This window comes from Capricornis sumatraensis, chromosome 5, assembly GCF_032405125.1.
Source record: "Capricornis sumatraensis isolate serow.1 chromosome 5, serow.2, whole genome shotgun sequence".
NCBI classification, from domain to species: domain Eukaryota; kingdom Metazoa; phylum Chordata; class Mammalia; order Artiodactyla; family Bovidae; genus Capricornis; species Capricornis sumatraensis.
The window spans coordinates 115940122-116228479 of NC_091073.1; the positions used below are offsets into that span (position 1 = coordinate 115940122).

Sequence of the window (288358 nt, forward strand, 5' to 3'; positions counted from 1 at the left end):
CTCTTTTGTCTTCCCTCCGTCTTCTTGGAGGGAAAATAAAAAGGAATAATAAAGAGAAAAGTGAGGACTTTTCTAGTGGTCCACTGGCTAATACTCCATGCATCCATGCAGGGGCCTGGGTTCAATTCCTGGTCTGGGAACAAGATCCCACATGCGGTAACTAAGACCTGGTGCAACCAAACAAATAAATAAAAAAATTTTTTTTAAAAAAAGAGAAAAGTGTAAAATGTATCCATATATACAGATGTGGAGGGAGAAGGCTCTCACAATATATTCATACATGGAGGAAGAGTTAACATATATATGTATATAATCCATTACTATAAATGTATATTGTGTGTTTATATGTGTATGTATGTGTATGTATATACATGAATACTTAGTGTGTCCTAATATGTTTATTACTTAATTTCCAGGGTAATCATCATAAATGAATACAATTTCTGCAGATGAATATGAATATATGGATGTATATGTATACATATGGGGCTTCCCAGAAGCACTAGTGATAAAGAACCTGCCTGCCAGTACAGGAGACATAAGAGACGTGGGTTTGATCCCCGGGTCAGGAAGATCCCCTGGAGAAGGGCAAGGCAACCCACTCCAGTATTCTTGCCTGGAGAATCCCTTGGACAGAGGAGCCTGGTGGGTTACAGTCCTGGCAGGCTACAGTCCATAGGGTCGCAAAGAGTTGGACAGGACTGAAGCAACTTAGCACGCATGCACGCATGTCTATTATGCATATTGCACAATATATACATGTAATATATGCATATATAAATAACTTTACATAATTCTATGTTTTGTATGTATGAATGCATGTATACACATATATACACATATAAATATATTCTATTATCTATTATGTGTATATACATAATGCATGTGTATCTTACATATATATATTATGTATACATAATATGAGACTTCCCTGGTGGCTCAGACGGTAAAGTGTCTGTCTACTATATGGGAGACCGGGGTTCGATCCCTGGGTCGGGAAGATCTGCTGGAGAAGGAAATGGCAATCCACTCCAGTGCCATTGCCTGGAAAATCCCATGGACAGAGGAGCCTAATAGGTTACAGTCCATGGGGTTGCAAAGAGTCGGACACGACTGAGCAACTTCACTTTCATACATAATATGAATGTATATCCATAGGTTCATATGGATCTATGAAAATGTTACCCATTTGTGAAGATAACCCCGGAAATTAATACACATGCTAGGAACTACTATGTTCCTAACACCACCACCATGCATATTCATTTGAATTCTTTTTAACATATAGTTTTATGTATTTAGTCTTGGCTGTGCTGGGCCTTCATTGCCGCACGGGTTTTTCTCAAGTTGTGGCGAGCAGGGGCCACTCTTTAATTGTGCTGCACGGGATTCTCACTGCCGTGGCTTCTCTTGTTGCGGAGCACGGGTGCCAGGGCGTACAGGCTTCAGTCGTTGTGGCTCCCGGGCGCTAAATCACAGGCCCAGAAGTTGTGGCCTACGGGCTTAGTTGCTCCGCGGCATGTGGGACCTGCCTGGGTCAGGAATTGAACTCGGGTCTGCTGCATTGGGAGGCGGATTCTTTACCACTGAGACACTAGGGAAGCCCTGAATTTTTTTTAGTGATATCCAACTTTTTGGGAAATGTTGGTAACCTTTTTCTTTGGTCTAAAGTTGACACGTTCCCACAAACTATGTTACTGGAGCCAAGGTGAGTTAAAGTTCACTCTAGATTTAAGGGTAATTCTTTGAGACCACCGGAAAAACCTAAAGGCACCTGAGATTACTACAAAGACAGGCCCAGACATCCTGGGGAGGGGACATCTGGTCCATCTTGCCTCGTATACGCTCATGTGTCCCCAACAGATCTCCATGCGTGCTTGATCCAGAGAACAGAAGCGGCTAAACTCCTTATAAACTGCTGTTGCAAGAAGAAATGGAGAAGCCATACATCTTAACCTCCTACTTGCCAGTGCCCCTCGGACAGCAGGCTGTGTCCCCCTGCCCCCCACCTGCAGGAAGGGCCACACTGCCACTGAGCGTTTAGCCCACCAGCAAGGAGGGTCGAATGTTGAAGTGTTTCTGTGACGCAGAAGACCCGAGTTGCTACTGAATTTTATTATTAATTAGCTGTGCAATCCAGGGCACGTCACTTTCCTTCTGTGAACCTCAGTTCCCCTCAGTCAGTGAAGAGGGGAAAATTATCTCTAAGCTTCGTCTTAACTCTCCCATTCTGTTCTAACTTTCTAGGATGTCATGCATAAATGGGAAAATATAAGGCTACCATCCTTCTAGTTTCTAATTTGTGCGGTAAAATGTCTGATCAGTTTAATTAAAGATAAGTATCTTTTGTATTGAAAACAAAATTAGGAGTCTGGGAGATGTGGAAAGTAGCTTCAAATCAAAAGGAGATCAAACCAGTCAATCCTAAAGGAAATCAACCCTGAATATTCATTGGAAGGGCTGAAGCTGAAGCTCCAGTACTTTGGCCACCTGATGTGAAGAACCTACTCATTGGAAAAGACCCTGATGCTGGGAAAGATTGAAGGCAGGAGGAGAAGGGGACGAAAGAGGGTGAAATGGTTGGATGGCACCACTGACTCAACAGACATGAATTTGAGCAAACTCTGGGGAATAATGGAGGACAGATGAACCTGGCAGGCTAGTCTATGGGGTCACAAAGAGTCAGACATGACTGAGCAACTTTCTAAACAACAACAAAAAGTAGCTTCAACAGTAGTCAGCACTATGACAAGGGAAGATCCTGAAGCTTAATATTCCTCTACTAATGAGATCTTAAGTGAGGGGAAAAGAACCAAGGGAGCTGTGTGTAGAACAGCTTTCCGGAGCGGCGAAAGCGACAGGAATGACTGTAACCTGGCATTCCTGGAACTGTTAGGACAGGCATATAAAAAAGTCTGGGAGAAACTTGGCAGGGGATATTGTGGAAGACTGTCACTTCAATATTGGTCTCTATTTGACTTAGTAAACCATGTGCTACCTTTGCATTCGGGGAAAAAGATCAATGGTTAATGAAATAATAAGTGAAAATGACTGATAAAAATCATTACCACTATCAGTTTTGGTCACACTCCTACAGGCTTTGTTTTGCTCAAGTGAGAACTGCCTAGCAGAATCTCATGTCTCTTCTCCCCTGACCACCAGGAAGGAAAAAAAGATATTAGAATAAGACATAACTAAATGAAACCCGGGGCTTGTCCCACCCTGCCAAGAAGAGCGAAAAGCCATCGTCATTTTTTCAGTGTCTCCTCTGCAGTCCCTTCATAGCACTCAGTTCATGAAATCAGGCACCTCGCAAGCACTGGATTGAGAAAATCATTCTCTTACCAAGGTGAGCAACAGGAGTTTTTGCCAAAGTAAAAGAAACATCAGCATGACAAAAGCACAGCTGCAATTCACTAACTAGTCTTTCAAAGAGAGCCTTAAACAAACTTCCATCCACTACATTTTTTTTGCTGATTTTAATTAATTATTGACAATTTTGCTGGGCACTAACTGTATTAAAATGGGGGGAGGGGGTGCAAAAGGACCATACCAAAGTTAATATCCCTAACAGTTCCATCACCTGGTGTAGAAGTACTAGTTATCTCCAGCATCTGTTTTACCCATCTGCTATAACCGGAGTCAGCTTGCAAGTCAAATGCAGCCAGCCACCTGTCCTTGTAAATAAAGTTTTATTGGCACACAGCCATGAACATTCATATCCCTATTGTCTGTGGCTGCTCTCCCACTGCAACGGCAAAGTTAAGTAGTTGAGACAGAGATCATGTAGCTCAGAAAGCCTGAAATATTTACTATCTGGCCCTCGACAGAAAGAGAAGTTTGCCAGCCCTTGTTCTATAATACTAGGTCGTGCAATTTTAACCTCAGTTCGTGGCTGCCTGGAATAGAGACTTTATTTTTCTCCCATGCTGCAGTTATGTCTGATGTCTAAGGGTTGCAATAAGATGTAAGTGCAAGTTGGGCACGATTTCGTCTTAAACCATGAGAAAAGTTTGAACACAGAGGCCATGCACAGCAGAGCACCAAGGTGACTGGTCCTGATGCCATGGAACAGTGTTCTGAACTTGGACATTTGGCCCAGATTTCTAGATGAGAGAGAAAGAAATTCTTACTTAGGGTTTTTGTCTCTCATAGAATCTAATCCTAATATTTGGGGCATGACCATTTTAAACATAAAGTGTAGCTAAAGTTAAAATTTTTTAATTTATTTTTAATTGAAGTATAGTTGATTTACAATGTTGAGTTAGTTTCTGGTACATAGCAGAGATTCAGTTACATATGTGTACACACACACACACACCCACACACACACACACACACACACTGTTTTTTAGATTCTTTTCCATTATGGTTTGTTAGAATATTGAATATAGTTCCCTGTGCTATATGGTCAAAACTTGTTACTTATCCATCCTAGATATAATAGTTTGCATTTACTAATCCCAAACTCCTAATTTACTCCTCCCCACCCTTTCCCCCATTTGGTAATCATAAGCTTCTTTTCTGTATCTGTCTGTCTTTTTTTGAAATTGATTTTATTTTTTTAAATTGAAGTCTAGTTGGCCTTCCCTTCTGGCTCAGACAGTAAAGAATCTACCTGAAATGCAGGAGACCCAGGTCTAATCCGTGGGTCAGGAAGATCCCCTGGAGAAGGGAATGGCTACCCACTTCAGTATTCTTGCCTGAAGAATTCTGTGGCCAGAGGAGCCTGGCAGGCTACAGTCCATAGGGTCGCAAAGAGCCAGACATGACTGAGGGACTAACACGTACATAGTTGATTTACAATGTTGGGTTAGTTTTGGGTGTGCAGTGATTCATTTATGCATGTACATACATCTTTTTTGTTTTTGTTTTTTTTTTGATAGATAAGAAGTGGATTTATTTAGAGAGAAAAACACAGACAGCATATCAGCCATCTCTAGAGAGAGTGCCCTGAAATATATGGCATGGTTAGTTTTCATGGGCTGGGTAATTTCATAGGCTAATAAGTAGGAGGATTATTCCAACCATTTCAGGGAAGGAGTGGGGATTTCCATGAACTGGGCCACAACCTCCTGTTTGATCTTTGGTGGGCCTTGGAACTGTCACGGAGCTGGTAGACATGTCGCTTAGCTTGCTGGTGTGTTTCAGTGAGCGTATACTGAGACTCAAGGGCTAGTGGAGGTCAACTCCTCCACCCTCTTGGACCTCTTTGGTTCTAATCAGTTTATGTCATGTCCTTGGGCTATGTCTGTATACTTTTATGTCTGTATTTTATGTCTGTGTGCTGTATGCTCAGTCATGTCTGACTCTCTGCGACCCCATGGGCTATAGCTTGCCAAGCTCCTCTCTCCATGGAATTTTCCAGGCAAGATCCTGGAGTAGGTTGCTATTTCCTTCTCCAGGGGATCGTCCTGACCCAGGAATCAAAACTTCGTCTCTTGTGTCTTGTGCATTGGCAGGCAGAGTCTTTACCACTGTGCCACCTGGGAAGCCCATATTTCATAACTATATTCTTTTAACATTTGGGCCCCACCCCCTTCCCTCCTGTCACATTCCCCACTCAGAGATTTTACTCCCATAATTTTATTGGAAGCTTAGTGGCAATGGTCAGTCTTCTGTAGCTGCTTCAAGGCTGAGTAGGGCCATCAACCCGCCTATCTGGGAGTGAAATCTCTGGATGCCTGATCCAAGGGCTCCAGGAGCAAGACAGCTCCTTGTTTTAATTTGTTTGGGCTGGAACCCCCAAATGAGCCATCATCTTCTTGTGGAACTGTTATAGCTGCTTCCTTAGCTTTCCTATGAATCTTCTTGATGAAGCACTTCTTGTAAGAGCATCAGAGTACAAAAATAACTATCTATGATTGACAAAAGACTTAAAAGACACAGTTAAACATCTGATTACTCGATAAAGATGCTTGGTTACTGTTGTGACATACAACATTTTAAGATAACTAGAACCATAGCATTATACCAGGGCATATTGAAGAGCTGACTCATTGGAAAAGACCTTGAAGCTGGGAAAGATAGAAGGCAACAGGAGAAAGGGGCAGCAGAAAGTGAGATGATTAGATAGCATCACCAACTCGATGGATGTTAATTTGAACAAACTCTGGGAGACAGTGAAGGGCAGGGGAGCCTGTTGCTGTTGTTCAGCCACTCAGTCTTTTGTGACCCCATGGACTGCGCCACAACAGGCTTCCCTGTCCTTCACTATCTCCCAGAGTTTGCTCAAACTCATGCCACTGAGTCAGTAATGCCATCCAACCATCTCATCCTCTGTCACCCTCTTCTGCTCTCAATCTTTCCCAGCATCAAGGTCTTTTCTAATGTCAGTCGGCTCTTCGCATCAGGTAGCCAAAGTATTGGAGCTTCAGCTTCAGCATCAGTCCTTCCAGTGAATATTCAGGATTGATTTCCTTTAGAATTGACTGGTTTGATCTCCTTGCTGTCTAGGTGACTCTTGAGAGTCTGCTCCAGCACCGCAGGGGAGCTTGCCAGGCTGCAATCCACGGAGTCACCATGGGATCGCAAAGAATCGGATGCGAGTTAGTGACTGAACAACAATATCCAAATCTTAGAAACTTTATATAATTCTTAGAATTATATCAATAACATTCATCCAGATTGCCGGGAGAAATATCAATAACCTCAGATATGCAGATGACACCACCCTTATGGTAGAAAGTAAAGAGGAACTAAAAAGCCTCTTGATGAAAGTGAAAGAGGAGAGTGAAAAAGTTGGCTTAAAGCTCAACATTCAGAAAACGAAGATCATGGCATCTGGTCCCATCACTTCATGGGAAATAGACAGGGAAACAGTGGAAACAGTGTCAGACTTTATTTTTGGGGGCTCCCAAATCACTGCAGATGGTGACTGCAGCCATGAAATTAAAAGACGCTTACTCCTTGGAAGAAAAGTTATGAGCAACCTAGATAGCATATTCAAAAGCAGAGACATTACTTTGCCGACTAAGGTCCGTCTAGTCAAGGCTATGGTTTTTCCTGTGGTCATGTATGGATGTGAGAGTTGGACTGTGAAGAAGGCTGAGTGCCAAAGAATTGATGCGTTTGAACTGTGGTGTTGGAGAAGACTCTGGAGAGTCCCTTGGACTACAAGGAGATCCAGCCAGTCCATCCTGAAGGAGATCAACCCTGGGATTTCTTTGGAAGGAATGATGCTAAAGCTGAAACTCCAGTACTTTGGCCACCTCATGCAAAGAGTTGACTCATTGGAAAAGACTCTGATGCTGGGAGGGACTGGGGGCAGGAGGAGAAGGGGACGACCGAGGATGAGATGGCTGGATGGCATCACTGACTTGATGGACATGAATCTGAGTGAACTCCGGGAGTTGGTGATGGACAGGGAGGCCTGGCGTGCTGTGATTCATGAGGTCACAAAGAGTTGGACACAACTGAGTGACTGAACTGAACTGAACTAATAGAATATTTTCAAGTAAGTTTATTGTTTATGTGGTAATGCTCTCTATGCAATTTGACATACTAAATAATACTAGTTAAATATTTCTCTGAGATGCCTCAGGGGCCCTCTGACATCCCAAAGTTAGCTAAAAGTCCAAAGAACTTTAATTAAAAGTTGGTATTTGGGACGTTTGTCAAAAAGTTTTAAAACACTTAGTCAAATAAGATCATAGTTCACTGTAAGACAATACTCGCTCCTTAACGGAAGTTATAAAAGACCTCAAAAGCAAATACAGATCACTTAAAGGCAAAGAAACTCATACTATTTGTTATTAAAAGAAACATTTCAAGAAAATTTTGGAGGAGAAGCCAAATCCAGTCTGGCCCCATCACACTCCCAACAAAATCCACTTATCCAGCTTAATTTCATCTAGTCTGAGAAAATCCCGATCATGCACAACTCTATTTTTTCGTCACCCCTCTCATTTTCTTTTACTGAAAACATACATCTTGACTTTCCTCAAAAGGTCTTTTTTTCACTTCAAGTTGTTTTTCTTGCTGACAAATTTGTTGCAGATATAATAAGGTCTTGTTTGATCTCTGGTAAGCCTTGGTACTACAGAAGTGTTATACTTATCATTTATGACTCTAAAACATGTCTGTATTAATCAAACCAACAAGCTTAAGCCACCTTCAATACCAGTTATCAGTGTTCAGTTCCGTTCAGTTCAGTTGCTCAGTCGTGTCCGACTCTTTGCGACCCCATGAACTGCAGCACGCCAGGCCTCCCTGTCCACCACCAACTCCTGGAGTTTACCCAGACTCACATCCATCAAGTCAGTGATGCCATCCAGCCATCTCATCCTCGGTCGTCCCCTTCTCCTCCTGCCCCCACTCCCTCCCAGCATCAGAGTCTTTTCCAGTGAGTCAACTCTTTGCATGAGATGGCCAAAGTACTGGAGTTTCAGCTTTAGCATCATTCCTTCCAAAGAAATCCCAGGGTTGATCTCCTTTAGGATGGACTGGCTGGATCTCCTTGCAGTCCAAGGGACTCTCCAGAGTCTTCTCCAACACCACAGTTCAAACGCATCAATTCTTCGGCACTCAGCCTTCTTCACAGTCCAACTCTCACATCCATACATGACCACAGGAAAAACCATAGTCTTGAATAGACGGACCTTAGTCGGCAAAGTAATGTCTCTGCTTTTGAATATGCTATCTAGGTTGCTCATCAGTGCAGCACTGAATATTTTCCAGGTGACATGACCCTGAAATTCATTTTGGCCTGATTATTTCTATTTGTGAATTTACTTTCTTTTTTTTAATTGACATACAGTTGATGTACAATGTGGTGTTAGCTTCTGGTATACAACAAAGCGATTCAGTTATACATGTACATACCTCTTCTTTTTCATATTAAAAAGATTTTTAGAATTTATCTTCCTCAAGCAAAACACACATGGGTCTGCTTTCAAGTCCAGAAAGATGATACTCGAGCTACCGAAGTGATTCCAAGTGAGTGACCTCCAGACCATTCAGTAAGAGCATCATTTTGGAGAGATGGAGGTGCCCATTTTTGGCATCTAAGGTTTTATTTTTATAAGCTGTAATTTCTCAGTTTATCATCCTCATCCTTAATTGAGTGAGGACAGGATGTTATTTCTTGTCATTATAATAGCTATTAAGCAAAGTTGTCACGCCCTAAGTAATTGAGAATGTCAGATTCAAAATGTGGGCTTTTGAATGTGTGTCACTGCAAATTAACACACATTTGTGGCAGGAAATCAAGGACATATTGGCTCCAATTCGACTTTCCCCGCTTGCTGGTTTTTGCCTTTGCCTCTTCCTTGCTTATGGTAAAGCCGTTCCATCACAACAGACAAGACACCTGTGCCCAACACAGCAGGTGTGCAGCACATGTTTTAACCAAATGCCTTTTTATTAATTTAATTAGCACCTATGATCACAGCCTGTTGATGCAAGAGCTAGAAGCTGGGGCATGAACTCTACAGAACTGCCCCTCCTCCACGGTAAATGTCCCTCTGGGTCCCATCGGCTTCCATCTTCTTACAGTGAAAAGTCACTTGTCATTTACCCCTACTGTCACCTCCTGGCCTTACCACTCTCTGTCATGGTTTCAAAAACGAAAATAAGAGCCCTTCTAAAATGTAGCAATTTATCTACATAGTTTTTTTTTTTTAATTTGATCAGAAAATGTTTGAGAATTAGAGAACACTTGGGAACATGAAGGTTTAATGTAGAACCACAGGAACTGGGACCACGGACGATACCAATGCAATTGCTTTTCTTGTTTTGAAAGTAGCTTTATTTTTTCATGCTGATGCAACATATTGGACACAGGATGTGTATATTTTTATTTCTTAACTTGTGACTACTCTGGGTCTTCGTTGTGCGTGAGCTTTCTCTGGTCGCAGCAAGCAGTTCCACTCGAGTTGCCACGCACAGGCTCAGTACTTGTGGCACACAGGCTTCGTTGCCCCCTGACTTGTGGAATCTCCCTGTACCAGGAATCAAACCAGTGTCTCCTCCATTGCAAGGCGGATTCTTAACCACTGGACCGCCAGGGAAGCCCAGGATGTGTATGTTTGATATAGCAGTTATCTACAGATGCCTAATATCACCATCTACCTACAGCACGCACTCTAAGAAGGGTGGAGTTCCCTGAGGGTCCAGCGGTTAAGACTTCACGCCTCCATTGCAGCAGCTGCAAGTTCGATCCCTTGTCAGGGAACTAAGATCCTGAACAGTGCAGCAAATAAATGACTGAAAACACAAACAAATAAATATATGTATATAAGGTTTAAACGGAGAAAAATGTAATGGGAGACCCAAAGACACTCTGGGCCAGAGCGTTCCAAGGGGATCGTGTTGGATAGTCTCTTACGATAAGTCAAAGCCAGAATCATGAAGCCGAATGTGAAGGCACACTAACTCATGGGAAAGATCCCTGCAGTACCAAAGGAACTGTCCAGGATTAAAATGCTAAATGCCCCATGTATCACAGGTGAGGCACTTACCTGTGACCGAACTCATCCTAGATTTGGGTGGGGTCATTGCAGCAACTCCTCATTATCTGGAAGAGGAAGCTGAGACCCAGAGAAGGGAAGCTTTTTGTCCAAAACTGTGGGAACATCTGAATTTGAAAGCAAAACCTTGACTTCTAATGCAGGGCTCTTCTCACAAATTGGGCATATTCTTCTAGCCTGGAGTCTTGTAACAGTTTGAGGACCCTGAGCTTGACTAGGGTTGTGTGATGGGTTTTCACAGCATGGAGAACATCCCTGGAGAACACGGACCACCTCTTTTTGTGGCATGTGGACGAGGGTTAGGACAGTCACAGCCAAAGCCTGGGCATCAACGAAGTGGGCTTCAGGATTCACAGATCTGCCATTCAGAGATTCAGTCATCCAAGGGCAATCAGATAAGTCTATTCACTTAGTGATTTTGCTAACACAGGAATTTGAATCATGTGCTCTGCCAGGAAAATCTCTTGGAATGAGTTTGCATTCACTCCCAGAATCAACCCATCATCAGATATGACTTTGTTACTCTCTTATTGTATATGAGGGCTCAGAAACAATCCTGGAGTGATTCTGACAAATTATTTTCACTGGGGAAAACCGCTCTTTAAAGGGATAGAAAGTCAGTTCAGAATGACTCAGGTGAAAAAATAGGGGAGAAATGATCAGTTCTTATAACTGAAAAGGCTAGGCTATCATAGTGTTAGACCAGGTAGATTCTGATGTTGAAAGATGATGTCATTAAGAATCTTTTTCCAGGGACTTGCCCGGTGGTCCAATGGTTAAGACTCTGCGCTTCCAGTGCAGGGGTGCAGGTTCGATCCCTGGTCAGGGAACTAAGATCCCACATTCACAGTGTGGCCAGAAAAAAATTTCATGTATTTATATAAGCAATGAGGATTTACTATATAGCACAGGGAGCTAGATTAGATGTCTAAAAATATCATCCATTTCTGTCTTTCCATTCTGCTTTCTTCTGTACCAGCTTCCTCCCCCAGCAGTCTCTGTGTTTGTGATGACAAAGAGGCTGTCGGTCACCAGCTACTAACTTACATCCTGCTAATGCAGGTACCCCAGAGGGGTCACTGTCACTCACTGTTCGGAGCATGTCTCCACTGCCGGGGTTGGAGCAGGTGCTCACATGACTCGAGCCACGTGAACCAGGATGGGGAGAGATGTGTACAGGGGGGGACGCCCTGCAGTGCTCTGCAAAATATTTAATGATGAGCCCTGAGGGTGGGAGGTCGGGGAGGGGGGTCTTCATTTGTATCGTTTGCCGATTTCCACGGTGAGAGAATAAACACTCTCACCAGAGCAGGTTTCAAGCTACCCAAGCTTCCCTGAACGAAGAGTTGGGAAGAGAGATACAGGAGCACCCAGGACATAATATTTCTACCCTGCTGCTACTGCTGCTGCTAAATTGCTTCAGTCGTGTCCGACTCTGTGTGACCCCATAGATGTCAGCCCACCAGGCTCCCCCGTCCCTGGGATTCTCCAGGCAAGAACACTGGGGTGGGTTGCCATTTCCTTCTCCAATGCGTGAAAGTGAAAGTGAAGTCGCTCAGTTGAGTCCGACTCTTAGCGACCCCATGGACTGCAGCCCACCAGGCTCCTCTATCCATGGGATTTTCCAGGCAAGAGTGCTGGAGTGGGGGTGCCATTGCCTTCTCTACCCTACAGAGAAAATAAATGTAAGTGACCTCAAGGCCATCAATAATAAGAACAGGTAGTAAAATAATTAGGAAGTGACATGTCTTGAGTATCCATGACCTTTGTTTTTAATCAGTTAAGTTCAGTCACTCAGTCGCGTCCGACTCTTTGTGACCCCGTGAATGGTAGCACACCAGACCTCCCTGTCCATCACCATCTCCCGGAGTTCACCCAAACTCATGTCCATTGAATCAGTAATGCCATCCAGCCATCTCATCCTCTGTCATCCCCTTCTCCTCCTGCCCCCAATCTCTCCCAGCATCAGTCTTTTCCAATGAGTCAACTCTTCACATGAGGTGGCCAAAGTATTGGAGTTTTAGCTTTAGCATCAGTCCTTCCAAAGAAATCCCAGGGCTGATCTCCTTTAGAATGGACTGGTTGGATCTCCTTGCAGTCCAAGGGACTCTCAAGAGTCTTCTCCAACACCGCAGTTCAAAAGCATCAATTCTTTGGCACTCAGCTTTCTTCACAGTCCAACTCTCACATCCATACATGACCACTGGAAAAACCACAGCCTTGACTAGATGGACCTTTGTTGGCAAAGTAATGTCTCTGCTTTTGAATATGCTATCTAGGTTGCTCATAACTTTCCTTCCAAGGAGTAATCATCTTTTAGTTTCACGCCTGCAATCACCATCTGCAGTGATTTTGGAGCCCCAAAATATAAAGTCTGCCACTGTTTCTACTGTTTCCCCATCTATTTCCCATGAAGTGATGGGACCGGATGCCATGATCTTCGTTTTCTGAATGTTGAGCTTTAAGCCAACTTTTTCACTCTCCTCTTTCACTTTCATCAAGAGGCTTTTTAGTTCCTCTTCACTTTCTGCCATAAGGGTGGTGTCATCTGCATATCTGAAGTTATTGATATTTTTCCCGGCAATCTTGATTTCAGCTTGTGTTTCTTCCAGTCCAGTGTTTCTCATGATGTACTCTTCATAGAAGTTAAATAAGCAGGGTGACAATATACAGCCTTGACGTACTCCTTTTCCTATTTGGAACCAGTCTGTTGTTCCATGTCCAGTTCTAACTGTTCCTTCCTGACCTGCACATAGGTTTCTCAAGAGGCAGGTTAGGTGGTCTGGTATTCCCATCTCTTTCAGAATTTTCCACAGTTGATTGTGATCCACACAGTCAAAGGCTTTGGCATAATCAATAAACCAGAAATAGATGTTTTTCTGGAACTCTCTTGCATTTTCCATGATCCAGTGGATGTTGGCAATTTGATCTCTGGTTCCTCTGCCTTTTCTAAAACCAGCTTGAACATCTGGAAGTTCACGGTTCACGGATTGCTGAAGCCTGGCTTGGAGAATTTTGAGCATTACTTTACTAGCGTGTGATGAGTGCAATTGTGTGGTAGTTTGAGCATTCTTTGGCATTGCCTGTCTTTGGGACTGGAATGAAAACTGACCTTTTCCAGTCCTGTGGCCACTGCTGAGTTTTCCAGATATGAGTGTAGCACTTTCACAGCATTATCTTTTCAGGATTTGAAATAGCTCAACTGGAATTCCGTCACCTCCACTAGCTTTGTTCGTAGTGATGCTTTCTAAGACCCACTTGACTTCACATTCCAGGATGCCTGGCTCTAGGTGAGTGATCATACCATCGTGATTATCTGGGTCATGAAGATCTTTTTTGTACAGTTCTTCTGTGTATTCTTACCACCTCTTCTTAATATCTTCTGCTTCTGTTAGGTCCATGCCATTTCTGTCCTTTATCAAGCCCATCTTTGCATCAAATATTCCCTTGGTATCTCTAATTTTCTTGAAGAGATCTCTAGTCTTTCTCATTTTGTTGTTTTCCTCTATTTCTTTGCATTGATCGCTGAGGAAGGCTTTCTTGTCTTTCCTTGCTATCCTTTGGAACTCTGCATTCAGATGCTTAGATCTTTCTTTTTCTCCTTTGCTTTTCACCTCTCTTCTTTTCACAGCTATTTGTAAGGCCTCCCCAGACAGCCATTTTGCTTTTTTTGCATTTCTTTTCCATGGGGATGGTCTTGATCCCTGTCTCCTGTACAATGTCACGAACCTCAGTCCATAGTTCATCAGGCACTCTATCTATCAGATCTAGTCCCTTAAATCTATTTCTCACTTCCACTGTATAATCATAAGGGATTTGATTTAGGTCATACCTGAATGGTCTAATGGTTTTCCCTACTTTCTTCAATTTAGGTCTGAATTTGGCAATTAGGAGTTCATGATCTGAGCCACAGTCAGCTCCCGGTCTTGTTTTTGTTGACTGTATAGAGCTTCTCCATCTTTGGCTGCAAAGATTATAATCAATCTGATTTTGGTGTTGACCATCTGGTGATGTCCATGTGTAGTTCTTCTCTTGTGTTGTTCGAAGAGGGTGTTTGCTATGACCAGTGCATTTTCTTGGCAAAACTCTATTAGCCTTTGTCCTGCTTCATTCTGTATTCCAAGGCCAAATTTGCCTGTTACTCCAGGTGTTTCTTGACTTTCTACTTTTGCATTCCAGTCGCCTATAATGAAAAGGACATCTTTTTTGGGTGTTAGTTCTAAAAGGTCTTAGAGGTCTTCATAGAACCATTCAACTTCAGCTTCTTCAGCGTTACTGGTTGGGGCATAGACTTGGATAACTGTGATATTGAATGGTTTGCCTTGGAAACGAACAGAGATCATCCTGTCGTTTTTCAGATTGCATCCAAGTACTGCATTTCGGACTCTTTTGTTGACCATGATGGCTACTCCATTTCTTCTAAGGGATTCCTGCCCACAGTAGTAGATATACTGGTCATCTGAGTTAATTTCACCCATTCCAGTCCATTTTAGTTCGCTGATTCCTAGAATGTCGACGTTCACTCTTGCCATCTCCTGTTTGACCACTTCCAATTTGCCTTGATTCATAGACCTGACATTCCAGGTTCCTATGCAATATTGCTCTTTACAGCATCGGACCTTGCTTCTATCACCAGTCACATCCACAGCTGGGTATTGTTTTTGCTTTGGCTCCATCCCTTCATTCTTTCTGGAGTTATTTCTCCACTGATCCCCAGTAGCATATTGGGCACCTACTGACCTGGGGAGTTCCTCTTTCATTATCCTATCATTTTGCCTTTTCCTACTGTTCATGGGGTTCTCAAGGCAAGAATACTGAAGTGGTTAGCCATTCCCTTCTCCAGTGGACCACACTCTGTCAGACCTCTCCATCATGACCTGCCCGTCTTGTGTGGCCCCACACAGCATGGCTTAGTTTCATTGAGTTAGAGAAGGCTGTGGTCCGTGTGATTAGATTGACTAGTTTTCTGTGATTATGGTTTCTGTGTCTGCCCTCTGATGCCTCTCGCAACACCTACCATCTTACTTGGGTTTCTCTTACCTTGTATGTGGTGTATCTCTTCATGGCTGCTCCAGCAAAGTGCAGCCGCTGCTCCTTACCTTGGACGAGGGGTATCTCCCTACAGCCGCCCCTCCTGACCTTGAATGTGGAGTAGCTCCTCTCAGCCCTCCTGCGCCCACGCAGCCACCACTCCTTGGACGTGGGTTTTTTTAATAGAATGTGTTTAATCAGAAGGTTATAAAATCTAATGTCAAGTAGTGACAGTTTCCTAAAGGAAATCAACCCTGAATAATCATTGGAAGGACTGATGCTGAAGCTCTGATACTTTGGCCACCTGATACAAACAGCCAATTCATTTGAAAAGACCCCGATGCTGACAAAGATTGAAGGCAAAAGGAGAAGGGGGTGGCAGAGGATGAGATGATTGGATGGCATCACTGATTCAATGGACATGAGTTTGAGCAAGCTCCAGGAGATGGTGAAAGACAGAGAAGCCTGGTGTGCTGCAGTCCACAGGGTCGCAGAGTCAGACACGACTAAGCAACTGAACAACAATGGGCAGCAAGTTAACAGTTTATGGCAGTGGACAAACTACCCTGTTGAAGTTTTGATGATTGGTTTTTGTGAGCCAGCTCTAGCACACCGATGCAAATGCTCCGAAAGGAGAAGCCCTCTGTTCCCAGAATAAGGGAGAACGGATGCTGAGGCAAGAAGGATGCCTGTCTCATATATTAATAAATGAGAGGTAAGATTTCAAGTGAAAGTTGAAAATGGGCTCTATTGGACCTTGAGATGCAAAAGAAAAATTTTAATTCTTGTCAGAAACATATTTTGAGAGACTATATTGGAGAATGAGGGAGACCCAAAGATCTCGTCTGTGTTTACCCTCCTAATGTCAGGAGGTAATAGGTCATGAGTTGTTCTGCAGCCTCAGTCCTAAGTGTTGGTGGTTTGGAGCAGGACAGAGCCAGGGGCCAGACCCAAGGCTCTGAACTATTGCAGAGGTGGGGTTGGGCGGGGCAGAGCAGCTGGGAAAAGAACAGTATAATCCTCCTATCTATATCCTCCTTAAAGATTGATGTTAACAACTGAAGTGAAATGCAGGAAAGTCCTTTGGAAATTTGTGGGAATCTGGATTGTAATTTTTTGGAAAGAGGCTTCCAGGTGGTAAAGAACCCACCAGCCAGTACAGGAGACACAGGAGACATGGATTCGATCCCTGGGTCGGGAAGATCCTCTGGAGGAGGGCATGGCAACCCACTCCAGTATTCTTGCCTGGAGAATCCTCATGGACAGGAAGCCTGGCGGGCTACAATCAGGGGGTCGCAAAGAGTTGGATACAACTGAAATGACTGAGCACGCACTCGATGACAAACACCCTCTTTAAAGCCGGTCCTCACTGACCCAGAATGCACTGATCTCACCTCTCTGAATTTCTGTAATTCGTAACTATGATACAGTCTACACTATGACTATATACTCTCTCATTTCCTTATAAAAATAATTGTGGGGGAAATCTTTATCCTGCCAAGCATATTATTGCCTCCTTAACATTTATTCTTGTCGCCAACAATGCTAAGCACAAAAACTAAACGCATAGAGTATGTCTGATAAAAGTGTACAGACAGGAAAACTGGACCGTCTGCTAAATTGCTGTTTACTAAAAGATCTTGTTTTATGAAAAGGTAACAGTGACTTTGGTAAGCAGGATAGTAAGTTATGTGTAAATGGTGCTTCTAAACCCATGAGGGTGCCTCACAAAATTACTTATTCACTTTGAAATTTCATCAAAAATGCTAAGTTGGTTTCAAACATATTTTATAGAGATGGTATCATGGTAAAAATACAAACAGGGCCCTGTCCAAATTAACTCAAATTTTGTATTGGACTTGATCAGGTCCAAGAGGTTACAGGGTAAATAAGAATTCACAGTAACAATTTGTAAGAAAATGATCATTTCATTTATTATTTTTGTCTGTGCTGGGTCTTTGCTGCCGTGCGAGCTACTCTCTGCTTGCGGTGTGTGGGTTTCTCATTGCAGTGGCTTCCCTTGTTGTGGAGTACAGGTTCTAGGGTGCTAGGTCGTCACTAGTTGGCGACACGTGGGCTCAGCAGTTGTAGTTCCCTGGCGCTGGAGCACAGGCTCAGTAGCTGTGGCGCAGGGGCTTAGTTGCTCCGGGGCATGTGGGATCTTCCGGGCCCAGGGATCAAAGCCGTGTCTCCTATATTGGCAGGCGGATTCTTCACCACTGAGCCAGTAGGGCAGCCTCCACCGGAACAATTCTCTCTTAGCCAGTCCCTTCTGCTTACTCTCTACAGTGCGAAAGCTGATCAAACTTGATACATTCACAGAATTACACAAAGGTCCCTTCAAATAAGGTGACATCAGTTATTAAGAGATCACTTAGTTCTAGGGGGAGAGTTTAAGGTGGGATATTAATTCCAAATGGAATCTCCAAGTTGAATGTGGGGATCAGCACCGAAGCACTTGACAGCATTTTACACACCTTTAGAGGCAAAGTCATTTTTTCTGGTAGGAAAACAGAGATAATTATCAGTTAATCATCTTAACTGTTCATACTACCTATTAGAAAAATCGTAGAGCCTCAAATACTATAATTATAGTGTCTTATTCAGCCTTCCGACTACAGCGGCTCCCCAGACTCTCCCCCACCCCTCACTAAAATTGCTTCTTCAAATTATGCTGCTCAGCTCCTGGATGAAGTTTCCTAGTTTAAATCAGACTTATACCATGTATCTGAAGCCCTCTCTGCTTGGTTTTTATTTCTCAGTCTTGGTGGGCCAGCTGCCTTCAACAGATGGAGATTTGGCCCCTTAAGAAGGCTGCATCTGTTGTGGTACCTGTTAGCATCATTTCTTCCCACAGCCTGTTGAATCAATACATCCTTGTCTATGGACCGCTCAAGCCACACTTTAAACCTAAGTGTAATTTTAACTCCAAACACCATGTCTCAGAGAAGCAAATAAAAACAAGTAATTAGAAGTTAGCAACTGTTTCTGATAAGACAATAATTTGAAGGAACAGAAAAAAAATAGTATAAATATGAAATTTAAGAAAGTTTATGTCAAACTCACAAATGTTGCTAAGCCTCCCCCACCGCACCCCACTCCACCCCCAGGGAAGCACAATATTATTAAATCATAGTCAAATAGTCCCAATAACTCAAGGACTCACAGAATGTGTTTTTGCATATCTGACTCTCTGACACAGTTGAACCACTATGCCTTTAAATCAAAACTTTAAAATCATAACCATCCTCATTTGATGGCTTTGCAAGATGTAGCATATTAAGTTTATAAACATAATTCAATCCATTTCTTAATGACTTGCTGTTATCCTACAGTGAACCTTCTTCACTGTAGTGGACTGCTGTGACAGCTAGCACACCAGGACAAAAATAAGTCTTGTTCATTTCCATTCAGTACCACAAACATTTGTGTATTTCCCTCTCCAAGCCAGACATGATGCGGAGTTCTAAAAATAGTGAAGCCTGGGCCCTACTATATCCAGGGTTGCTCATTCTCACTAAAGGAACACGAGAGCATGTGGGATGTACCATGAATGGCTACAGACAACTGGCCTTGGAAATGAGCAAGAACCAGATCAGGAGGGAGTTTGAACTTGACCCTGCAGTACTTTACACAGGAGACTAACCTGGTCAGGTTCAGAGTGCAGAATGAACCGAGCGAATGTGAACCTGGAGATGAGACAACTTTGGAGAAGTCTGCTCCAGTCCAAACAAGAAATGAGCTAAGGTAGCAACAGATTTCAGAAGGTAGAACCAATAGGATCTGATGTCCATCTTAATGATGGAATAAAGGAGGAATCTAGGATGATTTCCCAGTACTGTGCTATGGCAACTAGGTAGATACGCCATAAGCCAAAATGGGAAACTCAGAAAGAAGAGGTTTGAGAGGAGATGAACTGAGTTTGGCTTTTCTCATTACTATTACTTTATTGAAGCATAGTTGATTTACAGTTCAGTCAGTTCAGTTCAGTTGCTCAGTCATGTTTGACTCTTTGTGACCCCATGGACTGCAGCATGCCAGGCCTCCCTGTCCATCACCAACTCCTGGAGCTTACTCAAACTCATGTCCATTGAGTCAGTGATGCCATCCTACCATCTCATCCTCTGTCGTCCCCTTCTCCTCCCACCTTCAATCTTTCCCAGCATCAGGGTCTTTTCCAGTGAGTCAGTTCTTCGCATGAGGTGGCCAAAGTATTGGAGGTTCAGCTTCAGCACCAGTCCTCCCAATGAATATTGAGGACTGATTTCCTTTAGGATGGACCGGTTGGATCTCCTTGCAGTCCAAGGGACTCTCAAGAGTCTTCTCCAACACCACAGTTCAAAAGCATCAGTTCTTCAGTGCTCAGCTTTCTTTATGGTCCAACTCTCACATCCATACATGACCACTGGAAAAACCATAACCTTGACTAGAGGGACCTTTGTTGGCAAAGTAATGTCTCTGCTTTTTAATACGCTGTCTCGGTTGGTCATAGCTTTTCTTCCAAGGAATAAGCGTCTTTTAATTTTATGGCTGCAGTTGATTTACAAGGACCAGGTGTATAGCAAAGTGATTCAGTTATATATATATATATATATATATATATATATATACACACACACACACACATATACATATATATATATGCAAATTCTTTTCCAAACCCTTTTTTATTATGTTATTACTAGATATCGAGTCCAGTTTTCGGTGCTATATAGTGGGTTCTAGGGCTTCTTTGTCTTGGTCTTTCCGTGTGTCTTTATCTGGCTGTGCTGGGTCCTAGTTGCAGCATGCAGACTCTTCCATGAGACGTGTGGGCTTCTCTCTAGTTGTCGTGCACAGGCTTAGTTGCCCCGAGGCACATGGGATCTTAGTTCCCCGACAAGGGATCGAACCTGCATCCCCTGCATTAGAAGGTGGGTTCTTAACCACTGGACTGCCAGGGAAGTCCCAGTAGGTCCTTATTGTTTATCTGTTTTATATAGAGTAGTGCATATCTGTTAATCCCAAACTCCCAATTTATTCTTCCTCCTTTATTCCCTTGCGTCACCGTAAGTTTGTTTTCTATGTCTGTGAGTCTGTTTATGTTTTGTAAATAAATTCATTTGTATCTTTTTTTAAATTCTGCATATAAATGATATCCTATGACATTGATTTCCCTCTGACTTGGGTTTTTGGGTGTCCAGTATGTAGGATCTTAGTTCCCAACTAGGGATCAAACCTGTGCCCCCTGCAGTGGAAGCACAGAGTCTTAACCACTGGAGCATCAGGGAACCCCAAGTTGGGTTTTTCATTCATTTTCTTGTTACATATTTATCAGTTACCTGGCACCCAGTAGGTGCCAGGCACTGGGTTGGGGCTGTGGACATGATGGTAGGAGAAAGAAGGCATGATCCCTGCCCTCTTGGAGCTTAGGAGAGAGGGTTAACTGAGTAATCCGGTAAAGATATTTATAACTTCAAGCGTGATGACTTCAAGAACAGGGAAGGACATGGTGCCATGAGGGATGATTACTGGGGAGTCTCACCTCTCCAGGGAGGTCAGAGCAGCTTCCTGAGGCATCCAAGTTAAAGAGTAGAGACAGAGAGCAGGGGTAAGAGTTTGCTAAGTGAGGGAGGGAAGAAGGATGTTCACAGAGGGAACAATGCCCGGGGGCTTTGGGGTGGCAGCGTGGTAGGTATTTTCAAGGAACTCAAAGAAGACAGTGTGACTCGAGCAGGGAGGGCAGGAGATAAAACCAGGAGAGTGGGTAGACGCCAGGCCACAGAAGGCCCTGGAAGCAGGCCTGGTGTTCAGCCAATCGGCTCCAGTGTAACACTCTTCTGAAAAGTGTGAAAGTGTTAGTCGCTGTCGTGTCTGACTCTTTGAGACCCCATGGACTGTGGCCCGCCAGGCTCCTCTGTCCATGGGATTCTCCAGGCGTGAATACTGGAGTGGGTTGCCATTCCTTCCTCTAGGGGATCTTCCTGACCCAGGGATCGAACCTGGGTCTCCTGTATTTTGTGCAGGAGACACACTTTCTCCTGTATTTCTTTACCGTCTGAGTCACCAGAAAAGCCCAACACTCTTCTGGACCGGATGGTAAATAGCTCCTGCACTAAACTCCCCTCGTCCCCTCACCCTCTCATCCCCCATCCAGCTGCCCAGTCCCTCTTCTGGGCTTCCCCCCTGAGCTAGCAGCCAAGACAGTGCTATCTGGCAGAAGAGGGCCAGGAGGGCAGATTTTTAAAGTACCACTCCAAGATGCTGGCATCTGTTCTGATGGTCAGTACCTGCACAGTGTTGGTTGCTAAATATTTAGATTTTTTTTTTGGATGCGCCATGTCTTTTAGTTGCAGCATGCAGGATCTTTGACCTTCGATTGCAGCACGCAGAACCTTTCACAGCTCTTTGCGAACTCTTAGTTGTGCCATGTGGGATCCAGTCCCTGACCAGGGATTAAACCGAGGCCACCTGCGTTGGGAGTGCGGAGTTTTGGCCAATGGACTGCCAGGGAAGTCCCTACTTAGACTATTTTGAATACGACCCCTGCTTATAGGCCATGTAAGAGGTTAGTGTTTATTCCGAGAATAATGGGATATCTTTGAAGATGGTGGCATGATCAGATACATGTTTCGAAAACACCAGTTCAGTTGCAGTGTGAATAACAGATTGAGGAAGTGGCAAAGTGAAAACAGAGGGACCAGTTAGTACAGTCTTTTTTCTTTTAATTGAAGTAGAGTTGATTTACAATGTTATGTAAATTTCAGGTATACAGCAAAATGATTCAGCTATATATATTATATATTTTCAGATTCTTTTCCCTTTCAGGTTATTACAAAATATTAAGAATAGTTCCCTATGCTATACAGTAGGCCCTTATTATCTGTTTTACATATTAGTATATTAATTAATGTATATTAGTATATATTAATCCTAACCCCCTAATTTATCCCTCTTCCCAGTTAATAGAGGGCTTCTCAGGTGGATCAGTGGTAAAGAATCTGCCTGCCAATGCAGGAGACACAGGTCTGATCCCTGGGTTGGTTTGATACTCTGGAAGATGAAATGGCAAACCATTCCAGTATTCTTGCCTGGGAAATCCCTTGGGCAGCGGTGCCTGGAAGGCTACAATCCGAGGGGTCACAAAGAGTCAAACACAACTGAAGTGACTGATCGTGCATGCGTACCAGTTAACAGACTCTTGTTCACCTTGTCATGTGTTAGGGTGGTCACTGGGGTTGAGATGGAGAGAAAGAGGTTCAAGAGATAGAGAAGATATCCCAGTCAAAATCCCAACAGGCTTTCTTATAGAAATTGACAAACTGATTCTAAAATCTATAAGGAAACACAAAAGGTCTCAGATCACCAGAATGATTTTCAGAAAGAACGAAGTTGAAGGACTTACACCACCTGATTGCAAATCTTTCTGTAAAGGTACTTCAATTAATTAATTCAGTGTTATATTGGCCGAAGGATAAACATGGATTTATGAATTGACATGTTTTCTGAATTTCCTTTTCCGGATTGTTCACTGCTAGTATGTTGAAGAACAACTGATTTTTGCACATTGATTTTATACCCTTAAAATTTGTCAAATTCATTTATTAGCTCTAAAGCTTTTTTTGTGTGGATTTCTTAGGGTTTCTACATATAACATCATGCTGTCCTTGAAGAGAGATAGCTTTTCTTCTTTATTTCCAGTTTGGGGGTATTTTATTTCTCTTATTGTCTGACTTCTCTTGGCTAAAATTTCCAGTAGTATGTTGAATGGAAGTGGTGAGAGTAGGCATCCTTGTCTTGTTCCTGATTTTGAGAGAAAAGCTTTCAGTCTTTCTCCATTGACTATGTTGTTTAGTTGCTAAATCATGTCCCACTCTTTGCGACCCCATGGACTGTAGCCCCCCAGGCTCCTCTGTCCTTAGGATTTCCCAGGCAAGAATACTGGAGTGGGTTGCCATTTCCTTCTTCAGGGGATCTTCCCAATCCAGGGCTCAAAACTGCGTCTCCTGAGGCTCCTGCATTAGCAGGCGGATTCTTTACCACTGAGCCACCAGGGAAGCCCCACTGGGTATGTTAGCTGTGGGCTTTTAATATATGGCCTTTATCCTGTTTATTTCTAGTTTACAAGTTTGTTTTTTTTTTTAATCATAAAAGGTATAGGAATTTGTCAAATGCTTTTCCTCATCCTGTGTGTACGGTGTGATGTACAGGAGATGATCATGTTTTTTTTTTCCCTTCATTCTATCACTGTGGTGTACTACACTGATTACTCTGGCATTCCTAGGGTAAATCCCACTGACCAACTCATCTTTGACAAAGGCCCCAAGGCAATTCAGTGGAGATAGGATAATTGTTCAATGAATGGTGCTCACAAAGTTGTATATACTTGTGGAATAAAAAGAAACTTTGATCTTAATCTCACACCATAATGAAAAAAAAAAAGTCAGATTTTCTGCGGGGCAGGAATCTAAGAGTGGCTTAGCTGATTGGCTGTGGTTCAGGGTCTGTTGTGTGGTTCCAATCAGGAGGTCAGCTGAGGCTGCAGTGATCTGAAGGCTTGATTGGGGTTGGAGGATGCCCTCAGAGATGGTGAACTCACATGGCTGTTGGCAGAAGGCCTCAGTTTCTCACTCAAGGAGATTTCCTTGCAACATGGCAGCTGCCTCTCTGCAGAGTAAGCTGTCCACGAGAGGGAACAAGGAAGAACACAGCATCTTTCACAACTAGGTCTCATATCATCACTTCCCATTTAATCTGTTTATTAGAAGCGAGTCACTGAGTTCAGCACACATTCCAGGGGAGAGGAATTTGACCCCACCTCTTAATGGGAGGGGGCTTCCCTTGTGGCTCAGCTGGTAACAGATCTGCCTGCAATTGGGGAGACCTGGGTTCAATCCCTGGGTTGGGAAGATTCCCTGGAGAAAGGAAAGGGTACCCACTCCAGTATTCTGGCCTAGAGAATTCCATGGACTGTATAGTCCATGGGGTGGCAACGAGTTGGACACGATTGAACGACTTTCACTTTCACTTAATGGGACGAGCACAAAACCTTTATGGACATATATTAAAGCTACCACATGGAATATTACCTTCAGAGATGACTACACTTCAGAGGTTGCCATCTCTTTGGGTGGAGAGAAGTGAGATATAGCACATAAAACATTGTACAGTGTTACCTAAGTGAATAACATGTTTTAAAGAATGACAGCTGATTTTGGTAGAACCCATATCATTGCTGACTTTAAAATTAGACAAAGAAGCAAAACTTTTTGCATCTTATTATTTTTTTTGAGATTATCAGTCAGAATAAAAAACTGATATACTCAGAAAATTCATCTCTCAACAAAGTGCTACTTTCAGATAAGCTTATTGAAAATAATCTTAATATACTTTATGGAATGAGCAGCACCCTAACATACTGATTATCCATTATAGCTGCAATTGGAAATGTTTTAACATTATTCATTAACATATTGAACTCCCTGTGTGTTAAGTGTGTATATATATAAGGTAAAAGTTTTGAGAACTTTAAACCCAGGCTAAAGAAATTCTTGAGAAATCCTTTTTTAGAACAATTTTTCTGCGTTTGTTTTGACATCTATTTCAGTCCCCAGTTTCTATCACTAAAAAGTATTCATTGAGTTCTGATTTGATGTCATGCTTTTCCTGCAATAACTATTCCATACTCAGATGTTTTGGCTAAAAAAAATGCACTTAGTTTTATCCCTGTTTTTTCACATGCATATAGCCTTAACCATTCTTCTCTCTAAACAGCAAGAAATCCTAATTAACGTGAACATAACAGTTGTTCTTCTACAGTGTTTCCATTATATTTAATGTCATTTTCCTTGTCTCTAAAATACGATCAAGAATCTTTATTTTACCATAGGAGAAAATCTTCAGGATCTAGGACTGAAGGGTTCCTTGACTCGACATCAAAAGCACCATGCTCAAGAGGAAATCTGATAAACTGGATATCATCGACACGAAAACCATTTGCTCTGTGAAAGGCAAGAGGATGAAAAGACAAGAAGCCTAGAATTGAATGCAGCAGTAATACAAACCATAAGAATCTGTGCTTACCTTAGAGGTCCAAACAACGTACTATGAGAATGCAAAGGACAATGAGAGTAATTTCAGCCAAGGAAACCTGCAAAGTGTGATGAAGTGAGAACCAAGCTAGGAATCAAAAGACAAGTCAGTAGGATTGTAAGAGATGGACCCAAGAGTGAGAGGAGCATCTAAGATAGAATCAGCAAAAGCTAGAAGGAAGGAAGGGCTTCCCTGCTGGTTCAGTCAGTAAACAGTGTGCCTACAATGCAGGAGACCCGGGTTCGGTCCCTGGGTCGGGAAGATCCCTTGGAAAAGGAAATGGAAACCCACTCCAATATTTTTGCCTGGAGAACCCCATGGACAGAGAAGGTGAAAGGAATGACACAGGTGTGGGAAAACATCGTAGTAAAGGAAAGGATGGGCTTCCCCGGTGGCTCAGATGGTAAAGAATCTGTCCGTAGTGCAGGAGACCTGGGCTCGATCCCTGGGTTGGGAAGATTCGCTGGAGAAGGAAATGGCAATCCAGTCTAGTATTCTTGCCTAGGAAATTCCATGGACAGAGAAGCCTGGTGGGCTACAATGGGGTCGCAAGGGTCGGACACGACTTAGCAACTAAACCATCACCACTACCAGAAGGAAGGAAAGTGCAAAGAATGTTGACACTGTGAGTGGCCCAGTGCGAATTCCAGAGTACGGGAGGAGGAGCGAAGTGGGGAGTGAGCCTGGAAAGGGGGATTGGGGACAAATTATGGAAACCGGTGTAGTGGGGACAGAGCGCTGTTCCCAAATAGCTCACAGCTAGAAAATGCTTGTTCTGGGAAGAGGTGCAGAGAATGCTCACAGGTGTAAGCTCTGGACGTCCAGAAAGATGGGATTGTTTGGCCAGGGGCCATCACGCAAGACGCCCATCTGCTCCTGCTGCAGGGGAGCAAGAGGGAGTTATGTGTGACCACTTCGGTGCGCCCCCCGTCTTCTGTCTGCTGTCAGGCCCAGGCCTAGGTACCTGAGTCTGTCTTTTCCCCACGGGTGTCTCTTCCTTGCTTCTTCCCATAGTCATTCTCAGACTAAGGATGGAGCTGGAGAGGCTCCTTGCAGCAGCTAGTGGGGTTGACCCCACTCAGTGCAAGATAAGAGCCACCCTGTGGCCCATGTCTGAGCTGTGGCATTGTAGCTGCAGGAGAGGAAAGTAGGTCAATTAGCAAATGGTTTATGAAGTGCTCACTCCAGAAACACAATCACAGTCAATGCTTTATTTTCCCCAACTCTCGATACCCCAGGGTTTCAAAAATCACAATATTTTTGACCCCAGAGTGTGTTTATACCTGCTCTTTACGTCTCCTTGCCTAATTCTATCAGGAAGACTTAAGCGTCTGTGGTTCAAAGTAAATTTTACTCCACTGCCCATTTCTTCCACGTGGCCTTGCTGGCATGTTCAGAATATAAATGTTTGCATGGTCCAGGCAGCGTGGTCTAATTTAAAGGCGAGTAAGTCAGCAACCTTGACAACGATAAGGGAACCGGATAGCTGGATATTTACCTAGTTCCAATCTTGAAGTAAAAGGTCAGGGTGGCCGGAAGGGAGAAAGAAAATATCATTGACAAAAGAATGAGAAAGAGGGACTAGCTTCCCACGAAGGAGGAAAGTCTGAACACTTCCTTAGGATATTTAGTAGCTGGTTTCCTATCTGTCTTCTGTCTCTTACTCGCCTATCAGGTTATGGGGCAGCCGGGAGGGCGGGAGGGGCTGTAACTCTTTTTCTCATCTTGGTACGCTGAACTGCTTAAGCTCACAGCAGCAGACTTGAACGCGGATGGCGTTGATGGAAAAGCCAAACGCCTGCCAATGGCTTTGTTGCTGCTGGGGTGGAACAGTGGCTGATGACATTGACTTCAGTTTCTGGGACATTATCAGCAAAAATAAAATGTAACTCTCATTGTACAAAAAAGCATTTGGTTCCTGAATTTATTCTGCTCTCAAAGCTAGCCAGGAGCTCCTTATCCAGATTCCATGTCTGAATTAAATTTTTTTATTAAATTACATACATTTTTTAAGAAAGTTAAATTAAAAAATTAAATACATTTTTTTTTCAAACAGAAATTCTGCAAATTTGAGAGAGCTTGCTTCACTTCTCTTCCACAGGAAAAAAATTAATGGACCGGGAAGTAAAATAATTTCTGTCACAAAATGGTAGTATAATATCTCTTTTGATTATCTGTTCATTGGGAACTCCAGCCTGCAGCCTCCTTTAATGTTCATTTCTTTTTTATCCCCAAAGTTAATGTTGAATCATAAAGCAAATGACCTTTCAGACCAAGAAAACCTAGCTCTAAGGTCATTGGAATTTCTTCAATTCTCTGTTCACATTCTCAAAAAACTATTGCTCATCTTTAAAAATGTATCATAAACAAATAGTGTTGAAGGGCTATAAAGTTTTTCTTGGCACAAATGTGGTATGACCTGGAAAACACACTTCATCATTCACAATGAGAATGTCCTCTCCAATTTATGCCAATAAAAACTTGGAATAATCCAAGATATACTTTACATGTATTACATTACATACAAGAATGAAGTGAAGTCGCTCAGTCGTGTCTGACTCTTTGCGACATACACGAATAGTAGCTCTAAATTGGAGACCCCATTTCTGGCAATCAAAAAAGAAAGTTCAAGGTGAAAGGGAATTTCTCAGAGAACTTCTCGCCAGCATTTATGCAAAAATATCAGGATACAGTAAGAGTAAGAAGAGGTGGAGGAAACTTCGTAGAAAAGATGACGCGGGATTAGGGGTCCGGAGAATGACTCAAGGAAAAAGAAAAAGGAAGGAGGACATTCTCAACAGAGGTCTCTACCAGGAGTCTCCACACTTCCTGGTGGGGACCCCCCTGGTTGTCACTGTGGCTGCAACCCAAGGTCCAGGAAGAGATGTGGCTGGAAGGGATACTGGGAAGGGAGGCAGAGGTCACGCTGTGAACGTTATCATCGAGTGTCTTCCTAAGGGATGTGAAACCGTTGAGAGTTTTTTGTTGAATAATGACAATAATATGCCAAATGCTTTCTGTGTGTCAGGCATCCAACACCATGAAATGCTACAGCCCACCTTTAAAAACCATCCTATACAGTGTGTACTGTTCCCATTTTACAGGTGAAGAAGTTGAGGCAGAGACCGGTGAAATAACTTTTGCAGGGTCCAACAGCCATTAAGTGGTGGGGTCAACTTAGATCATCTAACTCCAAGCAAGCCCAAGATCTTCTGCTTCTTGAGGAAGTCACTATCGTATTCTGGGGTAGTGGTGGGGAACACACTCCATGGCTACGTGGAAGATGAATTAGAGGAGAGACAGGAGGTAGGAAGACCAGCAGAAGGCCACTGCAGCAGCACAAACGAATGCTAATACAGGTCTTAAGTGGATAGGATTTAATGAACTAGTGGACATGGAGGTGAAAAGAGGGCAGAATAAATATACTTGAGGCATCGAATTATATATGTGTGTATATATATATATATATATATATATGGCTTCCCTGGTGGCTCAGAGGTTAAAGTGTCTGCCTGCAATGTGGGAGACCTGGGTTCGATCCCTGGGTTGGGAAGATCCCCTGGAGAAGGAAATGGCAACCCACTCCAGTATTCTTGCCTGGAGAATCCCATGACGGAGGAGCCTGGGGGCTACCGTCCATGGGGTCGCAGAGTCAGACACGACTGAGCGACTTCACTTTCACATATATATATATCTCTCCTCTTGGTTCCACTTCTATCTATCTGTATCTTTGGCGTATCTCCTATTGCTTCTGTTTCTCTGGGGAACCTTGACGGATACAGTCCTGTATCACAAACTTGTATAAGAATGTCTTCTAGAAGCTCACCCAGTGAGTGTGTGTGCAGGGCGGGGGGTGGGGGTGGGGGTGGTGGGATTTGGGGAGGAGGGGTGATAGAGTTGAAATTTATATTAGGCAGAGGAAAAGAAAGGTTTCACTGAGGAAATTCCATTTCAGGTAGACCCAGAAGAATGAACTGTACTGGGGTGAGCAGTGATTCTCTTGTCTGTGCTGAGCTCAGTCGTGTCCAACTCTTTGTGACCCCATGGACTGTAGCCTGCCAGGCTCCTCTGTCCATGGGATTTTCCAGGCAAGAATACGGCAGTGGGTTACCATTTATTTCCCTCTCCAGGGGATCTTCCCGAACCAAGGATCAAACCTGCGTCTCTCGTGTCTCCTGCCTGGCAGGCAGATTCTTTACCGCTGTGCTCCCTTGACGTGAGCAGTGACTGGGGAAGAATAACTGATACAGAAAGTGTGGTCAGAAGAGGAAACACAGAGCCTGCTCAGGAGTCCAGTTTGGATCTGGCTTGGTATGTGTAAGAAACCTGAGAGACGAGTATGAATAAGTCCACTGAAGCTGAAGTGTGGAGGGTGTTTTAATACTAGGAATGACGTGCTTGTCATTCTTTCTGTAGGATATGGGGAATTATTAAAGACTTTTGAGCAGGAAAGTGGCATCACTGGGTTTCATAGTATAAACAATCCCCACTAATCCATGAGTTGGGTTCTAAGTATTTTTTTCAATAGACTATGCACCAGGAACTATGATAAATAGTGTACGTATAGTAATAAAAAACACCTTCTCTGTATTCAAGAAGCTTATAACCTATGAGAGTGGGAAATAGAGAAAGGAAAATTATAATGCAATATAGACAAACTCTTCAGTAAGTAAATATTAATACGTGGTATAAAAGAATCACAAAAACCAGGCACCTGATCCCCATGTGGGTGTGGGTCTCAGTTGGCATGTGTAAGGTCAGACAAAGTTTCCTGGAAGAAGAGATTTTAGGGCAATTTTCTGGAACCCAATAATTTTCTCATAGACAAAAGGTTGAATCATTAGAAAATGAGTTGCAATTCCGTATGGCCCAACCTGATCGAATGTTACCGTGGTGTTCAGGTTTCCCAAACTCAAAAGCCGATTTGGTTCATGACTGTCTTGACGATAGTTTTTTCTGCCTTATGGGTCCTCAAAACAAGAGGCTTAGGTCTTCTCAACGTGCAAAATCTAGACTTGAACAGATTAGACTTATGTCTCTCCATCTCCTTTCCTCAGTCCCTTTTTGCTTATGGCTCTTCTCACCAGAACCTCTGACCCCAAGGCCTTCAGCCTGCCCTGAAGCACCGTCTTTCCCCCAAACTTAACATGTCCCAAACCTTCCTTTCTTTAGCTGTTACTCTACGCAGGTTAGAAAGAAGGCCATCTGATTGAACTAGTTAGTGTTGACGTGTGAATCACTTTTAAGCCCTGCTACCATCTCAGAGCTATGTGAGTCTTTAAGAGAGGACACTAGGAATCTTTGGTGGAATTCCAGGCAATAAAAATAAGGCCTTTGTGTATTTTTGTATAGGCCATTTATCAGTCAAGAGTTGAGAAGGTGGGGCTACCCATTCTGTATTCCCCATTCAGACATATTTACTTTGTGACTTTGGTTAAGTAAATTTTTGCTTCCTATTTTTATGGCTAGTTACATTTAATATCATTAAAATATTGTTTGGAATTTGGTGGACTAACATGAGCTATGAATTTTCTCTAATGAATTGAAGCGAAGATTAAAAACCTACTTCTTCAAAAAGAATTTACAACTCATTATCCTAAATAGAAGAAAAAAATAGAAGAAATCATGTATTATTTCATATCTTTCCTGATTGCTTCCTTTGAATGTTAAGCTGGTTGGATTACTCTATTTAGCTATAGTACATGGGTTATTTTCCTAAGAGAAACTAGTTGTTTTTTTTTTTTTTTTTTAAGCATGCATGAAGTATATTTCATGATTTGGATTAAATAAGCAAGTTTAATTGAAAAATCTGCTTACTTAGCTCCTCTTCCTTGAGGTACACGATTTCAAAACAAGTAAGACTTATGTAATATGTCAACAATGCTAACACCAGAACTTTTAAGATCATAACATTTGAAACTTTAACACAGGAAGGAGCAGTCCATTAAATCAGTGGTTCCCAAACTCAGGTCACCTGATTAGCCCTCGATAATTCGATCAGCATCATCATCACTGGTGGTGGTGCTTTAGTCCTAAATTGTGTCTGACTCTTGCGACCCCATGGACTGTACCCACCAGGCTCCTCTGTCCATGGGATTTCCCAGGCAAGAACACTGGAGTGGGTTGCCACTTCCTTCTCCAGAGGATCTTCCCAACCCAGGGATCGAACCTTATCTCCTGCATCGCAAGCAGATTCTTTACTGCTGAGCCACCAGCAGGAAAGTTCATGTTTAAGTTGTTATGTTCATAGCAACCTCATATGAGATACTATTATCATCCCCAGTTCATAGGGCAAGGCACAGAGAGGTTAAGCAACTTGCTCAGAGTTACTCAGATAATAAGTAGTAAAGCCATGATATAAATAAACTCTGACAATTTCAGATTTCATCCTGTCCCCCTTCCCGCCCAGTTTTGACTCAGTAGGTCTGGAATGGGCCCTGGAATCAGTGTTCAAATCCCCAGGTGATTCTGAGGCGAAGACAGGTTTGGGAACTCTCTCGTTAAATGAATTTAATTTGCTCTGGATGGCTAGTTCCTTACTCACGTCTTAGAAACAATAATGCATAAAGCTCATCAGGTGACATGGTACCCTTTCTGATTTGACTAGTAAACAGCTATTTTGGACCACTGTCCCCTGTTGTTCAGGCAAAATACTGAGGGGCCTGGTGGGAATAATGCCTGACCAAGGACTATCTCCTTTAACGATGCACGTAAGAGGGTTGGCAATCGGAGAGATCACAAAACCCTGTGCAGAAGGTGCAAAGTAGGCTTCCACAAAATAGGCTTCCTGAATCGGACGTGAGCTGGACATGAAAAAGGGAGGGTGATTTGCAGATGAAGGAAAGGAGGAGGGGCCATTTTTGTTTGTTTCAGGAAACAAAGGGAAGGAAGCATTCACAAATGGTGATTCAAGGCAGGTATTTGTGGGCCAACAGTAGGTTTAATAGGATGGGATGAAGTTGAGAGTTCCTTTTGGGGAATGGCTAGAAAAAATTTGGAAAAGTAAGTTAGGACAAGATTATGGTCAACTTTAGGCACGAGGTCAGAGTTTAGACTGAACTCTATAGAACAGTGGGGAGCCACTGAAAAGTCTGAAAGGATAGAGTCAATGATGAAGCAATCAGTTTGGAATGGACCAGTGGGGCTCAGTTACTGTGCAGGCTGGAAGGACAGAGCAGAGATGAGAACCAGGAAAACCATTTAAAAGGTTAAAGGAATGATACAGGTGCAGGGAAACATCGGAGTAAAGGAATGGATCGACTCGCGCTTGGGAGTCACTGTGTCAGGTTATGCCACCGATTAAGCTGTGATTTGGGGCAAACTGCCTACTATTGGAGTCTTACGTTTTTCTTTGGAAAGTGAGTGTGATAATGATGATGTATGTCCCCAGACTGAGCCAAAATAGACAAAAGATTTCTTTAGGATGGTGACTAGCTCTGGGATGCAAGGTTCACAGGTCAGTATACTGTTTTCAGGCCTGTATGACTTTGAAACCATGGGGTTGCAGAGTCGTACACAACTGAGCAACTGAACTGAACTGATGACTTAGAAAATGTCAGCGTTATCAACAACCAAACAGGGCGGTCAGTAAATCTCAACTGTACAGAAGTCAAAAGGGACTAACAGTGTTTCAGGAAGTATGCTGGAATTATGAAAAAATTAGGGACTAACAGTTTCAGGAAGTATGCTGTGATTTTGAAGGAATTACTCTGCACAACTTAATGAGGTATTTTAATCCCCATATAAGTTGGCTTAACCAAGACAAAAGATGGTGGTTTGAGTTTGAATATAAACAGAGGTCTGCTTAAATTTAAAACGTGGGCTTTTTGAACTTCATCATATTGTTTTAGGTTTGCAAAGTTATATTTTATCCTAGGTTTTGACCTAATATTCTAGTCAAGACTATTTTCAATTTTGATTCTAACATCTGTAAGTTAATTACCCCTCCAAATGCTGGGTCATCTGACAGGGGGACAACATCAGTTTTGCTGAGATCGGGGAGAAGATGGAGAAGTTTTGGAGTGGAAAGAGAATGAATGGTTAAGGTAGGAGGCAAGGTTACCTGTGCAGAGCAGAAGTGGTACAGATGCAACCTGGTTATGAAGTGGACATAAAAGTCAATGGTGTAGCCTTAGAGCTAAGAATAATAGTGCAGATGAGTGGAGAGTAAAGGCTGGAAGAAATTAAGAACTAGGAACTGAGGCAATGAGAAGTGGAGAGGAAGGTAGAAATGAACTAAATCCTCCCATTAGGGAAAAACAGACGTTGGAAGAAACAAACAGCAAAGGAAGTTGACCCACTCAGCTCACATGTTAGCTGTAGGGAGTCACAAACAGGACGACCATATTGGATGACGAGATGGCAGAGGACAGGTTAGAGAAACGGGAGATGAGCTAACCTGTCCTCTGAGGAAAGCTCGCAGAAGTGAGGGTCTCAGAGAAACCATATATGCACAGCCTCCCATATATGTGTACATATATATGTACAAGCCTTCCATTTTTACCTTCAATTCTTCCATGTGCCCATGAGAAAGTTAAATACATCTAAGCTTCTTTTGAATATTTAGAAGTATAGGATATTTGTTGCTGTTCTCCCGCACAGTCCTGTCCAGCTCTTTGCAGCCGCATGGACTGCAGCACGCCAGGCTTCTCTGTCCTTCACCATCTCCCGGAGTCTGCTCCAACTCATGTCCATTGAGGATATAAAGCACAAATTTAAAAATCCTTAAATAGGCTGAGATCACATACTCTGGTGACAGGTACAGACAAATGCCATACTTTCAAAGATAAAGAGTTGTTGACAGAAGGCCACACATTTCAATAGGAGGAACCGCATATACAAGAGTGTCTTAGATATTTCTTCTAAGAGACATCCATATTCCTCAGGAAACAGTGAGGGCTGTGGGAGTAGCCCTAGGCTCTGGGCCTAGCTTTTCCACCCCAAGGTGATACTCAATGTTTTAGTTTTGGAGCAAAACAGGAAGTTACACTCATCAAGTCTTTGGCCCAGATAACCTGAAATCTTTCCATGCTGAACTGTTCATGGACCATGGGATTAGAGAAGAAGCCCCTTCAAGTCCAAGCTTTCTCACCTGTGTCCCCACAGGAAGCCAGGTGGCCATTTGCGCTGCCCAAATTTGTATTTCAGGTACCCATTTGTGAGTTAATTTCAGATGAATGCGACGAACGACTCCGCAGCACTGGTGAAAACAGTCCTATTCAATAGTCATACCTCATCCCATCCATATATGTAAGATCTTCAATTTCATTCTTCACTTATCTTTACAGAGATTAATGGTAAAGTGTCTTTGTCGACCTCTGTTCAAAAAAGAGTGGGTTAGAGAGTTTGAAGAGGTAAGCTAATTTGGTTTGATCTCCGAACCAATTTTAGAGAGAGAGAGACAGAGAGACGCCGAGGAGCTGGGACTTTGAGGTGCCGATCCACGAGGCCGCAGGTGTCCTGGGGTTCAGAGAATGGACGGCACGTTTCTCTGGAGTCTGCTGCGCCTGCCTTTCAGGGCCACTCGCCCATCTCTGACTTTTATCAGCCGGTCAGGGTATGGCTTTTGGTTATCCTCCCGCCGGGAAGGTAGATCCAGCGGGTGTAGTTGTGATCCGTGTCGGTTCAGAGTGTGTGTGCGCGCAGGAGCGGGGGAGGGCGGCGTGTGAGACCCTCTGCTCCGGGGTGTTTCGGGCCGGTTTCTCAGGCTGGGGCCCCGACCTAGGAAGGTGACCACCCCCGCCCCCTCCTCGTTCGGCCCAAAGTGGCGGGAAGCCGGGTCCTCAGAGGCGGCCCCCAAGGCCAGGGAGGCAGTAAAACCTGGAGGAGGATCCGGTGCGCCCGTCCGGGGAGGGTGCGGCGTCCATGGCCAGCGGCCCGCGGGGGCTTTCAGGTAGAGAGCAGCCCCGCCAGCGGGGCCTCGGCGGCGCGGGGCGGCGGGCGGGGTGGGGAGAACCCGGGGCCGGGGCCCGGCGGGCGGGGGCTTTCGGGCCCCTCCCGCTCCGCGGGGCTGGTGGGGAGATGGCGGCGACGGTTTCCCGGCTCCCCCGCCCCGGACGCCGATGGCGGAGCGTTCCGGCCCTCCCCCCCCAGCTTCTCCACCGCGGGAGCCGGAGCCGGTGAGGCCGGGAGGGCGGGGAGCGGCGGAGGGAAGGCGAGAGGGCGGAGGTTGCGTGGTGCAGGCGGCGGCGGCGGGAGGAGGGCCGGCGGGCGGGCCGGGAGGAGGAGGAGGAGGCGGGAGCCGTGTCGCACGCAGCTCCAGGCGGGGCAGCCCCGGCGGCTGAGGGACGCGGCGAGACCTTGGCGGGACGGGGATTTAACCGGGGCCGGGCCCAGCGACCAGGTGGAGACGTCGCCGGAGCCATTTAGGCAGCCGGGAAATGCGGGTGAGTTGTCGGCGGCGCCGGGGCTGAGGGGAGGCGGCGGCGGCGGCGCAGGCCCGACCCGGAGCCGCGGTGTCGCAGTGACTGGGGCCGCGGCGGCCGAGCTCAGGCGCCGGGCGAGAGGCCTGAGGCGCCGAGCCGCGACCGGGCGGAATGGCGGCGGGGGCCGGGGCACTCGTGGGCAGAGGGCGCCGGGGGCGGGAGGGGAGCGAGCGCGCGCGCGCGCGCGGGGTCCGGCCCTGAGTCACCCCGGCCGGCTCGGGCCTGGCGGGCCGCGGCCCCGGACGCGGGCTCGGGGCGGCCCAGGCCCGGACTACGCACTGGGAAAAAAAAAAAAAGCCCGATTCATCGCGCCCAAGGCGGCGGCCTGGTGGCGTCCGCCCCTTTCCCAGCGCGACCCGCCTCGGGCCGCGGAGCCGGGCTGGCGAGCGGCCCCCGGGGCAGTCGGGCGCGCGCGCCTCACCTCTCTCCAGGCGGCGACCACCACCCCACCTCAACCAAGGGGCGCCTGAGCCCGCGCCCTCTTTCCCTCGGCCCCCCTGGGAACCCACCGCTCCCCCGAGCGTCGCTTGCCCCCGACTCGTGCTCTCAAGTAAAGTACTGGGTTCGCGCGCCGGAGGAGCCGCGGAGCCGGGCTCTCTCTGCTTTCCGGTTCCCTGCCCTGCGGCTCCCGGGTTTCCCCGCCCGCATTGTTGCGACTGTGCAGGGCGCTATTATTGGGTAACAGTCGCCCCTTTGCCCGGTTCTCCTCGGGGAGCGGGCCCGGGGCGGCGCGCAGGGATGCGAGTGCGGCGGCCGAAGCGGACGGAGCGCCCCCCCGGCCCCCTCCGCGGCGCCCGCCGAGCGCCCGCGAGTCGGGCCGGGCCTGCGCTGCCGCCTCGGCGCGCCCCCGGCCCTGCACCCGCCGGGAGCGCGCGCTGACCCCGCAGGTAACCCGGGCGCCGGCCGGCCGCGTGCAGGGGTCGCCCCGCGCGCCCTTCCTGGCCCCCCGTGTGCTGTAGGCCGAGGACTGGTGGTTCCGAGGAGAGACGCATGGTAAACGTTCCTTGAGCCTAATCCTCCAAAGTTGAGGGTTTTCTCCCTTTAGCGAGCTCTCTGCCAAAAATAGGATCCTCTTTTCGGATTGGATCACTGTCGTTGCTCACAGTTCGCAGCTGGAGTTAGTGGTGAGGGTGCAAATGAGGAATTGCAGTTAAGTGTTTATTTGCTCTGTGTAATTGCTCTTCGCGCAGTGGCATTAAAACAGTCCAAGTTAGTGGAGTCAGGGGTCACGCAGTTTTGGAAATGCACTCATCGGAGTGACAGAAGGGACTGAAATTCACTTTTACTTGAAGCCCCCAGCTTCTAGACCTCAGCATAGCTTTAGCAATCTGCAAAAGCATGGCCAGGTGTAAGTTTAACGCTTCATTTTGTGACCACCCTGTTTTACCTGGTTTTCTGAAATCCTGCAGCGTTTATGGATTGTGTAGAAAAAATAGGGAGCATTGTTTAAGAAGCAAAAGAAAAAAAAATTTTTTTTTTAATCTAAAAAATTTGGACCTAACGTTCTCTTGATCTAAAAGGGTCCTTGGGTATTGGGGAAATTTTTACTTAAAAGTCTGTTGCTTTCCCTGGTAAGTCGAAATAGTTGCAATGCATTTCAAATTCTGAGGCATGCATACAGCATGCAGGAGACTGGCTTGCTTTAACTCTATTATGCCCATTTTTGGAGGTTTCTAGAGAGAGTGCTCTTTAAGCTCTAGAGGGTTGGCTGAAATACTCTAAAAATATTTAACTTTTTTTTGGTCATTGGAATCATCTTTTAAAAACTTGACAAAAGGGGAAAAAACCTTTAGCTGTAGTATTAGGGGTTTTTACCAGTTCATACTATCCTCTCATCACCAACTCAGTGGACATGAATTTGAGCAAACTCTGAGAGATAGTGAAGGACAGGGAAGCCTGGCATGCTGCAGTCCATGGGGTTGCAAAGAGTTGGACACGACTCAGTGACAACAGCAGCAGCTCTTAGGGCCACTGATCCATGTCCTTGGAGGCAGGCCCCCCTGTCCTACGGTGCACCCACCACATGGGTAACTAACAGCCTGGTGATACCTGGTAATATCCTGCAGTTTCCTTAGATGTTACAGCTCTGTCGACTCATAGCTCTAATATACATATATTACGGATATGTTGACTCCTTTGTCTCTTACTGATTATTATCCCCTAGAGATAATTAGCTTAGTCTGGGTTGTCAATGCAGCCTTACTTCCCATACTTTACAGACTGAATTCCTTGAAGGCAGGACATATTCTTTATTTTTTGCATCCCCAGAGGAGCATAGAATTTGGTCAGGGGTACTTCATTTGCTTTTTGAATGAAGAAATCTGGAATAATTCTGATTTACACCCAGTGTCTGACCACCTCAGATTTTGGCTACAGAAGCAGTCACCGCACTTACATTGGTTAAGAGTGCAAGCTTTTTTAATAAATTGTTCCTACCGAATCCCCGGGAACTAACACAGAGCTGGATGGAAAAATGCTCAGGCTTTCTTCAGCTCTGAAAGATCAGGAGGGTGCCAAGAAAGCAACTTATGAAACTTTAATTTCCTTCTTTTTCCTCAAAACTGGTTTTAAGTACAGATGTTTAAAATTTGTGTGTGTGTGTTTTAACAAGACTGAGGTCTTTGCCTCAGGTTGAATGTTGCCACCTTAGCTTTGAGGTGAAATCGTTTGGCTGGTTGAGACTCTTTCCTGTTAAGAGAGCTGTGACTCTGGGTCCAGGAGGCCCAGTGACCTTTCTCACAAGAGAGACCTTTCTTGGGTCCCTGAGTGCCTTTTGATCAGAAGTTCATTCCGTTTGCCCAGCAAGCATAGTATGCCTTTCTTTCTGCAAGGAAAATGCAAATGAACAGGCTTTAGATTGAAGAGTGGTTACCTGCTCTCCTTCAAGTTGAAAATCAGGGTGCCAAAAATTAAAGGAGTGTGTTTGTGTTTTATTTTTTGCTTTTTCAGCCCTCCATAGGTTCCAAGGCCATGGGCCTCAGCAGTTGAGTCTGGAATAAACTGTCCAGACTCAGAATGAATTTTGAGCTTTTAGTTATACCTGGAGAAAAGAATGTAATGTTTTTAAGGACCTATTTGAAGTTTATCTTGTTTTTATGTGTGTGTGTGTGTGTGTTTGTTTTGGTGGGGTGCTATTGGGTAGTTTTCTCAACAAATTGTTTTCTTTCATTTGCCTCCCAAATTGAGACACGAATGTGAAATGAGGAATAAACTTAAATAAAACCTTAAGTTTATTACTAAGGATTTTAAGCTTTGTAATCTGTCCATGTAATAATGCACACTATAAACAGGATTTTTGTGATGTTTGATGGCTTTAAAAGTTTTTATGCACAAGAATATAGGTTCTAGAAAAGACGTCTGCTTTATTTCTTTCCGCTTGAGTATAAAACGTGTTGCTTGAGATGTAGGATGTCGTTGGATCTAGAGGTGGAAAACCTCTTCTCGTTTATAAAGTGAGATGGTTTTCAGTTGACTTCAGTTTTCTTCAGGCGTTCAAAGTGTGTGGATTCCATGGGAATGCCATAGCTTTTAATGTTCACAACATTTGGAGCGGCCCATAAAGCGTACCTTTCTTCGTGTTTGAAAGCAGAGTTGTGACCCCCAGGCTTGGTCCTTGGGACCCTTGGATCACATGAGTGGAATCTATGCTTTCTCCCGCATCGTGGCAGCCCCCTTCCGGGACCCTTGGATCACGTGAGCGGAATCTTTGCTTTCTCCCCCGTCGTGGCAGCCCCCTTCCGGGACCCTTCGATCACATGAGCGGAATCTTTGATTTCTCCCGCATCGTGGCAGCCCCCTTCCGGGACCCTTGGATCACGTGAGCGGAATCTTTGCTTTCTCCCCCGTCGTGGCAGCCCCCTTCCGGGACCCTTCGATCACATGAGCGGAATCTTTGATTTCTCCCGCATCGTGGCAGCCCCCTTCCGGGACCCTTGGATCACGTGAGCGGAATCTTTGCTTTCTCCCCCGTCGTGGCAGCCCCCTTCCGGGACCCTTCGATCACATGAGCGAAATCTTTGATTTCTCCCCCGTCGTGGCAGCCCCCTTCCCAGAAGTGGCCCTGCTGCCCTCTGGCTCTCTTTCGGCCTCCAGTACAGCGTCCCCTTCCCATCCCCCAGCAGGCTCCTGCTCTGGAAAGGCTCCACTCAGATCCTGATGCACAATCTAGAGGGGAGCCTTTCCTGGGGTCCCTGAGGCCCCGCCCGATCACTGTCGGAGCATTTGACCTTGGCCTGGACTTGTGGTTTCTTTCTCCCACTGGACAGACCTCTTGTAGGCGTGGGACCTTGTGACAGGCACGTGGCTCTTGTGCAGGTGCATGAGTTAGCTCCAGTAACTCACACTTTGTTCCTGAACTTGCTCCCTGCTTCACATCTAGGGGCTTCCCTGGTGGCTCAGGCAGTAAAGAATCCGCCTGCCGTGCAGGAGACCCGGCTTCCATCCCTGGGTTGGGAAGATCCCCTGGAGAAGGAAACAGCAGCCCACTCCAGTCTTCTTGCCTGGAGAATCCCATGGACGCAGGAGCCTGGTGGGCTACGGTCCACGGGGTCACAGAGTTGGAAATGACTGAACGACTAACACTTTCACATCTTGACCGAGCCCCTCGGGTTAGAGCTGCTGTTGTTTAATCCCCTGATAGTCTCTTGGGGAAGAAGATGAGGCTTTGGGTGGTTAAGGTCAGGCCTACTTGGTGGCCATTTCAGTTCAGTTCAGTTGCTCAGTTGTGTCTGACTCTTTGCAACCCTATGGACTGCAGCACACCAGGCCTCCCTGTCCATCACCAACTCTCGGTGTTTACTCATACTCATGTCTGTTGAGTCGGTGATGCCATCCAGCCATCTCATCCTCTGTCATCCCCTTCTCCTCCTGCCTTCTAATCTTTCCCAGCATTGGGGTCTCTTCAAATGAGTCAGTTCTTCGTGTCAGGTGGCCAAAGTACTGGAGTTTCAATTTCATCATCAGTCCTTCCAATGAGTATTCAGGACTGATCTCCTTTAGGATGGACTGGTTGGATCTCCTTGCAGTCCAAGGGACTCTCAAGAGTCTTCTCCAATACCACAGTTCAAAAGCATCAATTCTTGGGTGGCCAGGCCTGAGTTAAAATGAGACGGTGACTCCAGGGCTCCAGCTTTTAGCCAGGTGCTCTGATTTATATGAAGGTGGAAGAGAAGAAGGAAGCAAGGTAGACGTGCTCTCAAGATTGGTATCTTCCCATTGATAATTAGGACAGAATTCATTATGCAGAACTGGGTTGCCTACCAAGAATGAGCGTATTCTTAGTCTTTTAGTAACTGGGGGACATTAAAGGAGAGTGATTGGACACTTGCGGGACGAGGTGAACAGCTCTGGACTTTGGGACTGTTGTGAAGTGGGGTGAGATGTGACTCATTGGCCTTATAAAACCATTTAAGACTGTTCAAATCTAGTAAGCTATGATTTTTTTTAAAAAGGCCTATGGCAGAAAATACTTTTGAAAAACAGATTGTATGAAATGTGTGCTTAGAGAGTGTGTGTGTACTGGTGAAAATATTTAAAGTAATAAAATGATTGTGATTTTAGGATAGAGAACTTGTGTGCTTTTAGTGTCCCCCCCAACCCAGATTTTTAAGGACCAAAAAATAATGCAGTTGATCTCAGGATGGAGCAGTCCTCTCAGCATATAACCCCAAAAGCAGGAACTGTGAAGGAAAAGTCTCCATTGAGTACTTGAGAATAATTAAACTTCTGTATGTAAAAACGCCACAAACAAAATTAAAAAGCAAATGATGGTAAATTTGCTTTCTTTACAAAAAAAAGAGGACTTATAGAACTAAGATAAAGATACCCCTTCCATCTCCTTTGCCACTATGGGGGGAAATGAGCAAACTGGTAATTTTTTTACAGAAGGGTTAAGAAATAAAAATTCAGCTTTACTAGTAGTACTCATGGGAAAGCAAATCAGTGAGATACTGTTTGTTTTAAATTTTGGAATAGATTGAAAAATAAGCCACTTCTGGTGAGGATATGAAGAAATGAGTCCATCTAGTCGTCGACTGAAAAAGAATAATTTTTCTTCAAGAACCATGTAAATATGTGTGTCTGTGTGGATATATATGCACTTTGAAATATAAATAGCTAATCTACTTTTAGGGATTCAGTCTAAGAAAATAAAAAAATGATGGGTTAATATTCTGCCAGGGGTACACTATTTAATGCCTTCCTATTGAACATTTGTTTTCACGTTTTGCTGTTAAGGGTTATGATCTCAGCATTTTTAGATAAATCTTTGCATTTCTGTAATTCTGTCTTCAATGAGACCGAAACATGCTATAGAACAATATATGTAATGTCTAAAATTTTCTTTTTTTAGTGTGTATGTACTTTTTTTAATAAGCCAAAATGTTTATAGTGATTATCTCTGAGTAGTGGAATTATGGGTTATTTTTAGTTTATTCTTTTGGCTTTTGTTTTTTTCCTCCAGTTTTCTACAGTGCACATGTATTTATAATGCAGTGGATTAGTTTATGAAGACAACAGACAATAGAAGCATTGAGCCTGCTCTGAGCAAGATGTTTCTGCTCCCTCGGCTCAGTGCGGGATCACCTAGGTTTCTGCTTTACTTGCGGCAGGTCCCTTTGCAGGTGTGTTGACGCGAAGGGTTAAGGGTGCGATATCTGACTGTTGGTTCTCCCTGCAGGGCTCATCTTCCCATCCTCCCATCTTCATCCTTCAGCTTCTCTGGATCCCCTCATACTCCATCCCCTCCGTGAAACTGTTTTAATCCGTGAAATCCATTTATGTTTTGGAATTTTGTTGAGTTGTAACTGGATTATGTACTAATGAATTGTCTTCAGTGTGGAAGTTTCCTTTTCTTAGCAATGCTGTGACCTTCCTATCCTTTTTTTGTGGACTTCACACCTCCTAGCCGTAGTAGATGGGTGTTGAAAGCCACTGTCATCATGCCTAAGAAGGTGCATTTGCTACAGATTAGAAAAAACAAATTCTCTTGACACACTTCATGCCATGGCTTGGAATATTAAAACGTTATTAGTGATTAAGAAATGTATTCTGAATGACACAACTAGGAATGCTGTTGGCCATCTGAGAGAACAGGTGCACAGAATCGAGTCCCCGAGTAGCTAACGTAGTTAAGCGTGCCAAGGAAGCATCAGAAAGTTGGGACATGGGGGAGAGGCCAGAGAGCCTGGAGGACCTCCTGCAGGAGGCAGGGAGGCCTGCTCTAGACAGACTGGAGGGAAAGGTTTGAAGTGGGGATGAGGCTGAGAAACCGGGGAACGCACGCAGTTCAGCCCCAAGTGGCCTCCCAGACATAAGGGCTGGGGGTGCTTTCCCACACTTTGGGAACTGGCGGGCTTCGGTTTGGGGGAGGGTGGGGAAGGAAAAGCCAGAGATTGGTTTCTTCCGAGTGCTCCACTCCGGTCTTAGCGGATCATCTTGCGGTACGATAATAACCACCATTCCTCAGCACGTAGAATGTGCCAGAGACTGGGGCTGAACCCCTCTGGCAGCTTTGAAACTGCTCCCCGCTCCCTACCCCCGCCCCCCTGACCCAGCTTTCTGCTTCTTGCTGGTAGACACCTCATTATGGACATAAGTCTTTCTTCCCAAGGTAAAGGTAGCCTTGGCCACTCAGTGCAGGAATGGTTTGCTAGTCGGTCATGGTTCAGAGGGTAAAGAATCTTGTCTGCAATGCATGAGACCCAGGTTTGATCCCTGGGTCAGGAAGATCCTCGGGGTAAAGGAACAGGTACCCACTCCAGTATTCTTGCCTGGAGAGTCCCATGGGCAGAGGAGCCTGGCGGGCTACAGTCCCGGTCGCAAAGAGTCAGACACGACTGAGCAACTCACTTTACTTATATCAGATAGAGGCCCCCGAAACCAGAGGGTGAGGACTGCCTCCCCACAGGGGACCCAGAATGCTGGAGACGGCGTGGCCTGGTGCACAGTTTCGCAGGAGTCACTCCTCAGTGGTCCCTTGGCAAGTGTCCTGTGTGTTGGTGCCTCTGTCCCGGGCAGGGGGCTGTGTTGTGTTCGTGAACGTCTGAGATTTAACCGGACATTTATGGTGAAGCCTGTCATGCTTGATACTCTGAAGCATTGTTCAGTCCCTGTTTTTATAATAAAGCAAGTCAGCTTTACCACTGCCTGCATTTTCTGCCATTTATTTTAGAGCAGTGTTTGCCCATCTATGTTCTGTGACATGTAAGATATTGGAATGGAAGCGAGGTGTCTGTGCACTTCAGTCGTGTCCAACTCTTTTGCAACCCCATGGACGGTAGCCCACCAGGCTCCTCTGTCCATGGGATTCTCCAGGCAAGAATACTGGAGTGGGTTGCCATGCCCTCCTCCAGGGGGTCTTCCCGACCCAGGGATCGAACCTGAGTCTCCTACATTGGCAGGCAGGTTCTTTACCACTAGTGCCCCCTGGAAAGCCTAGAGAAGGGAAGATCTGTGAGTAAATGCATAGGAAATGCTAGGTTGGATACTGAGGGGCTTTTAATATGCTAATGAACATCGCTGGCCTTATAGAGAGACATCTGTTTTATAGGAAATACATATCTTACAGGGTCTGTGTACAAATATAAGGTGGTGGTCATGGTATTCAGTAGCCCAGTTGTGTCCAACTCTTTGCGACCCCACGGATTGCAGCACGCCAGGCCTCCCTGTCCCTCACCATCTCCCAGAGTTTGCCAAAGTTCATGTTCATTGCATCGGTGATGTTGTCCAGCCATCTCATCCTCTGACGCCCTCTTCTCCTTCTGCCCTCAATCTTTCCCAGCATCAGGGACTTTTCCAATGAGTCAGCTGTTTGCATCAGATGACCAAAGTACTGGCGCTTCAGCTTCAGCATCAGTCCTTCCAGTGAATATTCAGGGTTCATCTCCCTTAAGATTGCCTGGTTTCATCTCCTTGCTGTCCAGGGGACTTTCAGGAGTCTTCTGCAACACCACAGTTCAGGGGCTCAATTCTGTGGAGTTCTGCCGTCTTCACGGTCCAGCTCTCTCAATACCACTGGGAAGACCATAGCCTTGACTATACGGACCTTTGTACCCTTGATTTAATAATAGCATCTGAGGGAAGAAAACCCTGCTACCATGGTACAGAATACATTTTGCTTTGTAGAGACATACCGATTTTAGAATCAAATGTGAGAAATGACATTCATTGCCATGGAGGGGAGGCCAGGTGTGGAGTAAACGCTGTGTTTGCCTCTTTGCTCTCAGGCAGAGCGCTGAGCATCTTAAAACACTGTAAGTTCTCAGGAGCTGGGTGGGGAACGTGGAGAGCAGGATCCTCCCAAGTCCAGAGTTAGACCTGTACTTGTCTAGAAATGGTTTCTGCCTCACTTTATTCCTTGTCTAAATATAAACCCAAAGTGCTATTATAGGAAGTGTCTAAAAAAATTTTTTTAAGCACATGTACCAGCATTAATCCGTCCTCACCACTGAGGAACAACAGCAGAATCTCAGCTCGTGCTGTTCACATTTTCTTGGAGGTGACATGCGTTGAAAGTCCTTCTTAAACCTGGAAAATGCTGCTTTGTAACATTAACTACAAAGATGTTTCAGAACTTTTTAAAGTTTATAAACTGCTGGAGTTTTCAAAGCACGCCAGTCCATTGAAACACAGACTTGACTTCTCCTGGGTCAGCTCCCCTGATATTTAAACGGGTTCCTCTGCGTTTCTCTCTCGGTGGTTTCCAGGGTGAGAGTGGGAAGCTGAGCCAGGTGTGTTTTTCAGAGCGCTTTGGGCCCCTTTCGGAAGGGCTGTAACATTCAGTGCTCTCCGAGCTTCTGGACCAGGATCACATCGTTTTTTTCTTGAACCGTCTTGGTCTTCGCTTGTTAGAGCGTCTTTGAGGAGATGGCTCTTTGGCTGGCTTCTCTGGTCTGGTTCGCTTTGCTGTGGGGTTTTTCAGGTATGTTCTGGCTGGAGCAGTTCTGACCTTTCTCGAGGGTAGCTGGTTGCCTCCCGGCTGAGCCCAGCCTGCAGGGTCTCCCTGTGGCCCTCCCCACCCTCACAGCCTCCCCAGGCCACATTCAGCTTTTCAGTTTACAGTGTTGTCTCTGAGAATGTTCTACATCAAGTGATTGCCGAGTCTTACTAGCTCTTCCTTCGACGTGCTCTGTCCTCAGCTCTGCCTTGTTTGGGTCTGTCTCCAGCTCCCCTTGCCTGTGTTCAGGATTTGTCATGACTCCCCGGCTACAGGGTCTGTCCCCAGCAGAGGTTGGCGTCACCGTGACCGGCTGGAGTAGGCTCTGCACTGCATCCTCGCCAGCCCTTCTCCACTAGTTCGTCTCACACCCTGAAGCTCAGAAAGTTCCCAAAGTCAGGCGTGTGCCTGGTGCTGATCTGCAGCTCTTCTCACTCAAAAGTGGCTGATGTGGGGGCTGGCTCTTCGTCTTGTCCTGGTTCTTCACACCTTCTACCTGTGAAACAGTGCGATTTCAGTAGGGCAAACCAATTTGGGGAAGTTCCGTTAATTTTGAGATTTAATCTATAATAAATTACAAATGAGAAATGTCCTTCGGATAGGGTGACTTGTGGGAAATGTCTGTGATTAAAGAATTCACAGGTTATAATCAACAAACTGAAAGTATGGATGTGTGGTGTAAGGTGAAACATCCACGTTGCTTTTTATGGTAGACTTATAGGTGAGTGTGTGTCTAATTAGCACAGTGGATTCCCTTCATAGTTTAAAATAGTTTAAAGCACATTCAGATGACTCCTTGGCAGCAGTGAATCTAACTAGTCTACATTAAAAAGAGGGTCTTTCCCCCCAAATGCAGAGGAAGATTTCTGTGTTTTATTAACAGTCTGGTAGAGACTAAGGGTGTGTGATCTGAAAAAAGCAGTCCTAAAATGTGCTTCTTTCTCCATAGTTTGTTGCATTTGTACTTTGCAGTAAGTTGATGTGTTTGCAAAGTTTTTGTATCATTTTGTGAGGCTCATGTCTTCTAAAGTTCCCTTTCTTATATGTGTGAGTACTTGGTAAACTGGAGGAAACCTGTACTTTGTGATTTTGATGTTCTTTTAAAAAGATACTTTATTTTCAACTAGGAACATGATTTGATGGTTTTAAAAATAAGCTATTTGAAGCACAGGCTTGAAAACTTTGCTTGAGAAAATATACCATGGCTCAGTCGTTTCAGACTCTTTGTGACCTCTTGAACTGCAGCACACCAGGCCTCCCTGTCCAACTCCCGGAGTTTACTCAGACTCATGTCATAACGTTGGTGAGCCCATCCAACCGTCTCATCCTCTGTCGTCCCCTTCTCCCCCGCCTTCAAACTTTCCCAGCATCAGGGTCTTTTCCAGTGGGTCAGTGCTTCGCATCAGGTGGCCAAAGTATTGGAGCTTCAGCTTCAACATCAGTCCTTCCAATGAATATTCCGGACTGATTTCCTTTAGGATTGACTGGTTGGATCTCCTTGCAGTCTAGGAGACTCTCAAGAGTCTTCTCCAACACCCCAGTAAATTATGTGAAATCATAAATTTTGACAGACATTTCTCTGAGGTTTCCCCTGCTAAACTTGAGCTTGACTGTAAAGAGAATAGTACCGCCCCCATCACAGGTAGTAGAGATCAATACTGATCTCAATATGTAGGATATTCTTTACTGTAGAAGTGAAAGGAGCTGCTTTTGTCTCTTCTGTCCCTAAAACAGTAACCCTAAAGAAAGCCAGTACTTCTACAGTAACCATAAAAACAAGTTAGTGTAGATTATGAAGGAAATTCACTACAAGTTTTTGCAACTTAAACATATGACTAGCATCAGTTCATCTAAAAACAAACACAAGTGAAAAATGGCAGAAGCTTCAGTCAGTTTCAGAATCATTTTCTTAGGTGAAGCTGTTACAGGTTTTACCTTTGTTATAGACATGGCTGGATTGTTTTCAGTTGGATTGGGGAGCAGGATTTTTTTAAAATTCCCTCCTGCCACCAAAAAAAGGAAAAAGCCTTTATTGAAGGTTATCAAATGGCATGTGTTCAGAAAACCAGAAGACTTACTCAGATAATTGAGAGACTGAATTTAATGTGTTTGTCCTTGGATAGGTGCAAAGCTCAGGTTTAAACACAGCACTTTAGTGGGTTATGTATCTCTTCTTATCCTTTGCCGAGTATTTATAAATCTCTGACTACTTGATGTTGTCATAGCTGGAAAGGAGATTTTCAACAGGACACATTATCATCAAGTCAGGCTCAGACAGTAAAGAATCTTTCTGCAGTGCCGGAGACCCATGTTGGATCCCTAGGTTGGGAAGATCCCCTGGAGGAGGGCATGGCAACCCACTCCAGTATTCTTGCCCACAGAATCCCATGGACAGAGGAGCCTGGTGGGCTACAGTCCACGGGGTCACATAGAGTTGAACAGGACTGGCGGCTTTGATTGCACATGTGCACGGAGTGGGGTGGGGTGCAGACCCCTCGGAGCAGTTGGGTGCCTCAGGCTCTTTACCACCCTGTGTGGCCAGAGCGCTGTCCAGGCACCTGAATGACAGCGCCAGCAGATCTCTCGGACCTCAGGAAGGTGAAGGAATGGATAAACTGTATTCAGAACAAATCAAATGTGAAAGCTCCAAATCAGATCGCGTGTAGAGGAGGGACTGTGTATTCTTTTTGAACCAATTTGTAATGAAGTGGGAAATGTCTTGAAAATTCACTTAGCTAGAGGGAGCTGCTGGTCATGAGTTTTGAACTTGAGGTTAATGTGTTTGGAGTAGGGGAAAGAAAAGGAATGAAAAGGTTTGAAACACCCAGATTAGCTGAATGATCTCCTTCACTTAGTGACGTGGTAACTTTCAAAATCTGCTGACTCAGCAGATGGTATTTCAGGGCCCGGCACTGGCCAAGTACAGGGCAAACCGTGCGCCACGTGGGGAACTCTGGCCGTTAGCGGAACAGGATTGTGAGACCTGAGCGTTGAAACATTTCATGGAGACAAAAGTGACCATCTGCGTGGTAGCATCCTTTACCAGGGAGGAGAGACCTGTGTCGTCTGGTCGTGACGTCCCACGCCGCCTCCCCAGCCGAGGGCATCTGGACTTCACCCTCGGTGGCCTGCAGCTGTCCCCCGTGCCGCCAGCATCCTGGTTGTCTGAGCGGTGAAGGCGACCTGCTGTGTGTTTCTGCCTGTGTCGGCCCAGGTCCCGACGATTCTGTGGCAGCAGGACGGCAGGGAGTGGCCGGGGTACAGACTCAGTGGATCCCTCCCAGCAGCAGCTCACTCACCAGCTTGGGTCAGAAACACTTTGGCAGCTGGTATTTTTAAAGCTTTTTTTTTTTTTAAGTGCATTTGGTGGTGGAATCAAAGAACCAGCTGAATTTTAAGAATGAATGAGATTTCAAAGAAAAGCTGAACTTTGAGCAGCTGCCTGTGGCTGGATCCCCGGGTCCGTCAGAACACGAGGCTCCCTGTCTTCTGACAATGGATCCACTTTGGTGGGAATTTGAGGAGGTACCCCTGGTGTTTTGTTGTCCGAGAGTATTGTGCAATTTGCCGGCAACATCACTTCATTTTGACTTAAAAAATAAGCACTCTAAGTTTGATATTTCCCCCTGGGTTTTTTGTTGTTTTATTTAAATACTGTGTTAGGGGTTTCAAAGACATCTGATAACCTTTGTTGTTCAGTCACTAAGTCATGTCCAGCTCTTTGTGACCCTACAGACTGCAGCACGCCAGGCTTCCCTGTCCTTCACTATCTCCCAGAGTTTGTGGGACTCAAGTCCATTGAGTTGATGATGCCATCCGACCATCTCATCATCTGTCACCCCCTTCTCCTGCCCTCAATCTTTCCCAGCATCAGGGTCTTTTCCAGTGTTGAAGCTGAAGAGTTAACGTGAAAAGTAGCAGGTGCTTACTGTGTCTAGTACCCTTAACAGTTTCTTTGCATAACTCATCTGTGCCTCACAACAGCCTTGTGAGATAGGCAGTGTAATCATTGCAGGTCATTATGAACATTATAAGTTAAGGAATCTGCCCAAGCTCATATATAGAGTGTAGGTTACAGAGCCAGAAATGTCCCCTCAGACGCCCACGTGCACTTTCGTGCTGACTCTCAGAGAGTCTTGCCACCGTGTGCCTTTTGAATTGTTTGTTTAGTAAGAAATACATTTCGTAGGTTAACTCTATACATACACAGACATAACTGAATTAAAGATGCTCTGAGTAATACTTGTTATGTTCTATGAGCTCTTTTCTTTTCACTTTTTTGAAAACTTCCAGTTTCCATTGACTAACTGGTTTCATGGCCTACACATTAATGGATTGCAGTCCTCAGTTTGAAAAACATGCATGGTATAATCATAATCAAATGTAATAATTTTTCCCCCTTGTTTTAAAGTGAATGAAAATGCTTGAAAATGAAATACATGCAAGCAGCAAGCTAGATCACTGAATTAATATGCCTGTGAAAGCATTGTGCTGAAACGGAGAGCCGAAACTTGGTCCTTAACAGTTAAAACTAGTTTACGTGGACAAACAAGGCAGTCTGTATCGCCAGTTCAGTCCAGTCGCGCAGTCGTATCCGACTCTTTGTGACCCCGTGACAGTGCAGCACACCGGCTGCAGTCTGCATGGTGCCTGTTGAATCGCAGGTGGTTATGGTCATCTTCGAGTTTCCTAAAGCAGCCATGCTTGTGTCAGTCCACTGGAAGTCACACAGTCATTAGAGTAGGAAGAGTGTACACACTGACCAGATTAAGAATCAGCTTTAACTTTAACAGTACCTAAGGCTTTGAGTGCTTTTGTGTGGATTTTTAGAATTTAAAAAGACCTATTAATTATTCAAGTACCAAAAGTAAAAATTGTATCTTAATTCCTATGATGTTCATAGGACAAAATTCCATACTTAATGACATCCAGAATTCCTCATAGTTATATGTGTGTGTATTCTGGGGACTGAGTTGAATTAGCATATTTCTTTATTTGTAGAATTAAAAGGGCAGTGATCTCAAGGACACGGTAGCTGTATTCCCTTATTTCGTGTAAGTTTCAGGGCCTAGTAACTTCAAAGCTTCTGCTAGTTTTTAGAAAGTAGGAGATCTCATAGAACAAACCCATGAAGCTTTAAATACATTTGCTCACATCCTACCCCAGAATGGTGGGTCCTGAGCTCGGTTCTTCACTTCCCATCCCATCAGTTTTATAGTTTTAATTGCCTATTTGAGTAATTTCTCTTAAATTTTATACATAATGTAAATGGTGTGCCTCTCCTCACCCCGTTTTTCTCAGTACTGTTACCGTGCTGGTAGAAAAATGAAATGATATGTAATTAACTTGCTCCAGCGTGCCTCTCTGTAGTTCTGTATGCTGAAGGGCTGAGTGGGTTTGGAGGCTTTTTAAAGCATCATCAGTGATTTAGATGAGTCCCGCAAATACCTGGAGTCGCCATTCACCCAGTATTTCTGGAGCACCTCCACCCTGCCAGGGCACTGTGTTTGGTGCTGAGGATTCAGCTGTGAATTAGACGCCTGCTTTTGAGCCACAGAGCAGAGCCCATGGATCCGTATTACTTTTATTAAATCTGAAGATTCTGGGTGAGATATTTTGTTTACAAAAAAGAACTTCAGTTATTGATATATTTTCCATTTTTACAGTAACAGGTATAAATGTAAAATCTACTGATTAACATATCCATTATTCAAATAGCAATAATTAGCAAAATAGACTGATTTTTAATTAAGAAAAATGAGCAAATATAGTATTTAATATTCAGCATTAGCTTTTTGTTTACTCAGGTTTTCTAGGTTATAAAATGCGAGTCATTTTATGAGCAAAACCTAAAGATCAAAAGTGAGCCTCTACTTTCATTAAAAAAAATTTTTTTTTAACTTTTTTTTTTTTTAAGCAGTTGTAGGTTCCCAGCAAAACTAAGAGGAAGGTGTAGAGATTTCCTGTATCCCTCCTGCCCCCACATATACAGACTCCCCCATTTTCAGCACCCCCCCACCAGAGTGATAAATTCGTTACAAGCAAATCGACATTAACACATAGTCACCCAAAGTCCATAGTTTACATTAGGATTCACTCTTGGTAGTGTGTGTTTTATGAGTTTGGACAAGTGTATAATAACATGTATTCATCATCATAGTAGCATACAGAATAGTTACATTGCCCTAAAAATGCTCTGTGCTTTGCATATCTATCTCCCTGCCCCATCACTAAGTTCCTGGCAACTTCTGACAACTTCTTGTGATATGTGCTTTAGTCCCTCAGTCACGTCTGATTTTTGCCAACCCATGGACCACAGCCCACCAGGCTCCTCTTTCCATGGGATTTCCCAGGCACAAATACTGTTACCATTTCCTTTTCCAGGGGATCTTCCCGACCCAGGGATCGAACCCACCTCGTCTGCGTTTGGGCAGATTCTTTACCACTGAGCCACCTGGGGAACTTCTTACCGTCTCCTTAGTTTTGCCTTTTCCAGAACGTCATACAGTTGGAGTCACACAATATGTATAGTCTATGTAGCCTCCTCAGAAGGGCTTCTTTCACTTAGTCATGTGCCTTTAAGGGTCCTCCATGTCTTCTCGTGGCTTGATGGCTCATTTCTTTTTAGTGCTAAATAATATTCCATGGTCTGGAAGGACCACAGTTTGTTTATCCACTGACCCCCTGAGGGACATCTTGCTTTCTTCCAGGTTTTGACAGCTATGAAAAAAGGCACTATAAACATCTGTTTGAGGGTTTTCATGTGGACGTTAGTTTTCAACTCCTTTAGGTAAATAGAAAGCAGCACAGTTAATTGCTGAAATTTACGGTCAGAGCGTGTTTAGTTTTGTCAGAAGCCCACGGTGCCTTCTAAAGTGTCCACACCATATTGCTTTCCCACCAGCAATGAAGGAGAGCTCCTGTTGCTCTTCTCTCTCACCAGCATTTGGTTTTTGTCATTGTTCTGAATTTCGGCCATTCTCATAGGTGTGTGGGCATCCCATGTGGCACTAGTGAAAAGGAACACGCCTGCAAGGCAGGAGACATAAGGGACTCGGGTTGGATCCCTAGGTCGGGAACATCCCCTGGAGAGGGGACTGGCACCCACTCCAGCATTCTTGCCTAGAGAATCCCATGGGCAGAGGATCCTGGCGGGCTGCAGTCCACGGGGTCACAGAATCAGACACGACTGAGGAGGCTGAGCATGCAGTAGGTGTGTAGAGGTGTCTCATTAATTTGCGTTTTCCTGATGATGGTATTATGCAGAGCAGCTTCTCATATGCTTATTTACCATCTGTATTTCTCCTCTGGTGAAGCCTTTGGCCCATTTTTTAATCAGATGGTTTTCTTACTGAATCCTAAGCACTTTCTGTGTATTTTGGTTAACAGTTGTTTATCAGATGTGTCTGTTGCCAGTGTTCTCTCCCAGCCTATGGCTTGTCTTCTCATTCTCTTGACTGTCTTTCTCAGAGCGGACGTTTTTCATTTCAGTGAAGTGCAGCTGGTCAGTGATTTCTTTCGTGGACCTAGCCTTTGATGTTGTGTCTAAAAGGCCACACCTGTACCCACGCTCATCTAGGGTTTCTCCCATGTGATCTTCTAGGAACTTGATAGTTTTGCTCTGCTTTTATTTTTAAGGAAGGCTTTGCAAATATTACACGAAAAATTTTCAACATACCAAAAGTGTCCTTGCGTTTAATTGGTTTTAATCATTTTTCTGACTAAGATCAGATGAGTTAGATGGGTTTTTAATGATCATCTCCTACTATGGTTATTTTTTAAGAAGGAAGGAAGATCACCATCAATTGGGGAGTTCCTACTAAATACTGGCCATAGAAGCAGGCCTGTTTGCTTATGATGTCTTATTGAACAACTCTGAGAAGTTGGCATTCGGATCTTTAACTTCAATTGAGAATTGAATTAGCACTGGCGTTGAAGGAACCAAGTGTTCCCCTTCTAAGTGAGTCTGACTAGTCGTGCTCCTTGGTTTTGGAGTCTTGGGAAGGATTTGGCTCCTTGTAAAGAAAGCTGAGCAACAAAGAATCGATGCTTTTGAACTGCAGTGTTGGAGAAGACTCTTGAGAGTTCTTTGGACTGCCCGGAGATCCAACCAGTCAGTCCTAAAGGAAATCACTCCTGAATATTCATTGGAAAGACTGATGCTGAAGCTGAAACTCCAATACTTTGGCCACCTGAGGGGAAGAACTGACTCACTGGAAAAGACCCTGATGCTGAGAAAGATTGAAGGCAGGAGGAGAAGGGGATGACAGAGGATGAGATGGTTGGATGGCATCACCAATTGATTGATGAGCAGAAAGGATACTGGCAATAACTGCCCTGGAGTAAGGAGAATATTTGTGATTTCCTGATGGCAAAGTCAGAGGTGGTCCCAGAACCCCTGTGGTCCACTGACTAGGCTCCTAACTGGGGGAGTGAGCTAGGCTCAGTCTGAGGTTACAAGGATGCTCTGTGTGTGGACCAGCCATCATTCAGTGCTCCCAGCCTCTCTGGGCGGGCTTCAGGTTGATTTCCAGTCTTCTGTGGTGACTAAGCTTGAGTTTACAACTTCTTGTCGTTTGGGGCCACTTTATCTTGGGGGATAGGTTACTAGAAGTGAGATGGCTGGGTGGACTGGTCAATGCACCGGTGGTGTTTTTGGGTACAGCCGATTACTGCCTGCAGAGTGAACACCTCCACCAGCAACAGTTCAGTCGTTTTGACTTTTGTCATGTAGTGTCTGTGGATTCTGGAATCCAGAGGTGCGTTTTTGGAGATCTGAAAGCCCAAGTCTGAGAGACTCTTACCCTCGGTGTTCCTCGCTGGCGTCGCCCCTTCTGCTCCACGTGCTCCGTGTGTCTTTAAGTTAATTTCACCGCGCTGAGGTCTCCTTTCATCCCAGCTCCACGGGGCTATCGGCCGAATGTTTCTGACATCACATCCCTGCTCCGGAACCCTGTGGGACTCTGTTGCCCACTCAGAATAAAGGCCTCGCATCCTCTTACTACAGACGCCCCCTCCTCTCTTCAAAGCTCTAGCCCGAGCCCCCCAAAACTCAGCCTCCTGCCCTTTGCTTTTCTGCCTCCCCCTCTCCCCGGGCAAAACCCCTCAGATACCACCTGAGAAGCATTCAAAGTGCAGACTTTGTAGAGCCTTCTGGGCATTGTAGTCTGGAGTGACTTCTTCCAGACCCTCCAGACTCCTATTGCAGTTTTACCTGTATCTTCATGGGGGCAGTAAAACGTCTCTGCCCAGTGACAACTCTTCTGGTACTTCGGCTGTCTTTTAAATATTTTATGTTGCAGGAGAACTTGAGCCCCTCTATTGGTAACATACTAGATGGCAGTTCTTAAAGCTTGCTTTCCAGTGGGACACCCAGTAACACTGCTTTTCATGCTAAGGCTCCCACATATCCAGAACCTGGTCATTTTGTAAAGATCCATTCCTTGCTGTGACTGACCTGAATTTGATCCAGAACGATTTGTAGCTAGCATGCTTTAAAGCTGTCTTTTTTTCCTTAACAGTTTTATTGAGGTATAATTCACATACCATAACATTCACTTGTTTTAAATGTATAATTCAGTAATTTTTAGTAAAATTAGAGTTGTGCAGCCATCACCACAATCCAGTTTTAGAACATTTCCTTTACCCCAGAGGATCCCTTTGGGGTGAGGCCTGCCCCCTGTTACTCTCCGCTCCCCCTGCCGGCTCCCCCGTCTTGCAGGAGCCCACTTCCTGCCTCTCTAGTTCACGCATTCTGTACATCTCATGATAAATGGGCTCATGTAACATGTGGTCTTTTTCTCCTGGTTTTCACTTAGGCTCATGTGTTTGAGGTTCATCCATGCTGTGGCGTGTATCAGTACTTCATTTTTTATTGCCTAAGTGTTTTCTTTTGTATGACTAAGGATATCTTGCTTATCCGTTCACCTGTTGGTGGGCATTTGGGTTGTTCTGCTTTTTGGCTTTTATATGTAATGTGTGCTGTGAACATTCGTGTACAGGTCTTTGGATGGGCATACATCTTCTTTTTTTAGCAGGGGTTAGATCCCTAATAGTGGAATTGATGGGTCATGTGGTAGGTGAAGAATCCGCCTGCAATGCAGGAGTCACAGGAGATGGGGCTTCGCTCCCTGGGTCGGGAAGATCCCCTGGAAGGGAGGGCATAACAACGAACTGCAGTATTCTTGCTTGGAGAATCCCATGGACAGAGGAACCTGGTGGGCCACAGTCCATAGGGTCACAAAGAATCAGACACGACTATAGTGACTTAGCACAGTGGTAAATTTATGTTAACTGAACGTAGTCTTTAAATGGCCCAAATGTTTAATTACTAGCTTTGAGTAAAGACATAAACAAGACAGTTTGAGCACTTATGATTCAGGCCTTGGGAACTTGACTCTGAAGTGATTGAGAAAAAGCAGAACCCATTTCCCATCTGTGTGTGTATTTAGATTCTCTTTCTAGCTGTAGATTTAATGGCTTTGAATGACTAATTGGAGACAAAACTAAGCTAATGTTCCTAGAAAGACATCTATTAGGATATTAATTGGAATTTTTTATGCTTTTGTCAACTGTAATTGTTTGAACTTAATTGTAATTAAGCCCTTAGTTCTATATAGAAATGGAATAATACACATTTACATTTTATAAGTATACAAATTTCAATAATGGAGGTCAGGTAGTAAATGCCTTTCTTGGTGATGTACAGACAGAACCCTAAGTATTGAACGTACAAATTGTTGGTCTACATTTACAAGATACTAACCCTTGTTCTAGTATCTTTAAGAATACTTTGATTTAAAAAGTGAAACATTTAAATAATTCATATTCAAATACTAATAAATGAATATACAAATAAATAGGGATGTAAGTATGACTAAGTGTCCAGTTCATGATTTGGCCAGATCTTCCTTGACCTATTGGTTTGCAGTCCTTTGGGCCCGACATCACACTCTGACATCTTGAAGCTTTCACTTGCGTTTTTGCATGGTTCCTGTGAAGCCATGTTGTAATCTCAAATTAGAGAGTACATCCTAGCAGCACACTTCTTAAGGAAGTGGGATAGGAAATCTCCGCCTTCCTAAGAAAACAGCATGGAATGGTGAGTGATGGAAAGAACACGGCTTTGGAATCCAACTATTTGGGTATGAATCCTTGTCGCTTGTCACCAGAGTGGTTTTGGGAAAAGTAGTGAACATTTCCAAGCCTGAGTGGGGCTTCCCTGGTGGCTCAGCGGTAAGAGAATCCACCTGTGACGCAGGAGACACAGGTTTGATCCCTGAGTCAAGAAGATCCCTTGGAGGGGAGATGGCAACCTTTTCCATTGCTCTTGCCTGGAAAATCCCATGGACAGAGGAGCCTGGTGGGCTACAGTCCATGGGGTTGCAAAGAGTCGGCTATGACTAACTGCACACACACACACGAGCCTGAGTGTCCTCGTTTGCGGGAAACAGTACTATGCAGAGAATACGGTTACTGTAAGGATTCGGTGAGGGGAAAGGATTACAACTCCTAGTGGCCCAGGGTCTAGCAGTGAGGCCCACAGAGAATACTGGGTCCTTCCTTTACACGGCGAGACCAGGGGAGAGACTGCCGTTAGTGACCCCGGTGAGAGGTGATAGTGACCGCCAGACTCTTGATGAGTTGGTGGGCATATCATGAGAGGTGGGTGATTCAAGAGACGAGGAGGGAGTTGATGGAACTGACTTTACATCAGGGGTGAGAACAGGAGAAACCAGAGCTGACCTTTTACCAAGATGGGGGATACAGAGGAAGGCTTAGTTGGAATGTGGGCCAGTCAAGAGGCTAAGCAGTGGCCCTTAATTTAAGGTGAGGGTGGAGGGACTGGGGAGGGAGGGATGGTATATGTGAATGGAGATGGGTCTGGAGCTAGCAGGGGGTGCTTTCATCACCTCCAGGATTTTGAATCGGACCAAGCCTTCTGCTCACCAAGGTAAAGAAAGGTGGAGAGGGAGGTGTTTCGTTTAATTCACGTGAGCTTGTGGCTTCTGGAAGGTTCAGGAAAGGAGAAAACGAAGGAGAGTTGGGTCAGGGGTAGATTGGCGTGGCCGGTACACAGAGGGTCCACAGCCAGTGGACCAGGAGGGGAGGGGAGTGCCACCCCACGTGCTGCTGATGGCTCGTCTGACTTCTGAATTATCAGAGTGAGAGTGTAGAAGTCTAGTAAAATCCTGTCCAGAGCTATACAAAGTTTACAGCCTGAAGGCTCCGCCTCACCTTATCCCAGATATGCACATCAAGCCCAGGTTTCAGATGGTCAGTTCAGTTTAGTTGCTCAGTCATGTCGGACTCTTTGCGACCCCAAGGACTGTAGCACGCCAGGCTTCCCCTGTCCATCACCAACTCCTGGCGTGTACTCAAACTCATGTCCATCATGTCGGTAATGCCATCCAACCATCTCATCCTCTGTTGTCCCCTTCTCCTCCTAGCTTCAATCTTTCCCAGCATCAGGGTCTTTTCCAGTGAGTCAGTTCTTCGCATCAGGTGGCCAGAGTATTGAAGTTTCAGCTTCAGCATCAGTCCTTCCAATGAATGTTCAAGGACTGATTTCCTTTAGGATTGACTTGGTTGGATCTCCTTGCAGTCCAAGGGACTCTCAAGAGTCTTCTCAACACCACAGTTCAGATGTTGCATTCATTTAAATCATTAATGGAATTTAAGAGTTTCTCAGGTGGTGAGTTTACCAGTCTCAGTTCTAAGTGGCACTGAGATTGCCTGGTATGCACCAACCAGATCATGATCAAATGGCACAGTTTCCAGGGCTGTGAGTGAGAAGGTACTGTGTTTTGGTCCCATCCCCTGCCACATCGTGTCCTGAACTTGACCACCTCCCTGCCAGGCTCCATCTTTTTGCTTCTCTTTCTTTTTCTTCCACATATGTTGTGTAAAAAGCTGGAATCAGGATTGCTGAAAGAAGTATCAATAACCTCACATATGCAGATGACCCCACCCTTATGGCAGAAAGCGAAGAGGAACTAAAGAGCCTCTTGATGGAGGTGAAAGAGGAGAGTGAAAAATCTAGCTTAAAAGTCAACATTTAAAAAACTGAGATCATGGCATCTGGTCCCTTCCATTCATGGAAGTTTGATGGGGAAAAAATGGACACAGTGACAGGCTTCATTTTCTTGGGCTCCAAAGTCACTGCGGACAGTGACTGCAGCCATGGAATTAAAGGGACACTTGCTCCTCGGAAGAAAAGCTATGACCGACCTAGACAGCATGTTAAAAAGCAGAGACATTACTTTGCGAACAAAGGTCTATATAGTTAAAGATATGGTTTTTCTAGTAGTCATGTATGGATGTGAGAGTTGGACCGTAAAGAAAGCTGAGCACCAAAGAATTGATGCTTTTGAACTGTGGTGTTGGAGAAGACTCTTGAGAGTCCCCTGGACTGCAAGGAGATCCAACCAGTCAATCCTAAAGGAAATCAGTCCAGAATATTCATTGGAAGGACTAATGATAAAGTCTCCCATACTTTGGCCACCTGATGCGAAGAACTTAGTTGTTGGTTTGTTTTTTTTTTTTTTCCTTGTAATATTTTTTAGGTAAATCCCAACCATCCTATCATTTCACCCACAAGAGTATTAATCTGGTGAGGCTTGGGGGTTTTGCTTGTTTTTAAACAGGAGCCCGTAAACCTTGAGGCCGGTGCCTTACACAGCTCTGAGCCAATGTTCCAGGCTATCAGCGAAGCCCGACCTTCTCTCCTGTGTTCCGTGTGTTTTTACTGTCAAATATAAAATGGTATCATTTAGTGTGTATTCCCCTATCACTCCCCCGCCCCCCGCCCCGGACTCTAATTGACAAGGTTGTGTGTGGTGTGCCGTGTGGCTTTCTGACAGCTTATATGTGACTTCTCTTTTTGGTCACCTTTCATGTATTTCCTGGTGTGCACAGGCAAACATTCTTCTCAGTGTAAAGCACTGTTTTACCATCTGTTTCATTTCTTCTGTGCCATACTGCAGGTACGAAGCCAGGGACTCTGCATACTTTTAACCAATTGTGAGAAAATAAGTAATTACTGAGTAATACTCAGGATCATTTCAAATTTTAATCAAATTTAAAATGTTCTTAAACTAGAAAAGCCAAATTTAGCTTTGTTTTTTCTTTAACAGTGAATTTTAACTATATTTTCATTAACTCTAATAATGACTATTTTTAAAAGATACTGTAACAGCTTAAATCCATGCTTTTGTTTTGATTTTTTTTTTTACATTTTTCAAAAGCAGTCACCTAACCGTCGACACAGTTGTGGTCATTCTGAAAAACCCTGTGTCGTGTATTCCTGTTACAACTCTGATCTGAATTATTTTTGCTTTGTTTATTGAACACTGTTCTACATTGGCTTGTGCAAAAGCATCTGCTAAATGTGTTTGGTCTTAATTTACAAGAACAGAGGCAGCTACTAGGACCACCTTAATGGACAAAAGTGGTATCTGGATTTTTTTTTTTTTTTAATATTTGTGGTGAAACTGAGCAGGGGCCACAATTCTGTTATTACTTTAAAATCTGTGGGCTCCTCCCCTAGAGTAGAAATGTAGGTTCATTAAGGTCTGAATTTATGTTCCTGTCTGTTTTGTACTTAGGGCTGGTCGGGCAGGGGAGTAAGGTGTTCGGAGAAGTCGGGCAGCCCCGCTGGTGAGACGTGGTGAGGAACGCGTGGCCCTCTCCAGTTCAGGGGCCGCAGCCGGCCGGGTCAAGTGCAAACACCCCTGAAAGCAGAGCCGAACCCCGGGCCCTCCATCGCTGACGCCCGCGCCGCCCGTCCCCAGGCACCCGGCTCCCAGCCCCCGCCCGCCCTCCTCTCCCCGCCTCAGTTCTTCGTGGAACCTGGAATCCTGCTTCTGGAAACTCCTCGGACGCCTCTCCAGTCTTGGGCCCCCCTCGCTGCTCCTCAGAGGCTGCGGCTCCGAAAGCCGCGCTGTGGCCGTTGCAGGAACCCTACGTCCCTCCCCGGGCTCCCGGGAAGGCGCGCCGGCTCTGGGTGCCTTCCGCCCCGGTACGGGCTCCGGGCTCCCCCGGTGCTGCCCGCCCGGCTGCCCCGCGGCGGCGCCTCCCTCTCCGCGCCCAGCGCCCTTCCCGGTGATGCAGCCTCTGCGAGGCCGGGCCGCTGGTGCCGCCGCCTGTCGTCGAGCCCTTCCCGGGCCTGAGCACCCGCCGCCGCCCTGCGGCAGCCCCGGACCCCCGCCCCCGCAGCGAGGACGCGGGCTTTCCCTGCCCTGCGTCCCCGGGCAGCCTCTTCACGCCTTCAGGGCCGGAATCCTAGAGAGAGTCTGCGTTTCTTGCGTGTAGTTGCTCTGCAGCGTTGTGTCTCTGCTGTGTGGCACAGTGCCCGCAGTTACAGGTCTACACACACTCCCCCTCTCCTGGGGTTTCCTTACCACCCAGGCCACCACAGGGCGCGGAGGAGCGCCCCCTGTGCCTTTCAGCAGGCTCTCATTAGCTGTCTCTTTCCTGTCTGTCTGTCAGTCCCCATCCCCCAGCCCATCCCGCTCCTGCCTTCCCATCCCAGTCACTAAGTATTCTCTAGATCTGTGTCTCTCTCTGCTTTGCAAATAAGTTCATCTGTACAATTTTTTCTCTATTCCACATTTAAGCAATATTACATAATATCAGTTTTTCTAACTTCACTCTGTATAGCAGTCTCTGCACATGGCGCTGTTTCACTCCTTTTTATGGCTGAGTAATATTCCATTGTGAACATGTTCCACATCTTTAGCCATTCCTCTGTTGACGGACATTTAGGTTGCCTCCATCTCCTGGGTATTGTAAATAGTCCTGCAGTGGATGTTGGGGTTCACATGTGTTTTTGAATGTCGGTTGTCTCCAGGTATGACCCCAGCAGTGGGATTGCTGGGTCATGTGGTAGCTCTGGCTTTAGCTTTTGAAGGCGCCGCCGGTGTTGTTTTCCATGCTCGCTGTGCCAGTTTACATTCCCGCCAGCAGTGCAGCAGCGTCCCCTTCTCCGCAGTCGCTTCGGCACTTACTGCTTGTAGATTTTTTGATGACGGCCATTCTGCCTGGTGTCAGGGGTGTAGTTTGGCTTTGCGTTTCTCTAGTAATTAGTGACGTATTGAGCATCTTTTCATGCCTTTGTTGAGCATCTGTGTGTATCCTTTAGAGAAAAGTCTAATGTCTGTTTAGGTCTTCTACTTGTTTTTTCGTTGGGGTGTTTATTTCTTTCATATTGAGCTGCATGAGCTGTTTGTGTATTGTAGAGATTAATCTCACGTCTGTCGCTGTCCTTCTTAACCCACTCCAGTCTGATTCCTCCTGTTAAAACCATGGTAACACCTGCCTTCCTCAGGTCCCCAGTGTCTTACACAGAACTCAGGTCAGAAGCTACGTTTCAGATACTGTCATTATGATGAAAATAATAGCTCACGTTTGTCACAAACTGTGTTGCCATTTTCAACCAGGACCCTCATAGATGTTAAGTGATTTACCCAGGATCATACAAGAAGTAAATGGCAGCAACTACGTGAGGCCCAGACAACCGTGCCCTTCTCTGGCCTCCAGCATAGGTCTTGTTTTTGGCTGTAGCTTGGCGGGTACAAACTCTGTGGGTTCCCCACCGTCTACTCTGTCTCTAAATGTTCCTCAGGCTTCAGGTTGGGGCTGTCTCTGTGATTGATGGTGGTTCCCACTCTCTAGTGCCGGTCAGAGATGAGCCTCCACAGTCCAGCCTCCAAGGACAGGTCACAAGCACCTCAGCCTCCCCAGGTCCAAAAGCCAGTCTTTCCAGTCTGTTGTGGTCTGTGCTCATAGACGGTTCCAGGGTCCCTTTATCATGTAGGGACACGTGAGTGTTTTATCATACGCACTCACATCACCAGAGAGGAATCCATAGGATCTGTAGTGCCTGTTACAGCAGTTGAAAAGCCAGCACCTGGAAGCTCTGGAGTCGGACGCTAGTGTGATGAACAGTGGACTATTTTTCGTTTCCAAACCAGTGAGGTGTATTTCGTTGAGTGAGTGAGGTTTATCTCACTAAGTGAAAAAAGTTGTAGAATGATGTGTGGTTGATCCCAAGAAAGTTAGGTCTCTGTAGGGATCAGCACAGATTTACCTTTCCTTTTTTAAAAAAATGTTCTGTTGTTTCTTGAAACATTAGTGTTTTCTTGAAAATCCAACCCTGAGATGTATTCAGGGAAAAATATGCTCTAGCCTAGTCAGTTTGATTGGGAGATATTTTATGCTGTTTTTCTGACAGGAATTCATAAGACACATTCACTTATTAAGGCCTCTGAACTCTTGTAGCAAGCAAAATATTTAGCTGCAGTAAAGGTGGCATTTCCCCAGATCGGCTGGATGATCTGTTCAGTTGATGTTCCAGTTAGTGTCTGCAGACATCTGTCATACGTGCTGTTAAGAAAGCCCTTTCCTTACTAATGAAACTCTGAGTTACTAATATCAAAGAGAATATAGTTTTTAGGATTCTTGGAGGTTGTTTGGTTAGTTTATGCTTGTACTCAACAAAAGAATCTTACTCACCATTTAATCTTGAGAAATAAACTGTTTGATTAGTTCACAGTTTGAAGTGTTAGAACCCTTGTTTTAATACTGATTCCGATGGCTTTCATATCCCTTTGGAACAAGTCTCTTTCATGAGCCAGGTCCTTGAATATCCAACCTCCCTGCTCCTCTTAGACAGCTTTGTTTTGACTCCTGGGTTCCACTCCCTTATCTTACTTGGTTGGGGGAGGGGAGGGTGAAGTGAGCAGTGCTGTGACCGGTCCAGGCTTCTGAGCCTGGGGCTGGGGCGGGACAGGACCGCAGGCTCCGCCCACAGGTTCCCGCCCTGGGTTGGTTGCGTTTTGTGCCTTGGTTTCTGTGCATCCACTGAAAGCAGCCAATCTGCAGTTTCTCTGAAAACTTGAGTGTTCCTCCTGGATATTCATGACCGCGACGGAAACCCTGTGATGCCAAGGAGTCACTGTAAGAGAGTGCTTTTGCCCGACTTTCTAAGTATATGTTTGGTTTAGTTTTGTTTTTTTGTTTTTAGTATCTCCTGGCTTTTTGGACATCCCTAAGTTTTATGGCTGTGGGATGTGAATTATTAGGAAAGTATTTTTATCCCTTACCCCAAAACCATTTCAGCCTCTGACTTTTCATGAGGTCCGCCTGAGGTTATGGGTAGTTCTTGATGGCCTGGTTATGGGATGGAGGGCAGGTGGTTTGTAAAGTGGTTTTATTCCTGAAAATTCCACACTGACAGATAAGCTCGTATTTTATGGGCACCTATGTTATTGTATTTATTATTCCAAACAGTTCACTATCAAACATTGAGGGATGCATCCAGTCAGTTCAGTTCCTTCGCTCAGTCGTGTCCAACTCCGTGACCCCATGGACTGCAGCACGCCAGGCTTCCCTGTCCATCACCAACTCCTGGAGTTTGTTCAAACTCATGTCCATAGAGTCGGTGATGCCTTCCAACCATCTCATCCTCTGTCGTCCCCTTCTCCTCTCAGCTTCAATCTTTCCCAGCATCAGGGTCTTTTCCAATGAGTCAGTTCTTCGAATCAGGTGGCCAAAGGATTGGAGTTTCAGCTTCAGCATCAGTTCTTCCAATGAATATTCAGATGAAATCCAAACACAGCCCCCCACCCCAAGGTGGGACCTCCATCACCAGAGCACCCCCTATCCATTTGGGCCCCACCCACGTGCCCCTTCCAGGAGGAGCTGGACTCCCAGAGGTCCTCCAGCTGTAAGGTCCTCCCTGACCTCCCCGCCTGGCGCACTTGCGGGGACTGAGCCCTCAGGAGCAGAAGCACAGACTGCTGCCCTGTGTGCCAGTCCAGGCAGCGCTGGGCGCCTCCCAGGGAGGGGCCACCTCACGGTTGGGCCCCTCTCTGCCCAGGCCTGCATCCTCCCCTGCCCCTCATCAATGGCATCCCGAAGAAGCATTCACCACCCAAACTCTGTCCAGGCATTTGCTCCACAGAGCCCAGCCTGAGACCAGCAGGCAGCTGCTGTTAGCACATGGCCTGATTTTTAAGACGTTTCTCTGATGTTCTTACTTTTAATGTTTCCTTTTAGATGTAGTTTTAGCTTTCTCTATTGTAGGATAAGTGATAGATGTTAAATATTATAAATGGGAAACTCTGGGGGTTATTAAAAATGTAAGATGAGGTTAGCCTCTTTCAACTTATCAGTTAAGTCGGTAATGGCATATGAATTTTTGTGAACTGTGTAAATTTTGGATACTCGGTGAGGACAACTAGAAAATGGGAATGACTCATTTGAAAGGGAAAACAATAAAGCGCCTAAAAGCAGAAGTAAGGTAGTTTGCTGACTTTTCACCGCACGAGCCGAGATTTGGCTCTGGCACCAGATTCCCACTCGTAGAGCTAGACAGAAAATGTGTGTGATAAAGTAGACTTGTTATTTTAACATGAGAGATTGTGTTTGATCTTGGAATACCGGTGACTCTGATACAGTAAGACTCATAACTCGAATCAGATGTACAATAGGAGAAAGAAGGAGCACATTTGGGTGCTGATGTTGAATGGGGACAGTGAGGTCGTGTGGGGAAAAATAAAATCACTGACCATTTTATTCAGTGTACCTTATTAACCTTGCCCCTGGGGTGGAAGTGAGGTGGGATGGTAAGTGCCTTGTTATTTTTGTTGAGTCTCGCAGTCGTGTCCAACTCTTTGCAACCCCATGGACTGCAGCGCACCAGGCTTCCCTGTCCTTCACTCCCTTCAAAAGCTTGCTCAGACTCAGGTCCGTTAAGCCGATGATGCCATGCAACGATCTCACGGTCTGTCACCCCTTTCTCCTCTACCCTCAATCTTTCCCGGTATCCGGGTCTTTTCCAGCAAGTCAGCTCTTCACATCAGGTAGCCAGAGTATTGGAGCTTTAGCATCGGTCCTTCCAATGAACATTCAGGGTTGATTTCCTTAAGGATTGACTGGTTTGATCTCCTTGCAGTCCAGGGGACTCTCAAGAGTCTTCTCTAACACCACAGTTCAAAAGCATCAATTCTTTGGCGCTCAGCTTTCTTTATGGTTCAGCTCTCACATCCATACATGACTACTGGAAAAACCATAGCTTTGACTACAGGGACTTTTGTTGGCAAAGTAATGTCTCTGCTCTTTCATATGCTGTCTAGGTTGGTCATAGCTTTCCTTCCAAGAAGCATCTTTTAACTAAATGGCTGCAGTCACTGTCCACAGTGATTTTGAAGCCCAAGAAAATAAAGTCTGTCACTATTTTCATCGTTTCCCCATCTATTTGCCTTGAAGTGCTGGGACCAGATGCCATGATCTTAGTTTTCTGAAAGTTGAGTTTTAAGCCAGGTTTTTCATTCTCCTCTTTCACTTTCATCAAGAGGCTTTTTTAGTTCCTCTTCACTTTCTGCCATTAGGGTGGTATCATCTGCATATCTGAAGTTATTGATATTCCTCCCAGCAATCTTGATTCCAGCTTGAGCTTCATCTAGCCCGGCATTTCACATGATGTACTCTGCTTATAAGTTAAATAAGCAGGGTGGCAGTAGACAGCCTTGATGTACTCCTTTCCTTCCCAATTTTGAACCAGTTCGTTATTCCATGTCCGGTTCTAACTGTTGCTTCTTGACTTGCATACTGGTTTCTCAGGAGGTAGGTCAGGTGGTCTGGTATCCCCATCTCTTGAAGAATTTTCCACAGTTTGTTGTGATTCACACAGTCAAAGGCTTTAGCGTAGTCAGTGAAGTAGAAGTAGATGTTTTTCTGGAATTCACTTGCTTTTTCTATGGCCCAGTGAATGTTGGCAATTTGATCTCTGATTCCTCTGCTTTTTCGAAATCCAGCTTGTACATCTGGAAGTTCTTGGTTCACATACAGTTGAAGCCTACTTTGAAGGATTTTGAGTATTACCTTGCTAGCATGTGAAATGAGTGCAATTGTGTGGTAGTTTGAACGTTCTTTGGCACTGCCCTTCTTTGGGATTGAAATGAAAACTGATCTTTTCCAGTCCTGTGGCTACTGCTGAGTTTTCCAAATTTACTGGCATATTGAGTGCAGCACTTTTAACAGCATCATCTTTTAGGATTTGAAATAGCTCAGCTGAAATTCCATTAACTCCGCTAGCTTTATTTGTAGTAATACTTCCTAAGGGCCACTTGACTTCATACTCCAGGATGTCTGGCTCTAGGTGAGTGATCATACCACCGTGGTTATCTGGGTCATTAAGACCATTTTTGTGCACTTCTTCTGTGTATTCTTTTTTTTTTATTTGGCTGCTCTGGGTTCTAGTTGTGGCATGTGGGATCTAGTTCCCTGGCCAGGGATTGAACCTAGGCCGCCTGCGTTCAGAGCCCAGAGTCTTAGCTGCTGGGCCACCAGAGGAGCCCGCTCTTCTGTGTACTCTTGCCACCTCTTCCTGATGTCATCTGCTTCTCTCAGGTCCATGCCGTTTCTGTCCTGCATTGTGCCCGTCTTTGTATGAAATGTTCTCTTGGTGGCTCTGATTTTCTTGACGAGATCTCTAGTCTTCCCCATTCTACTGTTTCCACTACTTCTTTGCATTGTTTACTTAAGGTTTTCTTACTTCTCCTTGCTATTCTTTGGAACTCGGCGTTCAGATGGGTAGATCTTTCCTTTTTTCATTTGCCTTTCTCTTCTTTTCTCAGCTGTTTGTAAGGCCTCCTCAGACAACCATTTTGCATTTTTGCATTTATTTTTCTTGGGGATGCTCTTGATCACTGCTTCCTGTACAATGTCACAAACCTCCGCCCATAGTTCTTCAGGCACTCTGTCTGTCAGATCTAGTCCCTTGAATTTCTTTGTCATTTCCACTATATAATCATAAGGGATTTGATTTAGGTCATACCTGAATGGTCTAGTGTTTTTCCCTACTTTCTTCAATCTAAGTCTGAATTTTGCAATAAGGAGTTCACTACCTGAGCCACAGTCAGCTCCTGGTCTTATTTTTGCTGACTGTATAGAGCTTCTCCATCTTCAGCTGCAAAGTATATAACCAATCTGATTTCGGTGTTGACCATCTAGCGCTGTCCATGTGTAGAGTCGTCTTTTGTGTTTTTGGAAGAGGGTGTTTGATACGACCAGTGTGTTCTCTTGGCAAAACTTACCTTGCTAGCATGTGACATCCTGTGCACACCAAAACCCAGTGGGAGGAGAAATTCAGCTGTTTTGGGGAAAGGATGAGGATTTCCAGAAACTGGGCCACCACCCACTTTTTGACCTTTTATGGCCATCCTTGGAGCCGTCCTGGTGCCCGTTGAAGTGTTGCGTAGCATACTGAGGTGTGGCAGTGAGTGTGCCCTGAGACCCAAGGTCTAGGGGAAGTCAGCCACCCGCCATCTTGGGCCTACTTGCTTCTAACCAGTTTGTGTTGTGTCCTTGGGCTGTGTCATTCTTTTAAAGGTTGTGTGCCGTGCCCCCTTCAGTCTCACTACCAATCCAGAACACGCCAATTCTTCTCAAGTGGGGTGATGGAATGTGCCATGCAAGGTCGAGAAAAGGCAGATTGAAGTCAGAAAACATTTGCAAAGTGGTGGCTGAGATGTTAAGTTTCTTAAAACTAAGAGGATTCATCCTTGTGTTAGACATTTTTATGTTTCACTTTTGGACGTACCTATTTGAATGTATGATATAAAGTGTTTTTAAGGTTAGGAATGGTGTTGTGGTTTCATAAAATATGAAGCCCCATAGCTTAGGTTCTAAGTGTCAGAGTCGATCAGGCTTCAGAAGTTCGGGCACTGCCCACTCGTGTGGCTCCCGCTGTCCTCAGTGTGCCTCAGCCCACAGAGAGCCCCACGCGGCCACTGAGGCGCAGGGTGCACTGGAGCCCTTGCAGGCTGTGACACCCATTCTTAGTGTTCCAGGTACCATGTACCTCCCAGCATTTATTTTTTGTAGCCATTGAAGTAATTTGGTGTTTCCTAGTTTTGCACCGGAAATACTTGTTTAAAAACCACCACATTTTGATGTGATATACATAGACAATCCTCAACGTATGTCTGTAATGTTTTATATTGGAAAGTACTGACTTAACACAGTATTGAATAGCTAATGTTCTTTATCTGTGGATTCATAATCCTGAGGCATTATAAATTGTATTTTGCAGTCGCTTCATACACTTAGAGATAATAGCCATTACCACTTGTCAACCCTGATAGCTCAGTTGGTAAAGAATCCACCTGCAATGCAGGAGACGCCGGTTCAATTCCTGGGTTGGGAAGATCCGCTGGAGAAAGGATAGGCTACTCACTCCTGGCTATTCTGGCCTGGAGAATTCCATGGACTGTATAGTCCATAGGATTGCAAAGAGTCAGACACTCCTGAGCGACTTTCACTTCACTTCACCTCTTGTCAAGTGTTTACTGTGTGTTAAATAGACCTGCCCCTATTTTGCAGGCTAGGAAATTGAGGCTTAGAGCAGTGAGAAGTAACTTGCCCATGACCATATATCTGTAGGTGTGGAGCTAAGCTTCAAACCCAGGTCTCCCTAAGTTCAGGGTACATTTTAAATGTTGATAATTCTTGCCCAATTCCCTTCTGCAAAAGGAGTGACCAGGGATTCACTGGCAGTCCAATGGGAGTCGGTGCTCTCACTGTCGGGGTCCATAGTCAATCCCTGGTGCAAGAAGTAAGATCTCGCAAGCTGCCAACTGCTCCTTCTCTCCCCCGAAAAGGAGTGACCATTCCCCCTCACTTTGAGCCTCACCACCATTTGTATTTTGCCAGATGCTAAGTGAATTTCTTTTTTTTTTAATTCACAGGTAACTAGTGAGTTTGAACGTTTGGCTTCTTCTGTTAGCCATTTGTGTTACTCTTTCTGGACATTTCCTTTGCCTTTTTTCCTTTGAGTTTGTCTAACTGTTAACGTTAGGTCAAGTAATGTAGACATTTTGAAGACCAGCGAAACAGCATGTTAGTTGTGCTTGAATATAAGTTTTACCTGCTCTTCTCCACACACTCTAATAAGCATAATGATTTTGAACTAAGCATCTACGTACGCATATTACACAGAGTGTGTTGTCACATAGAAAGTGAGATAATCTCTGGATCAGCGTGCAGAGGTGTCTACTGGGGCCTGCAGACCCCGCGTTGCCATCAGCGTGTGGACAGCGTCCTCTCACACTGCCCCCGTCCCGTGAGGCAGGATGTTTGTTGAGAGAGAACTAATCAGTAACCTGTATTTCTTCTTCAGGTTTGCCTGCGATGAGATTTCACTGTCTCCATTCAAAGGACATCCTTTCTGAGCCGCTGTGAATACATTTGGAATGATAACTGTATATTTTCATCTGATGGAGAATTAGCTGAACCTTGACTAAGGATTGCTGCACTGGACGACTTCAGAATATTACTCACCATGTCATCCAACCGGAGTCAGAACCCCCATGGACTGAAGCAGATTGGCCTCGACCAGATCTGGGACGACCTCAGAGCTGGCATCCAGCAAGTGTACACCAGACAGAGCATGGCCAAGTCCAGATACATGGAACTCTACACGTATCCTCCTGTGTCAGCCGAGGTCGTTTGCTTAGGATTTTGATTCTTTACTGGTCCGGCCCGTGACTCGTTAGAAATTTTACATCACGTGTTCTCTCTGCAGTTCATCCTATGATAGAATCAGTAAGGTTTGTTTTTAGCCTTCAAAGTTAACTCATTTACTCTCTCTGCGTGTACGAACAGAGGTGAAAGTGGCTACGTGGTGGTCTAAAGCAGTGCTGCTCAGCGCAGGAGCCGCTCGTGGCTGTTTTCATTTGGAATCATTAGTCGTGGTACCCGTCCGTGTTGTAAGCGCACTGTAGGTAATCACTTCAGCCAGGGCAGGAAGTTCTATGGCAGGGTGCTGCTTACCGCTGGGGGCTTTGGTTCCTGTATTGTCTGGGGCTGCCCTCATGCGGTGGGGCAGGGTGGAAGAGCTTGCATCAGAAGTGGTCTGGTCCACAAAGCAGGAAATATTTACCATCTGGTCTGTCATGGGACAGGCTTGTGACTCCCACGTAAAGGGTCACCATGTGGAGCAAAAGTTATATTGTTGTGGCCTTGTTTTACAACTACGGTGTTCAGGTATTTCACTCTATATGGTCCCTGGTAGGTGCAAGGGACTGCCGTGTGCTTGGAAGGTTGTGTTGTCTGCTGTATGCAGTCGGCCCTCCTGATCCTCGGATGCGGAACTCCAGCTGGACTGGCCGTTTTATATGAGGGACTTGAGCGCCCACAGCTTCTGGCATGGGAAGGTGGAGTGGTCCTGGAACCTGACCCCCACAGGTACCAAGAGATGGCTGAGTGTGTGTGCACCAAGGCTTACTACTTACCTTGTAGAATTTCTTGAGTCCATTCAAATATCAGAAATTGCAGTTGAAGCTAGCTCACCAAAGGGCGGATTGCTACTGATTTGCTAATTTTAGGAGTTTAAAGTTGTTAGTTTGGAGCAGATTTACGTTTAAAGCTTTAATGTGTATCAGTGATTGTCAAACTTGGTTATGTGATAGTCCAGGAGGCCCTCGACTATGCTAATATTTTACGGCCTTAAAAAAGTTTAACACTAATTTGAATAGGTATGAAACTATATGTCTATCTCTAAAATGAAAACTTATTGTGGATATAGACCAATATTCATAAATACACATATATTTAGGCTGTAGACTACTTCAAAAAATAGCCGTGTTGTTGAGCTATAATGCACATACCATAAAATGCACTCTTGTTACGTGTGCAGGGCAGAAGTTTTCGGCGTACTCGCACATTGTGCAACCGTAACCACTGTCTAAATTTAGAGGCTTTTCATCACCCCCCAGAGCAACTAACTCTGCACCCTTGCTAGTCACTTCCCATCTGTCCTCCCCCCAATTCCTGGCAACTGCTAACCTACTTTCTGTTTCTATGAATTTGCCTATTCTGGACATTTCACATAAATGGAATCACACAGTGTGTGGCATTCTGTGGCTGGCTTCTTTGACTTAGCATAATGTTTCCAGGCCTCATTCTTGTTGCAGCACGTGTCAGCACATCATTCCTTTTTACAGCTGAATGTGATGCATATTCCATATTTTGCTTATTCATCCGTCAGTGATGGATATCTGGCTATTATGAACCATATTGTTATAAATATTGTGTGTGAGTTTTTGTGTTTTGTGTAGGCATGTGTTAAAAAGCATGTGTATATGTAAGAGTGGAATCATTGGGTCTTGTGACGTGTCGAATACTTTTAAGGAGGCCGTTAATCTTTACAAATGAAGAGGATATTGATCCCCTCAAGAAGGTTGTGGCTTGCTAGGTGTGACAGGTTTTGTGGTTGGAGGTTTTTGAGGTGTGTGTGTGGGGTTTTTTTTTTTTTTCGGTTGGTTATTTTGTTTAATTCTTAAAACTCCTAGAGCTAAAGATGGTGATTCCAGTGATGAAACAAGGCCCTTGGTTGGATTTCTGCATGCTAACAACAGGGGAGTGCTAGAATAGAATGATGGAAATTTAGCTGCTAGTTGGTCTCCAGGGAGCTTATTAGTTTTCATTTTTGACCAGCCCAGATTGTTCCTTGTTCAGTATAATGTTTTGGTCTTAGAACTCTTTCTCTGCTTGCTGCAATTACTAAATTCTTTTATTTTATAAATGTAGTTTATCATTTTGATACTTCCCATTAAAAAAAAAATTTTTTTTTTTTTTCAGAAATAACTCTTGAGTAAGATTCTTCTAGTTTTGTCTGAGAAGATAATAGTTTCATTTATTTAGTACATTTATTAAGAGTGGAGAATCTGCCACCCTTGAGCTGTTGCTGTAAAACTCCTCACCAAACCCTCCTGGGTTGGGACACACAGTTTTTCAGGGCGTGAGCCCACAATTCCCCCCTTTGCTGGCAAAGCAATAAAACTCTTCTTTTCTACTTCTCCCCTCCCCCACAAAAAAGAGATTGGAGGTTCTGAACTTGACATTAATTCCTTAGGTATTATTTGTGAAATCAGAGCTGCCATTTGAGTCCTGGGTATCAGATGCTGTGCTGAGAACCATCTACATCTGCTTGGAGGCTTTCATCAGTCACCCACGAGGGCTGGTGATAGTAACCCTCCTGCGGTGCTGTCAGAAACCCAGTCTCCCAGAGCTTGGGTAACTTGCCTAGTTGCTATAACAACCAGGGCAGTGATGATGCTCATCTGAAACTCTTAGTAGCCTGATTCTAGAAACTGCCTTTATCCATTCTGTGGCCTTCAGATTCTGAATGTGAATGAGCCATAGTTCTCAAAATATTTTCTGTATTTCCTTAGGAAGTTCCAAAAGAGTCTGATCAACCCTTAAAGATTAACTTTTAGGATGCAGATGAAACAGAATGTCTACTTGTGTTTATTAATTGAATTACTGAAAATCATAAACTTCTGCTCCCTCCTTCACCTGCGTTTTTTAACATCAGTGTTATTTTCCAGTATAGAGGAGCTCAAGTCATCTGGCACATTTTTCTAGAATGCATCTTCACTTCCATTTCAGTCATTTACGCACAGCTTTTGGAAACTGTGTGTCGCCATACCAGGGTTCTATCTCAGCCTCAGTTTACATAACAGTGCTTGTAAAAGCTATCTCTTTTGGGTGTACATTCAGTCTCCATGTAACCGCCCAGCTGCATCGCCCTTTAAAATAATCTCCCAGGCTGGTTTCCAGTGACGGATGTTCTAGCCCTGGCTTGTGAGGTTGTGTTTCAGGCTGGGAGGTACTTTGGATCCTGGGGAGGAGGAGCAGACTGCGTCCCCCTTCTGCTGTCAGACCGGGGCCTGGTGGAGGAGGGCTGGCCGGGAGAAGGAGGAGGGGTCCTTTGCCTGTCGTCACTGTAGACAGCAGCTCACAGCGAGATCTTTACCCTCTGTTTATCTTCGAGAAACATGTGACACGTTTTCCAGAGAAAAGTAGCCAACTTCTGGAAGTGGAACTAGTGTTCCTAGAGCGATTAGCAACCACTGGCACCCCCGGTGCTATAACAAGAAGGTGGGTTATTATACAGCATAAATGTTCTTGATTTCTCAACTCAGAGTAGCAGAAGAAAGAGAAGGCAACTTGAGGAAAGGGGGGACAAAAAAGGTTCCAGAGCACCTGAGTCAGAATGATCTAGTTCAGTTATTAATAACTTTGTTCCCAGCCGTTCGCAAAGGCTTCCCTTTTCTCCTTCAAGTTCAGCCTGTAGCCCTGGCTCCCCACTGGATGCCTGTTAGCAGGTCTGATTTTCTGTCTCAGGTGTGTACAGTACAGTGCAGCAACTTTCTTTCGTTGTTTCTTTTCGGAGTAAAATATAGGAGTACATTCTGTGCTGGTGGGTAAATACTAGTAGAGTTTCTTTCTTTTTCTTTTGAACTTGAAATGGGTAGTGACGTTTCCTATTTGGTTTCTTTCTTCTTTTTAAAATAATTCATTAATTTATGGCGGTGCTGGGTCTTCATTGCTCCACAGGCCTCTTCTCTGGTTGTGCTGAGCACAGGCTGCTCTCTAGCTGTGGTGGTGTTGGGGAGCTCGGGCTTCAGTTGTAGGTGCTCTGAAGCTTGCGGAATCTTCCTGGACCAGGGATCGAACTCATGTCCCCTGCATTGGCAGGTGGATTCTTTACCACTAAGCCACCAGGGAAGTCTCCTATTTGAGCTTCTTGACACCACTGTGTCTCCATGCCCGGCTCAGAGAGCAGGCGCGGGTCCTGACTTCGGGCAGGGGGTGCAGCGTGATGAGGGGCCCCCTCCCCGTGGCATACCCAACAGCGGCTGGTCACGGCTAGCCTAGCTGGCAGGCCATCTGGTTAAGTTTGTTGGTTTTGCTAAGCCCCCGGTCTTCCTGCTTCTCACTTCCAAGTCATTCTTTTTTTTTTTTTCTGAAGTTGTTATTCATGTAGAATCATAATTTTAGCCTCCCTTGGAGTCAGTTTAAACTTCTGTGTTGATGTCTTTCTCTTTTTCTTTTTCCTCTCTGCCTGCAGAAGTTCTCAGACACTTGACAGGGTCTGTTTTCCTCCCTGTGGTGCTGTGAGCTGAGTTAGTTTATTCTGATTTCAAAGTTCCTTTTTTCCCTGGCAGTTGCATTAAGGACGACGTATGTTCCTATTTCCTAGCCTGGGCTGCTTACCTGTCCACAAGTTGGAATACAAGCATATTCAGAATTCGCAGTTAAGCTCTGTCCCCACAGTCTGCGTGGAGAAGGAAATGGCAACCCACTCCAGTATTCTTGCTTGGAGAATCCCATGGACAGAGGAGCCTGGTGGGCTGCTGTCTATGGGGTCGGACAGAGTTGGGGCCCGACTGAAGCGACTTAATAGCAGCAGCAGCAGCAGCAGCAGCTGTCACAGTCTGTGACTCAGTTCGCATCACTGGGGTGGGGGCGCTCTCCCCCCCAGAGCGGCTCCTGGGCCCCTGGCAGGGCTGAGAGCCCCCAGGCCATGCAGTCCCGCTGCTGCTCAGTGCCCGCCAGCCGCGCATGGGGTCGCCGCTGCCTTCTCGGTCGCCGGCTCCCCCCAACCCCGCCTGCTCCTCCGTGGCAGCTGTGGCCGTGGGGCCGGTGTTCCCTGCGGCAGCCGCCCTCCCTGCCCACCTGCCCAGGATTCTCTGTCCTGTATAGAAACTCGGGCTCTTTGAAAAGCAGATCAGACAGAAAGAATGTCAGATTGTTTTCACAGTGCCTCGGGGTGGTCCCAGTCCACCTTGAGGTGACCATGCAGCCAGTGAAGGTATTTGGACATCTCTTATCTTGTACTTTTTATTCAGGAGTCGTAACATTAATCCGGTTTTGCTCACCTAACAAGCATGGCCTTCATCAAATAAACCTAAATGTATAGAAGTATTTTCTTCCAAACGTACGCAGCTCTTGATATATATATATACACACACATATACACACACACACACATATATATATACACACACATTTATCCATATTTTTAGAATAAGACTCTGAAGGATATAACTGGTTCACAGAGCGAAGAAATGCAAAAGGTCAGTAAGCCTATAGGAAAATTTTTAACCTCTTATTTGTTAAAGAAATGAAGAATTTAAGACATTTTAAACCTATCGGGTTGACAGCCGTTTTAGAGACGTGATTGTAGCCAGTGCTGGCCCACGTGAAAGAAGCTGGTGTTGCCACAGTTAGGTGGTATCAATCTGCTATGATCTTTCTGGGGAAGTTTAGAAATATAAAGACATAAAAAGGTACTTTGGCCCACTGATTTTTGTTTTATAACTTTTAACTGTCCTAAGGAAATGTGCTGAGTCATTAAAGTCCTTTCCAACTCTTAGAGACCCCACGGACTGGAGCGCACCAGGCTCCTTTGTCCATGGCATTTCCCAGGCAAAAATAGTGGAGTGGGTTACCATTTCCTCCTCCAGTTATGTTCAAATTGTATGTGCCAGGGGTTCAGAATATTTTATAATTGGAAACAACGGGAAACAACCTCATTCTTCAACACTGCTGCTGTTGCTAAGTCGCTTCAGTTGTGTACAACTCTGTGGGACCCCATAGACGGCAACCCACCAGGCTCCGCCGTCCCTGGGATTCTTCAGGCAAGAATACTGGAGTGGGTTGCCATTTCCTTCTCCAATGCATGAAAGTGAAAAGTGAAAGCGAAGTCGCTCAGTCGTGCCCGACTCTTAGCGACCCCATGGACTACAGCCTACCAGGCTCCTCCGTCCACGGGATTTTCCAGGCAAGAGTACTGGAGTGGGATTTGATATAAATGGCCATAAACAGCCATTAAAAATTCACTGACGAATATTATTCATTGACATGTAACAATGTTCCTAATAACGGGGAATGCAGGGTATGAAATGGTTTGTGTGATGTGAAGCCCCAGGACACCATCTGTACTTTTGGAAAGCTTTGTGTAGCGTGGAAAGTGTCCGTCCGTAGGTATTGGGCTTATGGATGGTGTTTTAAAACCTCATCTGTGCTTTCTAGACTGTCAGTATAGAACATACTTTTTAAAATACAGTTGATTAGTTTTTGCTTATTTCCCTTGTGCAACTAGAAGTCCTAGTTATTTCACTGGCTTGCAAAATTCCTTCTGTCTTTCGTTACTGACACGGTACTGTTAAAAATAGTTTTGGGGACTGAGAAACCAAATCTATCTTCCAGAGGAAACCCATAGAAATTATATTGGGTTGGCCATAAAGATGTTACAGAAAAACCCGAGTGAACCTTTTGGCCAACTCAGTAATCATATCGCGTAGTTGTCTCTGGAGGCAATTTTGGGGGTTTTATTAGTATAAACATGGTATGTTGAGCTTTCTTCTTCTAAATTTGATTCATGGTGTGTATACTCAGAGCACTTTGAGCTTTGTTAAAACAAATTTTGTGGTTAATCACAAGCTGTTGCATGCAGTTGTTGCCTTTGAAATAAATGTGGATTTATTTGCTTCACTTGGGATATTCCCTTTCAGAGCCGTACCTGCCACAGCCCAGAGAGAACTTGACTCTTTAGTAGCTTTGCAGACGACAGTGTAGGGTGGGTGGCGGGCGGCGGGCCTGCCGGTGGCTGCAGCTGGGACATTTGGACACAGCTTGTAGTGCAGAGCCCTTGCAAATGATGTTGACACAGGCAGCTGCTCAGATTTCCGCTGTAAGTTCACCTGGATGAGAAGGGGTCGCAGAAAGTGGTTCTGTTCAGAGGGAAAATGGCTTGAGTTTGGTAGGAACTGAAAGTCACAGATTGATTCCCCAGATGTGTCGACTTTATGTTGTAAGGCTGGTGCTCTCTGGTAACAGACAGTGGCGGCTGGTGCCCAGTCATAAAGTGTTCACAGGCGCCCTGGGCATCACAGCCAGGGACGGCGTGTGGTCACACAGAGTGCCTGGATGCCCAAGGCGGGGCGGGCACCCAGGCGATGTCTGCCTGGAGCTTCGCCTGTCACCCGACCCCTTTCACGGTGACTTGTCCCTACCAGTCACGCAAAGAGTGTGTCTTGGCGAACGATGGAGCAGTTGTGGGATGCAGAAGAGTCATGGGCCTGTTTCAGAGGCAGGCCCAGGCTCTGCCCTTAATGGCTGAGTGTGGGCAGAGACCCCAGGTGTCTGCCTCGGGCCCCACTCACTGTCCCAGTCTGGCTGCAGTGCCAAAGGAACCCTTCAGGGAACCTTTTGAAAACAAGGTCAGCGTTTCAAAGGTCAGCAGCGTGGCCTTGTTAGGCTTCGCTGCCCTAGTGTCAAGCAGCCAGTCCACTGACTCCCGAAGGAGGCTTCTGTTTGCTTGCCCCCGTTTCCTCCTCAGGGTCCCCAGGCCAGCTTCTCAGATGAGGAGCAGCTGGGCTTTGGGCTGAAGCTTTGCACAGTCAGGCACAACTGCGGATTTTATGGCCTAAATCTTACTTATAGGAAAAACTGCATGGGCTTGAGAGTAGATCGCTGTGGGGGCTTTCTGCTATGTAATTTTTGATTTTAGATACATAATCCTGTTGTAAACCTAGACTAGCAGGGCACACAGTGAAAAGCACACATCTTCTCAGCCACACCCCACCCCCACCCCTTCCCCCCATCCAGTCTCTCCAGTGCTGTCTCAGTCATGTCTGTCTGTCTGCGTGTTACCTGCACACACATATACAGAAAAAGAGAGTTTGTGTGCAGCTTAGAAATATACTTTAACACCCTTTCCCAGGTTTTAGCAACCATGTGCCTGGGATGGTCCCCTGGTCATCGGTCCTGCAGGGAACTTGCTCTGAACCCTCCCCTGAGTGTGAGGGCCAGTCTTGACGCAGTATTGTTTTCTGCGGCTGTCTCACCACCCGGAATTGTTCCTGTCTGCTCTAGAAACAAACGTCTTTGTTGAAGACCATAGAGAAATGCATTCTCCTTGATTCCTTTGATAGCATTTGCACGTTAGTTAGCTGTGGGGTTGCCTTAGCCATTGGTTCTGTTACATAAATGCTATTAGACATGCCGAAGATAAATACTCTGAAACCAAAATTAATTTTGGCACGTAGCAGCCTGGATGCAAAATATGTTTATTTCGGATTGTTCATAGTTAGGTCATCTGTTTAATTTTAGGGTTCTGACTTAGTTATTGTTAATTTTGTGTTCTATTTTATGTTCTATAGATACTATTCTGGCTTATATTTTTCCTTTTCCTGTGGTGTTTCAAGTATTATAGGGCTTCCCAGTTGGCTCAGATGGGAATCTGCCTCCAATGCAGGAGACCTGGGTTCTGTCCCTGGCTTGGGAAGATCCCTTGGAGAAGGAAAAGGCTATCCACTCCGGTATTCTGGCCTGGAGAATTCAACAGCACGACTTTCACTTTCTTTCAGCTATTATAAGCTATCTCAAATGCTTTAAAGCAGTGGAAGGGTGTGTATGTGTATGTGATGCAATATTTAATAGTCTCATTTCATTAATTTGAAAGTCTTTGATGATGGGCAATACAGAAAGCTATTATTGCAGAGGAGATGCTCGGAGGAGGGAGAAAGATGTTGACACTATTGAAGTTGGAAGGCTTCAAGAACTAGTGAAAGCTAAGTGAACCTCAGAAGAGGAGTATAAATAAGGAGGAAAAAAATGAGAAAAGGGAGAAAGCCTTGCAGAGTTTTGTTTGAGGGGGAAAGATGGATGTGAAAGTGGGAAGTGGCACCACGAGAGGACACGAGGCTGGCCAGGAGTAGATGCTGTCAGGCTGGCCGCCGGACTTAGTTTCACCGGCTTTGACACAGAACGACTCCAGATTATGGTGAACCTTGCAGACCAGGTAATGTGTTTGTTACTGTTATTTTTTGAAAGCGGTGTAGGTCCACCAGGATGGACATATGACTTAAGAATCCGTGACTTGAGGAGGATGAATCTGGAAGCCAAATGGAGTTAAAACCGGAAAGAGATCAAAGGCACAGGAAGATCAGCTTGGTCTTGGCAATCCAAGCGCGATGTTGTGCAAGTTCTGAACTAGGGTAGTGGTGATGGAAACAGGAAACAAAAGGAGCAGATTTCTGGGCTTCTGGCTGAAGATGAAATTTGTTTTGACTTTCCCATTGGTGGCATCACTAAAATGATCATAATAAAATCATTTTAAATCAGTGAAGACAAAGAATGGACGAGAGCTTAGATGAGAAATTTAACCGTTTGTTTGTTTGTTCTTTTTATTTAACGCAAAGCAGACTGAGTCGCCGCACTGATCCCCGGGGTGTAGGAAGCCTCGCCTTAGAGGGAATGTCCCCGAGGAAGGTGCCAGCCACAGCCCCGCCGGCCCCGTAGGCCGGAGAAGCTCAGAGCCTGAAGGCTCCAGCCTGGCAGAAGGTGGAGGGGTGAGAGGTGGTGCTGGGAGGTGAGCGATAGCCCCAGAGTCTGCAGACCTAGAGCCTGTCACGTCCCTCTCCTCGAGTGTGGAACTCCCGACAGCTGAGAGCCTGTATCCCAGGCAGAAGACTCGCTGCTTCTGTTTAGGACACATTGAGTGGGCATTAATTGCATTAATTTGCAAACAGGAGGCCTAGCAGAAGTTGGGATAAATAGGAACTAACAACCGTGGCTGTGATAAAAAGTTAGCATTTAGAGTGACTGGTCCATCATGCCGTACCAGAACACTGCTGGTGATGCTAAGGGACAGAACAGTTCTCTGGGAAAACTGAACAGCCTGAAAAATAAATGCATTTGTCGACACAAAAGGTGAGCCGTGCAGAACTATGGCCCACCAGCCTCCCTCAGGCCAGTGGTGTTCTCAGTTAGTTTTTTAGTGCCTTATCATTATGAGTACTAAGGATTAATAGTTGTATGAAAGAATAGAATAGGCATAGAATGAAAGAGAACAGGAAGAAACTGACAATACAGGGAAAAGAAGAAAATGTTTTTAGAAGTAACATTTTTGAATGTTAGTCACAAAGTCTGAGATGAGAATCTCCTCATGGCAGTAAGTTAGGAACAGGACACTGTGAGAAGAGAACTCACATTTGCAATGGCAACTCAGGTTTTAAAAAGAATAGTAATAGAAGACCCTGAAGGACATTAAAAAGGAAAGATACGAGGGCAAGTAGCTTTGTGAACAGAAGCAAGCCAGGAGGCCCATTATCTGACTGTTAGAAATTCTAAAGAAAAACATGGAGAGAAGAGTTTTTGAATTTATAATAGTGTTCATAGAGAGTATAAAATAACTTCCCAGAAGTGAAGATGTTAAATCACTAGTGCTGAAGATAATCAGGAAGAAAAGATGGATCCTGCAGACAAAACCATGAAGTTTCTGTGCACGTAGAATTAAGAGAGAGCCAGCAGCCTGTGGGTTGAATGTGAGAGCAGGACAGAGTTCCTGGATTAGCACTGCTGGGAAGGTGCAGAGAGCAGTCAGTTCAGACTGGAGCGAGAAGACGGGGTAGCTGTTGCAGTTACTGCCAAAATTCCCTGGTGGCTCAGCCGGTAAAGAATGCCTGCAACACGGGAGACCTGGGTTGATCCCTGGGTTGGGACGATCCCTTGGAGGAGGGCATGGCAATCCACTCCCGTCTTCTTGCCTGGAGAATCCCCATGGACAGAGGAGCCTGGCGGGCTGCAGTCCATGGGGTTGTGAAGAGTCAGACACGACTGAGTAAGCACAGTGTTGAGTGAAACCCAGCTTTCAGTTACCAAGAGTAGCTCGTCCTTGTGAAGAGGGCTTCCCTGGTGGCTCAATGGTAAAGCATCTGCCTGCCAATATAGGAGACTCAGGAGACTCAAGTTTGATCCCTGGATAGGGAAGATCCCCTGGAGGAGGACATGGCAACCCACTCCAGTAATCTTACCTGGAAAATTCCATGGACAGAGGAGCCTGGCGGGCTGCAGTCCATGGGGTTGCAAAGAGCTGGGCACGACTGAGCATGCACACACATGGAAGAGGCACAGTCAGGGAAAATGAACATAGTTTAGCAGCTCGAGTACTGAAATAGTTGGAGCCTAGCAGCCTGTCTTAGGCCATCAGTCTATCACAACACAGTTAAGAGCACCATTACAGTAAGTCTTAATAAATAAAAATAATAAGAGGACCAAAGTGGTACGTAGGCATTTGCTCAGTAGTAGATACATGACTGGCTCTGTAGCTTTGCTTCTGGTTTTAGATAGTAAAGCATTTCTAATTGTCTTTAGCTAATTGGGCTTCCCTGGCTGCTCTGTGGTAAAGAATCCACCTGCCAACGCAGGAGACGTGGGTTTGATCCCTGTGTCGGGAAGATGCCTTGGAGGAAGAAATGACAACCCATTCCAGTATTCTTGCCTGAGAAATCCCATGGACAGAGGAGCCTGGTGGGCTACCGTCCTTAGGGTCACAAAAGAGTTGGGTACAACTTAGCAACTCAGCAACAACAGCAGACATCAGAAGTTTAGGTTTTTTATGTTTTGCTTTGAAGGCTTTTACATGTTATTTTCTGTCTTGGAGTTTTCAATCTTTTATCATAAAAAAATTTCAGACAGACAAAGAAGTCAAAAGAATTTTACAGTGAAGACCCATTTTACTGGACTTGCTCAATCACTTATCTGTCTACCCTGAATCCGTATATCCATCCATCCATTTTATTTTGCGTGTTTCAGAGTAGGCTATAGACAACAATACACTTCTCACTAAATGCTTGAGCATGTACATCATTAGTATTTGAAATTTGATTATAGTTTCCAGTAGAGAAGCTTTGTCTAGCACATTTGCCTAAGGAACCCAAAAACCTACCCAGATAGAGGGTGTCTTCATCCCTGTGGAAGGTTCCTTGATGCTTCCCAGGGCATCCTGGCCTCCCCTACGGCAGCTACCATAGATTAGTTTGGCAGTTCCCAGGAGGTCATCCAAAGGGCAATAGAGAGTATGTTCCCCTTCATGTAAGGCTGCTTTCATTCAGGGCGTTTTTGAGATTTATCCGTGTTATCTAAGTGGCAGTAGTTTTCTTTCCCTTTTGCTGAGTCATATTCCATTGTTTGAATACCACCGCTTCTTGATTCATTCTTCTAATGATGGGATACCTGGGCTGTTTCCCTTTTTTTTGGCTATAGCAGGGGGAAAGGCTATATCTAAGTGGAGATCTTTTGGGGAGATGCTTTTATATCTCTTGGGCCAACAGAGCAGTGGAATTGCTGCATTGTGTATTAATGGTATGTTTGACTGTGTAAGAAACTGACCAACTGTTTTTCCAAAGTGGCTGTATCATTTTGAATTCATGTGAGCAATGTTTGTGAATTCTAGTTTGCCCCACAATATTGCCGACACCTGCTCGGAACGTCATTCTCTCTCGTTTCAGCCGTTCTGGAAGTGTGTGTCATGGTATCTCATGGTTTTTATTTGCATTTCCCCAGTGATTAATGAAGTTGAGTCATTTTCATATGCTAGTTTGCCATTTGTATGTCGTCTTTTGTAAAGTATCTGAGTCTTGGGGGCTTTTTGGGGGGATTAATATGCTTTTTATTATTGAGTTGTAGGAGTGCTCTGTTTAGGAGGCCAGCGTTTTCTCAGACATGTCTTGCTGATATTTCCTCCCAGTCTCTGAGGCTTGCTATTCCTTTTCTTAATGGTGTTTTTGAGTGAGCAGGTAGTTTATTTTGAGGAAACCTAATTTGTTTATTTTCCTTTACAGTTATCTTCTGTGACCTATGAGAAACCTTTGTCTGGATCACAAAGATACTGTGTTTTCCTCTGGAAGCTTTGTGGTTGGGCTTTTCCATTTAGGTCTTTGTGTGTGGTGTGAGGTGGGGCTGGAGGTTTGCTCTTTCCACCAGGTGGCTCTGCAGTTATTCCAGCATCATTTGTTTCCCCCCGAGGGGCAGTTTGGTGCCTTTGTTAAAACTGCCAATGTAAATGTGGTTTTATTACTAAAATTGTTTCATTGAAATGTGACCAGTGTAACGGGAGAATGTATTACTACTTTGATTTGTTTATATTTTGCAAAGTATGGTTGCATCTATATGCATGTGGGATGATTGGTTGCTGTTTTCATTTTTTATAATTTCTTACTGTAGCATTATGAAAATTCTTGAAGTCAGATAGTATAAGTCTTCCAACTTTGTTCTCCTACCTCAGGATTTTTTGACTATTCTAATTCCTTTGCATTTCTCTATAATAAGTTTTATTGTCAGTTTGTCAATTTCTACCCTAAAAATCGCTGGATTACAATTGGTATTGTGTTGAGTTTTTTTAAAAGCAGTCTTTTTGAGATATAATTCACATGCCATACAGTTCATCCATTTAAAATGTTCGTTTCAGTTGTTTTCAGTATATTCACAGGTATATTCAGTCATCACATTTTAGCGCATTCTCATCTCAGAAAGAAACCCTGTACCCTTGAGCTGTTCCTTCCTTAGTCCCCTACCTCCCTGCTGATCTACTTTCTGTCTGTAGATTTGTCAGTTCTGAACATTTCATGTAATGTAATCATGCTTGATACGTGGACTGAAACTTAGGTCCGAAAATTCACATGGTGAAGCCCTGACCCCAGTTTTGCAGTATTTAGATGGGACCTTTAGGGGAATACTTAAGATTAAATGAGGTCATAAGGTAGGGCCCTGATCTATAGGATTGGTGTCCTTAAGTCTTAAAGACCCTCAAGACAATATTATAAATGTTAGTTTTAAATCATTCTTTGTATTTTAAAGAATTAAGGAAAATAGTCTTTTATATTTGCACAGCTATTTATTATTTCTGATGCCTTTCATTCTTTTCTAAAGATCCAGGATTTAACCTAGTATGAATTCCTCTGTACCTAGAATTTAAGTCTGTACTACATGAACGCTTCTGATTTTATTTTATCTGAAATTACCCTGTTTTGCCTTCCTTTTTTGAAGAATACTAGTTAGCACTGCCTCCTGTTTTCCATGCCTGGTTGGTTAATGGTGAGGGTGATGCTAATTTGGGAATGAAAGTGGAGTTGAACTCTGGGTAGAAATTTTAAAAGAGCATTTAAGAGCGCCTCCCCCCACCCCACCCCCAATTAAAATTTTCCTTTCTGTCTGTTCTGTGAGGCCCAGGGCTCCTTGCCTTGTTTCAAGGTCCTCTGAGGAGGTGAGGCTAAAAGGAAATAACAGTGGGGTGAGAGTGTGTTCTGTGCACAGAGAATACTTTGTGAAGAAGAAAGAATTATGTGGTTAGAAGTTGTTAAGTACCCTAGCCCTGCTTTTCCAAAAGAATGGCTCTTTGATACCTGAAGAAGTGAAGTCACTCAGTTGTGCCCGACTCTGTGACCCCCTGGACTGTAGCGTACTACACTTCTCTGTCCATGGGGTTTTCCGGCAGGAGTGCCGGAGTGGGTTGCCATTTCCTTCTCTAGGGGATCTTCCTGACCCCGGGGTCGAACCCAGGCCTCCGGCACTGTAGGCAGACCCTTCACCATCTGAGCCGCAGGGAAGTCCCTACCTGAAGAGATACGTAAACTTTATATGTCCAAAGGAACCATATACTGAAATGCTCGTTATTTCTAAGTTAAGCTCTTTCCACTTACTATCTTTTTAGCATCTCTCCGTCTTGATATCTGGATGTGCCATGCCCATTGCTTCCAGAGCCGGGTGCGCCCTCAGGTGTCGGTCACTGCCTGCTTACTCTGCAGGCTTCACCCCCGCCCCTGAGCCCCCAGCCCCGCCTTGTGCTTAGTCTGCAAACCATTAAGGACCATGGGAAGAATCTGCCCCAAAAGAAGAAACCCTTTTAATATCAAGCAAGCTCAGGTTCAAAACTTACAAAGCGATGAGAGCAGATTAGGAGGAAAAGCTGGTGCGGGGCTGTGGACGTCTCTGCTGGGGCTGTCACTCTCGGTGTCCAGAGGAGGGCCTTGTGTGGGAAACACGCATCACCTTCAGGGCGCACAGGCCCAGAGGAGCGAGGCTGTGTAAGGCCTTTAAGAATGAGTCAACCAGCTTATTTAACTTTTCTTTATTTGCTTATAAGAATGTTGTGATACATCGTTTCACGTCTAAACCACTGATCTTTCAGGAGGTGAATATAAAAATTCCACCTAAGAATGCATTGTGTCAGATTATAATTGGCAGTATTTTCCTAGTGTTACTTAATATGATGCATAGCCTGAGTGGAGTCTTGGATTTAACTCCAAATATGTGAATTTGGTACATATATTACTGTTTTTATAACCATTCTGTATCCTGTGACAGTGTTAAAAACAGCTGCATATTATATCCTCAGGATCCAACAAGATATGTAACTAAGTCTTTGTGTTTGACAAATAGGATGTTACAGATTTTTTTTTTTACCATCTTCAGCATTGCTGTCATAGTTTGCTAACTACAGTAATTGTATACTTCCATGATAATTTCTGTACAGTAAATGCTTGTGAGGATAATGACTGTATCAAAAAGAATGCACTTGAAGATTTTTGAATATTTGCACATTTTAGTCCAGAAAAATATGTGGCAGTTTGAGCTCTGACCCCAGTGAATAGATGCTCTCTGTTCCTGCACTTGTTTGACTGTTTTTAAGACCTTTGTTAATCTAATAGCTAGAGGTTGATATATTGCCAAGAAATAGAGATCAGTCTGATCTAGGTAACCAAAAAAGTTCCCTGGAACCAAACACCTAGAACTGGTGTTTGAAATGTGAAATGGAGTTTAAAAAAAGTTTAAGTGAGAGTCTTGGTCCACATGAGCAAGTGAGCATATAGACCAAACAGCAGAACTGGAGCCTCAGGAACTACCAACAGAAGGGCCCTTAGAGAGCACTTCCAAGTGTATTGAAAACAATTAGTGATAAAAGAGTCCAGAATATAAAGGGACAAAACACTATGGAAATAAGACATCATTTTAAAGAAGTGGGGAACTTCTGCAAATGTAAAATAAAGTTATTAAAGATAGATTTTTCATTGTTGAAAGAAAATCACCTAACCCAATGTGATAGGTAGATCAAGAAAAATTATAAAAGTTTGAACAAAGATAAAGTGATGGATGTAACGGACATAAATTGAGATATGGAGCTAAAATAAAAATGGTCAACATACATGTGGTTGTGAAACCTCCAGGAAAAAATTGAACGTAGCTCAGAAATGTTTGAAGAGGAAATAACCCAAGAATTTACCAAAATTGGTGAAAGCTAAATACTGTGCGTGTCAGATTTTAAGGCCCTGTCACAAGCGTATGGATACGATGTGCAACTCTAGCATAAGAAAAGAGCCACCGCAGAATAAAGAAGCTAGTGATCCAGTACAGGGGAAAGTGGAGGAAAGGAGAAGCTTAGAGAGCAATGATGAAAACAGGAAATGCAAGACAAGATGGTAGAGATTAATCCGTGCATCAGTATAAAAACAGTATATGTTTAAAACCACGTCCTGGGTATTCATTGGAGGGACTGATGTTGAAGCTGAAACTCCAGTACTTTGGTCACCTGATGTGTAGAGCTGACTCATTTGAAAAGACCCTGATGCTGGGAAGGATTGGGGGCAGGAGGAGAAGGGGACAACGGAGGATGAGATGGTTGGATGGCATCACTGACTCAGTGGACATGGGTTTGGGTGGACTCCAGGACTTGGTGAGGGACAGGAAGGCCTGGCGTGCTGTGGTTCACGGAGTCGCAGAGAGTCAGACACGACTGAGCTGAGTGACTGAAGAAACAGTTTCTTTTTTAAAGGTAAATTTTACTGTGGTGATTTGCAGTAGATAAACCAAAACATAGATACATAAAAGTTGAAAATAAAGAGGTGGAATACAGGTACTTGAGAGAAATGGTAAGCAAAGAATAGGAAAACCCATATTAACATCAGATATGATAGATTCGTAAGACCCTGTTGTTAAGAATAAATGTGGTTACTTCCTAATGATAAAAAGAACAAGTCACTAGTAATATAATTCCAATTTTGTATGCTTATTAACAGGACCTCAAAATATATGACAAATATTTTAGAGAATTATGAGACTTAATTGGCAAGTCCATAACTGAATAGAGGGATTTCAGTAAAATTTTCTCAGTAATTAATAAACAGACAAGTCATTGACAATATAGATGATTGGAAAAACAAAACTGACCAGCTTGCTGTAACAAGCTGTTGTGTCCAAGTTAGAGAGTGAACATTTTCTCAAGCGTGTGTAAAGCAAATCATCACGTATTCACCTATAAGTCTCATCATATTTTAAAGAAACCACCCAAAAGGTAACATTCTCTGATTAATTTTAGCATGAAATTAAGTTTTTTTTTTAAGGTTAAAAAAAATACTGTTGAAGTCTAAATTCTAAACTCTGTCAAGATAAGTAGTAATGGAAAAAATTAAATAATAACTGATAAAAGAAAATACCAGACTTAGGTGATACACCCAGAGGGGTGAAGAGCAGAAAGTCTACTTACGGCTTATGTTAAAAAGAATGAAGAGGAGAAATGACAGAGCTGCTCAGCCAAACAAGGATTTATAGAAAGCAGATGTAAAGGAAGGAGTGAGTTTAAAGGACTGGAAACATAAATACAGTGATGAAAATTAATGCATTTTAAACTGGTTCCTTAAAAAGAGTGGACAAGCCTCTGGCAGAATTGAGACTATTTTAAAAGGGGGACCATTAAGTAGGCATTTTTTAAAAAAGAACACTGAACTGGGCAATCTACTTAACCTCTTTTGAAATGGACAGTTTTCTAGAAATAGCAATACGTATGCTTGAGAAATGAAAGACCATTTATAATGTCCATTGACATCACTCTAAATGAATGACCATTGAGAAAGACCATTTCTGAACTGTCGGTTATCTATGCAGGGAAATGTATACTCACTTTTCTTCCTCATGTTGTATACAGTTTTACTCAAGGTGGATTAGGAACCAGTGTGAAAATCAGATTTAAAAGAAAATACAGTAAAAATCATGGCAAAAATTGGAACCTGCCAAAAGATCATCAGGAGTCTAGCAACAGCAGAAGGGATTAAGTCACTTCAAATCTATACTGCTATACAGTATATTACACATGTGCTGGTCATGTGTGTGCTCAGGCGTGTCCCACTCTTTGCAGCCCCATGGACTGTAGCCCTCCAGGCTCCTCTGTCCGTGGGATTCTCCAGGCAAGAACACTGGAGTGGGCTGCCATTCTTCCTCCAGGGCGTCTTCCCGACCCAGGGAGCAAACCTGCCTCTCTTGCATCGCCTGCATTGGCGGGTGGATTCTTTACCACTGCACCGCTAGCTGAAACTATGTTGTCAGAAAGAAATGGCAGAAGCAGATGTACAATTTGTTATAATTTTTTTGTAATATAAAATTTGAAAACATGTAAAATAATTGCATGTATCGTTACATGTTTAGTTAAATGAAACTCGCTCAGTCCTGTCTAGCTCTTTGCAACCCCTGGACTGTACCTGCCAGGCTCCCCTGTCCGTGGGATTCCCCAGGCAAGAATACTGGAGTGGATTGCCATTCCCATCTCCAGGGGATCTTCCCGACCCAGGGATGGAACTCAGGTCTCCTGCATTGCAGGTGGTTTCTTTACCGTCTGAGCCACCAGGAAAGCCCTGTTGTTACATGGTGACGTGTGAACCGTTCATAGCAATGCTAAACATTGGTAGACATTTGCCCTTTAGGGAGGGGGAGGAGGCGTGGGATTGGGGAGGAGCACATGTCAGTTACACCCTGTTCCAGTCAACCAGAAAGTCGGTGGGGATTCTTGGGCGCTCTGTAAGGTTTGTGCACACTGGGTCATGAGTTTGAGACAGCGGCTTGTTATAACCTGTGATTCTCTATTTGAAGTATTTATTCAAGGGACTTAGTGTTTTATGACATAGTTCCCCTGGAGGAGGGCATGCAGCCCACTCCAGTATTCTTGCCTGTGGTATCCCACGGACAGAGGAGCCTGGCATGTTTTGGTCCATGGGGTTGCAGAGAGTCGGACACGGCTTAGTGACTAACACTTTCACTTCACTTTCTTTGATTACGACTGAGATTGAGGCGTTTCTTAGGTTTTTGGCCCCTAAACTACTAACACATGTTTCTTTCTAGCCTTTGGATTTTCAGTTGGAATCCTTATGTTTCTTTAGAGATGAATTTTTTTCACCCTGTTTTAATTTACCTTAATTTATTAAAAATAGTAAGTTTAAAATAGTTATTACTAAAATAGTTTCAGAATTTCAGATAAAGTCTTTATAGGACTTTGCTTAAAAAGGCCTTCTCCATCAAGAAAATATTTGTATTTGTTTTATGGCTTCTCTTTGTATATTTTAATTCTTAATCTAGTAATATATTTTGGAATATGAAATTTTTGAACCACCCCTTGCTATAATGCCATTTATTCAATAATCTTTATCCACTGACTTGAAATAATCTTTATATAGTAAGTTCTTAAACACACCAGAATATTTGGTTTCATGGTTTTTCTGAATAAGTATCGGTATCTTAATTTTATCCAAGGTAGTCCCATGCACAGAGAAGCTTGGTAGGCTGCAGTGCCTGGGGTCACAAAGAGTCAGACACGACTTAGCAGCTAACACACACAAAGCGCTTGCAGATGAACTGAAACAGGAGTGAAGGTTGTGACAAAACGGCTCGTCTCCACCTGTGTCCACAGTGCGCGCTGTTGCTCCTCTGGGATTGGTCAGCCTTAGGCATCCCTGACTTTCAGCTGCGATAGAGGACTCCATCTCTTGAGCTACTGTGTTTTCTGCTTTTTATTAAATATTTTTCATTTTCAGAATGTCATTCATTTCATTTCAGTCACTCAGTCGTATACGACTCTTTGCGACCCCATGGACTGCAGCATGCCGGGCTTCCGTGTCCATCACCAACTGCCGGAGCTTGCTCAAACTTATGTCCGAGTCAGTGATGCCATCCAACCATCTCATCCTCTGTCATCCCCTTCTCCTCCCGCCTTCAATCTTTCCCAGCATCAGGGTCTTTTCCAGAGGGTCAGTTCTTCACATCAGGTGGCCAAACTATTGGAGTTTCAGCTTCAGCATTAGTTCTTCCAGTGAATATTCAGGGTTGATTTCCTTTAGGATCGTGTGGTTTGATCTTGCAGTCCAAGGGACTCTCAAGAGTCTTCTCCAACACCACAGTTCAAAAGCATCAATTCTTTGGTGCTCAGCTTTCTTCAGAGTCCACAACTCTCACATCCATACATGACTACTGGAAACACCATAGCTTTGACTAGATGGACCTTTGTTGGCAAAGTAATGTCTCTGTTTTTTAATATGTTGTCTAGGTTGGTCGTAGCTTTTCTTCCAAGGAGCAAGTGTCTTTTAATTTCATGGCTGCAATCACCATCTGCAGTGATTTTGGAGCCCCCAAAAATAAAGTCTGTCACTGTTTCCATTGTTTCCCCATCTATTTGCCATGTAGTTTGGTTAAATCCACTTACAAATCATTTTAAAGGTTCTGGGTATTTTTATATTTGTAACATACAACTTCTGGAAATATTCATAGCTTAAGCATCATAATAGACTATGGTCATAGCTTTTTGTTTTCCTGAAGTAGATAATTGCTTTTTTTTCACTTTCCACTTTCTCTTTGTACCATTTGCCACTTTTCTTACCTTCTGATCCACTCTGGGGACAGTTTCCCACCAGGTAATGGCATTAGATGATCTGGAAGGTCCAGAATTCTCTTGATGACTTCCTCCAGAAACTTCCATCCTCGTAGCTGGCTGGTTCTTCGCTTGATTGGTGTACAAATGGGATCTTTACTCTGGTTTTATCAGGTTTCTGTTGCCATTTGGAAACACTGACACTGCAGTATCTTGTAAGACGCTCTGTTCGTATTAATGACTGTTGACACTGATGATGCACGTTGATTTCCTTGACTTTTCTCCAAGTCACGTTTATAACTACTGCACGAGTGTTCACCAGTCAAACCAAGCTCGAGGGGCTGGTGTCCCTCCTTCTAAATCGAAAAAGGGGCAGACGCCGGGGGGAGCTCAGTTTGTGGGCCTGGAATTGTACAAACGGCTTAAAGAATTTCTGAAGAATTACTTGACAAATCTTCTTAAGGTAAGATGTTTTACATTTATACTGAACATTTATAATAGAATGCACAAAAATGAAAAGTCGTGAAATAACAATTGTGAGTGAATTTTCCGTTGCTCTTGGCACTGACGTGTCTGTGCCTGAAGAGGTGCTGCTCTCAGGCCATTTGCCCGTTACGAAGATGAACCCTTCTAAGCCACATTCTGTTAACTTCTTAGATTAGAAGTTTCTGATGCCTTTCCCTATAGTAGTACTTTCCTTAAATTACTAACCATTTGGTGTTTGGTGGTTAAAAAGCAATGAACCTATTAATTTAAAGCATATAATTATGAATTTATGAAGTTATCTATGTGTATTTTGAACCCACTGTAATATTCTGTATTAGGTGTATGAGTGACTAAGGTTATCCAGCCTCTGGTAATCACATTTTTCCAACGTGTTCTGCACACGTGTATATAGAGATTTTTGATTTACACAAATAATGTCCAAAAAATTCCAGCATGCTCCAAATTTGTTTTTCTTAATATATTTTGCAAAGTAACTGGAAACTTTAACATCATTTAACAGAGCAGAGTTGAGTGAGCACAGTCGTGACCAAGACAGTATCTTTTTCATGTTCCCAAGCAGTCTTGATGAAGCCACTGTGTCCTCCTGGCTCTGATTCACAACACTTTGTAAAGTGAACACTGGGATTCATTATTCTTTAGTACCGAAATGATGAACAATGTGTTGTGTGGTGAAAGGTGTTGATAGGCCTGCCATCAGCGATATCTTTTTTTTTTTAATTTTTTAAAAAGGTCATTTGATATCATCCAGAAGAGCTTAGCTTTACATGTTTGGGTTCATCCCTTGTTATTTAAATCTAAATGAACACAAATTTGGTTGTGTCAAGATATGGTCAGGTTTCCATGTGGCTTGTTGGGTCACTTGTGCACCCGTGTGTTTCTGGAGCTTTGTTCAGTAGCTTTGTATTCTGCCAGTTGGAGGGCCTGAGGCTGACAAGTTTAGGGGTAGCCCCAGGCCCCGAATTCATGAAGGGGCTGACCACCACCAGCAACCCCCCCCCCCCCCCCCCCCCGCCAAGCTTCTCTTCTCCTGCGGCACATTTTAATGATATTGCAGTTTAATGCCCAATTTTTAAAGGGTAAGATGTCATTTGTAGATGTTATTAATACCTAAGAAAAAATTTCAAGTTAGTTTCCTTTGAATAAAGATTTGTGATTTAAGTTGTAAAAATTTCAGTAAAAGTAATTTTTATAACTTTTAAGTAAATTTAATGAAGAAAGAAGATACATTTAAAAATGGAATAGTACTGGCCCCATGACCTAAATTGTTAATCGGGTATCTTTTTTAACAGAGAAATTACCAAAAAATAAGGGATTTCCTTAACCTGTCCCTATTTATGAATATAAAGGAATTACCCTCATATTCTGCAAGTTCAGTCTTTTACAAATGTATATGCATATTTAATACTGTGAAAAAAGTTCCAGTTTGGGATGAAAGAATTTTTGTTAAAATTCTCTGTAGTCTAACCCTCATGAGCTACATTCTTGTGAGAATTTGTAGTAAATGAGTATGTTTTGTGTATAGAATAATTTAAAGAACCCGTCTATCTAAAACCCCGAGCATCAATGTATGTTAACGCAATAGATTTGTTTCAGTGAACTCTTATCTTTAATTCATCACGTGACAAGTTAGTCATCTTAAAGCTATAGTTGCCTTGTTTCTAGGACGGAGAAGATTTGATGGATGAGAGTGTACTGAAGTTCTACACTCAGCAATGGGAAGACTACCGGTTTTCAAGCAAAGTGCTGAACGGGATCTGTGCCTACCTCAACAGACATTGGGTTCGCCGCGAATGTGACGAAGGACGGAAGGGAATCTATGAAATCTATTCTGTAAGATTTGACCACACACCTTTCAGATGTGTGTTTTTCTTGGAGATGTTTCCTTTCCAGCAAGGGATATAAGCAGATAGTGAGCAGCTTTCAGACAAGTGAGCTAATTTTCAAAAAATGGCCCTTGGATGTTTTGTGGCAAGACAGGAGAAGTATGAGTAATTGGAAGTTCCAAAATACAGCCTGCATGCTTCCGCAGTTACTGATTTAAAAAGCCGACCCTGGGGCTGAGCCTAGAGCTGTCGCCGTCTTAGCACAGCAAGGCCTGAAGGCAAAGCGGGTCCCCTCCCCGGGACTCGGGCCTCTGTAGTCAGCCCTTGTAGCCTTTAGGGGTCAGGGAAACTGCTTCCAGGAGCAGACTGTGATGTGAACTTCCATCCTGCCCACTCACTTTAGGAAGTAATGTCACAGAGTTCAAAAATGGATGGGTTTTTAAAGGACTGCAGGAAAATGAATTCTGAAGAGGCAAAGCCTGAATTGTTAAAACATCTGCATTAGTATGTTTCTTCAGTCAAGGAAGCTTTTTCCAGGGCTCATTGGTTTTCAAAGTGTGGTCCCCAAACCCTCAGCATCATTGTGACCTGAGAACTTGTTAGAAAGGCAGATATTTGGGCCTCAAGCAAGACTTGCTTAACTGGACGCTCTGGAGGTGGGACTGGCCAGCGTGTTGTTAGCAGGCTCTCCAGGTGGTTCTGAACCTCGTTCTAGTCTGAGAACCAATTAAGGCAGGACTTAGACCCCCAGATGGAGAAGGCAATGGCACCCCACTCCAGTACTCTTGCCTGGAAGATCCCATGGACGGAGGAACCTGGTAGGCTGCAGTCCATGGGGTCGTGGAGAGTCGGACACGACTGAGCGACTTCACTTTCACTTTTCACTTTCATGCATTGGAGAAGGAAATGGCAGCCACTCCAGTGTTCTTTCCTGGAGAATCCCAGGGACGGGGGAGCCTGGTGGGCTGCCATCTATGGGGTCGCACAGAGTCGGACACGACTGAAGGGACTTAGCAGCAGCAGCAACAGCAGTAGACCCCCAGAACAGCCTCTCTGTTCATAATGGGGTCGGATACACAGACAGTACCTTTTTTGAATGGTGTTAAAATGTCAATTCTGTTGCATAATGAGATTATCTCCATACCCACGAATGCTGCTGTAATAGCAGTGTTTTGTAGCTTTACAAGTTTAATTAAAAGAAGAACATAATGTGCCATAGATGCATAACAGATTTATCATTTGTATAGCTCAGTTTCTATACCGAACTGTTACCTGCTTCTCAATAATGTTATGTTACATAGCTTTAACAAAGCTTTCTATGTTTAGTGTTGATTTGAGCCTCATGTAGTTTACCTTTTCTGTTAAAAATAACTTCTTGAGACTGAAAATCGTCTGTGGGAATCAGCATGATTTTGATTTCCCCCTGACCGAAAGTACCGTGCATGTGCCCTGTAGTAATGTCACAGGCTCCTACAAATCATTACGGTCTTTAAACTTTCTGTATACTGTTTTCAAAATTTGACTGCTTTTTTTTTTTTTTTTTTAAGTTTCAAAATTCATAGTTTCTCCATCCTTAAATGCTGTAGTTAGTTTGGAAGTGCACGCTGCAGCCACAGTTCTTAGCAGAGGCCAGTGGACGCCCCTGTCTGGAAACAGTGTTTCCTCTGCGTGCTTTTCCATGAGGCTGTTGAACTCACAGTGCAAATACCAATTGACAAAGCACCGGTTCTCACACAGTGGTCTCTGGTTGCATTTTCCAGAATCTCCAGGAGATGGGGATGCTTTGTCATGAATTACAAAGTTTTCCTTTTTTCCTAATAATTTTTTCTTTTCAGTTACAGAAGGTTGTCGGTTTCCTTTCAAGTCAACCAGAGGACATAAATTAATTCCATTATCCACATATTGAAGTGATGCAGCAAGACTTTCCCCCTGATTCTGTCCCTCTGAACTTCCTCTGGCTTACCTTTGGTCCTGCTCTCTCAATCTTGCCTTTCTTCCTTCAAAGCGACCAGTTGTCCAGAGTTAAATCACATCCGTCTTAGGCTGTCTCAAGTTACAAAAATATTGGGAAAAAGTTGCTTTTAAAGGTGTAGTGTCTTCACTAGAAGTTGATGGCCGCACACGGCGTGCTCCCTGCCTCCCTCCTGCACTGAGGAGGCCTGGGGAGTTGGAACAGAGGATGTGCACCTGGAGAGTGACTTCCCAAACCTTGCCCCCCAGGGGGCATTTCTCCTGAAAAACCAAGACTCTTCCCTTCCCAGCATCTTCTTTGACAGACTAGTTCCTAATTCTGAAATCACCTTTTTATTCTAATAGAAGACTTGGGTATACATTGTTCATATCTTATTAAAGATATTTTCTCTTAAATACTGCTTTCATGCTGCCCTTTTTTTGGTAGAAATTTTTCATTTTGTAGATGAAATTTACATAGAATTTTTTCAGAACTGTACGTATAAACCGAGTTTTATCTGTGGTTAAATTTGGGGGAAAATAAGACTGATAGCATTTATATAAGTTTCTCAGCAGTTTTTGAGTGTTAAATTCTCTTAAGTTTGAATTTAGCTGAATAATACCTCTCTCAACAGTTTAAAAGCCATATATGAATTAATCTTTCCCTTTTGGAGGGGGTGAGCATTTTATAGTAATCGTCTGACATACCCTTTATGAGAAGTTTCAAAAGCTTTTTAAAAAAATGCATCATATGCACACACATAAGTAAAATGGGAAATTTGAATACTTTATGTATAATAAAGGTTTCTCAGGTGGTACAATGGTAAAGAGTCCTCCTGCCAATGCAGGAGACACAAGAGACTCAGGTTTGACCCCTGGGTTGGGAAGATCCTCTGGAGTAGGAAGTGGCAACCCATTTCAGTATTCTTGCCTGGAAGATTCTTAGACAGAGGAGCCTGGCAGGCTACAGTCCATGGGGTCGCAAAGAGTCAGACACAGTTGAGCACGCAAGAAAAAAGAGAAGTTTTTAACTCAAGAGAATGGCTCTCTGATTTCATCATGACTTTTAAACCAAGTTTATAATTAAAAATATTGATACTTATAATCTGGGATTAAGGCTGTCTCCTACAGCTTTGAAAAAACATAGTAAAAGTATAGCCATTTAATACTGTTGCTTTTTCTTTTCATCCAGCTTGCATTGGTGACTTGGAGAGACTGTCTTTTCAGGCCATTGAATAAACAGGTACCTACTTGTGCGTGTTGTGTTTTCCTTTTAAAACCCCTTCCAGGTGTCATACCTTAGCCTTTGTCTTTCTCAATCCTTTATAATATCCTCAGAGTACCTCTCATCTTGCCTCTGATAGATTTAAATGTGTAAGAGCTATGTAGTAACATAATATTGGTGCATACCATAGTCTATAATCTACATGTCTCTTTCCTATATCTGTTCTAAAGGTAACAAATGCTGTTTTAAAACTTATTGAAAAAGAAAGAAATGGTGAAACTATCAATACAAGACTGATAAGTGGAGTTGTACAGTCTTACGGTAAGCAGTTTCCCTTTAATTCGGTGAAAGCTTTGATATCAGTGGCAGTGATAACAGAGATGCAACAGGTTTGTTTTCAAATAGTGTCATGAAGAACATTGTGAGCATTTACCAACGCACTCACAGTTCTCTTCACTGTGTTTGATTTTACCCATTATAAAGATTGTTTATCCTCATGCCTTGAGGTTTTGATGGACTAGACATTTGACATTTGAATTATTTTCTTTTCTGGTTTCACACTGAATTACTGGATCTATATACCTGTGTAGACTGAAAACTAAGCACTTACGTATGCTTAGAGTGTCATTAATGGAGCTGAATGATAACCAGAAATCTGTATCATCTTGAACAACTGCCATTGAGAAGCCAGTAAAGCAACACAGTGTTTTTAAAACTTAAGTAATGTTCTGTTTCTTTGAAAGTTTAAAATTAAGCATTATTATTTTTAAGCTTTAGAAATATTAAGATGTTCTCTTAATGAACTTGACGAGAACTTTGAAGCATGCCTGGCTGTTGGTCAGAATCACTTGCCTTTGTGTGTCTTGGATTTTTTTTTTTTTAATGCAAAATGTATTTAACTACCAGAAAATAAGTTTGCCTTTTGCCCTGCTATTTTATTCTTACCTTTTCAACATAACTTAAACTGAAAGCTACACCTAAAGTAAAATATATATTCCTTAAAATATAACCAAAAATGAAGCAGTTGAAACATAGTTCTGTTTACTTCCAGTGGAGCTGGGACTGAATGAAGATGACGCCTTTGCAAAGGGCCCCACGCTAACAGTGTACAAAGAGTCTTTTGAGTGTCAGTTTCTGGCAGACACAGAAAGATTTTATACCAGAGAGAGCACCGAATTCTTGCAGCAGAACCCAGTTACTGAATATATGAAAAAGGTAAGCTTAAACGTACTTAGAGTAGGCTTAAGTTAAAAGTTCCTGCTGCTCTAGTAAATTACTCTTTTTATGCTTATATATGCAGCTTCCTTCAAAGTCATTTCTTGGGCACTGTTACCCGGTAGTGTTTGTAGCAGGTGCAAATGGTTTCTCCCCACTCACTAAGGAGCTTGTATAAATTAACTTAATAATCGTGGCTCATGTTCTCCTACTGTGTGGAGGATGTAACTGTTACAGCTGAATGACATACGTGTTTGAACACTCTCTCCTAGAATGCACATGTGTATCTAATGGCAGCCACCGTCTTACATCAGTGAAAAAACAATATTTGAAGAAACAAATTTTTTATCTGCAAACTTTAAGCTTTTTACTTTTTTGCTTCTGAGATCTCTCCTGAAAATCTATTTAACACAACCTTCCAGTGTGTATTAGAGAAGTCCTTCTGAAAGAACAGGATCGAAATTTTAGATGAGAAGACTGGGGATTGGTCTCTGCATCATAAATCTTCTACATTAAGTGATGTCACAGTACAGTTCTGTGGGAAGTATTCTAACTTCCCTTCTCGGAAATACCGGTGTCCCAGACTTAAGCTCAGAGGAGTGACCTCAGTCAGGGGTCAGCAGACTTTCCATGAAGGGCCAGATGGTAAATACTTTAGACCTCATGCACACGTGGTCTTGTCTGCAACCGTTCAGCTCTGCATTGTGGCACAAAAGCAGCCGTGGCAACATCGAAACCGTGCTCCAGTGCAAGTTTCCTTCCAGCAGAACTTTGCCCCCAGGCAATAGTTTGCCAACCCCTGACCTCGACGGGCAAGGAGACTTCCAGGGGGTCCGGGGCTGCGTGTCAGACACCCGCTTCTCCCTTTAGTCTCTGTTCACTTGGAGGGCAGAGTTACTACAGAGTCACTTTCTCCATGTGCTAGACCAGAAGTCAAGGAGAGCAACAGCTCCCCTGTCTAACCACATAAAGTCCTCCTCAATTTGTCCATGACGTTCCTAGAATATTTTCCCATAAGAGATAGTAATTATAAGTGGGCCTTACAAGTCTGAAGTTAAAAGTCCTTGACAGATGAGTCCTTCAAAACCTAACAGAAGTGGAACCCCGCAGAACTATTACACTTGGGAAAGTGATAGTTCTTTGTGTATTTACAAGTTAAGTTAGCTTTCATGTGCCAGTCTGGAAGCTAACCAGCTTATTGAGAGTTGAAACAGCTGCTTGACCAATCAGTTTTAAATCTAAGCACTGATTTTTACAGTGTAGTTTTCATAAACATATCTTTTATTGAACTGTACTGTATATGGTAAGTCTTTTAAAACTGTGTATGTTTTTTTAAAGTGTGGCCTTTTATCAGGGTACAGATCCACACGTGTGGTTCAGGCCTTTTCATTTCATGGACTTATTCGTGAATTGCAGTTACCTGCTGTCCACACCGAGGAAGGTGGTAGTGCTTTGGTGCATGGAAATCCGCTTTATAGACGTATGGTTTCAACCCAGTCTGAGCCCTGCCTTCAAGGGAGAATGTGCTACCTGCATCCTGGCCATCTTAAATGGGGTTTCTTGGGTTAACGGTTTGGCCCAAATCTGGTTGGGTCTTAGCAAACATGACAGCCATTCCATTTGAAAAATCCATCATGTAGAGATTCTGTGGGCTTAAAATTGGAATTTAACTGTCTGAACAATGCTACTGTTACTACTAGCTGTAGACTTGCATCTCAAACTGGGCTATGTGTCTTAATTGAAAATCCCCACTCCACCATTTACTAAGGGTGACTTTAACCCCCTAGTAAATGGTGGTTAAAGTCTGTTCCTCAGTTTCCTCATCTGTAAAATGGGGATATTTTATCATCGTCATCATCATTATTATGTATTATTTGATGTTTGGCCATGAGTATGCATCAAAACCTCCAGTGTATGCCTGATAGTACACAGGATAAAATATGGAACATTTTATTCAGTACCTTGAGAAATTATGTTTATATTCAAACACTCTATTAGGAAGTAAAATACAAAACTCATGAACGGTTTTGAGATAAAACATCAACTTTCAAGAACTACTCTCCTTTTAGCAGCTCATTTAGGCTAGATGTACAGATTCTCTGGGGTCTGTGTTCCTTTTTCTTGCATTGTCCTTCAGAGGAAACAGTTGAGAGTCTGTGGCTTCCCTGCTACTGATGGTGTCGGGGGAACAAGCCTCAGCCATGTTAGTTTCAGTGTATCTTACTCTCTGTCTCTTGTGATTGAGTCTGTGGTGAGCCTCCAAAGAATACTTGACCTTTCTAGGTTTCTAATGTCATGTTTTTAAGTTTTAAAAACAAAATATATGTTATGAATTTGCTGACTGCTTTTTGATCCATTTTTTCATTTTGTTTTTCCTGTATACTGATCCTAATAGAATTAATAGAGACAGTCTTTGCTTAATTTTATTTAGTCCTTTTGAATTTGTACTCTGATATAATTGTCTGCCAAGTACAGTGGTGATCACGAGCTTATTTACCGTCAAATCAACAAAGAATGTAAATCACTGTCCCTCCTAAAACCTAATGACTTCATACCCAGGAGTTTGGGTTTTTTGGTTTCCCTGGTCATGACACTTTAATGAAGTCTGTGAAATGTGGAGAATGGCATTATGTCTGAAAAAAAACAATGTACATACCTTAATTTGAAAATGCTTTATTGCTAAATTATGCCAAAACAATTATAATAGCAACATCAAAGATCACTGACCAAGGGTCAGCTTAACAAATAATAATAATGAAAAAAGTTTAAATATTTTGAGAATAACCGAAATGCAGCACAGACACACAGAGTGAGCACCTGTTCTTGGAAAAATGGTGCTGACAGCCTTGCACAACTAGTGTCACCACAGACCTTCAGTTCCTATTTAAAAGCAAAAACCAGTGCCAAAGCACAGTGGAAGGAGGCTGGCCTGGGGTCGGTAGTCCTCCCTTGTTCACGGTTTCAGTCACCCACAGTCAGCCTGTCTCTGACAATATAGAATGAGAAGTTCCAGAGATAAACAGTCTGTAAGTCTTAAATTGCAGAGTATCGATAAGGGTATTACCCTCAAAAGTGTGAAACAGCACGTATCTGTAGGAAGGAGATTGACATAAAGACATTCGGATGGTTAATCATGATAACCTCGTTGAAGTCATTTGAAGAGGACTTGGAAACAAAGATACAGGTTACAGAGGAAGTGGTGCGCACCGGGGACCGGTTACTGTGGTTAGCATTCCCTCCCCACCCCAGCCTGAGTCAAAGGACCCCTTCCTTCCCTCCTCTTGTTTTCTTCCTCATACTAGGTAGGGCAGGATTGTGAGTTGAATTTGTCATTGGTTTTGTTTTAAAAAGACGCAAGTCCAAACTGTTGACCTGAGCTCACTCCCGCAGGCGGAGGCTCGTCTGCTGGAGGAGCAGCGCAGGGTCCAGGTGTACCTTCACGAGAGCACGCAGGACGAGCTCGCCAGGAAGTGCGAGCAGGTGCTCATCGAGAAGCACCTGGAGATCTTCCACACAGAGTTCCAGAACCTGCTGGACGCCGACAAAAACGAGGGTGAGCCGCGGAGATTCGGAGCGCGTGGATGTTGATTACGATCTGTGATGATGGAGTTGTGGGAAGGTCTAGACTCAGAGTTGGCACTACCACACCGGCCATTCCTTAAGAGGGCTGTGTGTGTGTGTGTGTGTGTGTGTGTACCTTGCGGTGTGTCGATCTCAGATCTCTGTAGCGTGTTTCGGGTGTGACTTTTTAGGAAGAACATCTTTTCAGTTTGATGTGGAGTCTTGACTTCTTCCATACACTTTCGCATCCAGTGATGCTACCACTGTTTTGTGCATGTGAGTGTGTGACTTTGATGCTGAAAATTCTTAGAGATGAGAAGGCTGCTGTTTTGCGAAAGTATTTCCCTAACCCTTCCTTGTTTTCCTGGGACGTGTGAGGAGCTCAGTAGAAGACTGGTGTTTAGACACAGGACTTTTCTTCTTTGGTGCTCAGAAATCAGCCATGTGCCATGCATATATTAAGCGAAGAATGTGGGGGCCCTTTTGTGGCTGAATTGTTTGTATAGTTGAGATGGATGTTCATAAATACTCCTTAAATTTATTCATTCTGGTAAATAATATTTGAGTGCCTATTATGTATTAGGCATAATCAGTTTCTCAATCTTGAAGCATCACCTGTAGTTCCTGTTCATCTTTTTTCTGTTATATCAGTGGTTTCTCCTGGCAAGGGGGAAATACGCTTTCATAATCACCTGATTTCATTGTTACTTTTGGCTAAATATAAAATATTTGCGTACAATTAAGTGCAATTGATTATTAGGTCTAAAACCACGGTGGTTTTATTTCACTGCACCTTTCATCTCTATAAATACGTATTTAGTGGGATGGATTTGCAAAGTTTGTTTTGATGCATAAAGGTGGCACCTTCTTCTTTCAGATTTGGGTCGCATGTATAATCTTGTATCTAGAATCCAAGATGGCCTGGGAGAATTGAAAAAACTCCTGGAGACACACATTCATAATCAGGGTCTTGCAGCAATTGAAAAGTGTGGAGAAGCTGCATTAAATGTAAGTACTGTTCAGCTGAACACCTGTCGGGCCTTAACCATTCCTGCGCATGGACTGCAGACGGGTGTCCTGTCTGCACCCACAGGTCTAGGGGGTAAGACTTTCACTGGACTCGTATAGAGAATTGGCTATTGGCTCTTTAGAGTAGGAGTTTCACAAGCATCTTTGTTTAGTAAATAGCTCCATTAATTTACCTCTGGCACTTCTTAGGCATTAAGGATGTTATTTCTTGATATTTTTTTTTCCTTTCATTGTTTGTCAAAATTAACATTCCTTGCACTAGAAGAGAGAAGATGATTCCATAGAAAGAACAGGCTGAAGCCTCCTAGAGACCTGGCTCCGGCACTGTGGGCCACAGGCTGCCCCATGCAGGAACTTTGGTCTGAGTACCGCCCTCCAGTTGGAGACCGCAGGGCTGTTTGCCCTGGAAAGGCCCTTAGTTGTATGGCATTTCTCTTACAACCCCCATCCCCACTGCTGCCCCCCCTCCAGGAGGCACCAGAATATTTCTGCTGCGTTTTCTGTGATTCAGTTGCTGATTTTACATAGGAAGTATTGCATGTTTCTGAGAGACAGGTAAGTTGTCTTCAGGTTTGTCCCTGTTGTGTGCTTAAATTTCAATTGTGTTTGGGACAGCTAACGGAGAAGAAAAGCTTCTAGAACACGGCTGGTTCTTCTGCCTGAGTCCAAAAACTTTTTGTCCCTGATTTTACTGTGTTTCGTGTAAAGTATTTCGAGTCTGTTTTCCTGTTATCTTTGGGGGCTCCCTTTTCCACTTTTCATTATGGGGCTCACTGCATCACTTGTTGCGACATCTGTGGATTATCAGAGGGAAGAATGTAAACACACCTTAGAGTTTTATAAAATAATATACTTTATACTTAGCAGACGGCAGAGTTCAGGCTTGGTGGTGGGTGCTGTGGAAAGTCTCCAGGTTTCAGGGTGAGGTCCCAGCAGTGCCGTGGGGCCCCTGCCCACAGCCCCCGGGGATGGTCCGTCCGGGCTCAGATCCAGCTCTGTTGTTCACTAACCACTGACCGCATTGCTCACTCGCTTGTCCTGTCTGTGGCAGTTAGGAAGGAAGACTAATGATGGTGACCACCTTCTAGAGGTTTTGTGAATAAAGAATACTTAATGCTTATAAAGGGCTTCTTACATGAAAGTACGCAGTGCTCAGCAGTGAGGATTGCAGTTTTTCTCAGGTATCCAGTCCTGTTTAATTTTTTTTAATTATGTAAAAATTAGATGATTTTTCTTATGTCCAAACTCTGAATATTCTTTGTTGAAAAGTCTGACGCACAGACACAGGTACACACATATGCACGTGTGGACTTACGTGAGACTCGAAAGGGGCCACCTTGATGAAGATATCTTTTCAACAACGTAAAGTTTTCCCAGTTGTTAATTCAAAGCCCATTTGGCCAGAAAGGCAGGGGTAGCCATCCATTTGGCTGGAAAACATGTTTTACTGCTAATAAATCTGATGTAGGCTTAAATTTTTACAGGTTTTAAGTTTGTAATGTGATTCGAATAATACTTATGTGTTACAAACATCAGAATGGCCTTAAGAATTTTCTGAAGGCATATTTTTCATAGTTAAATGGATTTGAGAATCACATGTGTTCCTGGGTAACTGGTGCCCAGGGAATTCCCCTCGAGGGGGAATTCCCCCTCGCTTCACCCAAATGGGAACTGGCAGTCCTCTCCCTGTGAAGTGTGGCTGAAAGCCTGAACATACATGCTGCTTTTAGACGCGCTGTGTCTTGTAACTGCCACGCCCCCAGGCCAGGGAACACTCGAGAACAAGGCTAGGGATCAGGGCTCCTCTCGGGGGACGAGGGCTTCAGGCCCACCCGCCATCACGGGAGATTCCAGCGGAGGATGAGAGCTGTTGGCCTTCAGAGGCTGGTGACTGAGGACAGGCGTGCCCAGCCACGCCGCCCGCGCCGTCGGCATGCCTCACGGAGGCTCCCGGAGGACGTCAAAACCTTGTGCACCAAGGACTCTTCAGTGATGGGTTTAAACTGCTTTAGAGCTGAACAGATAATTGTTTCAATAGGCAAGCTTTTTTCACCGGCGAGTCACCCCACGTCTAGCCTCTGGACAGAAGGGAGAGAGTGGACGGCAGGGTCAGCCAGCACATTCCATGCTGCGCTTAGGGAGACAGGCTAGAGCCCAGCGTGTGTGCTCAGCCGCTGGCCGTGTAGTGACGGTTTGTAGGAGAATGGTCAGATACAGGAGGAGACTTGAGGGGAGCAGCCTGGAAGCAGAGCCCGCACCTTCAGGTTCGTTTACAAAGACCGAAGCCCACGGCGTGGCCGGCTGCGTTCTTAGTTTTATCTACCACAGCAACCAGATATGTGATGGTGGCTGGTGCTATAACTCAAAGGCCCCATGTATGCTGCAGAGAAAATTGAAGTTGTTTCATTGATTCCGCAAGGATCTGTGGCCTGGCTCTGAGCCTAGGTTCCCATGTGAAGTGCCGCACCTCTGTGCTGCCCTCGGGTCTCAGCTTTCCTTCTCAGACCTCCATGCCCTCCTCCTCCTGCTCCAGTGACTGGATGGCAGGTCTGTTTTGAAACCTCACGTCTTCCCTCCTCCGTCCTTAGCTCAGCAGGGCAGCTGTGGGCTCAGTGCCCCTGCCCTCCCCTTCGCCCCCAGCAGCATTCGTCCCCTGAGATGGAGTCATTTCCTGCTGAGTCTGGACCAGCCGTGGGTCTTCACACCACCATACACGTGCCGTGCTGGACCTGCCTGGTTCTTCTCTCTTCCTAGATGTATGCCTTCTTTTTCCCCTGTGTATTACACACCTTCATCTTCCAATACCCTCAAATGCCATTCTTTCCCCAAAGCCTTTCTCGACCACTCCTTGGAACCAGCATCGTGTTGGACTGTTGACACGGCATTCACACTCCTTACATTTTGCTTGTCTGTGTAAATGTCTCCCGCAGAGCTGGCTTTATCCACCGTCGTGCCCTCAGCCCAGCTCCGTGCCTCACACAGAACAGGGTCGCAGTGCACTTGGGGCTTTGTGATGCTCCTCTCTGTCTCCAGCAGGATTCAGGGGGCTTACACAGTGCGTAACAGGCGGTAAGACAAATGAGACAGCAGCAAAGTAAGGGCTGCAGACACAAGCGAAGCTGAGTGCAGAATAGTGAGTGGCACTCAGAATGCATGCAATGAGGTGGTGAAGTCTGGTCTCTTGACAGAGGTGGGTCACAAATTTGCCTCCAGTGTTTTCCATCAGTACAGAAAGCCTGCTGGAAAAGACAGTTGGCTGTACTATGATGTACGGTCAGCTCCTTGATTCACACCGATCATAAGAAACAAGCCCTCAGCTCTGAGGAATGACTCTTATCGGCATTCAAAACTGATAATACCTTTCCTAATGCCCCATCTAAAGTGAACACCAGCCATGTGGAAAGTCATCCACATACAACGTAAATACAAAGTAAAACTATATCAGGTCATTGGATGGCTTTGTAATTTCCCCTGACACCAAAGTTTCACAGCAGAATGGAGTTCAGGGAAGGAGTCCGTGCAGACTAGTGAGCACTTGCTAGTGAGCACTTGATGATACAGTTGGTTTCATGCTGAATTTTTAATTAGCACTCTGTTCTGTAGCAATCTGGGCGCTATTGTTCTCTACAAAGAAGGCCTCATAAATCAGGTATAGAGAATGTTTCGTTACTGTCTTCAGGGCAGAAATGGCAACAGATAAGCACAAAGTCCTCTTTGAAACTGTATCTTGACTGAGTGACTTCAGTCTAACTGGACCTGAAATGTAACCTAGCAAGAGTGGGCTTGTAGATACTTTGATGTCCAGCGGGACTGTTGGTCTAACAGTGGGAGGCTGGGCTGTGACCTGGACTGGGGCACAAAGTTGTCAACATTTATTTGCAGGTTTGGTGGCGGAGGGGGAGGGGGGGAGGGGGGTAGTGTTCTCCTGAGATGAAAAGGCATTTTCAGGAGTGGCACGGGGCTGCTGGCTCCAGGATCGGGAGTGACAGTGCTTGTAAGAGGAGCACTTAAAATGGAGAATTTTAGAGACAGACATAAAATCAGGGCGCTCTGACAAGCATGTTTTCAGCATAAGACTAAGGAGTGAGCCTGAGGCCGTATATCAGACTTGTAAAAAAAGTTCTATGGTTTGGGTTGAGAAGTTGGCTTAGGTGTAATTATAAGAACCGAATTGTGTACGAACTTACCCCGGAATAAACAGAGTAACATGGTGCTGGGTGCTTCTGGCAGATGGAGGGTTAAGTGATATATCCAAGATTCCCTTTCTCTCTGGAGTAAAATCCCAAATATAAACTTAGTTCTGACTCAGTCTTCCTGTGGATGGAGAGAGAAGAGAATGATCCTCTCAGAGCCACACCTGCTCGGGAGCCTTGCATGGGGAGCGTGGTGTAGCTCCGTCTGGTCCAGGGGATGGAGCACTCAGCCTCAGCCAGGTCTTCCCAGAGTACAGAGTGGGTGGGAGAAGGTCCTCAACCAGCACTGCTGAACGCTGGGTGATGGATCATGGTGTCAGATTTTACTATTTCTCATTTTGAATATGTTGAACATTTTCTGTAATAAAACTTAAACAGAAAGAAAAAAAGAAATGCACTGGTTTTGATGCAGTTGATGTGGGAAAAGAGAGGGGACTGAGGAGCTGTTTTAGGATAAAAGGAAACAGTTTTATACAGTAAGTCCACCTGATCCTTTTAATTACAGAGAACTGATAACATGGTGGCAATGCAGATTGGTCCAGAAAACATGCAGGTAAATTGTCCACTCTGTCTTGCCATGAGATGAAGAGAACAACCTTTTTCTCTGGGGAAAAAAACACAAATAAATGTCCATTTTTAGTCTGTGATCACCAGGCTCTGAGGAGATTCACTGTGTCCTTCGTGTAACCAGGAAGCTCCCTTCTCTCCTCCACCTGTAGGGGGAAACCTCAGTCCTTTCTTCCATAGGCACACCCATCAAGGAGCCTCCTCCAACCCAAATCCCCACACCAATCTCAATTCTGGCTTAGCCTTGCTGTGCGCCCGCCCACCCTGAAGAGGCGGCGCCTGGTTCCCAGCCCAGTCAGAGGAGACCGTGAACTTCTCTCGGTGTTTGAGCTCATACCCGGCAAGGGGGGGCAGCCTGAGCAGCACCCCACGAGGATGCTGACCATCGTGTGAGGGGGGAGGCCTTGCTGTCCAGGGTTCAGGAAGGTTCTCAGAAAATACTGGTGACGAGTCCAAGATTGGCAGCTGGGATCCTACACGGAGCCCCCAAGAGGTCTGCTGGGACAGGAAGCGGGGACGGGGCAGGTAAACCTGAGAGGACGGCCTGGGCTGGCCAGACCAGGGAGACCCCGAAGGCTAGGAGTGAACGCCTTAATTCCAAGGACAAGAAGAAACCAGGTTAGGCTGTATAAGAAGCCTGAAACTGACAATATGATTTTCTTTTCTCCTTTTTTTAAAAAAAATGAAATTGCTACCATGTGAAAAATGGATTAAAAGGAAGAAGAACTGTTAGCATACCAGTTAGGTTTGTTAAGAGTGGTTCAGATAGAAATGACACGGCTGGTGATGGGAACGCAGAGAAGGAACGAGGCAGTTAGACTCTGTAACAGGCAGGGTTCATGTCGGATGATTGTTGAAGCTGGACAGTGAATACAGGAGGCAAGTTTTACGGTCCTTTGTGATTTTGAATATATCTGAATCTTTTCTACAATAAAATGTTGACAGAAAAGAAATGTAAATAGCAGTGCAGAGGGCGGCAGAACCATGGGGCAGTCAGGCCGACTCTGACGCGGAGTTCAGGAATCCCCCTGTGTCCAGGGGAGGTTGTGTGAGCCGAGTGGGGACATCTGGTCTGGAGAGGAATGTGCCAGCCACGGGCAGAAGATGCCCATCACGTAGGAGTTGGATGAGGTCCCCTCACCCCACCCCCCGCCCCCTGGGACCAGCCTGAGCAGTGTCGTGTTTCTAATATGCAGAGACCTCTTGCATAGTGAGAGTAATCACGCAGATTGCTAAGTACTCCATTCGTTTTTTTTTTTTTTAACATCCAGAATTCGCGTCTACATGTTCTTAAAGCATGCATTTTATCCAGCTGGCCGGAAAAAAAAGCATGCATTTTTTCCTCTGCCCTCACCTCTCTTGCTTTTGTGACCCTGCCATCTGGGGCCCTCGGAAACAGCTCCTGCACATCACCATTTACCTCCCGGTTGCCTTTGAACGCTTTCTCCTCCCTTTTCCATTGCCCTTTGCCATTGCCCTTTGCCATTGCCGACGGCTCCTTCCTCAGACTCCCTCCTCTGCGCTGCTCCTGTGTGCCCCTGCCTCCGTCTGCTCTTGGCAGCTCCGAGGTGGCTTCTCTCAGGGCCTCAGAAGCTAATTCAAGTCTCCAGGGCTCAGCGCCTTAGCACAGTCTTCCCTCAGGAGGTTCCATCCACACCCTCGCTTCTCACCAGCCAGACTCCCGGCTGGGTCTTCTCCTGTTAGCCGAAAGGATCTGGAATTGGAGTCTGAAGGTTTCTGTTCCCTTAGAGAAGGTCTGTCTTTCCATGGGGCATTCATACCTGGCATTTCTTGGGACTTTTATGTTTTTTCCAAATCCTGGATCTGAGAAAAATCAGTCAAGAAGTGAAGACAGGGGAGAGCGTGTAGTTCTCTTGCAAACATAATGGTCAACATAGAGGTGCTGCTGACTCAGAGGACTCCATCGAGGTGGGAACTCCGAGCTTCAGGCCGTCTCTGGGAACCAGGCTGAGACAGAGGGGCAGTCCAGTGGGTCAGCCATCCTCCTGGGCAATGCCCAGTTATAAATGTGTGTGTGTCGTCCTCTGCTCCTAAGAGGCAGTCCTTCTTGCAAACGAAGCAAATATTAATCTGTTTATATTCATAATACACTTTATATCAATCCTGTGAGTGATGTTGCAAGAAACAGCAAGGTTTGGAAGCAAATTAAGTCCTTAAATTGGCAGTTTTTGATATGTGATTCTTTTTAATGCTGCTAATAATCTTACTGTGTGATAGTGTTGGCATTTTCCAGTGTTTGGGTACTTGTTGGAGGTGAAAGCTCTTTGTAAATACTTTAAAAGAACCAGTGCCAAGAGGAAAACAGTATGAATGATGAGAAATAATTTGACATGAAATCAGAAAACAATCTAAAATCTGAATTGGCAAAAGCAGTATCAATTCCAATGGCAAAACCAAAATTAAGTCAAGCGGACAGTATTTTCATTGTTAAGAAAAAAAGAAAAGAAATGAGTTTATATGAAGTAAGATGTGTGCTGAGGGACAGGTATTTTTGGATGCAGGCTTAGGAATCAGATTATTAATAGAGAATGCAAGAACTTCTACACCTGGAATCATTCTCCGGAAACTAAGAGCAGGATTGTACAATGGGACAGTTAATGCTGTGTGTGTGTGTGTGTGTTTTCTAAGTTTTAAGATAGAAAAATTTTTAAACATTAAATATATGTGGCATCCACTTTCAATATTTTAAGTGATTTTTATTTGGCAGTTTTTTGTGTTAAGTTCCCTTTTAACATTTTATCAAATGTCTGCCCAGTAGAGACTACTTTACATGTCACTGAAATGAAAATCTTGCCACAGTACTTTTATTCATAATAATAACAGGTCTGGCATGTTTATTATATCTTTAATAACAGAAAACCTCTGAACCTCCTGGTATAACCCTATCACAGAAGAATGATTTAATGGTGACCCAAGATCAAGTCAGGTGTCACAGAAACGCAGAGTAATTGGAATTGGGGGAGTTGTGGTTTCTCCTTCCTGAACCGGAGGAGAAATACTCATCAGGAATTGGGGCGCGCTGGCAGACCGTTGACACCTCCCGTCAGTGACGTGCTGGCCGGGGAGCCCTGCGCTCGTGCTGAGCCCCGCGTCCAGCAGCACCACCTGGGCTCCGCCTGTCTGCCGGACCTCTCCCTGGGCCTTTTCCTCTCTGAGACTCTCAGGAGCAGGCTGCCCACATCAGGCTGGCCAGGTGCCTGCCCTGGAGTTTGTTTCTTCGTCTCTAAGGGGGAGGCCAACAGCCCTGACCCCACAGTGTGACGGGTCAGGCCTGCGAGCTCAATCTGCCCTCTGACACGCAGCCAGCCCTCGGGTTGGCCACTCTGGTCTTCGTATGACCCCAGACTGTCCCCTCCGCCCCGTCTTTCCTGCCTGCCTTCTGCAGCACTCCCGAAACCTCCCCTAAGGCTGGTTCTCACATCGCCTTTCTATTCTCTGTCCAAAGAGTCCCAGTGGCCACCTCGCCGATCGCCTGGTGCTCTGACGGTCTCCGGGCCTGGCCTTTCCCACCCTAGCTCTCTACTTGTCCTCATCCATCTTCAGATTTCCCGGGTGTACTAGTCAGACCCTCACTGCCACGTGTGACCCACCCCTGCCCTTGCCCACATGTCCTGAGATCTCAAACCTACATTATTTTTGCATTGCCTGCTCAGCTAAGTTCTAAGTAACTTATTGACGGGTTTCCCCAGCCAAGACAAAGTCCAGAATATGAAATCTTCAACGGCAAAAGTAGACAGAGCAAAGCTGTCCCTTTGAAAGTTTGTTTTGTGTGGTTCCTTTGAGTTTTCAAATAATTTGAGAAATCACTTTTTCGTGTAGCTCGGAATTAGTATTTCATTTTGAGTACAGAGAATATATTTTCTTTTATTATATCTATAAGCAGAATATCCTATGTGTTTTGATGATGGGATGTGAACTATTTCTTGATCTTATTTGTTAGCATCTTTGAAGAAGGAAGCAGATCTTTTGGAATATTTTCCAGTAGCGTGTGAGTATACAGTCTAGTCCCCAGGAAACAACTCATGTCTGTTTTTCCCTCTCCCCAAGGACCCCAAAATGTATGTACAGACAGTGTTGGATGTTCATAAAAAATACAACGCCCTGGTGATGTCGGCATTCAACAATGATGCTGGCTTCGTGGCCGCGCTGGACAAGGTGGGTATGCTGACCTGTGGCTCCATGCAGGACTGAGCGGACGGCCCGCGGGCCTCTGACTGTGTGTCTGTGGTCTGCAGGCCCGCGGGCCTCTGACTGTGTGTCTGTGGTCTGCAGGCTTGCGGTCGCTTCATAAACAACAACGCAGTCACCAAGATGGCTCAGTCGTCTAGCAAATCACCCGAGTTGCTGGCTCGATACTGTGACTCCCTGCTGAAGAAGAGGTACTAGTGCGTTTGTGCATTTTCTTAGTAAACCTGCTTAAAACCTCGGCCTCTAGTGAGGAGTTGAAAGTTCTATTACGTGTGTTACATTGTAATTTTTTTGTACCTTTTGAGAAAAATACTGTAAACTGAGTACACCTTCTTTGTCTTCCTGAAAGTCATTTCATGTCATATGTTAACGTGGCCCAGTTCACCTGTTTCTTACGTCTGTAATTGTAGACGGTGTGAGCGTGACCCTCCTAGCTAAAAGGCTAAAATTTGGAGCGCTATCAAATGAAAAACTTTCGTATTTTAAATACGCAGGCACTCTGGCAGAGCTTGAGTTTGTTTGGCAGGACACACAGCTGCTTTTTTAGCCATTGTCTTTTCAGAAACTGTCTCATCGAGTCTGTTGATAGGCTATTCTTTTGTTAAGGCAGCTGACGCAGACAGAGTGGTGGAGAGCTCCGAAGTGCGGGTCTAATGAACGTGCGTTAGTGACTAGAGGCAAGTGGGCGCCAAGGGAACCTTTGAGGAGAGGGACACGGCCCCGGCCTCTCAGGGAGAAGCTCGGAGCTTCCGGCCAACCGTTCTGAAGCAGGAGCACCTCTTCAGAGCCTGTTTGGTGGTTGGGTCATTTTAGATGAATTTATAGGGATCTCTTTTAGAGAGGACTCTTAGAGCAAAACCTTTAAATTTGTGTTTGTCCTGAAGTCACTTTTCAATATTTAATATTTGCTCATAGACCAGAGTGAACGAGTCAGTTGCTAAAGGACAGCCATCTGTTTTGCAGACATAACGACAAGCGGGAGGCGGCACTGGGGAGGGAGTTTAAAATGCTCTCCCACTACCTTTAACTATTAGGCCATTGAACGGCCTTTTATTTTTTCAAAGTTGAGTTCAAGCATATCGAGGAAAGCAATTAGAAAAGTGAAGCTAATTTACTTAAATTTAAATGGCTTATCTTAAAGGAAAACGATTCAGAATGTTTTGGGAAACTTTTAATTTTTGTTGTGGATATTCTAAATGATTATTTGGAAGGATAGTTTATGAAATAGAATATAAAATTGCCAAATGGCCACAGGTTAAAAAAGCTAACCTTCCCTCATCCACGTGCTGATCTGAAAAAGAACTCACCGTTTGAACCGCATCTGATATGGTAGTTTGGCAAAGAGGTGCTTGTTTAGTAAACATTTGCTGGTTTGTTTTATTAATAAAACACCGTGCCTTTTAAAAATTTTCAGTTCCAAGAACCCAGAAGAAGCAGAACTTGAAGACACGCTCAACCAAGTGGTAAGGTGCTGGCTAGTTACGTCGGTTTTTAGGAACTTTTTCTCTGACAGATGGATTATAGGTTATGTTTATGAGGCATCTGAACAGTAGTAGAAGCACTTATTTTATTCTAAATCTGATCTTACTCCCTATACTGAGTCAGTAATTTTAGCATTTGTGCCTTTCTCATTAGTAATAAGTCTAGACCAACTTAGTGTGATTTAAGGAGTGGATGACAGTATTAAAAGATTATGGGGGCAGTATTTTCTGTCACTCTAAATGTCAGCATACGGGGTGGGACAGAACAAGACCCACATGTTGCTTCCCGGCCTGTGGCTGGGACCGGTCGTAAGGTGTGTGTGTGCTCTCTGGCGGCTTTCCAGATGGTGGTCTTCAAGTACATCGAGGACAAGGACGTGTTTCAGAAGTTCTACGCGAAGATGCTGGCCAAGAGGCTTGTGCACCAGAACAGTGCGAGCGATGATGCCGAGGCGAGCATGATCTCCAAGCTGAAGGTAAGGCTGGCTTCTCCCAGAGAGTGCAGCCTCGGGCGCCGAGGCTCCCGGTCCCTCCAGGCTGTCGGCTGGGCCGAGCCGCCAGCTGTGATGGCAGTGTGAGCACTGCCGCTGCATACCAAGAGCCCACCACCATTGTCGAGACGCATCCAGGCCCCCCACCAAAGTCGCTGAGACGCGTCCAGGCCCCCCACCAAAGTCGCTGAGACGCGTCCAGGCCCCCCACCAAAGTCGTTGAGACGCATCCAGGCCCCCCCACAGTCGTTGAGACGCATCCAGGCCCCCCCACAGTCGTTGAGACGCGTCCAGGCCCCCGTCATAGGGCTGCCTGTGCTCTCCCCGACACTCATGTGTGTGCCCATGTGCACACACACACAGGTTCCCAGACACAGACATGCGTGCACACACACACACACACCGTTCTGCTGCAGCTGAGCCCACCCAGCGCATCCTTTCCCGGCTCCCGCGCACAGCCCCAGCTCTGCACGCCCCCAACCCCAACCCGCCCACTCCCCCCACCACCAGGAATCGCCAGGAGTGGCCTCCACTCATACGTTTTGTTGGCCTTGAGCAAGTGGGGCTTTTTGTATTTCTCTGGGCTTGGTTGACTGTTAGTAACCCCACGTCTGCAGGAGGACAGGAAACATCAGTGTTAGCTGGCTATTGAGCATTTATTTCTTAATTCGGCTCCCGCTGCACCTGGCCTCTCAGGGCTGTTCCATGTTTTACGGCGTATTTCACTGTGACCGGAAATTAGTTAATGTGAGTGCTACTCCGTGCGGGCTGCTGTGATGGAGTACCGTAACTCAGTGGCTCAAACAGGAGAGAAGTGTTCGCAGAGCTCCAGAGGCTGCCAGGATGCCCAGATCAAGGTCCAGGCAGCTCAGTGTCCAGTGCAGGCTCCCCGCCCGTCCCCCTCCCCCTTCCCTGAGGACGCCCAGCCACGTCCCCACCCGGCCAACTCTTCCCCACATAGAGGTCCACCCTCAGGACCTTTCCTAAACCTCCTTATCTCACCGTGGCCCCACTTCCAAGTGCCAGCAGCCTAGGACTTCAGCATGGGATGGGGGTGTGGGGGATGGGCAGGTCAGTCTGCGGCCACGGGTAAGACAGACAAGCCAAGTCGTCTTGGTGTTCTCGTGCTGTCAGAAATCCTCGCTCTTCCTGCCCGAGTGGCAGTCACTGTGTTCTCCGCCAGTTGCTGACGGTTCTGTTTACAGCTGTGTAGGCTTTGATAGCGTATGGACGTTAATCAGTGCATGTTCATACCGTGGGCTCCTGTACCTGCTGCAGCTTCAGTACTGCCGTTCAGCGTCTCCTGTGTGTATGCTCCCCGTCAGACTCCCCTGTATACATCTCTGTCTCTGGAGAAGTTAATAAGGCAGTTGTCTGGGTTCATTTCAGCAAGCTTGTGGTTTTGAGTATACCTCTAAACTTCAGCGGATGTTTCAAGACATTGGCGTAAGCAAAGATTTGAACGAGCAGTTCAAAAAGCACCTGACGAACTCCGAGCCACTGGATTGTGAGTATCCCCTGGTTCCCGAGCTTCCTTGACCAGGCAGGGCAGGGCTCTTGGAGGAGGCGGTGCTCTTTGTAGTGAGTGCGAGAGATGGCAGCTTTATCAGAAATTCAGGGCCAGGCACACAGGAAGTCTGCACCCCATGCCTCCTGCCTCCTGGGTGATGACAGGAGGTGAAGCCGGGGAAGGGGGTTGGCATTTCCCCCGAGGGGCCGAGCCGGTGGGGGTCTTGTGTTCAGGTCCTGAGCCCTGACCTCTTCCACTGGCTGGCATGGCTGCCTCAACCTGGCCGGTCGCCAGCTCAGGGGTGCCAGTTACAGTTTAAGTTCCAGTTAACGTTTTTTCACTTAAGTTTGATTCCATTCTAGCAGTTTCTTCTGTTATAAGAAACTGCCATGGCCATACAGATGACCAGTCAAAACCTGGCTCCTTGATTGCACTGGGGGTCAGGACAGGCTGGTGTCAGGACACAGAGGTCCTCTGGGCTCCTGCAAGGTCTGACTGCAGCAGGGTGTGGCAGGTTTCACTGACATGGTGATTCTCTTGTTTTTAAATGAAAATGAGGCTGTACTTGCCCCAAATCAAAAGCACCATTCCATTGTAAAACCTGACCATGGTGCCAGCAGACTTGTTGTCAGCTGTCTGCAGTGATGACATTATGGTATAATTTATAGATCATGTGTGTGGTAGATACATACAGTCTTTGTGCTGTACACAGAGTCTTCAGCGCCACACAAAGCATAATGAAGTCGGTTGACTTGTGCTTCTCATTGTCTTGAGTTTGAGGCTCTCAGGCCATCCAGCCTGAGGAACTCAGGTGTACCCTGAGTGGACTGAGCTTATTGGTGGCTGAAAACCAGAGCAGATGAAGCCAAACAGGCACATGGTGTTATAATTCTGAGTTAGACGGGGAATGAAAGACTCACTCTGCAGGGAGAGAATTTGTGGCTCTTTTTCCCTTTACTTCCCAGGTGGCTCAGACAGTAAAGAATCTGCCTGCAATGCGGGACATCCTTGGGTGGGAAAGATGCCCTGGGAAAGGGAATGGCAGCCCACTCCAGTATTCTTGTCTGGAGAATCCCTGTGGACAGAGGAGCGTGGTGGGCTACAGTCCATGGGGCTGCAAAATCAGACACAACTGAGTGACTAACACTTTCCCTTTACTAAATTTAATTGAAATTTAGTGTGTTTCATCCTTAGTTTTATATTAAAGCAGGATTTTTCATTTAGTGTGTTTTTCTTTTAATAAAAAGCAATTTAAGTTTACCTGCTCTGTTGGCATTTTCCAGTTTATAAGGCTAATGTATTCCTGAACTTTCCCCTCCCCCAGTGGATTTCAGTATTCAAGTGCTGAGTTCCGGATCGTGGCCCTTTCAGCAGTCTTGCACGTTTGCCTTGCCGTCGGAGGTAAGGATGGGTTCCTCTTCTGTTCCATTGGTGTTGGGCAGGGATGAGGAGGAGCCCCTTCATGCCGGCATGCCTGCAAAAGGCCTTCCTGCTGGCCGAGCCGTGACCAGGCAGCCCTGAGCACTGGCCGGCGTGGGGTCAGGAGGTGGCATCTCCGGTCCCACTCAGCAGTGGTGGTTTACTCTCAGAAAGTAGGACCTCGTAGTTCGGTGATGAACGTCATGGTGATCCCTACTTGTCTTGAACTAGAGACTTTTTTTAATTGTACTTTCAAACGTGTAAATTAACGGGCTTCTGCAAGATAATGAACACTTGATACTTGCAGTTCACTTTCATGTCAGCATGTTGTCCTGTGAACTAGGCCCAGTGTGTGTTTAGAGATGACTGTAGGATGTGTTGAGGCACGTGTTTCACAGGCGCTCCCCACCTTGTACGCAGCTGGAGCGGAGTTACCAGCGATTCACAGCCTTTTACGCCAGCCGTCACAGCGGCAGAAAATTGACGTGGTTATATCAACTGTCAAAAGGAGAATTAGTAACAAACTGCTTCAAAAACAGATACACTTTGCAGGTAAGATCACTTTTTATTTTGGAGGTTTGTTTGTTTGTTTCATATAAATGAAGATAAGATGAAGTATTGAAATCCAGTGGTAACACGTGACAGAATCTAGAGTTAAGCTTCTGCAAAATAATACCGAGGTTAAACAGCTTGGATTTTATGAGTCGGAGAGGTGAGTTCTCTCTAGCTAAGGGAGAAGCTACTCACTAATGCTGAACCTCACTTTTCTCCTCCACAAAAGTGTGGAGGCGGTGTTAGAGCTTGGACTTTGTGTGCGGTGTGAAGATGAAGTGAAGTTGAATGTATTTTAATAAGCGTTTGAGGGCTTCCCTGGTGGCTCCGCAGCAAAGAGTCTGCCTGCCAGTGTAAGAGACGCAGGTTCAGGACCTGAGTCAGGGAGATAGCTTGGAGGAGGAAATGGCAGCCCACTCCAGCTTCCCGTTCTTGCCTGGGAAATCCCATGGACAGAGGAGCCGAGGAGCTGCAGTCCCTGGGGTCGCAGAGTGTCCTTGACACAGCTTCTGCTTGACATTCACTAGTGTTCAGATACCAGCTTTAAAAGCTGGAGTTTTCTGTCTGTAATTGTGATACTAGCTCTCTTCTTTGCGGGGCAGTTTCCTGTCAACAGCAGCCTCGGCGCTCGCTCCCTGCGGCGCTGCGCACCACCTGATGGTAACTGTCACTTGCTTTCCGGTTTGTCGCTGAGCAGCCAAGCATCAGCCTGGCGAAGGGACCTCCTCTGGCTTCTGGCTGATAAGAGCCACAGTTTCCGTTAAGATCTTGTCCCTTAAAGATTCCATCTTGAAGAGGGTTCACTTGTGTGCTTATAAGCTTCTAAAAGCAACTGTAAATCTGTAAGTGTTAAGAAACTTCTGACTGCATTTTGCAGACTCAACCCGCTCATTAAACTTTCAGCAATTCTACTCTGATAAACTGAAGTGTCTGATACTCCATCACACCAGGTCCAGAGGTCTTTATCAGCTTGAAAGTGGATTTCTATACAGCTAACCCTTGAGCAGCGTGGGAGTTTGGGGCACCGACCCCCTGGACAGTTGAAAATCTGCACAAAACTTAGAGTCAGCAGTTTGCATCCAATGGTTTCCTTACATCTTCAGATTCAACAAACCTCAGATCTGTAGCACTGTCCTATTTACCGTTGGGGGTGGGGAATCCACAGATAAATGGACTCACACAGTTCAAACCCATGTCAAGGGTCCCCTATGCAATTGAAATTGTTTTCTTTCTTCCCAAGTATACATAGAAGAATCTCTGAGTTCAGACTTCATTACCTAAAATTTCAGTGCCCCCCCCCCCCCGCCCCGCTTTGGATCAGTAGACACGTAAACTTTATCGAGACCATTTACATAAAAAGACACCCCATCTTAAGTATTCAGTTTGCGTCATTCAAAGGTCCACTGTATTTACATGGACAAAACGTGTGGAAGGAGATGCAGAATCCTCGAGTGTCTGTAAAGGTAGGGAGCAGCGTCTTTCAGGAAGAAGCAGGTCATGGTGGAATTGTGAGACGTGCGTTGCTCCCACTTAATGGATCGGCTTTGTTTTTTGCGTCTATTCAGAGCACTGGTTTCCTAAGTAAGTTCTTTTGGGTGTTGCCCAGCATTTAGCTCTTTCCTCTCTTTCCTTCGCATGGGGCCCCAAAGGCATCCACATTCCAGATGGCCATCCTGCTCCAGTACAACACGGAGGATGCCTATGCCGTGCAGCAGCTGACGGACAGCACCCAGATCAAAATGGTACTCCAGCCTCGGTGTCCTGGGGAGGGGAAGGATCCATGACCCTGAATAGGCTCCTCTTCCAGGGCTCAACACATGATGTGTTCAAAGCTTAATTTTCAAACTCAGTGTAACATGAACCTGCCCACGCACATGCCCACATGGCTCGCTTTTCTCATTCATTTAGCTTGTTCTCAGCCCTCTTTCCAGCTAAGCTTTCCCTTACTAAACTTAAATTTTCACCAAATGTTATCCTTCCTGCTAATCGTTTTTTTATTGAGTTACATTTCGCATGACACTGAATCCACCATTTTATACTACTCAGTGGCTTCCACAGGGCTGTACGACCACCGTTGTCATACAAATCCAAATAGTTCCATCAGCGGAAGAAGAAACCAGTAACCGTTAGCAGTAATTGCTCTTTACCTTCATCTTTTTGTGACGGAAAAAATACACTCAAGTATACGGACGGGCCACACCGTGTCTATCCATTTATCAGCCGATGGGCGTGCGAGTTGCTCCTGCTTTTCGATTATTATGAGTGACACTCCTGGGAACACGTGTGTGCAGGCCTTTCAGCTCTCCCGGGTGTAGACCTAGCTGTGGAATTACAGTCGTGATAGCTTACGTTTACCTTCTGGAGGGACTGCCGGGCGGCCCCACAGTGGCTACCCCCGCTCGTGTCCCAGCAGCAGTGTGTGAGCTTCAGCCTCCCTGCATCCTTGCCAGCACGGTGCTTGTCCATTTCAGTGGATATGAAGTAGTGCCTCTTTGTATGTTTACGCCCGCTGTTAACTGGGTTATTTGTCGTTTTGTTGAGTTGCAAGAAGTCTTCATATATTCTGTGTAGTAGACCCTTTTCGGATAAGTGATTTACAGATATTCCCTCTGCTCTGTGGGTTTTCATTTTCTTTATCACGCACATGGTTTTAATTCTGATGAAGCCCACTCTATTTTTCCTCTGTTGCTTATGCTTTTGGTGTCAGACATCTGAGGAGTCATTGCCTAATCGAAGGTCAAAGATTGCTCTTGCCCTGTTTTTTCTTGAAGTGCGGTTGACTTATTATTAAAGTATAATTGAAGTATAAATTAATACATTAGTTTCAGGTGTACATCATAGTGACTGGATATTTTTATACGTTTTTCCCCTCTTGGTTGGTACTGGCAACCTTGTCGAAAGTCAGTTGGTTCTAGATGTCTTTCTAGATTCTCAGTTCTTCTCCACTGATCTAAACGTCTTGCCTTATGCCAGTACCACATCGTCTTTGTGTAATAAGTTTTGGAATTGAGACATCCAGCTTTGTTCTTTATCAAACTTGTGTTAGCTGTTCTGGGTCCCTCGTATTTCCATATAAATTTCAGGATTAGCTTGTCTGTTTCTGCAAAATAGGCAGTTGGAATTGTGATGGCGATTGTATTAAATCTGTAGGTTGCTTTGGGAGAATTGCCATCCTAACAAGATCAAGTCGTCTAATCTGTGAACATGGATGTTTTTCTCTGTTATTCAGATTGTCTCTAATTTCTTTTAACTGTGTTTCACAGTTTTTATCATGCAAGCCTTTTTACACTTATTTGGTGAAATTTACTCCCAAGTATTAAGTTTGATACTTTGGTGAAATTTACTCCTCTAACTATTCTATTAAGTTTGATGCTATTGTTGATGAAATTGGAAATTCATTGCTGGTGTACAGAAATACAATTACCTGTTGGATCTTGTATGCTGCAATCTTGCAGAATGCATTTATTTATTCTGGTACTTTCTGTGTGGATTCTTTAGGACTTTTTAAATATGCAGTCATGTCATCTATAAATGCAGATAGTCTTGTTACTTTTACTCCTTGGGTGTCTCTGTTTTTGTTGCTTGATTGCTGTGGATAGAACTTCCAGTACAGTGCTGAGTAGAAGTGGTGAGCACGGGCATCCTTGTCTTGTTCCTGACCTTGAGGGGAAAGCTTGCAGTTTGTCACTGCAAGTTTTTCTTAGATGCTGTTTACTAGACTGCAGACATTCCCTTCTATTTCTGTAGTGTTTTGTTTTTTTAGTGTTTTCATCATGAAAGAGTGTTGGATTTTGTTGAAATGTTCTTGCTACTCCCTTGTGATGAGTGTGTGCTTTTGTCCACTGATGTGTGTTATGTTGATGGTTTTTTAAATGGTGAACCACCCTTGCATTCTTGGGATAAATACCACTTGGTCATGGTATATGACACTGTTTATATGTTGCTGGGTTTGGTTCGCTGGAATATTCTCGAGGATTTTTGCTGCTTTATTCATAGGGAACTTGGTCTGCCATTTTCCTGTGATAGCTTTATCTGGTTTCGGTGTCAGGGTAATGTTGGCCTCATGGAACGTGAATTAGGAAAGTCATTTATTTTTGCATCATGCTTCAAGTTAGCCCAGAATACATTTTCAAGTTCTAATAACACAAGAATTTGCTTCTGTGCACATAAGAGTCTCTTTTTTTCCTTCCTCATTCCTCACCAGGAGGAGGAGAGGCTCAGGTTGTCACCAGACCGCAGGGAGGGCTCTGCTCTCGGGAACTCCCTTTTCAGGGCTGGACGGCCCTCGCTCCCCTGTTCAGCCTCCACGCTAGCCCCTCAGCCGGCTGTCCCCCACTTCCCTCTCCTCTCCTGCGTGAGGGCTGTTGGCTGCTCAGTCACTCTGGCTTGTGAAGACGGCCTCTGCGGCCATGCCACGGGCGTGGCCACCTCGTCCTCATCCGGCTCCGGGCGGTCAGCACACTGGAGGCCTCTCCAGCTGGGCCTCGCCTGGGCCGAAATGGCCTTCCTTTAAGGGCAGGAGGGCACGTGAGCGTCCCGGCGGCTGTCCCGCTGTGTGGGGTCCCTAAGCTGGGGCGCTAGAGGAGAGCTGAGACAGGACGGACCACCCGCTCTCTGCACACAGAGGCGGCCCAGGGGCGTGGGTTCACCAAAGGCAAGTCAGCAGCAGGGTCTCGGGCGCCACCCCTGGCGTGTTCATGAACAGAAGGTGCGTGCAAGGCCGCTGAAGCTCCTGCCCATTCCTTTCAGTGCTGTGTCCCAAGATGCAGTCAAGGAAGTCTATCTTATATGTTCTGGTCTTTATTAGTAGAGTTGTGAGTTTTAATACTGGGTGATCAAGAGCAGAACGGGGGTTGCTGCCACTTTTCGGAGTAGGTTTGGGGAGCCGCTGAGGGGCATAGCCCCTCTTTTCCCTCTGGACATAATCTACTTGGGTCACTAATTTTTCCCCAAAAATGGACTCTGTGGGATTGGCTGTGGTTGTTACTGCAAAGAAAAAAACTGTATTTTTCTCTTTAATTGCAGGACATTTTGGCACAAGTCCTACAGATTTTATTGAAGTCCAAGTTATTGGTACGTCTGTGTTCTTTGAATGTTAAACTAGAAGAAAGCCGTTTCCTGAGATGATGTACTAACAGTTGTTTTCTTACAGGTCTTGGAAGATGAAAACGCAAATGTTGATGAGGTGGAATTGAAGCCAGATACTTTAATAAAATTATATCTTGGTTATAAAAAGTAAGGAAAATCTGCTAAGGAGATGGTCCTAGGCCGCAGACTCACCCCCTGACCCCAAGCGCGCACACGGGTGTCATCACACACGGGGCTGTGAGCCCAGTGCTGGCCTCTGCCGAGGCCTTTGACATCCTTTGGCCATCCCAGGTGTTTCTCCAGTTGACTCTCAGTTTTCGGGGTTTTCTTCATTTGGTAAATGGCTCTCCTAGAAAGCCTGGCCCTCTGAGCCCCCGTGTCTTGATGTTATTTCACTTGACAGTTTGGGGAGAGCAGGTTAAGGAGCTGAATTTCCTGGGACGCAGCCGTCCCGTTGCTGGCAGGGTAGGACCCCGCCCCATAGGGAACTAGGGGGCCTTTCACAGAGATGACGTGGCAACGGCCTGGGGAGGCGGGAGGTCATTGGTCACGCTCTCCACCCTCTGTCTGGGGGCAGAGCCACTCTTTAAGACCGAAAACAGAAAGCAGCTTTACTGCATGTCTTTGAAAGCAATAGTGACTGGTCTCCTCGACTTTCTTGACAGTAAAAAATTAAGGGTTAACATCAATGTGCCCATGAAAACGGAACAGAAGCAGGAACAGGAAACCACACACAAAAACATCGAGGAAGATCGCAAACTACTGATCCAGGTGACCGGGGCCGGCCCCTCACGTGGCAGGCGGGCCGCCCGTAGCTGGGGGCGCTTCCCTCGGGCTGTGTGTCGCCTGGGACTTGGGAGAGGCGGCCTGGATGATAGATGGTTCTGGGTGTAGTAGATGAAATACCGAAGAAACAGATGAGAGAGTCCGTAAAACGGGCAGGAGCAAGGCTTGTCTGGTGGAGCGCTCAAGTGCCATCTGTGGCTTTGAGGACTGAATTTTTCCTCATTTTAAATGTGTGTTCTAGTTGGGTTAAATTACTAAAATTGCTGCTCACAAAACCAAAACACTCTAACGTTTGTTGTGTTGGCGCCGAAACAAGCAGAAAGAATCGGCCCCCTGCGTCCTTGGACCTGCAGTGTGTTCGTTCCCGTTGGGATCCCAGTCTTGCGCACAGAGCGCACCCCGCAGCCTTATTGCTTCTCCTCATTACAGACAAGTTCTGGTTAGCTCTGGGGAAAACAAGGTCTGTTTTTCTTTCCTTGGTCACATAGGCGGCTATTGTGAGAATTATGAAAATGAGGAAGGTCCTAAAACACCAGCAGTTACTTGGAGAAGTCCTGACTCAGCTGTCCTCAAGATTCAAGCCCCGGGTCCCAGTAATTAAGGTATAGGAATCCCCCAGCACCAGGATTCAGATGATTATTATCTCAAGAGCCAAAAGAGGCGATGACTGTCACAGAGGAGCTTGGCTTAGTCACGTAAAATAGGTTTCCACAAAAGAAAACAGGCCGAATTCTGAGACGTGCAAAATCCTCAGCATTCCACTTGCTGAGCTGCTCAGAGCGAACAGCGCCGGCCCGGGAGCCTCCTGCATGTGCGGAGCCCGGTGGGAGGCTCGTCCTGCAGACGTGGGCCCCCGAGGGGCCTGCAGCCCCGGGAGACGGACCCCCGGGGTCTTTTCACACAGAAACCGGGCTGCTCCTTCCCCTTCTGAGACCCGAGGGGGGCAGTGGGAAACCCCGGGGGCGAGGGGGCTCTGCGGGAAGTGAGACGGCGCCGCCCTGGAAGGGTGGGAGAATCCCTCTCTCTCCCGTCGTTAAATGTGTTTTTCTTTCTCTTCACGGCCTCTCCCTCCTCGGAACACCACGCCCAGAAATGCATTGACATTCTTATCGAGAAGGAGTATCTGGAGCGAGTGGACGGGGAGAAGGACACCTACAGCTACCTGGCCTAACCCGGGGGTCTGAGCGCGGGCGCAGCCCCTCGGCCGCGGGGACGGCAGCCCCGAGCGCGGCGGCCGCGCCCCCGGACGCCCGCCCGGCCCGAGGCCCAGGCCCCCGGCGCGGGCGCGGGCCCCGGAGCTGCTCAGGACCGCCACACTTCACGTCTGTGCATACGGACGCCGACGCCATCTAACCTAATTGGAGGCCGGAGGGGGACCTCGCGCGCCGAGGGCTGCATGCGCCTGCATCCGGATCGACCGTTGGCTACGCGAGCCCCGGCTGCCGGCCGGGGCCCCTCGGAGGCCGGCAGTCCTGGAGAGCGGGTCTGAAGGGACCCGCGTGTAATCTGCTATGAGAAAACCATTTGTATAGTGTGTTTCATTTTTTAATGTGTGAAAATAAAGAAAATTAAAGGATTTCTGTACAAGTCGCATTGGGTTTTTGTTTTAAGTTTTACTAATTTCTATCTGTAAATAAAAGATATAATGATTGTGCAAACGGGCCTTCCCTGGTGTCTTCCTGAGGCCCCGAGGGCCGCCCTGCCGAGAGGGAACACGCTTAAGCTTTGGATGTCCAAGCCCTGTTCGCCTTCTCCTCCTGGAGCGTTTGCCTTCATTCCCCTGACTGGCTCCAGCGACCAACGCCCCAGAGCCTCCCCGTGGCTTCTCTGCGGACCCCCGTGGTGCTGGCCAGGGTCAGCCAGCCGCCTTCCTGGAAGGGTGGCCGCTGGTCACCGCGTTCGTCCCGAGTCGGGCTCAGGGGCCACGTCCACCGCCAGTGCCTCCCTTTCGCCTCTGGCCCATTGTGACTCCTCGCCTGTGGTCTCAGGTGGTTGGCTTGCAGCCCCTGTGCGGTCACTTCCCAGCCTGAATCCAGAAGGAACGGGAGGCGAGAGCAGAAGCCCCGGGCTGGTTTAGTCTTTTGGGCTTCGTGGTCCGTAAAAACTACACGTGGCTCTCCTGACTGGAGACTCGGACATGCTTGTCAACACCTGTGCCATCTCCACCTGCCCTGAGGCCTGCTTCTGAAAGCAGGGCCAGAGGAAGACACCCTAGCTACTATGTCCTTCCAGTTTTTTGGACCAATCTGGCACCTAACAGGTTAGTGTTTTAAAATTTAATGGTTAAATGGGTTATTAAAAGGAAGAGTAGTAGACTTAAGCACTTGGCTTAACGGTTTCCATGTTTGTCTTAGTGTATCTTCTTTTTTCTAACAGTCTTAATAAGAGCCCCAGTGTATGAACCAGGCAAAAAGCAATGCCCCCCCCGCCCCCAGAGAACCCCCACCCCCCAGAGCTGTAGTGCCCTGGGGCTCCGAGGACCACCTAGAGACTGCCCTGCGAGTCCCCGGCTGGGAGTTGAGACCACAGCTCTGCTTGTCCTGGCAACAGTCTGCCTGCCCAGGGACAGACGCGCTGTAAACCGCCGGAGCCGCTTGCCGCACTTGCCGTCTGACTCCCCGCAAGAGTAGGAAGGTAAATTGCTTTCTTTTTTTTTTTTTTAGTTTTTATTGGAGTGCAGTTGATTTACGTGTTGGCTTCTGGTATGCAGCAAAATGATTCAGTTACACCTGTTTCCACTCTTGTAGATTCTTCTCCATACAGGTCATTACCGTGTATTGAGTAGAGTCCCCTGTGCTATACAGGAGGTCCTTGTCATCTGTCCTGTGTGTGGCAGTGTGCATACGCCCCAGTCTCCCAGTCTGTCCCTCCCCTGCCTTACCCCATCTTCAACACAAGCTTGTTTTCTACATCTGTAGTTCTTTCTTGTTTTGTAGATACGTTCGTTTGCTCCTTTTTTTTAAGATTCCCACATACGAGTGATACTAGATGGTACGTCTTTTTCTGGCTTCACTTAGTGTGACAGTCTGTAAGTCCGTCCGTGTTGCTGCAGATGGCGTTGCATTCTTTTATGTGGCTGGATAATATTCATTGTGTCTAGGTACCACAGCTTCTTCATCTGTTCATTTACTGACGGACATTTAGGTTGCCTTCACTTCCAGCTACTGTAAGTAGCGCCTTGGTGAGCGTTGGAGTCCAGGTACCTGTTCAGACGACGGCCTCCGCAGATACATGCCGAGGAGTGGGGTTGCCAGGTCACAGAATAGAGCTTCGTGGTGGTGGTTTTTTTTTTAACTGAAGTACAATTGCTTTACAGTGTTGTGTTTGTTTCTGCTGCACAACAAAGTGAATCAGATATAGACCCCCTCCCTCTTGAGCTCTCCCCCAAACCCTCCCCCGTCCCACCCCTCGAGGGGTGACCTCGGGGTCATTGCAGAGGACACAGCAGCTTCCCACCTGCTAGCTGTTTCACACAGAAGTGCATCTGTGCTGATGCTCCTCTCAGTTCGTCCCACCCTCCCCTTCAAGACAGGGAAGGGACCTCTTCATGAGACGACTGGCGTCTCTCGAGTTCCTCCAGGGTGAAGAGTGTCCTTGGTAAGACCAGGGACATCCGTAAGCACAGGCAGACTGGGGGTGGTCGTGATGGGAGGTTCCCTGTGCATACCCCCAACCCCGACCCTCACACTAGGTGAAAGTCCTGTTTAATGGATGTGGAATAAAAGGCAGTTCCAGACTTGATGCCTTCATTCTGCAAACTACTTCCTAGCCTAACAAGAATGGCCGGGCCTCCAAATACAAGCCACGAGGGTTGAGTTCCCCGGCATCCAGGAATCAAACCAGGGTCTCCTGCACTGAGCTGCATTTTTCAGAACCTCAGTAGTAGCCTTCTGAATCCGCCATCACCCACCTCTGAAGGCTGCCTCGTACCCAGGCCCTCTGGGAAGTTCACGCCCTGGGAGAGGGGTGGTGTATGGCAGCCTTGGCATAACCCACAGGGATTGGTTCACTGAAGGAAAGCTGTGTTCCGGGCAGTCGCTTAAGTGCTGCCCCTGATGGAACCATCTCCTCTCTCCTAGGAGAAGGGGCAGCAAGGCAGAGCCCAGGGCCAGGAGCCCCTCTCCTGGGTTGGGTTCTCAAACCTCACGCCTGCCTAGAGGCAAACTGCCAGCCCTCACAGGTCAGCGCCTTTGTAGGAGGCATCCAGGGACACCACAAGAGGAGATACAGGGCTGAGAGGCACCCAAATTTAAAATATATTTACTCACTGAGTATTTTAAGATGGCCTACCTATTCATTGAGGTATCTTAATTTTCCTTTGGAAAAAAAGATTTTGCCACACCCACCCAGCTAAAAAATCATTTGTCTCATTTGAAGTAAATCCCTCTTAACTAAATCCTTTTTAAAAAAATGTTTTTTTTTTTTTTTTTTTAGGAATGGCAACAACTTGTCTGGGTGGTTTGATTCTATACACATGAATCTCATCTCTCTAGAGGCAGAACAATGACTTGGTCAAAATAGGTGAGGACAGTTTTCTAAAACTTCTTTATGGAGCTTTGGTTCACATACAAAAAGCTGTGTGGCGTGGATGTGTTGGACCACTTCTCATCCCAGGTACTACACACACCCCTCCCTGGATCATTTGTAACAGAGGCCAGAGGAATAAGCAAGTATTGATTTGAGCTTATTCTGATAAGAGCCCAAAGCCTATGCAACTTCCAGCAGAGTATGTGTCTGTGTATGTGTGTGTGCGTGCGCGCGTGTACTTAGTCGTGTCTGACTCTGCAATCCCATGGACTGTAATCCACCAGGCTCCTCTGTTCATGCAGATTCTCCAGGCAAGAATACTGGAGTGGGTTGCCATCCCCCCCGCCCCTCCCCGGGGGAACATTTCCAACCCAGGAATCAAACGAGGGTCTCCTGCATTGAAGGCGGATTCTTTACCAGCTGAGCCACCAGAGAAGCCCTCCAATGGAATACTTAGGTTCTTTCAAAATGTCATTTGAAACCTTTCTTGATGACCTACCTACAAATCTAAAGTGGGCTTCCCTGGTGGCTCAGGAAGTTAAGAAGCTGCCTGCAGTGCAGGAGACCTGGGTTCAATCCCTGGGTCCGGAAGATCCTACCTGCAACCTACAAATCTAAATGACACCATCTGTGAATTGATTTTTGGCAGCAGTGGTAGGCAGTTGAACGCCTTGGGCAGAGGTGGGAATCCAGAGTTGGAGTCATTGACTGGGCACACTCAAATCTGGAGGTTGACTGATCCAGACAATACTGAGAAATAGGAAGCAGTTTCTAGGTAGAGGATTACATTAAAAAAAAAAAAAACTTCAAAATGTTGATAATTTTGTCGCGCAGAATGATGTGATGGCGCCTTCAAATTAGCCTGTGGCAGTTAGTCGGAGTCCAAGTTGCTGCCTGTACTTCGACGTCAGGACTGTGGTCAGACGTGTGGGTCTTCGTGACCACTGGGGAGAAGCTTAGGGACCACAGACGCTGACCAGCTGGACAGCCTGTTGTTGGGCTCTTTCTCCTCAGTGGACAAGGTGTGAGCTCCCTAAACCATGGCAACCGTGACTGCATCCGTATCCTGATGCTTATGCATCCGCTGATGTGGACACTCATTCCACATAGCTCTTCTTGGTTCCCCCCGTCGGGGAACTAAACCCACCAGGCTCAAACAATGTCAATTACTACCTCGGTGGGAGAGCGAGGGGAAGAGAAAAAAGCACATATTTAAACTTGGTGTTCTGTGTGAATTGAGTACCTTGTGTCAAGCTCTTTCTCCCCCCCCCATTCCAGGTAAAGGAACGAGTCAAGCTGATGAGCTAAGGATGCTCTCAATCACGTGGTGTGGCTGTGGCTGCAGGCCAGGATTTCTGGTCAGGATCTCCATATCCGTGAGGTCAGTGGACTGGTTCCTGGAGGTACGCTGCCTGTCGAGGAATCAAAGCCCGCTGTGCAAAGCGCACACACCGGGCGGTGCTCCCAAGCCCCGCCCTCCATCAGGGCAGCTGCTGGCTTCTGCTGCCTCTGGTCACATGATGGGGAACAAACGGGCTTCACGGGCGCCAGGTGCCAAGGGTGGCATGTGGCGATCGGGCAAGCTCGGGGGCGACTTCCCAAACTGGTCAGTGACACCTCTTGGGTAGAGCAGAGAGACCAGGGGTCTCAGCAGGTGGCAGGGAAGATGAGGGGACACAGGAGACACACACGTGCAGTTTTCCACTGCCAAAGCCAAGGGTGAATAAACTGTATCCCAGGACTCAGGTCACAGGGCTTGTGCATCGAGACAGCAGAAACCAGCCTCATCCATGTTTGCGTAACTGGAAAGGAAGGTGTTTTATCTGAGCTTCCCATTCATGCTACAAATCAGTGGAAACTTACTGATCGCTGCCACCCTGGGCACTCCTGCCACTGCCCGGCTTGAGGAGCAGCTCCCTGTTTCCCGGGACGGTAAGGGTGTTTCTTACTCCTTTGAGAGTTAGAAGTAGTCTGGTTGTCCCTGTCACGTTTCTAAAGGGCTGTATCTAGTGGTATTTAGAGCTAGATCGCAGGAATCGCCTGTCGTTTTGGAGAATGAGGTTCAGAGGGCAGGCACCTGCAGGCCTCAGCACCAGGACGCACCGCGTGCACCCTGGTCTCGGATGTAAGCGGTGAACACTTACTGGGTCCTCGTCTCCTTAGCCAGTATGTGTGGTATATGATAACATGTTTGCAATAGTATTTAATTTGCCTAATACAGGCAGTATGTGTTACACCCAGATTCCCAGGATGGCTTCTGACAAAGCAAAGGGGTGCCCATCACTCAGTCCTTTTCTAAAACCAGCTGGGGAGGCGGTGCAACACATGACAAAGACAAGGAGAAGTTCAAGTATTCTTTATTCAAAGTTGAAAAATGTACCACACTGCATTATTGCAAAAATTCACTGGTACAAAACACTTTGCAGCTGGTGAGAAGGCAATAAAAAGTTGATTTTTTAAAACTCATTACTATAAATTATTCTTACAGTACTTTGCAGATTCAGAATTTCAAACTGCATTTTCCTTTTCTAAATCGCCCACAGTACTCGAGGTTCCTGAAGCTAAGGCCGCTGTTCCAAGAGGAGGGGGGAGGAGGTAGCACGTGTCAAGGGATCTCCATTTCTCTTTCGATGCCCACATACTTCAGGGCGTCGGCCTGGCTGTATCTGAAACAGCGGGAGGAACAGGTGAGCGCCCTGCAGCGCGGGGTGAGACCCAGCCCGCTCGGCAAGGCACACGCGAGCCCGTTACTGCTGCCTGCACAAAGGAGCCGAGCTGGACAGAACTGGCAATAACACCCCTTCCCCAGCCAGCCCCCTGCCCCTGAAACCAACTGCCCAGGAAGGCAGGCCCGCAGAGGGGGCCGGTGTTGAGGCCAGACACAGGGAGTGCAGAGAACCTTAGTGAGCGGGCCAGAGCCGGCCACGGGCCCCTTGAAGCCAGGATAGCACAGAGGCAAGAAGAGATAGATGATGCCTGCGATTCTTCCCACCGGGTGAGCCCTACGGGTCCCCCAAAGAAAGGTGCTCCACCCAGCTGCTGCTCCTGCGAAATCTGGGTTGGAAACAGCTCCACACAGGCCCCAGTTTAAGACAATTCTACACAGAATACCAAGCTTCTCGATGGGATGTATAGTCAGCCACAGGATTTGTTCAACTAAACATTCCTCTGACTATATTTAAATAGTCTATAACTTGTCAATTTTCCCCAGAACTTGACAGTATAAACTGCCAGCCGGATGCCCAGCGGAATAACCACCCCCCGGGAGCCTGTGCTCAGCACCCTGATGGCAGGCACTGACCCTGAAGGTAAAAATAAAGCTTTCTGTGTTTTTTTAACTTCTAAAAAGCATGACTTTATACTGGAAACGCCATTACCCCAGCAGTACACCCTAGCTCCCAGCACCGCCCACAGTAAATCACCAGCCCCGGATGGAAGCCCAGCCCGGAGCCCGAAGCCGGCCTCTGGCCAGAGCTCAGCGTCCAGGCAGAAAAGCCCTCAGACTAGAAACGAACCTGTAATCGAAAAACAGCTCTTCACCAGTCTGGATGGCTCGCTTAGCAAAAATCCCTATCCTGTGATCGCCGTTGACCATCATCACTGCAAAGAGAGGCGTGGGGTCAAGGCATGGGTGAGGACGACCCGGGATGGGAGTCTGGTAAGGAGCCCAGAACCACTCACAGCGCCCTGCGGGGACTCCCCCCGCCTCGGAGCACTTACCTTTTGCATAGCAGTTGGGATTTACTGAGTGATTTGCAAAACGAATCTTGTTACCCTTGCGGGTTGCATCCACCACAAAATCTAAAGAGAAAAAAATAAGCATAACCCAGCAAACAATTAGTTTTAAATCAATAAACACAAGGTTATTGTGATTCTGTAAAAATATAAGTGGTTACTGTTCTTTAGAGTTTGCCTTCAAAAGCAAGTAAATCATTCAACCTGGTTCACTGATAAGAAATGACCTCTGGAAGAAAATGCTGTCCCTAGGTTAAAATGAAATTCTTCCCAACATCATAATAAGTGTCTTCAAATTAGTTTTTTTTCATGTTACTGGTTATGGAACACGCAGACCACTTGTTCCCACTGGTTTCAGTGGCGAGACCCCCAGAGTAGCACAGGTGTGGAGCGGGGACCTGACTGACCCGACCCCTTCCCCCAGGATCAGGGTCTGCACGCGCGTGTCCCTGTCAGTCCTCGGGACCCCCAGGGAAGCTGAGGAGGTGCTTCACAGGGTGGGGCTCCAGGCCCTCCCAGGAGAGAGGCGCCGACTGGTAGCCGTGGCAGGAGGGACGCAGGAGGGGAGCCAAGGACGGCTCAGAGCCTGGGGCCACCGCGGCCCCTCCCTGCACACCACAGGACCCCCCACGCCACGCATTACACTCCTCCAACCTGGGGGAAAGTCTCTCAGTCGTGTCCGACTCTTTGCGACCCCATGGAATGTAGGCACCCCCAAGGCTCCTCTGTCCAGGGAATTCTCCAGACAAGAGCACTGGAATGGGTACCATTTCCTTCACCAGGGGATCTTCCCAACCCAGGGATCGAACCCAGGTCTCCTGCATTGCAGGTGGATTCTTTACCATCTGAGCCACCAGCGAAGCTCAAGAATACTGGAGTGGGTAGCCTTTCCCTTCTTGCAAGGATCTTCCCAACCCAGGTCTTCCGCACTCCAGGTGGATTATTTACCATCTGAGCCACCAGGGATGCCCTACAGCAAACAGCCTGTTCCTAAGCTCAGCCCCCTTCAAACAGCTGACACCGGGGACCCCTCGTGTCATCTCTGCTGCTTCCGCCCCTGGAGGGACCTGAGGTGCAACCTGGGACCCAGAGAGGCACTGGCCCCGCAGCGTACCGTTGTTCAAGTTGAACAGAAAGCTGCACATGTACTTGTCGTACACTTTCCCTCTTCTGTCTGCTTCATCTTGAGAAATAATCTGAAAAGACAGACATGGGGTAAGGGGATTCACGATCAGGTGAGCCTGGCAGACACCCAGCTCATCTGCAACGTTTGGGACCTTGATGACACTCAGCAGAGTGTCACTGGCCAATTTCTCTTTGTCAGAGAACAGTGCTGTTTTAAGGACTCTGACTTAAAAATACTTCCACAGCTTTAAAGTAACCGCCTGGAGAACGTGAGTAACCTTAGTCTTTTTTTACTTGGTACAAAATGCAGCCAGCCCCAGGGTTTGCCCTAACTTAACAACCTAGAAACAATGCTTTAGTTTATCAGTTAGGCTAGGGATTAAATAGAGACTCATCGTCATAAAGTTCTCGTTCTCCCCCTCGTTCCCAGGTGATAAAAAGCTGAATGTGACAAGGACTGAAGCGGTGTAGCTTCCAAGCAAACCAAACCCACGAGTATCAGCTGAAAAGGTATTTATATTCATCTCTAATCAAACCCAGTGCCCAATGAAACTCAGTCCAAACCATATTACAGGCGACACCATGTGAGCACAGTGGCCATCCCACTGTCTGCGACTGACTGGGGGGCCCGGCCTTACCTCTCCACAGTATTCCGAGATGAATTCATTTTTCTGTACAGGGTCTTTGATGAAGATCCCCCAGCCTGCGACATCGGACGGTGCCAACAGTAAATGCTAGAGAATAAACACAATCATCAAAGAAGAATGTGACTGCACAGATTAGACCACAGGATGAACCGGGGTGACTCAGCCACAGAGGGGTGTGGGGGTCAGCATCCCCCGTGTGACCAGAGGGGCCGACAAGCTGCAGAAGCCATGTATTGTTTTTTTGTAAACCCAGTACAGAGCCTAAGTGTCTGCCTCACAGGAAAACGGTGTCGCCTGAGCTGGTGGCCCTGAGCTGGTCTGCATGTGCGTCCCCAGCTGCCCTTCAGCCTTGAATCCCCGACTCCACCGGCAGCTTCACAGGCCGCCTGCCCCCCCTCCACCTCCCCTGGGCCAGTCGCCACCCCGCCTGGTGGGTCACCAGCCTTTTTTCCCCTCAAAGCGCTGTCCCTCCTTCCTGGGCACTGTTCCACAGCCCTTCCTCACGACTGCACAGAACCCCAGGGGCCAGCACTCCTGTGCTCAGCAAGGTGATCACCGCTGTCAATTTTACAGATAGACCATGTTTGGGAACTACGCCCGAAGCCCTGCCTTTTCACCAGGCTGACTATCATGCTTTCATTCCACATTGCTTATGTCTTTAAAGGAGACTCCCTGATCCCCAGGTTCCTGAGCTGTGCTTTGACCTGGCCTACGCTCCCGTCAGGGCAATTAACCAAGTGCCTCCTTGACCAGCAAGATACTGAAACCTAATTGGTAAAAGAAATATCTACAGAGTTTTCTGTTTGAGGAGGTAAAAGATGTCCAGAAAGATGACAAAGGAGGGTTTTGTTGTACAAGAGAGGAGGTTTAGGACTGGGGGAGAAATGAGTTTTCAGGGCTGAATGGGGGTCCATGGGCAATGCTGTCCTCACTGTGACGTGAGGACCTAGAGTAAAACCATCTGAATGCCTGCTAACACCACAGACAGAAAAAGTAAAGCCAGTGCCATACATGATTTCCGGCAGAGGTGCCAGAATTTCTGACAACAGTGCCATCTCAGTTACACTGCACGCTCAGTCGGGGCCCTAGGAGCTGACTACGCCGCACGCAGCTGGGGTCCGGGGCTAAAATGCCTGCTAGGAGCCCGGCTCCTTTCCTTCTGAGTCTCAGAACTCTGGGCTTAATGATTATTCCTAATTCACGGAGTCAGAACGACTAAGGAGTTAACACACAAAAGTGCTCAGGTCAGTTCAGTCCCTCAGTCATGTCTCTGCAACACCATGGACTGCAGCACGCCAGGCCATCACCAGCAAACTCCTGTCCATCGAGTCGGGGATGCCAACCAACCATCTCATCCTCTGTCGTCCCCTTCTCCTGCCCTTAACCTTTCCCACCATCAGGGTCATTTCCAATGACAGGTCTTTTTTACTGTCATCGCCTCCCCTAAAAAACTAAGCTAGCTAACCTAGAACGTGCTGGGAGTTTCGTACGCTCAGCAACAAACCCCCTGGTTGGGACAGTTAGTCCCTCCCTGCAGCGCCCGTTCCTACCTTCTTGGAGCCCCGCTGGATGCTGCAGTTCTTGCAGGACACATTCTTGCTGTCCCAGTGGTCAGCCGCGCCGCAGGTGAGGCAGAGGTCGGGGTCGCACTCGCGGACGGCCAGGTAGCACGGGCACTGCTTGGTGTTGCACTGGGCTTTGCAGCGGCAGCCGGGAAAGCGGTTCTGACCTTCAGAGAGATGCCTCTGTCAGGTGAGAACTGCCCGACGCTGAGCCCAACGACCTCACCGAGCCCTCGCGGCCCCTTTACTCTCCCACCGTCGTCACACAGGCAGGGGAAGAGAGGAACGTCAGGGCCATCCACACGGACACCGACCGCCGCCTTCCTGCTTCGCCACTGGAGTGAGAGGCGGTCTGCGTACTTACAGTGCAGCGATCGCACACGCGGGGAGGCGGGCTCTGGACCGCGGGGCACCCAGGGCTCTCAGTCAGGGCTCTAGGGGCCTCCCTGCTGTCCAGGCTTCAGTGCACAATTGCCGACCTCACCCAGATGCCACTACAGGCCTTCCCTCTCAAGAGCAGACCCACTAACTCATGAGAATCTCTAGTGTCCGGAAAGTACTGGGGAGCCATTTCTAGATTTGCCTTCCATTCTGTGCCAACTTTACTATGATTCAAGAGTTAAATGATCAAAGACAATACAAAGTTCCTTTAATCCATGCTGGCCTCACCTGCCCGACTATGTGCCTCAGCCAGGCAGACTGGCTGGGCTCCACACAGGCTTGTGGCGTGAGTGAGTTTCCCAAAGGAAATACCACAGGGGTTGCCATGATGCCCTCGTGTTGACTGAAGTTAGTTTTAAATTCCTGACCAACAGTCAATTTACTTCTCACACAATGACATCAAGACAACAAGTACTTACACTCTGAACTACACTGACAAAACTTTTCACAAAAATTCTGTGCTATCACACAGGGGCACGAGCTGTCGCAAGGCTGCCGCGGGTGGTCACAGGGTTGATAGTTGTAAACGTGGTTGGAGGAGCCGTCTGCACAGACAAGAGCATGCGTCAGTCCCGGAGCCGGAGGCGGCCACACGCCCGGTAGGCACAAGCACCCCGCCCCCGCCCACCAAGAGCCAGGGAGCCCCCAGGCACTGTCACACCTCAGTCCGGCTCCCAGAGTTCTCCTCTAGCCAACAGGTGGCCTCCGTCTAAACTGGCTTAATGCACAAAGTCAGGTCTATCTGAACATCCCAAACTCTAATCCAGTTAGTATTCTAAGACACATGAGGAGGGGACAGCGAGTTAGTAAGGAGGCTGAATGGAAAGATGCTAACCCTTCTTCAGCTGGATCTTTCTGCAGTGTGCGGCCCACAACCTGCAAAACACAAACGACACCACCCTCGTGACCTGGGCGCACGTGGAGCAGCCAGCCCGCCATGGGCCGCGGCGCATTCTCCATGGAGGGTACTGACACAGCACACTAATTTCTGGAATCTTTAATCATTTCAATTGAGCTATCTGGGCAGAAATAAATAATCCAAACAGAAAATGCAAAAGTATCGACTAAAGCTAAGTTATTAAATTACTTATCAAAGAAATGTAATATGAACATGCAGACCACTTCTGAGGTAGAATCTAAGTGTTCCCTTACCCAACACCCAGCTATGCTTCTCTCTAAAAACCCTGGAGGTTACAACAGTGCGTCCGGGCACTTTCCGTGTCTGCACAGGCAGTGGCCTGCCGCCCTCACCGCCCCGCCACCCGCTCCGCCAGGGTGATGGTGGGGTGGCCGTGAAGAGTATCGGAGTCAACGCCACACACCCAGCAAACCCGGGCTCTGGCATGGAAACTGGCTCTGGAGCTCACAGGCTCCCAAGACACACCACAAATGCTCGTGCCTTTACTGCAGAGGCTACTAAATAGTTCTCCGAAATGAAAATGTAACCTTAACTATGACTCAACACACCAAACCTACAGACCAGCCACTGGGTCTCAGGAAAACGGCAGCAACGGCCTGAGGAAGCCAGCCAGGCCACCCTGGCCTTCCCCCGGCACGCTCACCGGTGTTTCCTCTTCTTCTTCCGGGGAGGAGTGTCCACGTCCTCGGCGGGGGCCGGCGCAATGACACTGGATTCTTTGACTCGAAACTCGTACACCTGGCAGGGAAGCACAGCCACATGCCATGAGGACCGTCTGTGTGAGCAACCAGTCTCCCGCTCGTTCCCACACACACTCCACTCTGTCCCGTGGCGCATCCGCGGTTACTCTCTGTTCAAGTCACGAGTCAAAGTCGCTCAGTCGTGTCCAACTGTTTGTGACCCCATGAACTATACAGCCCATGGAATTCGCCAGGCCAGAATACTGGAGTGGGTAGCCCTTCCCTTCTCCAGGGGATCTTCCTGACCCAGGGATGGAACCCAGGTCTCCTGCATTGCAGGTGGATTCTTTACCATCTGAGCTAAAAGGGAAGCCCCAAGAGTCACAAGGCTATATCTAAATTCTGGGTTTTTGAAACCCACTGCCACCTGCCTGCAGCATCTCTTTCAGTTCCCTCTCAGCAAAAAAAAAAAAAAAAAACAACAACAATTCTTTTCAGATGAACAGGAACTTGATAGCCAGGAATGTTCCTAGGTCTGGACAGTGCCCACATGCTTGTCCGTTTGAAGGTCTCTGCTGGTGGCTTTCTCGGCCATGCTCACCTGTCGACATGTTTTGGTCCCGATGAGCCTGGCGATGGCACAGAAGTTGTCATAGTAGGTGCCGATGAGGACCCTGAACATGGAGGCCTCGGCGCCGCTCCACTCCACATTCTCGGGGGGCTCCGTGTTAGGCTTCATCTTTATTGGCGTTTGACACCGAGAATTCGCTTCTACAAAACCAAAGTTAATAGGCATTGCTCAAGAAGTGGCAAGTGGAGAAAGGGAGGGAGGGAGGCATGGAATGGCAGTTAGAGAAGAGTATTAGGATGCAGAGCTCAGGTGTGCTTCAGAAAACCGGCAGTGAGTCATATGCGAGAATGCACTAAGGCTAGAAACTATCAGGAAGCTCTTCACCCACAGACCATCAAGAACGGTCATCTGAATGATCAGATTTCTTTATGCGCTGCCTGAGAAAACTGGCAAAAGGAAAACCACCCAGAGTGTGAGAATACACTGGATCCTCAACCTTCAAATAACCCGCATGGACACCACCACAGGTGAGCGCTGGGTGCAGGGCAAAGACAGCAGCAGGGAGCCTCCAGCCCTGCTCCTGGGGGTCTCACCACGCTGGAAACTAATGGCTCAGCAGAGCACCCGGCCCCCAGCACAGCGCGGACCAAAGCAGCCCAGAGCCCCGCGAGCAGCAGGGGCCCGGCCGCAGCCTCACCCGAGGAGCTCGAGGTCTCGTCCTTCTTCTCCTCCTCATCCTTGTCGTTGCTCTCCCCGCCAGTCTCGGCCCCCGCCTCCCGGTCACTGTCCGTGTCCTTCGACTCCAGCACATTGATGGTGGGGGTGCTGGGCCTGCTGCTGTTGTTGGGAAGCCGGCCTCTCCGGCGGCCCCCCGGGCGCTTTGGGGGGGTCTTGATCCGCTCGGCGGTGAGGGCCGCAGCGAACTCCTTCGCTCCCTCCTACAACAGCAAGAGCGGAGACATCAAAGTCAAGTTCTACAGCTCATTCTGGCAGAGGAGGAAGGAAAGGACTGGGTAAGCATGTTAGTCAAACTTATCAGTATCTGCTTTTCATAGGCAGTCACATCTAAAGACAATCATTTTCCTATCTGCTTTCCATGGTTTGAAGATTTGAGAAAGATAAAGACGGCTTCTACAAACTCAGGCAAGACAGTTCTGTACTAACTGAGATTAGCAGTTAAAATACAGAATATATTTTAGGAAACACAGTCTATTTAAAAGTGAACTTTAAGAGGAGCCATACACCCAGTGTGCATCTAAAGTCAGCCTTTCCTGTCTTGGGACTTCGTAAGCTAACACTCATTTATCTATGGTAGCATTGGAAGTATACAAGAAGAATACAAGACGCACACGTGCTCCATCCGTCCCTTTTCTGCCCCTTTTTCCCTGTGAGGGATGCACAGCCCCAGGAAGACATGAAAGGCCCTTGAGGGACAGGCGGTGAGGGTCACAGTCTGCGCTGCCAGGCGCAATAACCCCGTCTCGGAAAGTATACAGCAATGGTAAGAGCACGGATTATAGAGACCATAGACACACTTTAGGTGAGCCAGATAAACTGCTGCCTTGTAAAGAATATTATACAACAGTGCTCAAGAATCCCATTTTTAGTGGCAATAGAAGGGAGAAGTTTGAGAGCAGCCAACAGTTTTATACTTCATTCTACAAAAACCAAATTGCTTAAAAATAGGATACCTTCTGTAGGTGCCATTCAATGAATCTTCTGTCCAAAATCCAACAGGCAATATATACCCACTTAGTTCCTAGGTAGGAGTGGCTTGGTTCAAAGAGGGGAAATGGTAAAAATAAGATAGTACCCATAAAAAGCAACTTTTCTACCTCATATTTTCCTAAACCCTTACCTTCTCTCCGTCATTACAAAAAAAAAAAAAACACACCACACACACCCCTCATCTCTGGGAGCTACATATAATGCGCTAAACTACAGCAGGTCTGCAGTTCACAGAAGGGCGATGGCTCTAAGCAAGGCTCGGACACTTCTGTGCTGCTGGGGTTTGGGCGGGCTCTCTGCACTTCCCAAGCTCTAAGGCTGGCGGAAGGCACGAGAGTCTCGGATCCTAAGACCTGCATCCACTGCTGAAGAGACTAACACTGGTAAAGAATAGCGCAAGGCAACAAAGGACTAGGATGTGCAGTAGGTACGAGCTCCCAAGAAACGCGGCTGAGAAACCTCTGCCTATCGTGTGGCCAGTAACAGTACGGGAACAGCAGCTTACCGCTGACTTCACAGACCTCACGAAAACTCAAAATTCAGACTTCACTCCCTCCAGAACCCCCCGTACGTGCTTACCAAGTGCTGGTAACAGTGGGGGCCACAAGGCTTGTTGTCGAGGGCCGTCTCTGTGTTCTTCCGCTTGTAAGTGTTGGGTGTTGCATGAAAAGCTGCAAAATAAACAGAAAACATCCAAACATAAAGTAAACTTGTTACTTTCTCATTCCCTCTGTTCCAAAGGAAAAAGTCAAGGACCCATCATCACACTTCTGCTAACATGTGGCTCACCTTCTGGAACTTCCTTCAGGCTCACCACATACTCACCATGTATTTCCCTCAGCTCTCTCCCAGAACACCTGAGCTCTAATTATAAACATTTACTTGAGTCTTTAATGTCTCCATAGAAACAACTGATGTATCCTCTACACAGAAATCAGTTTCCTCTTTTCACCAGAAGAATCCTGACATCTACAACTTATTGATTTCTAAAGAAGTCAGCCCCTAGCTTGTCAAATGGGGGAACAGACTGGGACACCGCTTGTTAAAAACCTGGGTTCAAAGACAGTGAGGACAGCCTCGGAATTCTACAAGTCAGTTTCTACGAATCACACACAATTCAAGAACCCAGGGGGAGCCTGCAGGGAAAAATAGCAGTCAGATAAAACAGCTTTGTCAAGATATAGTGTTTGAAACTTAAGATGCCCAAATAACGTACCAGAGAGACTCACGCTCCAGCACGCTGGTGCCCTAACCAAGGGTGGAAGCACAGCAGCTGGATGCGACAGCCTGGGGTACTGGCTTCCAGAGCTCACGGGCAAACACCAGAAACGCCCCACCCAGAATCACACACGATGAGAAGCTATATGGATGAAAACAAGCGACGGGTTCATGAAATAAATCACTCCAAAACATAGATGTAAAAAGCCATACTTCTAGCCATAGAACTTAAATGGGAAATGACAGACTGATGAGGAAAGAAGAGAAAGAAAGAACGAACAGTTATGCTTTTAAACTGGAAATTCAAGGCTCAGGTCCCATGTCAAGTATGTGAGTCGCTTTTTCCCAGAACAAGACTCTGACACCATATGACTGATTTCACCCTGGACTGGCGCGGGTGAGGGCCCCTAAAATGTCAACACAAAGGCTGAGCACATGGAAGGTAAAGGCCACGTAAGGGGAAGGAGTTACTTCAGGCCAGACACAAGGTCCTCGTGAGCCAAAGGCACATGCGGGCTTTGAGCCTGGATGCCTCCTCCAGTACATGGTAGGGTTAGAGACTGGTATTTTGCCGCAGTTCACGGAAGAAGACCTATGTGTGTCTGTACACCCTCATGTACACACACTCTGCTCTCCAGAGAGGTGTCACTACGTCAGGACTAAGTGACAGTAGATGGAGTCGCAAAAGAGCTGGACACGACTTAGCAACTAGACGACAAAAAGCTACAGCAACAATCATTTTACTTGAGCTACGGGAAGAAAATCTGAAAGGAAATTAAAGAACAAAAGGAGAGTTATCGGACAGTTAGATAGAACCCTTCCTTTAAAATGTGAGTTTTACCTTAGGTAATATAAATTTAATGCGATTCCAATAAACATACCTAGACTCTTTTTAATTTAGACAAACTGATTCTAAAATTTACATAGAAAAACGAAAATGGCCAGGAGATCTCGAGAATGGCCAGGAGCCCCCAGACAGACAGCCTCAAGGAACAGGACCCTGGGATCAGAAGCAGAGCCCAGCCCCTGTGCTGACCAGGACTGAGTGCAGCTCCGGGCAGCTCCAGAGGGGCCTGCGGACAACGGTGGGGAAACAGCAGCCCTGGAGATGCGAGGGTGAGCTGGAGCTAAAGTCCTGACAGCAAACGCCAAATGGATCAAAGGGAGAAATGTTTAAAAAAAAAAATGTCTAAAACGTACTAAGGGAAAAGGCGAGACACCCTTTAAAATCTTGGAGTAGGGAAAGCCAAATGATAGATTTAACTATTTCTAAATGTTTTGCTTTTTAACTTTGCTACAGGATTTTTACCAAACAAATGGGGAAAAAAAAACCAACACTGCAACTCATCACAAAAAAACTAATTCCCTGACTATATGAAGAGCTTCAGGATATCAAAAAGACCACCAAAGCCAAAAGGATAAAAATAATAGCTCAGAGAAAATAAAACACAAATCTCTTAATCATGTAGAGAAATGCAAATTACATTGTGCTAGAAACCATTTTACTGATTCAGTCAATAAGATCAAAGCCTGTTGTCTAACACACTTCAGTGGCTGGGCTCTGGGGAAAACGGCAGTGCCTCTCTGCTGATGGAGCTTTAACCTGGCAGATGCCCCCCATACGGCAGGCTGTGGGGCAGTGCCTGCGCACAGGGCCCAGGTTAACCCGCACTCGTGGGGGAGAACGCACGGGCCCACCACGCAGGGCAATTCACTGTGCGCTGTTCCCATAGTGCTGACCTTCGGGGACAGGGTCTGACACGGGAGAGGACGGTGCAGCTGTCCAGACAGGAATAAATCTGCAAACCTGAGTCCAGAGGGGGAAAGCCTGAGCACGACGGCACCATGTGAACAGGGTTGCTGGAAAAAGAATGTGTGTGTACAATATTTGACGGAAGAAACTACAGAAAGACACAGAAGAACTAGAAGCAGAAGGAGTTCCCTTACAAGAGAGTGAGGGCGGGGGCAGGAGGTGGGGAGACCTTTCTGGACAGCTTTGAATGCTATTCTGAAATACACGTGTGTGAAGGATGACTTAAAAAAAAATAGCTAAAAACACAAGCCAGGTACTATTATTTGAAGTATTTTTGCACATAGTAAGTAATAAATTTAATCCTCAAGACTGTGTTATTTCCATCATACAAAGAACAAAAAGCACAAAATGCTATATTTAACAGGTATGTTTAGTCATTTATTTAATGACTTCTTTTACCCAACAAGAACATATAGCGTGTGATTTTTTGTCAGAGTCAGTGTAGAGTGGCGAACGCCTGCAGAACTGTTAGGGCTGCACTGGGAAGAGCGAGGGCGAGCAGGAGGCACAGCGGCCCGCAGCACAGCCGCCAGGCCAGGGAGGCCGGCCCAGCAAGCACAGCCCCCGTCTTGTCCTCTCCCCAGCCTGAAGGACGGCATGATGAGCAGGCTCAAGGTTCATCCAAATCACTCAAAACTGGAAGAGCACAAGAAAATAACTCCCGTGATAATGTTTAAAAGGAGTATCCTCCTACCTTGGCTCATCTGTACAACAAGAAGGGTTATCAAATGCTATAGCTGTCAACAAGTTGGAGAGAACGTTCCACTGATTCCAAGAAGGGCTCCTACCAATTTTCTTGCTATAGTGATATCTGAATGCAATTTATGGTATTCTTAAGCAAGAACTGGACAATATTTTATAAAATGATCATATATAAGTAAAGAGGAATTAAATGCAATTCAAGACAACTTCCCTTGTGGCTCAGCTGGTAAAGAATCTGCCTACAATGCAGGAGACAGGTTCGATCACTGGGTTGAGAAGATCCCCTGGAGAAGGGAAAGGCTATCCACTCTAGTATTCTGGCCTGGAGAATTCCATGGACTGTATAGTCCATGGGGTCGCAAAGAGTTGGACACGACTAAGAAACTTTCACTTCACTTCATTTCAATTACTTCATGGGTTGTGTTCTGAAAACAAGGCTGCCAAGCCCTAAAAAAGGTAAGGTATCTCATAACTCTACAATGGCCAGGGTAACAAATAGCTGGCTTCTGCAACTATTAAAACTGTCAAATCATCCATGTAAACTACACTGGGAGTGTGGATAACAACAGCAAGGACGTGGAAGATACAATGATAACTCTCAAAGTCTACTTCAAGGCTTTCTAACTTAAGGTAACTAAACCACTCATAGTTCACACACACGACTATTTCCAGACCGATATACACACTACATAACATATTATGTGCTATAGAAAACATAAGCAGACAGAGCAGAAATTCAAAACAAGGCAAGATCCAGTTGCTTGGGCAGGCTAATTAACACAAGAGGTACCACTGGACAGAGGGAAGAAGCTACAAAAGGCAGACCCAGAAACTCTAAAAGGACAAAGCAACATGAGCCTACCTAGCACATGGACAAAGGTGTTACGCCACAGATAGCCAGCTGCACAAAAGTCTAATACAGAAAAAGCTAACCTGTATTAAGCAAACCCTTCTTATTCAGAACCAGGAGGTATGAAATGTATTTTCACAATGCATGCCCCCAAAGTCGCTAGTACTCTTTAAATTGTACTTAAACCTGGAAAATTTAGTAAGAAACCTCATTCTCCAGCAGAATCAGAAAAAATAAAGTGGTATTACATATATAAATTTCATTAAGAACATTATATGCTTTACCTGTATTCAAATGCAGGTGTTTTTAAAATCAACTTAGAGGACCCTCTCCCCAACTCCAAACACCAGACTTAACCCTCAACAGACAAGAATAGATACATAAACACCTTTTTAGCAGCCTGTGGGATCTTAGTACCCTTGGCAGTGAAAGCACAGAGTCCAACTACTGAGCCAAAAGGGAATTCCCTTTAGCCAATTTCTTATTTGACAAAACCTGTTCATCAGCGTAGAGAATGCTGCTCCGGGCTATCAGCTAGTGCACAGTGAGTTTTATCACAAAACCACCATGAGGTTAACACTTATGGAAAAATTACTGGCCTGTATTCTGAGTGAGGGGAGACAGCAGTCCCAACTTAACATGTGCAAAAAGACTTCAGAGCAACCTCAAGCAACAAATTAAAAAATACCCCCCAATACTTTGATTCTAACATATTTTTCAGTCATAACTGTAAGATTAAATGACAGATCCTAGTGGTAATAAATGACAACACTTTCCAAGTTGATTTAACACATAATTCCACAACGAAGATAGAAAATGAAAACGTACAATAACTGCACTTACGATGTAGGAAGCAGTCATATTTAAAACATCGCCTACAGAAAAGCGTATGAAACGAATGCAAGCTCTGCTCCCTCTGGACAGACTTGGCGTTTGGTCCGTCTATGTTGGGGGTGCACTCAGGAGGAAGCGCACCCGGGAGCTGCTGCTCTGTGAGTTCTTTGTACCTGACATCAACCGAAAGAAAGTCACGTGAGGGTAAAACCAGAATCACATTCTTGAACATAAAAGTTTCTACAAGCTTTCTATGTATTATTTTTGATATTTTATCTCGCCTAAAACACAGAAAAGGGTCTAGCCTATAGCAATCTTTATTTAGATGAAGAGCCAATTAAACATTACACATGGTATATCAAGAAACATTCACAGATATCATTTATTTGTCATGAATAATGTGATTATATTCATTAGAACGAAACAGCCATGACAGTAACATTTCGATGGGTGTCCAGAGAAATTTCCTCTTACACACACTCCTATAGATTGTGTGTGTGCACATGTGTGCGCACTCACGCACACTTCTTCCATCTATGATAAACGCAGCCCAGGGTACCACAGATACACACACGTATTAGTTCAAGTATCTCGCAGACACTGAACACACAAAGCAGCGGGTTCATCACCTATATTAGCTCCGTTTCTAATAAACCAGAATGGTGAGTGACCTACCACACACAGCAAGACCATCTCAAAAGAACAAATCTTACTTTTCCTTTAGCTCTTCTGCTGTGCCCTTATCTGGAAACATTGAGGAAATAGCTTCAAAAATTTTATCAGAAGGAAATTTCCGAGGTGGACGGCTTTCTTTATCTAAACAGGGAAATGCGAAAGGAAAAAAGAATGAAAGTGAACGAGCTCACCAATGTTTCATTTTGTCTACACTTAACAATGCTGATTTCTCAAGAAATTATCAACTCTGTGCCTCTCTCACTTCTAACCTATTTTACAAGTATCTGGAATGCTGGTGGGTCAGACAAAACTCAAAATCAAATATGCAAAGTTTCAAGTGCACCGGGAGGCAGAAAAACCCAGGCTCTGATCCCAGCTCAGCCACCGACTGCTGCTATGACCTTATCCCGTCACCGACCCACCTGCATGTGTCATCTGTAAACGAGGGCCCACACGATCGCTAAGGCACCGATTATGAGAACAGTACGCTTCTTTGAAACTACAATTTTCCCCAAAATTCTTCTATGCTGACTTCATGTCAAGTCTCTTCCAACCCCGGCTCTAAGCTGGGACCCTCTAATTTCTCTGGTAATCCGTAATTAGTATACAAGTTAGAGCATGTGCCCTGGGGTCAATCAGAGCTGGTTTCCAACAGAGAATTTTCTGGGTTCTCTTTCTTCCCAATGCTGTGATCTTAAGTTACTTCACCTCACTGAATCCATCTCAACTATGAAGTGGATCTGAGGATAAAATCCACCTTATTCCACATGCAATATTAGGAGGATTAAATGTCTATACACATATAAAGTGATATAAATTGACAAGCACATAACCTGTACATAGTCAAAGACTGATGTTACATATTACAATAATTAAGATAATTGTCCAGGGAAACCTAAAAACTGTACATTCTTTTGCTAGCCAAGGGAAATAAAAGACTCACAAGTGCAGGATGAAATGTTACAAACAGTATTCTAATTTTGATTATACTACCCCTGGTGTGATATTTAACAGAAGAAAAAAGAAAAAAAGTTTACCTGTATTCTAATTTTTTGAAAAAACGCTGATATGGATACACACAAACCTAACAAGACAGATGTACCTTCTCGACTCTCCTCTAGATCTTTCTGTTTTTCTTCTCTTTCATCAGGATCATCTCCGTCATCATCGTCATCATCATCATTGTACTGACCAAGAGCATTCACCAGCTCCACAAAAATTTCATCATTTATAAACCCACATTCTGAAATTCATCAAATCAAATATCAGAAATACACAAAAGTATACCACGCTTTTTTCTAATTTGTAAGAAACAACTGGAGCCTATCAATCGGCACTACAACACCATAATTATTATAAAACTGGGGAGAAAGGTCATTTCCAGGACTGGCCTCAGGCAAAGCTGGAAGTAGAATTTACCCTCAACACCTGTCATTTTCACAAGTTTCCAGTGCCAGCAACCACGGCCTAATTCTCCAGAAACTAAACACGGCCTTCGCCTCTCTCTGAACATCGTATCCACCAGACTGTGCTGTCCACTCGTGAGGGGACAACAGGCTATTACATGCCACCCTCCTGCCAGGCCCTTTAACAGGTCTCCTGTTAATGCACGAAGCTGTGGTTCTAATGTCAGGACTTCAGGTCCTGTGGTGGCCTAGCAGAGAACGTCATTTTGATCACAAGGCCTTTTGGAGCCCATGTTACATAAGCAGGGCCCTAATCCTAACCTATTTCATTGCTAAAGAACCTTAAAATCTATATACATTCAAACAATTCTATTTAATTTGCATGTGATTGACAGTTTTTTGATAATCAACTATGAATAATTTCCAAGCGGCATATACAATCCTTTAATTTAAAAATAGATAGGGAGAACACTTAAAATTTTAGCCTAGGCCAATCCAGCAGTTTTAGTTTTTAAAAAATCTTTTTCATACTGACATTTGAAAAAACAAATCAAAATATCAATTCTCTGGCCCTTTTTCCAAGAGAATAAACACATGGCTCACCTCTATCCCCGTGTACTTTTCCATCATAATTTTTTATTAGTTCTTCAATGAAAGTCCCATCCTGGTCTAAAACTTCATCCCCCATGTATGGAATGTTATGTAAAACAGTTTCATCTTCCACCTAAAAGTGAAATAAATAATTTTAAAAATAGACACATCCTAAGTACCAACATTTTTTAAAAAGGAAATGTAATGTAACTGAAATACAGTATTTTTTCCTAAGCAGATGTCCATACCCAGTTCTCCAGATCTAAAATAGGAGCAAACTCTAAAAGCTACAAAGAAATAAATGATGCTGCTCATCAATATCTGAGAAAACTGTTTATAGGGAAAAAACTCAAGAAAAAATACTCTATTACAGAATCAATCACTACAATTTATCATCACTTCATGTCCCTCTAAAACAGGAACACGCCACAAGTTACGGTGTGGCCCATCAACCATTTGAAGACATGTTCCTGCTTCAGGCGTTTAAAAGCATCTCAGGGTCGACAAAATACAGCTTATCAAAGCCAACCATAAATAACAATGCCTCAAAAGGAAAAAAAACTAAGTGAGGACTTCCAAACTTCACTTGATCAACTTATCATAGTCAACGTAATAAATTCTAGGCATGTAAAATATGGATGGTTCATTACAGGTTATGCCAAAGGATTTACTCTCATTCATAAAATAGGAACATTCTACAATAACAAAATGTTTCAATACTATGAACAAGACTTATCAAACCTGACAGTCCTAATAAAGATGGCAGATGAGTTTATATCACAGTTTGGAAGATGCCAGGAAAGAAAGGGGGTGCTGGCTGAGCAGGAAAGAGCCAGTCACAGAAAGTTCAGAGAGGACACAGGACTTCAAGAAAACAAGGGACAGGAAGCTGATGTTCTTGGGGGAAGAGAACTTTCAATAAAAAATGTTGAAGAGTAATTATAGATAAAGACACAACGTTTTTGAAGTCCATATCTAAATAAGGAGACTTATTTAAAAAAAGGATAGGTCTCAGTCTAAAGAGGCCTTTGAACAAGGTATTGATTAAAAACAGAATTTTAGAAAGAAATTGTGATAACAGAACAGACTGGTGAAGATTGAAGAGAGGAAATGGCAACAATTTAAGTGTGAGGTGCCTCAGGCTGGCCCATGACTGACACAGAGGAAAAGGCTGGGAAAAGGCCAGGACACACAGGAGCTGTCAGGTAGAAGCAGACAGGAAACAGGAAAACACAGGGAGTTTTTCAAATAATTTCTACATAACAAATTCAGGACAGGTGCAGAGTTCACAAAGATCACAGTACCTTAGACAAACAAAGAAAAGGCAAACTGGGAAGAAAAGTGCACATGGCATATAAAATGAAAATGTAGGTGTTGATGTACTGTTCTATTCAGAGTCAACCTCATATACAACTCCGGAGCCTTGCTGCCAGCACACCTCACCTGCCTAAACCCCATTTAAAACTGGGAAAGTTCATTATTTTGGACACAAGCCAAAATTAAATGACAGTTGGCTATTTTTTGTCTTCCCAATTATATCCATATAACCTTTGCACTGCAGGACATACCCTAGCCATAAAAAAGAAGAGTCTGCCTAATCTGGCTTTCATCACTAGCAAAAGCCAAGGCTGATTCATAAATAACACTGACAACTTTGGAGGAGGAGATGAATTACAATGGGAGGGCTGACAGATACACATGATTATCCATAAAACAACAGGGACCTATACGCAATATCTTGTAATAATCTATAAGGGAAAAGAATCCTCAAAGGAATCACTTTGCTGTACACCTGAAACTAACACAACCATATAAACTGACCATACCTCAGTGTTTTCAAATGGTTAAAAAATTTACTGCCAAGTTTAAAACACTATATTCTTTCAGAATTTCAGTCTATGAAAATATGAGCCCTCTCAGAAGTTCTTGAAATATGATTCTCAAACCAAATGTTTTTGAATAAAGCCTTAAATACACAAATCTACGCAATGGCAAACGAGAATCTCAAGTTTACCTTTAAGCCTCCACTGAGAAAAGTTACTGAGGATATTAGAAACACCTATTTACTGAAAAATCTAGCAGGCAGTTCTCTAAAGTAGGCTCACCAAGGACTTCCATCAACATTTCAATAGCCCTATTATTTTATATATTAAGTAATAAAACTATGTATTTTTAATTTAACAACACAAGTCAAGAATGCACACTTTAACTTCTCTTTTGTTCCCTCCTCTCCTTCATCCTACTTCCATAAAGAATTAAATACTAGCATTTCATAACAAAAGCTATTGTGGAAAAATAACTAACCTTATACTGAGACTATTTCATAGCATACATTATCATTTAATAACATGCTGCCTAAAACTGTTTTAAATAATAAGCTCTCACTTAACAAAATCTCAAAGTCAGACTGAGATTGCAGGATACTAACATCTTTAAGAGCAAGAATTAGGAGCTTCATCTTTTAAATATATTTTAAATCCCAGGTACGGTTTTTGCTTAATACTTTACCTTTGGAGAATATTTTAACTTAAAAGGAGTAAATAAAAGCCAAAAAAGAAATTAAAAAGGACTAAAAGCAACATCAACACTGAAAAGGCTTAAAAATATATATAGCAATTGGTTTAAAAAATTACTCCACGTGTTCCCATTTCGATAGTTATTTTTACTTATACTATCTTGAAAGATTTCTACGAACAAAACTAGTGGATGTGATAGAATTCTACCGGAGCTATTTGAAATCCTAAAAGATGATGCTGTTAAGTGCTATATTCAAAATGCCAGCAAATTTGGAAAACTCAGCAGTGGCCACAGGACTGGAAAAGGTTGGTTTTCATTCCAATCCCAAAGAAAGGTAATGCCAAAGAATGTTCACACGGCTGTACAATTGCACTCATTTTATATGCTAGCAAAAACATGCTCAGAATCCTTCAAGCTAGGCTTCAAACCTAGACAGCATATTAAAAAGCAGAGACATTACTCTGCCAACAAAGACAAACTCTGCCGTCTAATCAAAGCTATGGTTTTTCCAGTAGTCATGAATGGATGCGAGAGCTGGACTATAAAGAAAGCTGAGCACTGAAGAATTGATGCTTTTGAACTATGGTGTTGGAGAAGACTCTTTAGAGTCCCTTGGAGTGCAAGGAGATCAAATTGGTCAATCCTGAAGGAAATCAGTCCTAATATTCATCGGAAGGACTGATGCTGAAGCTGAAACTCCAATACTTTGGTCACCTGATGCAAAGAACTGACTCACTGGAAAAGACCCTAATGCTGGGCAAGATCGAAGGCAGGAAGAGAAGGGGACGACAGAGGATGAGATGGTTGGATGGCATCATCACCTCGAAGGACATGAGTTTGAGCAAGCTCCAGAAGTTGGTGATGGACAGGGAAGCCTGGTGTGCTGCAGTGCATGGGGTTGCAAAGAGTCAGACACAATTTAGTGACTGAACAACAACAAAATCTTGACTTACCTTGACATGAAAATTACGCTTTGGTTAAAAGAAGTAATTACAAAATAAGAAGACACATTATTTACATACCATGAAATTCTGCTGCAGAGGAGACCAAGAATACATTATGGGTACTGAAGCAACCGCATTCAGAGTCTTTAATGGGATGACTTGTGTTGGGAAATCCAAGTCACTGGTCACCGAACACTAGAACAGAAAAAATAAAACTGACTCATAAGAATAAAAGGACAACCTGAGCCTTAGTCATCATATTATAAAGAGATGCTGCCTACTTACATCATTTTGAAAAGTAAATTTCTTTACCTGAGACTGTAAGTTGGTAAAAACCAAAAAGCATTCTCTCCTCTTTTACTCAGTGACCAAAAGAGCTTCAGATTTTGAAAATTTTCAAAATTCTTCTAACACCTCCCATATTTACCAGTACCACTAAGAATCAAATATTATATTTGTGTTGGCCTCAGATTAACTGCTCTTTGCTTTCACCATAAATTTCCTACCTCACTGCTTAATTTTGTTTACATCTCAACTACGTGCAACAATAACATAGTCTTACTAAATAAGAATTTAGAGACTTGTTGGATTCACCATTATCTTTACCTTCCCTTTTTAAAAAGCCAAGTGTCTGCTGATATTATCAGATGATACACAAATATTGAAGGTAGCAGATGTGAGTTTCAATCACAACAAAATGGATTCAAATCAATTCTGCAGAAGTATAATCCCTGAATTATTAATAATAATAGCTAATGTCATTAAGCACTTTCTATGTGCTAGGCACTATTTTAAACACTTACATGTCTCATATTCAGTCCTCATCACAGCACTGTAAGATGGGGACTATCCTTAGTGCCCATTTTACAGGGGAGAAAACTGAGAGAAAGGATACATAACTGGCCCGAAGTCATACATGAGTGAGGGCTAGAATTTAAGCCCAGAAAGTCTGACTCTGGAGCCCCTCTTCTTACCCAATACACACACTGTCAGGATACCACATCTCTAATACCAGTTAAGTACATATATTCCCCTGAAATATTATACCGTATTTCATCCAATTTATGATGACATGAATTTTAAAGCACACCATTACCTTCTGCATCATTAAGAAAATAATGTTGCCAATTAAACTATAACACAATATTTTATCATAGTGACTCTAAGATGCATGCCAGTTTCAGATGTTAAAATGTTTAAAAGTTTGCATCTTTGACTTGATGAAATACGGTAGAGATCTGTGTCCAAAGACCACAGCACTTCACCCTGTCTAGGAATCCGGCTTCTCTTAAGGAGCTCCGATACCCAATGGTCAGGTCTCCGGAGCCATCTCAAAAATGCCCTTGACAAATAATCCATGAGAACAGAGCAAAAAGAAGTAGAATTGAAGTAGTAAAATGAAACCAAAAAAGTCATATCTATACAACACACATGATTATTATATGATTCATTTTCATCTAAGAAGATTTTAAAATAGCAGGGCTAGATTTGGTGAAATCAGAGTGGAAGTCTTTGGCCTCCAGGCCCACCTGGCCCTCAGCATGTCCTTGGGCCAGGGGAACAATCTTCCGATAGTCACAGTCACCCGGCACAAAAACAGTTCCTTCCTCAGTGGAAGGGAAGGTTTAAAGATAGAGCAGTTAGGAAAAACTGTGACAGTGGTTAACCCATTAATTTGCTTTCCAAAAGGGCAAAGATCAAAGGTAACACTAGAGAGCTCATGGCTCGAGTAAGTAAGACAGTGTGAACAGTTGACTAAGCTCCAGAACCCGCAATCTTTCCCCGGTTCCTCCCTTGGCCTCTGAAGCAATTCCTCATGCATCCGTCCAATAATAAGAGCAGTTAACATTTATTGAGCACGTACTATGTTGCAGGCACTGTGCTAAGTGCTTCATATGCATTATCGTAACCACTCCTCATCTTAGCCTTTAGCATCGCGATTGCACAATGAGGAGGAGACTGAGGTTCAAAGAAGTTAAATAACTTGCCTGGTCAGCAAGACAATCAACTGCCAAGCCAGGATGGAAGCCTCAGTCTGGCTGCTACACCCAGGAGCCTCATCCGTGCGCTCCAGCCCTTCCCGGATGCTCATGCACGAGGTGCTATACGCCGAGCATCTTCTCCCCCACATCTTCCTCTTCCCCTCTTCCTACCACGTCTTCATTCCTTCTTCTTAAGTTACTTAACCAGCTAACAGTGGGGCAAGGAGTGGCTGTAACTACAGAATAAAGTGATATACACTGTCCAGAGGTTTTAAGTTCAAAACAATTTCATTCCTTGCAAAACAAATTGGGAGTTTTTGAGTTTTGTTTTACACATGGTGGAGGCAAATTAATTCAGCGACTTTAATTCTGAAGACTGGTCCCCTTTAAAGCCTGGGGGACAAGGGGGAGCGGCTGCCTCTCCAACTCTGACAAACCCAAGGTCACACTCAGAGGAGGAGAGAGAGCTGCGTGTCCTACTCAACCACCAGATGGGGTTGGGGGGGAGCTCCGCCCCGCTGGTCTGCTCCAGTGTCCTGAAGATGCTGAGTCCACTGAACAAGGGCACGTCTCCGTGAACAGAAAGAACTTAGAGAAGCACAGAAAATAAGATGGCAAAGGCTGCAGCACTGGGTACCCACCCCACACCTGCCACACCCCTCACCTAGACCTCAATTCTCAGTCCTAAGTGTTACCAAGGGGCTGGAAATAAGCTCTCTGAGGGCAGAGCATGGTGCTACATCTGTCTCGCAACAATACTCAGCACAGTGTCTCAAAAAAGAGTAGGCACTCAAAAAATGTTCCCGGAATGAACCGACTGCATTTGCTGACTTTTCCCCAATGTAGACTTCGACTTCCATTTCTTTTAAAGCTACAAGAAAACCTAAGTAACAAATTGAAGGTCTATACCCACCTCGTTATCTAAGCATTATCTCTAGAAACTCTATCCCATTCTTTAACTATTAACTAAAAACCATATCCCTTTCGTTTATGAAATAATATTCAAATGCAAAAGCATTTGCTGGTAAAACAAGTTTGGGAATTCTTATTCATTGTCTTACAGGAAAATTACTGAAAAATTCCAGTTACTTACCAGTAACTTTTTTTCTTTGAAAATGTATCATCCTTGACAGTTTACGTTACCAAGTCTCATGTCACTCAGAAGACTGAATAGGACTTTGACCTCCTGGGTCTCCACAGCCTTTTACCTGATCAAAGCCTTGGGCTCAGGATCTCACTAGGAGACCTATACATCAACCAATGAAATTCTCTAATTCTAGGTCCAACTTGAGGATCACACAAGGAAGCTGTTGCAGGTAATCCATCAATGATGGTAAAGAAAGAAAGAAAACGACTACATGAGTTATCAAGGATGCTACATTTTCAGAGAAACACAGCTTACTGGTAAGTGACTAGGTTCCTCTGAGGATGGATAGACTTACATCAACCAGCTGGTACAATAGGCGACTGTGTGGCTGGACCACTGGGAGCTGGAGAGGGAAGTCAAGCCAAAAATAGTAGTTGTAGGAGTACACAACCAAACTGAGACTCTTGGCAGAAGGCTGGTTCCAAGTAAAAACTGTGTTATGGAAAATCGTAGAGGGAAGAGCAGGTGAGTGGCCTGCAGGGAAGGGAAAGAAATTAACACACCCTACTACGTGCCGAGCACTGTGCTAGAGACTTTACCAAAGTTAACTTCTTTAAAATTCACCACTACCCTAGGAGACAGGTATGACTCCCCCTCTTACAGTGGGACATCCCGAAGGGCATGGCCACAGCCATCCGGACTCTCAACAGTCTTTACATTAGGAGGGTTAAGTCCAGCTTCCGTATAGTAAGGGGAAAAAAATACACCCGGTTAGCCAAGTTAAAAATATTCTTGGATCCTGATTGGTCCACTCAATTCAAGCCAGAGACACAATGAACTGTTAATATTGTCTAATATCCTTTAGCTTTTCCGAGTGAAAACAATAAGGACTGTCTCACATCTAAAGTGTAGGAAAGAAAGTATCGGCTGCCACCCAACTCCAGGGAAAAGCTGAGGGTGATTTCTGAAAGTACTCATATTCCTCACGATTTTAGCAGAGACAAGATGATTCACCAAGTTTTAAATTAGCTAGCCCTCTGGTGAAAATGATAGTGTACATAACTTAATTTCAGACTGCTTTCATGTGAAGGAAATACTGAAGAGAAAACTGGAATGAGGTTAAGTATCAAGTTTAGGTCAAGAAAAGCTCACAGTAGAAGTGAGCTCCTAACAGGAGTTAGAAGGATTAGGAGAAGGGTGGCTAGAGGACGGAAGGGTGGTCAGAAATCAAACATCCTGATGAGGTCTTGAACCAAAGACTTTTACAGTTAATAAAAGCAGCTAATCAAGGCTTTGGGAGCTAAGGAGTGCAAGAGTGGTTCAGACTGCAGATATTTCCTGTTCTAGTGCTGAGTATGTGTGCTGCAGAGCCGCCGGGACTAGAGGAGAAGCTCTGCCTAGGCTCCTGCTCTGAGCTTACTTGAGAACAGAAAGATGTCATCATCCTACAAGCATCTTCTGGGCGGGACACGGGGGCATATATAGCATTTCACAGAAAACAGGTAACATGTGAAGGGCAATGTCAGGATATTGGGACCTTAAAGCTCCTCCCTGCATCTAAGCTCCTGAGTGAGGAGATCACAGATCTATAAATCTAGTTAGTATAGTAACTTAAGAACCCAACTCTGGTCTGAATCTGAAGGGTGCTGTAAGAGTAAATCATCCCCTCTTAATCTGCAGTTCCACTAAAATCCTACAGATCAGAAGCAGAATTAATATATTCACAGGACAAGAGTTGGTAGGACCACAAAAACACCCAACAGCGTGTAAGGCAGGTAACCAGAGTCCTGCTTGTCCATGAGAGGCAAACTCAAGTACCTAGTTCAGTAAGGGTCCCATGAGAGGTGAGTAAGATCACTTCTATCATTGGAAAAAAAAGAGAAAGAAAAGAAAAACTAAGAAGCAGAACAAAGAATAAAGCAGTGGTTTCCATAAGCTGGGGCAGCACAGCTGCTGTGAAGCCTGGCTCCCACGAGTGGACGTGGGGCTGAAGGCCACAGGGCAGCAGGGGCTGAAGTGGAGACAGGACAGTCCCGGGACCTCGGTCTCAAGAGAAGAGCGAGCTCTGTGTGCAGGTGCTGAGCCTGCTCCATGACCACCAGACAGGCCAATTCTGCTCATCTTTGCAAAACAGAGGCATGCTACTCCCAAGTTGCTCACAGATTCATCATTTAGTGAATGATGCTAAAACAACAGAAAAAAAATCAAAAACAAAATCTCCCCACTCACTCTTTATAGGACAGGAAATTCCTAATAGGGTAAATGATGTTAAAACATAAAAATGAAAACAGAACTAGAAGGAAAGATGGGGTAATTTATAATCTTGAAGTGGAGAAAGGCTTTGTCAGCCTTAAAGAAACACAAAAATCAAAGGAAGAAACTCTTAACTACATATATATTCCTGTACAACCAAAATATATCAGAAATAACATCAAAATGGGGAGAAAAAAATCTGCAGGACAGATAATTAAAATCTAGTATTTATAATATATAAAAAGTCCTTAAAAATCATAAGAAAAAGTTCAACCCAATTTTAAAAGATCCAAGCCCATAACAGCCAACTCATAAAAGAAATACAAACAACAGATACTTAGTTTTGCTGAAAAAAGGAAGGCAAGCAAATTGCAATAGTGTTTTACCTATCACACTGACAAAAATTAACATTTTATGTTGGGAGAACAGAGAAATAGACACTACTATTATCAGTTGGTAAAGAGTGTAAACAAAAAACTTTGGGGGGTCAATTTGTTAATATTAAAATGTTATAGACACATATCCTCTTGACCTAGTAATACTGTCTCTAGAAACTTTTCCTACAAACTCACTCAAAAGATGTGTATGAAGAATACTCACAGAAATGCTAACTGCAAAAGGAAAAAATAAAAACCTAAGTGTTCATCAGTTATGAACAGGGCAATCAACTGTGGCAAAACCACAGGACCAAGCACTTGCACTGGTGAAGAACTGTAAAGTGATGGCCCCAAGTGGCAGGCACGTTTTATCTGGGAATAATTGTTTTTTAAATAAAATACATCATCATTATTACTAACATGTTACAGAAAAAGAAATCTGAAAGAATCAAAATCACAAGGGTTGAATTACAGGGTCCTTTCTTTGTATCCTGTTTTATATATTTCTGTGTTACTTGAATTTTTACAGTTAATATTTTATAATGACCTTCTAATTAAGAAAAAGATTTTTACAAAATTTTACTAACCTACAGATATTCACATGGGGCTTCCCTGTGGCTCAGATGGTAGAGAATCTGCTTGCAATGCAAGAGACCCAGGTTCGGTCCCCGGGTCAGCAAGATCCCCTGGAGAAAGGAAGGACAACCCATTCCAGTACTCTTGCCTGGAGAATCCCATGGACAGAAATCTGGTAGGCTACAGTCCATGGGGTCACAGAGAGCTGGACACAACTGAGCGACTAACACAACACACAGATATTCACATTAGCTGCTATGAAAGTACCTCATTAGTTGCCAAGTTAGCTCATGAAATCTACTCATCCCTCCCAAACAGGTACTCAAATTATATACTTTTACGAAATCTAGTAAGAGAAAATAAAACAGAATCCTAAGCAGTGGATTTAAGTCAATCCATAATATCAAGCTAAACTGTGACAGAAGTTCCAGGCCTAAAAAGTGTTACTTCTTCAGAGCAATAAACAATCATCAACACTGTCGACTCACTAGACAAGCATTTCTTTGGACTCTGGTTCATTGTTTGTTTTTAAGATAGCTGTCAAAATTTGGTTTTGCATTTTGAGAAGAGACTTTAACCTTTGTAATAGTCAATTTCACAATTTTTAAAACACAAACTGTATACACAGTGTTCTTAGAGAAAAACAGCACATTAAACACAACTGCTAGTTTAGATTACAAAATAAACATTTGATATTTTTGAAAAGTTCACTTTTTAAAGTTAAGATATATCATCTTAAGTTTAAAATATGAACTCAAACATAAGTGTATGATATATCTGTAATATACAATAATAAAACAGAAACTCAATCAACCTAAGTGATCTTTCTTCTTTTTGAATGGTCTTCTTGGAAAAGCATAAAATGCTTACATTGGCTTCCTTTCAAAAGAAAAGTAACACCTCCTTATGGTTACTGAAGTAACGTTCCATCTATTTCCACTTAAAGAAAGCCAAAAACTCCTTATGGTTACCGAAGTAACGTTCCATCTATTTCCACTCAAAGAAGCCAGAAAAAAAGTAAGGCTGCCGTGATTTGAAAAAGTTACATGGGCAGGAAGGACTGGCAGAGTTAATACAAGATTCAACCAACAAAGGGTTAAAAGAGACAGAGAGCAGCAGAAAGCAACTGAGAAACCAGTTCCTTGAGAAACCAAGAAAGGATGGGTATACTCAAGCTGAGAGTTAAGACACTCACTTGGGAGCACACCTCACCTCTCTAAGACCTGAGAAAAAGGGCCCAGCTCCTTCCCACACTTGCTCAAATGCTGAGCAGGACACACTGGCCCTCTAATCCTGAAATTTGCAAAGGAAAGAAAGCACATTACTGTGTTGGAGTGAGGAGTAAAGAGGATGCCAGTACATGTTGGGTACACCAGCATGTTATTTTTCTTTGTGTATAGTAATTTCTATTTACAATTAAGTGACAAAAGTACACGACCATGTCAACAAATGATGCAGTCAGGTGTTTACAGGTAAACAAGTTTTTTCTTCCCCTTCAATAAAAAATAAGCCCAAATTGCAAACTCATGAAAGAACTCACATGTCCTGCATTACAACAGAAGCTTCCCCCTACAAAAAAAATTTATTTGTGAATATCAAATGATAGGTGATAAACTTAAAATTCTAAGCTATCACTAGGAAGAGCAAACCTGTATGTACTGAAAAGTCCAGAAGACTTTCAGTTCCACGAATGTGAGAACCCGGGGGCCTTCTGATGCTGCTTGTCTGTTAAACATTCTGAAGAAGCCCCACATTTCTCACTCCTTTCATTAGTAAACAAGACACAGAATTCTCACAAGAACATTACATTCTCCTGGAAACCTAAAAATGCATATTGGCAGGATATTTTTATACTACACCAATCACACCAGTTGCCCAGAAGACAGACATCATTTGAGAAAGCCTCCCTTTCATTCACAATATGTACAAGTAAAAAAAAAAATCTTGATATGAAGAATCAATGAAGAGGAAAAGCACCTTGTGGTTTTTAGCAAGAAACGGAAAATGTACAAAAAGAAATGCATTAGTAAGAACTACGAGCGTAACTGAACCAGCTTCTTCACTACAACTGGAAAAACAGACACTCTCAGAGCATGGTCACTGGCGTACAGGCTCACCAAGATAAAGTTCTTTACTTACTGATAAGACAAAGTAATGATGTCACCAAGAAACAAGTTTTTGATAAACAGCCACATGTTACGGCAATATGGTGTATATCCCTTGGCCTCTAAGTATCATTTAATAACACTTTAAAGCTGAGCGCTCCTTAAAAAAAGATAAACTGAAGAGCAAAGGAAATAAATGTAAAATATATATATTATAGTCACTATCTTCAAGAAGTCAGAAGTATTTTCTAAAAGAAAAGAAAAAACAGACATACTCTGTACTAAAATCCTATGGGCAACAGTTTAGGTTTTGTAACTTCAACAACAAAAACTAAGTCCTGCAAGTCTCCTAAAAGCACGCGTGAAGGAAAACAGCAGACCAAAGATGTGGCTGCAGGTCAACTGCAGGACTCCTCGAACCCAAGTCATTTCATCAGATCAGAAAGTAAACTTGTCAGATTTTCTTTACTAAAATAACCTAGATAAAATTGGTCATTTAAAAACTGAGCATTATCACCTATCTTCTAGAAGTACAGAAGGGAATAAAGTATTTGAGTGAATGACTGAAAACTGTCAGTGAATCATATCATGCTCCAAGGATTTAAACTGAAGACAGCCCTTTTATAAAGGATGAGTTTATAAAGATAAGGACTTAATTAAAGTTGTGTCACAACAGCACTTAAATGTTCAAAGAAACAGACTTTTCAGGTGTCTGGGTCAACAGTGCAATCCCAAATTCTGTCAAGCCTACAAGCCTACTGCAAAGAAACTCTTTGCAAAACAGGCTAACTTATCTATTTTCCCTGCTTCTGACCTAGTTGACTCCAACTTTCAAAGCGTAAAAAATAAACTGATCTATTTTGGAAATGCTCAAACTGAAGAAAAACTAAACAGAGATATAGTCTTATCTGAAAAGTAAGGAGACCAGACAGATCACTAAAGTCCTTTCTAGCCCTAAAATTCTATCATTTACTATGATAACACCAAAAAGCTCATCACAAACTATATAAATCTTCAGCTTCCAAAAGTCAGTGATGATGGTTTTAAAGGGGGTGGGAGGCTAGGAGGAATAAAAGAGGAATCATTTGAATCAGAATCAGCTGTCAAGAGAGGCTCAAAAATAAGGAGCTTGACCAGTCAGAGCTCCAGGCAACAAACACTGAACCCTGAGACTAGGGGTTTCTTTCCTCCTTTTCCTTCCTATTTTGTGAAAATGCTTCTTCTCAACCTGCATGGAGTACTAAGTTTAAAAACCACTAGTTTTTATCAAAATACTAATTTCTTCTTACCATTTGTCCCATAAGCTCAATAAAAAGTTAGGCATCTTTACATTCAATGACTTTTATCTCTACTGACAAAATTAAAAGCAAAATTCAATTAGCAAATATTCATTTGAATAAACTGTACTCTTAATACCAAAAATTGTATCATGAGCAATTCCAATTGTACATAAATAACAAACTTCAATAATTTCTTAATGTGTCTGAGCAAAGTGTACTCTTTCAGGCCCACATCAGATCATTAGAGCAAGGAAACTGACTTTAATCCCTCTAAGCTACGTTTTCAATGATCCAGCAGATGTTGGCAATTTGATCTCTGGTTCCTCTGCCTTTTCTAAAACCAGCTTGAACATCCAGAAACATTACTTTGCCAACAAAGGTCCGTCTAGTCAAGGCTATGGTTTTTCCTGTGGTCATGTATGGATGTGAGAGTTGGACTGTGAAGAAGGCTGAGCACCGAAGAATTAATGCTTTTGAACTGTGGTGTTGGAGAAGACTCTTGAGAGTCCCTTGGACTGCAAGGAGATCCAACCCGTCCATTCTAAAGGAGATCAGTCCTGGGATTTCTTTGGAAGGAATGATGCTGAAGCTGAAACTCCAGTACTTTGGCCACCTCATGTGAAGAGCTGACTCATTGGAAAAGACTCTGATGCTGGGAGGGATTGGAGGCAGGAGGAGAAGGGGACGACAGAGGATGAGATGGCTGGATGGCACCACCAACTTGATGGACGTGAGTCTGAGTGAACTCCAGGAGTTGGTGATAGGCAGGGGGGCCTGGTGCGCTGTGATTCATGGGGTTGCAAAGAGTCGGACACGACTGAGCGACTGAACTGAACTGAAGCTACGTTTCCTCACTCAGGAATGGAAAAGGGGGTAACACAGCCATCACAATGATCAAATCACAACAGACCTAGCGCCCTGCCAGAAATCACCACCGCTGCGACTATTATTATAAAGGCAGGCTGGGCTTTCGGCAGCATTTTGAGATTTGTAATGGGTGGCAAAAACAAGTGTTCCATGTGTTTCCTACTTTATTTCTCCAAATTTCTAAGATTTGTCTCTCTGGGGAGAAAAAAAACCCAGGTTTCTTTTTCCTTCACTTCAAAACTTCCAGAAAATCACCAGACAAAACTTGCAAAAGAACCAGTGAGAGGCTGCATCCTGATCCCTTTTGAGAATGTTCTAACCAGCACAGAAAGGGATCCCTTTCACCTTTAGTGATGAAATATTAATTAGTACATTTTATTCACATATGTACATTAATAAGTACATATTAATAAGCCATTTACTTCAATGTGTAGGTCCTGATCTGTTCCATGTGACTGGAAGGTGTTAACACTTTTTTTCATATAATATATTTTATACAACTGCAAATCAGAGCTTAAAGAGTTGTCACCTGACAAAAATGTATAAATAACTAAGAATCATCCCAAGCCTTTTTTACCATCAAGACCATGAACATCATCACTGAAACCACTTCTAGGACTGTATCTGTAGCACTGACCAGTCCTTGAAGCCAGCCCATCACACGACCTCAACAGGCCTCATACGACAGCAAATTAGTGCTTAATTATTATAATACCCTATAAAAAATGTCTACTCATTGAAAACATCACTTTAGAACAAATTCATTCCATTGTTTAGATGCATCCCCTGTTTAGACACGCAGGTCAACAATCATCTACTCTGTGGTGTAATTTAAATTTCAACTCACTTTCTTTCCTCTTTCTGCTTCCATGCCTGTTCATGTAGCATTTCGTATGATGTCATGTCTTCCTGTATAAAACTGGTACTTAAGTTGAAACACCTTAACCAAAATCCTATTGACTGGTTCATACCCTGTAAGTTTCTGCCATTTTCTCTTCATCTTGCTACTACTACTTTTTAATGTGTTACTTCATTATAAACCTACCATAGATTTATTGCCTTCCTTGGAAAACAGTAATTTTTTGGAGGGATTAAGATCTACTTCTTCATCAAAAAAAAATGCTATTAACAAAGGAAATTCTGACCTCTCGACCTCAAGTTTTAAAATTCCCAGTGAGCCCTAGAATTTAAAACAAAGTGTGTAATAAAATGCTTGTTAACTCCATGAGTATGCATGAAAAAGAAACATTTCTTCCAGCATGGCTAATTCGTATGAAGGGGGAGAAAAAAAAGTATGTGTCAGAAAGCCGTGCTCTAACTTTTGATCTGATGAGGACATTTAAGAGTATTTTTAAGTTCTTTTTTAACGAATAGTCTTATAAAAGTCTAGGAATCTACCTAACAACAGTGAAAGTAGAATTCTAAACACCAGAGCTGTTACAGGAATAGCTAGAAGCCATTAGCAGTTGCACATTAAAGAGAAACACCAATAAAACAAGGGACATCCGAGGTCAATGGTTCTCTCTCAATAACCAACCAACACTGCAACAGCAAAAACCAAAATGCACTGATAATTTGAACAGCGCGTGAGTTCACCAACCTCCCTGGTCCCGCGCAATGAGCTCACAGAAGTCAGGATATGCACAGGCTGGATTCTTCGCTGTTTCCACTCTTGGTTTAAGATTTCTGTTCTTTCCAAAATTTTCTGACGATTGGAACTAAACATACTCTTCAAAAAAAAATGAAGGAGAGGAGAAAAGAAATTGTTCATTGTTAGACAATTTGTAACATCTCTAATGAAGGTTAAAATTGCATGATTCCTAAAGAGTACCAGGGACATCCCTTCAAAAGCATATGATTTTACACTAAAAGGTGGCTTCCCACATTCAAATAATACAAAAACACAACATCTGTTATTTTACTGAGAGTGGAAAGGGAATAAGAAATCATTTTTGTCCTTTGTTAACTGTGTACATATCTTCTTTAATTACAAAGACTTCAGGAACACAGTAGCATGAAACACCCTTTATGCTTGGATCCTGGGTCTTCTCATGCAGTACACAAAGCTATACTGAAAAGATGGTGGTTGCCAAGTAGGCAAAATTAGACTAAAAACTTATCATTTCACTATGTGCATGGTACAATTTTTATGTTAGTTAAGACAGACCAAGGACCTCAACTTTCAAGTTTCCATTTCTTATAGTAAATAAGGCCATTTTCCCTTCAAACTAAAACTTATCTTGAGGGGCTGTACACCGCGTGCTCCCAGGAGGCAGAGGGTACCTTGACTTCGTCAGCGCGCCTGAACCTCTTGAGCTGCCGCAGGCGCATGTACTCTGACTTTACGCGCTTCCGCCAACACACTGGTCCCTTCTCAGACTTCTTCCCAGTCTGGCCCATGATTATTCTAAAAGCAATGGTTTCATATTAAAATCGCTGATCTGACCAGCCTGAATATGATCACTTGTGTTTTAACCCCCAGCAAACTAACCACCAACCAAAGAAATGACACATAATTACGCTCTCGGTATTTGCAAGGAGGGTACTCACTTGTTCTGTGCTGTGAAGTACTTAAAAACATTTCATTCCAGGTATAAATTTTTATTTAGCATAACTTTTCAAAGACATTTTTACTTACAAAGATATTCCACTCCTAAACTTCAGTCATTCTACTAAAACATGACCCATTACAGGAGTTAATTATATACAGTAAGGAGCTATGAGATTCACACTTGTGGAGTAAAATAAAAATGTAGACACATGTTCTAAGTTTTTCATCATTAAATTAGCTGATGTAGGCACAAATAAATGACTGGAAAAGAGAAATCCAAAACAGAAGTAAAATCTACATACAGCACTAAAGGTACAAAATATAGAGAACAATATATGATACAGGTACAAAGTAAAGTATTCTCTCTATGTGCACTTTCAACCACGCTTCTCACCTTCAACACGGTGATGCAAGTCTGTGTTTTTACCAGACTTTCCTCCCATGGGGCCTCCCAGAGAAGGCAGGGACCCAGAGGCCCTGGAAGCCAGTTACGTGAAACATGGGCTCAGCCTGCGGTCCACCAGGTGTCCAACTAACACTGCAGAATCGAACAAGTGTTCTCTTCTAGAATACTTTCTCAAGTGCTAAGTTTGTACTTGTATCTTCTAAAGATTAGAAGGATAGCCGTCTGTCGGATGGCGCAAAGGGGCCGCGCTGGGGATCTGGGCTCTACTTTTTCTAAGCACAGTGGAAAGTCATGGAGGGTTTTCAGTCAAGGGGAGGGAAGATGTCCACTCTGGAGGGGCCAGCTGGTGGCAGCAGCGACAGAAAGGGCTGCAGGAGAGCAAAAGGCAAAGGTGAGGCCAGGTAAGACTGGACGGCAGAAGTGTGGCCAGGTGGGAGACACAGCCTGTACAAGCACCCCGGGGAGGAGAGCAAGGAAAGGATTTCCATCTGCAGAAGATGGCTTTCTGGCCTGAGTAACCGAGCAGGGTTTCAGCTACCCGTTTACATACAGCCCTCAGGCACAGAGAAAATGCCTAAGGAGAGGAATCAGAGAAAGAAAGGAGCCCAGAGGTCAGGGGAACTTTCTGTAGGAATATTCCACCACCAAGCCACGACAGACAAAGCCAATGGTGTATGATTCAAGCTGAAAGAAGAGCAAAAGAGAGCAAGGGATAAATGACTAGTAAGAATTGAGCGATGAACATACAAAGATGAATGGACCACAGAACCTGCCGTGTGGAGCTTATAACCTACCTAAGAAGGCCTGAAAGAACAGACTTTACAATACGAGATAAACACGCAAAAGTACTGGGGTTGAGGGTGGGGGAGTCAAGTAAGGAGGGGCAGAACAGTGACAGCTCAACCTTCATAGCTGAGGCTCTTTCAAGAGGCACAGAGAGCAGGCACTAAGAGCAGGAGCCCAGGGGTGGTAGGGGCGCCAGCAGACGCGGCAGAAAGAGCACGCCCCACACAGGTGAAGAGCCCACTACAGGAACCGAGGGAATGAGAAGAATGAAGAGCCGGCAGGACTGCAAATAGACAGCTGAATGAGGTTCAAAGTGCGCCCTGGCCTGGGGTGCTGCGTGGAACACTCCTGGGAGCTGAGGAGACTAATTGCCACAGCCGACCCCACCTTGGCAGAAATGAAGAACCCCAGGAGAAGTTAGGAAGACGGTGAGGCCGGGCCAGAGGGCGCCTGAGTCTGGGAGAAGCTAGAGCTGTATTCAAAAGGTGACTCTGGAGCAGTTTTTTGCTTTCATATCTGTGGTTAGGTAACGGATGGGCTCAGGTGATTCTATGCAAATTATTTTAAGATATTTAGCACTTCAGAGGCCTACCCAAAAGGGGGAAACATCAGGTAAAAAGGGATTATCACTGCTTCATTAGCTCATAAACTCATCACCACTGCCGCCTCCACAAATTCTTCCTCCCCAGAGGTGGTGGTGGTGCCAAGTCCGATGAACCTGCTCCGGGAGCATGGCTCTTGTCCTCTCTGATGTCCAACACGGCTATCACTATGGTTCTATAAGGTGCATTTTTTCTGTCGTGGTGAAAAGGTATCATTAGCACTTCATGTTTTCAACCCTGGGATATCTTCCAGATGTTTCTACCATTAGTAAGAACACCTCTAGAAAAGTCTATTAGGACAGAACCAAAGCTGTTACTAAATTACCAAGTCTCACAATCAACAACAGGACACTTCAAAGCTGGTTTGGAACCAACCTCCCATAAGAGGGCATGTGTAGATACGTTTCCACGTTTATAAATTTCACAAAGCTCTCCCAAATAATGAAAATGAAGGTTTTTAAGCCATAGAATGATCTGGTAAATATGCACAATAGATAGGAAAAGAAAACCATGATTCACTTAGGGGAAATTATCCAAATATAAGGTTCATGACCTCTGAATTAGGATAACAAAAGTATACAGACTGTTCCTCAAAAAGTATAGGGATAAACAGGCAGAACCATGAAAAAATTAACAAAACTTAAGGTACCATTAGAAGGATGTTTTTTACATAAAACAAGCTCCCTCCCTCAGCATTGACAACACATTAAAATCCCATTTTCATGTTCTTCTCTCCACTTCATCCCCACTGGAGGTTCCTCAATCTCAAGAACAGTTTTTCTCCTTTGTAAAACCCCAGGGCCTGGCTGGGTCCCTGACAAACAGATTTTAAAACAAACAATAAAACCAAAACGCAGGTCTACTATCATGTGCTGATCACGAGCCACTGTGCCACTAGGTATGAAAGGAAGGGGGGCTGCCGTGCTGAGCACAGGAAGGGAGGGGAGACACCCCATCCTGAGAAACCTGGGAGGAGCCTAGTCTCAGGGGCAGCCAGGGCCCTGTGGTCCACCTGCCCAGCAACAAATCAAGAGGCCCTGAGCGGAAACCCGGAGCCTCCAGATTCCCTTAGGAAGCTGCTCTTGCCTGAGACCTCATCCAAACAAACTGGGTACCAGCACCCCCCTCAGCTAGCTGGCTGCAGACACCCAGCCCCGCAGGCCCACCCACCTCTACAGGCCGGCAGGCAGAAGCCTTCAAATTCGAGCTCCCCCAGCCCCTTCCCGCCCTGAAAGCAGACAAATGAGTCCTTCTGACTCCTTCCCACCACACCTCAGCCCAGTGAGAATTAATATATCACTCGGAGTACTCGTGGATTGGCAGAAAGGAACTTTCATTAAAATGACTTGCTACTAAATGGATGGGGATGTGTGAGAAATCCAGTTTTTAAATGTCTCACTCAAAAGACCTGTTTAGTCCCACAGATGAAATGACACGAAATATGATTTTTATCCCAGAAAATAAAATAGCTTCTCTTATTCAAACCAGATATAGCTCAAGTCCACCTGTATACAATGACACCGAAACAACAGTTATATGCTTTAATTTAAGAGACAGACCAGGGTATGGCAGGGGTCTATCCACACCTTAATACAATGTTGTACAGCCTGTCAGGACTACAAATACATAGATTAAATAAAGTAAGATTATACATAGTTCAGAGTCTATTTTATGAATCAACCAAACTTCAATTGTTTTGGATTAGGCTTTCTGCCACATGAGACACAGAAGGGATCTGAGGTATATTCATAGGACTGCGATGAATGAACAGAAGACAGGTTCCAGCCCCATGTCCTCAGGGTCCATAAGCAGCAGCCCCAGGAGCAGACCTACTCCACCCTTGCCCTCCAGTGTAGACACCAAGACACACTCACCTGCAGTGACTGGGCCACACAGCCCAGGAATCTCATTCCTGTTTATCAAGTCCAGCCCTCGGCCACTTGTGAGGGGCCTTTATTACCTAAGGTAACATTCCTGCCCCTCCTTACTCAGCTGAGGATGACTGAGGACTTAAAAAAAAAAAGGAAAAAAAAAAAAAGGCTCCCTAGGCATTTTCAGTGCCCTGACGCCCTTCTTTAAAAGGCTCTTCATTCCCAAGGATCTGCCACATCAAGTCATTTGCCATCCACTCACCGGAGTTGTGCTTCCACTTGTCTAAAGAAAATTATAAATTACGTGCACTACGTATCCTTCTCAACTAATTGCCTTAACGTTGACTCCTAACTGAAGACCCGACTGAGGAAGGTGAAATCCAAACTCAACAACATTTAAGTACTACTACTGCGACACTCTCAGTGTCCTTCCCTAAAGAAAACTGCCAAGTTTGAAAAATCACCAATCTTCAATAGTGCTTTTATATTTAAAACACTTCTGAGGGCAACTTGAAGTCTCATTTACCAATTTTATTTATCTTTTTAAGTTAAAAACCACTGTTTCAATAAACTCAAAAGTAAATTAATGGTAAATAAGATTTTGTAGGTTAGGATTAGGAGAACTTAGACTTATAGATGTTAACTTTTGGTAAGACATAAAAATTTACCAAGGGAAGTAAGTCTTATGCCTGAGGAGCTTCACAGAAAACCCCACAAGGAGACTGGGAGCAAGGCGTCCAGGGAGGCAGGCGCGTGGGGCTGCTGCCTGTGCCCCAATTCGGTGGGTTCATGAAAACGAGCAGATACCACTACATGTCACCCCCGGCCCCAGTTGTGCAGAAGGGTGCCCTGGTGAGTAACAGCACTGGTTATGGGCGCAGGGCACCGACGTGGGCAGCACACTCTCCACATCCCACCCATTAAACAGAGGCGCGCACACGGCCTGCAAAGCCAGTCTCCCTGGGCTGGACCCAGTTCTCCCAGAACCAGCTGTGTGAGAACTTGGCCAGGTTCCCACATCTCTTGGTGCCTCCCTGTCCTCACGCCCTGAGGAGCATCCAGGTCACAGACCTGTCCTGAGAAGCCCACTCAGGTCAGGTACCGCCCAGTGCCTGTCAGAGCAGGTGCAGCACCAGGGAGGTCCTGCCACCATCACCCGCAGGTGAGGGAGAGGAGGATATGACACCCAGAGAGAAAGGTGACAGATGGATGTGAAAAGTCACTTTCTCACATGGGAGGCTGTAGGCAAGTAAATAAGAACAGAACAGGACTCCATGGATCTCAGGAAGGAATGCAGACCACACAGCGAATCCAAGAGAATTGAAACCTCAGGAGATAAGCCCACGGAAAGAGGTGGGCTGAAGGAGCCCACCTAGGAAACTGTGGAAATCTGTGTTTCGACCGGACAGAAGGCGGCTGAGGATGAAAAGAACTGGGCAGAAGCACTGTCCTGTAGCTCAGTTTTCTCCTGGGGAGCCAGGGCCAAACAAGGAAGAGGCGGAGACGGACCAGAATCAGGGACAGCAGCGGGAACTCTGAGAGACGCAGAGCATCCCCGGGTGAGCCGGCGGGCGGGGCCTTCCCCAGGCTGCAGAGCCCAGCAGCAGGACCCCACGTCTTCTTCCCCTGAATCCCATTGCCGGCACAAGGCAGCCGGGCTCTGAGCAGAGGGCCGTTCAAGGGCTGGGACCAGGAAACCAGGAGGAAAGCCTCCAGCAGAAAGGAAGGGAATGCTCTGAGGAGGAAAGGCAGGAATCAGACTGAAGGACTCCCAGGGGCCAGAGCTGCAGGGGTTTTAGAAGCAAACAAAATCACAACAGCATTACAACCAAACTAACAAGTACCCACGAGTCTGAGAGAGTAAAGTGAGAGCGTAAATAAGTAAACAGGGGTGGCGGGCAAGTCCTCCTTACGCAGAATTCCAAAATCGGGGTGGGCGGGGTCCCAGTGCAGACCAGCAATACCCCCGTCAGGGTTATTAGCTCACACTCTGCTCGCACCCCATGACACCTGCCACATACAACTCGTATCTTCCCCTAAACCTCACAACCTGTCACTTCAGTTGCTACTTAAAAAAATGGATCAACCCAAACTGAAGGATATTTCCACCAAACACGGGACCAATAAACAAGGTTATGATAACAGGGAAAAGACTGAGAAACTGTCACTGATCGCAAGAGATTAAGGAGACAGCCGAATACAACCTGGTGTCCTGCAGCAGAGTAAGAACTAAGCAGGAAACCCGGGGATGTCCAGACAGAGTCTCCAGGTTCGTTAACAGTAATGTAATAACAGTTTCCTAATTTCTGACAAATATACCATGATTACAGAAATCTAAAATTATTTCAAAATAAAGTTTCTTTTTTAAAGAAGAAAATTAAGTTATACAACAACCTAAAAGCTTTCATTTTAAAAGTAGGCACCTACTTTTTTAGATGATAAACAGAACAGAAATATATTAGAAATTAAAATGCTATGTAAAATGTTAAATTGGAAAAAACAAAAAATTCACAAAGATGGAATTTGAGGGGGAAATTCTCACATCTAATTCTATTATTTAAAAACTCAGACATCACTTGAGTAATTTAAGGGGGGGAATCTCCATATGAACTTATGGTGTCTACTTAAAAAGATAATCCAGGCTATAGGCTATATTAATAAAAATACAGACTCTGAACCAAGGAAAGTAATTGTTCTACCGATTATGCACATACTGATCAAAGAAATCAAACAGTTCTATACAATTCAGCTGTTGTGTACAACAAGTTGTGTTCAGGATGAACAGAGAAGCATGTCTGACCCAGCTGGGAGACAGCAGTAAACACCGATCACAGAAAAGAGCATCTGGGTTTGGGGTTTTAATAGAGAAGTGCTAATACACATTCACCGAGTCATTCAATATCTAGCACATTCTAGGTACCCTTGTAGGAACGGAAGGCTCAGAAATAAATAACAGACAAAAATCTATGACCTTACAGAACTTAGTCTATTGGGATGGAAACAAATCAAAAACAAAGAAAAATGTTTAGTATGTAAGATGGATGGTGTTGAGGGCTGTGGAAAAAAACAACCAAACAAGAAAGTAAGGTGAGCCAGGTCTGCTAGGGCGAGCAAACAAAGGAACCCTGCTAAGGCTCTCAGCACCCTGTGCGGGGTGCAAGCCCGCGGGACGCAGAGAGCTCACCAACTTGTATTCTGTTCCCACCAACCCACTCGTAAAATATGCAATAATATTTTCTAGTAAAGACTCCAAAAATAACTTATTCAGTATCTGTGCAAAGCAGGTTTCAGTAACTCCACAATGCTCCAGTGATCAACACAGCTTTACAGAATTTCCAACTGGCATTAAAGCTGGCATTCAAGGATTGCTGGTTGTCACACCTCAGGTTAACCACTAGGTCAGTTATCCTCAACAAACAAAGACTAAAAGTCAACAACATTTTATAACACATACATGCTCTCTTTGTTAGTATTAAGCCAAATAAAAGAAATAGATTGGCTATTCATTCATGTTAACAAAACAGCCATCATTAAATATGTGTTGCTGATTGGACTGTCTGTATTTAATCTGTCAATTTGCTTTGGTTATACCGTAAGATGTTTATATCTGTACATTTTTAGGGAGCATATAAGTAAAACTAAACCCAACAGTTGCATTCAACTTGAAAAATATATTAGAAACTGGGTTACTGAAGTAATTTAGGAATAAAGTGACAAGGACTTCTGCCTGGGTTGGTAGTAGTGTGAATGCAGAAAAAAGACAGCAAGAGACATTCTCACATTTAAAAGCCTGATGCACTCACGCGGAGAAAAAATGGAGCAAGAGAGATTAAGAAGCCCTAAGTTAGCCACTGCAGCCACTAAGAATCTGAATGTAGGTCCAGACTTAGACATTAATTACTTACATAGCAGTCAACCAGCACAAAGAGCGGGCAGAATGTTCACAGAAAACACGACACCACTCATAAGCTGAAAGGGTCTTAGGGCCCCTTGAGTTTATATAGGGTGTAGCTACTAATATTTTTCATATTAGAAATTTAAAACTGAGAAAGTTTTAACACATTTATTTAAAAAACAACAACAGCAAGTCTGTCACATGTTAATAACATGTAATGTTATTATAAAATGTTAATATAACACATTTTTAAAAAACTATTTTCCTTTTTAAAAAAGTTAATGAGGGGTACTGTTTTACATTTTTGCCAATTCTTTAAATATCTGTCTTAATAGAAGACAGCTGGATTCCCATATCTGCTTCTGCATTCAATCTGCTCCAACATGCTGTTTTGGTTGAAGAAAATCCCTTCCCAAACAAATATCTGAGCTACAGCAGGGAAGGGCGTCTGCATGGCTTCTGAGCTCATGGGCAATCTCATGCTCGGACATTACTCCAGAACTGTTTTAAGAGAAAAGTGACTAGAGCAGCTTGTGATTCAACCTCATAGCTGCTTTTCCTCAAGACAAACTCTATCCTTCAGTAAGCGCTGTTGCTTAAAAGATCAGTTACAATGAGGAATCTGAGATTGTATCAATAAATGTTCCTACCCTGCTACATTAACATTCATTGGTCTGTCTCCTTTGGCTGCATCTTTAACCCATGCGTGACTTTATAATATCATTTCCTCAATTTGGAAAACACTGGTCCACTGAGTTATGCAGATTTTCCATAAGTTCACTATTTCAAAAAAGCATTATTTGTTAAATCCACTGATGTCATCAGAAAAGTCTTTAAGTATTTATTGGAAAAGCTGTCAACCTCACTATGACAGATACCAAGTTTTCTAAAAATTCTAATTTTTGCTCGAAAACTCAAACATTGCCACTGGCAACAAATAACGGTCAGTTGTTCTCTGTCAAGTGACAGGCTCACTTTGTTGAAAAATGTCTGCCCCATACCCAAGCTGGAATAATCACTGTCTGTCAACCCCTCTTTCAAGTGAAAATGGCTCTGCGTGAAAAAAGCAGCTGGTGCAGCCTGGAACTCCATCACGTAAGTGCGGCTCCCAGAGACCGCTGGACCCAGGCAGCGTCAAAGCCCTGTATGCACATTCCTATCCTGCGGCACTGAATATTAAGATGTGTGCACTCAGGATCAAGAGTATATAAAGTTAGTAACTGTTTTCACTTCATCGAGGACATTCTCAAAAAAACATTTTTTTTCAACTCCAGGTGCTACAGTGCCAACAGTCCTTGTCTACCACTGCTTTTCTGCCACTGGAACAGATGGCAACACGTAACATCTTCAATTATTACCAAAATTGTTTTTTTTAAATATCTGTTTGGCCGGATCAAGGTCTTAGTTGCTGCATGTGGGTCCTGGTTCCCTGACCCCACACACTGGGAGGGCAGTCTCAGCCCCCGGACCACCAGGGAAGTCCCACTCCCTGCGGCCCAAAGAGCACACTTGGAGAACAAGTATATCCAAGACACCATATGAATCAGAAATCACAACAGTACCCCAGCTTTTCATCTGCCTAGCAGAGAGCCTGGAGCTGGCATATATTCAAATTATATTTCCTAAAAGACAAGTCTGTAAGAATGAAAGTCTAGAAATCACCATTTTTGCAATTTAAAAAAAAGATAAACAAAAATCTCTGTGAGAGCTTCCCTGGTGACTCAGTGGTCAAGAATCTGCCTGTCATTACAGGGGACACAGGTTTGATCCCTAGTCCAGGAAGATCGCACATGTCACGCATAGGGCAACTAAGTCCACGTGCCACAACTACTGAGCCCACACACCCAGGAGCCCATGCTCCAAAACTAGAGAAGCCTCCGCACCACAGCAAGCATAGCCCCTGCTCGCCACAACTAACGAAGACCCAACACTGCCAAAAATAAATAAATAAAAACATTTTAAATCTATGTTAAAAATATTTAATGAGGGATACTTCGTTGTAACTGTCAACTACAGGATTCAAAAGAAAGGCTGCCGTACATCTGTGCCAAATTAGGGGATTAACGTTAACAAAATTTGTCTTAAACAAATTGCTTGCTTTCATCCATCTGTCCTACCCTTCACCCTCACAGGAAGGTATCATCCCTCGTCACCGTCTCTTCTAACCCCCCGCTTTGCTTCCCCCAAACGAACCTACCCTTCTGACCAACTCCCCACATACTCACTCACACTTTGCCCTACCCAAGTAAGAGAAAGATAAAAGTAAATATCTTGTCCCTTTTCACTGTCTAGCATGCCTCTGTTTTTATTTAAAAGGGAGAAACAAGTAACAAAAATACACAAACTCACTACTGCTGCATCCAAACAGTCCTCCCAAAAGACTTGTGAAAATTTACGAAAAAGAAATTTCTGAAACTTCATTTGAAGGACTTGGGAAAGCCAGGAATAGAGGTACTATCCACCAGTTAAAATCAATTTATAAAACATTCTCAAAGTGCCTAACATGGTAAGTGACACAAGTTCACAAGAAACAACAGGCTCATTAGTGCCTGAACTTCAGCAGATCACAGCACACACGATCACTAGTACATATAACTACAGGTGAAAAAGTACTGTGAACGGCATTTGTGTCAAGAAGTTTTTAGGAAACAAATGTGCCCTGACTACTGATAAGAGAAACTAAAAATTCAGATCACATTTGTAGCCCTGGTTTGAGCCCAGCTAAAAAGGCACAGGAAAACTACAGTAATGTAGCAGTCTTAGGTGAATGATAGAAAACATTAACTGGATTGTTTCAGCAAAAGTGAGTAGACTCTGCAGTAGTGTATTTTCTACAAAAATCAGATCATCTTCCTTTCAGCAGAAGAGTAAACTAAACCCCAGAGTCTACAGACCAGCATTCCTGTGTTATTCGATAGACATGTCTTAGAAAAGAAATGGCATATAAATTTACACCAGGTGGAAAACTGAACTATCATAAAGGTCTTAAACAGTTTGCTGGGACAACAGACAAAACAGATTGATTAGCTAAACTGACATCTAGAGGGTGAAGTTTTCTTTGAAAACTGTACAAAACCTGTTTTTATGAGCTAAACCTTTCATTCTGTTAGGTACTACTCAGTTTACCAAGACACTGTTGGAGAGGAAATAGAACAAAAACTGATGCACCAGAAACTGACCCACAACTCACTGTAATCCAAGGACGGGGCGTGGGACACGCATTTCTTCAAAACTCCTTCTGATACTTCCTTAGAGGAAGTCTATTCTAAATCATATCTCAAATAAGCCAACATCCAGTACCCGTTTACCAACACACATTGGGGAAAGTTTTCAGAGAAGCCCACGTTAGGTAAGTTACCCTGGTGAGCATCAGGCGGGTGACAGGACGCTGCCACGCCAGCCGGCCCTGCAAGGCCTTGACGCCAGTCAGCCGCGCGGGCTCCAGTGCTTTCCACACAGCATGAGCCCCCGTGCACACCAGCAAGTGTGCTCAACAGAAAGACAGCGATCTGTGCACACACTGGAGGACACTGGAGGAAAACCGGCTGCTCTGGGGCCTAAAGAGAAGGTTTCTGCGATATCTTTCTAGAAACTCTCCACGGGCAATTCTGCCAAAATACTATTGTCACCTGACACACTGATTCTATGTCTTAATCCCCAAACAAAATTCCCTCTATATTCTTTTTTCTTTTTGGCTGCACCACAGAGCAAGTAGGGTCTTAGTTCCCTGACCAGGGATCGAACCTGCGTCCCCTGCAATGGCAGTACAGAGCGTTAACCACTGGACCGCCAGGGTAGTCCCCCAGTTTCCTCTATATTCGAAGACAGTATCACAAAATGGACTTGGCAGTTCAAACTACTAATGCCCAAGTATTTACAGACCCTCTCAGAATTTCCAGGCGTTCTACAATCAAGTAACCCTTACCTGGAGATTTCAGCACTGGGGTTCGTGTCCACCACAAGGGGATAAACATGTCCGTCAGTGACATTTCTTTAGCTCATGGACAAGACTCCTCAGAGACCCTTCAGAAACTCCTGGGGCTCATCTCCACCCTGAAATTCATTCTCTCGCTTAAAAAAGTAGTTTCGGGCCAACATGGAAGTAAAAGAGATAGGGGTCATGATGAGCTCTAAGTCTTTTCACGACCTTCCTATACTTAAGGTTTATGATAAATATAAATATACTGCTGAAGTACCAGAAAAGGCCTAACCCTTCAAGTATTATTTATAACCACTGATATTTCCAGTATGTGTTACCAAACTATATTGTCTATTTAATTATTTTATTACTATAACATCATGTGCTGTGCTTAGTCACTCAGTTGGACCCAACTCTTTACGACCCTATGAACTGTAACCCACCAGGTTCCTCTGTCCATGGGGATTCTTCAGGCAAGAATACTAGAGTGGGTTGCCATGCCCTCCTCCAGAGGATCTTCCTGATCCAGGAATAGAACCTAGGTCTCTTGCACTGTAGGCAGGTTCTTTACCTTCCGAGCTACCAGGGAACCAGCTTATAATTAGCATTAGATGTTTTAGGAATGGGAGAAGTGCACAGAACTCAAATGCCAGCTAGGAAGCATCACAATCACCTGTGAAGGTAATATAAACTCAAGTCCAGTATTTCTCAGTCTCCAGAGAAACAGACATAAGTGCCTACAGAAGTGAACCACCTAGCATCTCAGTATTTGAGCTAAGAAGCCTAGAAGTAGCAAAACCCTATCCTCGAAGGGACCTCTGTCCTCCTGGTTGTATGAATTCAGGCAAGTTTCTTACCTCCACCAAGTTCCTATTTCTTTATCTATGAAAAAGGTACCTGGTAGATCCCCAGTGATCACAAGCTGCTCAGTCTGTTTGCTCATCTCAGTCACTTAGCAGTGGAGATCCACGAAGCTACTTGCCAAGGAAACACAACTACTTTTGGATGATCATCATTCTGTTAAATGATGGTTAAGTTCATCCTAATAGAGCCTTTTAGAATATTCAAAGAACAGATAACTATCTTCTCATTCAGCAAATGCTATATTTTTTTAGAATAATTATAATGTATGACTTTCAACAAATTTCAAAAGTAAAATGGTTGGTTTACAGCTGCATGTATATCAGGCACAGAGCAGGCTCGAAGTAAACAATAGCTAGTTCCATGACTTGGAAACACACGATAGCTACTCATGCACCTGTGAAACTTCACTTCAGGCGCCAGCATCAAAAACATACAAGAGCTGCTTTGACAATGATCAAGATTCTTTCAATGCTTAAAGAAATCAACTAGGCTTTTGTCATTTTTTGTGTTTTGCTTACAAAGCACTTGGTCTTTAGTATCAAAAGCCAAGACATTAAAATGGATAAAACAGTCATGATGTTCTGTCTTTTTGACACTTTTTAAAAGCTTACTAGAAACATCTTGACATGCTATGTATGAATTTAGTGTGCATAAATGCAACAGAGAGATAAAGACCAACCTGAGATAAATTTGCAGAATCATTATTTTATATTCCTCACTTATTTCCAGGTTTCTCAAGCTAACTTTAATCAAGAGTATATTAGATACATAAATTAAAGATGCATAATAGTACCTGGCAGCAGGTAGCAAAGTTCACTGGGTGATATACACAGTAAAGACGAATAAAACTCACTTTTGAGCAGACTTCTGAAGGCTCTGCTTTAAAGGCTAGGGTGCTATTTAAATGATTATTTACTGAGTTGCTGCTAGAGAAGAGAGGCCCAAGTTTTCGATTTTATTGGTCCTAAACCAATTTCACAAAATGTTATTTCTATCTGCTATGTACAAGACTTTTTTCTAACCTCTACCATGCAGATGAGTAGACCAGAGCTTTGAGTGAAGGGGAGAGAGAGAAAGGCTGAACAGCAGCTTGAGATGCTACAAGAGTACAGAAGGGATTCCAGAAAGAGGACAGACCACAAAACTCCACGTGAGGCTTCTGGAGACAAGGGAGAAGACCAGCTGAGCTCAACAGGGGAGAAGTACTCCTGAGAAAACAGCTAGTTCACTGTGTGACTAGTCGAGAAAGGTTAGGCTGTTTCCGAGATAGCGTGAACACCAGCTTCAGGAGTTTCTCATGCAATCAATGGCCATGGAAGACAACCCACGTGCAGAGGTGGACCACACCCAGCAGGAGCCCTAGCACTTTTTTTTCTTTATTAAAGAGGAGACCATCTCAGGATGGTCTTTATTCCTCTGTTGCATTTATGCACACTAAATTCATACATAGCACTTCAAAATGTTTCTAGTAAGCTTTTAAAAAGTGTCAAAAAGACATTATTTTGTACAGTGAAGAAAAACTAAAAATTACTGTGGGAGTAAATCAAGTGTTGAGCAAAAGAACTGATACTTTGCAGAAATAAAGCAGCGAACAAATCAAGTATATATAATCTGAAAAAACATTTGATTATATAACAACAACAAAAAACTACTTCACTATCAAAACAGGTAGACCAAGCTTGACAATTTTATTATCACTTCTACATAACCAGATTCTAAGATCAAAGTCACTTTTAATTTCCCCATTTATCCTCTGAAGGAAAAAATGAAAGCAAATTGTTAATTCACTAAAAAATGAAAAGGTCCAAACTACTCCAAATGAAAATTTAAAGAATTATTAAATATTATCACTTTCAAATTTTAAAATTCATGCCACATAACTCACATACCTAACACCATCAAGATAAATAATATCCTTTTCATGTTCATGTTTCTACAAACATGACACTGTTATACCAAGAACTAAATGACTTGTGAATTAAGAACAAATTTGTTTTCACATAATTTTACTGAATTTAAACAATTATGCTTCTAGCGCTATTACTTAACTCGATCTATATATTGTCAAAAATACACAAAATCAAAGAGGAAAATTTGGAGAACAAAATTGGAAAACATTAAGGAGAAAACGTTTCCAATACATACATCTGACAGAGACAGTGTACCCAGAATACAGAAACACCAATTTTTAAAATGGGCAAAAGGTTTGACAGAAAAGTACACGCAAATGGCCGATAAGCATGTGAAAAGATATCCAGCACCATGAACACTTGGGAAATATACATCAAAACCACAAAAGAACACTCAGCACTCATTAGATGCCAGTGACTTAAGCAACAGCAACATGGGACACTGGTGAAGACGGAGCGGAACCACAGGTCCCAGACAGACACCACCCTGACTCCACGCAGGATGGCATAATCACTTGCGGAGATGGCCTGGCAGTTTCTCATGAAGTTAAATCAGTATTTACCAAGTGACCCCACAGTCCAACTACAAGTCTACCCAGGAAAAAGGAAAAGATCCATCTGCAAAAAGATTGCCCAAATGGTCACAGAGGATTTACTATAACAAGAGCCAAAAGGACCAGCCCGATCAGCGAGTAGTGAAGTGAAAAAAAGCACAGGATGTTCACACAGGGACTGCTACTGAGAAATAGTGACTCCTGAAACAAGCAACAACACAGACAAACCTCGAGAACATGCTGGATCAAAGAAGCCAGTCACAGAAGAGTATATTCTGCATAATTCGATTCACATGAAATTCCAGAACAGGAGAAATCGGATCGGCAGCTGAGAGAATGATGGGAAAGAAGCATGAAGAGCTCTGCAATAGCAGCAAGGTTACATCGTGACTGAGGTGACAGTCACACAGATGCTTACAGCTGGCAAAACTCTTCCAACTATACCCTTCACATGGTGGATCCTAATGTATATAAACTACACTTCAGTAAAGCTGATTCTGTACCCCCAAAAAACGGACACCTCTCTAGAAAACAACAGGGCAACAGCTATTAAAACCTGAAACGTGCATAATCTTGAACCATAGGCTCTTCCTCTAGAAAGCTTTCATGCAGAAGTTCAAAGCTCCGTAAGGATATTTCCCCCCTCAGAGGGTGAACACAGCACCCACAGAAACAGCTGGTTCACCGCCTGACGACACAGAAGCCGGTACAAGGAGTATTCCACCCAACAACAGCCTGAGAGCCTGGAGCAAAGGGCAGCACACTTCTGCAAGGAGCCACGTGGTTAAGCACTTGAGGCTTGGCAGGCCACAGCCGGTCGCCTTGCATATTCTTCGGGGGGTTTTGTTGTTGTTTTACAACTCTTTTAAGAAATGCTAAAATCATTGGTAGCTCACAGGGCCTTACAAAAACAAAAAACAAGTGCGCGAACATACACCCCCAGGCTGAGAAATCAGGGCTTTGAAGCCCAAATGCCTAAATTCAAATCGGTAACCTACCACTTACTAGTAACTTAATCCCTCCATCTCTTGTTATTACAGTGTCCGTGCAAAATAAATGAAAGCACTTAAAACCGTGTCAACTACAGAGCAAGCGTTAAAGAAATACCAGCTTTTTAAAATGAAACAGATCTCTGTATGACTTAAAATAATTGTTTTATATCAAAATAACTTAATCCTGCTTGTGTAAAATACATACATACACGTATAAATATATCGGGTTGACCAAAAAGTCCGTTCTGGCTCATTCGAAACAATTTTGTTAGAGTGTACTGTGACAGCTCTCATATCAGTGTGCATTTAAAAAAACTTACCAAAACTGGTCAAGTTTTTAATAAAAGATGTTTTTGTGTGGACCATTTGTTAAAGTCTTTATTGAATTTGTTACAATATTGTTTCTGTTTTATGATTTGGTTTTTTTGGCCTGGAGGCATGTAGGACCCCTTAGCTCCCAGACCAGGGGTTGAACCTGCATCCTCTGCACTGGAAGGAAAAAGTCAACCACTGAAGAGCCAGGGAAGTCCCAAAATTGGTGAATTTTTATGTAGCCATTTTAATACTGAAGATGGAAGAAAAAAAGGAATATTTTCAGCAAACTATGCTTTATTACTTCAAGAAAAGCAAAAACACAACTGAAACACAAAAACAGATTTGTGCAGTGTATGGAGATGGTGCTGTGACTGAAAGTATCAAAAGGAATTTTCAAAGTTTCATGCTAGAGATTTCTCGCTGGACAATGCTCTACCGTCTGGTAGACCAGATGAAGTTGACAGTGATCAAATCGAGATGTTAACTGAGAAGGATCAATGTTACACCACTCGAGAGATAGTCAATATTCTCAAAATACCCAAATCAATACCTGAAAATCATCTGCACCAGCTTGGTTATGTTAATCGCTTTGATGTTTGGGTTCCACTTAAGGGGGAGGGGGGCCCTTCTTTACTGTATTTCCATATGCAATTCTCTACTGAAACATAATGAAAACATTCCATTTTCAAAACAGATTGTGATGGGGGATGAAAAGTGGGTACTGTACAATAATGTGGAACAGAAGAGATCATGGGGCAAGCAAAATGTACCACCACCAACCACACCAAAGGCCAACCTTCATCCAAAAAGGGTGAATATGGAGGGATTGGAAGGAGTCCTCTATCATGAGCTTCTTTCAGAAAAGCAACTGATTAATTCCAACAAGTACTGCTCCCAGTTGGCTTTCCAGGTGGCTCAGTGGTAATCACTTGCCAACGCAGGAGATGCAGGAGAATCAACTTCGATCCCTGGGTCGGGAAGATCCCTTGGAGGAGGAAATGGCCGCCTACTCCAGTATTCCTGCCTGAAAAATTCCATGGACAGAGGAGCCTCATGGGCTACAGTCCACAGGGTCGGAAAGAGTCTGACACCACTTAACGACTAAGCATGCACGCACCCACTGCTCCTAATCAGACCAACTACTAAAAGCAGCATTCCACAAAAAGCGTCTGGAATTAGTCAACAGCAAACCATAATCTTCCGTCAGGATAACCCAAGACCACATGTTTCTTTGATGACCAGGCAAAAACTGTTACAGCTTGGGTGGGAAGTTCTGATTCATCCACCATATTTGTCAGACATTGCACCTTTGGATTCCCATTTATTTCAGTCTTCACAACATTGTCTTAAAGGAAAAAATTTCAATTCCCTGGAACACAATAAAAGGCACCTAGACAGTTCTTTATTCAAAAAGATAAAAAGATTTGGGGAAACAGAACTATGAAGCTGCCTGGAAAATAGCAAAAGGCAGTAGAACAAAATGGTGAATACATTGTTCAAAAAAGTCCTTGATGAAAATGGAAAAATGTGTCTTTATTTTCACTTTTAAAACTGAAGGAACTTTTTGGCCAAACCAATATATTCGCGTGAATACACTGGAAAGTTTGGGACGAATACACAGCAAACTGTTAATGGACACGGAATGGGGTTACAGGGATCAAGAAATGTTCACTTGATAAACATCTAAATTATGTCAGTATTTTAAATTGAATACATAGTGTCTGTTTTTTTAAACAATAGACAATTAGAAGTAAACAGATAAATCCTATGTGGCACTATTTTCTTTATATACAGATATTTAAGTTTGGGAAGTGTTTAGTTCCATGAATGAGAACGTACATCTAGTCTTTAAAAAATAATACTGGCACACTTACTAAGACTCACTTATTAAAGACTCACTAAGAGCTTCACGTGTATTCATTTATTTAATCCTGTCCACAACCTTATGGAATGAATGCTTATCATTAAGACACCAATTTACACACAAGGAACTTAGACTTCAAGGACAGTGTGACAGGGTACCCAAGTTATATGACTCCAAAGACCACACTCAAAGCTTTCCTATCTTCCCCCCAGAGTGCACTCTATTAGAATTCTGGCTGAAAAAAAAATCCACAAAGACATCTTTTACTTAGTCTGGGGCATCAGATCCCATAAAACTACAATTCAGTTCAGTTCAGTCTGAACTACAATTTATCTACTTTTAAATATAATTTTCTGATTGATTCAAATAAACTCATTCTTCTTGGAACCCATGATTGCCTTCAATCATCCAGAAGACAAGTAGATAACATGAAGCTGATAATAGGAGCCAAACAGAATCTAAGTTTGGATCCTGCCTGCAAATTCCTAGCTGATAATCCTGGGCAAATTCTTAACCCTCTACACCAAAGCTTACTATCTGTAAATGTTTGCAGAGTGTGCTGTTGTTAAAGTTCTTTTAACAGTAAAACACACATAAAATTTACCATTTCAACCATTTTTAAGCACACCATTCAGCGGCATTAAATACATTCAAAACACTGACCTTCCATGTCCAAAGTTTTTTTCACCTTCCAAATAGCAGCTCTGTCCCAATTAAACACTAACTTCCCATTCCCATCTCCCCTCAGCTTCTGGTAACCCCTCGTTCTACCTTCTGTCTCTGTGAATTTGCCTGTTCTAGCTACTTCCTATAAATGGAATCATAAATTGTTTCCTTGTGTGTCTGGCTTATTCTCCTTAGCATACCATTTGCAAGTTTCACCTACGTTATTGTATGTGTCAATATGTCATTCCTTCAATCGATGAACATTCCATTGTATGTACACAACATGTTTCATTTATCCAAACCTCTGCTGATGAGTCCAAGGTGGTTCTCGCAAGAATTAAAAACAAAGCACCTGATGTGAATATTACCACAATAAAAAACAAACCAAGCAAACGAATGAAGCATCTGGCAAACAGTAGGCTCTTTAATATTAATGTCTTTTTTTAACTTTGTTTTGTCGTATTTTTGCACCACATAGCAGTGCAATGGCAAGACAAAAACAGTGCAACCATCTTACAAATTTATCAGCTATGCCTTTTGAGATATTACTGGATTTACAACTACATTTATCATCTTAAAAGAATGATGAGGAGCATCCCAATAAACAATCAGTAATTACGCTAACACTACTTTCTTCAGTTTTAGCTTCAAAACCTAGCTCAAGTTATTCCAATCAAGAACTCATTAATGGTAACTAAGCCCCTTTTGATTAAAAGACGTATTCGTCCCCTAAATTTCGGTCACTTTCAACACAATTTAAGCAGATACTATATGCCAGGTATATCCAGACGATCCATCAAGCTTCTCTCTGGCTGCCTGAAATACCAAATACGAAAACCAACAGTTACATCTAAAGTATACCCGATTTTCAGTATCTTAGGGTATTAATAATTAGGAGAAACCATGGAACTTGTACACCTTGATAATTATTTTTCTTTGTAACCACTGCCACTCAGGGAGAAAAATACCTTCCAAAGCTCTTCACAACATGAATATATCCTGTGTGCTTTCCAAGTTGCTTTGTCAAAATATTTCCCTACATTTTCAGGATTTCCTTTATTCATTCAACTATTAATCCCTGCTCTCTAGCAACTCAGGTGCACAAAGAAAACTAAGACAGAGCCTCTGCCTCAAGGCACTTCAGAGGGAAGGGAGGGATGGCACCAGCAAGTGATTTCAATTGGATACAGGCTATAGTAAAGAATACCAACGAAGCCCTTGAAGAGACATGGAAGGCCTCCAGCAGGTGAAGCTTTCTCTGAACTTAATAAGCTGTTCCTCTTCTGCTCTCCCCAAACTGCACATTTCACCTGCCCACGTAGAATTCATCATTCACAGAAAATGTTTTCTTCATTTGTATGGACATAAAGACTGCAAGGCAGATCCATAAATCATTTCCAACTGACTCCAGAATTCATTAGCTCGTCATAGGATTTTTCCTTGCTGTTAGTTTTTAAAAAGCAGATCAACTTTCTTAATCACTTCTTTAGGCCAAGTCAGAAACTAATTCAGACTCCTGGAGCATGCCAGCTCAAAGGATGGGGGATATCCTGGAAAATCTCCATGTGACCTGGGGAAATCTGCCTACACATTTTTAGTGGTCAACACAAAGATAATCACTTTTACGTATGCATGCAAGGCAAAGCTGGTATAAACGAATTTGTGATTTTTTTCTTTGCCTAACTATACTAAATCAACAAGTATAGTTTTTTTATCACTGCTACTTAAACTAAATACACTCTCAATTCAAACACAAAAAATTTAAAACCAATTCCCCCAAAAACCTTTTCAAACAAAATCTTGTGGCAAGTACAAAGATAGTAATTATCAAATATAATGTACACAAGATGGGGAAAACTGGAATTTTGTATTCTAAAAGATTCAAATTTCTGCCAAAATCTGCATAACTAGCTCACCTCCTAACAATGGGCAAGATTATCAGTAGGACTTTTTATAATTACCAACAACTAATATAAATGTAGACAATACTTAGGAACAGCACCTGGAATGTCAGTTCAGTGATGTCGAACACTGCAAAATGTGTAAGACTTTTACACTACATTTCTTTGTCTCCATTTTTTTGAAACCGTAAAATAGAAGGTTGCACATTAGATCAACAGATAAAACAATGCAAATAAGAAGAGTGCCTAAGTGTTTCTAAATTTCGTTCCTTTGAATACGTTCACTTTCCACAAAAATTAGTATTTAAGATGCCATTTTCCTAAGTGTTTCCAAGACTTTAAACATTACATTCTCTCACACACCTCCAAAAAGAGAATAGGATTCTTTATATCTAAGACTAGAACCCCATCTATTCCTAACTTTAGGGAATAGGAAAAGGAAATTAAAATGTTATCTTGAATACTTTCGTTTTCTTGCAAATAAAATGATCAATAGTTAGGATTACACACTTGCTCTACATTTTATCTCCAAACATAAAATATTTGCTAATGGTCATAAGGAGTAATAGAAAATAAACTCCACAACCAACCCCCCTAGCTCCCTAGTGATCTAAGGGTTAGGATCCCACCCGCTCGATCTCAAACCCCCCTAGAAGTATAGACTACATTCACCTGTGTTAGCATTAGTGTTTTTTTAAAAGCTTTTTTAAACAGTTGTTTTAAATGTTGTTTTATGTGACATTGAAACGCCACAAAATTAAGCTGATAACGACCTTTCAAACCCAGCTAGCAAACCCTGCAGCATTTAAAACATTTTTAAATACCAAAGACATCTTTATTTCCAAATGAATTAAAATTTTACAGATCCTGTGCGACAAAGTAGCTTAACTGCGGACAGCACACGTTCGATTTCTTAGGCAACGAACATTTCTGCAGCCAGTCTTTTCTGACTCAACAAAGCTATTGTTCACGGAAAACAAGTCCAATTAATGAGAAATTGCTAACCATACCATCCAAACACACATTTAGCATAAGCGTTTTCTTTGGACCAACTCTTTGTACCATCTCTTCCCCGTTCATCCCCTAGGGATTCGGGGAACAATCTCTCCTCACTAAATGACAGCTGATTTCGTTAGCACCTGTCGCCAGTCTCACACGAGTTGGCCAAAACAGCCTGGACAGGTTGTTTTTTTTTTTTGAAGATGGTAATTCTTCAGAAAGTGGGGATTCACCAGGCGTTGAGTTCACTAAGTTTTCCAAAATACCACGCTTCTCGATCCCTCCCGTTCTTCACAAAGTGACCCTGAGGCACCGACTTTTGGGGAGGCGGAGATGGGAGTGGGGGGCCCACAAGGACGCGTGAACTCGACGGAAAGCCCTCCGTAACGAACAAAACCGCGGAGATGGGGGCGGGGGCGGAGGGTAGAACAGCGCGACCCGCCCCTCAAACTTAACGGAGAGCCCCGCCGAGACGACAGAGGCGGCCGGGGACCGCCTGGTCCGAGCGGGGCTCGGGGCCTCGGGGCTCCGGGGCAGCTTTCGGCGGAAATGTCAGCAAGCGCGGACGCCCGAGTCCGGTCTCCGCGCGCCGTCCCGGGCCCCGCGGCCCCGGGCCGAGCCTGCGCGCTCGCGGGGAGGGGGCGTGGGGCCGAGCCCGCCCGCCCGCTCCCCACGCCCCCTCTCCCGCCCGCTGTCAGGCCCCGGTGTCACTGCCCCTGACTCGCGCCGAGCTCCCCCGAGACACAGTCCGTCCTTTGTCTCTGAGTGCGCACTCGGCGCTGAGGTCCCATCAACTTGTGTGGGTCCCGTCCCACCCGGGCGCTCCCGCCGCCGTGCCACTCCACACAAAGGAGACCGGGGGCTCGGGCGGCCGGCCCGCCCCAGGCACCCGAGCGCCCCCAGCCCGGCCCCGGCGCCTCGGGAGGAACGGGCGCGCGAGGGGACCCCCCCCGCAAACCCTCCGCTCGGCGCCCGCCCGGGCTCCCACACAGCCCGCCCGCGGGGGTCGCGCGGATCGGCCCGGGCCCACAGCCCTTTCCGAGGGGGGTGAGGGGAGGTCTCTTCTCACCCCCACGAGCCCCAGAGGCTCCCCGGGAAAGCCGACTCGTGGGGGTGGGGGGGGATTACCCGAACCGGCTGAGCGGCAGCGGGGATGTCCCGCCGCCGCCGCCGCCCCACGCCGAGCTCCGGAGCCCCGCCGGCCAGCCGGCCTGCCGGCCCGACAGCGGCGCGTTACCTGCGCCCCGCGCCCCAGCCCGCGCCGCTCCCGCGCGCCGCTCCCGCGCGCCACCGCTGCCGCCGCCGCCGCCGCCGCCGGGGCTCCACCGCCTTCTGCGTCCCAGTGGGTGTCGGACGCTCCCGGACCGAGCGCCAAACCAGGCAGCCCAATCGCCATCGCTTTTATTTGGCCCCCCCTGTCCAACCAAGCGCCGCCCCGATTGGCGGGACGCGAGGCGAGCTCCCGTCCAATCACAGGGCCCGCCGGCCTCCGAGGCGCCGAGCCAGCCCCACGCAGCGGCGCCCGCGGGACTCGGCCGGGCCGGGCCGGCGGCGCGTGCGCGCGGGCGGGCAGGCGCTGAGGGACGCTGCCGCCTAGGTGGAAGCGCCGCGCCGGCTCTTTGTTCTTTTCGCCGAACGCCCGGCGCCTCTCAGGAAGGCGGCGGGGCCGGCGTTCGGGGAAGAAGGACCTCCGGAGCCCGAATCCCCAAACCGCGGGCGGGAAGGCGGGCTGGGCGGGGTGGCGGGAACCGGCCGGAGGGCGGGACGGCGCGCTCGCGGCGCTTGGCGGGAACCGCCGCTTCGGTGTTCCCGGGCCGGAGGGGCGGGGCGGGGCCGAAAGCCAAGTTTGAACCAGTTCAAAACTCGGGGGTGGTAACGGTTTCAACTGCCGCGCTCTTTTTCCCCGCGCGCGCAGCGGAGGCCCTGGCCGGCCGGCCGGCGGGCGGGCGGGAAGCGCCGGACACGAGGGCCCGCGGCGCCCGGTCTGCCGGCCAGACGCCCTCTACGGCCCCAGCTCCAGCCCGGCTGGTCTCGGGCGAGGAGCTGCGAGCCTCCCGCGCTCCGGCGTGGCCGATGCGCCGTCCCCCGAGCCGAGCGGAGCGCCCTGCCGGCTACTTTTGTCTGCTGCCGCCCCTCGGCCGCTTGGCCCGACTCGGGTCCCACTGGACTTTGGCTAGTCGATCCCACAGTGCCCATCGCCTTAGAAACCCTGGGAAAGAGAAGTCACGATTATTTCAGATTCCTCATTCAGAGCGCCTTGTTCAGACCCTTTCCAGTGTTGTAGTGCCAAGCACGTGTCCTCGTTAAAAATCATTTATCAAGGGTGAGTGCTGTTCATGTCCCTCGTGCTAACTTCTCTACAAAGTATTAGGATGCCAGCATTTTTCAAGTATTAAAAAAAAAAAAAAAAAAAGATCATAGGGTGAGCCTGTCTCCACCCAGAGGAGTTAGTGCTATTCCACTTAGGATACAGTCGCCCTTTTTGATTTATCTGGCAGTGAAGTTAAGGTTATTCCGATTTTTTTTTTTAGTAGGATGTAACTATAGGGCAAAGTAACCCCCTCACCCACATAAACTGAGATTCCATATTGAGAGTTCACGTGCGGAGCGGGGAAGATGGTCACCTATGACCTCGAGCTAAAAGCCTAACGGAATCATGCTTTTAGTATTTTATTTAATTTTTAAATGACTAAGATTTTTAATAACTAGTTGCTCTCTTTGTGTTCCTAGAGACTGGAACAGTCATTTAACCCACAGATCTACCGCCTTTCCTAAATCACCGTTCCGTTCCTCACATATTAAAGTGTGAAAGTGAAAGTCACACAGTAGTGTCCGACTCTGCGATCCCATGGGCTATAGCTTGCCGCCCTCCTCTGTCCATGGAATTCTCCAGGCAAGAATACTGGAGTGACAAAAGCAAAAGATAGAAAACAATCATGTGCCCAAATAAAAGCATGAATAAATGATAATAAGGCAAAAGCAAGTTATGCATGAGTGCGTGTGTGCTTAGTTGCTCAGTCGTATCGGATTCTGCCCACCCGATGGACTATAGCCAGCCAGGCTGTCCATGGGATTTCCCCCACAAGAATGCTGGAGTGGGTTGCCATTTCTTTCTGCAGTGCATCTTCCCGACCCAGGGATTGAACCTGAGTCTCCTGCCTCTCCTCCGTTGGCAGGTGAATTCTTAACCAATGAGCCACCTTGAAAGCCCTATGCATCTGAGAGGTAACTATAAGCTAATGTAACAATTAGCTTAACAATTCCATCTGTCTTATACTGGACAGACATTCATAGTCCATAGTACAAGGCCTCCATCTAGACCACTAATTTAACAATTGCTTAAGCATTTAAATCTCAAAAGTTAACTTCATCCCTAAATCACTTATCAAATTATTGATTTTACCTCATATTAAAATGTGGGCATTTTTTAAAGAAAGATAAAGGAAATTCTATTAGAGATTATAAGCAAATCCAAGCAATATACAAACACACACAGCATAGCATGAACTGTCATGTGAGTTGCTAAGGCATTTAGAATCAAGAAATGATGTTGGATCAAGATGTTCCCCCCCAAAAAATACCTCAGGAAAGGATATTTTAGCCAGACTATAAAGCAAGCGTAAGATTTAGATTGATGGGAGTGAGGGCACTTGAGAATGAACATGTCCTCCTCAGGATTAGGTGGAGTATAAGTAGAGCTGAGAACTCCAGTTGGCAAAGAGTGAGAGAGCAAATTAAGAGAACCAATATTGTAGAATTTATATTTACAATACATATTTATGTTAAATATAATACGAAGGCTGACCTGGAGCAGGAACTGGGGGTGCCAGTGGATTACAATAGTCTTAATTCAGGGATAACATTATCCAGTTAAGCAAGATGTTTTAGGTCACAGTGTGGCAAAAAAAGACGATACATTGAAAACATTGCCAAAAGACTTAATAATATATGGAGGACATATGTTATCATGCAACTCAACTTTGTATATTCACAAATACAGGAAAGTTGGGAGGAAGAAGTATTTCATTTTAGATACTAAGAAAAATTACCTAGAGATTTTCAAGCTGGGAAAGAAGAAAGCATGTATGAACCCCCAATTATTGAGTATGAACCCCAAATTACTAAAGGGACCTAGGTAAAGCAGAAAGCCAGGCTGAACACAAAGGTAGACGTGAACAAGTGAGAGTCACCAAGCGTTTTTACCTCTGTGAAGATGCTCAGATGACAGGCATGCTCCTAATGACAGGTCATTATGTCCTCTGTTAAAGAGAGATTCACTATTACAGGGTAAAACCAAAAAGTGGAGAATTAAACTCTGAATTCAGGACAGAGCTCAACCTTATTCACTGCTGTTCTCCCAGAGTCCACCACTGCACACAGTATATCATCAGGGTTTTCCAGAGGAGGACAGGAAAAGGTCAAGTGCAAAATTAAGGTTTATTGGCATCACAGAACTTCCCTTTCAAGCCTACGAATGGGATCTACTTCTCACACATTCATTTGTTCACCTTGCATCCAACAAGTATTATGGAGGGAATTTTTTACTACGTGAAAAATTCTGAAAGATGGGAATACCAGGCCACCTGGCCTGCCTCTTGAGCTGCCTGTATGCAGGTCAGGAAGCAACAGTTAGAACTGGACATGGAACAACAGACTGGTTCCAAATAGGAAAAGGAGTGCGTCAAAGCTGTATATTGTCACCCTGCTTATTTAACTTCTATGCAGAGTACATCATGAGAAATGCTGGGCTGGAAGATACACAAGCTGGAATCAAGATTGCTGGGAGAACTATCAATAACCTCAGATATGCAGATGACACCACCCTTATGGCAGAAAGTGAAGAGGAACTAAAAAGCCTCTTGATGAAAGTGAAAGAGGAGAGTGAAAAAGTTGGCTGAAAGCTCAACATTCAGAAAACGAAGATCATCTGGTCCCATCACTTCATGGGAAATAGATGGGGAAACAGTGGAAACAGTGTCAGACTTTATTTTGGGGGGCTCCAAAATCACTGCAGATGGTGATTGCAGCCAGGAAATTAAAAGATGCTTACTCCTTGGAAGGAAAGTTATGAGCAACCTAGATAGCATATTCAAAAGCAGAGACATTACTTTGCCAACAAAGGTCCATCTAGTCAAGGCTATGGTTTTTCCAGTAGTAATTTATGGGTGTGAGAGTTGGACTATAAAGAAAGCTGAGCGCAAAAGAATGTATGCTTTTGAAGTGTGGTGTTGGAGAAGACTCTTGAGAGTCCCTTGGACTGCAAGGAGATCAAACCAGTCCATTCTGAAGGAGATCAACCCTGGGATTTCTTTGGAAGGACTGATGCTAAAGCTGAAACTCCAGTACTCTGGCCACCTCATGCGAAGAGTTGACTCATTGCAAAAGACTCCGATGCTGGGAGGGATTGGGGGCAGGAGGAAAAGGGGATGGCAGAGGATGAGATGGCTGGATGACATCACCGACTCGATGGACATGAGTCTGAGTGAACTCTGGGAGTTGGTGATGGACAGGGAGGCCTGGCGTGCTGCGATTCATGGGGTCGCAGAGTCGGACACGACTGAGCGACTGAACTGAACTGAACTACTAGTGAAAGCACTGTTCTGGGGTCTAGAAATACAAAGTGAGCAAAACAAAAGTCCCTGCCTTGGTGGAGAGAAAGTTAGTGAAAGTTAAGTCGCTCAGACTCTTTATGACCCCGTGGACTGTAGCCCACCAGGCTTCTCTGTCCATGGGATTCTCCAGGCAAGAATACTGGAGTGGGTTGCCATTTCCTTCTCCAGGGGATCTTCTCAACCCAGGGATCGAATCCAGGTCTCCCACATTGCAGGGAGATGCTGTAACCTCTGAGCCACCGAGATGGAAAGAAACAAACCATAAATTATACAGGATATGAGGTGGCGGCAAGTACAACGGAGAAAAACAGCCTGAAAGGAGAGAAGGAGTGGGTGTTCAGTTCAGTTCAGTAGCTCAGTCGTGTCTGACTTTGCGATCTCATGAACCGCAGCACGCCAGGCCTCTCTGTCCATCACCAACTCCCAGAGTTCACCCAAACCCATGTCAATTGAATCCGTGATGCCATCCAACCATGTCATCCTCTGTCGTCCCCTTCTCCTCCTGCCCTCAATCTTTCCCAGGAGTGAGTGTAAGTGCTCCCATTTTAAAACCGCTTAGTCAGGGAAGGTCTCACTGAGAAGATGACATCTGAAGAAAAACTTTGGGACTTCCCTGGTTCAGTGCTTAGGACTGTGCAGTTCCACTGCAGGGGACGCGGGTTCAATCCCTGGTCGAGGAACTGAGATCCCGAGTGTCTCATGGCATGGCCAAAGTACATAAGTAAATAAATAATTAAAGTGGTCAGAATCAACATTTATAAAAGGAGAAGACTGGGAAAAGGAAGACTTGGAGGTGAAGCAGCACTTCCTGATAAAGATGTTCAAAGCAGAGGGCATGGCAGGTACGCCCGAGGTGGGCGCCTGCCCAGTGTCCTGGAGGGGGTTGGGGGAGACAAGTAGGCGGTGAGGGAACACAGGCAGCTCTTCTCAGGCCTGTGGACCACTGTGAGGACTTTACTTCAGGGAGAAGATGTGGAGCAGAAACATGATCTGATCATTCAAACAAGAGCCTTCTGTCTGCTGTGCTGAAAGTAGCCCAAAGTGGAGCAGGGCCAGATCAGAGAGAATAGTCAGGGGTCTGTTGTAATAACCCAGGCAAGAAAAGACTGTGACTGGGAAAGAAAGTGGTGACGGGGAGCTGGTGAGAAGTGGCAGATCCCAGGTATGTCTGGAAAGAACACCCAGTAAGAGCAAGTAGAGGTTTGAAGATCAGAGTTTAGTTTGGGACAGAGTGAGTCTGAGATGCCTGTTTTCGATCAAATTGAGATATCGAATAGGTGGTGAGTTATGGATGGGAGGAAACACTTGTCCTCTACCAAATTAGGACCAGGTTGCCAGTCCCAGCAAATTGATTGACAGCAGATTAACAGGATAAATTTTTATACTATGCCTGCAGGAGGACTTCTACAGAGAGAACAGTTCCCCAAACAGCACAAGGTAAAGGTTTGTATGCCAGCTTAACAAAGGGCAGGGGCACAGGGGAGGGTTAAGTCTTTCAGGGACGGAGGTTTTGATGAGGCTTGTTTAAATGGTCTTTTTTTTTTTTTCTTTTGGAATGTCCCGGTGCCTGAGGTAAGTCACCTCCCTGATGGGAGACTTGCTGGGGAAAGGGGGGGGGGGGCGGCGGGGTTTGGGGGGCAGGTAGCTGACTCGCATGAAGCCCTTCCTTTAGTCAGATGAGGGGAGCCCAATACGTTCTTTCAGCACCTGTTAGATGGTCTCGCTCCGGAGTCATCTTTCTAGCATTTGGCAGGGGGCAGGGCGGGGGCAGGTTGCTGCACCAGGTCTTTCCTGCTGCACACGGACTTTCTAGCTGTGGCTCCCAGGCTTAGTTGCCCCATGGCACATGGGAATCTTAGTTCCCTGATCATCAATCAGCCCTGTGTCCCTTGCATTGGAAAGCATATTCTTAACCACTGGACAACCAGGAAAGTCCCTATACCATTTCTGTTATTAAAAAAAAATTTATTTCATTACATGAGTCTGGAGTTAGGGGCGAGGCTGTGCCTAGGAATATAAGTTCGGGAATTATCAGCAAAAAAAAAGGTGTTTAAAACCAAGGGAATAAGGGCAGACAGAAAAGTTGAACATCGTCTTCTACTGTGACGTTTGTGGTGAAGAGAAACCAATGAAGACAGAGGGAACAAGCAGCTAAGTGGAAAAGTGTGGCAGCCTGGACACTTAGGTGTCTAAGAGAGGAGAGTAATCGCTGCATGATAAGTAAGATGTCCGAGGCTTAACCCCCAGATTTAACAACATGGAGGTCATTGGTGACGCTGAGAGCACACTTTCAGTAGACTTGTTGGAGTGGATTTAGTAGCGAATGAAAATTGGAGATAGCAATTGTAGCCAATTCTCTCAAAGACTTTACTAAAAAAAAGGAGAGAAATTAGAACTAGAACAGTAAGTGGGATTGAAAGATTTTCAGATCTTTAAGAGAAATACTACATTGGTATTCTGAAGAAAGATCTAGTGAAGATGAGAAAACTGATGATTCAGGAAAGAAAGCGTATTGCTGGAGCAACATCCTGGGGTGTTAGAAGAGATGGAGTCCAGACCAGGCGACAGGAGATGAGCCCTGGAGCCTGCGAGGAGGACTTGGCCTCTGCTGGGTCACGACCAGGACAGACGGCAAACTACCTGCTGGCCAATGCAGGTATGGGGGTGGCTTCAGTGAATCTGGTGAGTGTTTCCATATGATTGCAACAGACTCCCGTTGGTAATGACCTGACTGAGAAGAGGCAGTATGTATATGAGTATGCAGTTTGTTAGGGCGGAAAAAAACAACATTTAGGCCATTATATTCCAGCATCGCATTTTTATCAACTCTCTCTTCTTGGTCTTAATGTCTCAGCCCTAACAGAAGTAAAAAACTGATTATTTTGGTTTTAGACATACAGAATACAGAGCAAAAATGAAAAAACTAAAAGTTTTTGGAGGACAAATGAAGAGCCACAGGATATAAAATCTGGGTGAGAGATTTAAGCTTGTCAACAGAGGGGCAGCAACTGGAGGCCTCAGAAAGATGACCCTCTAATAAAGAACAAGAGTGGCCTTGTACTGCAGGCTGGAAGACACCTGGGCCTGAGGCTGGGGAAAGTGTGGCACGGAGGGCAAGCTTAATTAAAAACTATAGCATAATTTGGCCATGACTTAAATTAGGCTGACCTTTGCAGACAAGGTTGAAACAGTCACCTCTAGAAACCCAGAGGGGGAAGTGGCAGGCAGCCTCTCAGATGCTCCCAGTCATTACCCCTCTTGGTGTTCACACCCTGTGTAATCTCCCCTTGATTGTGGCTGGACCCACTGGCTGATTCACTTCTAATTAATAGAATATGGCCACATGAGTAATGGGATGTCACTTCTGTAATTAGGACCACCCCCCACCTCTTTCTCTCTCTCTCTCATCTCTTGCTCTGCCTGAAACAAGCTGTCACATCAATTGTCTCTCTCATACCTCTACGACCCTAAATTTCAGCCATATTTATTGATACTCCTCACTATCTCAAACACAAATTCAGCTAAATTGATCAGGCTGTTACCATTTTACACTGACATTTATAAGAGAAATTTGATCAAGTCAAACGGATAGATTAAAATATATTTAAACATTCAGGCCATCTAGAAATTATCTAGAAATTATTTCAAATCCTAAAAGATGGTGCTGTTAAAGTGCTACATTCAATATGCCAGCAAATTTGGAAAACTCAGCAGTGGCTGCAGGACTAGAAAAGGTAAGTTTTCATTCCAATCCCAAAGAAAGGCAATGCCGAAGAATGCTCAAACTACCGCACAATTGCACTTAGCTCACACACTAGCAAAGTAATGCTCAAAATTCTCCAAGCAAGGCTTCAACAGTACATGAACCGAGAACTTCCAGATGTACAAGTTGGATTTAGAAAAGGCAGAGGAACAAAAATCAATTTGCTAACATCCTTTGGATCATAGAAAAAGCAAGAGAATTCCAGAAAAATGTCTACTTCTGCTTTGTTGACTATGCCAAAGACTTTGACCGTGTGGATCACAACAAGCTGTGGAAAATTCTTAAAGACATGGGAATACCAGACCACCTGACCTGTCTCCTGAGAAATCTGTATGCAAGTCAAGAAGCAACAGTTAGAAACAGATATGGAACAATGGACTGGTTCCAAAGTGGGAAAGGAGTATGTCAAGGCTGCATATTGTCACTCTGCTTATTTAACTTATATGCAGAGTACAACATGCGCAATGCCAGGCTGGAGGAAGCGAAAACTGGAATCAAGATTTCTGAGAGAAATATCAATAACCTCAGATATGCAGATGACACCACCCTTATAGCAGAAAGCAAAGAGGAACTAAAGAGCCCCTTGATGAAAGTGAAAGAGGAGAGTGAAAAAGCTGGCTTAAAACTCAACATTCAAAACACTAAGATCATGGCATCTGGTCCCATCACTTCATGGCAAATAGATGGGGAAACAATGGAAACAGCGACAGACTTTATTTTGTTGGGCTCCAAAATCACTGCAGATAGTGACTGCAGCCATGAAATTAAAAGACACTTGCTCCTTGGAAGAAAAGCTATGACCAACCTAGACAGCATATTAAAAAGGAGAGACATTACTTTGCCAACAAAGGTCTGTCTAGTCAAAGCTATGGTTTTTCCAGTAGTCATGTATGGATGTGTTAGTTGAACCATAAAGAAAACTGAGCACTAAAGAATCGATGCTTTTGAACTGTGGTGTTGGAGAAGACTCTTGAGAGTCCCTTGGACAGCAAGGAGATCCAACCGGTCAATCTTAAAGGAAACCACTCCTGAATATTCATTGGAAGGACTGTTGCTGAAGCTGAAGTTCCAATACTTTGGCCACCTGATGCGAGGAACTGACTCACTGGAAAACACCCTGATGCTGGGAAAGGTTCAAGGCAGGAAGAGAAGGGCACGACAGGGGATGAAATGGTTGGATGGCATCACTGACTCAATGGACACAAGTTTGAGCAAGCTCCGGGAGTTGGTGATGGACAGGGAAGCCTGGAGTGCTGTAATCCATGGGATCGCAAAGTCAGACACAACTAAACAACTAAACTGAACTGAACTGAGAAATTATCTGGGAGTTTTAAAGGAATCCAAGTATGCAGCTGAGGAACACTTGGCCAAAATATGATTACAAATGACCCCTGGGCAAAATATCATTTTACAAATGTGAAATTTGTCCTACAAAGGAGGACTGAGGATTTCGGGAAGTTGAGAACTGATAACTCTTACTTACCATTGACTTTGGACTATAACAAAAGAAATGATCAATAAAGACTAAAATATATTATATGAAAGAGAACATGATTTTAGCAAGGGATACGAGTTAAAAAGGAAAAAACAAAACTGATGACATGATTGTATACATAGATACTCCAAAATAATCTTCAGATATTAGGATTAATGAGTGAAGTTAGCAAGGTCACTGGATACAAGGTTAGTTTACAAAAATCAATTTCTATATACCAACAATAAAGAAACAGGAAATTAAACCCTTAAAGTAAAACCATTTACCTTTTGAAAAACAAATACCTCATAGTAAATATGATGAAAATGCACCAAACCTATATACTGAATATTACAAAGTGATATTGAGGAAAACTTTTAAAAGACCTAAGTAAATAGAATGTCATTTTTGTGACTTAGAAACTGCCTAGATTCAACACAATGCCAATCAGAATCCCAGGAAGGTTTATGGGGATGTGAGTGTGTTTGTGTCTCTGTGTGTAACTTGCCAAGCTGATTCTAAAATATATGTGAAAAGCAAAAGGCTGAGAAGAGCCAAGACCGTCTTGAAGAAGAATGAAGCCTGGAGACTTCACTGCCAGATATCAAAACCTAGCTTTTCAAAGCTATGGTAATTAAGCCAGTGATATTAACACAAAGATGGACGAATGGACCTGTGAGGAACGACACAAACAGTTCAGAAATAGACCCATACCTAAGGTTACCTGATTTATAATAGAGGTGACCAGGCACCGCAGTGAAGAAGGGCAAGTCTTTTCAACAACTGGTCATGGATATCCTCAGGGGGAGAAATCTTGGGCTCTACCTCTTTTTTTTTTTTTTGGCCTCTACCTCTTACCAGATGGGTTACTGATTTAAATGTGGAAGAAAACTCAGAGAAACATTGTTATGATCTTGAAGTAAGCAAAAAGTGCTTAAACAAGATGCAGAAAGTACTCATCATAATGAAAAAAAATGATAAAGTTAACTATATTATAATTAAGAACTTCTGTTCTTCAAAAGACAACATTAAGATATTCAAAAGGCAGGGCAAATAATAGATCCAGTACACTCGTCTCTGACGAAAGCCTTGTCAATAGATTATATAAAGAACTCCTACAAGATAATTTGAAAAAGAAGGCAAAATATTAGAACGTGATCAAATACAACCCACCTTACACTGGCACTCTGAAAGAACAAATGTACAAATGTCTAATAAGTATAAAAATGTACTCAATTTCACTACTTACCAGAGAAATGCAAATAAAACTATAACCTAATACCACTACAGACATACCAGAATAGCTCAAACAAAAAGAAATACAGAAGATACCACGTGTTAGCAAGGATGTGAAACCGCCAAAATCCTTATACACTGAATCAGGACTGTAGGACTATACACTGGTACAACCACTTTGGAAAACTAGGGGTTAGCAGCTGCAAAGTTTGAACAAACCTTGAATACTTAATAAATAGCATTCTACTCCAAGGTCTACATTTAGCAGCTATGTACGTGTGTATGTATATTTACCAAAACACGTGCACAAGAGTATTCAAGGGCTTCCCTGGTGGCTCAGTGGTAAAGAATCCGCCTGCCCTTGTAGGAGACACGGGTTCAACCCTGATCCGGGAAGATCCCACATGCTGCAGAACAACTAAGCCTGTGTGCCACAACTATTGAGCCTGTGCTCTAGAGCCGGGGAGCCGTGATTACTGAGCCCACAGGCCAGGACTACTGAAGCCCGAGCACCCTAGAGCCATGCTCCTCAGCAAGAGAGGCCACCACAAGCAGAAGTCTGCACGTCGTAATCAGAGAGTGGCCCCACTTGCCGCAACTAGAGGAAGCCTGCACGCAGCAATGAGGAGTGAGCACAGCCAAAAATAAATCCGTAAATAAAATTATATAAAAACGAATGTTAAAAAAAGTGCCATGACTAATAGGCACAAATCGGAAACATCTAAATGTCCATGAACAGTGGAATGAATAAATTGTGGTCAGTTTACAGAATGGACTACCCTACAACAATGCAAACAAACAATCTCCAACTACATGCAAGTGAATAAGCCATTAAAAAAGAATTTGTACCATATGATTTTGTTCATTTGAAATTCCTTAATGAGTAAAACTTACCCATGATGTTAGAAGTCGGGACAGCTGGTCATCCCTGGTGAGCTAGTGACTGGGGAGAATGGGAGGGTCATTTCTAGGTGCTCAGGATGTTCTCCTCCTGGATTTGGGTACTGGGTAAACAAGTGCATTCCCTTGGTGAAAATTATTTAAGCCATTTCTATTTATATGTTATCTTTCAATAATAAGTTTGCCTTAAGGTCAAGGAGAAGAGAAAGAGCCAGCAAGGAAGACTGAAGAGCGTCAGCAACAATGGAGGCAAATCAGAGTGTCATGTCCCAAAAGCCAGGTGAAAACAGCTGATGGAGAAGGAAGAGGCATACCCATAATATATGAAGAACTGCAACAACTCAACAATGACAACAAAATCCCAAATGGTATAAACAACAGAAAGACAAATGAAGTGTTAGTCGCTCAGGCATGCCCAAATCCTGGGGACCCCGTGGACGTCAGCCCACCAGGCTCCTCTGTCTATGGGATTTTCTCCTCCTATGGGATTTTCCAGGCAAGGATACTGGAGTAGGTTGCCATTTCCTTCTCCAGGGGCTCTTCCTGACCCAGGGATCGAACCCAGGTCTCTTGCACTGCAGGCAGATTCTTTACCGACTGAGCTACAAGGGAAGTCCGACAAATAGAGGATTTGAATAGCCATTTCTCCAAAGAAGACATGTGAGTGGCTAACAAGCACATGAAAAGATGGTTAATATCATCAATCATTAAGGAAATGCAAATCAAAACCACAATGAGACACCACTTCTCACCCACTAGTATGACAACGATAAAAAAAAGAAGACAATAACAAGTGTTAGCAAGGAGGTCGAGAAATCGGAACCCTCAGACGTTGCTGGTGCAGTGTAAAATGGTGCAGCCATTTGGAAAAGAGTCTGTCAGCTCTGCAAAATGTAAATCAGGAAGTGTTACCCCATGAGCCAGCAATTACAGTCCTAGAAGCCTAATTTTCATTTCCGCCAAGAGGAATGAAAACATATAGCCACACAAAACCTTGTATATGAACATTGATAGCAACATTGTTCATAATAGCCCCAAAGTAGAAACAACCCAAATGTCCATCAACTGTTGAAAGGATAAAGCAAACATGGTATACCCATATAGTGGAATATTATTCAGCAGTAACAGGGAATGAAATACTAATACATGCTACAACATGGGTGAACCTCAAAAGCATTATGGTAAGGGGAAGGAACTAGACACAAAAGGCCACGATTGTATGGGACCATTTATATAAAATGTCTAGAATGTGCAAATATAGCCACAGAAGGTAGAGTAGTTATTGCCTGGGACTGGAGGGGGAGGAGAGGATGGGGGGAAGGAGGAGTGACTGCTAAATTACACAAGGTTTTCTGAGGGACAATGGAAATGTCCTAAAATCAGATTACGGTGGTGGTATAAACAGAATACTGTAAATATACTAAAAACCACTGAATGGTACGGTTTCAAAGGGTAAGCTTTATAGTATGTAAATCACTTCTCAAAGTTTGCTTTTTTTTTATTTTAAAGAAGGAAGTGGTGATTACTCAGGAGAACTTGCTTAGGCACCCCTCCCACCAACAGATTCTACTTCTAGAAAAAGGATATTTGCTCAGGTGGAAAGTTCCAGATGACTTATTTAGGGATAAAATAAATCCTCTATGCATTAATAAAGAAGACCTCTGAGCCACTGGTCAAAGACTTGTGGAAAGTTCTCCCAAGGAATCAGTTGCTTGAAAATAAGGGCTTTAAGTCCTGAAAGGCAGTAAAACATTACATCAGACTTAAATACTTTTGAGGTTCCACAAAAGAAAATACTAGAAGCATTTTCAATCACTGTACCTAAAAGGATTGAGAGGGAGATGGGGGTTGGAAAGGGAAAAGAAGTTCTGCTGAATAAAGGACAGGATCAGAGACCTCTCTGGATGTCCAGGGGCAAAGACTCTGCACTCCCAATGCAAGGAACCAGGTTCAATTCCTGGTCAGATCCCACATGCTACAACTAAGACTCAGGGCAGTCAAATAAATACATAATAAAAAAAATTTAAAGACAGCATCAGAACAGTTTAGGCTAAAAGCTCAAACATTGAGAAGTGAATCAAGTGTTCAGATTCTCTGAAAACGTATACAATCTAGATAGAGTGAATCCAGGTTTTTTCACTGAATCCCAAGATGTTTCAATTAAAAAGTACTCCCTGCATTCTCTATAACATATAATGAAAACAATTAAGAATGACTTCATTTGGTAAGTAACAAGCTAAAGAACTCATTATGTAAAAATACAGCATAATTAGACAAACATAGAAGAGTTTAAAATGTTTGCATAAATGTTTAAAAGTCTGAGTCACACATGACCATTTATTTATTCATTCAAAATACATTTACTTAATGTTTGCTTTCGTCCACGCCCTGCAGGAATATAGCCAGTGGAGGGAGGGGAGGGATACACAAGATTCCTCAAGAAAGCAAAATGATCATTAAAAAAACAAACGAAGAAGCAAGCAAACAAGAGGAAAGCAAGGGACAGACAGAAGGAAGGATAAAAGTATAAAGGGATGAGGAGCAGAGTCAACAATGCCAAGAGAAGATCAGGTTGGCAATGAGGCAACCCAGACCTCCTGCTCCCAAGAGCATAGTGACCTGGGTCCTTTCAGCAGCCTCTAAATGCATCATTATCTAGGATCTCAGAGGCACTGTGTGTGACCAGGACCCTGCTGTCAGGACCAGGCTTGGTGATTACCTGAGTCGTGGGTGGATGAGCGCCAAACCTTTGGCTAGTCAGTCTTCCCAATAACAAGATCCTACACCTGATTTCTTCCACTGTCCCAAGTCCACGGTGGTGCCCTCCTCAACCTCTTGTACCTTCTTAGTAGGTTTGGGCTGTAAGGTCCCCCACACCCCTTGTCCCCTCCAGCCCCTGCAGACAGCTGGGCAGTGCTGTCTTAAACTTATGTGCTAACATACATCCCAGGGAAGGCAATGCCTCTATTGTTTTGAAGTTCTGGTTTTCTACAAGATTATGGCAACCTTCTGACATGTTGCTTTGCAATTCTCCGTGTTCTAATGGCTTTTGACTGAAGACTTACTCCTACCATTCAAAGAAGATTATGTTCCAAATCAGTATCTTTAATATAAGAAATGTTTCCAACTGCAGAAATTCATCCCTAACTTGAGGAGAAAATATTTTCCCACTGATGAAATTTATCAAACTGGTGTATAATCTTCTGGGAAGAAAAAGAGTAGCAGAGATAAAGCTTCAGCTGGGAACCATATGTTTCAAAACTCAACCATTTTAAACTAAGGGCAATAAATCCTGACAGAGTGGGTTCATTCTGCAGTGTTGTCACACTCACACAACCTGTGAAGTTTTTGCAAAAAGTTTCACTGAACTTGGAATACTGTACTAAAAATTGACCTCATAATTTACTTTTTGAACACTTTCATACCAATACTATTCTAGGATAACCTTAAGAGAATGACCAATTGCTTAATAGTTTTTTATCTTATAAAAGAAAATAATGTGTAACAGTCAGTGTACACTGGCAGAAACTTCTCAGTAAAGACATTCATTATACCCATAATTTTATCGTTTTTCGTATCATATTGTTTTACAAGCCAATGTCCTTTTAAATTAGGCTGGATTCTAGCAGAAAATACTTTGGCACCTGATGCAAAGAGCTGGTTGATGAGAAGAGCTGATGAAAAGACCCTGATGCTGGGAATGACTGAGGGCAGGAGGAGAAGGCAGCAACAGAGGATGAGATGGTTGGATGATGTCATCAACTTAATGGACATGAGTTCAAGCAAATTCTGGGAGATAGCAAAAGGACAGGGAAGCCTGGTGTGCTGCCGTTCATGGGGTCACAAAGAGTCGGACATGACTTAGCGACTGAACAACAGCAACTAGCAGAAAATGGTGAGTTTTTTCTAAGGTATTGTCATTTCTACTCTCAGAGCATAATGATTACATGTGTCTTTAATAGCATTTTCAAGAATCCACTCTAATGTCTGTTCCAGATAACTGTTTTTGTATACTGAATACCAAAACTAGCATCATTTGTTAGTATAAACAAACCAATTCTATTCTATCCAATGGCCAAGTGGACAGGGACTTAATGACATCTACCTCTCTCTTGCTCACTATTATTTTCTATAACATTTCTGTTTGAATGTTAGCATCGTTGTTTTTAAATGACTGCCTTTTTTGCAGATCCAAAAGAAATGAAAATTGCCCACAGCCTGTCTTCCAAAAAGAACCACTTTTACCATTCTGCTGCATTTGCTCTCAGTCTTGAAAAGCAACATTTCTATTTAATTTAAAAACATTTTTTCTCTTAAAAGGTATACATGCTCATTCAAGAAATCTGTGAAACGTTCTTGATAAACTTGTGTTTTTAAGACATGATGTTAGTGAAATACAAAGATCTGAGGAAACAGGACTCATATGTGTCGGGAGTACTAAGTGACAAAATCTTTCAGTAAGGCAGTGTTGTAGTATTTGTCATTAAATACATGTGTACTCTCTGATCTAGAGACCTGTTTCTAGGGATCTTTCTTACAAAAATTCATGTTTGCACACCTAAAGATAAGGATCATCACTGAAACATTGTTTATAATAGAAAAATTTAGGGGATGGCTTAATATCCATCGTAAGTGATTTAGTTAAATGAATTATGATAGAAGTATACTATAAATATGTATTTATTTTCATATACTATAAATAATATGTAGCTACTAAGATGAATAACATTAAATGAATAAAATTAAATTTATTTTTAAGTTTTTTGAAGTAGAAATATGAGTAAAACCCATATCCTGATATTTAAAAGTCTCCCAGATCCTATGAAGATAAAAATAAAAAACAATAAAAAAAGAGGCAACCCTGGAAATCAGATTATCCTTCTCTCCAGCATTTGTTATTGCTGTTGTCTGGGGCTTTTTTAAAGATCTGCTTATTTATTTTTTGGCTGAGGTGGGTCTGTTGCTGCACGTGGGCTTTCTCTAATGGAGAGCAGTGGCTACTCCTCATCATGGAGTGTGGCCCTCTCACTGCAGTGGCCTCTCTTCCTGTGCAGCAGTCTCTAGGCGCACAGGCTCCAGCAGAGTTGTGCCTTGTGGGCTCTACAGCAAGGACTCACTAGTTGTGGCACATGGACTTAGTTGCTCCCCAGCAAGTGGGATCTTTCTGGACCAGGGATCAAATCTGTGTCCCTTGCATTACATGGTGGATTCTTCACCACCATCAAAGAATGAAAAAAGTGAAGACAGCCTAAGAGACCTCTGGGACAACATTAAACACACCAACATTCTCATTATAGGGGTCCCAGAAAGAGACGAGAAAGAGAAAGCCCAAGAAAATATTTAAAGAGATAATAACTGAAAACTTCCCTAACACGAGAAAGGGAATAGTCAACCAAGTCCAAGAAGCACAGAGAGTCCTAAGCAGGATAAACCCAAGAAGAATACCCTGGGATACAGAGTAATCCAACTGACAAAAATGAAAGAGAAAGACAAAATATTAAAAGCAACAAGGGAAAAACAACAAAAAACATACAAGAGAACCCCCATAAGGCTATCAGCTGATTCCTCAACAGAAACTCTACAAGCCAGAAGGGAATGGCACAGTATATTTAAAGTGACGAAAGGGAAGAACCTACAACTAAGAATACTCCACCCAGCAAGAGTCTCCTTCAAATTTGATGGAGAAATCAAAAGCTTCACAGACAAGCGAAAGTTAAAAGAATTCAGCACCACCAAACCAGCTTTACAACAAATGCTAAAGGAACTCCTCTAGGCAGAAAACAAGGAAAATGCCTACAAAAAATAAACCCAGAACAATTAAGAAAATGGTCATAGGATCATACACATTGACAGCCCTGCTGTCTGTTGTTCTTAATGTTTGTGTTTAGTGACTTGCCTAAATGAATCCTATAAAGATCCAAAAAAAGTCTCCCAAGATGCAGTACGAAATGAAAAAGGTTAATCATAAAACAGTAGGTATAGTATGATCACACTTATGAAAATATGAGATGCACACGTGTGCATATATACAACGAAGGGTGCACACAGAACGGTCACTGCTGGGGAGGGCGCATCACCCTCAGCTGACTCTTTACAATAAGGCTGCATTCGTGTATTCTGTAACTTTGGGGTTTTTTTTTGGCTGCACTAGGTCTTAGTTGCAGCATGCAGGATCTTCAGTTGCAGCATGTGGGATCTAGTTCCCAAACTAGGGATCAAACCTGGGCCCCCTGCATTGGGAGTGTGGAGTCTTAGCCACTGGACCACCAGGGAAGCCCCTATTCCGTAATTTTACAAAGCAAAACTGTACAATGCACTTCTTGATTAGAGACCATAATATTTAAAAATAGCTCTTCTGAGATTATAAAAGATATTATAAATGTTCAGATATAAAAAATATATACTCAAGAAGAGAGGTATCACCAGAGATAGTCTCTTTATTCATATACATGTGCATATGTATATACAGATACACATATATATGTATCTATATCTATATAGTTATTACTTTAAAACAAAATTGAGATCATACTGTGTATATATTTTATATCCTATTGATTTCCATTTTCTCATTTCTTCATTTAATGTTTTATCATGACCACGTCATATGATTAGAATCTAAAACAGTATTTTTAATTATGAAATAATTAAGCATACAAAAAGCATGCAAACTCACACAGTGAAACTCCATGGACCCATCCACCCACCAGCTTCAGAAATAAATATTCAGTTCAGTTCAGTCACTCAGTCGTGTCCGACTCTTTGCGACCCCATGAATCACAGCACACCAGGCCTCCCTGTCCATCACCATCTCCCGGAGTTCACTCAGACTCACGCCCATCGAGTCCGTGATGCCATCCAGCCATCTCATCCTCTGTCATCCCCTTCTCCTGCCCCCAATCCCTCCCAGCATCAGAGTCTTTTCCAGTGAGTCAACTCTTTGCATGAGGTGGCCAAAGTATTGGAGCTTCAGCTTTAGCATCAGTCCTTCCAAAGAAATCCCAGGGTTGATCTCCTTCAGAATGGACTGGTTGGATCTCCTTGCAGTCCAAGGACCCTCAAGAGTCTTCTCCAACACCACAGTTCAAAACCATCAATTCTTCGGCGCTCAGCCTTCTTCACAGTCCAACTCTCACATCCATACATGACCACAGGAAAAACCATAGCCTTGACTAGACGGACCTTAGTCGGCAAAGTAATGTCTCTGCTTTTCAATATGCTATCTAGGTTGCTCATAACTTTTCTTCCAAGGAGTAACCATCTTTTAATTTCATGGCTGCAGTCACCATCTTCAGTGATTTGGGAGCCCAAAAAAATAAAGTCTGACACTGCTTCTACTGTTTCCCCATCTATTTCCCATGAAGTGATGGGACCAAATGCCATGATCTTCGTTTTCTGAATGTTGAGCTTTAAGCCAACTTTTTCACTCTCCTCTTTCACTTTCATCAAGAGGCTTTTTAATTCCTCTTCACTTTCTGCCATAAGGGTGGTGTCATCTGCATATCTGAGGTTATAGATATTTCTCCCGGCAATCTTGACTCCAGCTTATGTTTCTTCCAGCCCAGCGTTTCTCATGATGTACTCTGCATATAAGTTAAATAAGCAGGGTGACAATAGACAGCCTTGACGTACTCCTTTTCCTATTTGGAACCAGTCTGTTGTTCCATGTCCAGCTCTAACTGTTGCTTCCTGACCTGCACATAGGTTTCTCAAGAGGCAGGTTAGGTGGTCTGGTATTCCCATCTCTTTCAGAATTTTCCACAGTTTCTTGTGATCCACACAGTCAAAGGCTTTGGCATAGTCAAGAAAGCAGAAATAGATGTTTTTCTGGAACACTCTTGCTTTTTCCATGATCCAGCGGATGTTGGCAATTTGATCTCTGGTTCCACTGCCTTTTCTAAAACCAGCTTGAACATCAGGAAGTTCATGGTTCATGTATTGCTGAAGCCTGGCTTGGAGAATTTTGAGCATTACTTTACTAGCGTGTGAAATGCACGCAATTGTGCGGTAGTCTGAGCATTCTTTGGCATTGCCTTTCTTTGGAATTGGAATGAAAACTGACCTTTTCCAGTCCTGTGGGCACTGCTGAGTTTTCCAAATTGGCTGGCATGTTGAGTGCAGCACTTTCACAGCATCATCTTTCAGGATTTGAAACAGCTCAACTGGAATTCCATTACCTCCACTAGCTTTGTTTGTAGTGATGCTTTCTAAGGCCCATTTGACTTCACATTCCAGGATGTCTGGCTACAGATTATTAAGTCCATTCAGGGACTCCCCTGGCAGTCCAGTGGTTAAGACTCTGCACTTCCAGGGCAGGGGACATGGGTTTGACCCCTGGTCCAGGAACTAAGATCCCACATGCTGCCCACAGCCTGGCCAAAAAAAATAAAAATGTTTTCTAAAAATAAACAAACTCCATCTGCAGGTCCTGAACCCCATTTTCCCTATTCTCTCTCCAGAAGTAACACCTCAATTTCAATTTGGCCTTTGTCATTTCCACGTTGGTTTGGGACATTTCCGTGTATGTTTGTATGGAACAATCTTACAGTATTGCTTTGCTGAAAAGCAGGTTTTTAATGCCTGCTTCATGTTCTGTGTTATAGAGATGCTATAATTATTTAATGTGTCCCTTAGTAGTGAGCATTTTAGAACAAAGAGCAGTTTTACATTTCTGTTTTATGTTAAAATTGAAATAAATTTCTACAAAAAGGTACAGTCTCCTTGGGGAAAATCTGTATTATGTTCACAAACTCTGGAGCCAACCCCAGGTTTCCAGTGTCTTCTTTACTAGGCTCTGTTTTCAGAGCCTAGTTTGCAAATCCACAATGACAGGAACATTGCAGGCAGGGAGAGTCAGAGAAGCAGTGAGTTACAGCGGAGCTCTTCCCACTTCTGCTCTGGGTTTGTGTCTCTCTTCCTCCAGACTCCGTCAGCTTGCAGCTGACACACGGAAAGCCAGCAGCATGGGCTGTGCCCTTAGTGTCACAGAGCTGGTCGGCTTCTCTGTCCAAATTCAACTCTTTCTCCTTTATAATGTGATTGTGGTACACCTCCTTTCCTAATCTAACAATACCCTCCCCTTCTCTCCAGACTAAGGTTCTCCAAATAAGCCAGGCATCTGTCATCTGACTTGATATTTCATCAACATGACAGTCACTTCTTGGAAGCCACCATTAAGTATATCAGTCACCAGGAAGTATGACAAAATAACAATACTTGTCTTTGAATAAACATGCCAGAATTTCTGTGTTCTCAACCAGCAGTACCCTTGAAGAAGGAATAACTTAACCCAGTCACTGCTCAAAATCTCTTTGGAAACTTTCTTTGGAAACTGCCTTCAGAAACGGAATTTCCTAAATGGTGACAGATCTTTTCCTTGGACGGCAGATTCTGTTTACAAAAGCGCCTCCCAGAAGTTTGGGTCCAGAGCTGGGGTGATGGGACTGAGTGCCTCTGCTGTTGTGAACTGGCGTGGCGCACACCTGGTCTCAAGGAGACACCACAATGGCCACACAGGCTGTTGGTCAAGGGTCCAGGCTGAATGGGCAGGACTCGTGCCATCTTGGTTATAAAATCATTTGACCCTCACCCTGCTAACCTCACCCTCTCCTTTCGATTCCCCATCTCCAAAGCATCCCCAAGATTATGCCACTCTTATTAAAGAAGCAAAAATAAATGCTGGTTAAAGGAGTGACCGTTGGCTTGTGAGTCACATGAAAACACTCCTGGGCTGAAGGAGTGTGCTTTATTTTCTCCTGCTCATACCAAAGTATTTTTCTTAAGAATACCCTTTTAAAAGGAATTAATCTGTAGAACTTAAAATGACACACAAATGAGTGCTGAAAGCACTTAAAAGCTCAGATTCATTTTGTTCAGATAGATGAGCAAAGAATGAGATTGAATGCAGCAGAGTTAAATTCAGACACAGAAAGAAGCTCCCCATGGACCTGAATTCTGGGGAGGGTCCTCCACTGTTGTTCCATGTGCTGAATTAACACCAGATTTCCGAAAAGAAGGCAGAACGCCAAGAATCAAGGAAAGGAAAAGAAAGACTACAGGTGACATTGGGAACACAAAGACCCACCTACAGGCAGCTGTCCACAGGTAAGTGAGGGGCATAGTCTGGCACCTGCCGGGCAGGGGCAGCAGGTCACAGGGAGCAAGGCTTTGGGCGGCTAGTCCACTGGTGGCATTGCTGGCCCAGACCACACTGGTGTGAGAAGCCAATGATGCCAGACAAGTCGGTGCTCTGGTCAATGACGGACCTAAGAGTGATCAGAAATTCACTTCTGTTCTGTAATACACATTTTTCTGCTAACAGTCAACCCAAATTGTCAGGACGCTGCACTCAAAAGCAATCTAGGTAAGATATTTTCTGAATTACGACACACAAAAACATAGTAGAGACACCTAATTTGTTTTATTCTACAGCATGTATATTTCATGGTGGTGGTTTGGGTGCTGTGGTTTCGCGTGCTGAACTGGACTCTGACAGCACCAGCTCAGCAGTGTCTTCCCTGATGGGGACAAGGAGCAGCCTGTGTCCTGTTAAGCAGGTAAGTTTTCAGTGAGACTAACTAGGTTTGATTTCTGGCTGTGTTAGTAGTGACCTTCCGCGGGGGCTTCCCTGATGGCTCAGACAGTAAAGAATCTGCCTACAATTCAGGAGACCTGGGTTTGATCCCTGGGTTGGGAAGATCCCCTGGAGCAGAGAATGGCTACTCACTCCAGTATTCTTGCCTGAAGAACTCCATGAACAGAGGAGCCTAGTGGGCTACAGTCCATGGGGTTGCAAAGAGTCAGACATGACCGAAGGACTAACACTTTCATTTTTTTTTCAGTAGGTTGCTTAACCCAGGACTCAGCTTCCTCATCTGTGAGACAGGCATGATGAACAGTTCCTACTTCACAGGTTTACAGTGAAGATACACATGAAAGAATGCATGTGAGGAACATGGCTACTATTTAAGTTATTGTTATAAACACTGGCCACTACACATCATGGATCTTATAAAATCTCTGTACAATTCCAGCATGTGGAGACAGTAAGCAACAATGATGAAATAAATTACCTGTAATGACTGAAAGAAATGGAAAGGTAACCCATGATCTTTGATTGGAAGAAGTATTATTAGAATGGCCATACTATCCAAAACAGTCTGTAGATTTAACTCAATTTGTATCAAATTATCCATGACATTTTTCATAAAACTAGATAAAATTATCCTAAAATTGGACCCAGAATTGCCAAAGCGATCCTGAGGAAAAAGAACAAAGCAGGAGGCATAACCCTCCCAGACTTCAGACAACACTACAAAGCTACAGTAATCAAAACAGTGTGATATTGGCCCAAAACCAGACACATGGGTCAATGGAAGAGAATAGAGAGCCCAGGAATAAACCTGGGTCAATTTATCTTTGACAAAGGAGACAAAAATACACAATAGAAAAAGTCTCTTCAGCAAGTGGTATTGGGAAAGCTAGACAGCTGCATACAAATTAATGAAGTTAGAACACATCTTCACACGATACACAAAAATAAACTCAAGTGTCTTAAAGACTTAAAACTATACATCATGAAACCATAGAACTCCTAGAAATGATCATAGGCAAAACATTCTCTGACATAAACTGAACCAATGTTTTCTTAGGTCAGTCTCCCAAGACAATAGAAATGAAACCAAAAATAAACAAATGGGACCTAATCAAACTTACAAGCTTTTGTACAGCAAAGGAAAATATAAACAAAATGAAAAGAAAGCCTATGGACTGGGAGAAAGTATTTGCAGTTGATGTGACCTAGAAGGACTTAATCTGCAAAATATACAAACAGTTCCTACAACTCAACAACCAAAAAACAAACAACCCAATCAAAAAATGGGCACAAGACCTAAATAGACATTTCTCCAAAGAAGACATACAGATGGCCAACAGGCACATGAAAAGATGCTCAATGTCACTAATATTAGAGAAAGGCAAATCAAAACTAAAATGAGGTACCACCTCACACTGGTCAGAAAAGCCATCATTAAAAAAATCCACAAACGGGGAATTCTCTCTGGGTCAAGTAGTTAGGATACAGTGCTTTCACTACCAAGGCCCAGGGTTCAATCCCTGGTCAGGGAACTAAGATCCCACAGGCCTTGTGGCATGGCCGAAAAAAAATGGCCACAAATAACAAATACAGGAGAGGGTATGGAGAAAAGGGAGCACTCTTGCACTGTTGGTGGGAATGCAAGTTGGTGCAGCCACTATGGAAAAGGGTATGGAGGGTCCTCAAATAACCAGAGTCATCAAATAATCTAGCAATCCCACTCCTGGGCATGCATCCAGACAAAACTAAGATTAAAAAAAAGATACATGCACCCTGTGTTCATAGCAGCACTGTTCACAGTAGGCAAGACCTGGAAACTATCTAAATGTCTATCACAGATGAATGGATAAAGATGTGGCCCATACATACAATGGAATAAAACTCAACTCTAAAAAGAATGAAATAAAGCCATTCGCAGCCACAGGGATGGACCTAGAGATTATACAAAGTGAAGTCCATCAGAAAGAGGAAGATTAATACCATGTGATATCAGTTATATGTAGGATCTAAACCATGGCACAAATGAGCTTACCTACTAAACAAACAGACTCAGACACACGGAGAACAGACTGGCTGCCGAAGAGGAGGAGGGTTTGAGGAGGGAGGGATGGGGGGTCTGGGATTAGCGGAAGCAAACTATTATACAAAAGAGAGACAAACAAGAAGGTCCTGTACGGCACAGGGAAGGGGACTATCCTCAATATCCTGTGGCAAACCACAATGAAAAAGAGGATAACAAACAATGTATATGTGTATAACAATCACTATAGCAGAAATTAACACAACTTTGTGAATCAATTATTCTTCAGTTTAAAAGAAGAAAGAAGAGACTTCCCTGAGGGTACAGAGGCTAAGACACTGTGTTCACAATGCAGGGGCCGGGGTTCAATCCCTAGTCAGGGAACTAGCTCCTACATGCCGCATCTAAGACCCAGGGCAGTCTAATAAATAAATAACTATTTTAAAAGACAGATAAATAACTTATCTATATTCCACAGAAATACTGGGTTAGCTCTACAAAGGTGAATGAATATGATAATGATGGATGGTGATTTTTTTTTTCTTATTTTTCAGTTCAGTTCAGTTCAGTCGCTCAGTTGTGTCCGACTCTTTGCAACCCCATGAATCGCAGCATGCCAGGCCTCCCTGTCCATCACCATCTCCTAGAGTTCATTCAGACTCACGTCCATCAAGTCCGTGATGCCATCCAGCCATCTCATCCTCTGTCGTCCCCTTCTCCTGCCCCCAATCCCTCCAAGCATCAGAGTCTTTTCCAATGAGTCAACTCTTTGCATGAGGTGGCCAAAGTACTGGAGTTTCAGCTTTAGCATCATTCCTTCCAAAGAACACCCAGGACTGTTTTCCTTCAGAATGGACTGGTTGGATCTCCTTGCAGTCCCAGGGACTCTCAAGAGTCTTCTCCAACACCACAGTTCCAAAGCATCATTTCTTTGTTGCTCAGCCTTCTTCACAGTCCAACTCTCACATTCATACATGACTACTGGAAAAACATAGCCTTGACTAGACGGACCTTAGTCGGCAAAGTAATGTCTCTGCTTTTGAATATACTATCTAGGTTGGTCATAACTTTCCTTACAAGGAGTAAGCGTCAAGCCAACTTTTTCACTCTCCTCTTTCACTTTCATCAAGAGGCTTTTTAATTCCTCTTCACTTTCTGCCATAAGGGTGGTGTCATCTGCATATCTGAGGTTATTGATATTTCTCCCAGCAATCTTGATTCCAGCTTGTGTTTCTTCTAGCCCAGCGTTTCTCATGATGTACTCTGCATATAAGTTAAATAAGCAGGGTGACAATAGACAGCCTTGACATACTCCTTTTCCTATTTGGAACCAGTCTGTTGTTCCATGTCCAGCTCTAACTGTTGCTTCCTGGCCTGCATACAGATTTCTCAAGAGGCAGGTTAGGTGGTCTGGTATTCCCATCTCTTTCAGAATTTTCCACAGTTTCTTGTGATCCACACAGTCAAAGGCTTTGGCATAGTCAGGAAAGCAAAAATAGATGTTTTTCTGGAACACTCTTGCTTTTTCCATGATCCAGCGGATGTTGGCAATTTGATCTCTGGTTCCTCTGCCTTTTCTAAAACCAGCTTGAACATCAGGGAGTTCACGGTTCACATATTGCTGAAGCCTGGCTTGGAGAATTTTGAGCATTACTTTACTAGCATGTGAGATGAGTGCAATTGTGCAGTAGTTTGAGCATTCTTTGGCACTGCCTTTCTTTGGAATTGGAATGAAAACTGACCTTTTCCAGTCCTGTGGCCACTGCTGAGTTTTCCACATTTGCTGGCATATTGAGTGCAACACTTTCACAGCATCATCTTTCAGGATTTGAAACAGCTCAACTGGAATTCCATCACCTCCACTAGCTTTGTTCGTAGTGATGCTTTCTAAGGCCCACTTGACTTCACATTCCAAGATGTCTGGCTCTAGATTAGTGATCACACCATCATGATTATCTGGGTCGTGAAGATCCTTTTTGTACAGTTCTCCTGTGTATTCTTGCCATCTCTTCTTAATATCTTCTGCTTCTGTTAGGTCCATACCATTTCTGTCCTTTATTGAGCCCATCTTTGCATGAAATGTTCCCTTGGTATCTCTAATTTTCTTGAATAGATCTCTAGTCTTTCCCATTCTGTTGTTTTCCTCTATTTCTTTGCATTGATCGCTGAAGAAGGCTTTCTTATCTCTTCTTGATATTCTCTGGAACTCTGTATTCAGATGCTTATATCTTTCCTTTTCTCCTTTGCTTTTTGCCTCTCTTCTTTTCACAGCTATTTGTAAGGCCTCCCCAGACAGCCATTTTGCTTTTTTGCATTTCTTTTCCATGGGGATGGTCTTGATCCCTGTCTCCTGTACAATGTCACATAGCTCATTCCATAGTTCATCAGGCACTCTATCTATCAGATGTAGTCCCTTAAGTCTATTTCTCACTTCCACTGTATAATCATAAGGGATTTGATTTAGGTCATACCTGAATGGTCTAGCGGTTTTCCCTACTTTCTTCAATTTAAGTCTGAATTTGGTAATAAGGAGTTCATGATCTGAGCCACAGTCAGCTCCTGGTCTTGTTTTTGTTGGCTGTATAGAGCTTCTCCATCTTTTCTGCAGAGACTATATGGCGTGGGCTTCCCCTATGGCTCAGCTAGTAAAGAATCTGCCCGTAATGTGGGAGACCTGGGTTCGAGCCCTGGGTTGGGAAGATCCCCTGGAGAAGGGAAAGGCTACCCACTCCAGTATTCTGACCTGGAGAATTCCATGTATTGCATAGTCCATGGGGTCCCAAAGAGTTGGACATGACTGAGTGACTTTCACTTCACTTCACTTCACTTCACTTCACTATATGGGCACCTGCTAAGTCACTTGTCACATCTGACTTTTATGACCCCATGGACTGTAGTCCACCAGGCTCCTCTGTCCATGAGATTCTCCAGGCAAGAACAGGAGTGGGTTGCCATGCCCTCCTCCAGGGGATCTTCCCGATCCAGGGATCTAACCCACGTCTCTTACGTCTCCTGCATTGGCTGGTGGGTTCTTTACCACTAGCACCACAGGGAAGCCCACGTTACTTTATTGGGTTTAAGGTAGACTGCATGATGGAGAAGGCGATGGCACCCCACTCCAGTGCTCTTGCCTGGAGAGTCCCATGGACGGAGGAGCCTGGTGGGCTGCAGTCCGCGGTGTCGCTAGGAGTTGGGCATGACTGAGCGACTTCACTTTCGCTTTTCACTTTCATGCACTGGAGAAGGAAATGGCAACCCACTCCAGTATTCTTGCCTGGAGAATCCCAGGGATGGGGGAGTCTGGTGGGCTGCCATCTATGGGGCTGCACAGAGTCGGACACGACTGAAGCGACTTAGCTCAGTAGCATACTGCATGATGGTTTAATTTACATGTACCAGGAAATGTTTACCACAATAAATTCAGTCAGCATCCACCTCACATAGATAAGAGTAGAAAGGGATGATGATCTTTTAAAAAGCATTGTGAGGTCATATTTCTAAGAATAATGTAAACATGCTCAGTGTGAGGAATTTCACTGTAGGACTACCATGCATCTCTGTTTCCTAAGAGTCTTCCTTTAATTCTTAGCTCTGTGGGGTTCCCGGAACTGTCAGGACAGTGTCAGAAGCGGGTCCTTTATTACCGACTCTCTTCCCGTCATTGTTTTCGATTCTTCCCCACCCCCTTCCTGCGTCCTCAGATGTGACTTTGCAGTGTCCCCTCCCAGCTGGTAGTGACGCCCATCTCCCACCCCATGGATACTGGGCTTGGCCTTCTGACTCACTCTGGCCAATGGCATGTTAAGTAAGTAAGTAAGTAAAGTCACTCAGTCGTGTCTGACTCTTTGTGACCCCGTGGACTGCAGCCCACCAGGCTCCTCAGTCCATGGGATTCTCCAGGCAAGAATACTGGAGTGGGTTGCCATTTCCTTCTCGAGGGGATCTTCCTGACCCAGGGATCGAACCCGGGTCCCCCGCATTGGAGGCGGACACTTTACCCTCTGAGCCTCCAGGGAAGCCGTAATGGCATGTTAATGGATGTGATACAAGCAAAGACTTGAGATACACATCTGGGCTGGTCCTCTTGCTTCTCACGCTTTTTTCATCACCACAAGAAAAACATGTCCCAGCCAGCCTGCTGGTCCAAGAAATGTGAAGCAGCCCTGCCTCCGACCTTCTGCTTGAAGAAAGACGCAGTCAACTGTAGGCTACTCCAACTGACCAGACACCTAGGTGACAACACCATTGCTGTTTAAGCCATTGACTCTTGGAGGGGTTTGTTACACAGCTAAAGCTAACTGATAAACTTCCAAGCCTCCACCTTTGGTGAACGACCAATAAAGCTCTTTAAAAACATTCCCCCCAACACACATATATATGTGTATATGTACGTATATGTGTGTGTGTGTGTGTATATAGAGAGATATATATGAAGTCACATATAAGTTCATATAAACAGCATAGAAATATTCATACATGTGACTAACTTCCCTGGAGAAGAATGTGCTAACTAAATTCAGTGGCTTTTTCCTTCCTCAAATTTCCTAAGAGACTTCTATATGTTGAAATGGCTTTAATGGAGTGTAAAAATAAATAAATAGAACAAAAATGCAAACCTTAATAGTAGATTTGTCTTTTATGTTAGTATGTGAGCTAAATGATGAAATAGCACAAATATTTACTGATACAGAAATGTCTAGAATAAAAAAAGCCTGGATACTTCAGATTAATTCCTGAGACTTCCGTTAAGAATCCACCTCCCAATGCAGGGGAGACTGGTTCAATCCCTGATTGGGGAAGATCCCACGTGCCACGGGGGAGCTGAGCCCAGGCGCCCCAGCTACTGAGCCTGCCCACCTAGAGCCTGTGCTCCGCAATGAGAAGCCTGCGCACCGCAATAAAGAGTAGCCGGTCGGCACAGCCAGAGAAAAGACTGCGCACAGCAGCAGAGACCCAGCACGGCCAAAAATGAAGAAGTGAAAATTAAAAAAAAATTAATTCCCACTTTGGAAGCAGAAATGTACTCTCTTTGCCTACATAATGATTTCTGTTCATTGATTATGGTATTACTAACCAAAAATAAGGTAAAACCCACTATTCTTTATTTAAGGAAGACTACTGCTTAAGTTCAGAGGATCTCTTTTTTCACTCCTGATTTTTCCATATGTTTCCTGCTTGCATATTTAGGTTAGCATAATAATAGGGTTATTGTCATCCAATGAAAATATTATCTAGCTATAAGCGGTATATTTTTGAACAAACAGAATTTATTTTAAGCTGAAAAGATTATTCACTGTATACACTAAGATGGCAGAAATCCTCCACTAACTATAGCTTAATCCATTAGCATGTTTAGAAAGAAAAGAAAGATAGCGCTAAGTTGTGTCCTACTCTTGCAGTCCCATGAACTGTAGACTTCCAGGCTCCTCTGTCCATGAGATTCTCCAGGCAAGAATACTGAAGTGGGTTGCCATTCCCTTCTCCAGGGGATCTTCCAGACCCAGGAATTGAACCCAGGCCTCCTGCATTACAGGCAGATGCTTTACCGACTGAGCTACGTGGGAAGCCCTTAGAAGGTTTATGTTTCAGTTCAGTTCAGTTCAGTTCAGTCGCTCAGTCATGTCTGACTCTTTGTGACCCCATGAATTGCAGCACGCCAGGCCTCCCTGTCCATCACCATCTCCCGGAGTTCACTCAGACTCATGTCCATCGAGTCCGTGATGCCATCCAGCTATCTCATCCTGGGTCGTCCCCTTCTCCTCCTGCCCTCACTCCCTCCCAGCATCAGAGTCTTTTCCAATGAGTCAACTCTTCGCATGAGGTGGCCAAAGTACTGGAGTTTCAGCTTTAGCATCACTCCTTCCAAAGAACACCAAGGGTTGATCTCCTTCAGAATGGACTGCTTGGATCTCCTTGCAGTCCAAGGGACCCTCAAGAGTCTTCTCCAAGACCACAGTTCAAAAGCATCAATTCTTCGGCGCTCAGCCTTCTTCACAGTCCAACTCTCACATCCATACATGACCACATGAAAAACCATAGCCTTGACTAGACGGACCTTCGTTGGCAAAGTAATGTCTCTGCTTTTGAATATACTATCTAGGTTGCTCATAACTTTTCTTCCAAGGAGTAAGTGTCTTTTAATTTCATGGCTGCAGTTACCATCTGCCATGATTTGGGAGCCCAAAAAAATCAAGTCTGACACTGTTTCCACTGTTTCCCCATCTATTTCCCATGAAGTGATGGGACCAAATGCCATGATCTTCATTTTCTGAATGTTGAGTTTTAAGCCAACTTTTTCACTCTCCTCTTTCACTTTCATCAAGAGGCTTTTTAATTCCTCTTCACTTTCTGCCATAAGGGTGGTGTCATCTGCATATCTGAGGTTATTGATATTTCTCCCAGCAATCTTGACTCCAGCTTGTGTTTCTTCCAATCCAGCGTTTCTCATGATGTACACTGCATAGAAGTTAAATAAGCAGGGTGACAATAGACAGCCTTGACGTACTCCTTTTCCTATTTGGAACCAGTCTGTTGTTCCATGTCCAGTTCTAACTGTTGCTTCCTGGCCTGCATACAGATTTCTCAAGAGGCAGGCCAGGTGGTCTGGTATTCCCATCTCTTTCAGAATTTCCCACAGTTTATTGTGATCCACACAGTCAAAGGCTTTGGCATAATCAATAAAGCAGAAATAGATGTTTTTCTGGAACTCTCTTGCTTTTTCCATGATCCAGCGGATGTTGGCAATTTGATCTCTGGTTCCTCTGCCTTTTCTAAAACCAGCTTGAACATCAGGGAGTTCGCGGTTCACATATTGCTGAAGCCTGGCTTGGAGAATTTTGAGCATTACTTTACTAGCATGTGAGATGAGTGCAATTGTGCGGTAGTTTGAGCATTCTTTGGCACTGCCTTTCTTTGGAATTGGAATGAAAACTGACCTTTTCCAGTCCTGTGGCCACTGCTGAGTTTTCCAAACTTGCTGGCATATTGAGTACAGCACTTTCACAGCATCATCTTTCAGGATCTGAAACAGCTCAACTGGAATTCCATCACATCCACTAGCTTTGTTCGTAGCGATGCTTTCTAAGGCCCACTTGACTTCACATTCCAAGATGTCTGGCTCTAGATTATTGATCACATCATCATGATTATCTGGGTTGTGAAAATCTTTTTTGTACAGTTCTTCTGTGTATTCTTGCCACCTCTTCTTAATATCTTCTGCTTCTGTTAGGTCCAGACCATTTCTGTCCTTTATCGAGCCCATCTTTGCATGAAATGTTCCCTTGGTATCTCTAATTTTCTTGAAGAGATCTCTAGTCTTTCCCAATCTGTTGTTTTCCTCTATTTCTTTGCATTGATCGCTGAAGAAGGCTTTCTTATCTCTTCTTGCTATTCTTTGGAACTCTGCATTCAGATGCTTATATCTTTCCTTTTCTTCTTTGCTTTTTGCCTCTCTTCTTTTCACAGCTATTTGTAAGGCCTCCCCAGACAGCCATTTTGCTTTTTTGCATTTCTTTTCCATGGGGATGGTCTTGATCCCTGTCTCCTGCACAATGTCATGGTGGAGAGCCCTGACAGAATGTGGTCCACTGGAGAAGGGAATGGCAAGCCACTTCAATGTTCTTGCCTTGAGAACCCCATGAACAGTAGGAAAAGGCAAAATGATAGGATACCAAAAGAGGAACTCCCCAGGACATTAGGTGCCCAATATGCTACTGCAGATCAGTGGAGAAATAACTCCAGAAAGAATGAAGGGATGGAGCCAAAGCAAAAACAATACCCGGCTGTGGATGTGACTGGTGATAGAAGCAAGATCCGATGCTATAAACAGCAATATTGCATAGGAACCTGGAATGTCAGGTCCATGAATCAAGGCAAATTGGAACTGGTCAAACAAGAGATGGCAAGGGTGAACGTCGACATTCTAGGAATCAGCGAACTAAAATGGACTGGAATGGGTGAATTTAACTCAGATGACCATTACATCTACCACTGCGGGCAGGAATCCCTCAGAAGAAATGGAGTAGCCATCATGGTCAACAAAAGAGTCCAAAATGCAGTACTTGGATGCAGTCTCAAAAACAACAGAATGATCTCTGTTTGTCTCCAAGGCAAACCATTCAATATCACAGTAACCCAAGTCTATGTCCCAACCAGTAACGCTGAAGAAACTGAAGTTGAACGGTTTTATGAAGACCTACAAGATCTTTTAGAACTAACACCCAAAAAAGATGTCCTTTTCACTATAGGGGACTGGAATGCTAAAGTAGGAAGTCAAGAAACACCTGGAGTAACAGGCAAATTTGGCCTTGGAATACAGAATGAAGCAGGGCAAAGACTAATAGAGTTTTGCCAAGAAAATGCACTGGTCCTAGCAAACACCCTCTTCCAACAACACAAGAGAAGACTCTACACATGGACGTCACCAGATGGTCAACACCGAAATCAGATTGATTATATTCTTTGCAGCCAAAGATGGAGAAGCTCTATACAGTCAACAAAAACAAGACCAGGAGCTGACTGTGGCTCAGATCATGAACTCCTTATTGCCAAATTCAGACTTAAATTGATGAAAGTAGGGAAAACCGCTAGACCGTTCAGGTATGACCTAAATCAAATCCCTTATGATTATACAGTGGAAGTGAGAAATAGATTTAAGGGTCTAGATCTGATAGATAGAGTGCCTGATGAACTATGGAATGAGGTTCGTGACACTGTACAGGAGACAGGGATCAAGACCATCCCCATGGTTTATGTTTACTTAACAAGAAACTCAAACGTGGTCCATATCAGGATTGGCCTGCCAGCTTGCCAATGTCGTCAGACATCAGAGACGCAGACTCTTTCTGTGTTTCCATTTTGCATATTGGCCTATTATCCCCATGCATGTCACCTCAAGGTTACAAGATGGCTGCAGCAGTCCCAACTATCACATGCAAGGTCAAGGCAAAAAGACAGGGGAGGGAGGTGCGTCAGTCACTACTTTCTCATGTATAAAGAAAGCTGCTGCTACTGCTAAGTCATTTTGGTTGTGTCCGACTCTGTGCGACCCCATAGACGGCAGCCCACCAGGCTACCTCGTCCCTGGGATTCTCCAGGCAAGAACACTGGAGTGGGTTGCCGTTTCCTTCTCCAATGAAGAAAGCAAGAACTGGAACTTCCCTGGCAATCCAGTGGTTAGGACTCCATGCTCTCACTGCCAAGGGTTCCAGCCCTGGTTAGGGAACTAAGATCCCACAAGTTGCAAGGCACAGCCCAAAAAAAAAAAAAGAGAACTCTTCAGAATGGTGGTTGATTCTGCTCACCATCAAGAAATGGAACACGTGCTAATGACACCCTCTCTAAGGGAGGCTGGGCAGTTGAGTCTAAGGCAAGAGGATGGGACTGTCCTGATTGGTGTTCAGTGTCATGAGTCGCCCTCTCATGCTGGGCCCACAGTCACCCTGAGCACGGTCAGGGCTCTGCTGGCAGAAGGAAGCAGGAACAGACAGCATCTGCACATGGTCTCCCTGCCCTTACATCCCTGTCTCCTTGACCTGATGGAAGCGGGAAAGCAGAAGGCATGGAAATGTGGTTTCACCTTTACTTTTTTTGGCAGGGCAGCCTGAACTCTTCTGAGCCACTGAGTGAGCAACAGACTCACTACTCCCTACTCTCAGCATTTCGAATCTCAAATAGGGTATTTCAGGGCGTGTCCAGAGCCCGAGGCCTACCATGGGTGGCTCAGCTAAGAAACCAACCCACAGGCAACTCGGCCTTTCGTCACACTGCTCCTGGGTTCCACTCTGCCGTCTCCAGTACGTAGTGCTGCAAGGGGAACGGCTGTCGATTCTGAACACAGCAGTTCCTCCTCTGTCTGTAGTAAGCCTGCGATGGAGGAAACCTGACAACGTCTAAAATGCCCTACCAAGGGCTTCCCTGGGGGTCTAGTGCTTAAGAGTCCACCTTGCAATGCAGGGGACACCGGTTTGATCCCTGGTCCAGGAAATTCCACACGCCACAGAGCAGCTAGGCCCATGGACCGTAACTACTGAAGCCTGTGTCCCACACAAGAGCAGCCACTGCAATGAGAAGCCCGAGCACCGCGATGAAGAGTGGCCCCCACTCGCTGCAACTAGAGAAAAGCCTGCACGAAGCAACGAAAACACACCACAGCCAAAAATAAAATAAAGATAAATAAATAAGAAGAAAAGTTAAATTTTTACTCTTTTCATGGCCCATTGTATTGAAAATAAAAAGACCAAACTTTAAAAACTGAGCTCATACTTTAAAACCTGAGTTCATACTACAAAGCACGATCATTATCAAGCATCTCAGTGTGAAATATTAGACACAGGGAACCGCATAGTGCCGGTTCCCGCTGCTGAGAACCTATAATCAGAGACAGTCTGCTGATAATCCCATTTGGGTCACGGAGGAGGGGCATGGAGGAGTCCTGCCTCCATGTTCCAACAAGTAAAAACCAGAGATCACTCTGATTGCAATGATCAGGGTCAGGTACAAAAAAAAAAAAAAAAAGGAAGAAATACTTTTGTAATAAAAAAAAAAAGCCCAATAAAAACATTATAAATTTTAAAAATAGATTAAACATCAAGGTCCTACTATATAGCACAGGGAACTATATACTCACTGTTATAATAACTTATAATGGAAACTAATCTGAAAAAGAATATATATGTAACTGAATCACTTTGTTGTACCCCTGAAACTAACACAACATTGTCAATCAACTATACTTCAATAATTATTTTTTTAAAAGATTTTGAAAAAATGAAAGGTCACTAATGATGCCCTACATCATATCTGATACTTTAGAAACACAGGAAACAATCAGCTTTTTGAAATGAGATGTAATTGACACATAACATTGCATTGGTTTTATACAACATGATGGTTTGATATACGTGCGTATTGCCTGTATCTGCTTTGACTATAAAATAAGCACAGTGATTTCCCTGCATGGCTTGTGGAATCAGTATCCTTACTTTGTAGTCATACCTGGTACCAGTCTGAGACCAATATCTGATCATAACAGAATGGTGATTCAGAATTCTTAGGCACTCCATACACCTGAAACTAACACAACATTGTAAATCAACTATACTGCAATTTAAAAAAAAAAATTCTTAGGCATGCGTAGCCAGAGAAAAGGGTACCTAAAGAGACTTTTCTAACAGAAAAGTGTAGAGGAAAGGTAAACATTTTTTTCTTTCTTCTGACTTCTCCACGTGGAAGAATAGGCTCTTCCATTTGATTTCCTTCTTTGTCAGTGCAATAAAGTGGTATCATGTGCAACTTTACGCTTTTTCTTAAAAAAAAAAAACACTAAGTTCCTGGTTCAACTTAGCTCATTTCCTCTCTTAACAGCAGACATTCTCCACAGCTCCTCTTGGTCTCTATGGGATTCTGTGCTTTGCACTAGTTTTGATTTTGTGGAGACCTGAATCATTCTATAAGTGGTTATGAAATATCTCTTGTAGAGTCGTGGCCCAGGGCAGATGGAGGAATTAACTCAAAGAAGGAAAGAGCGCTCTGAGCTGTCTTATTTTCCAGCAGACAGCTGTCGACATGATCTTAGGGGATCATCAGTTCTTCCCACTGGTCCATGGACGATCAGTCCCCACAGCCTCAGTCCCATGGAGCGGGGTGTGGGCTCCGATTTCAGCCCAGTGGCCACAAGATCCTATTTTCTCCGTGGCTGAGACCCCTGATCTGAAGCAGATGCTCCATGAAGGCTGCCTGCAATTCAACCTTTCTTCAGCCTTTTTATCATTTCCTTCCAGCTCCACCCTGACTGCCCCAAGTTGTCCTCAAGTTGAGATAAATAACCCCAACCTTTACAGGGCTTCCTAAGGGTGGGGGAAAGGCTGGGATTCAAGGAAACCAGGCATGAAATATCTCCCAGAATGTAACCCCAAGTACAGAGACTTGACATCTATTTCCTTTTCTTTTTTTTTTAATCTATATTTTCTCCTTCCCCCTTTGTAAACACAAACTTATAGCAGAAACCTGCCATTCCAGTATGTCATTGAAAATCTATTTTACTCTAGTTATTAAAGACATCCCATATAACAGAGCTTGTAGTTCATTTCATGAAAATTTATTTCCGTACGTATGAACTAACAATTTCAAAGACTCCAATGCATATAAAGTTAATAAACCTGAACACTGCTTGACAGCACAGACATGGTGAAATCTACAAATTGAAGTTGCGGTTGCAGCCCAGAGTCACATATTAAAACTAGGTGGCTTTCCTAATCAAATGTGTGCCCTGTCGTGAGCAGTCTCGGTATGGGGGTGGGGTGTAACGGCAAGGTTGGAGGTTCACAGGATGTCTGCGGTAAGTCAGATGGCAGCAGGTCTAGATTTGGGTCCATGGAACTGTCCTGGTGACGGGGCAGAGTGGCACGATTCAGAGCCACCCAGACCACCTGGGCTCTTGCATCAGAGGAGGGGATAACCAGCAACAATTAAGTGCCTGGTACCTGACAAGCATTTTGTATATCAATTCATTTAGTCTTCATGTTTCCTATATGAGGGAGGGAGGTTGTCCCCCTTAAAGACATGGAAACAGTTCTCTGGGAATTCCCTGGTCAACTGTCTTCAGCCCAGAAGTCACCCGATGATATAGATCCTGTTTACCTGACTCTGCGTCTTTCTACTGCTTTGCCTTGTGCCTCCTCTATCAGTTAGTAAGTGTCAGTCGCTCGGTCATGTCTGACTCTTTGTGACCCTGTGGACTGTCGCCCACCAGGCTTCTTTGTCCAGGGGATTTCCCAGGCAAGAACACTGGAGTGGGTTGCCATTTCCTTCTCCAGGGGATCTTCCCAGCCCAGGGCTCGAACCCGGGTCTCCTGCATCGCAGGCGATTCTTTACTGTCTGAGCCCCTGGCGCTGCATCTCTAAGAGTGGGTGTGCTAGTCGCTCAGTCGTGTCCGACTCCTTGCAACCCCAAGGACTGTAGCCCACCAGGCTCCTCCGTCCATGGGATTTCCCAGGCAAGAATACCAGTGTGGCTTGCCATTTCCTTCTCCAGGGGATCTTCCTGACCCATAGATCGAACCCAGGTTTCCTACATTGCAGGCAGATTCTTTACCACCTGAGCCACCCGGGAAGCTCATTTATAGGAAACCTTTATTTAATGCTTGTTGAATAAGCGGCCTCCCCTGACTGTCTCCCCAGTGAGGCCAGTCCCCTAAAGCAGATCTCGCTAGACTTTAATAAGTCCTTAACTAATTAAGGGTGTTCTCTATTTCCCTTGAGGCAGGGGATCATCCCTAAGCCTCTGTTCTCTGATACAAATCAGGACCATATGCTCCGGCCACGTCTCTGTCTCAGTCCAGGGGCTCATATCCGTGAGGGGCTCTTGGGGTCAGGTTCCCGGGCCCACAGTCCACACCCCAGAGTTGATACCTGGGACTGTCTTCATCAGGTTTCTCCAAGCAAGGCAAGCACATGACCTATAGCATCTTTCCTCTATCTGTCTTACTGCTCTCCCCAACCAGGTATCTTAATAATATCATGTCCTGTATTCCCAGAACATTTGATAAGAGCCATCGGAACACATACAGATGGCACAAGGGATTACTGTCTGATTCACTTTGATTTTACATCTACGTTCATGAAGTTAATTCCTTCTGTGCTGCGATCTATTCGTTCTCACAATCACTGTAACACCAAGCAGAGCATCTTCTCATTTTCTGTTATGATCTAGGTGGTTCTGTCTTTTTGCATCTAGAAAAAGCAAAAAGATTGTTTCGCAAAACATTCGAGAAGTTGAGGCAATTATATGGAATTCGGTTGCATGACTTCCCAATTTCTTGGTAGCACTGTTGAGTTTTTATTGCTTCCTACCCACCTCCAACACACCACCACCATCACCACGACCACCACCGCCCTTTCTGCTATTAAAGTGTTATATAGCAGGCATTAAAACTTTTGGGGTTAACGTCTTAACTTTGAAAAAATTTTAGACAGAAAAAAATGTTGACAAAACAGTGTATGACCTCCCTGGTAGTCCAGGGGTAAAGAATCTGCCTGCCAACGCAGAGGACACGGGTTCAGACCGTGCTTCGAGAAGATTCCACATGCCGAGGAGCAACTAAGCCCGTGCACCTCAACAACTGAGCCCACATGTGCCCTACAGCCCGTGACCCACAACGAAAGAAGCCACCACAATGAGAAGCCACACACCGCAACTAGAGAAACTCTTGTGTGCAGCGACGAAGACCCAGCACAGCCAAAAATAAATAAAGGAAACAAAACAGAAAAACAGGACAAAGAATTCCCAATCTCCTTCACCGATGTTCCCTAAATGTTAACATCTTACAGCATTCTTTCTCTCAGTAAACATACACATAAAAGGTGCTCAATTACTGCGCGCTGACCTATTTAGTATTTTGTGGGCATTGGATTATATCAGCGCAAACTTTCTTCTCTGAAGCGTCTATGATCTTACCACTTGTATATAAAGTAAGTCTTTTATAATATTTCTAATACACATTCATACACAGTCTCAAAACACTCGTAGCTAATCAGTTCAGCCCAGTGATAAGTTAGTAGTCCAGAGGCAAATATTTGGCATTTCCAGAGTAACGTATCACACTAGGTGCCAAGTCATACAAGAAGTGCCTTGTAAATGGGACGTGAGTGATGGTAAATGACCCCCACCCAAGAAATCAAACATGAGAAAGAGATGCCCCATGAGAGGCAGATGAAAAAATCAGCTGGAAATGAGTCTAAACAGCCCTCCAGTCCAGGATTTACTGGATAGGGTGTCCATGTCCAACGTCCATGTCCAGCTGCTGGTCTGACATTCACACCCATGGGTCTCACAAGTGCCAAAAACAGAGGCAGCCAACACCAAAATCTTAACTGTTTTCCTGTGTTCTCACTCTGCTTGGTGATATTGTGTCCAATTCTGAGACTTGGGAGTCCTCTTCCAAGAAACATTCTTTCGTCCCCAGCTTCTAGTCACTCACTAAGTTCTGCTCATCTGGGAAGCTGAGACCTCCCTGGGAGAGTGAGTAGTAGTCCAGGTAAGGGGCTGAGTGCCTCACATTTAGAGGGTCTTCATCAGAAGATGCCCAGAGATAAATATTTAAGGAAAAACAGTCCAGAAAGCTTCCCTGTGAAGCCCGAAGCCTGTTATATTTCTGTGGATGTGGCAGTTTCTCTACCACTGTGTCATGTAAGGTTAGTGCCAGCAACAGTTACAGACAGCTTGGCGTGAAAAGAGCTTGGAAGTGGGGCCCTGCATGGATAGTCTGCCAGCCCCAGGATGGCTCCTCAGACTCAGGGACCATCAGGTCCCCTAGTGGTTTGTTGGGCAGAAGTGGTTGGGGCTTCCCTGGTGGTTCAGATGGTAAAGAATCACCTGCCATGCAGGAGACCCAAGTCTGATCCCTGGGTCAGGAAGACCCCCTGGAAAAGGGAATGGCAACCCACTCCAGTATTCTTGCCTGGAGAATTCCATGGACAGAGGACCATGGAAGGCTATAGTCCAGGGGGTCACAAAGAGTCAGACACGACTGAGTGACTAGTGTGCAAAAAGGGGTTGAGGGTTAAGGACCCTGGAGAAGTGACCTAGGAAACAGTACACAGGACCTACCCGCTTCCTCCTGCGCTCACCACCACATTACCAAGGGGTGGTTCCATGTTTCACTGCATTAAAGGCAAGCATTTGACACAGGCGTGTGGCCTAATCACCGCTTTCAGACACACTCAATCAGTTCAAGCCTAGGCTAGAGAAAAGTTAGAGTAGGGATGAGAAAAGAGAGAAATCCATCAGCTCTAAAGCAAATAAACAGGGAAAACATGGAGACTGACAGATTTTATTTTCTTGGGCTCCAAAATCACCGTGGACAGTGACTGCAGCCATGAAATAAAGATGCTTGCTCCTTAGAAAAAAAGCTATGACAAACTTAGTGTGTTGAAAAGCAGAGACATCACTTTGCTGACAAAGGGTTCGTATTGTCAAAGCTATGGTTTTTCCAGTAGTCATATATGGGTGTGAGTGAAGTGAAAGCCGCTCAGTCGTGTCTGACTCTTTGTGACCCCGTGGACTATACAGTCCATGGTATTCTCCAGGCCGTTCCTAGTGGGTAGCCTTTCCCTTCTTCAGGGGATCTTCCCAACCCAGGGATCAAACCCAGTCTCCTGCGTTGCAGGTGGATTCTTGAGAGTTGGACCATAAAGAAGCTGAGCACTGAAGAAGTGATGCTTTCAAACTGTGGTGCTGGAGAAGACTCTTGAGAGTCCTTTGGATAGCAAGGAGATCAAACCAGTCAATCCTAAAGGAAATCTGTCCTGAGTATTCATTGGAAGGACTGAAGCTGATGCTCCAATACTTTGGCCACCTGATGCGAAGAACTGACTCACTGGAAAAGATCCTGATGCCTGGAAAGATTGAAGGCAGGAGGAGAAGGGGATGACAGAAGACAGATGGTTAGATAGCATCACTGACTCAATGGACATGAACTGGAGCCAACCCCAGGAGGCAGTGAAGGACAGGGGAGCCTGGCGTGCTGCAGTCCATGGAGTCACAGACACATACAACTTAGCGACTGTACAACTAGAGACAAAACACTTAGCCCTTAAGGATTGAAAGTGGGAAGCGAGCAGGAGGTGCAGAAGCAAGCAGTTCACCCTGGTTGAGGCCCTACTGTGTGCAGGTGCTGTGGTACCGTATTCGTATGAGGCAGCCCTCATTGGCCCCATCACATGAATGAGACATCACACTTCGGAAAGGTGAAGTGATTTGCTCAGGGTCACACAGCTTACTAGTGATGAGGTCAACGTGCTGCCTGTTAACTTAAAACCTTTTTCGTTGCTTCTTAAGCAGCATGACCTCATCTTCAAAGGAAATCTCAAACAAAAGCCCAATATGTAAACCACATCAGCTGTGGTTAGAAAGGGGTCAGAGAAAAGGCAAAACAACGGAGATAGTAAAAGGATCGGTGGCTGCCTGGGGTCTGGGCAGGAAGAGAGGCAGGGACACACAGAGCTCAGAGGATGCAGAGGGCAGTGCAACTACTCTGGGTGATATTATGACACTGGGATGCATGTCATTATATGCTAGTCCGAGCCCAGAGAAGGCACTCCACCAAGAGCGAGCCCTCAGGGGGACTGTGGAGCTTGGGCGTTTATAACGTGTCTGCTAGGGGATGTGATAAGGCGGTAGGCCATGTGTGTGTCAGGTTGGGAGGTACGTGGGGACTCTTGGTCCCTTCCTCTCAATTTCGCTGTGAATCTGAAACTGCTCTAAAAAATAAAATCTAAAAAAAAAAAAAAAAGGATGAGGGTCCTTGAGTCTCTCCCCTAGTCTCTCATCCCTTTGGAGGTCCCAAAGCAGGGACATTACTTTGCCAACAAAGATCTGTCTAGTCAAGGCTATAGTTTTTCCAGTGGTCACGTATGGATGTAAGAGCTGAACTATAAGGAAAGCTGAGAACCGAGGAATTGATGTTTTTGAACTGTGGTGTTGGAGAAGACTCTTGAGAGTCCCTTGGACTGCAAGGAGATCCAACCAGAACATCCTAAAGGAGATCAGCCCTGGGTGTTCATTGGAAGGACTGATGCTGAAGCTGAAACTCCAGTACTTTGGCCACCTCATGCGAAGAGCTGACTCATTTGAAAAGACCCTGATGCTGGGAAAGACTGAAGGCAGGAGAAGGGACGACAGAGGATGAGATGGTTGGATGGCATCACCGACTCAAGGGACATGAGTATGGGTAAACTCCAGGAGTTGGTGATGGACAGGGAGGCCTGGCGTGCTGCAGTCCATGGGGTTGCAGAGAGTCGGACACAACTGAGCAACTGAACTGATGCCACCACAGGCTCTGCAAGGAGCTCCACCACTAGCCATGTAAAAGCCACCGGCCGCCCCGTCAGAGAACAACCTCTTCTGTGAAAACCCCAAAGCCGCTCTGTACAGACACAGGGCACTGCTCTTTCTTCCAGCCCCTCTGCACGCTCTTCCTGGTCTCCTCCCACAAATGGACAGCAGGAACCTGCCTCCCGGAGGGGTTTCTTCCAGGCCTCACCCCACCTGCAGCCTCTCAGGTCACAGACAGCTTCCCTACCCTGTCTGAGGAAATGGACCAAGAGGGCTAGAACACGCTGCCCCAGCACTGCAGCCTGGGGGGGTCCCTCGGGCCAGCCAGTCCATGGGAAGGAAAGAGTGTCTGGGGACAGACACAGCCAGAGTGGCACCGCGACACAGCGTGCTGGCCCCTTCTGCAGCCTGGAAAGGAAACAGGAAGAGGAAGGACCAGAGTCTTCTTGGCTCCATCACCCTAGACTGCAATTTTTTTTTCTTTCTAAGATTCCTCTTTATTTCTTTGTCTCAGCAGCCAACACAATGTGGACCGCTCCCCAGGAGATACCAAAGGCACTTTGAAAAAAGAACTGTGAGAATTCTCCCTGAAGGAGAGAATGAAGCTTGCCTTATCTGCTGGGAATGGCTGAACACCGCTCTAACCGTTGCTATAAATGATTCAAAAGCAAGGAGAGAGATGTCTCGTCTAGCCTCCTCCTCTGTGACCCAGGGGTGAGAAAGTTTCTGGGGGAAAACTGGATTGAAGACACTCTCCTTGTGATGCAGAAACCCCTGGGGGCTTCATTAGGCCTTCTGGGTCCCAGGCAGCGCTGGCTATGGTGAAGAATATTTTCTACAACTTCACCTTGTTAATCCACATTACCAGTGGGAGGCAATGGCTCAGAACATCTCCAGGACCTGTCCCTCATCACTAAGGTCAACTTCAAAGTGGGTTACATCTCCCTGAAGGGTATTAGGAACAGATCACAGCGTAAGAGTTGTTGCGCCGATTTCCGGCCAGGGCCTCACTGTCGCTTTGGAACGGTCGTTCTTGAGACGCTGCCATGCTGAGAGAAAACTGTGTCCCATGTGGGTGCTCCGGTCCACAAGGCCAGCTGAGGCCCCCAGACAAAGACAGCACCGAGCACAGCCATGTGAGTGCGCCATCTTGGACATCCCGCCCGGTAGAGCCTTCACGTGACTCCAGTCCCAGCCGCTGCAGAGAGACCCCGAGCAAGGAGGACCCAGCTGGGCCCCACTAACCCGCAGAAACACAAGAGACTTGTTCACTTCCCCGGGCTGCCTTCCACAGACAGGGCCGTGAGCTGTGGGGCTGAAAACAACAGAAATTCATTCTCTCTCTGTTCTGGCGGCTGGATGTCTGAAATCAACGTGTCAGCAGGATGATATATGTGCAGGCTCAGTCGTGTTTGACTCTGGGCGACCCCAACCACCGCAGCCGGCCAGGCTCCTCTGGCCACGGGATTCTCCAGACAAGAATACTGGAGCGGGTTGCCATTTCCTTCTCTAGGGAAACTTCCCGACCCAGGGATCGAACCTGCCTCTCCAGCACTGGCAGGTGGATTCGTTACCACTAGCACCATCTGGGAAGCCCTCAGCAGGGTCCCGCTCCCTCTGAAACCTCTAGGGGAGGATCCTTCCGTCTCTCCCAGCTTCTTCTCTCTCTCCCCCCAGGTGCTTCTCGGCTAATGGAACCATCCCATCAAGGTCTGCCTCCATCTTCCTGAGGCCTTCTTCCCTCTGTCTTGTATCCAGATTTCCCTCTTTTTTCTAAAAAAAAATGTTTATCTATTTATTTGGCCATACCAGGTCTTGGTAGCGGCACTTGTGTTGTGGCATGTGAACTCTCAACTGTGACACGTGAGATCCAGTTTCCTGACCAGGGATCAAACCTGGGCCCTCAAGCGTGGCGTCTTAGCCACTGGACCACCAGCGCACTCTCAATGTGGACCACTTCTGAAGTCTTTAATGAGTTTGTTACGATATTGCTTCTGTTTTAGGTTTTGGTTTTTTTTGGCCTTGGGGCATGTGAGATCTTAGTTCCCCCACTAAGGATGGAACTCATGTCCCCCGCGTTGGAAGGTAAAGTCAACCCCTGGACTGCCAGGGAAGTCCCCGGATTTCCGCATTCTTATGAGGGCACCAGTGACACTAGATTTGGGCCCTGACAAACTCATCTTAACTTGGTGACATCTGCCAAGATCCTATTTTCAAATAAGGCCCCATTCCCAGGCCCCGAGGATTAGGACTTCAATATGTCTTTTCAGAGGATACAATTCAACCCATCACAAGAGGTGAAGGTAGATGTTGCAAGCCTCTTCCTTTTGAAGAAGTTTGTGATGCAATAACAGAAAGGTTGATAATAGAATGGTTGACACTCCTGGTGCACCAGGCATGTGAGCTGGATGTCTAAGGGAAGCTAGCCTACAAGGAAAATGGTGAAGCTGCAGATAATGGCAGCTTTGTGAAGCTGTGTTTTACTTGGTTTTTGTACACAATTGTTTCATTTTTTCTCTTCTTAGGATGTTTTCTTCACTGATCTCCAAGGACTTTTACAAAATTCAAGGTCTTTATTCTAAGCCTATTCTATACAGAGCGATGGCCAAGAGTCAGAAGACATGGGTCCCTCCCTGAGTAACTGTGTGATCCCAAGCCAATCAAGCAGTCTCTCGGGGTGGGGGTTAGTTTCATTCATTCAACAACCACTTATTAGAAGCCTGAAAAATGGTGGTGGTGGGTGGGGATCAAGAGTTCATACAGCCCAGCCTCTCCTTTCACAGACCAGAAAGCTGAACTCTGGGAGGTTAAGGACCTGCAGGCCATTAACAAGCCAGTCATCAGCATTCATCTGCAAAGTGATGAGCTGGGAACAGATTTTCTCAAAGGCTCTTTCCAGTCATTAAACTGATTATAAAACCATGAATCTATATTTTACTCGTTTTAAATAAAAAAAAAAATACTACATTCAATTCGGTTGCATGCATTTCTGAGGCTCAGAAATTGTGACTGTAAAATTATGTCACCACAGTTTCCTTGACTTTGATGCTTATGAATTATGAAGCCAGTGAAGAGAAAGTTTCATCAAACCATCAAAAGCCAAACCGTTTTTTTGTACTTTCAATTTGCATGACTTTCGACAATCCTGTTTTTACTGATCTTAAGACTGTCTCCATACCTTTAAAAGCCCCAGAGTACCTCCTCATGGCAAAGCTGAGTCATGGGGCTCGTTTGCAAAGAGTTCAGTCTTGGAAAGTGTACTCTTTGCCTGATTTAACAGGAAAAAATAATAGGAGACTAATGTGTGAAAGAAGGTCAGTATATCATAGATTATTTATATGATATACTCAAGTACACATTTATCATATACCCATTTATATACTGAGTATACTCCTATCATTTTCTTTGAAAATAGGAAGAAATCTCAAATGTTGTACAGATAGATGCTGGCACTATTTGTGGATTCATCTTCCAATTATGCCTGGTACCAGAGTTTGCAGGCTCAATGATCTGTGGAAACATTTACATGAATGATTTGCTTTTGGAAAGGAAAGCACATCATACAGTCAGATAGAGATACGAAGCATGTGATGGGTAAAAAGGTATTTTCATAACGCATCATGAGAGAAGACATGGTTAAGTAAGGTTAACATACAGTTTAAGACAGCATGTTCTGCCATGGTAGCGAAACCCGAGAATATGAATTAAAGTGAAAAAGTCATAAAATGGGGACATCCCTGGTGATACAGTGGTTAAGACTCCAAGCTTCCACTGCAGGGGCTGGGATTCGAACCCTGGTTCAGTTCAGTCGCTCAGTCGTGTCCGACTCTTTGCGACCCCATGAATCACAGCACGCCAGGCCTCCCTGTTCATCACCATCTCCCGGAGTTCACTCAGATTCACATCCATCGAGTCAGTGGATGCCATCCAGCCATCTCATCCTCTGTCGTCCCCTTCTCCTCCTGCCCCCAATCCCTCCCAGCATCAGAGTCTTTTCCAATGAGTCAACTCTTTGCATGAGGTGGCCAAAGTACTGGAGTTTCAGCTTTAGCATCATTCCTTCCAAAGAAATCCCAGGGCTGATCTCCTTCAGAATGGACTGGTTGGATCTCCTTGCAGTCCAAGGGACTCTCAAGAGTCTTCTCCAACACCACAGTTCAAAAGCATCAATTCTTCGGCGCTCAGCCGAACTAAAATCCTGCATGCCATACCACGTGGCCAAAAAGATTTCTAAAAAGACATAAAATGAGAGGGTATCTGCTACATGATCAGGGCGCGATGTCGACCATCGTCAGGTTCCAACGGTGGGAGGCTGAGAGGACCACTGCTTCGTTCCCGGGCACTCACTGGCTTCTCCCTCTTCCCAAATCTTTGGAAAATGTGCTTTTATAGCACTTGACCCCTGTGTGGTCATTACTAGTTTATAGCTGACATCTTTGTCTAGGCTGTGAGAGTCTATGTGAGAGAAATTAGGTCTGAAGTCTCTGTGTACCCAGAGCCAGTACCCAGTACTGAGGGAACAGAAGGTGATCAACAAACCATCTTTCTCCAGCCCCTCTACCAAGGGCAGCAAAGATGCTTGGGAGCGGGCTTCCCTGGTGGTCCAGTGGTTAGGAATCCTGCCTTGCAATGCAGGGGACACGGGTTCAATCCCTGGTCCAAGAGGATCCCACATGCCACAGGCAGCTAAGCCGCAACTACTGGGCCCACGTGCCGCAGCTACTGAAGCCCCTGACCCTAGAACCTGCACTCTGCAACAAGGCAAGTCACGGCAACGAGCAGCCCGAGCGCTGCAGCTTGAGCGTAGCCCTCGCAGCAACAAAGACCCAGCACAGCCAAAAATAAAAATAAATAGAATGATATTTTTACAAAAAAGATGCTGTGGGTGACGCACACACGAAGAGGCAGCTGAAATGATGCAGCTTTCGAACAGAATGGATTTTCCCTCCAGGGCAGCTCCAGGTAATTAACAAACTTGTTACTCATTCATCACTTCCCCCAGCCATCGCTGACTTCAGCGTGGGAACGTCTAGGCTGTGGACTGTTCACAGAGGTGCTGGAGACCCGTCACAGCCCGATCCGCAGCCTCCAGTGCAGCTGTCTTTCTAAAGCACCTGCTGCTTACTCAGAACACACCCTGAGAGCGGCGTCTGCCAGGCCCTCTGTCATAACTGCTTGAGCGAAACCCAGAGCATGACTCACTCACAGCAATTATGAAAGACAGGGACGTAGTCTCAAGAGGGTTTTGGAGGCAAAGACCTGGCAGGGCCTCCACAGGGGCAGACCTCAGGTGTAACTGACAAGGGCCCGCATGCCCCAACTTGTGGGGGGTGCCCCCATCACCCCCACCTCCACCCCCACCATTTCCCTCTCCTCCTCTATGAGCGGTAATTCCTGGAGATCAGCCAGGAGAGTGTTTCAGCATTGAGCCCACAGCCAACCTGCACACCCTCCTTTTTCCTAGAACAGGAACAGGTGAGAGGTTCTGGTTCCCTGGAACCGGGTCAGCAAGGCCGGGGCCACATGCGAGGCCCTGACACTCAGGTGCAGATAGACAGGAGGACAGGCGCCAGCTGGAGGGCTGTTTTTTTAAGGTGGAGCTGGAATCTGTTGGGTGAGTTCCCCCCCAAGAGTTCCTTCCAGTGCCCGAGTTGGCTGCACGGCAGCACCTCATGAGCACAGTGAGCAGCTTCATAAAATGTCTTTCTCCCTGACCGTTTTTGCCAGTGAACAGATAGGAAGCTGGTTCTGCTCTTCAAACAGCTCTTGTTGTTCAGTCCCTCAGTCATGTCCGGCTGCTTGTGACCCCATGGACTGCAGCACACCAGGCTTCTGTGTCCTTCACCAACTCCCAGAGCTTACTCAAACTCATGTCCATTGAGTCAGGGATGCCATTCAACCATCTCAGCCTCTGTCATCCCCTTCTCCCTCCTGCCTTTAATCTTTCCCAGCACCAGGATCTTTTCTAATGAGTTGGCTCTTGGCATCAGGTGGCCAAAGTCTTGGAGCTTCAGCTTTAGCATCAGTTCTTCCAGTGAAAACTCAGGGTTGATTTCCTACAGGATGGACTGGTTGGATCTCCTGGCAGTCCAAGACAGCTTTGGGTCTCACCAAGTCCATGGCTTGCTCGCAGGTGGCCAGTTTTGTGGGACTTCTTTTTTTCCCTCCCCTCTGGTTCCCTTTCCCACTGTTCTCTGTGAAGAGCAGCTTCGATGGGCTGATCAATACTGGCGGGACCAGCGAGAGGTTCCTCCCACCTGCAGCCCTTCCACTTCACAGGGAATGAGATGAATGTCATCTCATTCAGCTTCCTCAGAAGAGTTAGGCCCTGCTCTTCGCTCATTCACAAATCTGGCCTCAGAAAGTTCCTGCCGGGCCCCACTTTTCTCAAAGGAGGAGAAGATGGGGGCAGTCTCACTTCAAGCCCCTCCGTGGAAATCAGGAGACTGACAAGCACCAGTCGTGCACTGGATTCTGGGGACCAGGTGCACAGTCCTTTGACAGAGGGGTTCCAAGAGAGAATTAATCCAGGGGTGGGTGCTGCTGTGGGTTAGACACTAACTTACACTTGACCTGCACAATAGCCCTACAAAGACAGCAGTCTTCCCATTGCACAGATAGGTCAACTGTGGCCAGGGCTATTAACCAGCTTTCCCAGGCTCACAAGGCTTGGATGCGGCAGAGTTGGGCTTCAAGCCTCACTCTCACCATCTGCAGAGAGTCGTTAGCTCCTGTTTCATTTGATTACACCCTAAGCTCCGTTTTCCTGTCCTTGTTCTAGTGTATTCTTCATGCAGAAGCCTCCCAAATGTCAAGGATTAGAGGATTCCGACTGCGGTTTGTCAGGCACCTTCCTGGGCTAGAATTCAAAGTGAGGACATTAAGGGCAGTCTTCTCAGTGGCAAGTCTGTGGACAGGGGTCCAAGAATGTTACCAGTCTGACCAGTGAGCTGTTTGCTCAGTCGTGTCCAACTCTTCACAACCCCATGGACTGCAGCGTGCCAGGCTTCCCTGTCCATCACCAACTCCCAGAGCGTGCTCAAACTCATGTCCATCGAGTCAGTGATGCCATCCAACTGTCTCATCCTCTGTCATCCCCTTCTCCTCCTGCCTTCAACTTTTCCCAGCATCAGGGTCTTTTCAAATGAGTCAGTTCTTCGCATCAGGTGGCCAAAGCATTGGAGTTTCAGCTTCAGCATCAGTCTTTCCAATGAATATTCAGGTTGATTTCCTTTAGCATTGACTGGTTGAATCACTCAATCCTCAGTGTCTCCAGACATTGCCAAAGGTCCCCTGGGGGCAAAAATCACAGCGCCCCCTCCCCACGTCCCCCAAGTTGAGAACCACTGCTTAAAAGCAATTTGACACAGGAACTTTATGTCTGTTCGATCTAATAAAAATATTGGACCCTGAATTTTGCAAGTCTTGGTGGCTTTTTAAATTTCATTTTTGCAGTAATTCATTTTCATTGGTCTTATTAAAGCCTCTGTCTGCAAGGCACTAGGGAAATAAAGAGCAAAAGAGAACTAGGTTTTTACCACCGATGGTCTATTCTAGGAGCCCCACTAGGGAGAACACAGCAGGTGCCCGGGCAGGAGAGGCCACAGGGAGGAGACGGCCTGTGTCCCGCCAGATTCCTGGTCTGTCTTGGCCAGCAGTTGTCATCTGTGAACCTGAGTAGAGCCTTTTAACATTAAAAAAATATTTTTTTTTTTTTACCACGTGGCAAAACTACATGGTATAAAATTGAGAAAATGCCCCCCAGTCCCCCTTAGGGTCACCAGCTTCGTGTCAGGTACACCCCTCCCCCTGCAGAGAGACACACGTTCTTAGGCATGATACACATTCTTCCTCTCCCTTCGACAATGGGCTTGCTTTCCTGGTGGATCTTTTGCCATTTCAGGCGGGGCTGCGGCAAGCGTCCCCGTGTGCGCAGGCAGGAGACGGGTTGATAGATCACGCTGCAATCAGATTCCTTTCAAGCTCGCTGCAGTACTGTTTTTATTGTCGATGTCATCAACTTCAGCTCTGTATGTTAATACATCTTTTCCTGATGACAAAAGCAATATTGTTTCTTATAAAAATTCAAATAGTACAGGAACATGTAACTCTAAATGTAAAAATGTTATATCTCGCTCTGCCCTGATCTTCACCAAAGCCACTGTGAGTTTAGACATTTAGTCTTCCAGAATTCTGTGTGTGTATAGTGTGTGTACTTATACACAACATATATACATATGTAATCATATATACATATATAAACAGTATATATACACGTGTATATATACATAACATATATACATATGCAATCATATACATACAGTATATGTGCATGTGTGTATATACACACACAACATATATACATATATGTAACCATATTTACATATATAAATATATACATGTGTATACTACACTTATATACATATGCAATAATATACACATATATAAACAGTACATACATATACGTGTATATACACATAACATATATACATGTATAATCATATCTACATATATACATGTGCATATATACACACAACTTATATACATGTGTAATCATATATACATATATACATATATAAACACAGTATGTATACATACATACATACACACAGTATATATATGTGTATAATCATATATACATACAGTGTATATACCTGTATGTATATACACACAACATATACATATATGTAATCACATATAAACATAGTATATACATGTGTGTACACACAACATATACACAAGTATAATCATATACACACACATAAACACACTATACATACATGTGTGTACACACAACACATACACAAATGTGATCATATATACATATATAAACATGCATATATACATATGTGTATACATATAGCGTGTATACGTATACAATCATATACACATGCAAACACACAAATATACATATATACACACACAAATAGGATTATAATGCATATTCTGTCCTGTAACTATCATCCTTAGATATTAAAGGTGACATACAAAATGCCAGTCAATGGTTTCTGATATTAAAATAAGAACAAATCAAAAGAATCTATTTGCAAAGCAAAGAATTACTGAGAATAAATCTCTCCAGATTTCAGAAATGTGAAAATCCACTGATGTGTAGCTATGTGGCAGTGTTTATTTCCTTGAAGTTCACCCTAAAGGATTGTTCTCATGCAGTATTTATTAAAATGTATGTTTTCTGTCTAACATTATTGAACAAAACAAACATTTCCCTGGACCAGCCTAACCATCATATTAACTGTAAATTGCATTATCTGAAATGCAATCAATACTCTTCTGGTATACAATGCTCCTGATGTATAATTCTAAACCGCATTAGTAGACGGAGAAACCTGCCTAAGATTTAACAGGCTTTGTCTTGTCTAGCTATTGTTCAGATTTCTTCATCCAAACAGTGCAGTCAGAACTGAGCATTAATTACCACCGAGAACAGGGAAAATGTCATTTGAACAAAGCCACTGTTGACCATCGTAGGTAAATAAATGGCACGTGCAGGTCTGGGTACCAAGATCAAACATTCCCACACAAAAAATATGTTTTGAGCGTGTTTTATATTCTAAGCTCTAAGCTGGGCAGGTCGGTGATACAAAGATGGTTAATACAGTGTCTTCCCTGGCAGAGATTTTCTTAGGAGATGATTTCTCTCTTTAAGAAAGAATCTACTTTAAAACATTCTATCATTTGGTGATTTAAGTTCATGTACCAGATAACAAGCAAAATTCTTTGCTTCCAAACAAGGATTTTTGTTGTTTAGGTGCATATTAATATCCCCTTCTCAGTGTAGAGGTCTCTCATTCAACATAGAGAAGAAATTTTTTTTTGAGTTTCTTTAAAGTGAAAATCTCTCCTAAATGAAGTCTTCCACAATAAAATCAGATAGGCTTTCTGTAAAACAAAGCACAACAAAAAAGCACGGTATTTGAATGTGAGAAAATTATCATTTAAAAAGCAAGCATCTAAAAATCATGTACAATAGAATGCACGTCTGTACATGACTCCTACACAGCATGTAGTAAGTTCTCATGCATTTCTGCTGCTGAATTAACATATTAATAAGATTGGCTATACTTTTTAAATTCTCCTTTGTCCATAAAAGTCTTACTCACTAGATCGGACTCAGAAAATGCCGACACAACCAGAAATGCCAACTGCAAAAAGGAAATATATCTACTAATAAATTTATGCAGAAACCCTGATGGCAATTGGGTGCTTCACATCCTAGTCCTGCTAAATGCAGTGTAGTGCCTGGAGTCTTAGGGTTTAGTGAAGCTCTATCTCACCTTCAAACCTCTATACCAATCAGATGTTGCTCTATAGCAATTGTTATATATTTTGCTGCGATTCCACTTCTAGAATTTACCTTCGTCTCACCAACTTCCTAGGTAAAGAGGTAAGTGGACTGCCAATTAGGCAGCAACATCTAATATCTGATTTCTTCTTAATATTTATTTCCTCTTGGCAGTGCTGGGTCTTTGGTGGCGTGCGTGGGTTTCTCCAGCTGTGGCTCCCAGCCTCTAGCGTGCAGGCTCAGCGGTCGCAGCACACGGACTTGGTTGCCCTGCAGTATGTGTGATCTTCCCAGGTGAGGGGTCAAACCAGTGTCCCCTGCATCGCACGACGAATTCTTAACCACCAGATCACCAGGGAAGCCCCCAAGTGCTCTAACTTCTAAAAACACATCTTTCTCCTTATTAATCTGGGAAGCTGAGCCAAGAACACCACTGCTGCTCCCACTGGAGACGCCACCCGGAAATTTCACTGCTGCTGTTACCACCATGGCTGAAAGAACATCTCTATCTATACAGATACATTTTAAACAACCCGAAGCGCTGAGTTTAAGATGACACGCCATTGAGACAAATTTTGAAATTAATGTTAACTCTAAAACATACAACTGAACCTTTTCTGCTAGTTCTGAACTTTTTTCCCCTAATAGCCTTTATGCTAAATCTACTCTTTTCTCAGACCTTTATTTAAAAGACAGCCTTTAATCCACCCAAACTCTGCCTTCGATCCCAGGCTCTGGGGACACTGGCCTATTTGCTTTCTGATTCTGTCTTTCTCTGTATCTTTCTCTCTCCCATCTCTCCCTCTCCTCTATTTAAGAAGTCTTTCCTCTCTTTTAGCTCCAGATGGCTGTGGGAGCCTGGCATTTCTCGAGCTTTCTCTGTTTTTCTTTCTGACTCAAATGTTATAGCCAAATGTCTGTGTCCAGTGGGTATGCCAGGGGAGGGGGCCATGGGGGTGGGAAGCCTGACTTCCTCTAGTCACTAAAAGAAGAAATTCACTTGAACCACAGCCATCTAATTTGCTATAATATCTATATTTATAGGCTTTAGTTGCCAAGGTTTCCCTTCAGAAGAGACATCTAAGTGAAATCCTATGACAGTCAACTGACATCATCACATCTAAACCTTGACCTCATACATCCACTCAGCAGACACAAACACATATACGCATATACACAAAACACACTCTCACACACACACACTTTCACAGTCACTCAGGAAGTTTCAAGCCTACAGAATTTCAAAAGACATCAGCCATAGTTACTACAACTTTGTGGGCTGGCAGGATCCATGGATGAAGAGTCTAAAGTGCTTTAACAGTCACCACTGGGTTGGTGCTATGGGCTTCCCGGGTGGCTCAGTGGTAAAGAACCGCCTGTCAATGCAGGAGGCACAGGACCTGCAGGTTTGATCCCTGGGTCAGGAAGATCCCCTGGAGAAGGAAATGGCTCCCACTCTAGTATCCTTGTCTGGGAAATATCATGGACAGAGGAATCTGGCGGGCTATGTTCATGGGGTCACATCAAGTTGGACATGACTTAGTGACTAAACAACAGCAACAGCGGGTTGGTGCTACAATTTCTTGTCGGGGGGTCACCCACTGGCACATTCCTTGGGGTGTCCGTTGTGGGCACCAGACCCTCCTCCAGGACTCTCCCGGTGCACCCTATACTTCTCTGACCCAGGTCCATGTAGGATGCTTTTGAAAGGGAGGAGGGACAGGAAATGAATCATTAGAAGTTCGGTTTGGTGGGAAGACACGATGGGAAGTTCGGTTCCAGCTCTGACACGTTGTTGTGGGGCTGGATCGTGTACCCCCCAAAAGACATTCTGAAGCCCTATTCCCAACGCTTCCAGAAGAATGTGACCTTCTCTGGAAACACAGTCTTTGCAGATATAATTTGTTAAGAAGAGGTCATACTGCAGGAGGGTAGGGCTTTCACCCAACAGGCTGGCATCCTTACAAGAGGGAAGAAGGTAGCGTGGAGACAGACACACAGGGAGGGCCATGTGGCGATGAAGGCGGAGACTGGAGGAGGGAGAAATTGGGGTGATGTGTCCAAGGAACGCTGGGCTGGCCAGCCACCACCAGAAGCTGGAAGAGACAAGGACGGATTCCACCTGGAGTCTCAGAGGGACCATGACCCGCGTCCTATATAGACAATCTGACATTTTTCACAAGATTGTCACATCATGCTCTGTGAAGTTTGCACTTTTAGGAATTTGGTTGGGGGTTCAATAGAAACTATGTATAGGGCTTCCCTGGTGGTGCAGTGGATAAGCATCCGCCTGCCAATGCAGGGGACATGGGTTCAAGGCCTGGCCCAGGAAGATCCCACATGCCACAGAGGAACTTAACTCATGCACCACAGCTACTGAGCCTGCACTCTAGAGCCCGGGGGCGGCAACTACTGGGCCCGCGTGCTGCAACGACTGAAGCCGCGTGTCCTGGAGCCTGGGCTCAGCAACAAGAGAAGGCACGGCATTGAGAAGCCTGAGCTCTGCAGTGAAGAGCAGCCCCAGTTTACCGCAACTGGAGAAAGGCCCGTGCAAAAAACAAAGACCCACTTTGTGCAAACAACAAAGACCCACTGACGCCAGTATAATAATAATTAAAAAAAAAAAAAAACGATGTGTAACTGCCATTTAAAGGCAGTTTTAAGTCTAGGACCCTTTCATTACCCAATTCTGTGATATAATACAGGACCCATGACAAACGACACTGGATGTCACGGAGAAACAGGTAAGCTGTGCCTCTAAAGCCAACAGCAATCCAAGTCTACATTTGCCGCAAGAGCAGAGCCCGAAGGACTCGTGAATGTTCTTTGTGTCAGCCACTGCTATCCTGTCCACGAGTTCAGCGGTGAGAGTTGACAGCTTCCAAACAGAGCACAGACTTTCTGCAGTAGAACCTTCTCCTGGCTTCTGGTGGATGCCAGAAGCCAGGAGAGAGGCATGAAACAGACTCAGACCCTCCAAAAGCTACAAATTGGACTTGTAAACAGCCTCCTTGACTTGAGGTTATCATGCCTTTCTTGCTTTTCTGTAGGCTGGCAACCCGGGATCCTTTTAAAATCTTCTTTCCTCTGCTCTCCGCACACAGCCCTTCACCAGTGCACCTTCTGAAGGTGTGTTGGCTTCAGCCTTCTTCTCCTTCCCCACCACCAGCAGCCTTACCTCCTGGCCTCTCCCCAGCATGGTACCTGCTGTCTGCTCATCAAACCCTGGGGCTCAGCATCTTCCCTGCTCCAAGCTCTCTGGCAAACTGGGGCTCTGAACACTTCCAGCCCAAAATCTGGCTGATTGTGTCATATGAAATCAAGTAGGCTGGGCAGTTTCCCAGGCTGAAGCTTTGAAGTATCATCCAATTCTCATGAGAAAAACATGGCCATATCTGTGGCCAAAAATCAGGGGCCCCTTGGGCCACCTCCTCAAGGGTTGATCCACTCTCCCTCCATGAATCCCTGGAAACTGTGTATGATGAGAATAAAGGATCGTTTCCCAGGGAGGGAGACCCATAATTTTTTCCTACATTCTCAAGGGCATGCTTGACTACATAAAAAAAAAAAAAAAAGTGTAAGAACCACTTGAGCTATTAGAATCTCTTCTGGATATCAACACTAGTCAGATTCAGACTTAAATTGGTTACTGATTCCTTCACTCATTAGAATAAAGGTGGGGGGACCCAGAGGTGACCTCCAGGATCAGACCTTTATCAGGGTAGATCACACGATGAGCAATGAGGAGGCACCTTATAGCCAAGGCATCTTGAGAAAATGGCTACTTGATTTCAGAGTGGTTGCACTATGGTTCAAGGTCATGAACTTGGCTTTCTTTGCTCAAGCTGTTTTCAGCACGGCATTGTCGAGGGATACTCAGGAGATGCTTATAGACTTGGGGGAGAACCAGGCAGCACTTGCCTGTGGAACTGTGGGAGAATCCCTGAGTCTTCCTAGGTCATGACTGCTGTCAACACATCACCTTTCTCCAAAATCCCCCTCCTCCTCCTGAACTTCTGTAGGGGCCAAAGGGTTACCCAGAATGACATCTCCATTTGGAACCTATGAATGTGACTTATTTGAGAAAAGGGTGTTCAGCGATGTGATTAAGAATCTCAAGATGAGACCTTCCTGGACTGGGATGAGCCCTAAATCCAGTGACAAGTATCCCTGCAAGGGAGGAGAGGCAACGTGAGGATGGAACCACAGACTGGAGAGGCAACCTGAAGACCAAGGATCACCAAGCATCGTTGGTGCCCACCAGAAGCCAGGAGAGAGGCATGAAACAGACTCAGACCCCCCAGAAGGAACCAACCCCACCCTCATCATGATGTCAGACTTTATGGCCTCCAGGGCTGCAGGGCGCACACTGCTGTTCTCATAAGCCACCAGTCTGCAGTCATTTATTCCAGCGGTCCTAGCAAGCGAATACACCACATCCAGTTCCAGTTCAGTTGCTCAGTTGTGTCCGACTCTTTGCGACCCCATGGATTGCAGCACACCAGGCCTCCTCGTCCATCACCAACTCACAGAGTCTACTTAAACTCATGTCCATAGAGTCGGTGATGCCATCCAACCATCTCATCCTCTGTTGACCCGTTCTCCTCCCGTCTTCAATCTTTCCCAGCATCAGGGTCTTTTCCAGTGAGTCGGCTCTTTAAATCAGGTGACCAAAGTATTGGAGTGTCAGCTTCAGCATCAGTCCTTCCAATGAATATTCAGGACTGAGCTCCTTCAGAATGGACTGGTTGGATCTCCCTTGCAGTCCAAGGGACTCTCAAGAGTCTTCTCTAACACCACAGTTCAAAAGCATCAATTCTTTGGCGCTCAGCTTTATTTATAGTCCAACTCTCATATCTATACATGACCACTGGAAAAACCATAGCTTTGACTAGACGGACCTTTGTTGGCAAAGTAATGTCTTTGCTTTTTAATATGCTGTCTAGGTTGGTCCTGCCTTCTTCCCTTTCTCTTTCTTGAGTCTATTCCCAACGTAAGAGCCCCAGTCAGAAGTCGTTCTTCTGCTGGAGACCCCGGGTGGCTTCCTTTCACTCCTGGTCCTCTCCTTACCACTCCCTCCTTTTTAGCAGGGCACACTTTCATCTCCAGGAAACCAGATGGCTCATTTCCTCACACCCTTCAGATGTTTATTTCAAAACCCCGCCTCTATGAGAGCATCCCTAACTGTCCTACTTAACACTGCACCTGGGGGCTTCCCTGGTGGTCCAGTGGTTAAGAATCTGCCTTGCAATGCAGGGGACACCAGTTTGACCCCTGGTCTGGAAAGATCCCACATGCCTCAGAGCAACGAAGGCCATGTGACACAACCAGAGAGTAGCCCCTGCTCGTTGCAATTAGAGTAAGCCCGCACACAGCAGTGAAGACTCAGTGCGGCTAATAAATAAATATTTTAAATAAAATATGTGCTGTGCTTAGTCGACTCTTTGCTACCCCATGGACTGTAGCCTACCAGGCTCCTCTGTCCATGAGATTCTCCAGGCAAAAATACTGGAGTAGGTTGTCATTCCCTCCTCCAGGGGATCTTCCCAACCCAGGGATCAAATTCATGTCTCCCGAATTGCAGGCAGATTCTCTACTGTCTGAGCCATCAAAGAAGCCTAAATATATTAAATTATTTTTAAAAAAAAAACCCTGTGCCTGGGACTTCCTTGGTGGTCCAGTGATTGAGACTCCACATTCCCAATGCAGTAGGGCCCCAGGTTCGATCCCTGGCCAGGGAACTAGATCCCACATGCCACAACTAAGACCTGGCACAGTCTAATTAATTAATTAATCATTTTTAAAACTGCACCTGCCACACACCCTGGCTGCCCGTCGCTTCATTTTTCCTTGTAAGACCCACTGTCGCCTAACATGCTACATCCTGTAGGCACTTATTTTACTTTTCTGTCTGTCCCTGCCACTGTTAGACTGCAAGTTCCGTGAGACTGTTAAGTACTTGATACACTTCTGCTGAATGAATGAGGATTTAATGCAGGTACTTGATCAACTTCTGCTCAGTGCATGAATGAATAGAATGAGTAATGTTCATCCAATGGAACTTTTCGGGCCACCTTTCACTCCTCCCTCTCAAGTCTCACTCCCCACGTTTAAATTCACCCAGCCATACTGATCATTCACTTCCAGTGGCCTCAAATCCGAGGTGGCACTAGTGGTAAAGAATCTGCCTGCCAGTGGAGGAGACAGAAGAGATGCAGGTTTGATTCCTGGATTGAGAAGATCCCCTGGAGTACGAAGAGCTTCCCTGGTGGCTCAGCTGGTAAAGAATCTGCCTGCAATGCGGGAGACGTGGGTTCGATCGCTGGGTCGGGAATATCCCCTAGAGAAGGGAATGGCTACCCACTCCAGTATTCAGTCCTGGAGAATTCCATGGACTCCATGGGGTCGAAAAGAGTTGGACATGACTGAGTGACTTGCCCTGGAGTAGGAAGTAGCAACCCACTCCAGTATTCTTGCCTGGAGAATCCCATGGACACAGGAGCCTGGTGGGCTACAGTCCACGGGGTCGCAAAGACTCGGACTCAGCTGAGCACGACACTCTCCTTTGGTCACTGCTACCACCACCATTTTGCCCAGTGACCCATGAACTGGCTTCCTAAATAGCCTCCTTGCTTCAGTTCTCCCCCAGGTACATCCTAAACTTTGTCATGTTAATTTTTCTAAAAATAGCACTTTGATAATACTTCTCTCCAACCAAAAAAAAGGAAAACAATCACAATGACTCTGAAAGATAAGTGATGTTTATCTCCTTCTTTATATCTTTTTGGGTTTTTTCCTGATTTTTCTACATTAAAGGTATATTCTTATTATTATTGGAGAAGGAAATGGCAACCCACTCCAGTATTCTTGCCTGGAGAATCCCATGGACAGAGGACCCTGACAGTCCATGGGGTCGCAAAGAGGCGGACATGACTGAGTGAAGACTCCCTCCGCCCTTCCAGGGCTTTCCTGTAGGCAAGAGCGAACCATTTGGAAATTTTATTTCAATAAAATTTTATAATAAGAAGGGCAGATTTGTCCAGATGTTTCTTCCCTCTGAATCAGCCCCACCACATTCTGTGCAGACCAAGCCTGAACTCTGACCCACATTTCAGTGAGAAAGTCTCCCCCATCCCACAAAAGGAAACCAGATTGGCCAGGGCAATTTCAAGGCACGAGGGGCTTCAGAGGCAGTCAGATGGAAGACACATGTTAAAGCTGCAAATCAGACTATGAGAGTCCCCAAAGGCAGACACCTGAGTCTCCATTCTGTTAGTCACTCTCACATTTTGAAATTCCTTCTCCTCACTCTGTTATACTTAATTTGCACTTGGAATGTGGCACTGATTTTTCTCATCGCTTACTTCTGTAATGCTAGCGTGGTCATTGCGCTCTCCTATTCAGCAAAGCAGAAGAATTCTGAAATTCAAGTCCTTCTCTGATGATAAATGAAATTGATTTTTTAAAAAACCATTTGGATTCACCAGAAACAACTGCCTTTTAACACTTGTCTCAACTCCTACCTAATTATTTTTGGGGCTTTGGGCTAGGAAGCAAATTGTATTATGTGCTTCTAAAAGTATATACTTACAGAACCATCTGTAATCCCTACAAAGCAATCTTTGCAAGTCACTACTGGAATACATAATGTCATAAATTCTATTAGATCACAGAATTACAGGGCTGAATGTGATCTAGAAAACTGACAGATCCTAGAGCTGACAGATCCCCCACTGTCTTCAAAAACCACATCCAAACGAGGCCAGAAAATAAATGACCAAATGCATTTGTTCCAGGATGCCTTCCTGAGCTGAAAAAAGATCTTCACAGTGAGCAAGATGAAGCCATAAACAGTTGAATTTCAAAAGGGGACTGGGAAGAACTTTCCAGCGCTAGGATCCGTGACTATTTCCCTGACTGTGCACATTCGTAGGGATCACATGTAAATACTCTGAAGCCAGCCACGCCCTTTCCTCTCTTGGTCACTAGGTTATCAGACAGAGTTAGCTGGTTAGCTGCCAGGAGCCAAACCTAGGCAGCTGAGCTGACTCCCCCTCCCCACCCCCGGAAGTTCCCATGATAGAAGCCAGCAGAAAGAAGAGAAGGACTATCTGTCATTTATGTTAAAACAATGGCTTCTTATCACCAAGGCCAGCTTCATTCTAACTTGGGCAGCCGCTAAGAAACATTTTGTATAGATAGGGTGAGAGCAAGTCAGACCGTGTCCTAGATGGAAACGTTTATTAAAACCTCAGTCTCAGACTTCCCTGGTGGCCCAGGTTAAGACTCTGCACGTCCACTGCAGGGAGCAGTGTTCGATCCCTGCTCGGGGAAGTTCCCCTTGCTGCACGTATGCACATGCTCAGCTGTGTCCAACTCTTTGCGACCCCATGGACTGTAGCCCACCAGGCTCCTCTGTTCATGGAATTTTCCAGGTAATAATACCAGAGTGGATTGCCATTTCCTTCTCCAGGGGTTCTTCCCGATCCAGGGATCAACCCTCGTCTCCTGCGTCTCCTGCACTTGGCAGGCAGATACTTTGCCACTGTGCCACCTGGGAAGCCCACTTCCTGCATGGTGTGGCCAAAAATAAAAAAAACCCAGGGTCACTCATCCTTGTTACCACCACTCTCCCCTCCAGCCGGCTGACTTTCGCGCCTCCCTCCTCGGACACACAGACCCATAGAACCTTCCATCACCCCTCAGTCAGAACAGCACAGATTTGCATTCACTCATCACGGGTGTTTTGGAGCGCCTTCCTGCACTAACCACTTCTCCAGGATGCTCTCTCTAATCATCGCAAGGGGACTGATGTGTGTGCTCTGCTGATCCTCATCCAGTGCTGCACAGAGAAGTAATTTGCCCAAGGTCACAAAGCTCGTAAGCAGTAAATGCGCAGAGACTTGAACCCGGGTGGTCAGACTTTGGTGGCCGTCCTCTGAGGCTGCCTCATTCAGCCTCCTTGCAGGCCTGGTGCCTCTCTGTTGCCAACAGCAGTGGTACTACATGTTAGGAAAAGGTAGAAGGGGCTGAGTGTGTAAGGAGGTGCCCTGATCTAGTCTGGGGCTTGGGAATAGTTTCTCCCAGGGTGAAGCATTGAAATTAGGGCCCGCAGATAGGAAAAGCAGCTGCAGAAAGAGGTAGGGAGAAGCGTTTCAGCACAGAAAATGAATTCACTCACTCATTCACTCACTCACTCATTTCTCCTTCATTCACTTTCTCATTCACTCATTCATTTTCTCACTCACCCATTTCTCATTCATTCACTCACTCACTCATTCATTCTCTCACTCACCCATTTCTCATTCATTCACTCACTCACTCATTCACTCATTCATTCTCTCACTCACCCATTTCTCATTCACTCACTCATTCACTCATCCACTCACTCATTCATGGTGTGATGCTGAAATGCCAGCGAATATTGCTTTCTTGCAGGCACTGCCATCCACGGCCTGTTCCTTGGGCAGGAAGCAGAGCTTGAAGTTCACGTTCTCATTACCCTGTAAATATTTAGTGAGCCCTCAGCTGCACCACTGTTAACCAAGGGAATCAAGAGCTGCTGGACGCTGTTTGGCAAATGGATAAGAACTTTCCTTTCTTCCTGAGATCTTCACATGAAGGCTACTGGGCAGGTGAGGCCAACTCCAGATGAAGGCCCTTGATGTGACTTCTTGGTCACTAATACTCTTCCCAAGGAAAGAGGCCAGGGTTCCTGACTGGTGGTGCTCAGGGCGCAGAGCAACAGGTGAGCCAACGTCTAGGCCCCTCAATACCCTGCTTTCTGGGGAGGAAGCCATCCAAGAGGACCAAGGCAAGTGACGGTTCAACCAAAAGCCCACCCCTGCAGTCTGTTTTTGATTCACAGACTCAAAAACCGGACCACACAGGAGGCTTAAGTGATGCGTTCTGTGTTGTTCTAGGCAGTGGTCACGCGGGTGTGCTTATTATCCACAAATGCATCCATTGTGCACCTTCTATATCCTCACCACACTTGAATTTACGAGTTTATTTAAAACATCAGGCAATGCAGTTTACTTTCTGGTTATAATAAGCATGATGCGGAAGGGATCTCTGAGCGTGGCTAGTCCAGCATTTATCAGGGTGTGTTCCATGGAACCCTGGCCCCCAGAGATGCTCTACCAAGAAGAAATGGATTACAGGGCAAACGAACTTGACAGCTGCTGCATTTCAGGGAAGAGGCACTTCAGGGAGAGCAGAGCTCACTGGCCTCGATGCCTCGGGACTATTCTCCAGGTCAGCATCACAGGCTCCACATTCCAGGCATGAGTACCAGTATCCGCCCAACGGCACAGGCCAGCAACCGGGGCATCGCTTCCGACTCCTCTCTTTCCCTGACTTCTTGCAATCACATCTCCAGTTTTTCTCTCCAGTCCATCCACTTTGGCCCCGTTTTCTCTATTATCCAACATCACCAGCATCTCTGATCTAAACACCACGACCCCCCTAACAGTTCTGCCTCCATCAGCCTAGTCTCTCCAAAGCAGCAAAAGGATCTCTGCAAAATGTAAACATCACACTCCTAATAAAATCTCCAGTAGTTTTTTCCCCGCCCCCGCCACTGTCCCTGAGGGATAAAGTCCCAGATCCCCCCAAAGACCTCGAAGCTCCCCAGCGATGCAGCTTCAGGCTGAACTCCCAACAGTTCCGTGCCTCTCACTTAACAGCGCGGGCTTCCACCCTGGGCAGCTCCCACTCCAGCCTCCAGCTTGCAGCACTCCGAGGGCTCCCCCTGCTGCGGGTTCCTGACACCCCGTCACAACTTCCCTGGACCTGACCAGGGTTTGCTCAACGTCTGGCTTCTGCACTGTATGACCTCCACTGCTGAGACCATGTCTGGGCTTGGGGGCCTTTTCTCTTTCGATGCTTGGCTTAGAGGCACACAATAAATGCTTCTGAATAAATAATAATATTTTATCATTCAAATAAAGAAAAGGAAATGCTTTTTACACTTTATGTAACACAGAAATTCCCAAAATTGCCCGCAGAATTTCTTTCTCGTTCAGCCCACCAGGCGTGTGGTCCTCGGAAGAAAAGTGGATCCAGCCCAAGTCTCTCATTTTACAGAAGATTCTGTGGCCCAAAGGAAACAGAGTCCCCAAATCATTTAGCATGTTATCTCTTAAAAGAGTGCAGTGTATTCTCAGAAAATAGCCTACAGCACAGTAAAATGTAGCTATTTTTAACACTACCTGCAGGGGTTTTAAAGCCCAGAAATACCGTAGAAATTAGAAATCTTAATTAAGATAAGAGGAAAGAGCCAAGCTAGGAAGATGAGAAGCTGGTTTCTCATTACTCACATTGAAATAAAATTGATTAAATAATTAAATGAAAAATAAGAACAAAACCTAGAAGAAAACATAGGTGAATAGTTATGAATTATCAACAGGAAGGACTTTAAGCTTAAAAGCAATGGAAGAAATCACATAGGAAAAGATGTGACAACTGAAAATTAACGTGGCTGTGGGCCTCCTGGCCAATTCAGGCAGGACTTCTTTCTCTATGTGTAAACATAACTGGCTGTAGCCCCCTAAGTAATTTAAAAAGAAAAGAGTGTCATTAGCATAAGTCCAGGAAACTATAAATGCTTTGGATCATAAGAAAGGAAAAAAGGGCACAGATGTAATGTTAGTTATCAAAATTTAAGCTCTGTAAAATCAAACTCAATAGTCATTAACAAATTAAAGTGAACTTTTGAGTCCACATGGTGAGTGCCAGGCATTAGATTACATTCCTCTGACCCCTGCACTAACATCTTCTAGGGAAAGAAAGCTGCATGGGATAAGGAGTAGCACTAGGTACCACCTAAAGCACTTGGTACGGCAGGAAGTTATTTACTTTCTCTGATTTAACTGAAGCTCAAACTCCAATACTTTGGCCACCTGATGCGAAGAACGGACTCATTGGAAAAGACCCTGATGCTGGGAAAGGTGGAAGGTGGGAGGAGAAGGGGACGACAGAGGATGAGATGGTTGGATGGCATCACCGACTCAATGGACGTGAGTTTGAGTAAGCTCCGGGAGTTGGTGATGGACAGGGAAGCCTGGTGAGCTGCAGTCCATGGGGTCACAAAGAGTCAGACATGACTGAGCAACTGAACTGAGCTGAACTGATTTAACTACCTGATGGAGTTGTTTTGAGGGTGACATGAGATCATGCTAGTTAAAGCTCTTAGCACAGTGCTTGCCAGGGAGATAAATCTCAATAAAATATTAAAAAGAGCTGACTTAAGTTGGATTCTACAGATCTAGGCCTAAGAACATTTCTATAAAGATCTAAGCTATACTCCTCTCCCCCACACACCCCAGTAACCGCTTTGATCAATATTTGTCCTGATGTTTCACGGTATTTCCTTTAGGTCAGTAGGGGAGGGAAAAACTTTTTCTCTACCTTCCCATGTTCAGTTTCTGGGGGCCTGTGAATTAAGTCCAACAAAAGACAGGATAACAAGGGAAAAAAAGGAGTATCCTTATGCGTGCAGGACTCATACCTGCAGGAGCAATCAATGAGGAGTGTTAACTCAAAGTAGTTAGAATTTGGAGTTTATACACCTAACTCAATAGAGCAAAGAAAAGGCCAGTATAGGAAGAACAGAAGGGTTTCTTTAGGGAAGGCCAATGGATTTTCAGGAGAACAAACAGGAGATAAAGTTTGTGATGATGCTTGTCTCTGTGGGTATGAGAAGCCTATATGCCTGCTTCAGGGCCATAAAACTCCCCTACTCAGGACACTTATGAGTAGCTCTGACCCAAAGAGGAAATTTGAGGCAGGCTTATTTCCCCAAAGTTGGTGCTTTGGGTCAGAAAAGGGAAACTCCCAAACAGCTTCTTTCTTCATCTGTTGACTCTCAACAGTCCTCAGCTCAAAATCATTTTATACCAAAATAGCGTATCTTGATTCCCTTCGAGTTTGGTAAGTGTAACAAAGAGGGGGGAAAGCTGACATGTGCAACCAGTTACTTAAGACGTCAATACTATAATATAAATGAGATAATATACAGAAAAGTATAGATTATAATAGAAACTAAAATGATTATTATCATGTAAATTCCCACCTTAGTCAAAAGGCAAAAATCCCCAGATGTATAAAGATGTCACTAGAGCAGTTATCCATGTCTGTAACAGAGCATTTGACAACATTCCTAATATCTTTCTTAATCTATTAGACTCTCCTAGATTATATATATTGTTAAAAACCATGAGTCAGCTAGCTTAGACTGAGGGAATCTCTAAGCTTCTTATACCATCATTTTCTCTAAGACTTTAAAAATATCTTAAATTTGGTGTTTTCTCCATTTTTTTCTAAAATTCTCAACCCAGCCCCAATATTCCCAATTTCCCACACTTTTCTCACTAATCATAACAGTCAATTAGAAAGTCAGCTTGGGCCTTTTTCTGAACAATTTCCTGGTTTTGTCCTTACGGGAAGAAAGAACAGTGAGTTACTTGGAAAACCCAAGAAAATACGTTGAATAAGAGCTTTGAGTTAAGTGAAGGAAACCTATTAAAGTTTCCCCAAAAGGAGTTTGTTTTTTAAACAGACAACAACCAAAAAAAGCAAAACTATCCTTAGAAATTATTCAGATGATGCCAAAATTCCAAAGGGTTTATTTCTTAAATCTAGCTCATATTTTAGCTTCTGGGTATAACTCATACCTGACACATAAAACCGAGGTTCAGCCCCACTTCCTCAGCTGAAACCCTTTTCCTTAAGGAAAATAACTTCATGTTTTTGTTGGCAATTTTTTTTACGTGCAAAATACTCAGGGGTGGGTAATCTCTCAAGTTTGTCCTTAGACTTTCATTATAAATATTTAAAGCTTGGAAAGATCACCAATGGTTTGCATTTTCCCAATCGGTTTTTGGAAATAAATACCCCAGCCCCTGTGGTAGGCTGAGAAAAGGTGAGTAATTTATGGGTTGATGTAAACCATTGAAGAACTCCCAGAGTAAGGTTTGTAGCACACATGGGGGTTCCTGGATGGCAACTTTACCGGAGGGAAAGAGGAAATCTTGCTGGAACCACCTGTTTGACTCCTGCTGACTCACTCTTAATCCCTAACCAGTAGAGACCTGAGCGTAGACATAAGCATTTCTGGGAGTAGGGGCTTCTAACGATGAGACGAAAGGGGTACCTGCCAGTGCCGGCGAGAGGGACCCGCAGGCCGGCGCCCCCTAGCTCGCCGTCCGGCCTCCGCGCGCGCCGGGTTAGAGCGCACGGTCCGGACCGGCCACGTGCTCCTGACACTGACACGACAGTGACGGCGCCGCCGCTGGGCCGCGCGCCGGGAGCCCCAGGCAAGCGCGTGACTTGGTTTCCTTGTCATTTTCGGCGCGGCCCCACCCGCTGGGGCGGGGCCTAGGCTCCCGGCCAGGTGGGCTGTCCGCACCCGGGCGAACCCCCACTCCCGCAGCTCACGTGGCCGGCAGCCACCCGCCTGCCCGGCTTACTTTCATATTCAGCCAGGCCCTACCCACAATGCTTTCGTTAAAAAATGAAATGCAAAAGAGGTTAGTGGTTAACATAATCCTTACAAATACTACTTTTAGAAAGAGGGATTTTTGTTTTTTCACATCATATTTAGTAGAGAAGTTGTTCACATCTTATTTCTCATGGTTGCGACATGGGCCATGAAAAGTCTCCTTACTTAAAAAAGTGTCTGGAAAGGAACTATAAATACTCAGAAACCTATCCATGCCCACAGTTGGTCCGAAAGCTGTGGGTTATCATATTTGTCTCCCCCACAACCCCACAACCATGTTTGACTGACTGTGTTTTGCCTTCATCAAGAAGCAGTAATTGGCAGTTTACACAGATTAACTAAAATGGAAATTTTAAGAAATTTTTAGTTTATTATCTAAAAAATAGACTTAGGCTGGCCTGCCCAAGACTCACAGACATAGAAAACAGACTTGTGATCGCCAAGGGTAATGGGGTGGGGAGGGAGGCATTTGGAGTTTGGGATTAGCAGATGCAAGCTGTTATATATAGACTGGGTAAACAAGGTCCTACTATACAGCGCAGAGAACTATATTCAGTATCCTGCAATGAACCATAATGAAAAAGAAAATGAAAAAAATAAAAGAGCCTGCTTCGTTACATTTTTTTTTTTCTCGGTAAGGTTAACTTTACTGCAGCGTTTACAGATTTACTTTCAAAGTCCCTAGGGGAGAAAGCTAATGCAATGAAAGCAACTTTGTTTTAAGTCGCTTTAAACTTATCAGAGAGTTTATCCATTTTTAGAAATCTTATATTGAAAACCTTTAATTCATGGTTAAACAGCAATGCATTTCTTATTATAAATCAGGAAAAAGGAGGGGAAAGCCAATTAAAGAAGCTTCCTTTCAAAGCTACACTGGCATGATCTCATATGTCCGTATGTATATATAAATATACATGTGTCTGTAGGTGGATAGAAAAAACCTGAAAGAGACATACCACATTATTAACAGTGATTACATAACTGTTTTTGCGTGCATGCTGTCATGACAGCCCCATGGACTGTAGCCCGCCAGGCTCCTCTGCCCATGGGATTCTCCAGGCAAGAATACTGGCATGGGTTGCCATTTCCTCCTCTAGGGGATCTTCCCGACCCAAGGATCCCACCCGAGTCTCCTGCATTGGTAGGCGGATTCTTTACCACTGAGCCACCTGTGAAGCCCCAGGGAGTAGGATTTCAGGTGAGGGCATTTAAAGAAACTTTCAGAATGAAAAAATGTATGCAAACAATGGTTGCCAAAAATTCAGTACATTTATAAGTGTCTGCAGCAGCAGCAGCAGCAGCAGCAGGGAATGAGTAGAAAATGAACTTTGGATTATTTCACAACAAACATAAAGCACATACGTTCACAGACCCAGATGGAGACCCAATTTAAAACCACGTGGGAAAGGAGGTTTCTAAATCTGGCAAGACTTCCTGACTCCTCATGGATCCTTTCCGTCTGCCAGTTGTCAGCCATAGCTTCTTCTCTTTGGTTCAATTGCTATGATTGGTTAGAGTTTACAGTCAAATGCAATCAACAAGTTCCAACACACTGGCTTTCCTTATTAGCAAAGAAACTTGACTGCTTTGTTGAGATATATGCATCCTCTACGGCAACTTTGTTTGGGGAAAAAATTTGAAAAAAAAAATCAGGGAGAATAGTAGTAGCATTAGTCACTTAGTCATGTTTGACTTTGCGACCCCATGAACTGTAGCCCCACAGCCCAGGCTCCTCTGTCCATGGGATTCTCCAGGCAAGCGTACTTGAGGGGGTAGCTGTTCCCTTCTCCAGGGCATCTTCCCAAACCAGAGATCGAACCCAGGTCTCCTGCATTGCAGGCAGATTCTTTACCACCTGACCCACCAGGGAAGCAGGTTCTATGTTGACTGAATCTTGATAAATGACAAGGGCATCATCTGTTGGTAAGGATGGTTCTCAGCTAGAGAAAACCCACAGCTCACACTCTCAGGCTGGTGGTAGCTTGTTTAAAATGGATGCTTTGCATCAGCCAGCCTTGTTGAACTTAATACTAACTTCTGAATTTAAAAGCATAAAGATACAAAGTCCCCAAATTCTAGCCAACCGGTAGTCTAGAAATGTTAGAGCACTAGAATCTTGCTCAGTGTTTCTATCATGATAGGCATTTCCATGTCTATTTCAGATGACTAAAATATCTAGCCAGGTGAGGTCCATTCCAAGGGAAATGGACTAGAATTTGCTGATGCAATTTCAACCTATAACCCAGGCCGAAGATGACAATTATTAAAATGATGTTCTTAGTGTTAGATAATTTTTTTCCACAAAAATATCTATATCACGGGGGGGGGGGGAGGTAACATCCCTACAAAACAATGAAATTTAAAAAAACATTTGGAGATTATATATACATAAAAAGAGAGGGAGGGAGACAGGAAGGGAGGGAAGGGGAAGGGAGGGGGAGAAGGGGAGAAAGAGAGAGGTCTTACTGAAATGCATGTTATCTTTCAACCCTGTCGCTTCACTTGAGGGATTTGATTTATGCAATCATCTCCCCTCCGACTAGTCATTGCTGCGTATCTCCCTCTCTAGGAGTTCAGGAGACCTGACCGTGGTGACTCATTTCTAAGGAAAAGAACAAGGCAAAAGTAATAGGGTATCACCTCCAATATGAGTTTGAAAAATGACTGGATTCTGCCAGGATTCTCTCTCTGCCCTGCCCCTTTCCCCCTCATTGCTCTGGGGGAAGCCAGCTGCCCCACACAGAGTTGGCCAATGCAGAGGCAAGGAAGGGTGTTTGCAGCCAACAACCACTCCAGCCTGAAGCCATCTGAGTGAGCCAACAGCCAGGCAGAGGGCCTGCAAGCAAGGAAGTCTCCCCAGGGGAGCCTCGCGAGGACCACTGCCTGGGCCAACACCTTCCATGCAGCTGGGAAGAGCCCCTCGGCCTGAGCGCCAGCCAGCTATGCCCAGATTTCTGCCCCACGGATGTTGTGAGAAAACAAATGTTAGCTGTCTTAAATCGCTGTCTGGGCTAAGTCTGTTAGACAGCCGTAGATAGCTAATACATGTCCTTCACTAAAAGCGCCTCCTCTGCTTAAGCATCCTTGGAAGCCTTGTGTTTTGCAAGTCGCCTTCAGGGTCCAAGTGTGAGCCACACAAGAAGATGGACGGCGTTCCTATAATTACACCTTGTTTTTGCCAAAATCATCCGTCATCCATCCCAGCTTGTTCTCATCACATTCACCATCCTTGACTCTGACAGACGTGGGGCTGTTTTCAAAAGCAAATCTGCCTTCCAAAGAGAAAGAGTCACTGCCCCAAGGAACACTGAAAACGAAGATGCTGTGGTTTCTACGGACAGTTTCACTTGGTTTCAGATACATTTTAAACAATGGCTCCATCGTTGGAATAATTCTTCCAAGGTGATTATTTTGAAGGTCATTAGTACTCACTTTGGATATTTAATGCACAGATTACTCAATGAATGAGTTGTGCTGTGTTTCCTTACTTCGTGTCTAACAAACATACGCCACATCCTACCAGTAACTATTCTGGGGACTTCCCTGGAGGTCCAGTGGTTGACTTCACCTCCTAATGTAGGGGGTCCAAGTTCGATCCCTGGTGGAGGAGCCAAGATCCCACCTGCTTTGGGGCCAAAAAACAGAAGCAATATTGTAACAAATTCAATAAAGGCTTTAAAAATGGTCCACATTTAAAAAAAAATCTTCAGGACTTCCCACTGGTCCAGTGGCTGTGACTCTGTACTCTCAATGCAGGGAGTCTGGGTTCAATCCCTAGTCAGGGAACTAGACCCTACATGCCGTAATGAAGACTGAAGATCCTGCATTGCCACGACTAAGACTCAGCACAGCCAAGCAATTTTTTTTTTTAATCACTCTGTGCAGTATTACCCCTGTTTTGCAGAGAGGAAACTGAGGCAGAGTGGACTTGCCGAAGGTACACAGAGCAGGAGTCTAATCTGAGCAGTCTGGTCCAAGTCTTTGCTGTCTTGCTTCTGTTAATTCACTTTCTTTTCTACTTAGATCTCATACCATAACAGGATCAACACAGTAACACAGCAGAGTCAGTTTCTCATTCATTGTAACAACATTTCACCTCTACTCAGATAATCTTCTAATTTGATGGGCTTAGAAAATGTCCAAAGTACCATTCTCCTGTAAGGGAAGGAAAAAGAGGCCAGAGCATCTGTCTTTGGTCAAATTTAGGAAGGTGTAAGTTCAAAGGACTTTGGTCTTTATGTAAAACTTGATGATTTTTTACATCAGTAATATATCAGACTTGGACAAGAACTTTCCACGCATTTTTTGGGGTGTGGTATGTCTGACCGAAACGCTGACCAAGCTCAAGCTGGATCTGGAGTGTGGCTTCTGAGAAGAGGGCTTTGTGGCAGCCATCATGTCCGAGTCTTGACAGCAGCTGACTGACTTTGGAGAGGGTTCCTTCACTGACAAGCCTCCCTTTTCACTTTCTTTTTGGTCTGTGAGGGTGTACAAGCAGAGTGTATCTCCTCTGAGTGTAACCAAGGGAAGTGTCCTTTCTGGTTTGGTTTCCTAGGACCCATGTCTCCCTTCAGTCTGCACCTCCTTCCTCCAAACCAAAGATCCTTGTTGATACATTTATTTTGTGTCACCTCTCAACAGATCCTTTGTATCTTATAATAATGTGTAAATGTGTTCCCAGGTAAAGTAGAACCCCTTTGGTGGTGGTTACGGGGCTTCCCTGATGGCTCAGTGGTAAAGAATCTGCCTGCCAATGGAGGTGAGACAGGAGACGCGGGTTTGATCCCTGGGTCGACAAGATCCCCTGGAGGAGGAAATGGCAATACACTCCAGTATTCTTGCCTGAGAAGTCCCATGGAGAGAGGAGCCTGGTGGGCTGCAGTCCACGGATCGCAAAGAGTCAGACACAACGAAGCACAGCGGTGGTTATGCAGTTGTATTAGTTCCATCAGCCTCACAATGCCTGGTACAAAAACAAATTGCCTATATTTTTTAATACTTAATAATTATTTTTTTTTAATGAATAGTTTCCATTTACAAGGAACCATGTTATTAACTACAGACAGGATCCAAGTTGGCTTCCAAAGTTAAGCAAGCACCAGGAGATGCTTCAGTCAGCCTTGTAAAGATTCCAAACTGCTAGGACTGTCAGCGAACCTCAGCAGGAAGTGAATCTGACCACTCTAATGAGTTTCCAGACTACTCATTACTGGAAACCACCATTTACAAATGGTTACTTGATTTGTTTGCCTTAGTGTATTATTCTGTTGCTGTTGTTATTCAATCTCTCAGCTGTGTCCAACTCTTTGCAACCCCATGGACTGCAGCACGCCAGGCTCCCCTGTCCTTCACTATCTCCTGGAGTTTGCTCAGACTCACATCCATTGAGTCAATGATGCCATCCAACTATCTAACTGCACTCAAGGACTTTCTTTGATTCGAGTGCACATTTTTTAATCTCTAAGAAACCAAATTAAAAAGGATTCTGTGAATATATGAGGTCACCCTTGAGTTCTCCTCTTTTTCCATCCTTTCTATGAAGGCATAAACACCATCACTTTAATAAGGAGATTAGCAACAAGTGTTCACTGGGCCCTACCATTAGCAAATGCTTTGGCACGGAATACACAAGAGAAACAACCTCTGTCCTCACGTAGCCAAGTGAATAATGTATGTGATTCACCTGCAGAAAGTAATACCAAAGCACGATGTAAGGTTCCCAGAACACAGTTTACAAGCAAGGAGCGTGAGCCTGGAGGGGCTAGGCGGCTCACCCAGAGATGCACAGCTGCTAAGTGACCCAACCATAACTCCACTCTGGTTTCCTGATGCCAAGTCCAATGCCCCTGTCCCACATGAGGCTGGATATGCAGAAATATACATCCAGCCTGAGGAATGTCCAAGGAAAGAGTGAGACAATGTATGGCTTGAATAAAGAGGTTTTATTGCATTTTAAAGAAAATTATAGGGGCTTCCCTGGTGGCTTGGTGGTAAAGAATGCCTGCAGATGCAAGAAACATGGGTTCAATCCCTGTTCCAGGAAGATTCCTCATGACACAGTGCAACTAAGCCCATGAACCACAACTACTGAGCTCGTGTCCTAGAGCCTGGGAGCGACAACTACAGAGCCTGAGGGCTGCAAATACTGACGCCCGAAAGCCCTAGAGCCTGTGCTCCACAACAAGAGAAGCCACCGCAACGAGAAGCCCCCCAACTGCAAACAGAGAGTAGCCCCCCCCTCACCGCAACTAGAAGAAAGCCTGCGACTGGAAGGGAGCAGTGAAGACCCAGCACGGCCAGAAACAAAGATAGTAAATAAACAAAAGTATAAGCACAACCCAGTTTGCAAGTAGGTTATTCAGTCTGTGCAAATGACTGAAGAAGAAGACACTTACATAAAGTTGTAGTCATACATTTAGTAAAGAACGTTAACGGCGAAAATGTATTTCCAATGTATGAAAGAACATAGGCAACTTTGGGGTGACAGTTGCTGATGAGAAGTCCATGCCACCATCCTGTGCTGGTGTCAGACTCGGCAGGACATGCTCAAGGCTAGTGGGTTGGCAGGAGGAAGCTGCAGGGGTCGGGGGGTCCCCCTCCAGCAGGGGACAGCCATCTCTGTGAGACCACACACAGTCACTTCAGCACTCAGAACAGATAGCTGGGCCACCTGGCAGTAATTCCCACTTTAGTGTTGCTTTCCTTGAAATGACTTGTCATTCCTGGAAATTTGCTCCTCTGGGAGGTAATTAGCAGGAGGACCCAGCAGGGGTGAGGTCACATGCCCAAATCTCCCTGCTTGCGTGTGTCAGTCGGGCAGTCAGTCGGTTCAGTCGCTCAGTCTGTACTCGATGGATGTTTTCGACTAAATGAAAACCACGTTCTGCAGCATAGATCCTGTCATGTTCCAGTGACTTAACTGCTGCTGTCTTGGTCTAAATGTCACATACAAAGAAAAGTTCTGAGAGCTAGCGATGGTTGATAAGTTAAAACCAAAGGCTGCCGCCACTTTGATGTGGACTGAATATTTATGTGGGGCTTCCCTGGTGGCTCAGACGGTAAAGCATCTGCCCACAATGTGGGAGACCCGGGTTCAATCCCTGGGTAGGGAAGATCCCCTGGAGAAGGAAATGGCAATCCACTCTAGTATTCTTGCCTGGAAAATCCCATGGACAGAGGAGTCTGGTAGGCTACAGTCCATGGGGTCACAAAGAGTCATCAGTTCAGCTCAGTTCAGTTCAGTCGCTCAGTCGTGTCCGTACTGCCCTCCAAATCTATACATTGTGTCCCCGATCCTGAATATGATGGTATTTGGAGGCAGTAGCTTTGGAACATGGTTAGGTCATGCGGGTGGAGCCCTCATGAATGGGATTAGTGCCCTCTAACACATGAGCACTGACCACTCTCCCCACCACCTGAGGACGCTGGGAAGACAGACATCTGCCAGCCAGGAAGCGAGCCCACACCAGGAATTAAATCATGGACTTTCGGCCTCCAAAACTGTGGGAAATAAATGTGGTCTAAGTCATCCAGTCTCTGGCAGTTTGTCACTGTAGCCTGAGACACAGCTCATCACATTCCTTTTCTGCCACTTAACAGGAGTGTGATCATGCACAAGTTAGTATCGTGAGGCTCAATTTTCTCTTTATTAAAATGAGTATAATAAAACACAGGCAGCTGGACTTCCCTGGTGGTCCAGTGGTTAAGAATCTGCCTGCTAAAATGCAAGGGACACAGGTTTGATCCCTGGTCCGGGGAGATTCCACATGCCACAGGGGAACTAAGCCTGTGTGCCACAACCACTGAGCTCGAGCTCTGGAGCCCGTGCTCTGCAACAAGAGAAGCCACCGAAACGAGAAGCCTGGCCCCACAGCTGGAGAGTAGCTCCCACTTGCTGCATCTAGAGAAAACTGGTGCAGAGCAATGAAGACCCAGGGCAGCCAAAAAATAAATAAATAAAGCACAGGCAGGGCTTCCCCGGTGGCTCAGTGGTAAAGAATCTGCCTGCCAATGCGGGAGACACGGGTTCGATCCCTGATTCGGGAGGATCCCCTGTGCTGCAGAGCAACTAAGCCAGCACACCACAACTACCGCGTCTACGCTCTAGAGTCCCGGAGCCGCAACTGTTAACACTGAGTCCACGTGCGGCAGCTACTGAGCCCCAGAGGCTGCGCCTCCCAACAAAAGAAACCACTGCAGTGAGAAGTCTGTGCCTCCCAACCAGAGAGCAGCACCTGTTCTCCGCAACTAGAGAAAGCCTGTGCAGCTATGAAGACCCATCACAGCCGTAAATAAATAAATATATCTTTTAAAAAATACCAGTGATAAGTACTTGAAAATCAAACTTGGTGATGATTTTTCTGGAACTGACACCAAAAGCAAAGGCAATAAAAGCCAAAATAAATAAGGGGGTCTACATCAAATTAAAGGGAAAAAAAAATCTTCTGCACAACAAAGGAAACCATCAGCAAAATCAAAAGGTAACCTACCAAGAGAGAAAGAATATCCGAAATCATACATATGATAAGTGATTAATATCCAAACTATATAAAGAACTCACACAACTCAGTCGCAAAAATACAAACAATCCAACTGAAAATGGAGCAGAGGACCTGAATAGACATTTTTTCCCAAGAAGATACACAGATGGCAACAGGCACAAGCACAGGCGCTCAGCATCAGTAACCATCAGGAAAACGTACATCAAAACCACAGAGAGATCACCGCACACCCGTTAGGATGTCCACTACCAAAATGACAATAACAACAAGTGGTGGGACGGATGTAGGGAAAAGGGAACCCTTGTGCACTGTTGGTGGGAATGCAAATTGGTGCATTCATGTGGAAAACAGTCTGGAGATTCTTCAGAAAATTAAACACTAGAGCTACCACGTGACCCAGAAATCCCACTCTAGGTGTTTACCTGAAGAAAATGAAAAACGAATTTAAAAAGATGACCTTCATCCCCATGTTCACTGCAGTGGTATTTATAATAGCCAAAACAGAGAAACAACTCAAGTGCCCATCAATAGGTGAATGGGTAGAGAAAATATTATTCAGCTATAAAAAAGAATGAAATCTTGCCATCTGTGACCCCATAGATGGATCTTGAGGGCACTGTGCTAAGTGAAATAAGTCAGACAGAGAAAGACAAATATCATACGATCCCACATATATATGGAATCTAAGGAGAAAAAAAAAATACAGAACTCAAATTCAGAGAGCAGATAAACGGTTATGGTGGGTGTGGTTGGAGGGTGGGCAAAATGGGGGTCAAGAAGTACAAACTTTCAGTTATAAATTAGTAATGAGGATGTAACAGACAGCATGGTGACTATAGTTAATACTGTATCATATATTTGAAAGTTGCTAAGAGTAAATTCTAAAAGTTTTCATGAGAAAAAAAAATGTGTAACTGTTGGAAGATGTTAACTGCACTTAAGAGTGGTGACCATTTGGCAGTATATACAAATACTGAATCATATGTTGCACATTTAAAAATAATACAATGCTATGTGTCAATTACACTTCAATTTTTTAAAGTATCTTCAGAAGGTTATACTTCATAGAATGACTAGAGGGTAAATGACTGCATTGAGCACAGTCCCAAACAGCAAGAGCTCAATCAATGCTATTTAACTACTACAATGATAATTATGACTACCTGCTCTTTATTTCACAGGATATTTTTCTATATTGCAAAGATGAGCATTGTTTGGGTGTAAATCAAATGCTTTAAATCATATTATCTGACTTGTTTTGATGGCTCTAGGGACATGGGGCTTCCTGGTGGCTCAGCCATAAAGAATCACCCAACAGTATAGTGGCCCAGTTTGCTCCCTGGGTCAGGAAGATCGCTGGAGAAAGGATAGGCTAAGCACTCCAGTATTCTTGGGCTTCCCTTGTGGCTCAGCCAGTAAAAAATCTGCCTGCAATGTGGGAGACCTGGGTTGGATCCCTAGGTTGGGAAGATCCCCTGGAGAAAGGAAAGGCTACCCACTCCAGTACTCTGGCCTGGAGAATTCCATGGATTATACAGTCCATGAGGTTGAAAAGAGTCGGACAGGACTGAGCAACTTTCAGTTTCACTTTTCACAGTGCAGGAGATGCAGGAGAGCCGGCTTCTATCCCTGGGTCAGGAACATCCCCTGGAAAAGGGTGCGCACAACCCACTCTAGTATTCTTGCTGGAAAAATCCCACGGACAGAGGAGCCTGGCAGGCACCATGGTGTCACAAAGAGCCTGACACAACTCAGCGACTGAGCACAGCACAGGGACAGATAAGGAACTTGTACCTAATGAGAGCTGGGGCACCAGGTGGGGCCGGCCTTCTACCTCTACCAGATCCTGCCCCTCTGCTCCTGGTTTTCCCCGGGTTTATTCTCAAGTACGATCCTCCACACCTGGCCAGTCTTGGTCTTTCATCCACCAACTCTTTCCTCTGCCCAGCTCTGGGGCTGTGAGCAACCTCATCACCTGGTCTCACCACCCAGTCCTCTGCCTGGTGAGTGCCCTGGGTGAGCAAAGGCACACCCCCACCCAACCCACCCAACTCTGGACCAGAGGGCTGTAGTCAGGGAGAATCCTTGGAATGCAGTGTCCACATAAATGCCACTCCCCAGCCAAAGGCAGTAAAACTTTCAGCAGTGACCCTTAATAATACAGGGCTCACAGCCTTTGAGCAAGGCCATTTTCCAGCTGGGTTTGTGGCTCAGCAGGTAAAGAATCCACCTACCATGTGAAAGATCTGGGTTCGATCTCTCGGTTCGGAAGATCTCTGGAGAAGGGAAAGGCTACCCAGTCCAGTTTTTTGGCCTGGAGAATTCCATGGACTGTATAGTCCATAGCGTCGCAAACAGTCAGACACGACTGAGTGACTTTCACTTGAGGACAAAGATAAGGATGGACTGATGGTCCGGCGAGTACCCCCTGGCTTCCCCGTCCAACCTTCAGGCCAGGAGGCACTTCCATCCCATTGCACAGAGGAGGCAGGCAAGACCCAAGAGAGGATGCTTGCCAGGTCAGGAAGGTAGGGTGGGGACAAGGCCACATCCAGAAGCCTGACCGCGGCTGCCTGAAAGCGGCAACTTTCCAGGGGAGAGGTGTGTCCCAGGACACAGGTTTGGGCAGAAAGAAAGAAACTAGCACAGCGGAGAAACTTTTTTTTTTTTTTTTTGAAACGGAAAAAAGTTCCAGCCGGGGTCCACCTGCCAAACCAGAAACAGACAAAGAGCTCCTGTCTGGGTCTGCGGCGGCCCAGCTGTCTCACCTGACTCCAGATGGACCGACTCCGGGACAAGACACCGAGGCCCCAGCTCCAGAACCAGTAGTTCCCAACTGCCTGTGGCTCTGGCACCCCCCGCCGGCCCCAGGCCACCTCCCCACCAACCCCGAGGTCCAGATGGGGTCTGCTGGAGGGGAAGCTTCTCGATGCTGGGACCCACGACCTTCCCGAGGAGGCCGATTCTGACCCATCCCACCTGGCCTTCCCTGGAGTGGCACAGCCCACCGCAGCCACAGGTGGTCTTCTGGGGGTTCCGCCGCACCCCAGCTGATGCCCCCTGCCCCCCGCCCCAGCCTTCATCCTACATCACCCTTGCCTGCGAGTAGTAACCAGCACCTTCTTCAAAACCACGTCTCCCGCAGAGTCTTCAAAGAAACGCTGGGAAAATATTTCCATGTGATCTTTAGCTTTTTCAATTTGGAAAGAAATGTTAAGAACCATTCAGCCTCTTTGCAGAAGGCCAGGATGCGCTGGTGGCTTAGCTAAGTCCCTTCCCAGGGTCATTTCGGGTTGGGGATCCCATTTGGATCAGACCTAGGGGTTTATATGATGGTATTTACACCATGTGGAACTTTGTTTACTCCGTTTTCCTTTTTTAAATTGTTTCCTCAGTTTTTCTTTTTTTAAAAAATTGAATGAAAGATTCTTTAAATTCTGTGTTTTATAATTTTCAAGTTTCACACACATGACTTCATACAATCACCTAACGACCCATTTTCAATCCCCTACCCCTCTTTGTCCCTCCTTCCTTCCCCTCTCCCCCCAGTAACCCCTAGTTGGCTCTCTGTATCTGTGAATCTGCTTCTTTTTTGTTTCATTCACTAGTTTGTAGATTCCACACATGTGACATCATACGGTGTCTTTACCTGACAGTCAGTCTCTTTTATTCTAACTGGCTGAGCTGGCTGCAAGAAAGAAATGCGATTCCTTATTTTTACATCAACAGCACTATAATAATACAGTGAAAGAAAAACAGACACATCCCAATATGTCACACTTTTGATTTTCAGGAGTTTTGCTTATTCCCATATAATTCTCCCATAGGTGTGAGCACAGTATGATTGCTCTCCCACTGAACCTTACATGGAAGAGTTTTCCTTTGTACTATCCAGTCTTAATAACTCTCTTTTAAATCTGTGCAATTTTCCATCTCTCAAATACATGCATAAAAACATACTTCGTACATTTCCTGTTGTTGGGTGTATTCTGGGGGAATAGGGTTTTTATGACTGGGAGGAAAGGTTAGTTTTGGGCACTGCTTCCAAAGGCAGCTCTGGGTGGACAAGGAGGTTCAGAAAAGAGTGGAGATAAGGCTGGAGGAAGTAGACAAATGTGTCATAGTTTTGCCGTTAGCTGTTAGCATTCCTAAGGTTTAGATCAGATTTTCTTAACCTGTTGATTGGCCTTGGAGACTCAGAACACTCTGACACTATACACAGAATGTTTGGACACATGCCAATGTGTGCAACTTTGTGGACACAGACGCATAACTTTCATCAGAGTCCCAAACAGTGTAATGATTTTTGAGAGATTTTAAGAACTACTGTTTCAAAAGAATAGCTTGAAAGAGACAACTCCCTATGGTCGCTAAGCCTCTGCCAACCCCAAAGAGGCATCTGAAGGAGACCATTTGGGGATGACACACTGGTCATTTGGGGGCTGGACATCACAGGGGACCTGTAATAACACATCTCCATAATTATGGCACACTCAAGAAACTGAAAAGTGCTGTCATAGGGGCATGTGAATAAAATTATATTGGCATTCAGAGAAGAAAAGAGCCCTTATGATTGAGGGGAAAGGAGAGACAAGAGAGGCAGTCTTGCTGAAAGAGATGAAGCCTCAAAAACCCTTTCAGGGAAGCATATGAGGTGTGGTTTGCGTGGCGAGGATGTGGAAGGCAGACCAAGTAAATGGTGGAGTGTGGAATAAAGAGGGGAGGTAGGTCAGGGCCAGAGGGTTTAAGATGTACACTTAAAAACAAAACCTGGGGGCTTTGGTCTGGTGGGTAAGAATCCACTTGCCAATGCAGGGGACATGGCTTTGATTCCTGGTCCAGGAGCTATGATCCCACATGCTGCAACCAAGCCCGTGCACCACCATTACTAAAGCCGGAGGGCTCTGGAGCCGGTGCTCCGCTACAAGGGAAGCCACGATAATGAGAAGCCCACGCACGCCACTAGAGAATTGCCCCCATCTTGCCACAACTAGAGAAAGCCCGTGCACAGCAATAAAGACTCAGCGCAGCCAGAATTAATTAATTCATTTAAAACCAAAGCCAGGGGCTGCCCAGCAGTCCTGAGGTTTAGACTCTGGGCTCCCGATGCAGGGGGGACATGTTTGATCCCTGGTGAGGGAACTAAGATTCCACATGCCCCGGGACGCTGCCAAATGAAAGAACCAGTGAGCAAAACGCCTACCTCTGTGGCTTCACCTGTAGCTTCGTCACATGCTGGGGGACTCGTGACGGAACATCAGGTGACTCTTCTCATTTCCCCAGTTCAGTTGATGTTCTGAGGGCCTCAGAGGAGCCTGCCCCTGTTCCCAAGAAGGATGCTGCTTGGGTCTCCTTCAGCCGCTGGGGATGTGGTGCTGCACCCCTCTGGCTGGCCTCCTACTGGGGTTCGTCCTCTCCTGCTAACAGAGTACACCTGCCTGATAACCAAAATACAGGATTCAAGTGATGAAATTTAAACCAGTCTAGCCCTGACTACACAGCCCATGAATTAGGCCTTCAGTTTAACTCTTAGATGACCAGGCTTTCTTCATCACCTTGGCATCTTCCAAGTGCATAACACCAAGTACCTGGCAGGGCCTCAATAAATGCTTGTACAGTGACTAAAACAGCAAAGCAGCAGAATCATATTACAGGTTTGTAAAATCTTCTAATTGCTTACCCATTGCTAAGCTTCTCAGGAGGCTCGGCGGTAAAGATTCTGCCTGTTATGCAGGAGCCACAGGAGAGCGGTGTGGGGGGCGCTCCGCAGAAAGAGAGAGGCTGTGGAACTTCCCTCAGCAAAGCCGAGGGGTCCCGAGGAGAGGTGAGCCTGCTGTCCACCAACCCAGCCCCTCGGCGACCGAGACACAACCAGACGCGACAAAGGATCTGTCTAAGCAACTCCGCTTTACTGTCACAAACTCTTGGTTTATATAGGCAAGCAAGGGGGTTTTGCGAGGGACTTTCTATAGTTGCACCAATCACGTTAAAGGTCAAATCGTAATATGCCATAGTCGCACCAATCTTGTTAAAGGTCAAACCGTCATGTGCCTTCATTATAACAGGAGTCTGGTGATCATGCGCTGTCCATGTGCACGGAAATCAAGAGAACCAATCAAAAACTTTAACATAGACCACGCCCCTCTCTCTTCCGCCAGGCGCCATCTTAGTTTCCGACCGCAAAGCTAACGCATCTTTAAGGTTTCCCATTTAGGGCCCCACATCGCGGGTTTGATGCCTGGGTCGGGATGATCCCCTGAGAAGGAAATGGCAACCTAGTCCAGTAGTCTTGCCTGCAAAATCCCATGGACAGAGGATCTTGGCAGACTACAGTCCATGGGGTCGCAAAAAGTCAGACATGACTGAAGCAACTTGAGCACCCATTGCTAAAAGCATAAAAGAGCACTTTAAAGAAGTTTACAAAGAACTTTATAGAGACGTAATCTGCGTGCCATAAAATTCAGTAATTTTTAGTAAATTTATGGAGTTACACAACCATCACCACAATCTGGGGCTTCTGCAATGGGTCAGTGGTAAAGAATCTGCCAGCAATACGGGAAACACAGATGTGGGTTTGATCCCTGGGTTGGGAGGATGCCCGGGAGGAGGAAATAGCTACCCACTCCAGTATTCTCGCCTGGAAAATCTCATGGACAGAGGAGCCTAGTGGGCTATAGTCCATGGGGTTGCAAAGAGTCAGACACGACTGACTAAGCACACACACACGCTACAGCCTGGTCCTAAGACATTTTTATTCTCTTCAAAAGGCATCATGCAATAAGCAACAAGGGACTACTGTTCAGTTCAGTTCAGTTCAGTCGCTCAGTCGTGTCCGACTCTTTGTGACCCCACAGACTGCAGCACGCCAGGCCTCCCTGTCCATCACCAACTCCCGGAGCTTGTTCAAACTCACATCCATTGAGTCAGTGATGCCATCCAACCATCCCATCCTCTGTCGTCCCCTTCTCCTCCTGCCCTCAGTCTTTCCCAACATCAGGGTCTTTTTCAATGAGTCAGCTCTTCACAAATAAGCAACAAGTTCCTACTGCAGAGCACACAAAAGTATAATCAATACCTGTGATTAACCATAATGGAAAAGAATATGAAAAAGAGTGTAAATATATTTACATTCACTTCACTGTATAGCAGAAATTAACACAACAGTGTAACTCAACTATGGTTCCATACAATTTTATAAAGGCTGCACAAGAGTAAATTTTTAAATGAAAGAGACCTACCTGGTGTTCTATCACTGTAGCATAATTATTGCCTCTTTTTTTTTTTTTTTCATATTCCTTCATGGTCTTTGCCCAAAGGCAGCATTTGTTGCTGCTGTGGTTTGCATAGTCATGTTCTCCTCCTGCGTTTTAGAAGAGGCATTCGTTTCTGTCCTGACACAGAGAGTTTTAAAAGGAGAAATCATATCAGAGACCCGCTTAGACAGAGCTGGCTAAAATTGCTTTTGGCCACAGAAAGATTCCCCCTTAAGTAACAGTTCCCTTCCCGTCCCAGCCTTAGACAGCTGCCGACTGTCATTATAAATCAGGCTGAAAGGGAGAGCGGACAGCCCGGAGCTACGAGCAGCTCTAGGGGCTGGCTGCAGACAGCCTGCACAGACGAGCCTGTGGAAGACAGGCCCAGAGAAATTAGAGAATTTAAACTTCATCAAAGGGTGTCATGGGATGATTTCCACCATACTCTGAAGAAAAGCACAGTTAGGGCTTTTCCTGTGGTCACGTGTGGATGTGAGAGGTGGACCATAAAGAAGGCTGAGCGCTGAAGAATGATGCTTTTGAACTGTGGTGTTGGAGAAGACTCTTTAAAGTCCCTTGGACTGCAAGGAGATCCAACCAGTCGATCCTAAAGGAGATTAGTCCTGAATATTCATTGGAAGGACTGATGCTGAGGCTGAAGCTCCAATACTTCGGCCACCTGATGTGAAGAGCTGACTCACTGGAAAAGGCCCTGATGCTGGGAAAGATTGAAGGCAGGAGGAGAAGGGAACGACAGAGGATGAGATGGTTGGATGGCATCACTGACTCAATGGATGTGAGTTTGAGCAAGCTCTGGGAGTTGGTGATGGACAGGGAAGCCTGGTGTGCTGCAGTCCATGGGGTCGCAAAGAGTCGGACATGACTGAGCAACTGAACTGAACTGAACTGATACACACGTGAAGTCACAACCAAGATGGAGAATGGTCTCATCACAGCATAAAGTTCCTCCGTGGCCGTTCGCACAGTCCCCTGTCCTCAGCCTCCATCATAGGCAGCGGCAAGTCTGCTTCTAGTATCGTAGACTAGCTTTCTCTTTTCTAGAATTCCATATAAGTGAAATGCTACTTTTTGTACACTGCTGTCTGGATTCTTCTATTCATTATTGTTCTTGAGATTCATTCATATTATTGCATATATTAGTAGCTTTCCCCTTTTATTTACAAGTAATTTTTCAAAAGTATTTCTTTCTTTTTTAAAAAAGGTGTTTATCTATTTGGCTGTGCCAGGTCTTAGTGGCAGCACGTGGGATCGTCAGTCTTCGTCGCAGCATGCATATCTTTTAGCTGTAGCATGCGGGGAATTTTTCAGATGTGGCATGTGAACTCCTAGCTGAAGCATGCAAACTCTTCACTGAGGCATAGGGACTCTTAATTTCAACATGTGGAATACAGTTCCCTGATCAGGAATCAAACCCAGGCTCCCTGCTTTGGGAGGGCAGAGTCTTAGCCACCGGTCCACCAAGGAAGTACCAAAAATATATTCTTTAAGAAAACTTTATATCTCCAGTGAAATTAGAAAAATCAATATCAATTACCATAAATGAAAGGAACCATAAATAGGAATATTTTGGAAACAACGTTGTTAAAATTCTAGTGAGATACTATTACAGCAAGAGGTACTTCCCCTTCGCTTAAAAAAGAAGCTGAGCAAATGGGAGGGGTTAGTGACAATCACATTAAGATTTTTCCTCCTTGATGTAATCAGAAAGACTGAAGGAAAGTTGGAAAGAAATAACGTTTGCATTAGAGGTGCCTACCTGTGCTCAGTCGTGTCTGACTCTTTGCGACCCCATAAACTGTAGCCCACCAGACTCCTCTGTCCGTGGGATTTTCCAGGCAAGAATACTGGAGTGGGTTGCCATTTCCTTTTCCAGGGGATCTTCCCGATCCAGGGATCAAACCCTCATCTCTGCATCTCCTGTGTTGGCAGGTAGATTCTTTACCAGTAGTGCCACCTGGAAGCCTTATTAGAGGGTCAGTGTTATTTAAGTCTGTGTACAGTCTTACCTACAATTCACACCTCATCATGGTCTGGTGATATGTGCCCCATGCCTCAGGCACCATCTTTCTCCAGTTAGGAATACATTGAGCTGCACGTAATGGGAAAGCCAGATCGCGGTGGTTTTAACTCAGTGCAGAATAACTGTCCTCAGATGACAAGAAGTGTGGAGCTAGCCAGTGTCCAGGGCTGGAGCAATGCCCCCACCAGGTCATCAATACTGCAAGACCCTTTCTCTTCATCTCATGCCATCCTAAGGGAGGGTGTCTGTACTCAAGGTTTCAGGATGTTTTTTTCCCACTACAGGCACCAATCCCCATTCCAGGCAAGAGGAAGGAGAGAAGTGCGCCTCCTCTCTCTTCTCTTCTTTTTTAATCTCTTCACCCCTTTTTTCATCAGTTCACTCTGGTTTTAGTTGGATTAGAGAAGGAATTCAGACAAATGCATGCATTCAGGCTGGCCTGTTAAACAGGAGTTGAATGCTTACATTTTGCTAAGAGAGGTCTGAGACCAGAAAGGCCTTCCACCCACATGAACTGGAGAAGCTTTCAAATGTGGGAGAGATGGAAGTAATCTTGGACTGGCCAGCCTTCCGGGAAACCCCAGCCAGCCTACTTTGGCAAGTGGTCCCTAATCACTGCCTGAGACACGATAAGGATGAGGGTAGATGGTCAGAATAGTCATCATCAAAAAATCCACAAACAAGAAATGCTGGAGAGGGTGTGGAGAGATGGAAACCCTCCTACACTGTTGGTGGGAATGTAGATTGGCACAGCCACTGTGGAGGTTCCTTAAAAAACTAAATCAGAGCTACCATGTGACCCTGCAATCCCACTCCTGGGCGTATACCTGGAGGAAACCATGACCTGAAAGGATACCCGCACCCCAGGGCTCATTGCAGCCCTATTAACGATAGCCAAGACTTGGAAACAGCCTCAAGGCGCATCGACAGAGGACTGAACAAAGGAGATGTGGTGCGTATGGAGAGTAACTCAACCATTAAAGAGGATGAAAGAATGCCACTTGTCACAACATGGGTGGGCCTAGAGAGCGTCATACCGAGTGAAGCCAGACAGAGAAGGAGCGGTATACTTAAGACATCCTGTACATGTGGAATCTAAGAGAAGTGATACAAATTAACTTAGTTACAAAACAGAAAGGGACTCACAGACTCAGAAAATGAAGGTATGCTTGCCGAGGGGGGAGGGGTAGTGAGAGACTCTGGGAAGGTCACGCACACACTGCTTTATCTAAAACAGATGACCAGCAGCGACCCACTGTATAGCGCGGGGAGCTCCGCTCAACGTTCTGCGCGAGCCTGGGTGGGAGGGGAGCTTCCGCGAGAATGGATATGTGCGTGCGCGCGGTCCAGCCCCTTTGCTGTTCACCTGGAACTGCCGCAGAGCTGTGAACTGACTACACTTCAGCACGAAATAAAAAGACAGAAGCTCTGCTTCATCTCCAGAAGGCCCAGCCCTTCTTCTCTCAGCCCCTGGTCCCCAGGAACTATCGTAATTCTTATTCCGATTTCTAAAAACAAAAATCTTCTGTTACTGGCTAAGCTCAGGGTAGCTCATTACTGTAGTCAGCAAATGTGATGCTTACAAAGTGGGCCTTTCTTAGCACTCACATTAATCATAATCTTGAACACATATTTCCCTCCATCCTAGAAACCTTCAGTTCATGTTAACGTGTACTATTTTAAAGTACGGACAATTTAAAGCAAGAACATTAAGAGTTGACAGGCAAAGATAAGAACTAAGACTTAGTGATCATTCTTGAGCCCTTTTCATTTCTTTCCTTCTGGTGAATGTGGAATTTCTTACCTGGATTTTAGGGAGGGTGCTTATATCCAATTATTGAGTGGGGTTTGATCCCAATGATTAAATCATCGGCAAAAGACTATTTCCACCATTTCATGGCAACTTCCACATCACAGCAGCAGTCTTCCTTAAAGGTAAAGGATATGACCATATAGTATGACCATAGTACACTTGACATAATTATTTCACTTATTATAACTATCAGGTATTATCAAGAAAAGAAGAAAAATCTAGATTGTAACTAGTGTGAGAGCACAATGTATTCTTGCCTGAGAAGTTCTCTAGTCCAGACTCAACACAGAAGGTGGATGGAAAGTGAATTTTCTGTGTATTACTGCCATCTGCTGCTGCCTGAGTCCGGAAGGCATTTTGCAGATTGCAGACAGAAAGACGAGCTTAAAAAAAAAAAAGTCAAAGCTCATTTCGTTGACATTAATTATTATTATTTTTTTTTTTGCTAAACCTTTGGCATAAGTATGTTCATTAATTTTTTTCCTGTGATCCCTGGACGTCATAAAATATTCATGAAGGACAAGAAGCTTCCATCTGGTCATTTGTCTTTCTATTTCCCATCATGCAACGTAATTCATTTTGAATATCAGTTCGTGTTAAGCGTTTAAAATCCAGGAAAATAATAAGGCAATGTGTTGTTTTTTGTAACACTCTGCTGTATAGCTCACATAACGATACAACTCTTTGAAAATTATGAAAACAACTCAACCTAAGTTATTTGGAATAGCTACTTAAGGGATTTATATAATGAAAGTGAAAGTGGTTCCCTCGGCTGGTCCGATGGTAGTGGGTTACCAGAACTTATTAACGTTAGTGTCACTAAAGTTGGTATACAACCCCCCACTGCTAAATTTGACTGGCTTTTTACTATTTGAGTTTGTATACAACTAAAAAAAGAATAACTTTGTAAAATATTCCCTTTGGAGGAAAAACATCCTTAAATAAGTGCACTTATAACAACTAGGAACAATACCATTCTTTTTCTAAGTTTCATAACAAGTGTATAATTTTTTTTAAAACCAGAAATGCTCTTTTGCAGGTATGATCCTTTCATTTGTACTTAGCCTGAATGGCAATTTCCTACAGCTTTAGGGATTGGGGCACACCTCTCACATAGTAGCCACTGGAGATGGTATCAGTACAGCGTTACTGCCAAGGGTTAACCTTCCTGGCAGTGTGTCCAGGGCTCTTTTTTGCTCAGAAGGGAGGAGCAGTTTTCGAGGGACCCAGTACAGTCTGGCCTGATCATCTGCTCAGAGGACCAAGGCTCTCCTTGCCGTCATGGTTAACTGTTGTTTGAGCTGCAAACTCGTGTCAATGATCTATCTCTGTAAGCATCTCTAACTAGGGTTTAGGGATGAGAGATAAGGTGAAGGGCAAAATGAGAAATCCACAAGTCTTTCCTTAACCCTGTTCTCTTTTATTTTGTGGTTATTATTGTTTAGTCGATAAGTTTTGTCCAACTCTTTGAGACCCCATGGACTGTAGCCTGCCAGGCTTCTCTGTCCGTGGGATTCTATGGAGAATAGAATCCCCTCCTCCAGGGGATCTTCCTGACCTAGGGATCAAACCTTTATCTCCTACATTGCAGGCGATTCTTAGCCCTAGAGCCGAGGAAGCCCTCTATTACATCAGCTTTAGTTCAAAGTAGTGATGAACATTTTTTAAATAATAAAACCAGCATAATCTTTCCTTTCTAAAGAATGAGGTTGGCCATTGGAGCAAAGCAAAGAAAATAACAGGGAAGTTATTACTTCCCCAAACTCCTGACAATGGAGGGAATAGTACATACATCTTTTTCTTTTCTCCACAGTGGAGGGAAGGCCATTGGTTGAGTGTCTGGAATAGAAACAGCTTGAGTCTCCAGAAACAACCATTTAGACGACCTGGTCCAAACCCAACATGATCTCAACTGAAGGACAAAGTGACAGGAAACAAAGAATTAAAGCAAATATTTGGATAATTGAGGCAGCATTCCCATCCATCCCCAAATCCTTTACCTCTTGTATCTGAATAGTGTTTTCTTAGTTGCCTGGATCATGGCCTCTGCTCCTGAGTGTGTATGGGTGTGTGTGCGTGCACATGTGTGTGCGCATGTGTGTGTGTGTGCGCACGTGTATAGGATGAGAGTTCCCAAGACCAGCACAGCAAGAGCAGTGTGCACACCTCAGGGACCTGTGATGGAGTGTGATAATGGCACCCGAGCTGCTTCCTTTCTCCAGGGTCCGCTGAGGACTAATAAGTGTGTTGATCTGAGTATCAAATGTCTGGCTCTCCAGGGACAGGATGGAAATTGATACCTTGGAGATCCTTCTAGGGCCCACCTCTCTGACTCCCCTGCCCCATCTCTGAACCCCCCAACCACTGCCTGTGGCAAATATCACCCTACCTTCCCCTCTGGGCAGAATCCCCCGCGCTATCTTCGTCCAGCTGCCTATTGCCTCATATTCTCCTTCTCCATCCCCATTCCTGGCTCCCCAGCTAGACAGGGAGTGTTTCCCAAGTACTTTCATCCGTGCAGCCCCAGCACCCAACCAACCCCCCCGTCACAGATCCATAGCAAGTGTTTGGGGAATGAATGAACAACAAAGTGATTAACACTGATTTAAAATCACTGAGGGTAATACACAAAATTTTCCAGCCTCGGTCTCGAAGTCAGTTTTTCCCTCATGGGTGGGTGAAGGAGGCTTAGGGCCCCTCCGGGAGCTGGAGCAGGCGTTGGAGAATAATGGGATTCCGGGGCGGCGGTGGGAGGGGGGCGGCGAGGAAAGGACAGAAGGGAAATTGCCAGAAACTGATGCTGCCAAAGACACTGGCTCCTAAGACCAGATGTGTGCGCACAAGGCCCTCCTCTGACCCCACTCTCTCATCAGCAGCCCACAGAAGCACCTTCGCCAGTTCCTCCCGCCTTCTGGAAGTGCGGGCAGGCCTCGACACTGTTTCCTATCAGCCCAGAGCCTGAGTCGGGGGCCCCTGTTCGCTCCGTGAGCTGCACTTGTCCCCAGAAGGGTTCACTCAAAAGCCCTGCATCCATGCTCTCGTCTTCACCCACAGTCCTCGCTGCCCTTTATCTCCAGAATAAAAGCCACTCAGAAAGTATGTGTGTGCTTGAGTTTTCAGCTCTCCTGCTCCATGGAAGTTCTGCAGGACACGTCTCAGTGAAGCGCTCATGGGCCTTCTCTCAGAAGCAGTGTGTTTCCCTTTCCTTCTGAGCGTCTACAGGATGCAGTTGTTTGCTCCCCGATGCACCAAGGAGCAAACAGCAGAGGTTCTGCAGGGAAGAGACAGGGGTGGCTCCGGAAGGCTGGGCTCTTCTGGAGTAGCCCACGACGTCATGGCAGTATCTCCTCGCTGCGGGTGAGTGATGCTTCAGAAAGAAGTCTGCGGGGGTTCTGAGCATCGCAGCCTATGTGTCAATTCTTAGCAGTCCCCGGCTGCAGGGGACAGAGGGCACCTCCCCAGGAGCTGGGAGCAGGCCCATCGTGGTCACCACTGTGCCTTGCAAAAAGATCCTGAGACAGAAGCCTGAAGAACATCTGATGGATGTTGGGTAGCAGCTACCAGCCCCTAGCTGCGCCCCACAGCAGACCAGCCCTGTTTCATCCATTTGTCCATCCCAGGAGTTCACCCAGTCCTGTCTCCTCCACTCCCTCCTCAGATTATTCTGAAGCAAATCCCAGACATCATATTTTCTTCAACTGCAAATATTTCAACATAAATTTACAAGGGAAGATCACTCTCTTGAAAAACATGACCACAATACTATGCCCTACCTATTTAACATGGGCTTCACTGGTTGCTCAGTGGTAAAGAATCTGCCTGCCATGTAAGAGACGTGGGTTCGATCCCTGGGTCGGGAACTTCCCCTGGAGAAGGAGATGACAACCCACTCCAGTATTCTTGCCTGGAGAATCCCACAGACAGAGAAGCCAGTGGCAGGCTACAGTCCATGGGACTGCAAAAGAGTCGCACACACCTTAGCGAATAAAAGAAACAAAAAGTTAACAACAGTTCCTTAATGTCACCCAATACACACAGCCTTGATATTTCCCTGGCCATCTCATAATTTTTGTCCAGCTTGTATTTTGAATTTGGATCCAAGAGTACTCTGGCCACCTCATGCGAAGAGTTGACTCATTGGAAAAGACTCTGATGCTGGGAGGGATTGGGGGCAGGAGGAGAAGGGAACAACAGAGGACGAGATGGCTGGATGGTATCACTGACTTGATGGACGTGAGTGTGAGTGAACTCCGAGAGTTGGTGATGGACAGGGAGGCCTGGTGTGCTGCGATTCACGGGGTCGCAAAGAGTCGGACACGACTGAGCGACTGAAATGAACTGAACTGAAGATCCATACACCGTAATTGGTTAGCATGTCTCTTAATTCTCCGTTAAAAAAAAAAATGTAAGATTCAACTTCCTAAAGTATACAATTGAGTTCATTTTCATATAGTCACAAAGTTATGCAACCATCACCACTATCAAACACCAGAACATTTTCTTCACCCACGTCCATCAGCAAACACTCCCCTTTTTCCCTCCCACCCAGCAACCACTAATCTACCTTCTGTCTCTTAATTCTGTTTTAATCTGTAGGCGTCTCCTCTTTCTCCGTCTTATGCAGTTTTACTTGTTGAGGAAACTGGGTCATTTGACTGCAGAGTTTGCCCAGGCTGACCTTCCCAGGTTGCTTCCCTGGGGTGTGGTTTACAATGTTCCTTTGTTGTGTGTCTGCTGTACTTGGATAATGAGATCTGGAGTGTTGAGCAGATTCAAGTCGGATTGGGGGGCAGGTATTGTAACTGTCTCTAAAGAAGCACATGATGTCAGTATTAACAGTTGTTGATAATTGTTGCCCAAATCCATTAATTCATCAGGGGTCGCACAACGGTGAGGTTTTAATTCTATCTTCCCTTCTCATCTGTGAGTTGGCATGTCTCTACAAAGAGGAACTTTGGTTCAGCAACTAGGAGATTACTCTGAGGTGCAGTGTGTTGCATAAAAGCAGGGTAACTGTTGACTCTTTTCCTCTCTTATGGTTGTGAAAATTATGGGTTGGCTCCCAAGTGTTCGCCAAAGCTGATTAGTGAGAGTGGGCTGTCTGGGTTTATTTTCGGTAGTATCATTAAAAATTGTGCATTTAAAAACCCATTATAGGGATTTCCCTGGTGGTCCAGTGGTTGAGTCTCCACACTCCCAATGCAAGGGGCCTGGGTTGGATCCTGGGTCAGGGAACCAGATCCCACGTGCCACTATTAAGAATCTGCATGCTGCAACTAAAGATCCTACGTGCCGTAGTGAAGGTTGGAGATCACACCTACCGCAATTAAGATCCAGCAAAACCAAATAAATAAACATTAAAAAAAATCCATTATAAATATGTGAAAAGTAGAATGGGTCCAGATTCTGGAGAACCTTAAAATCTGGCAGAAGAGCATAAATTACGGCATTTGGGGAGCACTGTTAATTTCTGACTGAGGTAAAAATGGTGTTGAAGGAATGAGATTAGAACAGGAAGCAAAAGAGAGGATGTGGAGCAAAGGAATCCTTCCTACACTGTCGGTAGGAAGACAGGCTGCTATAGCCATGATGAAAACCAGTACGGAGGTTCCCCAGAAAACTAAAAATAATGTTACTGCATGGTCCAGCAATCTCACTCCTGGGCATATATTCAGACGAAACTCTAATTTAAAAAGCTACATGCACCCCTGTGTTCCCAGCAGCACCATTCACAATAGCCAAGTCATGGGAACAAACTAAATGTCCCTCAACAGATGAGTGAAGGAAGATGTGGTTCAAGTACACAGTGGAATATCACTCAGCCATAAAAAAGAATGAAATGATGCCATCTGCAATGACATAGATGCAACCAGAGATTAGCATCCTAAGTGCAGTAAGTCGGAAAGAGAACCACAAATACCGTGTGGTGTCACTTGCATGTGGAATCTAAAATATGACACAAATAAACCTATCTGCAAAAGAGAAACTGACTCACGGGCATAGAAAACAGACTTATGGTTGCCAAGAGGGAGGGGGCTGGAGAAATGATGGAGTGGGAGGTTGGGGTTAGCAGGTGTGCACCATTATATAGAAAATGGATAAATAATAAGATCCTATGGTATAGAATGAGAAACTAGATTCTATATCCTGTGAATATTGGATATTGGGTATTTAAATCTGTCTCTCCCTGAACAAATCTCTTCACACTGTTGGCTTCAGCCCTGCCCGTCTATGAGATCTGGTTTTCCCACATGAACAACTCACTCTAACCTCAAGCTTTCCAGTCCAATCTCATCATCCTGACCATCTCCAGAGCTGTCTCCCTCATCCAGAATCTGGATAGCCATCCAGAGTCAGGCTGGACAAGGAGGGAGTCCCAGCTAAAGGTGCCACCGTGGTTGGGTTGGGTTAAGGACAGGGAGAATTGAGACGCCGCTGGATTTATCAAGACAAGGAAGTAGTGACCCTGGAGAGAGGTCAGGGATTTGGAGAAAGCCAAGCTCGTATGTGCAGAATTCCATATTCACAGGATAATGAATATAGATTCCAATGCTATACCAAAATGGAAGAGAATATTTTTTTTTAAAAAATGTGTATATATGGACAGCTGCAAAAATTAACACAACATGGGAAACCAATTTTACTTCACTTTAATAAAAGATATTGAAAAGCCAGGAGAGGGGCAGGACAGACTCGGGGTGAGGGTAGGAGATGAATGAACAAGCCACAGGGATCAGAAAGCATCTGCTGCCGTAGCTTAATGAGAGAATCACTGAACAAGATCAGCAATGAGGAATAAAGGGCACACCTTTTGAAGAACAATTCAGACACTGCAAGGGATTGGCAGGGTGTTGGGGGACACGGACGCACAAGGCTCAGGCCAGGGGCAGATAGAAAGCCTCATTCCTTGGCTGAAAACAGGGAACTTGGATGAGGGAGACAGTTCTGGAGATGGTCAGGGCAACGAGATTGGAACCAGAAAGGTTGAGGTTAGAGTGAAATGTCCGTGTGGGAACACCAGATCTCATAGGTGGGTAGGGCTGAAGCTGCCAGTGTGAGGGAGAAGGAAACACGGCCCGACCCAGAGTCAGACAGGACGAGGAGGGAGTCCCAGCTAAAGGTGCCACCACGGTGGGGTTGGGTTAAGGAGGGTGAGAATTGAGACGGCCGCTGGATTTATCAAGACGAGTAAGTAGTGACCCCGGACAGAGGACGGGGAGCTGGAGAAAGCCATGCTGGTAGGTGCAGAATTCCATCAACTGCGGGAACTCCATCCATCACTTGGACCAGAATGCCAGCAAGTATCACAGCAACAAAGAAAGGATAGGCTGAGTGCTGAGTCCACCGGTCTCCCAGGGCTGCCAGCAAAGAGCCACATGGGGCGGGGGGCGGCTGAAACAACAGAAAGTGACCACCTCAAAGCTCTGGAGGCCGGAGGTCCGGAAGAGGTCAGCAGGGCCAGGTTCCCATTGACTCCCGAGAGGAGGGTGCATGCTCGCTGCTGCCCGGCTTCAGGTGCCGGTTGCTCGGCTGACCTTGGCTTCTCTGCCTGCAGCTGCGCCTCCCCTGTCTCCACCTCTCACCGCGTGGTGATACGTGGTGGCTGTCCCATATGAGTCTGGTGTTCTCACGGCATTGTCCCCCCCCTTCTTATCAAGACATCAGTCATATGGGATTAAGGGCCAACCCGACTCCTGTAGAACCTCATCTTAACTTGACTAATTGCATCTGCAATGACCCTATTTGCAAATCAGGTCACAGTCACAGATGCCGGGATTAGGACTTCAACATGATTTGGGAGACACCTTTCAACCCATAAGGGGGAACCAGGGTCAAAGCAAGGGGAAGTTGCTGAATGACCAATAGGGAGGTCTGGTGGCCGGGCGCCCTCTGCTGGACAACTCTTGGACATGCTCTGTTCACTCTGGGGGCGGGTGGGCGGGGCACCGTTTGGCTCCAATACAATCAGTCTTTCCCCAAACAAGAAAGAAGATAGACGCACAAGATTCCCCTCAGCTCGTTGTAACCACAGCCCGGTTCTGCTGCCCCAAGCTGACACTCAAATTTTTCCATCGTATTACAAGACAGTTGGGCTTCCCTGTTGCTCAGTGGTAAAGAATCCGCCTGCCAATGAAGGAGACTCTGGTTCAATCCCTGGGTCAGGAAGATCCCCCTGGAGAAGGAAATGGCAACCCACTCCGGTATTCTTGCCTGGAGAATCCCATGGACAGAGGAGCTTGGTGGGCTACAGTCTATGGGGTTATAGAGAGTAGGACGTGACTGAACGACTAAACTACAACTTAAGAAAGTTCCTTTAAAAAAATTTTTTTATATTGGAGTATAGCCAATTAACAATGTTGTGATAGTTTCAGGTGAATAGCAAAGTGACTCAGCCATACATATACATGTATCCATTCTCCCTCAAACTCCCCACCCACCCAGGCAGCTATATAACATTGAGCAAAGTTCCCTGTGCTATACAGTAGGTCCTTGTTGGGTATCCATTTTAAATACAGCAATGTTACAAAATACTTCCTTAGCTTATGTTCATTGGTAGGTTGATTTCTAACAGGGGAATTTTTTTTCTCTAATTTCCCTCCTTCCAAGAGTTTAGAGGACACCTCACTGTTACCCCCAGGTACCACTGACATTCATAACTCAAGAGTACAATTGAGAGATGGAAAATTAATGTCAATGTGCCCAATGTGCCCAGCAAGGCAAACAGCTGGCTTTTAGAGAAAAACCAGCTTCATGGCCAGAACCCTGCAGACAGTGAGCTTTATAGTCTTGGCTCTGGTTGAAACTCAGTGAATCTCTTACTCAAAGTGCTTTGGTTTCTTTCTCTATTTGATATTAATTTTTTTAATTGAAGGATAATTGCTTTACAGAATTTTGTTGGTTTCTGCCAAACATCAACATGAATCAGCCATAGGTATACATATGTCCCCTGCCTTGGTTTCTTAACTGCAAGAGGATGACTTCTGTGATATCCACTCACAAATTGTCTCACACCAAAGTAGCTAAGAATCCGACACAACTGAGCGACTTCACTTTCACTTTTCACTTTCATTTATTGGAGAAGGAAATGGCAACCCTCTCCAGTACTCTTGCTTGGAAAATCCCATGGACAGAGGAGCCTGGTGGGCTGCAGTTCATGGGGTCGCTAAGAGTCAGACATGACTGAGCGACTTCACTTTCACTTTTCACTTTCATGCATTGGAGAAGGAAATGGCAACCCACTCCAGTGTTCTTGCCTGGAAAATCCCAGGGACGGGGGAGCCTGATGGGCTGCTGTCTATGGGGTCGCACAGAGTTGGACTCGACTGAAGTGACTTAGCAGCAGCAGCTAAACAGTGGTTAACCTTGAGTGGGCCTGTTTTTTTAAAAAAATATTAATATAAAGACAAACTTTATAGAACAGTTTGAGACTTACAGACTGTTGTGAAGACCGTACAGAGAATTTCCATAAACCCCACACCCAGGGCCCCTATTATTAACATATGACATTAGTAGGCTATACGTGTCACAATTAGTGAACCAATATTGATACGTTCTTGTTAACTAAAGCTCCTACATTCTTACTGGCTAAAGTTCCTACCCCTTCATGGATCACACCCTTGTCCTGGCAAAGGGGCTTGCATAACTCAATAAAGCTATGAGTCATGCCCTGCAGGGACAACTAAGATGGATGGGTCATAGTGGAGAGTTCTGACAAAACGTGGTCCACTGGAGGAGGAAATGGCAGTCTACTCCAATAGTCTTACTGCAAGAACCCCATGAACAGTATGAAACAGCAAAAAGGTATGACACTGAAGATGAGCCCCCTGGGGTCAAAAGTTGTTCAATATGTTACTGGGGAAGAGTGGAGGGCAATCACTAATAGCTCCAAAAAGAATGAAGCAGCTTGACCAAAGTGGAAACAACGCCCAGTTGTGGATGTGTCTGGTGGTGAAAGTAAAGTCTGATGCTGTAAAGATCAGTATTGCACAGGAACCTGGAATGCTAGGGTCCATGAATCAAGGTAACCTGGAAGTGGCCAAACAGGAGACAGCAAGAGTGAACATCAACATTTTAGGAATCAGTGAACTAAAATGGATGGGAATGGCTGAATTTCATTCAGATGACCCTTACGTCTATTACTGTGGGCAAGAATCCCTTAGAAGAAATGGTGCAGCCCTCATAGTCAACAAAAGAGTCCAAAATGCAGTACTTGGGTGCAATCTCAAAAATGACAGAATGACCTCAATTCACTTCCAAGGCAAACCATTCAACATCACAGTAATACAAGTCTATCCCCCAACCAGTAATACCAAAGAAGCTGAAGCTGACTAGTTCTATGAAGACTTACAAGACCTTCTAGAACTAACACCAAAGAAGATGTCCTTTTCATCATAGGGAATCACAGTGCAAAAGTAGGAAGTCAAGCGATACCTGGAGTAACAGGCAAATTTGGCCTTGGAGTACTGTATGAAGCAGGGCAAAGGCTAACAGCGTTTTGCCAAGAGAAAGTACTGGTCATAGCAAACACTCTTTTCTGACAACTCGTGAGACAACTCTACATGAACATTGCCATATGGTCAATAACAAAGTCAAACTGATTATGTTCTTTGCAGCCAAAGATGGAGAAGCTCTCTACTGACAATCCACTTCATTGACTATGTTAAAGCCTTTGACTGTGTGGATCACAACAAACTGTGGAATATTCTTAAAGAGATGGGAATACCAGACCACCTTATCTGTCTCCTGAGAAACTTGTATGTGGGTCAAGAAACAACAGCTAGAACCAGACATAGAACAACTGACTGGTTCAAAACTGGGAAAGGAGGACGACAAGGCTATATATTGTCATCCTGTTTATTTAGCTTATATCCAGAGTACATCATGTGAAATGCTAGGCTGGATGAATCATAAACTGGAATCAAGATTGCTGAGAGAAATATCAACAGTATTAGATATGCAGGTGATAGCACTCTAAAGGCAGAAAGTGAAGAGGAACTAAAGAGCCTCTTGATGAGGGTGAAAGAGGAGAGTGAAAAATCTGGCCTGAAACTCAACATTCAAAAAACTAAGGTCATGCCATCCAGTCCCATCACTTCATGACAAGTAGAAGGGGAAAAAGCAGTGAGATTTTTCCTGGGCTCAAAAATCACTGCAGACAGTGACTGCAGCCATGAAATTAAATGACACTTGCTCCTTGGAAGGAAAACTGTAACAAACCTAGACAGCCTACGAAAAAGCAGAGATATCACTTTGCCGACAAAGGTCCATATAGTCAAAGCTATGGTTTTTCCAGTAGTCATGTGTGGATGTGAGAATTAGACCATAAAGTAGGCTGAGTGGTAGAGAACTGATGCTTTCAGATTGCGGTGTTGGAGAAGACTCTTGAGAGTCCCTTGAACAGCAAGGAGATCAAGCCGGTCCGTCCTAAAGGAAATCAACCATGAATATTTGCTGGAAAAACGGATCCTGAAGCTGAAGCTCCAGTACTTTGGCAACCTGATGCCAAGAGCCGATGCATTGGAGACGATCCTGATGCTGGAAAAGAATGAGGGTAGGAGCAGAGGGGACGACAGAGGATGAGATGGTTGGATGGCATCACTGATTCAATGGACATGAGTTTGAGCAGGCTCCAGGAGCTGGTGGGGAACAGGGAAGCCCGGCATGTTGCAGTCCATGGGGCCGCAAAGAGTCAGACATGACTTAGCGACCGAACGACAGCAGAGCTCCTGCGTTATTCAGTTTTCCCCTAACGTCATTTTTCCAGTCCCGAACCCCCTCCAGGACGCCCCATTGCGGGTAGTCATCATGTCCCCTGAGGCTCCCCTTGGTTCTAACTGTTTCTCAGAGTGTCCCCGTTTTTGGTGACCTCGACAGATCTGAGGATTGCTGAGTAAACATCTTGCAGAACATCCCTTCACTGGGGTTTCTCGGATGTTTTTCCCATGATTAGATCAGCGGTACGAGTTTCGTGGGAAAGACCCCAGAAGTGATGTGCTGGCATCATCCTGTATCATGGTCACTTACCGTCACTGTGACTTCTTACTGTTGATTCAAACCTGAACATTTGGTGGAGCTTGGCCTTGCTGAGTTTCTCTTTTCATACTCTCTAGCAGGTGGCTTACTGGTAAAGAATCCGCCGGCCAATGCAGGAGACAGAGGTTCAATGCCTGGGTCAGGAAGATCCCCTAGAGGAAGAAATAGCTACCCACTCCAGTCTTCTTGCCTGGAGAATCCCATGGACAGAGGAGCCTGGCGGGCTACAGTCCATGGGGTTGCAAAGAGTCAGAAATGACGGAGCACGCATACACTGTTCCCTTTGATGGAATGTCGAGTGGGCATGTCTTTGTGGGGTTTTTTCTTTTTTTAATTGTTTCATTGGAGTTTATAGTTGCTTTACCATGTTGTACTCATTTCTACTGTACAGGAAAGTGAATCAGCAATTCATATACATACAGATCTTCTCTTTTATTGGATTTCCTTCCCATTTAGGTCGCCACAGAGCACTGAGTAGAGTTCCGTGTGCTGCACGATAGGTTCTCATTAGTCATCTGTTTCGTGCTTAGTATCAATCGTGTATGGGCTCCCAGTGGTAAAGAATCCGCCTGCCAACGCAGAAGATGCAAGAGACGCAGGTTCGATCCCGGGGTCGGGAAGATCCCCTGGAGGAGGAAGTGGCAACCCACTCCAGTATTCTTGCCTGGAGAATCCCATGGACAGAGGAGCCTGGCAGGCTACAGTTCATGGGGTCGCAAAGAGTCGACACGACTGAGCGTGCGCACACGGCGTGGCGTATCAGGAGCGTGTATGCGTCAATCCCCATCTCTCAGTTCATCCCGTCTGCTCCTTTCCCCCTTGGTACCCTCAGTTCAGTCCAGTTCAGTCGCTCAGTCCTGTCCGACTCTTTTTAAAAATGCCGTTTACATTTTAATCCCTGTATCCCTCTGGCGGCTGACTTCCCTTGGTGACAACAACCCACGTGTGCACACGCACAGCATCCCCACAACACACACTCCCGCTCCGTTCGCGGCGGCAGACACCGCCGCAGTACAGTTTCTCCCTTCCTGGGCACAGCTCCCTCTTGCGTCTTGCAGTCGGTCTGCATTGCCCTTTGAAGAAATACCCTCAGGAGGCAAGATCGAGGCAAGTTTCTGTGACCTGGGTGATGAGGCTGTGAGTTGCTGCGGAGGGTTTGTTTGGTTGCTTTAGTGCCGTCAGCTGTGACACGTGCAGCTGCTAATCACCACATCAATCGTCTATCGCGTAATTATCACCTTGGCTAAAACATCAGAGCCTGCTAGCAAGTATCATTAAGCTTAAATTGGATCCCTGGGCAATGTTCTAATTACGATATTTGAATTTTTTAAATGAACTCACAGAAAGATGAGTTTCACGCTGTAATTACTGATTTCCTCCTATTGGACAGGAATATGTACAATGCACCCTTGGAATAAATGATCATTCTCTCCTTGAGGCATTAAGGTGGGCTTATGTGTATGATTAAAGTAATTACATCTTGCTTCTTACTAGAATATATTTGATTCTAATTATTATATATTACGTACAATATATTCATAAATATATTTATATATTTCAGTAAGTAGAACATTTTATAGGCTTTCTCAGGTAGCATGGTGGGTAAAGAATCCACTTTGCCAAGTTCGATTCCTGGGTGGGGAAGATAGTATTCTTGCCTGGAAAATCCCATGGACAGAGGAGCCTGGCGGGTACAGTCCAAAGGGTCAAAAAGAGTCAGACACGATTGAGCATGAGCAATGTCTTCAGAAATGCCGCGATAAGCATTTCCCTGCCTCTGTGCACCTCCCCTGACCTTACCCTGACACTATGTCCTCACCCTGACACTGTGGGCATCGTGCACATGCAGCTGTCTTCCACTCTCCATCTGAAGCTTCCAGGGGTCTGGGCCCGTCTCCTATGATTCTCCCAGAGTCTCTGAGAGAGGCAGGTGTGTTGGCACAACCAAGGCGGGCCCAGAGCTTGTCTTGCCTGAACTGACTCCTATGTAGACTTTCCAACTGAGAGCCAAACCTTTTTACTTTAGTTCCAACAGATGGCGCTAGAGCTCAAGCGGTCATCCCATCTCCTTCTAGTCCACCGACTGCTGCCCTTGCCCTAAGGAATTTTAGGAAGACCTTTAACTTCGCCCTGTCTGATTTATGCAAAAGCGGTGAGAAGGCTGAAAAAGCCAGTAAGAAAAGGGGTGTGGCTAAGAAGAATCAGGAAGACATGATTTAAAATAGTTGATCAACCTGAGAAGTAGAGAAATGCAGGACTTTGCAGTTTTTAGGGAAATGCTTGGATTGGACACCAGAAACGAAACTAGATAAAAGGGCCCCAGGAGCAGACACTGGAGGAAAGAAGGGGCTTCATCACCTCGTCAGGGACCAGGTGGCTGTGAGCAGAATCATTCAGACCCAGCAGCCAGACTGAAAAAGACCCAAGAAACAACTCTCCCCAGGACCTGGGACTCCCAGGAGAGAAGCACCAGCAGGGCAATGTGCTGGGGTGGTGGGCACACCACCCATCAGGCTCGGGCTTCAGGGCGCTGTCTGAGGGGACCTAAAACAATCAGAGAGCCAACTAGAAGGTGGCCTGCTTCTTCTTAGCACCATGCACTGGCAATTTTAAACAATGCCAGCCACAAAATGCTTCTCTCCCGAAATCTGCTGTTGACTCAAGTTCTAAAACACTGCTGGCAGTTACTCTTGAATTAATAAGATAACCTACAGGTGTGGAAACAGCACTTTTAAAAATATTATTTGTATTTCTTTGTTTTGGCTGTGATGGGTCTCGATTGCTGGCCCAGGCTTTTCTTTCGCCGCTGCGAGCGGGGACTACTCTCCGGTTGCAGTTCGCAGCCTTCTCACCGGGGTGGCCGCTCCTGTTGCGGGGCACGGGCTCTAGGCAGGAGGGCTTCAGTACCTGCGGGCTCAGCAGCTGTGGTTCCCGGGCTCCGGAGCACAGGCTCAAGAGCTGTGAATGGGCTTAGTTGCTCCGCAGCATGTGGAATCTTCCCGGACCAGGGATGGAACCCATGTCTTCTTCACTGGCAGGCAGATTCTTTACCCCTGCAACACCAGGAAAGTCCCTGGAATTAGCACATTTTAAATGTTTTCTTTAACACATATTATGTGCTACATGGGAGTTAATTTGGAGAACTCTCAGGCATACAGTCAACTAATACGTGTGAACTCAGCCCAAGCATCTGTCAGACCAAATTCTTCTGATTCCCCAGGACTCACTTTATTACAAATAAATCACTGACTGACATCCACTGGCTACTTCATTCAGAGGGCAAATTAACATTCTTCGCAAGCTCACAGGAGACATTCACCAAGATTGGCCACATCCTGGGTTATAAAGTACACCTTACTGAATTTCAAAGAATAGAAATCATAGAAGGGCCGCTCTCAGACCACAACAGAATTAAGCTAGGAATCAGTAACAGAATGATGGCTGGGAAATCCCAGACTACTTAGAGATTAAACAGCACACTTATAAATAAAGCATGGGTCAAGGAAGAAATC

At 44.8% G+C, this 288358-nt stretch overlaps 2 protein-coding genes across 6 annotated transcripts; one reads left to right on the forward strand and one right to left on the reverse strand.

Annotated features, from left to right (window-relative positions):
• The first annotated feature begins 35845 nt into the window (after positions 1-35845).
• Positions 35846-124055, forward strand: CUL1 (cullin 1). The gene is made up of 22 exons (XM_068972800.1): positions 35846-35956; positions 70114-70415; positions 91543-91717; positions 93424-93591; positions 96727-96777; positions 96990-97080; positions 97811-97974; positions 101365-101527; positions 102413-102543; positions 111393-111500; positions 111618-111724; positions 112948-112996; positions 113359-113490; positions 114895-115012; positions 116340-116416; positions 116855-116986; positions 118636-118728; positions 122012-122059; positions 122139-122221; positions 122740-122845; positions 123349-123462; positions 123951-124055. The coding sequence occupies exons 2-22, from the start codon at positions 70276-70278 to the stop codon at positions 124029-124031; spliced, it is 2331 nt and encodes a 776-aa protein (XP_068828901.1). The 5' UTR covers positions 35846-35956; positions 70114-70275; the 3' UTR covers positions 124032-124055.
• A 5770-nt stretch (positions 124056-129825) lies between these two features.
• EZH2 (enhancer of zeste 2 polycomb repressive complex 2 subunit) lies at positions 129826-163272 on the reverse strand. 5 transcript variants are annotated; one of them, XM_068973472.1, is made up of 19 exons: positions 163156-163272; positions 162500-162601; positions 150424-150540; positions 146897-147017; positions 145990-146130; positions 144926-145028; positions 144222-144385; positions 139375-139466; positions 137765-138005; positions 137098-137267; positions 136460-136554; positions 135733-135773; positions 135317-135442; positions 134445-134623; positions 132886-132981; positions 132237-132318; positions 131108-131188; positions 130903-130987; positions 129826-130053 (listed from the first exon to the last, which is right to left on the reverse strand). In XM_068973472.1, exons 1-19 carry the CDS (start codon positions 163270-163272, stop codon positions 129993-129995), a joined length of 2214 nt encoding a protein of 737 aa, XP_068829573.1. In that variant the 3' UTR covers positions 129826-129992. The 5 variants fall into 5 exon arrangements, with proteins under 5 accessions (XP_068829573.1, XP_068829571.1, XP_068829572.1 ...); XM_068973470.1 differs by having other exon boundaries at positions 162473-162601; XM_068973471.1 differs by having other exon boundaries at positions 144207-144385; positions 162473-162601.
• Between the last annotated feature and the right edge of the window lie 125086 nt (positions 163273-288358).

Excerpts from the sequence above, each read along its gene's own strand:
- CUL1 (XM_068972800.1), top strand. The coding sequence starts at position 70,276 with ATGTCATCCAACCGGAGTCAGAACCCCCATGGACTGAAGCAGATTGGC. Across the intron at positions 97,975-101,364 it reads TTACTGAATATATGAAAAAG|GCGGAGGCTCGTCTGCTGGA; the intron begins GTAAGCTTAAAC and ends TCACTCCCGCAG. Across the intron at positions 122,846-123,348 it reads ATCGCAAACTACTGATCCAG|GCGGCTATTGTGAGAATTAT; the intron begins GTGACCGGGGCC and ends TTGGTCACATAG.
- EZH2 (XM_068973471.1), bottom strand. The coding sequence starts at position 163,272 with ATGGGCCAGACTGGGAAGAAGTCTGAGAAGGGACCAGTGTGTTGGCGG. Across the intron at positions 136,555-137,097 it reads GGACCAAAACATGTCGACAG|GTGTACGAGTTTCGAGTCAA; the intron begins GTGAGCATGGCC and ends CTTCCCTGCCAG. Across the intron at positions 130,988-131,107 it reads TCCCAACTGCTATGCAAAAG|TGATGATGGTCAACGGCGAT; the intron begins GTAAGTGCTCCG and ends CTCTCTTTGCAG.